Source organism: Haliotis rubra, unplaced genomic scaffold (genome assembly GCF_003918875.1).
Source record: "Haliotis rubra isolate DU_JTF1 unplaced genomic scaffold, ASM391887v1 Scf741, whole genome shotgun sequence".
Lineage (NCBI taxonomy): Eukaryota > Metazoa > Mollusca > Gastropoda > Lepetellida > Haliotidae > Haliotis > Haliotis rubra.
In genome coordinates this window covers 5380-222805 of record NW_025767459.1, presented here as the reverse complement: position 1 = coordinate 222805, position 217426 = coordinate 5380, and the positions used below count along the sequence as shown (strand labels likewise).

At 41.6% G+C, this 217426-nt stretch overlaps 4 protein-coding genes and 7 long non-coding RNA genes across 18 annotated transcripts; 7 read left to right on the top strand and 4 right to left on the bottom strand.

Annotated features, from left to right (window-relative positions):
- Nucleotides 1-82195: 82195 nt before the first annotated feature.
- LOC124259920 (smr domain-containing protein C11H11.03c-like) lies at nucleotides 82196-88917 on the top strand. The gene is made up of 7 exons (XM_046694145.1): nucleotides 82196-82465; nucleotides 83280-83307; nucleotides 83422-83546; nucleotides 85694-85761; nucleotides 87457-87554; nucleotides 88346-88463; nucleotides 88726-88917. The coding sequence occupies exons 4-7, from the start codon at nucleotides 85715-85717 to the stop codon at nucleotides 88826-88828; spliced, it is 366 nt and encodes a 121-aa protein (XP_046550101.1). The 5' UTR covers nucleotides 82196-82465; nucleotides 83280-83307; nucleotides 83422-83546; nucleotides 85694-85714; the 3' UTR covers nucleotides 88829-88917.
- Nucleotides 88918-94573: 5656 nt separating this feature from the next.
- On the top strand, nucleotides 94574-95326 carry LOC124259916. Its single transcript, XR_006893957.1, has 2 exons — nucleotides 94574-94781; nucleotides 95287-95326. It is a non-coding gene; the product is annotated as an uncharacterized LOC124259916 (long non-coding RNA).
- Nucleotides 95327-95718: 392 nt separating this feature from the next.
- LOC124259915 lies at nucleotides 95719-97986 on the top strand. Its single transcript, XR_006893956.1, has 3 exons — nucleotides 95719-95814; nucleotides 96653-96775; nucleotides 97695-97986. It is a non-coding gene; the product is annotated as an uncharacterized LOC124259915 (long non-coding RNA).
- Nucleotides 97987-105909: 7923 nt separating this feature from the next.
- On the top strand, nucleotides 105910-114426 carry LOC124259914. Of its 3 annotated transcripts, none has more exons than XR_006893954.1 (3): nucleotides 105910-106162; nucleotides 112693-113231; nucleotides 114315-114426. It is a non-coding gene; the product is annotated as an uncharacterized LOC124259914 (long non-coding RNA). The 3 variants fall into 3 exon arrangements; XR_006893953.1 differs by having other exon boundaries at nucleotides 105910-106197; XR_006893955.1 differs by having other exon boundaries at nucleotides 105911-106056.
- LOC124259912 (protein shisa-4-like) lies at nucleotides 114219-183690 on the bottom strand. 5 transcript variants are annotated; one of them, XM_046694140.1, is made up of 6 exons: nucleotides 140951-141020; nucleotides 139549-139635; nucleotides 137107-137290; nucleotides 136034-136148; nucleotides 131169-131356; nucleotides 114219-114570 (listed from the first exon to the last, which is right to left on the bottom strand). In XM_046694140.1, exons 3-6 carry the CDS (start codon nucleotides 137153-137155, stop codon nucleotides 114437-114439), a joined length of 486 nt encoding a protein of 161 aa, XP_046550096.1. In that variant the 5' UTR covers nucleotides 137156-137290; nucleotides 139549-139635; nucleotides 140951-141020; the 3' UTR covers nucleotides 114219-114436. The 5 variants fall into 5 exon arrangements, with proteins under 5 accessions (XP_046550096.1, XP_046550099.1, XP_046550097.1 ...); XM_046694143.1 differs by having other exon boundaries at nucleotides 131169-131350; XM_046694141.1 differs by lacking the exons at nucleotides 137107-137290; nucleotides 139549-139635; nucleotides 140951-141020 and adding an exon at nucleotides 183514-183690.
- Nucleotides 141048-146277, top strand: LOC124259919. The gene is made up of 3 exons (XR_006893960.1): nucleotides 141048-141447; nucleotides 144432-144493; nucleotides 145877-146277. It is a non-coding gene; the product is annotated as an uncharacterized LOC124259919 (long non-coding RNA).
- LOC124259913 lies at nucleotides 161376-163033 on the top strand. Its single transcript, XR_006893952.1, has 3 exons — nucleotides 161376-161639; nucleotides 161672-161843; nucleotides 162922-163033. It is a non-coding gene; the product is annotated as an uncharacterized LOC124259913 (long non-coding RNA).
- On the bottom strand, nucleotides 161768-162653 carry LOC124259918. Its single transcript, XR_006893959.1, has 2 exons — nucleotides 162617-162653; nucleotides 161768-162490 (listed from the first exon to the last, which is right to left on the bottom strand). It is a non-coding gene; the product is annotated as an uncharacterized LOC124259918 (long non-coding RNA).
- Nucleotides 183691-191566: 7876 nt separating the features above from the next.
- LOC124259900 lies at nucleotides 191567-198656 on the top strand. The gene is made up of 4 exons (XM_046694127.1): nucleotides 191567-191785; nucleotides 196809-196870; nucleotides 197250-197339; nucleotides 198412-198656. Exons 1-4 carry the CDS (start codon nucleotides 191691-191693, stop codon nucleotides 198654-198656), a joined length of 492 nt encoding a protein of 163 aa, XP_046550083.1. The 5' UTR covers nucleotides 191567-191690.
- Nucleotides 198657-207419: 8763 nt separating this feature from the next.
- On the bottom strand, nucleotides 207420-208276 carry LOC124259917. Its single transcript, XR_006893958.1, has 2 exons — nucleotides 208234-208276; nucleotides 207420-208108 (listed from the first exon to the last, which is right to left on the bottom strand). It is a non-coding gene; the product is annotated as an uncharacterized LOC124259917 (long non-coding RNA).
- Nucleotides 208277-208417: 141 nt separating this feature from the next.
- LOC124259910 lies at nucleotides 208418-214828 on the bottom strand. 2 transcript variants are annotated; one of them, XM_046694137.1, is made up of 4 exons: nucleotides 214660-214828; nucleotides 213446-213560; nucleotides 210524-210708; nucleotides 208418-208814 (listed from the first exon to the last, which is right to left on the bottom strand). In XM_046694137.1, exons 1-4 carry the CDS (start codon nucleotides 214706-214708, stop codon nucleotides 208570-208572), a joined length of 594 nt encoding a protein of 197 aa, XP_046550093.1. In that variant the 5' UTR covers nucleotides 214709-214828; the 3' UTR covers nucleotides 208418-208569. The 2 variants fall into 2 exon arrangements, with proteins under 2 accessions (XP_046550093.1, XP_046550092.1); XM_046694136.1 differs by having other exon boundaries at nucleotides 208422-208814; nucleotides 210524-210714; nucleotides 214660-214818.
- Nucleotides 214829-217426: the final 2598 nt, after the last annotated feature.

Below are 217426 nucleotides of genomic sequence, written 5' to 3'. Positions count from 1 at the left end.
ATACTCTCACCAACACACCCCAAACCACCCTCACACCCACACATCCTAAAACCACCCCTCATACCCACACATCCCCCAATCACTACACCTCTCACCCACACATCCTAAAACCACCCTCACACCCACACATCCCAAACCACCTCACACCCACACATCCTAAACTACCACCCTCCTTACACCCACATGTACACATCCTAAACCAATTCTACACCAACACAAACACCCAAACCACCCTCACATCCCAAAACCACCCTCACACCCACACATCCTAAACCACCTCACACCCACACATCCTAAACCACCCTCACACCCACATGTACACATCCCAAAACCACCCTCACACCCACACACCCCAAACCACCTCACACCCACACATCCTAAAACCACCCTCACATCCTGAACCACCTCCACCCACACATCCAAAACCACCCCTCACACCCACACATCCCAAACCACCCTCACACCCACACACCCCAAAACCATCCTCACTCACCTCACACCCCAAACCACCCCTCACACCCACACATCCCAAAACCACCCTCACATCCCAAAACCACCCTCACACCCACACATCCCAAACCACCCTCACACCCACACATCCCAAACCACCCTCACACCACACACATCCCAAACCACCCTCACACCCATCACATCCCAAAACCACCTCACACCCACACATCCCAAACCACCTCACACCCACACATCCCAAAACCACCTCACACCCACACATCCTAAACCACCCTCACACCCACACATCCTAAACCACCCTCACACCTCACACATCCCAAACCACCCTCACACCCACACATCCCAAACCACCCTCACAAAACCACCCCACACACACATCCTGAACCACCCTCACACCCACACATCCTAAACCACCCTCACACACCCCAAACCACACATCCTAAACCACCCTCACACCCACACATCCCAAACCACCACCTCACACATCCCCAAAACCACCCTCCCCTAAACCACCCACTCACACCCACACATCCTAAACCACCCTCACACCCAATCATCCCAAAACCCACCTCACACCCACACATCCCAAACCACCCTCACACCCACACATCCTAAAACCACCTCACACCCACACATCCTGAACCACCCTCACACCCACACATCCCAAACCACCCTCACACGCACACACCCCAAACCACCCTCACATCCCACACATCCCAAACCACCCTCACATCCCAAACCACCCTCACACCCACACATCCCAAACCACCCTCACACCCACACATCCCAAACCACCCTCACACCCACACATCCCAAACCACCCTCACACCCTCACACCCCAAACCCCCCTCACACCCACACATCCCAAACCACCCTCACATCCCAAACCACCCTCATACCCACACATCCCAAACCACCCTCATACCCACACATCCCAAACCACCCTCACATCCCAAACCACCCTCACACCCAAACCCACACACCCACACATCCCAAACCACCCTCACACCCCAAACCACCCTCACACCCACACATCCCAAACCACCCTCACACCCACACATCCCAAACCACCCTCACACCCACACATCCCAAACTTCCCTCACACCCACACATCCCAAACCACCCTCACACCCACACATCCCAAACCACCCTCTCACCCACACATCCCGAACCACCCTCACATCCCAAACCACCCTCACACCCACACATCTCAAACCATACTCTCACCCACACACCCCAAACCACCCTCACACCCACACACCCCAAACCACACTCACATCCACACATCCCAAACCACCCTCACACCCACACATCTCAAACCATACTCTCACACACACACCCCAAACCACCCTCACACCCACACACCCCAAACCACACTCACATCCACACATCCCAAACCACGCTCACACCCACATCCACGCATCCCATGTTATTTGTTATGACATCGTATATCACATATATGTGAAACGCCATGTAGCTGGAATATTGATGAGTGAAACGTAAAACGGTAGACAAACCAAAACAAATGAACAGATATATATTTTTGACTGACATAGATACACAGACCACTTGTACCTGCAAATGCAAGCTTGGCTCACAAATCGATCACAAAATGTTTGAAGTAGATTCTATTAACATCAGCATCCGGTGTCTGGCAGTGTAAATATCGCTCGCCCATCCTACATGGGTCCCACGGGCTCCTTTCGTTAAGGTCAGCACGGCAACCCATGAAACCATGCAGGGCCCATCCCCTCAATTCACAACACTCGAGTGACACGGGCTGTATTTCACATCCGTCACCCTGACTCTCGGGTGTGCACATATCCTGCATACAATAATTTACATCACAATCACATTTAAATATATAGCTGTCAGTTCTAACTTAAATCCTGTATCTAACTAAGTAAATGAGTGATAATGGGGAACATTATGAAGATTTATACACTTATATAATAAGGAGTGTGGAGACATGTGTTCACGTAGACGCGACGATCGACTGTCTCCTAGACCCTTGAGAATAAATTAAATAGGAGTCCTACTCAAGTCTCGAAAGATCTGGCAAGTCTAGATTGAATCAGCTTTGAAATTAAGGCTTGTTCTACCGCCTTTGGGATTTTTCGTTGAGCCTAAATACGTTACACACACGTACGCACGCACGCACGCACACGTACGCAAATACATCATATTAATTACATACATACAGATGAGCGTTACATTTCCCGAAAAACCGAATTACATGGTTGGTGAACACAACTAATGCTTAGTCTCTATAAAGATATAATTCTGGCGGAAACAAAATAACTCCGCTGAAACTAAAATAAAAGAGATCCAGTATGAACGGTGGTTGAGAAACTGGGGGAAATATAGACTTGCAAGTGCTTTTGCTTCACTGAGAGGCGGGAAATAACATGGCTCGGGGACTGTAAGACTATGGTGGAACATATGACGGAAGATGAAATGGCAAAATAAATCTTGCATCTTGAGTGTATTCCTAGCTTTCCTGTAATAAGGTGGCCATATTTGTTTATCGCATTGTAATTGTATTACATTGTCAAAAGCAAATATCAGAGAGGGAGTCATTAAAAAAAAATTGCTTTGGCGGTGATTTGGTAGATGCGCTATATCTTTTGGTGAGCATATGTTATCCGAAATGGGTCATGTTGAAGTAGAGAGGCTATTCAGGTACGTTTTCACCCACTGTAAAGGCTGTTAAGGATGACAACATTTTTATTCCATTACGATTCGACATTTCGATATACACCGTTGTCAACTCTTGCTTGATAACGGTAAAATTATTTATACCGAAACTGTGCATCATAATAGAATATATAGAGATATAGATAGTCATCCAGAAAATGCCTTAACTCCTACTTACCAAACTCTAAAATGACAGTTAAATAGTTCTTTGTTTGTTTGTTTATTGGTTAACGCCGCACGTAGCAATATTCCAGCTTTATGACGGCGCTCTGTAAATAATTGAGTCTAGACCAGACAATCCAATGATAAACATGGGTTGCTGAAGTTCAGTTCCAACTCGGATCTTCACCCGGGTCTGTACTAACTACAGACAATCCTCAAAGGTCCACTTGCACAAAGCGATCATAGCGCTATATAACGATCACAACTCTAACATAGCATTACCACAGATATCCGTGGCGTAAGATCGGTTCGTACAAATGGGCCCGGGACACTCTTTTCCCTAAGAATGAGGTCAAATTGTTGACCCCTGACATCAGCAATATATATATGTCCGACACCAATCAGATTTCTCAGCAGGTCCCTTTGATCTAGCCATTACTTTGGTCAAGCATTAACTACTTTAATGTCCTGTAGGATAACGATATAACCATGATGCACGCAGCGGCATACTGACCTATATCTTCTCCATCACTAGCTCTCCCACATCATTCGTCTGTCTCACTGGACCCGTGAAGATCCGGGCTAGAATTGGTCTTCAGTAGCCCATGCTTGTCGTAAGAGGCGAATAAAGGGATCGGGTGGTCAAGCTCGCTGACTTGGTTGACACATGTCATCGTATCTCAATTGCGTAGATCGAGGCTCATGTTGTTTATCACTGGATTGTCTGGTTCAGACTCGATTATTTACAGACATATAGCTGGAATACTGCTGAGTGCGGCGTAAAACTAAACTAATTCACGTCTGTCTCACAGTCCCTGAACCGCATTCTGCCAAGCCCTTTCTGCAATGCTAAAGCCCTTAATGGAGCAAGTCTAGTTTACCTCAGGTTCTAATTCTCCCTTCTCAATGGGTCTCCTTTTCAATTCAAAGGAATTATTTGTTTCTAACTAAATTTTATATATTCTGAGACTAAGCGTTGGTCTACACCATAATCATACTTCCCGATTCCATAATGCAGGTAGAGTAGAATATATATAATTTTGACAGTAACAAATAAACCCATTTAAATTGAAAAGGAGCCCCAGTGAGGGTGAAGAATCAGGCCTGAACTTTGGGAAATCTAGACTTGCTTCATTTATAGATTAATCATTGCAGGGAGGGCTGACCAGTAAAGAAAATAATGTGACTCAGGGACTCTGAGACAGACTATACTGCAGGTAGAAGGGTGGTGTGTTAATGGTTGAAGCGTTCGCTTGGTGTCGAGACCCGGGGTCGATTCCCCATATGGGTTCAATAGGTAACGACCCACCCAATCCAACCCACGCAACCCCCTCGCCGCGATAATGCTGGGACATTGCAAACGCTGCGTAAAGCCCCCTGCGTTCCCCTTGGCGGAAGATTGTGTGTTAGTTAGCCAAATTACAATAGAGAAAAAAAATGATTGTTAGCGAATCTGGTACATCACCTGATAATCCCATTAACTAAACATCAAGGAGAATGGTAATGGCTGTATGTCCTTGAATATATTCCAGCCTCGCGTTGTATAGGATGATAAAGGGGGCTGTAAATAGACGTCATAAGCGTAATGAAAGAAGCAGGCTCGTACAAAGACGCTGTAGTCTTCTGAGCTCGACTTCATACTTTGAGGGTGGGAATCGATCTGTTGAGTGTCGGTCATACTCGTGGGCGTGGAAGACATGGTGTTTACATCAAGACCATCATCATCATCACCATCATCATCGTCGTCGTCGTCGTCGTCGTCGTCTTCATCCGAATGATAATAATGATGATGGGTATGAACATTATTGAAGGTTATAATAATCAGTATTATTATAAATATTGTCATTTTATTAAAGTTGAGGGTTAGCGGACGAAGACGATAACATATCCACCTAACTGTGTCCAACACCATCAATAAACCTTCTTGACACATACTAATGACCAAATCAAATTACTGTGGCAGCTTAGTTTCGACTTTGTGTGAAACATGCATATGAAACGGACAGTGCTAAAAGAGGCCATTGACATGGTGTAATCTCCCGTTTCGGCCCGGTCCGGTTGTGGTTATTCCGCCTGATGCACACTGTCCGGACATTAAACGATTGCCCCTGAGGGTTTTGCAGCGGTCTGGCTAGAATGCTTGATCTCATAACATCAGTACAACTCGAAGTGTATTAGCCATTCCATTGAGAGTAGTTAATTAGCATGTTTGTACGATTACCCTCAGCAGAGAGAAACGATCTTTAATCGTCAGCAACGTTACGGAACTGATTGCTTTCGGAAGGTCAAGGTTACAGTTTGTGAACTATGGTTGGTTGGTTGTTTAATGCCGCACTCAGCAATATTCCAGCTATATGGCGGCAGTCTATAAATAATCGAGTCTGGACCAGAAAATCCAGTGATCAACAGCATGAGCATCGATCACGCAACTGGGATACGATGACATGTGTCAACCATGCCTTGTGAGTTCAATACCTCTTTTCGCGATTTAAGTAAAATAGGCCTACATGCATCGCAAAATGATAACTGATTCTTTAATTACATATTACGACGAAGAGCTTCTATTGACACTTGGCACATTTTGAAGGCGTAATAGGTTCTCAGTAAACCGATGTTTGTCGAAAGAGCAGTCTAAGTAAACTTAGGCTCAGTATTATTCGTTACACTAGTATAGCAGTGTAACGAATAATACTGCGCCTAAGTTTACTTAGACTGGCCGAAAGAGTGAATGTCGTGGGGATTACATATCCTTGTATGGATCCTTATTAGCCCTACTAACCATCTATTAGCCTGAACCAGCCTCAGATACTAGTAATACCGCTAGATACAGGCGTATTGATGACTGCAGTGTACAGCAACATCACTAGATCAGTTGACAGACACCCTGTATTCTCACTTTGCTAATGGTTGGACGTGGTGTTTCTTAAAAGCTCTAAACAAGCTGCGTCAAATACGCAAATATATGTCGATGTGAGTGTGATTAAGCAATGGCTAATGCCATTATCGGAATTCCTGTTAATTATTTTTCAAAATTATATGCTAAATTTATTGCTGGTGGTAAGAAGTACTGGTTGACAAAACTCACGTACGATGCAAGCTGTCTCCACCCTCCGCTCGTGCACAAGCAAACCGGGCGGTGGGGTAGCCTAGTGGTTAAAGCGTTCGCTCGTCACGCTGAGGACCCAGGTTCGATTCCCCACATGGGTACAGTGTGTGAAGCCCATTTCTGGTGTCCCCCGCCGTGATATTGCTGGAAAATTGCTAAAAGCGGCGTAAAACTAAACTCACTCACAAGCAAAAACTTTAAATTGTTTCTGGGTGTTTTTTTAAAGTTTCAGTATGATATTCCAATGTGTTACGGTCACTTCTCTTACCAGAATCCCCAGAGACTCAATTAGTACCCAGTCATCGAGAAGTAAAGTAAAACGAAACACGTCCATATCTTTGAAGTTCATTACAATCTTACCAAGCCAAAATCCTACGGGGACGAAATATAAGCCCAGCGCCATTTCCCCATTACGAGACCTTAAGACCCACTAAAAGTGATTCATTGCGTTATAAAGCGATTCCTACAAGCTACAAATCCTGTGAGTAGGATTGACTAACCCTTACTTCGAATCGATCTGGAGCCGCCAGTGTCGGACAATACCTGACCATCTGGACCAGGCTACAATGTCCGGGTAGTATCTGCAGCCGAAACCGACTGCCTTCCAGACTGTCTGTGCCACAATATGCACGGATACATGTATCGATTTCACGTCATAAAGCAAGAGGCAAACACCCATATCCTTGCTAAATGTGGCCAGCAAATCCATTTTACTTATTAACAGAGGAATTGGCAAACCTCTGGCCTAGCGATAGGAGACCAGCCCCTTGGAGGCGGAATAACGCCATTCTGTAATAGCATTCTGTGACAGCCCCTCAGACAGAATCGCGTTATGTTGCTTGGCACAGTGTGGTAGACAAGGAGCAGATACACGATGATGGCTAAACTGATCGCTGATTATTAAAGATGTCTATTCAGATTTTACCCTTCAGGGCCGCTTCCACGAGTGAGTGAGTTGAGTTTTACGCCGCTTTTAGCAATATTCCAGCAATGTCACGGCGGGGGACACCAGAAATGGGCTCCACGCATTGTACCCATATGAGGAATCGAACCCGGGTCTTCGGCGTGGCGTGCGAACGCTTTAACCACTAGGCTACTCCACCGCCCCTCTAAGACGTAGCCATTTTGTTGTTGCCAGAGTCCACGCTATTCCAGCTATGTCTCTCTGCGAATATTCGACAGTTCTGTGATTGACTTTGTGAGCATCGACCTATGCAATTTAGGCACGATGACATGCATGAGTGAGTGAGTGAGGGCGAACAGGATTTATCGCTTCTTCCACCAATACTCTAGCCATATCACGGCTGGGGGACTTTACTGAAAATACCTGCAATGGGCATAACACATAGCAACCATGATGGATTCGAACCCGATTCTTCCCAATCACGAGTTAACTCTTTTGCCATTCCCTTTCTCTGTATCGATGGTTATTTTCAATCATTCAATTCCACTCCGTATTCCGAGTTTCTAATAGGTCCCCAAGCAACCTACGCGATCATCCGGGTAGAATTGATCTTCAGTAACCCATGGTTGTCGTAAGAGGCGACTAACGGGATCGGGTGGTCAGGCTCGCTGACTTGAGTAGCATATCTCATCGTATCCTAGTTGCGTAGATCGATCTTCATGCTGGATCACTGGATTGTCTGGTCCAGACTCGATTATTTACAGACCGCCGCCATATAGCTGGAATATTGCTGAGTGCGGCTAAAAACTTCATTCACTCACACTCACCCCAAGCAACCTACACTGATCGTAAAAGGTGACCAAGTGGATTGGATGGGAAGGACGGTTGACTGGTTTTAATTGTAAACCAACGGCGTGTAGTGTTGGACAGCAGCAATACTGAGGATAGCGGCGGTAACAACACAACAGCACCAACACCTGTAACCTCCCAGCAGCCCCACATTTTAGTCAAACAGTAGTCATCATAAACGCATTTCTTTACCATTATTGAGATTTAGAACATGTAACCATAGTTTACCTATTGAGACGGGCCGCTGGTATAATATTCCAAGGGACGAGAGAACGTGTCAACTATGCACTTCTAAAAGCATCGCAGATGAATATCATTATATTTTTCATTGCAAAGCATTAGATACTTTGAGCAAACAATATTTACCCTCCCATCTAACCTCTTTTCCCAATGAAACAAAGTTCACGAAAATATTATCTGTAAAAATATCTCGAGACATAGTAAATCTATCAAAATATATCCTACATCTATCATCTCTTGTCAGAAAAAAATGTTAATATGTTGTTTACTGCCGTCTTGAATTTGAATTTGCATTTGTATATATGTTAACAATATATGCTCTTGTACCACCAAGGTGGTGTATGAGAATAAGAATTGAACTGAGTCTGTCTCACAGTCCTTGAACCATATTATTTTCCCTAGAGCCTTGCCCTTCCTGCAATGCTAAAGCACTAAATGAAGCAAGTCTAGATTTCCCCAGGTTATCTCTGGTCTGTCTGAGGCTCCTTTTCAATTTAAATGTGTTTATTTGTGATCAAAATTATATATATTCAGAGACTAAGTCTAGCCGAACAGTTTCCCCCTTGAAGAGTTTATTTTATATTACATATGACAGCAAATTATGTCACAAATAAGACGTGACTCTAGGCTCGTATTAAGACCATTCCTATGTGTATCTAGGATCGCTGTCTATTCTTGTCAGGTAATGTGGTTACAATGGAATTTCCGACTTCTTTGGAACTTCTTTGTATCACCTCAGGCCTAGTGATACATTTGCTTATTTAACCGACAAACCTTCTACCGGTAAATGGCGTCATTTCCTGGCTGCCGAATGTTAGTTCGAATAACTGGAGACTGACCTTCACCTTCACTCACGAAGGGTGTCACCAGGGGCGAAGGTAGACTGGTTTCGCGATTGGTTGAAATAAGTGTTCATATCTATAGTTGTGATTCGTCTGCCTGGTTGACGTCAACTGACAGTATTGTTTCAACATAATTTGCCCGTAATCTTAACTTTGGTAGAATGTCTGGTATAGCGTCGCTATGGTAAATATTAAAGTTGTCTGGGCGTGTGAATTCAATTAAGTTTTGTGAAACCCAAAGAAGGGATGGTGAGTGAGTTTAGTTAGTTTTACGCCGCACTCAACAATATTCCAGCTATATGGCGGCGGGAAGGGAAGGTGATGAGGCAAGCTTGGAATGAAACGCATCGTCAACAGATCCTGGCACATAAGCCTACAGTGAATTCCGTTGCAAGGAAAACGAAAGAAGATTGAACTGACTTATCTGATAATTAAGTTTGAGAATTTTTATAAAAAATTTTAACGCCGCACTCAGCAATATTCCCCGCATTGCAACGACAGTTTGTAAATAATCAAGTCTGGATCACAGTGGTTGATATTGAGAGCACCGTTCAACGCCCTCGGTGTACCACCATACACAATCAACCAATCACCGAGTCAGACTACCCTCAATTCAATAAACTACCCGTGAAGTCCGGGTAAGAATTGATCTTCAGTAACCTATGCTTATCGTAAGAGGCGACTAACGGGATCGGGTGGCCAGGCTCGCTGACTTGGTTGACACATGTCATCGTATTCCAATTGCGCAGATCGATTCTCATGCTGTTGAACACTGGATTGTCTGGTACAGACTCGATTATTTATAGACCTCCGCCACATAGCTGGAATATTGGTGAGTGCGGCGTAAAACTAAACTCACTCACTCACTCAATTCATTAAACAGGCTCAATGGTCCTTACGACCAGCACGTTACTGAGGTTCAGCGACCGCTTGGACAAAACAATTGAAGCGTTACGAGTATCGTAAGTCTATTTTAAAGTATGGGAGTTACGAAAACGGCCGATGGCCCACTTGCACAAGCGATCGAAGCGCTACGAGTATCGTAACTCTATACTTTATCGTAGGCTTATGATCGTCGGAACGCTAAGATCGCTTTTTGTAAGTGAATCCCGTTGCTCATACTGGATGCCACTCAAGTGATGAGTACTAATGTAACCACAATAAATCATGGTTGCCTTTACCATGCCTGATACTGGTGTCCCCCGTAGTGATATTGCGGGAATATTGTTAAAAGCGGCGTAAAACCCATCCTCGATAATCTCCAGGGTATACGTTACGATCACTCTTCACTATACCCTGGATGCATCCTGGGCTCGGCCCGATGATTTTATTACCTCCCTTTGCTGGCTTTTTATCCAATCAGGTGTCTACGCTGGGAAGTTGAGCGAACCAATCGCAACTCACTTTCGCTTTTTAAACTATCTAGCCGTTTAAACTTGGCAACACAATTGATGCAGAGGTACTCTGAAAGAGGTAGAAGGAGTTCTTTCATATATTTTTTAATAGTTTCAGATCTGTCAATTTGTCTGTATGATTTCCCCAAAAATCTGAGTGTCACTGCGAACAAACATTCGCGACTGCGGCCGCTATCTTTGTTGACACTGGCAAGCTCGGATGTAACGGCGGCTTATCTGATTGGTTACTGTGAGAATGCGGAGCCAGCAAAGAGAGGTAATATAATTATCGGGCCGAGCCGTGGATGCATCCAGGGTATAGTGAAGAGTGATCGTAACGTATACCCTGGAGATTATCGAGGATGCGTAAAACCATACTGAGTAAATCAGCATGGTTTTAACATTCGTAGGGGCGGTAGGGAAGCCTTGTGGTTTGAGCGTTCGCTCTTAACGCCAAAGACCCGGGCTCGATACCCACGTGTACAATGTGTGAAGCCCATTTCTGGTGTCCTCTGCCCTGATTTTGCTGGAATATCAAAAGATCCGGGTCAGATTGGTCTTCAGCAACCCGTGCCTGACGCAAATGGCTACTATCGGGATCGGGTGGTCAGGCTCGCTGTCTTGGCACATGTCAGTATCCCAATTGTGTAGATGGATGCTCATTTGAGCCCAGACTCGATTATTTACAGACCGCCGTCATATGGCAGGACTATATTACTGAGTGTAGCGTTAACAACGAACGTACGTAACATCAAACAACTCCTCCAGCATCCCCTCCATCATCTTCACAGCTTAGCCGCAATCATGGTTCTCAACTAATATATATCGACACAGACTCAACCCGCTCGAAGGAGCCGAAGATATATCATTAAATTGACTTCCGATAACACACCCACGACGTCCATGACTCGAGGCCGGGTTCATCAATATATACTATCCAGACTGCAATAAGGAGAAGAGCTGCTCCCAGAATACTCGTGATGCGACTATGTACATTTTGTTACTGTTCTTTCCACTGAATATGTATATCAGTTTTAGGAGAAATTTCAAGTTATCGAATGCTGAATAGCACCCACAAAACTGAAGCATATAACATCTATAGTCAATGCATGCAGAAAACGTTATTGGTACGTAACGTTCTATGGTTTTTCTGTGAGACATACAAACACAGCTGCGAAAAAATCACAGTGGAATGAATTGACGAATTTGAGGTTATATCTGTTTGATATATCATGCAAAATATTATGGAGTGAGTGAGTGAGTTTAGTTTTACGCCGCACTCAGCAATATTCCAGCTATATGGCGGCGGTCTGTAAATAATCGAGTCTGGACCAGACAATCCAGTGATCAACAGCATGAGCATCGATCTGCGCAATTGGGATCCGATGACATGTGTCAACCAAGTGAGCGAGCCTGACCACCCGATCCCGTTAGTCGCCTTTTACGACAAGCATGGGTTACTGAAGATCAATATTCTAACCCGGATCTTCGCGGGTCCAAAATATTATGGAAGCTATATTCATTTTGCTGTGCTGACAGGTTAATTTTAGAATTTGAAAATTGATTCCTTTTAAGAAGTTGTTCTTTGTCAGTTTGTTGTTTTACGTCACACAAGATTACAGCAAAATAAAGGCAATCTGTAAATAATCAGACAATCAAGTGATTGGCATCACGAGCATCTATGTAATGTGAATATGATGACAACTATCTATAAGGTCAAAGGTCAGGACCACCCGATCACGCTACTGTCTCATACGTTGCTAAGACCAGTTCTGATTGGTAGACCTATTCAAATGGAAGCCTTAATTCAATTCTTAATTTCAGACTGGAGCTGAGGCAATATAGACTTGTCGTGACTTGAGTTGAATTCATGTTTCAAAATATTCTCTAGGTTCTGTTAGACGACAACAAGCTGTCGACTACGACTTGTGTCCGGGCGATCTGGTAACCTTGTGCTTAAGGCGTTCGTTCGTCACGCCGAAGACCAGAGTTCGATTCACCGAATGGGTACAATGTGTGAAGCCAATTTCTGACGTGATATTGCTGGAGTATTGATAAATGAGGTGTAAAACAACACTCACTCTCGACTTGTGTGAAGGTTCCTTCCTTCCAGCTAAACCTGATCCGACGTTATACAGCTGATATGCTGTGTGTCACAGAGGTATTGCTGTCGCTCCCCTCACTGATGGAATTGCAATGCTAAGTAGAACCCATCGTAATCGTATTGAGACAATAATCCCAAATAATACATATTCAATGTTTTAAGAGTGGGTGAGTAAGGATTTACGCCGCTTTTAGCAATATTCCAGCAATATATCGACGGGGGACACCATAAAATGGGCTTCACACATTGTACCTATGTGATGAATCGAACCCGAGTCTTCGGCGTGACGATCGAACGCATTAACCACTAGGCTACCCCACAGGTCCCAATGTCTTAAGAAGATTTGTAAGACAACATGTGTGCTGCAAGTTGAAAAGCTTTCCAAAAATGGCATTCGAAGCCCGGAAATCAGTTTCCATTGTGCGCGATGGATCCTAACCGCCGGGCAAAAGAAACAATGCACGTGAAAATGCGATTTGTAGGTAATAGTGAATGAGTGAGGAAGTATGGTTTTACCCCGCTTTTAACAATATTCCAGCAATAGCACGGCGGGAGACACCAGAAAAGGGCTTCACACATTGTGCCCATGTGGGGAATTGAACTTGGATCTTCGGCGTGAAAAGTGAACGCTTTAACCACTAGGCTACCCCACCGCCCCTTTTAGCCCAGGCGACATTAAAATATTGCACAGCGCATTAGCACAAACAATCGCCGAAAAACTGAAACTGAATCACGATATAGAGTTATCGGACTATGGAATCGGATTCGAACCCAGACTGGTGGTTACCAGAACGGAACCAAGTCATTGCGAGAAACGCATGCTTTTATATACTGGGACACAAATACTTCTCTTCTTGAGTAGGTTCCAAAATGAAAAAGCATTATGCTCATGTTCATGCTAAGAATAAAAGTTCATAAGCTTATAACAGTCATTGTTTCAAGCAAAATGACCATTTTGTAGACTGAAAGTCGGTTTGATAGATTTATAATCATATAACAATAAGTTTATTTTAAATTGAAAGCAAATTACCGGTGCGTCTGTAATATTGTTTCTCGAATATCAGCTTCAAACAAAAATACCTTTTTAAAGTTCAGACGAACATGACATTTAAAGTTATTCACTGTGAAAAACCCCATATTTTCACTGTGGGAAACTGATAGCTATTACCAAAACACGATAAAGCTGATTGTTCTCGACATAACGGCTAAGCAAACATTCCGTGTATTTTCAGAAGACGTCTAACATTATGGTTTCACTGAAACACGACATAAATGGAGATTAAAATGACAAAAATGATAAACAGTCTAGTACATCGGTGCCTGTACGTGTCAGCCACCTCATTGCTTTGAATACTTCAGTTACGACGTTAACCTCCATTTTCAGACGATTTTGAAAATTGATGAAAGGGAAGTAACTGCTGTCGAATCACCGATAGCGTTATCTTGAAATTACCAAATGATGTTCCGTTGAGTAAATTCCTGCCAACGGTCCGAATCAATAAAGAGTAACGTGTTGTAAATGTCGGTGATTACAGCTAACACGCCTGATTACAATATTCCGATGATTGTCTTCGTGTTCAACAAGATCGTATCAATATCTAAGTGTACTGGGCGGCGGAAGGACACACATATCAAACAACGACGCCATCTTGGATGGTGCAGATGTTTTGTTATCTGTGAAATCAAGTGTTTGTTGTCTGTTTTTGAACATCCATGTACAACTATGATGGCAACTGATCACCGCATGTTTGTATTTTTGATAAAAAACTCGCGTGTTATTTGTCACTTGAATTCGTATATAAATTTACGTTGAATTGGGTTCGAAGCAGCCTCAAGTACGTGAAGATCTGGGTCAGAATTGGTCTTCAGGTGCCCCACTCACTCACTCACTCACTCACTCACTCACTCACTCACTCACTCGGCGGGGTAGCCTAGTGGTTCGCACTTCACGCCGAAGACCCAGGTTAGATACCCACGTGTACAATGTATGAAGCCCATTTCTGGTGTCCCCATGTCGGGATATTTCTGGAATATTGCTAATGGCGGCGTAAAACCAAATTCACTCACTAGCATTTGAAACATCAAAAGATCTGGGTCAGAACTGGTCTTCAGGCACCCTGCTTATCGTAAGAGGCGACTAACGGAAACGGGTGATCACTGATCAGGATCACTGATTCGGTTGACGCATGTCGTTGTATCCCAGTTTCGTAGATCGATGCTCATGATGTCAATCACTGGATTGATTTTGATAGATTTTCTTCTGAGTCAGTGTGAGTGGTGTTATACAATTGTTTTCCTGTTTCTTTTTTCGTTTATCTATTTTAATTCCAAGAATCCCCACAGTTAACTGACCTTCAAAATACAATTTCCTCCCTTTCCGAACTAAGCCAAAAATGTCTGAGTTACGTTTTGATTGGACTTACGAGTTTGTACATTGTCCAATCAAACTTCGCAAACCAAATCAATATCCGGTTCCTAAACAACATGCCGACTGCCGTGCAGGTTTTGGTCGATAGCTGAATTTTAAAAGCATGTGTACCGTCAGCTGGGCTTTCCAGATCTTTTCATGTTTCTAATACAATTGCTCAAGTGATCTGATGCACTTAGTGAGTTTTATTACTATATAGATCTGTTTATTGACCAGTACTGACTAGTCGCCGCCATTTTGTTCAAAACAAATGCAACTTGAATGAGAGCTAGGTGGAATCTGATTGGTCAATAGCATGAGGCCTTAGGAAAGACACAAGTTCCAGGCTAGTTCTGGAAGTAAACTCCCTTGCCTCGGGAAGCTAAAAAAAAGGCTATAGAAGAGATTCTTGTACAAAGGAGAGAGTGAGTGAGTATGGTTTTACGCCACTTTTAGCACCATTCCAGTAATATCACGGCGGGGGACACTTACACCATAAGGCTACCTCTTGAACAAAGGAACTATTAAGTCTCTGTATCTATAGCCTTGAGCTCAAAAGGTGATGTGTATGGTCTGTAAAGGATATGGAAGTGGAAGAGTATGACTTGGGGTATGTAGCAGAGTCATCGAGGCCTTTGGAACAATGTTTGAAGGTTGCACCACTAGCGCCATGTTAGAGAAGGCCTGTGCAAGAATACACCCAGGTTGCACCACTGACGCCATATTAGGAAAGGCCTGTGCAACGATACTGGAAGGTTGTAGCACTGATGCCATGTTAGAGAATCCCTGTGCAACAATACTGAAGTATGAACACTGACGCCATGTAAGACAAGGCCTGTGCAAGAATACACCCATGTTGCACCACTGACGCCATATTAGAAAAGGCCCGTGCAACAATACTTGAAGGTAGTAGCACCAGTGCTGTGTTAGAGAAGGCCTGTGCAACAATACTTGAAGGTAGTAGCACCAGTGCTGTGTTAGAGAAGGCCTGTGCAACAATACTTGAAGGTAGTAGCACCAGTGCTGTGTCAGAGAAGGTCTGTGCAACAATACTTGAAGGTAGTAGCACCAGCGCTATGTCAGAGATAGCATGTGCAACAATACTTGAAGGTAGTAGCACCAGTGCTGTGTTAGAGAAGGCCTGTGCAACAATACTTGAAGGTAGTAGCACCAGCGCTATGTTAGAGAAGGCCTGTGCAACAATACCTGAAGGTAGTAGCACCAGTCCTATGTTAGAGAAGGTCTGTGCAACAATACTTGAAGGTAGTAGCACCAGTGCTGTGTTAGAGAAGGCCTGTGCAACAATACTTGAAGGTAGTAGCACTAGCGCCATGTTAGAGATAGCATGTGCAACAATAGTAGAAGGTATCACCTGATTCGTTACAAGTCTCTTGCGAGACGAAAACGTTCGCTGTGGACCAGTATACTCCAGAATCTCCACTAAGGCATTTGTGTGATAACTGTGTAATCAACTGAAGGTCTTGCTGTCGTCCAGATGTTGAGGACCACCTCCCATACTAGATAGGCTGCCCACCTCTTTCTGAACATACCTTGTCGCTATGGATGCTTCAATAATTCTGCTCCAAAACGATCCCAGTACTTCTCTAAATCTGTCTCTTCCGGAAGAAGATCCGTGGTTTGTTGCGCTGCTTCCTGTGCAGCATTTCTGACAAAGTTGCGATCGGGGCAGGTCGATATTCGTAACCGGAAATGGCGTCATAACCTCTTCCTACCCAACATGGATTGTCTCGGGTTAAATCCAGTTGTCGTCTGCTGAAAGTCCGCCAAAGATGCGGGCAGGAAATCTAAGATGTGTGCGGGAAATCTCAGAATCAGGGCCAATTTCTACGCGTCTGTAGCAAATCTCTGAATCCCGCTCTGCTGATGTAACTACAGCGCTTAATAGGGCGAAATTGTCTCGTGTAATCTTTCCCAAACTCAATCCCAGACTTTCATTTCTTTTGCGCCTGTCCATCCTTCTCATGTTGCTCGATTGACTCGGTAATCCAGTAAGACTCTTAATTTCATTGAAAATATTGCCGGAAGAAATTACGTCACTTGGGATTAATACTCAGCGTGTCTGGTTGCACACGTTGGCCTGGAGCCGTGTCGGCGTCTGTGACGTGAAAGCTCTGCAGTGCCGAGTGTCTGGACTAACTTGTCACGGTTTCAAGTCAGGAGGTCGTGATAAGGAGACACCTGTTTCTCAAACAACAATTATTGTCCTGAGTATTTAGTGTCTCTATTACATTAGGAAGAACGACAGAGTAGGTGGGTCACTTTGAAGATTTGCTGTTCTGACACCGTGTTCTTTCGTCACGCTAAAGACCTAGGTTCGAATCCCATTTTGAGTATCACGCTTTGCTTCGAATCCCTTATGGAGTATGCTAGACTAACAACTAGTCTCTGAAATGAACATATCATACTGAAAAAAGTTCATAGTAAAAAAAAATTATAGAAAAGACCTGAGACGGCTGAAAATCTACACACTCACATTTTCTATTTGTTTTCTTAATATCTAAGGGTCTGTACGAATTCCAGGAGTATGCACTTACTGTGATATCCCTATAATGATAGAGACCTCGGCGAAAAACGTACACTCTCAATAGTTATTTCTTTGATTAATATCTAATTTACAATTCCATCCTTTGCGCGTAAAGGAAACCTCATTTTATAACTAAACTGACAAACAAAAGAAAGTACACGTCTGGATGACCGCATACACAATGTTGCTTGTAAGTTGGGGTGGTGGGGTAGCCTGGTGGTTAAAGCGTTTGCTCATAACGCCGAAAACCCGAGTTCGAGTCCCCCCATGTGTACAATGTGTAAAGCCCATTCTTGGTGTCCCCTGCCGTGATATTGCTGGAATATTTCTGAAAGCGGCGTCAAACTAAACTCACTCACTCATTCACAATTAAATCACTTGTCAAAACGTTTAAGCTGATTTTTGTAAAATGGACCCAGGTGTTTACGTCGTTTTGTACGTCAGTTTATATGTGTTGACGGTGAATGCGTCGTGAGCTGTCATACTTTAATTAGTAATGTTCCAGATGTAAAATCACGAATATTAATTATTGACAATAATCCGGCGGGACATACAAACATCCAGTGAACACATTGTAACCTTTCTAACCCCCTGATCCCCTTTGTTTTAGCCTTAGCGACATTTGAAGCTTTGGGACGTACTCTCAAGAAGGAGGTCTTACACGTTGTATGTAAGTAACGCATATGATCAATTCTGAGAATTAGATCTTAAAACAGCTTGAGCGTTCTTTATTCGCCTTCTTTCCTGACACATTTTGTGTGTGGGGATTCCGGGTTAGAGTTTGACGGGAGCAACCTAAGCTGATCGTATCAGGCGACTACACTGACATGTCTTCATAACCGAAGGGTGTGCATCTTTGCTCATGACATCAATCACTAGATTATCTGGTCTAGACTCGATTATAGACTTCACATAGCTGGGTGCCGTTGTACAAAACAACCTTAGCGCTAAGGTGATCGTAAGTCCCATACTTCAACATAGATTTACGATAGACTTGGCGCTAAGGTTGCTTTGTACAACCGCACCCGGGAGTATTGCTGAAAAGCAGCGTAACGCAATTAACTACAATGCCAACCAGGACCTCCTTTCACAAAGCACTAAGGTGATCGTAAGTCACTAAGGTAACCTTAGTGCAGTGTTAAAGAATGGGAGTTAAGGTTAACCTTAGCTTAGTTACGGTTGCTTCGTGAAAGGAGCCCCAGAGCTATATTGCTTAACTGAGTCTTCGCTGACCTGCACTGAACGTGGCCATAATCATTGGAAGATTCATTAAGGAATATAAAGCATGACATATGCACTTACACAGGTACTTGTCCACCACGTAAAGGTGATTGCACAAATCATGATTGTAAGACTCAAGCCAATCATTGCATGCATGCTACGACCTTGTTGTCCCTGGCAACTTAATGTTTTCTGTTAACCTTTCCTCAAAACAACCATTATGTATATCAAGCGTAAAATGCTTAATATCGATGTAGTTCCTCGGGGAATCGAGCCTTGCTCCAAGACTTTAACACTAGGCTAATGCTAAGCCCTTGGATGTATATTAGTAATTCTATCATCAAAGAGGCAAGTATAAATAAGCGGACAGTAAGTCTGTTATTTATTAAAGAAAATAAATTTCATTTAAAGTAATCATTGTTACCATAAAGACTTGTGCAAGTCTATTCCTCGCCTTACAGACGGAGTGCCACACGCTGGTGAAAATGCATTATTCATTATCGTACAAGATCTCCATGATATTCCAATGTGGACAGTTACGATACATCGGAGAGTTCCGGGCCGAGCTGGAAGTGGTGGAAATTGATGGGTTATGTAAGTAAAGGAATGCTAATGTCGTTATTGTGATGCAGACAGAGAGATAGTAATTGTGTGTGTCCAAAACAATACCTCTTGGTGCCATCAATGTGGAAATATACATATCTGGAGCTTCGCTATGGTAGAAAGACGGGCAATGTGGCTATTAAGAACGTTGATGATATTAGAGTTCTACAGGCAATGTATTGTGTTTCTGAGACAACCAGTTATTATTTGGAACTGAGTTCGAATTTGAATTTTCCCCAGTGAGGGTTGAATCCAATCTATTCATGGACATTCAGAGAGAACTAAATCCAGACTATTTATGGGCATTCTGAGAGGACTGAATCCGTACCGTTCATGCGCATTCTTAAAAGACTGAATCCAATCTGTTCGTGCATTTTCTGAGGGGATTCAATCCAAAGTATTCCTGCATATTTTGCGATGATTGAATCCAAACTGTTCATACAGGTTCTGTGGATAGCTGGAGTTAAACAGTTCATACATCTTTTCAGAATTACCCATGTACATGTTGAGGTAATTGGATCCAATCTATTCATGCATATTCTCTGATAAGTTTCAAAGAAACATTACTGTTACAAATGTTTGAAATTACATGAAATAAGACACAAATTATGGCGTTGCGGTGTGTGATGGTCGTATAGTCATTCTGGCGATACCGAACACAACTTGTGTGATGTCATTTACCACGACTTTTAAGTGACGTTACCAATAGACGCTCTCTAACGACGTCTTATTGACGTCATCACACTATATAAAAAGCATTTTTGTGCTCACAGTAAGGAATCAAAGTTTTCATAAGAAAACAGCAGTCTCTTTGAATCACACAGTTTTGCGTGATTCGCGTTTCTTTTGGAACTGAGTATATATAAATGTGTGTGTGTGTGTGTGTGTGTGTGTATGCATGTATACAATGTTTTATTAAGGGTGAAATATAAACAGATTAAAAAAAAGTGGTAAATCATCATAAATTTACATATACTGTTTATTTAATGTTTATTAATTTACGTATTTTTTCTCTTTTGTTTTCTCACCGTATATTTCATGTTGTTATAGCCGTGTGTTTTTTCAATCGGTTTATATTTCGCCCTCAATATAACATTGTCAGTATTTAGCATGGAATTTCTTCCATATTGTCTACAACATGTAAACTACCGGAAATAACGTTATATTTCTGAGATTATCAGTACTGTGATTATTACCGCAACCAGTATGCCATCCTAATCTGAGACTGACGTTCAGTTACTAGGAGACTCAGCCAATCTGTCGGACAAAAATGTATACAAGGTAGCTATTATTGTGATTGAGGGTCTCAAGCTATCAACGGATTGGCTGATTTTTCAATTATTCACTAATCACGCGAACTTAAATATTGATTTTGCATATTATTCCAAATATAACTGAGTGCTGGACAGACGACCCGTGGTGAGTGAGAGTCGTGCGCTTTATGAGTACAAACAAATCTTTCATGATAGACCCTGACATAATAATTTTTATCTTGGTGTACGACAATTTGTCGTATGTCTCCTTGACGTACATGTTCGGGCATAGCTGAGTGGGTGCACCGATGGCCTTGTCCTTCAAGGCGCCGTAATTTACTGTGCAGAGTTGCGTCCCTTGGGACCCCAGAAACCAACGATCCCGGTTCGACCCACTTATAACGTCCGTGATACAAATGGAATAAACTTCAAAGCGGCAGTAAATCTCCTCACTCACTCAACTGACTTCAAACTACAATGTTCTGACTCCACAGAAAAGAAACTCCCAATTTCATGTGAACAGACTGACTGACTGACTGAGTTTGGTTTTACGCCGCTTTTAGTAATATTCCAGCAACATCACGGCGGGGGACACCAGAAATGGGCTTCACACATTGTGCCCATGTGGGGATTCGAACCCGGGTCTTCGGCGTGACGAGCCAACGCTTTAACCACTAGGCTACCCTACCGCCCCTCATGTGAATAGAGGCCCTGTTAATCCAAACGAGGGATCCTACCTCATGAACTAATCCCACATAAAGGTGTTCAGATTTGTAATGACAATTTTTTAAAATACTTATAATTACTGTAAGTATAATAACAGTGTTATTGCCTTAACGAAGGGTGAACAAATGTGAATATTGATGTGATATAACTCTGATATTATGTCGAGTCTGGGGTGATTGGGACGTGACTGCATATACGGACGAAACTCTATTCAACAATAAGGACGGTGGGGTAGGTAGCCCAGTGGTTAAAGCTTTCGCTCGTCATATCAAAGATCCGGGTTCGATTCCCCACATGGGTACAATGTATGAAGTCCATTTCTGTGTCCACCGCCGTGATATTGATGGAATATTGCTAAAGGGGCGTAAACCTAAACTTACTATTTACCAATAAAGCAGTTTCGGGAAATAGACACACGGGTCCTTAGAGGAAATGTCTATCAGCTCACAGTTTCGCCAGCACGGTGTAAGTGTCAGTTTCTCGTGCTATAAAGTCGTTAATATAACACAGCAATAACATGACCACCAGGGCTATATTATATCCCCATTACAACGACAAATGTTTATCGGGGGCTGTTGAAACGTCTTGAGATTGACCGTACAGGCAAGTGTGAAATGTGCTTATCTGGCAAGATAACATGGACGTTGAGAATAAATTATCGGGTAGCCAGGTAACCGATGACATTTATCGTTCTTTACCCTGTTATCGGAACACGTTGGTCAGTAATTGCAAAACTAAACCTTTGGGGGAATTAGAATCCGTGTTGGATCGCCGGAATCAATGATGTATGCGACAACATCGACGGCTTCTTTAACAACACTGTAGGGATTTAAAGTTGTTACTCCGATTTGCCGTCCAAACGTAAAGTGGCAGATTGTTCGCTTACGTTAATGAGATTGAATCTTAACAGAGTAACCCCCTCCCTCCACCTCCTGTACATGTTTATATCCACTCCACTACACTCCGCTCCATTCTGGTCCATTCCTCTCCACACCACGTCACGGCACACCACACGGCTCCGCTCCGCTCCACTCCACTCCGCTCCATGCCTCTCCATTCCACTCCACTCTGCTCCGTTCCATACCTCCCCATTCCGCTCTACTCCGCTCTGCTCCACTTCGCCCCGCTCCACTCAATGCAATGTCTAATTCCCCTTTCTGTTCTGATTCATTTAATTCCATTCTACGTGGACACATTTTTGGATGCTCGCCTCTACCCTCTTCACCACGCCATACGCTTCCTTCCCTCGTCCCCGCTCTACATGGGCGCAACGTCTGATATACATTCCGGCGCTCCGCTCCACTAAGTTAGATTAACCCTCACAGATGGCGATGTACTTAACACACATAATCATGAAACGCGGATGAAATGAACTGTATTGCTTAGATTGGTTCAGTTTTTCGGAAGAGCGGTGGAGTAGCCTAGGGGTGAAGGCGTCCGCTCGTCACGCCGAAGACCTGTGTTCGATTCCTCACATGTGTACAATGTATGAAGCCCATTTCTGATGTCCCCCGCCGTGATATTACTGGAATATTGATAAAAAATGCGGCGTAAAACTTAACTCACTCACCCACTCACTCAGGTTTTCGGACTACAGTTTCACGGACACCAACTCCGTCAGCCCAAGGAGACGTGGTCGATAAAGAACGGCATCGACATGATTGTCACACTTTGATGATGTCGTTTTGAGCAGCTCGTACGCACTTCGATTTAGTTAATTTGTATAATTACAGCCGAGGCGATATCTAATGCGACGTGATCAAAATGTTTTTCCTCCTCGATGTCATCCGAGCCCTCTGTCAATTACAGCTGGGCCGGGTACTTTAAAACCTGATATCGATCCGTTTTCCATTAAAATATCGGGTTCGTTGCATCTCACACAGGAGTTCATTGAGACTGAGAAGCGGTGACTGACATACGGTGAGAGGCGTGATCATGTACTGATCTACAGTCCCTGAACCGCATTACTTCCCTTCCGCTCAGCCCTGCAATACTAAAGCTCTAAATGAAGCAAGTCTAGATTTTCCTAGGTAGGGCCTACTCACTCAGGCTCCTTTAAAAGGAATTATTTGGTGTTTTTTGTTTGTTTTTCTCAAAATTATTTTTTGCATTCAGAGACTAAGCGTTAGTCTAACTGATACACTAAGAAGTGGTGGATGCTGTCTCTCTGCCCCTGGAGTTGAGTGAGTGAGTATGGTTTTACGCCGCATTTAGCAATACTGCAGCAATATCACGTCGGGGGACACCAGAAATGGGCTTCACACATTGTACCCATGTAGGGAATCGAAGACGGATTTTCAGCGTGACGAGCGGACGCTTTAACCACTAGGCCACACACACACACACACACACACACACACACACACACACACACACACACACACACACACACACACACACACACACACACACACACACACACACACACACACACACACACACACACACACACACACACACACACACACACAACACACACACACACACACACACACACACACACACACACACACACACACACTGGAGTTGAGGCATCTATATTTTTAGGGATTAGTGGATTTGGTGGATTGCGGCTATCTATAGCCGTGAAGATCCGGGTTAGAATATTGGTCTTCAGTAACCCATGCTTGTCGTAAGAGGCAACTAACGGGATCGGGTGGTCAGACTCGCTGACTTGGTTGACACATGTCATCGGTTCCCAATTGCGCAGATCGATGTTCATGCTGTTGATCACTGGATTGTCTGGTCCAGACTCGATTATTTACAGACCGCCGCCATATAGCTGGAATATTGCTGAGTGCGGCGTAAACCTAAACTCACTCACTCGCTATCCATGGGTCAGCTTAATGTGGGATGAAATCCCGAAGTGGCCTAGAAGGTAGGCGTACAGCGCTTTAGTGAAACTCACTAACACTACTATAGACCTGTGTGCCGTTGTATGAAAACCTTGTCATGGTACTGAGTTATGATCATCTTATCGCTAAGATCGCTTTGTACAAGGGCATCCAGATGATCAAAAAGGTATAAAGTGACGTATCTGAGATTGGAACACACAATCAGCGGATCCTTGCATATCGAAGGGACGCAACTTTGCACAGTGAAAAATGGTAGAGCGACGGGAGAGAGGGCAGGAAGGACAGAGGAGCGTAGCTGGAAGTGAAGGAGAGAGTGTGAGTGAGCCAGTTTGGGTTTTACGCCGCTTTTAGCAATATCTCAGCAATATCACGGCAGGGGAAACCAGTAATGAAGGAGAGAGGCGACAGAATGCAGGAGAATTGCGATGAAGCTTGTGAAGGCGTTACGTGAGTGGATTGTACAGGGGGAGGAAGAGGGTTAACTTGAAAGAAAGGGGTCTTCGGCAGAATTGGTGAGAAAGATGGTAGAGACTACCTGTTCTGAAAATCATATCACTCCTTTAAACTGTCAGGACACTGCTCACTGCCGACGAGTTGCCATCAACCCAATTCAGTCAACGTCATAGCACGGTCGTTTAAAGGTTCAAGGTCAATGCCATAAGTATTTATGACCTGTCCGGAGACTTGTGCCTCAGAAGTGTGTTGATTAGATGTGTTCCCAGCTCATGGATTGTAAATCTGCCGCGATGAATACCCTAGCTTCCCGTGTACAGGCTGTGCTTCATCGTCTTTAACCAGTTCTCTAAACTCAATAATCTCCTCGTATCTCACGGGACGCTGATTCTGGCAAATTAGTCTAGCTTTCAAAATAGGTAACATGGCTATGGTCGCACTGTGTGATTATTGAGAATATCTTCCTTGACATAAGTGATCACTTTATCGACTTTAGACTCAGTTCGGTCTCCGATTTCAATCTGATTCATCCGCGTGTTCATACAATCGTCTGTATGATCCGACTGCCAATACCCTTTGAACATTACTTTGAATGCAGCCGTGGCTATTAGGCTTACGGTAAGATGTTATCATTACTCTGGACCTGCCGTCTATATCAATATATGTATGTGTGTGTTGTATCTTTAAGTAACGTTTTAGAAGCTAAAGCGAACTGAAGTCCACTTCTATAATACTTCAAAGCCAACCTGCTTCAGTATGTCTTTGCTGGGGATCAAATTTATTAGCATAGATGCATTATGTAAAAAGTATACAGCTTACAAGTGTCTGTGGTTTTCAACATCAATGAGATGAAGGGGATTTAATGCGATAATTACACGTTCAGTAAACCACAGCAAACGAACAAAGGGACAGCTAATTTCATTTCGTTATTACCGTAGCTCGTTACCGCATTTCGACTAAAATATACATGTGGCAGGCCATTGTATCCGTTAGTTCGTTATAACCGTGCTCGCTATAAACGCAGTTACACAGCAGAAGCCTTGTTGCTGTTGGCAGCAATTACTTCTGGTCACCGTCTCGGCATAGACTGGATTCTTGTGGAATTCTTCCCTACTCCTCCCGCAATGCGATGTCCAGTTGTGGAAGTGTCTGAGGCGTGTTTTGACGTTGACGTACAGGACGAATGAGTTCATCCCATATCGGGTTTAGATGTGTGATCGGGAAGGCCACGGCACGAAATTGTCGTTAGAATTGGCAAAGTAGCGAACTGTGACACGTGTTGTATGTGACGTAGAGTTGTCATGCTGGAACAACTCCCTCTGTCGGTCCATAATCGGAAGCATGTAGTAGGGGCCATAAAATTTCCGAGTCCCGTCCTGGGATTCGAACCACGGATCTTCTGATCCGAAGTCGGACGCCTTGTCTACATGACCAAAGCGGTTAATGCTAGTCAGCAAGCTGACAAGGTGAGGATGACTCCACACCCTGCTACATATGACGTGCAAGGACTTCGTTGATGTACCGATTTGCTGTCAGATTCCCCTGAACCACCACTAAATCAGATCTTTGTGTGCTGGATATCGCACCCCACACCATGACACTTTCTCCACCGCATCTATCGACCTGTCGATTGCAAAGGGGCAAAAGGTTAATTTCTCAGAAGGTAAACACGCTGTCTTACATCTCGCCGGTGAAGAAGAAATCTTGATTCATCACTGAACCAGACTCGCCTCCAGTTTCTAAGGTTCCAGTTCAAGACTCTACGACACCACCGCAAGCGATTGTGCCGATGGAAGTCTCTCAAAACAGGGGCGAAAACTGGCCTTCTTAGTCCAATCCCCACTTCACGCAATCGATTCCTGACAGTTTGGTCGGGAATTCTTCTAAAACCAGTGATAGGTTGTGCAGTCTCCACGGCTGTGGCAAACGATAACGCAAATGCGCAGCCCGGATGTAGCGGTCCTGGGCTTGGGTGGACGGCCGCTTCTTGGGCGATCTTGGGCGGATTTGGTCTGCAGGAAAGGATCGAGGCGAGATATGGTGCTCTAATGAACGTTGAAATATCCGGCAACAGCAGACTGCGACTCCCCAGCTTCAAGGCGGCCTATGGCGACGTTTCGATTGGCGGCACTCAGCTGTGGCATGATGATTTAATATTTTCCAGGCAAAAACGAAAGACACAATCAAACACAATGTTTGCCTTTTTATAGTGATCGATACCGCATGCTTATCGCTTACTTGCACATGCATTTTGCTTTGTATGTTTTCTTTGTGACGTTTTGGCGAATATTTCTTTAAGCACTTCTAAAACAAGGGAAAAAGTTAAAATTACCGCCTTTTGGGCTGAAACTGTTCCCAATCACACAGATATGACGGTTTGGAAAGAAATAGTATATTTGTATTGTTTTTGCCGCAGTTACATGAGTCCAATATTCTCAAAAATCACCTATGCGTTTCTTTTTTTTGAAGAGTGTGTTATGACTCGAAGAGAAATTAAAATTATTTCATTTGATATGATCCAGAATGACCACGAGTTATAGATACAATCGATAAAGAAACCTTCCCTTAAACATGCGAAATCCCTTCCGTAAGCCATGGCTACTAACACATGTACATTTGAATCGTGTCTGCGATGTATACAACATGGCCGTAGTCTGGTCCACCACCGCGATCCCTCCAACGCTTGTTATTGTAGATATAAAATCAATATTCCTCGTATAGTGTATTCGCCGTTGGTTTATGTCGCATTTTATGCATAAAGAACATATAGAATACAATTTATGGATGTCAACTTCTGTAAGATATGGAGCACATATTACAGTGGGTGGCATCCTTGGGCGTCTTCATTCATGTGTAATACCTCTAAAAGCCGCTCAAAGACCATAAAAACACGTCAGTGTTCACGTCAGCCTAATTAAAATCTCGTGTCAGGATAGGGTTTGTGGGTCATCACTGGATTGTCTGGTTTCAAAGTGCGGTGAGGTAGCCTAGTGGTTGCTGAAATATTGCTAAAAGCGTTCGCTCTCACGGCGAAGACCCGGGTTCGATTCCCCAAATGGATATAATGGGTTAAGCCCATTTCTGGTGTCCTCCGCCGTGAAATTTCTGGAAGATTGGTAAAAACGGCGTGAAACTAAACTCACTCACCCTTGTTTCGAACTGTTCACACACTTCCGTGCAGTGCCATGCAACAAATACTATTTATATTACGCGTATTGTGAGTGGGCTCACACTTCGTCACGAACATCTAGTCTCCTCACTGATTTTCAGTTATCTAGCCGTATAATGATCTCGCTGACCTGGTTGATGTATGTCATCGTATCTCAGTTGCGTAGATCTATGGTCATGATTTCAATCACATGATTGTCTGGTCCAGACTGGAGTATTTACAGACTTCTACCATATAGCTGGAATATTGCTGAGTGCGGCGTAAAACAACAAATAAACGAACACTGACTGAGTTTAGTTTTACGCCGCTTTTAGCAAAATTCCAGCAATATCACGGCGGGGGACACCAGAAATGGGCTTCACACATTATACCCATCTTGGGATTCGAACCCGGGTCTTCGGCGTGACGAGCCAACACTTTAACCACTAGACTACCTCACCGCCCCCGAACATTAACACACAGGGGAATGTGTTTCTGTGGATATTCGTGACTGGTAATTATCTGTGCTATATATTGCAAGATCACGGAGAATCGGGATTGGGTGGGTACAATGGATAAGAATAGTATACTGTAAGTTCACTTATGAATGACTGGATGGTGATCAGTGTAACGTACCCCGACGGCGCGGTCCGACGAACCTAACATTGCAATTTACAACAGGTATATCTGAGATAATTTTGTTGACCAACGTAACTGTAAATTAAAATCCGACCGCGCAAAACTCGAATAAAGAATACCCTACCCCTTTACACAGCATTGGCACACGTAATGAAATCGCTTGTAATTATTTATTTTTATGAACTGAAAATAATATGCCTCATGTAGTGCATTCGCCGTTGGTTTATGTCGCATTTTATACATAAAAAAAACATAAAGGGTAAAATTTATTGATGTCAACTTCTGTAATATGTGTTCTATATATTACAGAAACTGGTATTCACATCATGGCAAGCTGTAATAGACGAATACAAGATGTACAACATTCAAAGTGATTAGTTTCAGGATTGGGTAAAACCTCATGATTCATGTGGCAAGAAGACGGGGAGACGGGGCAATCCGCACCATCAACACCCTCAGCCGCCTGGAGAAGTAGTACATCCAATCCGGCAATCACCTCACCTTCCTAATGGCTGGAAGAAGCCGTAGACAGGAGTGAGTGAGTATCGTTTTACGCCGCTTGTAACAAAATATCCAGCAACATCACGACAGGGACACCAGAAAAGGGCTTCACACATTGTACCCATGTGAAGGAACTCACCCGGGTCTTCAGCGAACGCTTTGACCAATAGTCTTCCCCAACACCCCAGAGGGAATATAAAACAGATCACCGTGTCATCTCAGCCCTAAACACATGCATTATCCTGAAATAGTGACCTGTTTAGGTCGAAGCATGTTTAGGATTGTTTTTAACAGAATCGAACCCGTGTCTTCGGCATGATGATAGATCGCCTCAAACACTAAGCTATCCAACCGCTCCTCTTAGAAAGGTTCAGTAGCATGTTCGTCCTTGACCCTACAGTGACCGAGGTTGTCTGATCGAACATGCCACTTCTGAATGTTGAGATTAAGCGATGAGGCTATCCTCATAACGAACACGACTAACATCTCCACGTGTAGGATTAACAACATCACGTACAAGACTAACGAGTATTTGTGACAGCAAACGGAAAGCCGTAAATTAAATCGTGGATTGAGAACTGATACGGTGTAGAGCAAAATTAAGTGTTCGTAAAGACCACAATATTGTGCTATTCATGGGAATAACATTATTGTGGATCATCGGCTGATGGTTCGACCAGTTCCAATACTTGTAGTTCTATTATTTCCCAGATTTGAAGAATTTACATTACAACTGAGAAACACATTCACTGTCATATCTGATCTTTGTGTGTAACCTCAATATGATGGCAGTCGTTGTACCAGACTGTACGACAGAGGGGATCACTTTTATTTCCCAATAGAATAATTCCCTTCGTGTACATATGTCGGGTTACCCGTGAAGATCCGGGTTAGAATTGATCTTCAGTAACCCATGCAACCCAAGAGGCGAGTAACGGGATCGGATGGTCAGGCTCGCTGACTTGGTTGACACATGTCATCGTATCCCAATTGCGTAGATCGATGCTCATGATGTTGATCACTGGATTGTCTGATCCAGACTCGATTATTTACAGACTGCCGTCATATAGCTAAGAAGAATTATTAATTTTAATCAAAGCGGAATTCTTACATAGCTAATGAAACGAAAAAATGTTTTAATATATTTCTGATCACACTTTTCTTGCCTCCATTTTTTTAAAAATATCTGAAACGTAGATTGATAAATTAATCATGTAACAATATCATTCCCAACTTGGTACATAGAAATAACAGCTGATATTATCAAACAGACAACCGATGGCCTTCAGAAACATTCATTTTAATCGATTAAACATATTCACATATTCAAAATGTTATTGGACAAACATTATGACTTTATGCCTTCTTTGATTGGCATTCTAGAAGTTGAGTAGATGAAGAATGAGGACTTTTTTTATAGATAAACAACTTCTTTATTCTGTATAGGCTTGACAGCGACATTAGTATCTATGTCGAAACGTCGCCTATACAGAATCAAGAATAAAGAAGTTGTTTATCCATAGAAGAGTCCTCATTCTTCATTTAATGATTTAACACTGGGATTTACGTCCAAATTATATGTTCTAATTTGGTTGGAATCTCGTTGAAAGCGGTGCTTAACGAACTCACTGTATCTGAACGTCACTGAATCATCAATGTAAGACGCTGACATCCAAGTTTCTGACTAGGAAACCAAGCACAATGACACATCGTTCCAGTCGAACTGTTCGAGTGGAACAATAGTCGACTTACTTAGGTCGTATGCCTTCACATAAGCTTCAAACATCCCAACAAAATAGATGCGGTTGTCATAATAGATTAAATCCTTTGGCCGAGTCCCAAGGCCGCTCTTCACAACTTCTGTCTTCCCTGACTTCATAAACATCTTCTTGATCATGTCGAACTCATAAAAATACAGCACATTGTTGTCCACGTCCAATGTCAAGGCCACAATGAATCCTCCCAAAAGCAGAATTCGTTGATGCTTGCCGGTGTAATCGGTTTCAATGATATAATCCCCATCGCAAGTGTAGATGAGATTATTGCCAGGATCCAAAGTAATTCCTCGTTGCTGGGAAAACCTACTCATGTTACGGATGAGAGTGTGTTCCCCTCCAGCCAGTCGTATCCGGCTGATGGTGTTCCTGGTCGTGAAGATGAGCCATCCTTTGATGCTGTCAACAGCCATAGCAGTTGCCGACTCGGAGTGGAGACGAGATGGGTCACCACCAGCTCCCAAGTTGGACAAATAGATACCCCCAGTGTTATGTTCATCTGTAGTCATTGACCAGATGATGCCATTTGTAGACGGATCATAAGCAATAGCCGATATATATCTGGAGTTTATTGATATATTCTTTTTCTGATGATTATCCAGCCTAATTTCAACCATCTTGGTATCAGGTCCATGACTTGCAGCAATTATTCGGGCTTGTGTTTGGGGGCGTGATGGTGTCTCAGTTCTCGGGGTACTTGTTGAAGTGTCCCAGGTCAGAATAGGCTGATGACATTTGCAGCGATCTGTAACATTTCTCGCCAAAGCCTTCATATCACGTTCCAGACTCAGGTTAGTTTCAAGACTCTTGGCCACCTGCATTTGCAATATCCTGTTCTCTTCTTCGGTGACCGCAAGACGTTTGTCCAGCCGACGCAGATGATTCTTGATATGATCATCGTTTCTTTTCAGTCTTTTAAGCTCCTTTTCGAACTGTTTAAGCGAACCGCCAAACTGAGACTCCGGTTCATTTTCAACGAAAGAATTCCAATAGTTGTCAAATAACGTCTTCAAATTGCGTTTATCCCTCTTGCGATCCTCATTGTCCTTCCAGTCATACTTCTTTCCCTGTGCAAGGACCAACCAAGCAAGGACAAGGACATAGAAGCAAGACATCTTACCCATTGCAAGAGACAATTACAAAGAAGAAGCGATGCAGTGGACCAACCATGAGCAAGGTACAAAGGTAGCTAATTCATTGTGTTGGCTATCACTGTATGAGACAACGTCGGGGTACAGACATGTGGTCAGGTTAACCTGCATCAGGCGACATTCAAAGGTAAAGTGGATAGATAGACCACATATTAGTTATCTATTGCATTGTTTGTTGGTGTTAGTAATCGAGAGATAACTCGTCAGGTCCCCTGGGTATGTAAACAAATGATAAGAAACTGAATTTGATATCAACATGTTGTAGTGCTCTTAAACAAGTCGATTCTGGATATTTATGTTATTTTTATTGTTAAATGTCAATCATCAGGTTGTTACTTATGCTTGATGGCGTTTTAGCATCTTGTCAGTATCTTTACTTGTCTTAAACCTTTTAATACATATCGAATTTTCATTTTTATTTGATTTTATTAATTATTGAAATTATTTGATTTGGTTGAATATATTTCATTTTACACATACTGTACACTGTATAAATATACTACGAACATACAGTTGGGCCCACATGCACAAAACAATCTCACCAAAGAAAATTATTACAAGACCTTAAGTGAACCTTGAAGATCAGGGTAAGAATTTGTCTTCTGCAACCCGTGCTTGTCGTAAGATGAGATTAACGGGATCGGGTGGTTAGCCTCGCTTACCTTGTTGACACATGTCATCGTATCCCAAATGCGTAGATCTATGCTCATGTTGTTGATCACTGGATTGTCTGGACCAGAATTAACCATTTACAGATTGCCACCATATAGCTGGAATGTTGTTGAGTTAAATAACAAACAACCGAACATTGTTCCGCGGTTCTGCGGTACGCTGTGCCAAGTTGCTACAGTCAGTTAAGATGACAGAACCATTGCTTGATATGACAAATGTTATTACTTTTAATACGGAGTTGTTCCTTGTTATGCCAGTAGGCGGAATAGTCAGTAGGCGACTGCAGGCTATCACAGTCGACTGCAAATGATGGATAGCTTATTGATAGGATTAATATTTGTCAAACTAAAGGTCAAGGTCGACCTGATCAGGTTTGATGTTGAAGGATAAATAGATATGCCGACAAGGACAAATTCGTGATAACTGATGTGTTTACTCTTTTGTCAATTTGACATATAAGTTCACCGTACTGCCAAGCTGACACACCTGGAAAAAAGTTAAGCATCCCCAGTAAAATGTACAGATTTGTATGTTTCGACTAACATCAGTGGTGTGCACGTATGGTAGGTCCGTATAGTTGTCCGTTTGTCTCTAAAATCATGTCTTGACTAGAAGAAAACAAGAAAAGGTCAGTTCCCTTCAACGTTTTAATACCTGTACCCAACGTCGCAAACCCCCGTCAGTCATCGTATCCGTTGCAGAACTGCTTCCAAGTCGCGCAGATTTTGAACACGTACTACACGCGTGATACACAATTGTTACACGTGCTTGTACCCGTCGCTCGATTATGTGCTCCAGTTCGTTCAGGTCTGGACTAGTAGCGTTATTCTGAATGAGGCTGTCACTGCACGAGAACGGTGTGGCCTAACGTTGTCATCCATAAATACAAGTCTATATTGTAGCAAGAGGATGATTATCAACATGGTGGAACAACGACTGGATCCAGCACTTCCTGCATATACTGATCCCCCGTCAGATTGCCAGGTACATATATTGTCACCACGTCAAGTTTACAGTCCTTCTGCCGACTTGATGTGTGCATCCTTCTGTTTGATTGATCTGTCCATCCTTCTGTCCGACTTGATATGCCCATCCTTCTGTCCGATTTGATTTGTGCATCCTTCCGTCCGACTTGATTTGCCCATCCTTCTGTCCGATTTGATGTGTGCATCCTTCTGTCCGACTTGATGTGTGCATCCTTCTGTTTGACCTGATCTGTTCATCCTTCTGTCATACTCGATGTGTCTATCCTTCTGTCCGACATGATGTGTCTTTGAAAAATACGGCACTGAACCCGCGACTACCAAACCAAATTGTCGAGAACATTCAATATCCCCCGCCTTTGAAAAATACGACACTGAACCCGTGACTGAAAACAAAATCAGTTAACAATACTTAATGGAAATCCGCAAACTGCTAAATAATTCCTGGTATCGCTATCCAATACGAGACCATGTTGATATGACGTGCTATGTCCATATTGCAGCCTGTTGCAATACAGTAATGGGTATTTTATGGCATTAAACACGTTACGCCATCTCCTGGAACCCTGACAACAAAGCACTTCTCCCCTGTTCAACATGTTTTATACACATTAATCTGATTTCATCACTCTACGACCTGCCCGCAAGTAGTTAGTTAGGCTGTGCTTGCATGATTGAGCACAGATCTGTTGTTTAACGACAAAACTCGCATATTCGTAACTTAAACGAGACTTTATTCATAAATGACAGTGATATCTAATACAATTTATCTCAGACCCTGTTGTATAGAACCTTCACAGCAGTGATTGAGTTTAGTTTTACGCCGCTTTTAGCAATATTCCATCAATATCACGGAGGGGAAAACAGAAATGGGCTTAACACATTGTACCCATGTAGGGAATCGAACCCGGATAATTTACTAATAAAATGATAACAATAGTTTAATTTATATTTGTTTTATACCGAGATGGATAGATACAAGTCTCAAATCGTACATTCGACAAACAGGATTGACACAGTCATGTGCCCGCAAGGGCAAATAACTCTAATTCTGGACCATTATTGTCATCTCCATTTGCTTCTGATCTCAGTTGAAATCTGGTCTCGACAACACTTGATAGTCTATTCAAGTATTTTGAAGTCATTCCACCGCCACTGAAATGATTTCCACAATATACCACATTCAGCAATGTGACTAAGGTCAGTGTCTAATGGAGTCTGGATCAGACAAGTCAAAGATTGACATTACAAATCGTTGGACGTAGGCTGACACGTTATCAGCCAAGTTTCACGCTTGATCCGTTAGCCACGTTGTTCGACTAGCATGGGCAGCTGGAGACCAGTTCCTAAAATGATTCCCCACGGTTTACACAGGGTTACACAGATTTACCCCTCATAGGCGGATCCAGAGGTGGGGGAGGGGTGTGTGTGTGTGTGTGTGCAGGGGTGCGCACCCTCCCCCCCTTTTGTGGTGAAAGTTTGTTAAATGACCATTGAAACTGAAAATGAAGTGTGCACCCCTCCTTTTCTCAATAGTGTGCACCCCCCCTTTCTAAAAAAGCTGTATCCGCCGCTGCCCGAGTCAGAAGTTTCAAACTCGACCTTCACCTAAACTATTAAATACACTCTTTCAGACGATGTCTGCCCAAACGCCTTGCTATCCTTATGTCGAATGTCGTAAAGTTACTATAAGTTTTCGTGCTTAGTAAATGGTATTGCAAAAAGGATATTGATTGCGAAAAATGTTTTATAAGATATATATGAGTTTCATCAAATCGACTTCCGCAATGGTTTATTCTAAATTATTGTTTAAAACCTTTTGACTAATCCAAAGTGAGGATTACAAGTTCGGGCCAGAATTCGACACATAAATGGTTGAAATTATTGAAAGGAAATATCAGTTACAAAATATACAAAACGTTACTAGCGAAATGAAAACAATCAAGCTTTCCGCGGTTTTTTTGCAAAACATTTTTACATTAAAACAAATAGGGGAAAATTTCATTGTTTATATTCAATTACGTATTAGCCAAAATTTCACAATTGTTGTTATATTTGCCACTTAAGTAGGTCAGCGTTTCCAATGCACAGTCAGGATCCTCTATCCATGAACCCTCTTTGAACATAAACTCAATTATAAGATCGATGGAAGGAAAGATTTAAATGTTAACCAATCTCTTCACTGACAATGAAACAAACATGTCATACATCCGGTTTGTTTCCATGTTTGAGTATCCATGAGAGGAGATGGGGGGATTTGTTTTGATAGCTGGATCGATCCGACAATTTCTGATTTCGCGTGATTAAAATCTGGTAAAGGAAGACGTGCTCTGATCGAATCAAGATGTTTTTTGTTGGTTTGGGGGATTGCATAATGTTTTTACGGGTTGTAAAATAACACAAGCGTTCTCCTCGGAGAACGATTTGGATGTCAGGCCCGTTGCAAATGAATGCAAACATGATAATAATGCTTGTATGAAATCTGACATATTGTCATTGGTATGACACGCTCCAGTATGTGGTAATGTAAGTCTTTTATGCCCTGTCCAAATAACATACATGTAATTGTGGAGGTATTTTTGTATGGAACACTGTACGTGACATTTCCTCGTTGCCGAAATCTGCTTTCTGTGTGAATGGTAAATAAGCGCACATGTCCAAATAGCATACATGTAATTATGGAGGTATTTCAGTATGGAACACTGTAAGAGACATTTCCTCATTGCCACTCATTTTGTAATTGGTGAAATTGGTACAATGTGCAAAAACCCGTGAGCACGAACATGGCACATAGCATATAATTGTGGAGTTTTAAGTATGGAACGCTGTGAGGGACATTTACTCCTTGCCACTATCCCCTTACTTTGAGAATTGTAAAATAGGTACAAAGTACGAGGACCCGTGATTACGAACATGACAGACAGCATACACGTTTTGGTATGGAACACTGTAAGGGACGTGCTGTTTTGTCCTCGGTTTTACCTTGTAAAACATAAAGAAGATGCGAGCGAATGAGTGAGTGTTAGCTTTCAGCAACATTCGAGCAATATCACGGAGGTGGACACCAGAAATGGGCTTCACATACTGTACCCATGTGGGGAATCGAACCCGGGTCTCCAGCGTGACGAACGAACTCTTAAACCCCTAGGCTACCCCACCGTCCCTTCGAGAACCCGAAAGCGCGAAAATTACCCTTCCATAAATACCTTATGTTCTATGGGTGGGTGTTTGTTTTAAACATGGCGTACTTGCCAGAGAATGCATGCAGGAAAGCCGGACGTGATGCAGGTCACACATTTACCGTTAAAAGTCAATGGGGTGAATCGGGATTCGAACCACCGCTGCACTACATTGAGGTGATTGTACAGGCTTAAAATATGTACAACAAACTTACATGTTAACATCTAGTAAAGTTATATGTTTGAAGTTTAGATGAAATGTCATTGTATTTCCACATTTCCTTAAGTGAAATAATAATACATAATTGCCTTCTATTTATTGATAATTAACACAGAAAGTTGCTTGTAATTTACCATGTCAAAATATGCTTATTAGGATTTTATTTACTCCAGGCAGATGTATATATACTCACTCGCCCAATATAAAATATAATAATATGTGAGTGTATCACTCACTCCCTCACTCACTCATATATATATATATAACAGCCTTTCCGTCATACAAAACATAGCAACCAGGATAAACAAATTACCATTTCTAATATAATTTTCAAACTTAAAACAAAATGTAATCTGTTTTTCTAAATAATAACTGGCCACAAAATATGTCTTGCCATGTCCAAATATGCCTATTTTTATTATAAGTTTAAATGATCTTTTATTTTGTTTACATATATGTTCCGATCTCAAACATGACATCCGGTTAAATGAATAGTCTGAAGCATTTTATACGTTGCCTCCTTCAGTATTTTGAATCTTTGCTCTGTACTTCATGAATTGACTATCATGAGTCACAAGTTGATGACACAGCCCATGATCATCTGAAACAGCTTCATGTGCAATTGCTTGAATTGAAAGCTCAGAAGAAATAACTATCAAGGACAAGTAAGCTGTGGCTGATGTTCATGGACTTTGTTTCCATTGTAAGGACGTTTATAAGTGCAGAGCGCACTGGGAACTGGCAGTTTTATCTGAAAGCAACCAACAGAAGTCATGAGACATGTTACCCCTCAATGCAGCATCTGGTCACAACAACCGTGCCAAATTCTGCAGACTGGATCTTCAGGAACGTCTTTGTCTGTGCTCTTGTCTGAGCAAAAAAACGTATCGATTCAAAATTACAGGACCCACGCTCTGGTTCAGGCCTATTCCGTACCATGATGCTTGCACCTCCTCGTGAGTCTCTTTCCATAACACACTGGTCTGAGTAACGCTGGCCACGTCGTCGCCAGATTCTTGTTCTACCATCTGCAGTTGATACGCAGTACCGACTCATCTGTGAACAGAACAGTCTCCATTGAGTATCGCCAGTTTTGGTGTTGTAAAACCAAGTTCACGCTTGACGAGGGGTGAGGATTATCCACGGTAAGGTCTACGGCAATGCAGGTTGCCGCTTTTAAGACGTCGAACCAATCAGTGCTGATTGGTCTTACCGAAACCCACTAATGCCCTGACTGATGACCAACACTCCCTCGCTGATTGCTGACCACCACAGAGATAAGAACCCAGGCCGGATAAGACAATTGCAAGATTTTGATGATATGCAGACATTTCTTTCATTTCTGTGGAGTCACAACCCTTTGAGGCAGCTCCAAAACATCAGCTGAGACATTTTACCAGACAGAGGGAGTGTTGATGGAGCATTTCAGGTTGAAGAAAGATTCAAATGTGACGGGGATGACATTTGGAAAGAGGGCATCACAAGTAGTCACATTTGCCACCATGAAGAAGTGTGCCCGCTATCAGACGGAGCAAAGCCAATGATGTCATCAGTGTAGCTGTATCAATAACTCTTGTGAGTGGTCCTACATCTCATGATGTCTTCACATTTGAACTTGCAGCAGTGTTACCAGCTCTCTTCCATGATGATGGATCCATGAGAAAATGCCATTGTCTGCTCTAGCAAAATATCTGCTTACACATTACCACAAAGAAGAAGCATACAACAGCGCCAGACATAGTCATTGATGGATGTGCACTTCCCCAGCATATACCATGGCCCAGGATTGGTACCATTGCTGACATATGCAAGATCTATGTTGATAGTGTCATACACAGAACATCACAGAATCGTCCATGTTGTGTAGTGTTTGACACACGTGAAAATGCGACAACCAAGGAGTCTGATCAGATGAGGAGAAAAATGAAAGAGATACCTTCACCAGACATAATAGTGACGAACTCCAGTCCCTCAAGATAAAGCAAGTTTCCTGTCAAACAAGCAGAATAAACAGGCTTTAATCTACCTGCTCTCAGAACATCTGTCAGCAGAAGTACCTGTTGAACATGCAGGCGGAGCTGGCGATGCTCATGTTGCTGCAAGGCTAGCTATCACGATGGCCGTAAGCACAGATGAAGTGGTTATTAATGTGGATGACACAGACGTCTTGGTGCTACTGATCTATCACAGCAAACCTTCAACCAATCTATACAACTTATATCTATAAATCTGTGTAATCATGTAATGACATGTGCAAATTTCTGCCTTTCGTTCATGCCATGTCAGGTTGCGATACCACTTCCGCTATGTTCAGTCTTGGAAAGGTGAAGGTGAAGCACATCAAGCTGCTCCAATCAAGGACTCACTTAAACATCCAGCATCCATTTTCGGAAACGTGTCAGCCTCCAAAGACATGATCCGTTTAGCAGATGAACATTTGTCAGTGCTCTGTACAACACAGTTGATGAGTGACACAGCCTTGATGTACTGAGGTATTGTATTGTATTCACAAAATGTGTACCTGTGGAGAGAATGCCACCAATGGGCAGAGCATACTTCCACTCCCTTCATGTTCATCACAAGTGTCTACATGGATTCACCTCAAAAGTGTGTTGGACATGCATGGATATGGATTCCAAACTGTGGATGGCACCATAGTTGCTACAGTCACAGATAAGCCTGCTGCTCCTGACAATCTTCTCAAGGGCATTAGTTGTGACTGCTAACTTCTAGACAATGTACCAACTGCGGTTGTTCTAAGAAGGGGACTCCCTGTAGCGTTCATTGCAAGTGTAAGGGTTACTGCTAATAAACCCAACATCACTGCCTTGTGTTGAGATTAATGTGGACTGCCTTGGATACTTGTATAGATTTTACATTGTTGTTTTGTTATTTCATCTCTGCATATCTTCAATTGCTAGTATGCATGTTCTGATGACTAAAGTTGTACTGTATGCTATGAAAAAGAGGTTAGTTAGTTATTATGTGGAATGATACTGGCTAAATATATTCAGTGTATTATGATACTGCCAATAGCATCAGTCAGGCATATCATCGTATTGAGACAGGTTTAACCAGAGGCAAACTGATGTCAAGAAAGGAAAACAGTTTTTGCACCTCGTTCCATTTCCTTCAAATATAGTTTTGATCCAAAAGACAGTGAATGTTTCTTATTGAAGTGAGGCAATATAAAGAGCAAGTTAATGAAGTATAATAGGAAAAAAAATTGAAACCATAAACCTTGAGATTCATGACCTCAATATATACAGTAGAGTCAATAGAAGCTGATCCTCTTGAATTTGATTTGGCGGCCATCTTGAATTCAAAATGGCCGCCATTTTGAATTCAAGATGGCCGACATTGGTGAATAATTTAGATATTTTAAATTTTGATTAAAGTAGGCTTTTTTATAAATGAAAATACAAACCAGTGTTAAATAAACCAGAAGATTGTTATGAACATTCATTTCGTGGGGGTTTTAGGGGACGCTCGCGGTGAAATGGTAGCTCTTCTTCACATAGAATATGAAAGCCACCATTTTGGTTTCTCTACGATTGATTTTAGCGATCCTAAGTCGGTCATGAGCAACTTAGACTTTGGATATTAACTTCACGATTGACTTGGGTACGATTGGTTAGTGGAACCGTATCCCGATCTTAACCACAGGGGCGTGTCACGCTTAGAAACAGCGTTAGAAAGACATATAGGTTTATAGACCCTACCCCAGTACTATATAAAAGGAAAGAGATGTAACGACGGAACCACTCCCCTCCTCAATCTAAGTTAGATTCCACCACGTAAACTGTTTTTAAGGCCCCGTCGAGGCCTACGGATCAAAAGCGAGAGGATTTCCCTACAAAATGAGCTATAAATGGTCACAATCGGATCATTATTTCAAAAGTTGTACGCCACGACTCACCGAAAACAGCAACCTCCGCAATTCCAAGCCAAAATCATGGATCACCCAAGACAGCGAAAACTCACATTTTAAATTCGTTTATTAATTCCAGCCACGTTGACAGCACCTATGTAGGGCTAGATTCGATCGGCAGCGGCATTCCACGGGTCTAAAAACTTATTGCAGCATCTACAACTCATTTCTTCGACAGTAAGCAGGCATTTTCTCCAAAACCATCGGCAATCATACTCACTTGTCGGCCATAGATGGCCTGCTACCTCTTAAACAAACATGGCGGCAAACACGGCCTGCGACTTGGAGTTTGAAGTTGTGAATAACAATAAATTTAGGTTTTTTACTGTTTACTTGTTCTGGGTTTCAAGTTTCTTGTCAGATGACTTCAAATGAGACAATTCAAGGAGAGAAAAACTATTGCAATAGTATTGCAATACTTGGTCGCAATAGACTATCGCGATAGCGATAGTATGTTGCAAGAGACTATCGATCGCTATCGCAATAATTGTTTCCCCATCAATAGTTACCCAAAGCATTTTATATTTGTCATAAAAGGACGAAGTGGGAAAGACTCCCTTTTCGTCCCACTGGAATTGTAAAAATAGAGTGAGTGAGTTTAGTTTTACGCCACTTTTAGCAATATTCCAGCAATATCACGGCGGGTAACACCAGAAATGGGCTTCACACATTGTACCCATGTGGGGAATCGAATCCGGGTCGACGAGCGAACGCTTCAACCATAAGGCTATTCAACCGCCCTCATCAAAATTAGAGATTTTAGTTTTTATTGGTATGACATTTTGAAGACATGTTCAAAAGTATTCGCTTTTCTGCAATTGCAAGTTTGCCAATAATGAAATTCAAGAGAAAATGTATAGGTACCTGATTATAAATGATGATCAAGGTTCATAGTTCTACTCAACTTTTCAAATATTCTAAAAGAACACTAACACACACAGAGCAGGTTTCGGATTCAGACTTGCCATGTAACATTTATAATCTCTATTAACGCGAATGGTTTTAAACGAAATAATCTGGCATCAAATAGGCTTACAATAAAACCAGAAGCATCTGAAACCACATTATGCTGGTTTCCAATAACAGGTTGGTTTTAATGTTCGTTTCTATGTATATCAATGACAGATAGGTCTGATGGAAGCCATCGCTGGATTCTAAGCTTCTCCAGACAATACAGTAGCACCGACATTCCTTGTATTTTTTTGTAACGGCGTACAAATAAGGTAGGTACGTGCCCGTTTATCCAGTTTCACCTCAAAACGAAGCTCTTGTCCAACGTATTTAGGAAAATTGATTAGAAAGAGTGAGTCGGGTTTTACGCCGCTTTTGGGATTAATCAAATAAATATAGAGTGAGTGAATTAATTTAGTTTTACGCCGCTTTTAGCAATATTTCAGCAATATTACGGCGGGGACACCAGAAATGGGCTTCACACATTGTACCCATGTGGAGAATCGAACCCGGGCCTTCGGCGTGACGAGCAAACGGTTTAACCGCCAGGCCCCATCACAGCTCCGAAAATCGTTTATAAGGGGTGAACGAGTTAGGTTCAACGCCACTTTTAACATTGTATCATTTCAATTGTGGTGTGGGGAAAGCCACGATGTGAGGGGAAAGCCACGAGCACGGGTATTGTGCCAACAAACCAACCGAACAGGGATTCGGTCGCACGATCATCGGTTTCTGGTGTGCTCAAGGTGTGTTTAGGATTGTTTTTAACATCGTGTTTAGATCTAGGCATGTTTAGGATTGTGTTTAACATCGTGTTTAGGTCTAGGCATGTTTAGGATTGTGTATAAGTCTAAGCATGTTAATGATTGTTTTTAACATCGTGTTTAGGTCTAGGCATGTTTAGGATTGTGTTTAACATCGTGTTTAGGTCTAAGCATGTTTAGGATTGTGTTTAACATCGTGTTTAGGTCTAGGCATGTTTAACATCGTGTATAAGTCTAAGCATGTTAATGATTGTGTTAAACATCGTGTTTAGGTCTAGGCATGTTTAGGATTGTGTTTAACATCGTGTTTCGTATAGAATCTAAATTCGGGAAACGCCTTTACCGTTGAAATTCGGTGGAGGTTATTTTAGGAAAGGACAGCTTTCAACATGTTTTTGAGCGTTTGATTGGATATGGTAGTATGGGGTAACCTGGGGTAACAGGTTAATTTAAAGCGTATCGTACGAATTAGGCAATAATTTCAACTTCCGTTTCCTGCAGTCCTGTAATCTATTTCAAAATCTAGTTTGTAGAAAATAGGTGTTGTTAGAGGGTAATGTGCACACTTTGAGAATGTACATCGTGAGGTTGTACAAAGTGTCATGCAGTGTATTTAACCCTGTGAAACTGACATTTTGCAGTTTTGCAACATCGCCTGAATCGTACAAATAAAAAAATAATTCAGAACATAATTAACGAATTAGGGCTCAAGTATCTTAAATCTTAAAGTTTACCCAAGCATAAAGCCTTCAAGCACTTAAGTCTTCTTCCAGCCTTCTCATATAGTTTCAAATGTATTGCGTAACACGCTATGTATACTATTCAAAATTCGTAAGAGGTACAGAAATATTTGAAACTGTCGAAACTAAAAACATCAACTTAAAAATCGTTTTCATGTGTTTTCATTTTAAATGTGACAGTAAAAGCTCACGCAGCTTCAGATGCTGCTTGGATGGCGACATATTTCGACAGCCGCAGCCAGCCAGCTGTATAACATGCACATCTCTATCAATAGTTGAGTGGTACATAACGACATATATGAGCGCATTATATCAGCTCCGTACCTTCAAACCCGGTGACATTTAAACAGTATCATTGCTGAGCTTTAACAGCAGCAGAATGTTGTGGGTTCATCGATTTTGGTATTACCAAGATGAAAAACACGTCTCATAGTGTCACCTGGAGTAGGATTGCAGACTGAGTGCATTAGGTAAGGATTACAATTGTCTTGCTGCTCAGGATATAGTCCATATGGTTTCGCAAGACATAATGGGTTATTTAACACCGTGTTTTTGTCTGATTCGTTGAGTAATAGCCAAATAAGTCTCACCTTTCATATAAGTCTTTTGAACAAATGTCAAATGATGATCGCAGAGACTTTTTTGACAACACGAAGACAGAATGAAAGGTAAATCCTTAACATATGTCTCGTTCTGTGGAAATACTCTAATGAACGCAAGTAGGATACAATGTTTTTAGATGGACAGGTGACGCCAAATACACGACCAGTTGGGATTAGGTTGGAAAAAAATAATCCAAGACTAGCATTTTGTGACGAGGATAATTGTCAGTAGTTTTTCCATTAACAGTGTAATTTGATCAGCTTCCATCTACCTATGTACTATTGTCCCCCAAAGTTTTGCGAACGAATCGAATGGGAAATAAATGAATGAATGAATGAATAGAATGAAGAACATTTTGTGTTCTGTTTAAACGCTACACTCGCCTATACGAATTTTCTGTCTGTAAATTATCGAATATGGACCAGACAATCTAATGATTGATATTGTAAACAGGATCCACTCCGTTGCCTATGACCATTCATCCGGTCCCCTCACGACCTACACAGGTTGCTGAATATCTATTCTAGCCAGGATATGTTTATGGGAAAGGGGAGATGGGTGGATGTAGGAGCTGTGTATGTTTGAGTGAGATAGTGAACGAATGTTGTGTAGCGCGGCAGGCTGTAATACTTCAGCTCTATCATGGCGCCCAGGTAATCGTGCCCGGGCAAGCCAATGGTTGACTGCGGGAACATCGCTAAGGCCGTAAGCGCAGGGTGTCGCAACAGGGTGTGAATACAGGGCTTCGTGGCAGGGTGACGCGACAGGGTGTGGGGACATGGCTTCGTGGCAGGGTGACGCGACAGGGTGTGGGGACAGGGCCTCGGGGCAGGGTGTCGCAACAGGGTGTTCGGACTGGGCTTCGTGGCAGGGTGACGCGACAGGGTGTGGGGACATGGCTTCGTGGCAGGGTGTCGCAACAGGGTGTGGGTACAGGGCTTCGTGGCAGGGTGTTTCGACAGGGTGTGGGGACATGGCTTCGTGGCAGGGTGTTGCAGCAGGGTGTGGGGACAGGGCTTTGTGGCAGGGTGTCGCAGCAGGGTGTTCGGACATGGCTTCGTGGCTGGGTGTCTCAACAGGGTGTGGATACAGGGCTTTGTGGCAGGGTGACGCGACAGCGTGTGGATACAGGGCTTTGTGGCAGGGTGTTGCAGCAGGGTGTGGGGACAGGGCCTCGGGGTAGGATGTCGCAACAGGGTGTGGGGACAGGGCTTTGTGGCAGGGTGTCGCAGCAGGGTGTTCGGACAGGGCTTCGTGGCAGGGTGTCTCAACAGGGTGTGGGGACATGGCTTCGTGGTAGTGTGTCGCAACAGCGTGTGGATACAGGGCTTTGTGGCAGGGTGACGCGACAGGGTGTGGGGACATGGCCTCGGGGCAGGGTGTCGCAACAGGGTGTTCGGACTGGGCTTCGTGGCAGGGTGACGCGACAGGGAGTGGGGACAGGGCCTCGGGGCAGGGTGTCGCAACAGGGTGTTCGGACTGGGCTTCGTGGCAGGGTGACGCGACAGGGTGTGGGGACATGGCTTCGTGACAGGGTGTGGGTACAGGGCTTCGTGGCAGGGTGTCGCGACAGGGTGTGGGGACATGGCTTCGTGGCAGGGTGTGGCAGCAGGGTGTGGGGACAGGGCTTTGTGGCAGGGTGACGCGACAGCGTGTGGATACAGGGCTTTGTGGCAGGGTGTTGCAGCAGGGTGTGGGGACAGGGCCTCGGGGCAGGGTGTCGCAACAGGGTGTGGGGACAGGGCTTTGTGGCAGGGTGTCGCAGCAGGGTGTTCGGACAGGGCTTCGTGGCAGGGTGTCGCAACAGGGTGTGGGGACAGGGCTTCGTGGCAGGGTGACGCGACAGGGTGTGGAGACATGGCGTCGAGGCAGGGTGTTGCATCAGGGTGTGCATGCAGGGCTTTGTGGCAGGGTGACGCGACAGGGTGTGGGGACATGGCTTCGTGGCAGGGTGTTGCAGTAGGGTGTTCGGACAGGGCCTCGGGGCAGGGTGTCTCAACAGGATGTGGGGACAGGGCTCCGTGGCAGGGTGACGCGACAGGGTGTGGGGACATGACCTCGAGGCAGGGTGTCTCAACAGGGTGTGGGGACAGGGCTCCGTAGCAGGTTGAGGCGACAGGGTGTGGGGATAGGGCTTCGTGGCAGGGTGTCAGGGCAGGGCGTCGGGGCAGGGTGCCGAGATAGTGTGTCGGCGCATGACGTCGTGGCAGGTGTCGACACAGGGTGTTGAGACAGGATGTTTGGACAGTGGAGCCAACGTTTCGCTGTATACAAGAATCAGTACCGGGAAATTACCCTGTCCATGAATGTCCACAGCGCGCGGTTTCAGAAGTTTCAGAGCGTGACAGTCCTGGTCAACATAGGTTCTGGAGCAGTTTCTTCACAATGTATTGCATTTTCAAACAGAAATCAAACCTGAACATTTATAACATTTCATTACAGAAGACACTTCGATTATATATTGACAGTGGAAGTGGAATTACTACTTCAGGCAATCATGAGGCTGAAATGAATCTTGGATCATTGACAACAATGGAGATTTAACAGAGGCCACACGAAGACATGACATCTCAACCGCCAGTGTAATCAACACATGGGTTCTTTGGCCAAATTGAGGACTTCACTACAGACGATAAACTGGAGTGTGGAATAATTAGTCAACGCGTGGCTTGGTTAACTTTGAGATGTTCATGAAATCAACTGAGATGAATGTTTTACGGCTGATATTAATGATTGGAACACTTTTATATAAAATATTTCAAAGAACTGAACAATAAGAGCAGGATGCTGTTAGATTGGAGGTTGTATGTTTATTAGCATTATCATTATTATCTCATGTCAGCAGGCTTCAGACGCCCATCGAACCTAGGGAATATTATGGCTGACAAAGAAAGGATTATCGCATCTCGTATTTTGCTCGTATCTCGAGTTGTCTTAAACATCTCGGCAAAACCAGCTGTATACAAATAAATATAGAGTGAGTGAGTGAATTTAGTTTTATGCAGCTTTTAGCAATATTTCAGCAATATCAAGGCAGAGGACACCAAGGCAGGGGACACCAGGGGAATCAGAAAATACCACGTGATCAAAACTGAATAATGCAGTTACTCCCTATCAACACACATTTCTTTAAAAGTGGAATTTTCATTTTTCGTCATTATTTAAATTAATATGCCTTATCGCCGGAATGGCTTCCTTTCACTTTATATTATGGTGGCTCATTCGGGCCATCGCTTTTTATATAGTATGACCAGAAATTATTGAGAATTTTAGGAATATGTTTAATTGGATTTCTAGTATAAACAACCTTGACCAGCTATCAAGTGCTTGGTTTCATTCAAGAGAGACAACTCCGTTAATCCTTTTTTCATTAGTTTGTGAAGAGTTATCCCCCTTTGTTTACTTGCTAGCAGACGACATTTACAGTGATCCTCAGTATTGATGATTTAGAGAAGAGGAAGTTGATTTTAGAGTATTATAACAAGGATATCAGATCAGCTAAAGTGATTTCAAGTAGAACAGGCATCCCTTTGTCCACTGTTTATCGTGTTTTGAAAGATATTGCAAATGGATATGGCATTGAGCACCAGGGAGGCGCAGGTAGGTCCAGAAAATTGATTGTCGGTGACAGGAGGCGGCTTGGTATTCTTGTTTCTAAAAACAAACAAAAGAGTTTAGAAAACTTAAAGCTGGATATGATTGATAGAGGAACTGTGGCTGTCTGTAAGGAGACAATGAGAACTGAGCTGCATGCAATGGGTTGGCAGAAAGTCGAGGAATTCCGTCACCGATCATGAAACCTGAACGAAAGGAGCGAAGGTTGAACTGGTGCTTACAGCATAGAAATTTTAACTGGGACAATGTGATTTTCTCAGATGAAAGTTCTGTGTGGCTGTTTCCTAATACACTGAAATTCTGGACCAAACAAACTGAAAAACCTTTGTATCAGCGCCCAAAGTACAGTCCGAAATTTAACGTGTGGGGTGGCATATCTGTGTTAGGGGCAACGCCCCTCTGTGTTTTTGAAGGGAATATGAACAGTGAGCGGTACACAGATATTCTCGAGGGACATTTACTTTCATCTGCTCACGTGTTCTATGGAAATGTTTGGATTTTCCAGCAGGACAACGACCCAAAACATCGTTCAAAGCATTCACAGGCCTGGTTTCGGACCCAAAATATGACATAATTAGATTGGCCAAGCTATAGCCCTGACCTAAATCCAATAGAAACTGTTTGGGGACTTATGAAGGAAAGTGTCAATAAGAAAAAATGTGACAAATATTGCTGAAAGGAAAGAAGAGGTGGTCCGATATTGGGACAGCATGGACCACGATTTTCTAACTTCTTTGATCAGTAGTATGCCCCGCCGCATTAAAGCCTGCATTGCTGCCCATGGTGACATGACAAAATACTAACTGTTCACCTGTCTTTGAATCTGGAGTTATGTTCTGCTAATATTCACATTTAATACGTGAGTAATGAGTGAAATATTATTTTTTTTACAATCTTTAACTTCTCAATAATTTCTGGATGTACTGTATGTATTCGTACTGATGCAGCACTTTGAGTCATTAAGAATAGCGATTGTGGAGACAATAGTTTCATATACTTCACGGGTAGGACAGTAACTGTTGTTTATGGCGCCGCAGTTCGCTTTGCTGAGATGAATCCTCAGGCATGTCCTGTCAGAGCGGGTTCGAATTTCAGATTCGTAATGATATCGTTTATAGCTTTGTCGGCTTGTTGTGCTGATTGGTTTCTCGGAGCAGTTAAGGCCATTCTGATGACATTGCTGATTCTCATTAGGTAACACGTTCATTTTTCGTCATTATTCAGCCGTAATATGATGGAACGGCACTAAACATTAATCACTCACTCACTCACTAAATCACTCACTCACTCACTCACTCACTCACATGTCTGTTACTTAGGGCAATTAGGAAGCCCGCTATTGTCGCGTTGTTGACTCTAATACCCGTGAATACCCGTGATCCCCCGAGAACATGTTTCTTCGTGGCACTTAAGGGGTTAATTACACTCGTTCCTTAAACGCCAAGTAACGTCATCGACATTTGTGTCACGTCCCACTCCGTATTTTGATCGTTCAATTACATTACAAATTCCAGTCAGTCGATGACATCCGTGACCCCCTGATTGACTCGTCGGAGACAATCCTAACTAACCCATGGGAGGTTTCGTGACGGATGAGTAGCATTTAGAACAATTTTGTCATTATAGGGAGGGACCAGCGCAGTGATGTACAGGGTGTTTTTGAACGTGGGGTAACGGTGACTCGAAAGTACGGTCAGCACGGCCAGATTGGTGTGACAATTACAAGGAAATGCTTCTTTAGTACATCTGATCTGATTCTGATCTGATTCAACCCTGGTGATTCATCACCATCGCCGTCGTCGTCATCAGCACCACCATCATCACCACCATCATCATCATCATGATGTGAATAATGGTGATGATGTGTATGGATATTATAATCGAAGGTTATTATCATTAATGAAATTACAATTTTTATCATAATTATTATAATTTTATAAACATTTGATCTGATTTATGCGTGGCTTCAGGCGCTATCATCATTATCATCATCGACGTCGTCATCATTATCATCATGTGAATAATGACGAAGGTGATGGTGTGTATGAATGTTATTGAGGGTTGTTATCAGTATTTGTTATCATAATTATTATAATTTTATAACATTTAAGGTTAGCTGGCAAAGACAGTGAAAATTCAACCCTGCAACAACTGTACCCAACACCATCAAGAAACCTACTTGACACAAACTATTTGACTATATCAAATTATCATCATCAATGTGAACCGTTTCGACGTTTGTGGTATGGAAAGTTCAGTAATACGTTCCCTTTCGTTGTCTTCCCCTGCTGTCGATTCAAACGCCATGAAAGGTTACCTACTCTCTTCTGTCCTGCGGTGAGTGACTGAGTGTGGTTTTACGCCGCTTTTAGCAATATTCCAGCAATATCACGGCGGGGGACACCAGAAATGGGCTTCACACATTGTACCCATGTGGGAATCGAACCTGGGTCTTTGGCGTGACGAGAGAACGCTTTAACCACTAGGCTACACAATCTATATATAGCTGTCCTACGGTAAACTTTACTGAGGTATATGAGGTCAAGTGAAATGGGTCAACGTCGCCTTCAAGACTATTGAGATCACTGTGCTTATCTATCAACAGGAATGACTGTGCGTGCGTGCGTGCGTGCGTGCGTGTGCGTGTGTATTTATCTAGAGATATGCCGGTCTGATATTGCTGATCCACAGGGATACCATACCCGAGTTTAACATGAACATCCCGGTCAGACACAATATACTGATATTTGCACATTTGCAATTCTAATTAAATTGAGAGTCGGGCAGAATCGTTGAAAAAAAACCACGTACACAGTTTGTTATTTCACAAATGTTAACTACAAATCTAAACTAAATTCAACTGTTGTGAAAACGAACACATCAATCGGTTAACATGGTGTACGAGGAATGAAATAACTTTCACCACATTTCGTTAAATCCATTTTGAGTTACGCTTAATCTACGCACGGCTCTCGTCTCGGGGGACAGCAGTTATGCTGACGTTTTTGAGGTAACGAGATTTGATCGAATTCTGTTTCAATTTCCTCTAGATTTACATCGCTTTTAGGTAAATCCTCCCAGAGCTGAGACATTATGCGCTGGAAAATGCCCTGGAAAACCGACGGGACACCATCTGTAAACTTGTCAGCAATGGGCAGAAAATCAATTCTAATCTGGAAAATATTCTTTTGTTCTTCTTGGGTTTTCATTCTTCTAAGAGAAAGGATCATTTCGGCTGAGTTTATTTTGAAATTGTATATTGCAGGCACCCGAAATCAAAGGGATTTTGTGAGTTGATTATGTATGGTTGATTGCTTGAAAAGACGTAAAAAGTGAAATGGAATTTGGAGGGTTGTGTACCGCTTTAACGTCATTGGAAGGCAGATTGAGAAAAAATCTAAGGGATTGTATTTTGTCTGATTTCGTCAAAGCCAATTCCACAGTGCATGGTAAGCGATCTACGGTTTTGGCTCAGGTTCATAAAGATATACTTCTACCTTGGGATACCTGCCAGGTTTCATTTAGCTATCATCTAGGAAGGGAGGCAACTCTGTTCAGCAAATTGAAGCGCCATAGGCTACCAGTTCATTCGTCCTCTTGCCAGGATAAAAGGGTGATATGAGTGAGTGAGTATAGTTTAACACCGCTTTTAGCAATATTCCAGCAGTATCAATGCGAGGGACACCAGAAATGGGCTTCACACATTGCACCCATGTGTGGAATCGAACCCTGTTCTTCAGCGTGCGTGACTTAATTAGGTCTAAGTCACTTTTAGCAATATTCCAGCAATATCACGGCGGGGGGACACCAGAAATGGTCTTCACACATTGTACCCAATGGAATCGAAACCGGGTCTTCGGTGTGACAAGCGAACGCTTTAACCACTAGGCTACCCCACCGCCCCTCACGCTGAAGGGGGCGGTGAGGTAGCCTAGTGCTTAAGGCGTTTCTGGTGTCTCGCACCATGATATTGCTGGAGCATTGCTAAAAGGGACGTAAACCCATACTCACTCACTCACTCACTCACTCACACTTCGGCGTGAGGGCTGTGTGGTGAGGTAGCCTAGTGGTTCAAGCGTTCGCTTATAACGCCGAGGACGGGTTCGGGTTCGATCCTCAATATGGGTACAATGTGTGAAGCCTATTTCTGGTGTACCCTCCGCCATGATATTGCTGGAATATTGCTTAAAGCGGCGTAAAACTAAACTCAGTCACTCTTCCGGGGCCTTATCTAAAGATTCGTGTTAGAATTGGTCTATCCCATGCTTGTCGTAAGAGGCGAATGACGGGATCGGGTGGTCAAGTTCGCTGATTTGGTTGACACATGTCATCGGTTCCCAGTTGTGTTGACCGATGCTCTTGCTGTTGATCACTGGAGTGCCTGGTCCAAACTCGATTATATACAGACCGCCGTCAAATACCTGGAATATTGGTTAGTCCGCTTCAACGTTAACACAACATGCCAAAAGACAAACTTTATCTAAAGGATTAGGTTTGTAATGCCGTTTCTCTCGTTCTACCAGGTGAATGAGTGAGTGAGTTTAGTTAATCGAGTCTAAAAACACTTATCGACGCTTTATAGACTGAGAGGTTTAATGTTACAGTATGAATGTAACAGCTTTCAGCCTCTCACTCTGGTTAATCCCCATCTACTCATTAATGTTGCATGAGTGAGTGTAACGAGATCAGGCTAAAACGGCCCCATGACAAAACGGCCACAATTTTGCTTGGCTAAAACGGCCCCGGTGCAAAACGGCCCCGATGTTGCTATCAACTATGTTGCTTGAAATGACCCCGTACAATTGCAAAAAAAGAGACGTGAAATATATTTATATTGACAAGTAACATATATTGATAACAGAAAACGTCCTAACAACACACTCCTTGCGGCACACACAGCAGTACTATTAACGTTCTTGACGATGTATTTGTTTTCAATTTTAGTGTAATCTGAAGTTACATAATGGGTATTAAATAGAACAGCACAGACAATAAACTTCCAATGGTTCTTGCATGATACCAACAAGGGAACAGTTCGTAGATATAAAGTCAGCAGGTGATTGGTCAATGGATTTGGCTGCATCTGGTCAAAATTTGACCCAGCGATAGGTACCATCCTTGTAACCTCTCCAGACCTCGAAGATATTTTCCTGTGTAGCTGTGGCAGAGTTGCGCAGGTAGGTTCGAGGTCAGCCTTCTTGAATAATCCGAACTTGCAAGGGCAACAGACTGGCTTCTCTGTGCAAGTCAGGGATTAGTCTGTATATGCCAAGGGGCTGGTCGCCAACTTTACTGTTGATTCGTCTGTGCCAGCCTAATAACAATACAAAAACAATTAACAATACCATAATGCTATCCATCAAATATTGAATCCAATCAAATGTTTAATACTTTTGGGGCATTACCTAGATCTTTATTTCTCTTTCATACATTTAGTTATCTTGTATATAGGGTATATATATTGATATACTGAAAGAAACCTACCCTCGACATGGTTGTTTGTCCGAACTGTCACACTGAACACTGACCAGGACTTTGGTGTGAATGTAGGGTGCTCAATCCACTGTCTTGAGAAATACGACACCAGGTCCCGCAGCTTTCCATGGGGAGGCACACTCTCTCTGACATCCTTTCGAACAAGCTTGAGATGTGTGAAGCGAGGCAGGAACAGCAAAGCCATTAACTTCTTGATGAACTTGTGTGTTGAGTCCTCTTTCATATATGCAACCTAGTTAAAAAGAACAGTATAAACATCAATCAAAAGAAACTCATAATTTAGGTCATTATCAATGGAAGCCCGACAGATTTTAGATTTAGTATATTTAAACCTCTTACCTGAAGTCCAAGTTCTTGGCACTTGCGCCATATTGCCTGAGTCAGGTGGAATAGACATCCAAGGATTCTTATGTTGCCCAAGACAGTCCTGACAGCCTTCCACGTTGCTACCTCAATGTTGTTTTAATGACTGTATGTGTGACTTCATGGTATGGATGTGTTTTTAACAATTTGAATTCTGATTCTGAAATCTAATGTTTTATTTGTCAAACTTAAATTTTAGTGAATATTGTTAGACGATCTGTACAATATTCAGTTTGTGTCATATTTTCCACATGTATTATTGGCCTCATGGCCATTTAAAAAGAATAAAATCATGATGAAAATGTCAAAGTTAATTAATTTAATAAGTAATTGAAAACTATGCATTTTGATCTATCATTTATGACTAAGGTCACACATTGAAAAAACGCTGATTATTTTGGGGCCATATATATATTGATATACTGAAAGAAACCTACCCTGGGGCCGTTTAGTCATGGGGCCATTTCAGCAAAAGCATTTGGGGCCGTTATAGCCAATTTGGGGCCGTTTCGACTTAGGGCCGTTCTGCCGTGGGGCCGTTTCAGCTATAACCCGGTTGTAACGACGCTTTGGACCGTATTTCAGTGAGTGAGTGAGTTTAATCTTACGCCGCTTTTAGCAATAGTCCAGCAGTATCACGGTGGGGGACACCAGGGGTGGGCTTCTACCTTGTGGTTTGAATGGATGTACTGTTTGGGGCAAATTGTCCCTTAAAGAATATGAAATGCTAGAAATCACCCAGCGCTACTTCTGTAAGAAAGTCCAAGGCTTTAACAAGTACATGCCAGATGAAATTGTAAGAGATTCAGTCGGGATAACATCCCTACAAGGATATATAGATCAACAAAGCCTCTTACTCCTTGGTAAACTCTGTAATGCCAACATAAGATACAGCTGTAAACAAATGTTTTTAGCCCGCCTTGGCCAATACCACTGTAAAAAATCGCTGATATATACTCATGCCAATAATGGTTGTCACCCTTCAATTTTTTTAATTGGAGAGGAGGTGTGGGTTGTGAGGTGTGTGGGGGGGTTGGGGAGGGGAGGGAGGGGGGGTGACAACCATTATTGGCATGAGTCTACAAGAACAAGTTTGATATGAAATCACCTGTTTTTAACATGTTACGGCTTGTTTCCAAATACAATCTGCTTAGTGAAATCCGTAACTACATTTGTGATTCTAAGTTTATGAAGAAAAATGTTTGGTCGCAACTAGTCAAAGATAAGGTAACTAAATGTACTACAGACAAGGTTGTCTCTCTCCAGATATCTAACAATAAGATCAGGACGAGAACATAGACTATGGATACTCGCTTTAGAACGACCTCAGAACCTCACTGACATTGCGAGAATTATAAGGCTTGGTGCAACTCCAATAGAATCAAAGGAATGTCTATGCGGAACAGTTGCTCACGACATTATGAAACATGTTTTTATGTCATGCCAGTATAACTTAGTAGAAAGGAATTCTCTATTTGAAAGAATCTGTGATATTCTTGACATAGACATTTTTGTTAAAATGTGGATGGAAGACGATGTGTATTCCTGTCATTCCTCCTCGGAGGTATGCCTGGCCACTGTAAGGATGTATTGGACTATAATGTTTGGTCAGAACCGTTGGTCATCATTAGCTTCTCAGTTCGCAGTTGGGAGAGCATACTCCGGCAATGTTCATTAAAAACCTTCAGTTCTTTCACAATGGAATATTACTGTATAATATAAGTACTAATAGTTAGAACCTTTTCTGTACTGTTGTTTATAAATGTAATCTTTATTTTATGGAGGTAATAAAGAATATCTATCTATCTATCTATCTATCTAACTATCTATCTATCTATCTATCTAACTATATATCTATCTATCTATCTATCATAGATAGATAGTTAGATAGAGTGAGTGAGTTGGCTGTAACTATGCTTTGGACCGTATTTCAGTGAGTGAGTGAGTTTAGTCTTACGCCGCTTTTAGCAATAGTCCAGCACTATCACGGTGGGGACACCAGGTTGAATCCAATCAAATGTTTAATACTTTTGGGGCATTACCTAGATCTTTATTTCTCTTTCATACATTTAGTTATCTTGTATATAGGGTATATATATTGATATACTGAAAGAAACCTACCCTCGACATGGTTGTTTGTCCGAACTGTCACACTGAACACTGACCAGGACTTTGGTGTGAATGTAGGGTGCTCAATCCACTGTCTTGAGAAATACGACACCAGGTCCCGCAGCTTTCCATGGGGAGGCACACTCTCTCTGACATCCTTTCGAACAAGCTTGAGATGTGTGAAGCGGGCAGGAACGGCAAAGCCATTAACTTCTTGATGAACTTGTGTGTTGAGTCCTCTTTCATATATGCAACCTAGTTAAAAAGAACAGTATAAACATCAATCAAAAGAAACTCATAATTTAGGTCATTATCAATGGAAGCCCGACAGATTTTAGATTTAGTATATTTAAACCTCTTACCTGAAGTCCAAGTTCTTGGCACTTGCGCCATATTGCCTGAGTCAGGTGGAATAGACATCCAAGGATTCTTATGTTGCCCAAGACAGTCCTGACAGCCTTCCACGTTGCTACCTCAATGTTGTTTAATGACTGTATGTGTGACTTCATGGTATGGATGTGTTTTTTAACAATTTGAATTCTGATTCTGAAATCTAATGTTTTATTTGTCAAACTTAAATTTTAGTGAATATTGTTAGACGATCTGTACAATATTCAGTTTGTGTCATATTTTCCACATGTATTATTGGCCTCATGGCCATTTAAAAGAATAAAATCATGATGAAAATGTCAAAGTTAATTAATTTAATAAGTAATTGAAAACTATGCATTTTGATCTATCATTTATGACTAAGGTCACACATTGAAAAACGCTGATTATTTTGGGGCCATATATATATTGATATACTGAAAGAAACCTACCCTGGGGCCGTTTAGTCATGGGGCCATTTCAGCAAAAAGCATTTGGGGCCGTTATAGCCAATTTTGGGGGCCGTTTCGACTTAGGGCCGTTCTGCCGTGGGACCGTTTCAGCTATAACCCGGTTGTAACGACGCTTTGGACCGTATTTCAGTGAGTGAGTGAGTTTAATCTTACGCCGCTTCTAGCAATAGTCCAGCAGTATCACGGTGGGGACACCAGGGGGTGGGCTTCTACCTTGTGGTTTGAATGGATGTACTGTTTGGGGCAAATTGTCCCTTAAAGAATATGAAATGCTAGAAATCACCCAGCGCTACTTCTGTAAGAAAGTCCAAGGCTTTAACAAGTACATGCCAAATGAAATTGTAAGAGATTCAGTCGGGATAACATCCCTACAAGGATATATAGGTCAACAAAGCCTCTTACTCCTTGGTAAACTCTGTAATGCCAACATAAGATACAGCTGTAAACAAATGTTTTTAGCCCGCCTTGGCTAATACCACTGTAAAAATCGCTGATATATACTCATGCCAATAATGGTTGTCACCCCTTCAATTTTTTTAATTGGAGGGAGGTGTGGGTTGTGAGGTGTGTGGGGGGTTGGGGTGGGGAGGGAGGGGGTGACAACCATTATTGGCATCAGTCTACAAGAACAAGTTTGATATGAAATCACCTGTTTTTAACATGTTACGGCTTGTTTCCAAATACAATCTGCTTAGTGAAATCCGTAACTACATTTGTGATTCTAAGTTTATGAAGAAAAATGTTTGGTCGCAACTAGTCAAAGATATAATAAGGATCAAATGCTAAATGTACTACAGACAAGGTTGTCTCTCTCCAGATATCTAACAATAAGATCAGGACGAGAACATAGACTATGGATACTCGCTTTAGAACGACCTCAGAACCTTCACTGACATTGCGAGAAATTATAAGGCTTGGTGCAACTCCAATAGAATCAAAGGAATGTCTATGCGGAACAGTTGCTCACGACATTATGAAACATGTTTTTATGTCATGCCAGTATAACTTAGTAGAAAGGAATTCTCTATTTGAAAGAATCTGTGATATTCTTGACATAGACATTTTTGTTAAAATGTGGGTGGAAGACGATGATGTATTCCTGTCATTCCTTCTCGGAGGTATACCTGGCCACTGTAAGGATGTATTGGATTATAATGTTTGGTCAGAACTGATGGTCATCATTAGCTTCTCAGTTCGCAGTTGGGAGAACATACTCCGGCAATGTTCATAAATACCTTCAGTTCTTTCACATTGGAATATTACTGTATAATATAAGTACTAATAGTTAGAACCTTTTCTGTACTGTTGTTTATAAATGTAATCTTTATTTTATGGAGGTAATAAAGAATATCTATCTATCTATCTAACTATCTATCTATCTAACTATCTATCTATCTATCTATATATCTATCTATCTATCTATCATAGATAGATAGTTAGATAGAATGAGTGAGTTGGCTGTAACTATGCTTTGGACCGTATTTCAGTGAGTGAGTGAGTTTAGTCTTACGCCGCTTTTAGCAATAGTCCAGCAGTATCACGGTGGGGGACACCAGGAATTGGCTTCACATATTGTACCCATGTTGGGAATCGAACCCGGGTCTTTGGCTTGACGAGCCAACGCTTTAACAACTAGGCTACCCCACCGCCTCTGGTTCTACCTAGTAGTTGTGAACATGTACTTACATATGATACTGAATCTATTTTTTTCTTGTTCGGAAATCGTTCCCAAAACGGGAATACCAAAAAGCTAATAATTCATTTTCGTCATGTAATCACAGTTGGTACAAACATCGTTAGAGTCGTCTTGGGGTTAGTCGGCCCGACAAACTGTTGCTATACTTGAGTACGACATCACCTCGGTGATGAATGAGTGTTACACGTGTTAGCTGATAACCTCCGACATAGGTGAGGCTTTAACCAGAAACGTCAGCTTCTCGTGGTATCACAGTATAATCACACTTTAAATATAACATGGCATCGTCATGCTTGCACTGCTGAAATATTGCCTTGTATAAATATTGTCAGATGCCCTTTTGAATGAACTTTTGTGAATGAAAAAACACATGGGTTAAAATTCATTTGGGATAAGAATCAATGACGAATGTTGTTGATGGGGTGAGATTTTAGTCTGTCATTACAGGGGCACATAGTTGGCTTGATCGTTGGTTGCACATCGAAACACTGGAATAGGCAAACCAGTGGTTAATAGTGTGAAGTCTTATTGGATTCCGATCAAGAAAAAGTCACACTGACTTATCGAGGCCAGGGATAAAGGTCTCTGACATCAGTATTTCGGCCCCTGTGGTAATTCGGTTGTCAGGATTAAGACGGGGGTGATGGCCCGCCAGCTTATCCTTTGAGTGTGGATCGCTGATCACAAATATCAATCCTTGGATTGACGCATGGCTGTGTTATTTTTACACCAGGACAAGAAGTTTCACAGCAGTGGAGAAAACTGATATAAAAACATATTATATTTTTATAAAAATTCAGGCCGAACGGGAGATGGGAAACCCAGGAATAATATGTACAGCCTTATACAGTGTATAAAACACAGCCCGTCCCACCGCCCTTGACGGTCTATTTTTCGTGAAAGACGGTCTATTAAATAAGTAAGGCCGTCTTTTGGTCAGGGGAACTACTTAAAAAAGGAAGTTGACTTGGTTTGAATGAAGAGTTTTATATAATTAGAGTTTTGGGGACTGGCAGTGTTTGTTCAGGACTGGTCACTTTTTCGGACAGCCAGTCCTTTGCCAGACCACATTTTAAAACTATTTTATACACTGCCTTATACCTTTAAGTCAAGTCCTAGTACTCTAAATGTCACCTACAGCTGTCAAGATACAGATATATGGATTGATATGGACAATATTGTTTCTGTGTTGAATGTTGTTATCAGTGTAGACGTGTTGATATACCGGTGACTGTAGGACTGACTGACTTGTATCAATGCCTACGTTATCACTAGCCATCGCTGACAATACCCACACAGCCCGAAGGAAGGGATATTACGTGATTCCGGTCAAGTGTTTGAGTGGGGAACCATACTTCAAGTGACATAGTGATAGTATTTCTGCTGCATCAGGAATTGTCAGTTTAACAGGAGGATGCAAAGTGTCACGAGCGCGCTGGTTTCCCAGTCGGCTGAGGCGCCACCTTTGGCGTTAAAAGAGGTGCATCTTAAAGGTTCTGTTTATTGTTTAACGCTCCAATTTTCCAGCTCTACGACGATGGTCTGTAAATGATCCAGTCTGAGCCAGACAATCCAGTGACTGACATCATGAGCATCGATCTACGCAATGAAAATCCGGGTTAGTATTGGTCTTCAGAAACCCATGCTTGACGTAAGAGGCAACAAACGGGATCGGGTGGTCACATTTCATCGTATCCCAATTGCGTAGATCAATGCTCATGATGTTGATCACTGGATTGTCTGGTCCGGATCCGATTATTTACAGATCGCCGCAATATAGCTGGAAAATTGCTGAGTCCGGCGTTAAAAGCAAACAACCAAACGAACACTGTGAATCTCATTTACTTATATAAAATGTTACAGTTTCCTCAGATTTTCTTCAAAGAAAAAAGTATAATGTTTGGTTAATATGACCACGTGAGTGAAGGTTGGTTTCGCCACGAGGCGCGTAGCAAGCCAATGTTCGTGTAAGCCCGATAGGTTGGAAAGCTTTATATTTAGATAGTATTGAGGGCTTGCCCAACCTTTCTAGCAACACTTATGTGTGAGCCCGGGCTCTTTTATATAATGGTAGCTACGCCCTGATGGGCGACTGACTCGATTATTTACAGACCGCCGACATGGAGCTGCAATATTGCTGCGAGCGGCGTTAAAAACAAACAAACAAACAAACAAACAAACAAAACTTGCATCTGTACTTCACACATAATCAGTTCGTCCATTCGTCATCAACAACAGTGTATCTAACTGGTTGTGTCACTGGCCTATACTGGTTCTGCTGCAGCCTTAATGGCATTGAATACAAGCAGATTACTAGATAATACAGAACATGAACCCGACCACAGTCTCTGTCTACGACGAATACAGCCCCCATTCTTGGGCACGCTCTTTAACATATGGGGCAACGGGAAGTATACAAATGGAAACTGGAAATGGCGAAAAAATAAAAACGTCATCAAAACGCTACAAGGTTGAAACAGTCATTGATTCACAAGACACTTAAGGTCCAACCAGTATACCCGTATCAAATTCATGACCAATAACAATTTCTTGCCTGTGTCATGTTCACCCATGGTTGTATACTCTGTATACATGAGGATTCGCTTAATGAAGGGGAACATAATACAAGGTGAGGTGAAATTGGGTTTAACGTCGTGCTTGAGAATATTTCGCTCATATGACGACGTGTGTATGTGTATGTGCGGCTGCTTGTACTAGCCCAGACTTAAGCTGGTTTTATAGTGCTAGCCCACTGAGATACCATGCCGCAGTGAAGCATGAATACCCCACTCAGACACATTATACTGACTCCGAGCCGACCAGCCCTTGTTGTACCCAATAATGTCGAGCGCCAGGCAGGGACCAACAAGTACCATATTTTAACGTCTTTTGGTATGACGCGGTCGGGGATCGAACCCGCGACCTTCCGCTCTCCGGGCGGACGCTCTAACCACTACACCACGGAGGCGGTCCGGAACAGAATACAACATAAATGTTTTTCCCTTGATTAAACTCAGTCCAGTAATGTTAACAAATAGAAGTCAGTACAGAGACCATATGGTCAATATACAACAACTTACTGACATAGAAATAACGTAAGATGTTCGATTTTCTGAAACAGTATTGAAGACTCACGCGTCAAGCTACAAATAATATCACCATAAAATTATCTCCAATTCGATCACACTGTAAGCTTGTCACCAGCAAATTGAAAATCACCACCTGAAACTAATTACAAGCCCAGGCCCTATAAACCAGGCCAGATCTACATCACAGATGGTTTTCTCGGACCCCAGAGACGTCGGGGAAGCAGATCTCACTACTTCATTACAATCGACCGGAAAATATAGATAGACTTGTAGCTAAAAATCGATGGCTTTAAGTCACTTTGAGTGTAATTTACGACCCACGTTTGGTCATCGGAAGAAAACAGGGCTGTTGCATGACACTGATTGGCCGCGATAGACGTCTTTGCAACGCGTGTGATACCTGCCCCAAAGCTGGAGAGAGGGACGTTTTTGGCCAGAGGAAATTACAAGCTCTGATTGAATTTCGACGTAATCTGTTTTAGAGACTTTGCTCTTTAAGACTGCTCTTTGGGTACGGTGTCTGGAAGTTTTGGTGGGGAATTAGACAACGATTAGTTTATTTTAAGTAATAAAAGTCGATAATTATTTCTTTGTACCGAGATTTGAACGTAGGCGAGGAGTAGGCGTAGAGACGGAGGTCTGTAAAATGCATGTAACTCGAAAATATGTATATCGATTTTGAGTTAACAAGGTTAGTTGGTGTAGTAAAGCCCAGTAGGTTGATTTGTAATTACTTTTGATACGTGGTGGTTCGAATCCCAAATGTACCCAATTACGATCTATTGTATATTTCACCAAAGCAGTCAAAGCATGAGCATCGATCTACGCAATCGGGGTACGATGACATGTGTCAACCAAGTCAGCGAGCCTGACCACCCGATCCCGTTCGTCGCCTCTTACGACAAACATGAGTTGCTGAAGACCAATTCTAACCCGGGTCTTCACGGTTCCAGTGAGTGAACATGCATTTCAAATAGTGACAAATACTGGATTATTTTATCATCTAAACTGACCGGCAAAAGAAAACATACAAGGTTTTCAAGAGGTCATTATCATTGACCCAGACTACCTAGACACACTGACATAATACAGTGGTGTTAACAAACATCTCTACTCAACCTGAGCTTGGTCCCTATACCTCTCTACATTCAAGGTCCCATCAATAATCACAAGAGGCGTTCTGTCTTCTCTGCAGATGGCCGTCCAAACCATGACACCCCCACCACCGAAGGGCGTAACCTCTTGGACACAAGAAGCAGCCAAACGTTCACCTCTACGACGGTATACACGTGCACGTCCATCAGACCTGTATAGGAAAAACCGGCTTTCGTCGCTGAACAGTACACGAGCCCAGTCATGACGCTGCCAACGACAAACAACTCGGGCCCGAAGCAATCTGTGACGTCTTTGTTCAGGGGTCAACACCTATCCTTTGAATAGTCTGTATTCTCTGATACCTGCTGCTCGAAGACGTCAAGCCACCGTGTATCGCCTGACACGGTGATCTAGGGAATTCGACGCTGATGACGTTACCGTCAGGAAACGGTTTCTCAGGTGTAACGTCCTCAAATGCCGGTCTTCAGCTGGTGTTACTCGCTGTCTCCCACTTCTTGGTCTGTCCTGTTTCTGGCCCGTCTGCCCGTAACGTTGCAGCAGTCTAGAGACAGGTGCAGCCGAAGGTTCTTGCAACGTTGGCGTCTGTCGACCACGTCTTGAGCATACCTATGGCCCTCTCACGTTCAACAGCTGATAGTCGTGGCATATCTGTGGTGATCTTTTTCAAACTGCATGTGCAACCTGTCCGCACACTAACTTTTATACCCTTAATGCATGTGAAATTCTGACAGAGGCACACAATCATGCTTTATACAGTTGACCACTTCCACGACGTGCACGTGTATCAAATTGCTGCGTTGGGGCGACACGTTTCAGTGTATAATTTACCTACAAAAATATTTCTTTAACATTTGAGAAATGTTAACTTTTGGGAATACTTTCTTTTGCCGGTCAGTATATATATAAATAACACACTCAGATATGATAGACAAGTTTGCACCATAAAAAATATATCTTGTCTTTGTTGTTTCACTTGTAAAGTAATAACTGAGATCCATATCGAGTTATTAACAGAGTAGGAGTCGAGTCAATTTATATTCTGTCTCAACAAAGAATACGGATGTTTAACAATCCAAGTAATTGCTCAATCAAACACGAACGTCAGATTCTTTATAGCAAGTTTGTACACCGCGGGATCAGTAACCGAACTTTGAAGAATACACCTAAGGTTTTCCTGCATTAACTGCATCAGCTGTCGCCATGGCAATACGATACCAGAGTTACAAACAGCTCTATTTGTCCAAAACCGTTCAGGATATGGCGAGGTCAGCTGGGTATTGTGAGATGACATTTTTCAGACGGTGTTACTATGAAAGGCGTGGGGAAACGGGAGAGGGTAAATACTTTTGTGTTTGTCCTGAAAATAAGTCTGTTTCATCAATTACTTCACTTTAATGTCTGGTCACGCAGTTCCAGTGATGACTTCAGCTGTTAGAGCGACTCCATTGTTGTTGAAGCATGATGGGAGGATCGCGGTAAGCATGGCACGTGATTGGGACAATAGGTCTCTGTTGTCAAGTGAATGTGCAGTCGGATGAACTGAAACGACCACTGTCCACATCGTATTCTGACGGTTAGAGATAAAGAAATCCAGGATCTCGATCCACAGAGCGTTCGTAGCGCAATGACATTCGTAAGTCTATGATACATTATAGAGTTACGACAGGTCGTAACGTTACAAAAGTTTTGTGGATCGGATGTTGCATATATTTAATACATATACAGACACAATTCACTTTCTGTTCATCCAAAGATTAGCCGTGTTATTTGACAGGCGAAAATGTATTCATATGTATTCAATTAGTGTTTTGTAGACCATATTACTATCATTGAAAGGGGCGGTGGGTAGCCTAGTGGTTAAAGCGTTCGCTCGTCACGCCGAAGACCCGAGTTCGATTCTCCCACATGGGTACACTGTGTGAAGCCCATTTCTGGTGCTCCACCGCCGTGATATTGTTGGAATATTGCTAAAAAAGAGGCGTAAAACTATACTCACTCACTCTTGTTTCTTTAATTTAGCCTCCATCATGGGCGTCCGCTTTCTTTTGCCGGGTAGAAACGGCTATCGACATCGGGTGGTATCTGACTTGAACGCCAAAACCACTAGGCTAACCACAAGCAAGAAATGATATTGGAAGGTGATTTCCTTGATGCTCGTAGATGTATTTCGGGCTTTAAGTTAGTCTTTCAGCGACTGTCTTTAGCTAAGTAAAGTAAATATATGTATGTCTTAAGTTAAGTCTTGTTTTTTTCCCAAAGAGTTGTCCACAAATGTAAATATATATTTAAAAATGGCATTTTGAGTAATATGTTAAAATCACGAACGGTTAAAATGCACGAACAGTTGTACATCACCAGAGTGAGTGAGTTTAGTGCCCAGTAAATGCGAGGGTCTTAAATAATCGAGTCTGGACCAGACAATCCAGTGATCAACAGCAAGAGCATTGATCTAAGCAGTTGTACATCACCAGAGTGAGTGAGTTTAGTTTTATGCCGCACTCAGTAATATTCAAGCTCTATGGTGGCGGTCTGTAAATAATCGAGTCTGGACCAGACAATCCAGTGATCAACAGCAAGAGCATTGATCTAAGCAATTGGGATGCGATGACATGTGTCAACCAGGTCAGCGAGCCTGACCACCCGATCCCGTTAGCCGCCTATTACGACAAGCATGGGTTGAAGATCAAATCTAACCCGGATCTTCACGGGTTCATTTTGTGTTAGTAATCTAAACATGTTTGGAATTCAACATCTTTAACTATAGTGCATATCATTGGACATCATGCCAGATATGATTTATAACATATATTGAAATTAGATGTGCAAACAGATTTACTGCTAAAAGTGCAATGAATATATAACCACCATCACTTACAACGATTGTTTTTATTTTTGTCAAAAACGTTTCAGTAAAACGATATATGTCTTCGACCTGGGTCACTGAAATAATCTTCATAGCGTCGTGAAACCAAACTCTTTAATAAATCCTCATTCTGAAGACACCAAAACAACTCATCCCATCCGCCGACAATTTATTTTTAACCGATGAAGCTGAAATACCCCAAAACTGAAACCCATCTCAAACATCCCAGACCCGCCAATAAGGTTACATGAACTGACAGCAAGCAATATAATGATATACTCCCGTGAGACGTCTTCTACAGTCAATTCCATCCATACAACGTTTTTATCAGATAATCGGTGCTTGGTCTTATCATTGGCTCTGTAGTGGGGTCGAACCCACGACCATGGCTCTCATACCAGAAGGAAATCAGATTACCGCTTTGTTATCTTGTAATTTGAGTTTCTTGATTGAAGAATTATGTCAAGTAGGTTGATCCATACATATTATGCTGTTCAATGATTTGGGGAGGATAAGGTGGGATAACTGAATGAATTATTTCAATTATGCCTTTAGGCGTTGGGAGAGCACAGTGGTTAAAGTGTTCGTTCGTGGAGATCGGGTTCGATTTACGGGTAGGTGTTAAGCGGAAGTATTGTGCCCCTTCATGCTTTAGCTAGGATACTGCTAAACGAGGTCAAACCATAATTCTTCATCTCAGTACAAGATAAAAAATAAATACATTATATGCGAATGAAGTTCGTCCTTCCACGCAACAAGACTGGGTCTTCTGCAAACCATGCTTGTCGTAAGAGACGACTAACGGGATCAGACTCACTGACGTGGTTGATACATGTCATCGTGTCCCAATTGCGAATGCTGTTGATTGGCACTGGATTGCCTGGTCCAGCCTCTATTATACTGCTTAAACAACAGACAAACAAACAGACGTCGTCCACTTTGGAAACGTCAAACAGCAACGTGGTCATCCCGGACAGCTCGTTTATATACCCATGTGGTGATGTGGGATTTCAATCAGAAAAGACAGATATACATATGGAGGCCAACACTGTATCGCAGACATCGACAATGACAGATCTAACGTAAAACAAATTGATTCCCCAAGCTAAGAAAATCTAATTAGCTGTATCGAGACCTACCAGATCTCTCAAAGTTGCAAAATAATTTCATTTCTTGAAAACAGACGGCGCAGAACACTCATCTCGGAACCTATACGGTGATACTTAGGCATATACATTTAATCTATTTCTGAATCCAGATAAATGTAACGATATTATATCTCGGAGGAAGATATATGGTAAATGTACCATAAAAAACAGATTCGACCTTCCCATTGCCAAACAGACTTCTTCAAAGATTTAAACATGGACATTATGCAAGACATAAGCAGCAGTGGCATCTAATGGCATCTAATGGCATCATTCACATAAACTCGTCCATCACGTTGGCATTCCTGGAATGCTGGTTGTGCGTCGTGGTCGATACACCACGTGGACCTGTCGGACAGGCCGTTCCCTACGGTGATTTATTAGAGAGTTATAGAACATTGTGTCGTGACACAACAGCTAAATAAACACTGACTGTCAGATAGTTGTGTTTACTCGGCCTGCTCCGGATAATTGTGTCATATCTGATTTCATATTCGTACGAATGATTTCTTCATTTGCGGTCGGCTGAAATGACTACGTCAAAATATTGCAATATTATTATATATTCCATTATATTGACATATACATTGTATATGTAGGGTATCATTCGTGAAAATGTGGGTGGCTGAGTGAGTCAGTCAGTCAGTCAGTTAATCATTCAGTGAGTGAGTTTGTGAGTGAATGGGTGTGTTAAGTTTATGCCGCTTTTAGCAATATTAGATCCAGGAGTATCACGGCGGGGAACACCAGAAATTGGCTTCACAAATTGTACCCTGGAATCGAACCCGGATCTTCGCGCGTGACGAACTAACGCTTTAATCACTAGGCTACCCCACCGCCCCAAGTGAGTTTGTCAGTCAGTCAGTGATTCATTGAGAGTGAGCGAGTGAATGCGTGCGTGCGTGCGTATGCGCGTGTGTGCGTGTAAGCGTGTGATGAGTTCATCACCTCAGAAATGAAAGATTTCTTTCATGGCGTATTTCAAACTGCCCATTCTACGTGTCTGTGTAAATTACGTCAATATATCTTCCTACATGGCATTCCTGATAAATTAACTTACTTTGTGGAAAGTCATTAATCAGTCCAACGGTTCGCCTCTTTCATCAAATTGCGAAAACAATCAATTATTTTCCCCATGCGTCGCCAGTGATTCAAGAGGTTGTTGACAGATGGCTTCCTGGCGTTCCAACGGCGTTGTAAATGGTAACGTTTACAACAAACTACGTCTACAATACAAATCCTATCAGTCTTGAACAGTTTCAACGACAAAACCAATCAAGCTCAGTTAGTTACTTCATTTTCCACGATACAAAACACCCAGAATTCCATCAGTGCAAGAGCAATACTATCTGCTCTTAACATTCTGAGCACGAAGCTTCTCATCCTAATAACGTGACGTATTCCGCGGCGCTGATTGGGTCAAGCTGACCTCTCTTCTTATCACTCCCCCTCCAGAAAGAATGTCGGTCTTAGATTAAGAAAGTCAGTAAAACCGTTATATAGATACTTTGTATCGTTATGGAGGCACGAGTCATTCATTAACTAAAGGGGTGGTGGGGTAGCCTAGTGGGTAAAGGGTTCGCTCGTCACGCCGAAGGCCCGGGTTCGATTCCCAAAATGTGTGAAGCCCATTTCTGGTGTCCCCCGCCGTGATATTGCTGGAATATTGCTAAAACCGGCGTAAAATCAAACTCACTCACTCACTCATTAACTAAACAACAGATTTGCTCCAAGTACAGGGCACAACATCCTTAGTCAAATTAGATTTTCTTAACAATGATGGATGGCGTCCTGCCGAGATGGGTCATAGTCTCAGGTAAAAAGGCACAACCTCATCCGTTCTTGATTTACAATCCACAAGGTCGATTAAATGAGTTTTCAGTAATTGGATTTCTTCAGTTTCCTCTGTTATGTCATTTGTTTTATGTGATTGTCATATTGTTTTATGTATAAGGCATTAGACGTCCTACTACCTTGGCACTAGACACTAAGATTCAAGGTACTTACATTCACAATCTGGGTACCAGGCATGCACTTATAGCGCACGAGACATTTTCATACGGGACTCAAGACATTCACATATGGGGCACCAGACTTTCACAAACTGGGCACCAGCCAATCATAAACAGGGCGTCACATTTTTTCACAGACAGGGTCCGACACATTCACATACTGGTCACAACCAAACTCGGCACCAGATATTCACACACAAAGCAATGAATGCTGCCCAGCAATGAACAGGGGTGAATGTTTTCTAGCAAACAGAAGGCTCTTCAAGGTTTGTGGACACCACGCCCATAGTCGGATTTCAACCAGACATTTACATACATAGCACTAGACATTCACATACAAAGCGCTAGACACTCACATACAGAGCTTGATACAGATACTGACATTCACAAACGTGGGCCGATACATTCCGAACCTGGGTTCCATGTATTCACAGACCGGACACCATGCATTCATTCACACACACACAAAGCAATGGATACTGTCCAGCAACGAATTGGGGTGAATGTTTTCAAGCAATGAGTCAAAGACCTAAACCACCTCTAGCTTTCCTCAGCATGACATAACCGAAATAGTTTCCAAAGTCTTGTTAAACTAACTCACTCACTGTCACAGGATACGCTTACTTACGCTGCTCAGATTCAGTCGGAATCGAACAATAAACTGTGCTTTTTGCAGAGATCGCTTCTACTTACCAACTTCATGAGAGACGCTCAATCAAGCCCACTCATGGCTTGTAATTACGATTAAGCCACGAAATAATGTTATAAGAGATTTGTCAGATGTTAACAGTGATGACGTATGTAGTGCACTTCTTGTGGACGAATATTTGAGCCCACGTCTCCATCGGCAGTGTATGACCCTAAATTCTTTTAAAGAACAACCATCCTTACATCACTCTTGTATGTCATGATTGTGTTGTGGTGATTAATTTTGTGAGTGAGTGAGTGAATTTAGTTTTACACCGCACTCCAGGCAATATTCCAGGCGGCGGTCTGTAAATATTCGGATCTGCACATGGATCAGACAATCCAGTGATCAACAGCAGCAATCTACGCAATTGGAATACGATGACATGTGTGAACCAAGTCAATGAGCCCGACCACCCGATCCCGTTAGTCGCCTGTTACAACAAGCATGGGTTGCTGAAGACCAATTCTAACCCGGATCTTCACGGGTAGATTATTTTTGTGATTCACAGTATCCCCTAGGTGTATGTGGGTTATGGTCCTTGTCTTGACAGCGTCTCTTTCGTCCTCCCGGCTTTCCTCAAAGTAGTATTTCGCCATGAAATAACTTCTACAGAACCAATTTAATATAATTTCAGGTGATAACCTTTTCATTGAGTCGGGACCCGTGAAGATCCGGGTTAGAATTGGTCCTCCGCAGCCAGACTCGATAACCATATAGTTGGTATACTGCTGAGTGCGGCGTTAAACAACAAACCAACCAACCAACCAACCAACATCATAGAGTCGGTTTAAACATATTTGTCGCGAGGATATATTTCCTTTGACCATGTCAACATGGTCGTGATACATTTCTAATCAAGTGTACGGTGAACACCAGTTACGTGAGGAGAATCCGCTGACATTTCCGAACATTCAATATCAGCTTCCATGGATTAAATCACAACGAACGGTGTATCTGTCAAAGTAAATCCACAATTATCAGAAGCAGTGTTTTCTGTTGAATATAAAGCCGTTAAAACATTGCAAAAACATTGTTAAAACATAATCAGTGCAATATTTTTTCTAACCCAGTGATGCTGTGAGGTTTCCGTTGTATTTTTGTTATTTCTGCTTGAAACTGCCAGGGAGTTGAATATTTTTAGAAATAACACTGGAAGCTTTTGCATAAATTTTCCAAGAAATAATGACGCTTAAAAAACGTTTGCTCAGGATTCTTTGAGTGATTAAAAATATATAATTTAACAACGAAAGCTATATTGAGGTAAAACAGTTACAGTATAACAGCGAAGGCACTTTCATTTCTCTACAAATCCTTTAAACTATAACCGTCAAAAAAGTCGCGACTGAAAAACCATCATTCCCGGGGATTCTTCCAGAGATCGAACCGATCAGTATATTTCCAAAGGATATTTTCAAACATCATCATGCTGTTGCAAACCCTACGTTGACAATGGCAAGTAGCAGGGGAAATATTTACCTTTCTGTCACACCATGTACTAGAATACCCCGTCCCCTATCACTTCTCATAACGTAGATCGGAGATATCCACAACGTCCACTCCCAACCCTCTTGATGACACTTGTGGGCGAGATCCGATGTAATTATCGACAGACCCGCATCCCTCCTATGCCAGAGCGCAAACACCCTTGCCTTTCAAGGCAAACAACTAATATGTGATAACGAATGTCAATGTCAGGGTGTTTAGGAGGCCCTCGACCATCAAATTACCAAGTCCACCAGCTCCGACCAGGCCTTTCCGCAGTTGCCTCTGATTGTGCGATCAGAAAGTAATCTCTACAATCTGTGGCGAACAATCACTCAAACAGAAAATGCAAATCCTTAGCAGAAAAAGAGTGAAGGCTGAATTTGACAGTGGCAATCACGAAACGGCGCAGATGAGACTTCTGGCCACGACTTCAATAGGAAATCATTTGGTTTTCTGAGTCCCAGTGAGCAAAGCTATGTCGAGCCCTTGCAAGATTTGATCAATATTCGTCCAGTCTTCGTCCTCTGCGTTTCTTTCAAGAAGGAAAACGTCCCTTTTCAATTTATTGCTGCTATCTGTATCAAGTTTCTCCAAATGAATCGCCGAATAAGCGGTTCCAGCAAGTCTGCTCAGGACACGCGCAGACGTCAAATATTGATCCGCCATATTGGATTTGCAAACGTCGTCTGCATATTGGCGTTTTCAGTGCAAGGAGAACGTGACCCGGGAGCGAGGCTGAAAGAGGATGATTCATTTGTTTCTGAAATCTTCAGTTTAAACTGTAATCGCATCTGTCGCGAAAAGGTGTCTATTTCATTGAGGAAGCAGTGGGCACGAATTAGTCGGAACTTGAGGAATTGGTCAGAAGGTCCCGATTGTCACTGGTTTGATTTGATTATTTTACAATTGATTATATTTTTATGTTTTATTCATATGATTAATGTGTAGAAAATCAGTCACTCGTGAGTAAGGAAACAGGGTTTTAGGATCGTATTCAGCTTTACATTTTCCGACAGATTAAGGAATACCAACATGGCGCTGTTCAGTGTCAGGCAGGTTCTGTGGTATCTCAGAACGCGAACTGCACATAACCGAGAGAAACAGTCAGGATTAATGTAAGTCTGTAAAAACACAAACTACCCTTAAAAACACATATATTATACAGTGGAAGCGGGGCTTTGCCGATCTGACAGGATTTTGCTTTACCTCTGTAAAAAAGACCATCCTCCCCAACCCCCCGATTGTATTTGATAATGAGTGAGTGAATCCTGTTTTGCATTGCATCAACAATTTACCACAGATAATATATAGTCAGAATATGTATACACTGTTTAACTGTGACAAAACTCTGTTTATATTCCAATGAAAGTCGTCCAAAAGGATGAGCACCAGGTGTCAATACAGTAAACTGACACCCCAGTCCCGCCACCCAACCACAATCCCAGTCCCCCCACCGACCCCCTAACAGTACCTTCCAATAGAGTTTCCGGGGATAATTGCATACGACTTATAAATAAAACCTAACATTGCCATCATACAAGCAAAATACTCAGAAGATGTATTACAAGAAATCCTGAAGATACCTCGGGCGCCTTGTTCCTTTCATGGAGTGTGTAGCCCAGTTTCAATTATCGCGATATCACCGGCACATTTCTGTTCATTACAGATGGAACCAAGGGCCAAATAATGGCCAGATAGAACTGGGAAAGAACCATTCCTGATTACAGCGGCATTCGACGCGCGTCTCTGCGTAATGGTCCTGTCAGAGGCACAAATCTCAAAGAAGCCCTGCGTTCATTAAATTCCATTTTGGCCGTCACCTTTATCAAACGTCAAAACTGCCATGATGAAGACTGTGTTGTGCCAATCAGTTGCAAATATGGCGACTCTGAAATAGGCATGGATTCGTTCAGTGAATACTCTTCTCATAAGTTCGAAGTTTGGGTTTTTCGTCCTTACTTCGTCCAGTGAAGGAATGTAAATTAAATTCGCGTATCAATTTAGAAGATTCTTGTTTAACACGTAACGACTATAACGACGATAGACACAGTTGTTTAACTCTGATTGACACAACTGTATAACAGCAATAGACAAAGCTGTACAACTTTGATGGACACTGATGTACAACGGCGGTAGACCAGATGTATAGCGTCAATAAACACAGCTGTATAACACTAATGGACACTGATGTACAATGGCGGTAGACCAGATGTATAGCGTCAATAAACACAGCTGTATAACACTAATGGACACAGCTGTATAACACTAATGGACACTGATGTACAACGGCGGTAGACCAGATGTATAGCGTCAATAAACACAGCTGTATAACACTAATGGACACAGCTGTATAACACTAATGGACACTGATGTACAACGGCGGTAGACCAGCTGTATAGCGTCAATAAACACAGCAGTATTACACTGATGGACACTGCAGTATTACACTGATGGACACTGATGTACAACGGCGGTAGACCAGCGGTATAGCGTCAATAAACACAGCAGTATTACACTGATGGACACTGATGTACAACGGCGGTAGACCAGCTGTATAGCGTCAATAAACACACCAGTATTACACCGATGGACACTGCAGTATAACACTAATGGACACTGCAGTATAACACTAATGGACACTGCAGTATAACACTGATGGACACTGCAGTATAACACTAATGGACACAGCTGTATAACACTAATGGACACAGCTGTATAACACTAATGGGCACAGCTGTATAACTTCAGTGAACAATCCTGTATAACACTGATGGACACAGCTGTATAGTTTCAATAAACACAGCTGTATAAAACTGACGGACGTAGCTGTATAGCACTGACAGACACAGCTGTATAACTTTAGTAAACACAGCTGTAAAACACTGATGGACACAGCTGTATAACACTAATGGACACTGCTGTATAACACTGATGGACACAGCAGTATAACACTGATGGACACAGCTGTATAACACTAATGGACACAGCTGTATAGTTTCAATAAACACAGCTGTATAACACTGACAGACACAGCTGTATAACTTTAGTAAACACAGCTGTAAAACACTGATGGACACAGCTGTATAACACTAATGGACACTGCAGTATAACTATGATGGAAACTGCAGTATAACTCTGATGGACACAGCTGTATAACACTAATGGGCACAGCTGTATAACACTAATGGACACTGCAGTATAACTCTGATGGACACTGCAGTATAACTCTGATGGACACAGCTGTATAACACTGATGGACACAGCTGTATAGCGGCAATAGACACAGGTGTATAACACTGATGGACACAGCTGTATAGCGGCAATAGACACAGCTGTATAGCGGCAATAGACACAGCTGTATAGCGGCAATAGACACAGCTGTATAACACTGATGGACACAGCTGTATAGCGGCAATAGACACAGGTGTATACCACTAATGGACACAGCTGTATAACACCGATGAACACTGCAGTATAACTCTGATGGACACAGCTGTATAACACTGATGGACATAGCTGTATAGCGGCAATAGACACAGATGTATAACACTAATGGACACTGCAGTATTACTGTGATGGACACTGCAGTATAACTCTGATGGACACAGGTTTATAACACAAATAGACACAGCTAACTAACACTGACTGACACAGCAGTATAACACTGATGGACACACCTGTATTACACTGATGGACACAGCAGTATAACACTGATGGACACAGCAGTATAACACTGATGGACACAGCAGTATAACACTGACGGACACAGCTGTATAACACTGATGGACACTGCAGTATAACACTAATGGACACAGCTGTATAACACTGATGGACACAGCAGTATAACACTGATGGACACTGCAGGATAACACTGATGGACACAGCAGTATAACACTGATGGACACAGCTGTATAACACTAATGGGCACTGCAGTATAACTCTGAGGACACTGCAGTATAACTCTGATGGACACAGCTGTATAACACTAATAGACAAAGCAGTATAACACTGATGGACACTGCAGTATAACACTGATGGACACAGCAGTATAACACTGATGGGCAGAGCTGTATAACACTAATGGACACTGCAGTATAACTCTGATGGACACAGCTGTATAACACTAATAGACACAGCAGTATAGCGGCAATAGAGACAGGTGTATAACACTAATGGACACAGCAGTATAGCGGCAATAGACACAGCTGTATAGCACTGATGGACACAGCTGTATAGCGGCAATAGACACAGCTGTATAACACTAATGGACACTGCAGTTTAACACTAATGGACACTGCAGTATAACACTAATGGACACAGCTGTATAGCGGCAATAGACACAGCTGTATAGCACTTATGGACACAGCTGTATAACACTAATGGGCACTGCAGTGTAATTCTGATGGACACAGCAGTATAACTCTGATTGACACAGCTGTATAACACTAATGGACACAGCTGTATAACACTAATGGACACAGCAGTATAACTCTGATGGACACAGCTGTATAACACTAATAGACACAGCAGTATAGCGGCAATAGAGACAGGTGTATAACACTAATGGACACAGCAGTATAGCGGCAATAGACATAGCTGTATAACACTGATGGACACAGCTGTATAGCGGCAATAGACACAGCTGTATAGCGGCAATAGACACAGCTGTATAACACTAATGGACACTGCAGTATAACACTTATGGACACTGCAGTATAACACTTATGGACACAGCTGTATAGCGGCAATAGACACAGCTGTATAGCACTGATGGACACAGCTGTATAACACTAATGGGCACTGCAGTATAACTCTGATGGACACTGCAGTATAACTCTGATGGACACAGCTGTATAACACTAATGGACACAGCTGTATAACACTAATGGACACAGCAGTATAGCGGCAATAGACACTGCTGTATAACACTAATGGACACAGCTGTATAGCGGCAATAGACACAGCTGTATAACACAAATGGACACAGCTGTATAACGCTAATGGACAGAGCTGTGTAACACTAATGGACACAGCAGTATAGCGGCAATAGACACAGCTGTATAACCCTAATGGACACAGCAGTATAGCGGCAATAGACACAGCTGTATAACACTAATTGACACAGCTGTATAGCGACAATAGACACAGCTGTATAACACTGATGGACACAGGTTTATAACACTAATGGACACAGCTGTATAACACTGATGGACACAGCTGTATAACACTGATGGACAGTTCAGTATAACACTAATGGCCACATCTGTATAACACCGTTAGACACAGCAGTATAACACTGATGGACACTGCAGTATAACACTGATGGACACAGCAGTATAACACTGATGGACACAGCAGTATGCTGTATAACACTGATGGACACTGCAGTATAACACTGATGGACACTGCAGTATAACACTGATGGACACTGCAGTATAACACTGATGGACACTGCAGTATAACACTGATGGACACTACAGTAAAACACTGATGGACACTGCTGTATAACACTTATGGACACTGCAGTATAGCACTGATTGACACAGCTGTATAACACTGATGGACACAGCAGTAAAACACTGATGGACACTGCAGTATAACACTGATGGACACTGCAGTATAACACTGATGGACACAGCAGTATAAAACTAATGGACACTGCAGTATAACACTGATGGACACTGCAGTATAACACTAATGGACACTGCAGTATAACACTGATGGACACTGCAGTAAAACGGGGCGGTGTGGTAGCCTGGTGGTTAAGGCGTTCGCTCGTCACGCCGAAAACCCGGGTTCGATTCCCCACATGGGCACAATGTGTTAAGTCCATTTCTGGTGTCCCCCGCCGTGATATTGCTGGAATATTGCTATAAGCGGCGTAAAACTAAACTCACTCACTCACTGCAGTATAACACTAAAGGACACTGCAGAATAACACTGATGGACACTGCAGTATAATACTAAAGGACACTGCAGTATAACACTGATGGACACTGCAGTATAACACTAAAGGACACTGCAGTATAACAATAATGGGCACTGCAGTATAACACTGATGGACACTGCTGTATAACACTAAAGGACACTGAAGTATAACAATGATGGACACAGCTGTATAACACTAAAGGACACTGCAGTATAACACTGATGGACACTGCAGTATGACACTAATAGACACTGCAGTATAACACTGATGGACACTGCAGTATACCACTAAAGGACACTGCAGTATAACACTAAAGGACACTGCTGTATAACACTAAAGGACACTGCAGTATAACACTGATGGACACTGCTGTATAACACTAAAGGACACTGCAATATGACACTAATAGACAGGTACAGTTAGGTCGTACCTTCATTCACGCTTAAGAATTAAGAAAGCAACAGGACTACGTCGTCCTGTTAATACGTCTGGGACTACCCTTCCCTTCTGACAAGACTCAAATCGGAGTCGAATTCGCATTCACCGTCGGGTTTAAGTAAAAAATACACTACATTTCAAAAAATTATTTTTCCTGCAATGTGTAATACGTTGAACGGGACTGTTATTGCACATATATGATGTTGTTCAGCTTTGCATTTATTTCTGTTCAGCAGAATAAACGGAACACCGTTTTCGAAGAAATATGCTCGATTTGATATTTTCATTTACCAAAAGACGCCCAAGCTGCCACTGTGCACTTCGATGATAAACGATAATTTCACTGCTTCACTGACAAGGTCGAGAATTAAGTCAATACTGTCGCAAGCATGGATCATATTAATGCGAGGAATATATATTTTAGCTTGGCATTATCAACTTATCCTGCCGGTATGTTGGGAAAGCAGGATCGATTGATGCCTTTAACCTTTCAAGCCAGACGCTTATGATGGTTTTGTTGTAATTGTATGTAACTTCTGGATAATATTGATATGGCGGAACCCGTGAAGATCCGGGTTAGAATTGGTATTCAGCAACCAGTGTTTATCGTAAGAGTCGACTAACGGGATGGAGTGGTCAGGCTCCCTGACTTGGTTGACATAATGTTTATGTCATCGTATCCCAATTGTGTAGATCGATGCTCATGCTGTTGAGCACTGGATTGTCTGGACCAGGTTCGATTATTTACAGACCGCCGTCATATAGCTGGAATATTGTTGGATGCGGCATTAGATGCTATTACAAACGATATACCAGAGAACCTTTGTTTTAATTTTCCAAGCAGAGCAATTGGCCTTTAAAGGTGGAGCATCAAGTTAGATACAGGAGGACAAATATATAGCGATGTCACTTATCGCCAGGTTCGGCGCTAAGACACAGGTCTTGAAAGAGTGGCACTCCCCATACATATGTATGCTATAAAGAGATATAGTTAATCTCTTTATATCGCAAGGTTAAACTGAAATATCACACAGATAGAAACAGTATAGAACGTAACCGTTGAATTAAATAATTATACATATTTTCAGTTATTAGAAATGTAGTAAAATAATGTTTAAAACATTTTCAGTTTTATCTGCTAAAGCAAAATCACCATTGTTTTCTTCCAGTTGCAGTCATAACCTTCCCTTCTCTTGTTTAGTACTTATTGTTTTGATTTGATAAGGTGCAAAAATGGATAAAATAGATAAATAGAAAATAAAATTTCAAGGAAAAGCGGAGTCGAGGCGAACAATAAGAAGCGAGTCACCAACACCAGTTAACAAATTCAAATAACTCTGGTGATCTGAATAAGGATGGGAAATGTTCAGTATATGACTTATTGTGGTGGGTCTAAATCACGTAAACACGATGAGAATATTTGCGTGCAGTGAGCCCTTCAATCTGCACAGCCTTGCAGCCAGCGCGTCTCTGTAAGTGGCTGTATACATGTAACTGTAACCAGATCTGTGTCTGTATTGGAGGAGAAATGAGTGAGTGAGTATAGGTTTAGGCCGCTTTTAGCAATATTCAAGCAAATATCACGGCGAAGGACACCAAAAATTAAGGGCTTCCCATATTGTACCCAAGTGGGGACTCTTCCGCGTAACGACTGACTGACTGAGTTTGGTTTTACGCCGCTTTTAGCAATATTCCAGCAACATCACGGCGGGGAACACCAGAAATGGGCTCCGCGTAGCGAGCGGGCGATTTAACCATGAGGCTACCCCGCCGCCCCGGAGAGGTAATGAGGAACTATTGGAGGAGTGATAGATATATTGTCCAAATTCTGATTTGGTGTCCGATATAAACTAATTCATGTAATGTTTCAAAGGAAAATAACGTTTATGAACTGCGGGTAGAGTGAGTGACCTACTAAATAGAGATTATTACACGAACAAGTGTGTCATACGACAAACGAGTCTGAAATTTCTGCATAATTTTCCACGAGTTTCGTTCAAGTCATATGACACACTTGCTCGAGTGTAATAATTTCTTTATCATTAAATTTATCCATGTGCATTTGTGCAGTAAAACACGGTAAGCAAGTGTGACGACCCTCTTCATTGATGTCACGTACAATTGTTTAATGACGTCACGGACGACGAAATATAAGGATATATGCACATATCATATCTATGACACTGGTTATGTTTTACCATATGTAGTCACTACGCTGACAGGTCTTGCGTTTGTGTTGAGAGCGAGTGAACATAGTTTACGCCGCTCTAACTAATAAATAATTTAATTATAATGTCACTTATAAAGCGCAAATGTCCACACACTTAGGAATGCTCAATGCGCTGAAAAAGAATGGAGTGAAAAGAGTCAGTTATAAGCACGGTGAAACAGGTGGGTTTTAACTTTTGACTTGAAGGTTGAGAGAGATTCACAGAGTTTGATCTCTAGAGGTAAAGAGTTCCAGAGAGTTGGCGCAACATAGGAGAAAGCTCTCTTCCCATATGAAACTAGGTGGAATTTGGGAACTTGTAGAAGGTGTTGATTCTGGGACCGGAGTGATCTTGGTGGGGTGTATACTGGGATGACTTCAGTAACACAGGGGCGTGTCACGCTTAAAAACAGCGTTAGAAAGAAATATAGGTATATAAACCCTACCCTAGTTCTATTCCTTTTATATAGTACTAGGGTAGGGTCTATATACCTATATGCCTTCAAACGCTGTTCTAAGCGTGACACGCCCTGTGTTCAGTGAATGGGGTGGGGTGGGGATGGGGGTAGGGGTGGGGAGAGAACTTGATTGTGCAGGCAATCGAACGCGATGCAGAGAAGTTTGAACTTGATTCTCTGTTGCAAGGATTTGAAAACAGGAGAGATGTGATCAGATTTAGTCTTTAGAGAAATAGTTCTTGCAGCTGTACTCTGTACTTTCTGTTATCTGGAGATATTGTGTTTGCTGAGGCCGGTCAACAGTCCATTGTAGTAGACTTGTTTAGATAACACTAGACATCTGACTAGCATGTGGGCACATTCTGCTGTGATGTACTTCCTGGTGTTGCCTATGGAGCTGAGATGAAAGTAACATGACTTGCTCATCCTGTTGACTTGCTCCTGCAGTGAAAAGTCTGCTTCAATTCAAACTCCGAGGTCTCTCACAAGTCTGGATGTGGACACTTAGTAATAATCTTGCAAATTCACTGCGGGGAACTCAAGAGATTGACTTCACACACAATATACTTTGTGCGGACTGAAATCCATGTAATATGTGAATGAGTGAATGTTTAAAGTCGCGTCAGCAATTTTGCAGCTATTCGCTGCTTACTCATTTGATATGTAATCCTCGACGCTATATGGCTGAGAAATGGCTCATGTAACGTTAATTTTAAATATTTAACGTACCATTATTCAACCACAATGACACAACATATATCAATATATTATAAGGGACCGTTCATAATTTATGGCTAGAGGGGTGATGATGATTTAAAGGCGGGGGCATCCATTTTGTTCTGGGGAGCTAGAGGGTCATCAATTTTGTACACGCGGGGGTGGGTGGTGGCATCAATTTTGTACCTAAAGTATGTTTATACTTATGCTTAGAAATTAGGGGAAGGGGAGGGATAATTGATTTTGTACATGACACGGGGGTATCACTTTTGTATTGATAAATTTTAGGTGGGGGTGGGGGTCGGGGTGGGGGTGGAGTGTCATTCACATTGTACATGCTTCTCCATAAAAATCACCCCCACCCTACTAAAGTACTGTCGGAAATGCTAGAAAAATGATTTTTAGCCTTAATATCTTTATAAAGGTAATAAATGTACTATGTTGTCAATGTATCAACTCGCCTATTGTCTACCTTATTTTTATTTCAATCGATTTAACATTCCCATGCATTAAAAGGGCAGTTTACAGGAGAGAATTTGGTACCAAAACAGCAACTTAAGATTTTTTCAGAGTTCAACAACAGAAATCTTAAATAGTCTTTACATTTATGCTAATAATACAGGTGGTGTAAAAATATGAATTAACGTTTTTCCTAAACAAATAAATATTCAATGTTTGTGTTACTTTACTTAATTATCGTTTCTTTATTGAAGAAATATTATTATAAATGTTAAGTCTTGATAAATAAGTTTCCCGTCATGCATGCACATCTTTATCACAGCGTCCACTATGGCCAACGATTTACAGTCGATTGTTGCAAAGGTTTACGTTTTTTTTCTGCTTGAAAAAGACAGAGGTAAACCCTTCATTAAGTTAGAAAGGGTTTATTACAAAACTTGTAGAGCTGTTGGCATGTCTTACCAACAAGTTTACAATATTGTAAACAAATCAGACAAGACAGGGACCGTCTCAAATGCAAAACCGGAACGTAAAACCAACTTTGACAAGGGAATGCTTAGACGGGCCGTCTACAAACTTTATGAGAAGAAAAATATACATATTCTAAAGAAGCTACACCAGTGACTTCGTTAAATCTTTGGCCAATGTTCACAACTAGATTAAACTGACCGAATTACATCCATATGTTTTCAATGAAATATACTGTTGACATGCAAAACATTTATTAAAACGTTGCACATTTCTACAATCAATCGATAAGATAACACAAGTGATTGGACTCTTTCCAATGTACAGTAATTCGTATGTTTATTTCAAAACAAACACACATACACAAATGATCCCTTACATAACCGATACGTATACGTACACATATTCAACATTTTGCAGAAAACATCTATTGAGATGACCCCTCGCCCGAGCGTGTGCTCAGGTGTCAATTTCACCTGTCGATACCGTGGATGCTGATGACGTAACACAGGCAATTAATGTTTGTATCAAATAACGTCCCACTACCCCTTATTTTTCCAAGTTTTTTGTACTTCATCAGTAAAACACATTTTAGGGCATGTCTCAAAATTTATTCTCTCGGTCTACATTAGGTAGATGTTTCTTGAAGTGATATTTGTTATTTAAGTAACTGTAATACCTCTGAATATTAAATATAAGTCAAAAAGCATTTTTCTAGCATTTCCGACAGTACTTTAGCCATAAATTATGAACAGTACTTAAGTTTTAGGGAATATCCATGTAAATGTTCCCATCCATATAAACAAATCCAGCGTTACTTTATACGTATCGATACAGCACTAGCCAATTATACACCTGTTGGCATTTACATATATAGTGACATATCAGCTGTTGTTACAGGCTGACAGACATCAAACCGTATTCAATGTTGACCTCAAAGAATCGATTGCCTGACAACGTGGTCAAAGGGAAGTAACGACGAGTGTTTCATCAGGCCCGTTCACTCAGCAGATCAGATCGGATTACGCTGTCACTGTCCTGGCGGTCTGGAGAAGACGGCAACGATTGAAAGGCCATGGGGATAGTGAAGTCTATCTTTCAGAGTGATACATCGGGTGATGACACCAGAAATGAAAAGCAAGTGCTGACGGGCAGCAGATATCCCCAGTACCAAATGTAGGTCAAACTTGTATACAGTCGTAAATCTTGTGTGTACCATAGGGGCTTGTCACGCTTAGAAACAGCGTTAGAAAGACATACAGGTATATAGACCCTGCCCAAGTACTGTCCTTTTAAATAGTACTAGGGTAGGGTCTATATACCTATATGTCTTTCTAACGCTGTTTCTAAGCGTGACACGCCCCAGTGGTGTGTACTATATACGTGTGCATTGTTTTCGCAGACAAATATTGGTCTCGGCTCTCTTGGTGCTGTACTGCAAGTGACAACATTGTTTTCTCATCACATTGTGTTTTCACTTACACTTGTATAAGTGAGTAGTGTATTGTAATTCTAGATTCTACACATCAATTAATTGATTCTGTAAACTGTTTCAAATATATCGTCAACAAATGACCAAATTGATGGACGGTTGAAGCGCTCATAAAATCACCACTACCGAGCCGTTTAGATTGGGTTGATCTAGGTAATGTAAACAGCCAAACTTTAGAGTCGCTCTGATTTCTCAAAATATTGCATTTTTCAATATTTCTTATATAAACTTGTGATGGGGATGTATGTAAATGCGTGATGTAATGTTGTTGTTGTTGTTGTTGTTGTCTGCAGCGACGTATGTCATTGGATATTTCTTTAAACTGAAAATTTCACTTGCACGCATTTGAAGACCCGGGTTTGATTCACCACATGGTACAATGTGTCAAGCCCATCTCTGGTGTCCCCCGCCGTGATATTGCTGGAATATTGCTAAAAGCAGCGTAAAACCAAACTCACTCACTCACTATTACCCTTTGACGTATTTCTTATGTTGTAGTTCAGACGCAAGCCCGTCAACAAAAGGGGTAGGTATATAACAGACTTTACAGTAAAATGTATATTTTTACGAATTATTTTCTGAATAATTTTCCATTTCAAAACAATGAAAACTGTGAAATTGTGTACTATTTTCTTTGCAGCATATTGAAGGGCTACGGGCGAAGGCCAATGACCATCGTAAGCGATACCATGATCTGTCTGGGCGTGCTAAAAACAAGCCTACAGTAGCGGACACAAAGCAGACGCTCACTTATTTTCACAGCAGGTGATATGAAGTGATTTATTAAATTAATTCGAAGAAAACGCGAAAACATCACGTCCACATGCTCCACATGAAATATACCAACACATTTTCTCTCATCCCTCTGTAGGAAAAACGTGAATTATCACAGCTTTAGTTGATATTAGGATTAGTATGTTCAGGCATTGTAGTAGTAATAGTAGTAGTAGTAGTGGAAGAAGAAGAAGATACTGTTATAGTAACAGAAGCAAGAGCAGCAGTAGTAGTAGTAGTAGTAGTAGTAGTAGTAGTAGTAGTAGCAGCAGCAGGAGTAATAGTAGTAGAAGCAGCAGTAGTAGTAGCATCATTAGTAGTGGTAGTAGTGGCAGCAGTAGTAGTATAGTAGCAGTAGTAGTAGCAGCTGGTAGTAGTAGCAGTAGTAGCAACAGTAGTAGTAGTAGCAGCAGTAGCAGTAGTAGTAGTACCATCAGTAGTAGTAGTAGTAGTAGTAGTAGCAGCAGTAGTAGTAGCAGCAGTAAGTAGTAAGCAGTAGTAGTATGTAGCAGCAGCAGTAGTAGTAGTGTAGCAGCAGTAGTAAGAGTAATGGTAGTAGTAGCAGTAGCAGTAGTAGTGGCAGTATTGTATTGTAGTAGTGGCAGCAGCAGGGGTAGTAATTATGGTAGTATGGTAGCAGTAGTGGTAGTAGTAATGCTGGTAGTGGCAGTAGTAGCAGCAGTAGTAGTAGGGGTAGTAGTAGTGGCAGCAGTAGTAGTAGTAGTGATAATAGTAGTAGCAGTAGTAGCAGCAGCAGTAGTGGGTAGTAGTAGTAGTAGCAGCAGCAGTGGTAGCAGTGGTAAATAGTAGTGGCAGCAGCAGTGAGTGGAGTAGCAGTGGAGTAAGTAGTAGCAGTGGTAGTAGTAGTAGTAGCAGTAGTGGTAGTGGTAGTGGTAGCAGTAGTAGTAGTAGCAGCAGCAGTAGTAGTAGAGTGGTAGCAGCAGTAGTGGTATCAGGTGTGGTGGCGGTGGTATGGTGGCAGCAGTGGTAGTAGTAGCAGTAGGTAGCTGTAATAGTAGTAGCAGCAGTAGTAGTAGTAGCAGCAGTAGCAGTGAAGTGAGTAGCAGTCAGTGGTAGTAGTAGTTGAAAGTAGCAGCAGTGGTAGCAGCAGTAGTAGTGGTAGTGGTAGTAGTGGCAGCGAGTAGTAGCAGCAGCAGTGAGTGAGTAGTATGGTAGTAGTAGTGGGAGTAATGGTAGTAGTAGCAGCAGTAGTGAGCAGGCAGTAGTAGTAGCAGCAGTAGTAGTAGTAGTAGCAGCAGTAGTAGGCGGCGGTAATAGTAGTGGCAGTAGTAGCAGCAGCAGTAGTAGTAGCAGCAGTAGTAATGAGTAGTAGTAGCAGCAGCGGTGAGTAGGTAGTAGTAGTAGTAATGGCAGTGGTAGGTTGTAGTAGCAGCAGTAGTAGTAGTAGCAGCAGTAGTAATAGTAGCAGCAGCACTAGTAGTAGTAGCAGCAGGAGTAGTAGTAGGAGTAATAGTAGTAGTAGCAGCAGCAGTAGTAGCAACAGGAGTAATAGTAGTAGTAGTAGCAGCAGCAGTAGAAGTAGCAGCAGTAGTATGAGTGGCAGCAGTAGTAGCTGTAGAGTAGTAGCAGCAGTAGTAGCAGCAGCAGTGGTTGTAGCAGCAGCAGCAGCAGCAGTTGGTAGCAGCAGCAGCAGTAGTAGCAGCAGCATGATATTGTAGTACCAGCAGCACGCCAACCTGTAGCAATATGTTAACTAGATATCGCCCTGGATCCCCATCAATGTACTGTCTGCCTTTTTCAGCGGCTCGGCAAGGCAGCGGCAGCGGTAGTTAAGCTACACACGCCATCCTGTTGTATTTTAAATTCAGTGGTATATGCAGCCACTATTCAGGAGGGCAAAGGATGTTTACAAGAACATAAAGATATACCATACACACATACGCATATCCAGCCTTTGCACTTTCACCTGTGTATTTGTAGAGTTGCGCCCCTTTGCAAGGCCAAATTAAATAATCCCTGCCTGATCCTCTGCCAGGCACCATCATCACAATTATCCCGGCTTCCACAGAAGCAGTCGTGAGGTGGAGGCAGCTTTGAGGTGACAGTGATGAAACTACTATTTTATGCTGTCCAATGGAGCATACAACACAGCTCATCCACCCACTTTCTTCTTTCAGGCTCACGCCAATAAGGAGGATATGGAGGACGCCAACGGAGAAGCCGTGGACCTTCTGATCCGTCAACAGTAACAATTTGACTATTATCATATGGGTAGTTTCATAACTGGCAGGTCCAGAATATATTGTCATACGATTGGTAATTTTATCACTGGCAAATCTAGATTATATTATCATACGATTGGTAGTTTTATCACTGGCAAATCCAGATTATATTATCATACGATTGGTAGTTTTATCACTGGCAAATCCAGATTATATTATCATACGATTGGTAGTTTTATCACTGGCAAATCCAGATTATATTATCATTCGATTGGTAGTTTTATCACTGGCAAATCCAGATTATATTATCACACGATTGGTAGTTTTATCACTGGCAAATCCAGATTATATTATCATACGATTGGTATTTTTATCACTGGCAAATCCAGATTATATTATCATACGATTGGTAGTTTTATCACTGGCAAATCCAGATTATATTATCATACGATTGGTAGTTTTATCACTGGCAAATCCAGATTATATTATCATACGATTGGTAGTTTTATCACTGGCAAATCCAGATTATATTATCATACGATTGGTAGTTTTATCACTGGCAAATCCAGATTATATTATCATACGATTGGTAGTTTTATCACTGGCAAATCCAGATTATATTATCATACGATTGGTAGTTTTATCACTGGCAAATCCAGATTATATTATCATACGATTATTAGTTTTATCACTGGCAAATCCAGATTATATTATCATACGATTGGTAGTTTTATCACTGGCAAATCCAGATTATATTATCATACGATTGGTAGTTTTATCACTGGCAAATCCAGATTATATTATCATACGATTGGTAGTTTTATCACTGGCAAATCCAGATTATATTATCATACGATTATTAGTTTTATCACTGACAAATCCAGATTATATTATCATACGATTGGCATTTTATCACTGGCAGATCCAGATTATATTATCATACGATTGGTAGTTTTATCACTAGCAAATCCACATTATATTATCATACGATTGGTAGTTTTATCACTGGCGGATCCAGATTATATTATCATACGATTGGTAGTTTTATCACTGGCAGATCTAGATTATATTATCATACGATTGGTAGTTTTATCACTGGCAAATCCAGATTATATTATCAAACGATTGGTAGTTTTATCACTGGCAGATCTAGATTATATTATCATACGATTGGTAGTTTTATCACTGGCGGATCTAGATTATATTATCATACGATTGGTAGTTTTATCACTGGCAAATCCAGATTATATTATCATACGATTGGTAGTTTTATCACTGGCAAATCCAGATTATATTATCATACGATTGGTAGTTTTATCACTGGCAAATCCAGATTATATTATCATACGATTGGTAGTTTTATCACTGGCAGATCCAGAGGGTTGGTGCAGGAGGAGTACTTTGTCATTATTTTGTGAATATATTGATGATGATAACCCATGCTTGTCGTAACAGGCGACTAAAGGGATCGGGTGGTCAGGCTCCTGTCTTCTTATTCAATTTGTGTAGGTCGATGCTCATGATGTGCATCACTGGATTGTCTCGTCCGGACTCGATTATTTAGAGACCGCGGCCGCCAAATAGCAGGAATATTGCTGAGGGCAGCGTAAAACTTAACTCACTCACTTGAGGTTCAAGATGGAAGGCGATTATACCAGGCATTTGTTTCTTAATGGAAATCATGTGACGTATTGCTTCAAGAGAATCATTTCTTTCAGGCAAGATTCGATCAACCAGGGAGAGCTCGATCTGCACGGATTCTACGTGGATGAGGCTATTGATTGTGTGGAAGATGTGCTAGATCAGCATAGACAAGGTACCACGGGAAACCAATCTTCTCATAAATACTTTGAGTGACATTTATAAGTTGGGAAGTTCAGTGAGTGGGTTTAATTTTATGCCGCCCTCAGCAATATTCCAGCTATATGGCATCGGTCTGTAAATAATCGAGTCTGGACCAGACAATCCAGTGAGCGACAGCATGAGCATCAATCTGCACAATTGGGAACCGATGACATGTGTCAACCAAGTCAGCGAGCCTGACCAGCCGCTTGCGAAATATTCTTCCCATCAAAAGTTTAGACTCACTGGAGTAAATATAACCACATACTTCAGGCAACTGTTCTAACCCATTTTTTGCAAAATATTCCATACTGTTTAAAGGTACTGTTTGCACATGAACTGATGTATTGTAAAACAAATTCGTAACGTTGAATAGATTTTTGTCATGAGTTCAATAAATGGTGGAACTCAGTGATAATTGGCGAATTCTGAACAAACCTCTACACCAAAACGCAGCTGTTTACATGCACGATATTTGCACATGCTTTTCAGCAATTTGATGCATGATCCTCGTGCAGTTCTTCTGTATAAGGTTTGCAGTTGGTTCCCCCAAGTTAGTGGAGAAATCAATCTTCGATGTAACCATATATATATCCACAACATATAGTGAGTGCTTTGAGTGAGTCTAAACTATTGATTGGAAGTATGGTTGTGTTTTGTAATTCACTGAACAAGCTCCACACAGCGATAGGTCTAAAGAAGTTGTGAACGGAGTCAACATCAAAGGGACACAACTCTGTTCAGACTACTGCTCCACGTTTTCAGCCGACCAGTCAGGCAGACACCAACTGACGGTTATCACTGGGAAGGGTCTCCACAGCACTGACGGCGTTGCTAAGATACGTCCGGCTGTCATCGCCTATCTCGAGAAGCATAAATATAAGTTAGTTCTAAATATACCCTTTCTACTTATGTTTCGTGACAGTGCTCCTCACGGGTATGTTTCACACATATACAAATAAATAAAATACACCCGATATTTTTTCTTAACGCTTAAAAGTAAATCTGACAGGTTCAAGTAAAATGATATATAACTGGCATATATCCGTGTATTTGATTGAAGTTGAACCGGCTTATTGTACATGTTTCATGAGATGATTATGAAATCTTCCATTTTCAACGATCATAATTCCATATTTTTACAGGTACACTCTTTCCCCGGGTGTAATTACAGTAGACATCCAGAGAGGTGCACGTGCCACTCCAAGACCACGGGGGAACAAGCAGGAATGCTGCCTCATCTGTTAACATTCAACCAATCACTTGCCCTCACTACCATCACTGCGGGGCCGGTGGGGTAGCCCAGGGGTTAAATCGTTCGCTCGTCACGATGAAGACCCGGGTTCGATTCCCTTCATGGGTACACTGTGTGAGACCCATTTCTTGTGTCCCCCGCCGTGATATTGTTGGAATATTGCACAAAGCAGTGTAAAACCCAACTCACTCACTCACTGTCATTAGTAATGCCTTAGTACCTTTGCTGGACTAGAAATATTTTGAATGTGTGTGTCGTGATTAGCACACATCAGCATCAGGTACATAACCTGAAAAATAATTGTGAAAATACTCACACAAAACTATTTGGGAAACAATCATGTTAGGTTTGTGACCATATAGATATGTTGTATTTTTATTTATTTTTATTCTATGTTATATTTTTAGAAGTATCTGTGCTTCATTACTTGACCTCGCAATGTGGATATTACCATCTAAGCTGATATCTTGAATGCACGATTTTACAGAGCGAGTCAAGTATATGAGAAGAGTTTGCAGGAAAATGAATCCGTACTATTTATGTCATTCTTTCTGATGCAGCTGTACAGAGTATTGCTCAAGTACTGTATTATTTAAAATGTGTTTCAGTCAGATTATATTAGACCCGAAATATGTTTTCAGTATTCAGTAAATCCAACCGAAGGCCACTGTTGCAGAGCGGAACAGTGTTGACTGTGGCTTAAAATAACACTCACTTCCTATACCTGGATCAAACACAGTCATTTCAATATTATCAGGACAAACACGGTAATGTAATTATTACCAGGTTCCCTAATGAATTAAAGGAGGTAGGACCATTGCTGCAGTTACCGTATATCCTCATCTGTCCCTCGTTTGATATATGTTTTTCTCTATGTCATTACTGAGGGGGGCTGTGGGGTAGCAAATGGTTAAAGCGTCCGCTGGTCAGGCTGAAGACCCGATTCCCCATATGGGTACAATGTGCGAAGCCCATTTCTGATGTCCCCCTGCCAAAAGCGGCGTTACCCCTACTCACTCACTCACTCACTCACTCACTTGTAAGGGCTACTGTTCTCACCAACTCTGCAATGTGTGTTGTAGGCTTCCAGCGCTCTTCTTCATCTCCGATTATTTACAAATCATAAAATATTTTTATAATATTTGCATTTTTTTCCTTTATCACTGACCGGCTAAATGTTTTACTGGATATAACTTTGAAATAGAATTTCCAGATCGAAAACCGAGGCGGTTATGGGGAACCAAGGTGTCGGCCCCCTCGAAAACTCTTCCCTTTTCACTTGCCATTAAGTCCTACTCGCTCATAGGCAGATCTTTCTTGCGGGATGATCCGTGACCCCATGGCCAGTGGTATGGTGAAGCCAAAACATTAAACGAGGAAATCGGCAACCACAGTCTGCAATCATTCTCCAACATTCATCAGGGACACGAACTTACCATTCGTGACCCACTCGTGATATTCCGGAAATACCGAATATGGAGGTTACGGAAAGGGGCAAGTGGTGACGACTGACGAATCAAGTTGTTGCCAAATGCTAGCTACGTTCATGGTGCAGACTGTGGAGGCGATAGTAACTTTGTATCCCTTTTACTAAGGACTTCCATGTATTATTGGACCCGTTCTTTATATCAGATATTTCCTGTTCCCGTGCCTTAACAAAATAGGGGCGGTGGGGTAGCCTAGTAATACTGAATGTTGAATGTTGACAGCCGCCATGTAGCTGGATATTGCTGATTGTTGGTTTAAAAAACCAACCAAACATCCAACTACTCCAACTAGTCTCCCTGTGCCCGTAGCGATGTACATGACATGATATATATGTGGTATTTTCACTGCTTGAACTGCTGATTTCTGCCGTATCACTGCTACTATTTTGAAAGGGCATTACCTATGTATTTTCCCCTCCGTATATGGAGGTTTTTTTCACATGTTGCAATAAAAACTCTTATTACCGAAGAGCTTAGTGTCGTGTTTGATGACGTCATGATCTTTATCACGTGTCGGGGACCATCGTCAATTCATTGCAAACAGTAGTTGAAATCACCAACAGCGTTGATCGTGAGTTATGTTCATGGCTACCCTGAATATATATATTTCATGGTTCCTCAGACCAAATACCCGTGAAGATCCGGGTTAGAATTGGTCTTTATCAGCCACTGCCTGTCAAAGGAGGCGACTAACGGGATCGGGTGGTCAGGCTGGCTTACTTGGTTGACTCATGTCATCGTGTCCCGAATGCGTAGATCGATGCTCATGCTGTTGATCACTGGATGTACAGACCGCGGCTATATAGCTGGAATGAAACAACGGTGGCGTTAAGCAACCAACAAACAGTTTCTTGAATGGATGCACCAACATTTGGGCGAGACGAGGGCGTTTCGGACCTTCTTACCCATCCTCGAGGAACCATGAATATAACTCACGATCAACGCTGTTGGTGATTTCAACTACTGTTTGGGTACGACGTTTCGATACAGGTTCTTGTATCGTTTTCAAGTATGAATAGTACGAGTCGCTATTCGACTTGTTCCGGAATAACACGAGTTGGTCACGAATGATGTAGTAGTGAGAGAGAGGGCGGCCAAGAGCAAACCATGTCAGCGTTGGAGTAGAGGGCCACACGGTTTTCAACCGTTTTAAATGTGTTACACCCTTTTGCATAGTAACTATGAGTTGTAACTGTAATGGACCTGAATGAAGAAGTGGACCAACACCCTAAGTTTGTGGAACCTACATAAATTCCTTGTTTTGCCACAGTCTCCTCACTCTATGTATTGTTTCTATGTCATTATACTACACGTTTTTCAAAATGAAATTGGGGGCGGTGGGGTAGCCTAATGGTTAACGCGTCCGCTCGTCACGCTGGAGACCCGGGTTCGATTCCACACATGGGCACAATGAGTGATACCCATTTCTGGTGTGCCTAGAGTGTGTAGGTTGTACTCACAGTCGTGACCCACGCGTGCTGTTCCGCGACAAGCCGAATATCTTCTTGGAGGTTACGAAAACTGGCGGGTGGTCACGAATGTTCTTGGAGGTTACGGAAAGGGGCGGGTGGTCACGAATGTTCTTGGAGGATACGGAAATTGGCGGGTGGTGACAATGACGGCGACTTGTGGATTGTGAACGTAATTTAGAATGGATGTCCGGAACAAACACAACCCACTTAATATTTTAATATTTCTTAAATAACCCACCAAGAGGCATTGCAGCCGGACACGCCTTCGGTTCGACGAACGTTTAATCTGTCAATACCAGATGTGAATTGGATGGAAACAAACTTCTTTAAATTGAAAAGGGGCCCAATTGAGATAGAGTGAGTGAGTGAGTTATTATTTAACGTCACATCGGCAATATTGCAGCCATATCGTGACGACCATTGAGATAGGAGATTCAGAGCCAGAACCAGATGAAAATCTATTCTTGCTTCATTTAGGGCTTTAGCATCACACTAAGGGCTGGGTGGAAGAGAAAACAGTATGGTTGAGAGACTTTGAGACGGACTATAGTCTGTTTGCAATGAAAACGTACCGAATAATTTCACTTTAAACAAAAAAGTAAATCAAATAAAGTGAAATTAATATTACAAATCGTAATAATTTTACCTTGCCAATTGAACATTTAAACCTCAGAATTTTATTCATCTTAGGATAAAAATTGTTTAACAAACAATCATACATTGAAATCGCTATCATTGGTCTGTATTAGAAAGGGGTAAGCGCAGTAGTTGGAACAGTGAAACAAACGCACGTGCGGTTCGTGATGAACGTTAACTTAGACCAACTCTACTTGTTCTCGGTGTTTCATTTAATGTGCATACCCCCTTGTAATACAAACCAATAATAGCGATTTGAAACTATGATCGTTTGTTAAACAACTTTTATCCTAAGTTGAATAAAATTCTGAAATTTTAAAGTTCATTTGGCAAAATAAATTATGAGGATTCGCAATGATAATTCCACTTTATTCCATTTACTTTTTGTTTAAATTAATATTCACCGGTACGTTTTCACTGCACTATAGTCCTTCGGTATGCTAGCAGATATACCCTGGATAGCTTGTGTGGACAGCAGCTAATGAGCATCTGGTTTATAACGACTTGCTGCGGGCACTTTGCAAGAAATTAACGCAAATGTTTGGACTTCGTGTCAATCCATGGTGCTGGTTGTAATTTTTGTGATTGTAGAGAAAGCACAACCGTAATATATGTAGTATCCTGGATTATGAGTGAATGCGTAACCTAGTGGTTAGAACTTTCGCTCGCCACACAGAGGAAACGGGTTCGATTCCCCACATGGGTACAATGTGGGAAGCCCTGTTTGGTGTCCCCCGCCGTGATATTACTGGAGCAGCGAAAACTAAACTCACTCCAGGGAAAACATCCAAGATTATGTTTTTATCATGATGCAGTTGATAAATAGTATGTGTATGTCCATTACGTAACAACAGAATTGGAAATGAGAAACTTATCGAAACTGGCCATGTCCAAAAAACTACATTCCATTAGAGATCTATTCGACTTATCCTTCTATGAAAGTTAACAAATTCGGTTTCTATCTGTTTTGAGGTTTGCAATAGCAAACTACTTTGCTAAAAATAAACGGTGTAAAACTGAACTCACTCACATATTCCGTGTATGGCCCGATGACATGGAATACAGTAAACTCAACATGACTCAGTCACGATGATATTCCTCAGTGTAATGTAGGTGAGTAAGAGCGTGTGAGTTCAGTTTTACGCCGCTTTTCTCGGTGTCGTGAATATTCCAGCAATATCAAACGGGGACACCAGAAATGGGCTTCACACATCGTACCCAGGTGGGGAGTGAACGAGCACGTGACAAGCGAACGCTTTAACCACTAGGCACCTCAATGTCGAGAAATCGTCAGCAATGTCCTAACTTTCTTTAACAAAGAAGCTTCAGATGGTTTATTGTTTTCGATTCGAGCTTTTAGGCAGCGAGCAGCAACATTAATAACATTCTTTGCTCCCCTATTTAATGAAGTTAACTCGACCTGCCGTTTGTGCCATATGACCCCCGGGTCATGCATATGTAGAGTAGCTCAGCTGAACAACCTGTAGTTGCTGAGAATGAAAAATGACACATTTTCAAAAGTTTCGGGCATTTCTGTGTCGACCGCCGATCTTACGGAGAAAGACATAACCTCGCCTTGCTCCATGGCTACTGAAGGCTTAAAAGCCCATGGGTGTATACTAATTCTATCCTTTAAAGATGCAAGTCTTGATAAGCGGACAGTAAGAACGCCAGTCTGTTAGAGGGACATTTATACTTTTTAGAAGTTATCATTTTCACTATTGATTATTTCCTTAGAGACTTGTGCAAGTCTAGACATAACCAAGCGGCGTAAATACGATACCTCGTGGTTGCCGAGACAACGCGAAGCCGTGGAACAAGTCACAGCGTTCAAGTTCTGCAGCTCGAGCGATTATAACGACGCTCACCAGTCACTGGTGTGTGCGCTACGAGGGAACGACACACTATAACCTTACAATATCAACAGAGATTCGATCAAAACGTTTGCAAATGGGAACCAGACTGGGTGCCGAATTATAAGGATGTTTGACCATTCGTGACCAACTCGCGTTATTCCGCACAGGTTACGGAAACGGGCGAGTGGTGACGAATGGAATGGCGTTAGACTTGTCGTCTTCCGATTGGTTTGAATTTTTCTGTTAAATATGAGCTGTTTCTAATTATAGCATGGATTTGGATTTTCCCAATGAATAAAATCTATCTTGGTTTCGTTTATGTCATACTGCGATTATTTCTCTTATGTCGAGCTAACGTCTATGATTCAAATCATTTAGACCAGGAAACAGCTACATTAACGCTATGGAAGAAATAACTCGGACACTGATCATTGTTGCGGCAATTGTAGTGTCGCTAATCATCATCATCGGCTGCGTGTACTGTGTATATTGTAGGTAAGTACCTTTGAAATAACCAATGTGACCTCTCAAACTAAAAAGAAATAAAACCTGGTGTCGTACCATTACTATGCACACTCAACCAGGTTCAGTCAGAGAACCGTAAATGATCCCGTAGTAATATTACAGGTCCGTTGACAGAGAAACACATTCAGGTTGCACCTCTCTCTCTCTCTCTCTCTCTCTCTCTCTCTCTCTCTCTCTCTCTCTCTCTCTCTCTCTCTCTCTCTCTCTCTCTCTCTCTCTCTCTCTCTCTCTCTCTCTCTCTCTCTCTCTCTCTCTCTATCTATCATCAGGGTAGGCTTTTTACTGTCAAGAACCTAGCTGTACCTTCAGTAACACTTCGGCAAAATCGCTATTGAGTTGGATAAAGACATTACACTGAAAATACTAGTTGCTTAAGTATAGTAGTGCCGTGGTTAAGGGGTTAACGTGTTTTATGAGGTTGTCCACTACTGACGTAATGTTAATTCCATAATGGTTCTATATTTCTAATCCACAGAAAATGGAACATCGAAACACAAAGTGGCGAGACAAATAGAGGAAACATAAAGTACCAAAAGGTATTTGTAATGAGACAGTTAAATGTGTTCCATCGTCATCTGCTAATGATTATTGAGATGTGTATTGATTAAACCAGAACTCTCAGATTTGTTCCAGTCGTGTACCTGCGGTAGGTAAACCATGGAATCATGACCACATAAACCGGTGGTTGATGTTATGAATAAGGTTCGACCTCGTTAGGGCACCCTGACCTGCAATTAGCTAACCACCTGATCCGTTAAGTCGTATTTTGTTGATCGAAACACCTGTTTTCTATGAGTTGAAGGGTAGGAAACAATGTACACCGTTTGTGCATATGAAGGGTTAATATTTAAATATATGTACGTTCTTATGTCATATTTTTGTGGTTTTACGATTTATTGTATATTTTAAACAGTTCCGACTTCAAATACCCTTGACCTTCACGGGGAATCTGTTAAGAGTGCGCGGTCTCTTGTTGAAAAGTTCCTGAAAGAAAAGAAACAAGGTAAATGTGTGTATGTGTGTTGTGTGTGCGCGCGTGCGTATGTGTGTGTGCGCGGTAGTACTAGCACAGCCGGTGTTACAGTGCCAACTCACCCATATTCCGTGCTTTTGTTAAACAGGGATCGATACCTTCCTCAAGTGCTCCTAGCAAACTCCGTTCTAAACTACACAAACCAATGTACACAATGTTTGTGACTTCCACAATGAAAATCTTTTCAAAATATTGAAGTTGTTTGTTTTAAAAACAATATGGAAAATACCCCACAGAAGCGTACTTCCTTCTGTTTGTCAGTTTAGTTACAAGTCAAGAATCAGAGGGCAGGTGCGCAGGTTCCATGTTCTAACGTCTTTTCATATACAGCGGCCAAGCGCCCGAACCACCGATTTTCATGCCCTTTATTAACCAGACAACGGAGACTATATATTTTGTATAACCTGACTGTACTATATACCATCAGAGACCCTAGCACACTAGCTAACACCATATTTTTTATTGAATTGCTTTTACACAAATAGGAACATTGTGTGGTTTTATAATATAATTAACTAACACTGAAAACAAATTATTATAAATAAGGTTTCGCTAAGGGTCTTTTTGTCCAATAGAATCTGATTTAATAAGAAGCAAACAATATTATGAAAGATATAGCGAGTTTTATCCTCTGTTATTTTCAACTTGCCAACAGGAATGTTTCTGATTTTAGATTGCAAATTATTTCGATGTGTCATGTGTATAGTTAGTTTTCATTTTGTTTGGAAACAAATCATAACATACTTCAAGTTTGGCCAGAATTTAAAACCAAACCTATAACCCATAAGACATCCACCTTTTTTCCCAGAACAAAGCTGGAGTCGTCATGGACAGACACTGTCAATCATCACAGGAAGGGGAATCATAGCCTTGACGGGCGTGCTGTTCTGAAGCCGGTCGTTGAGAAACAACTGAGACAAAACGGCTACAAGTTAGTGATGACGTTATATTTTACAAATCTCCTTTTGTCAAAGTGGACTTATGCACTGCAGCTCGTTTTGCATTGGGTGCTTTTCGGCCGTACTATGATCTAATGATAATCCTTGATTCTCATCGATTATGACCCCTGGTCCTTTAGAGTGTATAAGTTGCTGTCGTGTAATGCACGGCAGTTAGCTTGTAGAGTTGCGTCCCTTGCTTACACCAGGAACCTTAGAATTGTAGGTTTGAATGGATGGTCTCCCCGCGGTTTCACCGAAGTGGTAAAGTTCTGAGACTGACATGGTGGTATAACTGGAAAGTGTTAAAGGCGGCGTTAAACCCATCTCACTCACTAACTTTGTCCGTTAGCGCTATCTGCATCCACTCGCTCGCTCGCTCACTCACTCACTCCTCACTCACTCTCTCTCAATCAACTCACTCACTCACTCCTCTCTCACTCTCCTCACTCACTCACTCACTCCTCCTCCACTCTCTCTCTCTCTCACTCACTCCTCTCTCTCTCTCTCACTCACACTCTCTCTCACTCACTCACTCACTCACTCACTCACTCACTCTCTCTTTCTCTCTCTCTCGCTCACTCACTCACTCACTCACAATAATTCAGCAATGCAACGGTGGGGACCGCTGGAAATTAACTTGACATGTTGGGATTCGAACTCTTGTCTATGGCATAACAAAGTAACGCTTCGTGTATCCTCACACCTACCCTGCATCTCAGGAAATGGTGATACGTCTGCCTTGATCTGCCTGTAAATCAACTGAGTAACCATGTAATAATTCAAACCCGAGACTTCTACTTGACTAGGGAAAGCTTTATGTACTAGGTTCCCCAGTGTAACAATTATGTGATAACGTGTGAGTTAGTTAACGGTTTGTTCGTTTGCTTATTGTGTTTTTTTCTATTTCAGATACACGGTGGATCCAAAAAATGCGGGTCGTATCATTGTAAAACTTGATTATTATAATATGGTTTAAGAAGCATTTTATGCTTTTTACCAGTATAACCATACCCGCATGCATGTGTTCGAGAGACCAAGCATCAGACCATTTCCTAATAATACCAGTATAATCATACCCACATGTGTTCGATAAGGATTGGAAAGCCACATTAACTCGGTGCGCCTAGTGGCTGCAAGAGTTGTATGGTCCCAGGAGTTGAGATTGAGAATACGATGTGCAGTTGAGATGACATCCAATGATCGAGGGGAAGATACCAGCGCCTTGAGCATGTACAAGTTGCGTGGATATCTGCGCTATATAAATATCCTATAATAATATAACAATAATAATAAATTAATTATACCTGTCCTAATACTCAAACATAAACATTAAACAAATAAAAATATAAATATCACAAACGAACCAGTTAACAACGGATGTAACGATATCAAATGGACCACTACGTTTAGTACGTTATAACTGTAGTTCATTTTACGAATTTCGACTAAAATGAGCAGTGGTCGGGAAAAGGAAATAAATGTTTGATATATCAGTTTGTTTTAAGTTTTTGGTTATAAACACGCAAACCAAGAATTCTTTCCGATAAGGGAATATCAAATTGTCAAACAGTTGATAAGCACGTTGTTCACCGTATTCAAAGTATGGAGTACTGGAAGGGACATTGTCGCGTTGTCGCCCGTACAAAATGATCAAAAGTGGCATGATTAACCAAAATGTGACAATACGACAACGCGACATTTTGACCAACTGTCGCTCTATCGCGCATTTTAACGTTTTGTTTACACATCTTAGATGGGATTACAACGCGATATAGTTTGACATTGAAAACTGTCGCGATGTCGCATTGTCGCCCTTTCGTTGAAAGAAATATATTAATATTTCATATTTCAAACCTCGACAAATGGCCAAAATGTTGCATTGTCGCGCTTCCGTTAATTTTACCATCTTTTGCATATAAACGACCAAGAGAGTTGAGCGTTTCGTAGCGGTATAACCTCCCCAAACCCCAACATCTCATAACCCCTACAGCTTATAACAACAAAGTTCATGGTCCAGTGCACTGCTAATCTCCTGACTGTTACCTATTTCATACAATGGACCAGCCTAAACGGTTCATGGCCGGGAGGGCTAAAATCGTGACACTTCACGGTTCAATGAGCGTAGCCTTCCAGTACTTCCAATGCAATGTTATGGCTGAATGAACACGGGGCACCTCACACGGAGGCTCGGAACATCTGAAAAATAAATTTTAGCCTTCCCGGTACGACACCGCCCATACACCTAGCAATTGAGAGGATGATTTTAAAGAGCACTAACCAAACTAAGAATTTGAAAGAATGGTTTTAATGGATGAAAATAGAAATATTTTAACAAAAGTTCAATAATATTGAACTTGAGGTTTAATTAACTGCTTTAAATATCATAATGTCATAACATATTAAATGTTTTTGTTTAATTTTTCTGCATATTATCTGTGAACCTTAAGCAAATTGGTTTCCGTAGCACAACACACCGTGTTTGTTTGTTGGTGTTCTTTATGATGAAAGGGGAGGGAGGGGGCTTTTTATGAAGGAGCAGGTACAATTTGAATCACTCTCTCTCTCTCTCTCACTCACACACACACACACACACACACACACACACACACACACACACACACGCACGCACTCACTCACTCACTCACTCACTCACACACACATTCACATCCCTAAAAGTTATACAGAACATAATGACAAAAATGAAATGAAGTGTCAGGATCCGGTTGTATCATTGCTTCATTAAGTAGAAGCAACATAAAACCCTAACGATGCATTAGATTTTGTGACTGACATCATTAAAATCGGCTGTGTCAAACACTTATTAGCATAGCATTGTCTAACGAAGTCCTAATGTATACTTTTTCACTAACCTGTTATTAAATTCCGGGATTCTCGTAAATATTTCCAGAAAGCCCAACAACTCAACAAACTCCCTGTTAACCAAAAGCAAGGACCTCGTTGACAATCTTTCCGTCACAGACGATGCTTACAGATTGTTTTCGCCTTTTTCGTCTTGTAAGTATTTATCAACAGCAAAAGCACGTGTCAGTTTGGCTGTGGGACTTTATGATATATACTTTGTTAGCTTCTCATGCTTCTATCCTGAAGGAACGCAGTAAGAACAGCGCCGAACACAAGTCAAACCAGTAATATATGTACAATACATTATTATCCATGATATGCAAATATTGATTCCGCGAAGACAAAGACGATTCATAATTTAATACTTGGCGTATTGTTTCTCGCTAAAGTTACAATATCACATATTTTCGACAATATTTGTATTATATATATTGGGGCATATGCATTACTTTTAGCTTCCTGTTGATGCAATAAACGACGTATTATCCCTTACGACTTGCCTGAAATCGATCGTTTCAACTTCGAGGCGACCAGTTTCCAAACAAAGTACTCTTGCCATATATAGAGTGTAAAAAGTTGCTTCGTACATCGAAAACTGTTGCGCGCGGTGGTGTCGTTCTTTTCCAAACTGGTTTGAATCACAAGTTGTGTGTAGGATATTCGGAAAGAGCGCTCTAAGGGACATAACTCTATGGGGCTCGCTTGAAATAATGTTCGGCCGGTAGAGGGCGCTAGAGTGGCTTTAGTGCAACGTTGCATGAATTCATTCGAACTATATGAACTAATATTGTAATCTAAATGCGTAATTTCTTTGGAATAAATTATATGGTAGCTTCCCTGGGGTCTGATAGTTATTTGTATTGAGAGACATGCATTATTCATTTTTAGAGAAGTGTGGTGTGATATAGTGCCTTTAAGCTAACACCCAGAGATACATGTGAAGTGGATATTATCTGGGGTGACCTATCTCAGTTATTCCTAGTAAGTATTGGTCAGCCTATAATGTTTCTTAAATAATCCGGTTCCTGATGTAATATTCTATCGACATTTCATATCTTATAGGGTGTCAGTTAATTGCAGATTTATCTGCACCACTTTTAAATCCCTCAGAGGTATTGTCTGATGAATTCATTGATACTTTGTTTATCTTTAAAAATATAAACATATACGTCTTTTTTTATTCAGTTTATTTGTTTAACTGTATTCAAAGTATTAACGCGATTCTGTCCCTACAATAACCAGATGTTTTGAAGACTCATTTTACAGCCTTTCAGTTTAGTGCTAATATTGTACTGTTAAAATTCACGTTGAAATAAATATTTTCTTTTCATTAGCATGTGTGCGTTGTATCTTAGACACTGCTTGTTTCCACTGATGCTTTAAGATGTGACGATATCGATGTCAACTGGTCATATGGCGGGAATGCATTCGTCACCACTCGGCCCTTTCCGTAACCTCCACGAATAGGCGGGGATGCTGCAGTTTAGATTTTAGGCCACTTTTAACGGCACTTGAGTTATATTGTGCCATGTTTACTTTGTTTACATATCAAAGTGATGCATATCCTGAACCTTTACCACGGGTCAGTGAGCGAGTTTAGTTTTACGCCATTTTCAGCAATATTCCAGCAATATCACGGCACTGTACGCCAGACATGGGCTTCACACATTGTTTCCATGAAGGGAATCAAATCCCGGCCTTTGGCGTGACAAACGAAGGCTTTAACCACAAGGCTCCCCCGCCCCCAACAAGGGAATGGTGCTGGGAAACCAGGAATGATAACGAGAGCGAATCTACATTGTGGTGTTCGAACTACAATGAACGGATATAGACACAGCTAAGGGAGGCTACTCTGTACAGACAATTGTGGGCTTGAACAACATACTCTCTCCTAACCCAAGGGCAGTTTACTTTCTTTAATAATAGCAAAAATATGTCAGCATTTCCTGATTGTGGAATTTCAAGTAACTCACATTTACTTTACTTCTAAATCCTGGAAGAGTGGTGATGCATTGCATGAAGGAAAACAGTGGACCCATGTTAGGTATTAGGACACTTTCACATGGTTTGTTCCAGCAATGTGGGAGATCTCTTGCCCACATCATTACGCTTCCACTGTCTGGACCGGTGTAATTAGTTTGAATGCATTGAGGGTTATCGTTCTCCCTAACTCAATGCAACATAAATCTGTTATCATGAGGGCGGTTGGGTAGCCTAGAGATTAAAGCGTTCGCTCGTCACGCCGAAGAACCGGGTTCGATTCCCCACATGGGTACAATGTGTAAAGCCCATTTCTGGTGCCCCCCGCCGTGATGTTGCTGGAATATTGCTAAAAGCGGTGTAAAACTAAACTCACTCACTCACTCACTCACTCACTCACTCACTGTTATCATGATACGGCCTGGGCCCCTTTCCTCAAAGCGATCGTAGTGCAAAGTTGATCGTAACTCCCATACTTTTAACATAGACTTACGATTGTTGTAGCGCTAAGATTGCTTTGAGGAACGGGGCCCTGGTCAAACCTCCTTCGGAAGGAACTGTTGCCTTTTAAGACGGGGCTGTAAAAAGACATAACCGAGTGTACCTATCCGGGGCTCCTTTGTCAATACGAGGTCAACATTACCTGGGGTGGTCATGTGGTGCGTCATGCTATGGCTAAAAAGGCTAGAGAAAGAGATTCTTTAGGGCCTATCGGATACCCTAGCAAGGGCAAGTTATGTATATCGATCCCACGTCTTTCATTAAGATACACTGTATACTGCTATGGCGGCTTTAAAGCATTAAAGCTTCCCACCTCTAATATGCAATGAGTAGTCATAAAACAGGCAGTCTACCACTTACAGTGTGTTGACAAAACAGTGTGTTGACAATACACGTAGTCCCCCACTTACAGTGTGTAGACAATAGACGTAGTCCCCCCCACTTATAGTATGTTCACAAAACACGTAGTCCCCCACTTACAGTGTGTAGACAATACACGTAGTCCCCCACTTACAGTGTGTTGACAATACACGTAGTCCCCCACTTACAGTGTGTAGACAATACACGTAGTCCCCCACTTACAGTGTGTTGACAATACACGTAGTCCCCCACTTACAGTGTGTAGACAATACACGTAGTCCCCCGCTTACAGTATGTTGACAATACACGTAGTCCCCCCCACTTATAGTATGTTCACAAAACACGTAGTCCCCCACTTACAGTGTGTTGACAATACACGTAGTCCCCCACTTACAGTGTGTCGACAATACACGTAGTCCCCCCCACTTATAGTATGTTCACAAAACACGTAGTCCCCCACTTACAGTGTGTAGACAATACACGTAGTCCCCCACTTACAGTGTGTTGACAATACACGTAGTCCCCCACTTACAGTGTGTAGACAATACACGTAGTCCCCCGCTTACAGTGTGTCGACAATACACGTAGTCCCCCACTTACAATGTGTGATTAATACACGTAGTCCCCACTTACAGTGTGTAGACAATACAGCACGTAGTCCCCCACTTACAGTGTGTCGACAATACACGTAGTCCCCCTCTTACAGTATGTTGACAATACACGTAGTCCCCCACTTAGAGTATGTTTACAATATACGTAGTCTCCCACTTACAGTGTGTAGACAATACACGTAGTCCCCCACTTACAGTGTGTAGACAATACACGTAGTCCCCCACTTACAGTGTGTAGACAATACACGTAGTCCCCCACTTACAGTGTGTAGACAATACACGTAGTCCCCCACTTACAGTGTGTAGACAATACACGTAGTCCCCCACTTACAGTGTGTAGGCAATACACGTAGTCCCCCACTTACAGTGTGTAGACAATACACGTAGTCCCCCACTTACAGTGTGTCGACAATACACGTAGTCCCCCACTTACAGTGTGTCGACAATACACGTAGTCCCCCACTTACAGTGTGTAGACAATAGACGTAGTCCCCCACTTAGAGTATGTTTACAATACACGTAGTCTCCCACTTACAGTATGTTTACAATACACCTAGTCCCCCACAGTTACAGTGTGTAGACAATACACGTAGTCCCCCTCTTACACTGTGTAGACAATACACGTAGTCCCACAGTTACAGTGAGTAGACAATACACGTAGTCCCCCTCTTACAGTGAGTAGACAATACACGTAGTCCCCCTCTTACAGTGTGTTGACAATACACGTAGTCCCCCCTCTTACAGGGTGTAGACAATACACATAGGCCCCTACTTACAGTGTGTAGATAATACACGTAGTCCCCCGCTTACAGTGTGTAGACAATACACGTAATGCCCCACTTACAGTATGTTGACAATAGACATAGTCACACGCTTACGGTGTGTAGACAATACACGTAGTCCCCATCTTACAGTATGTTGACAATACACGTAGTCCCCCACTTAGAGTATGTTTACAATACACGTAGTCTCCCACTTACAGTATGTTTACAATACACCTAGTCCCCCACAGTTACAGTGTGTAGACAATACACGTAGTCCCCCTCTTACACTGTGTAGACAATACACGTAGTCCCACAGTTACAGTGAGTAGACAATACACGTAGTCCCCCTCTTACAGTGAGTAGACAATACACGTAGTCCCCCTCTTACAGTGTGTTGACAATACACGTAGTCCCCCCTCTTACAGGGTGTAGACAATACACATAGGCCCCTACTTACAGTGTGTAGATAATACACGTAGTCCCCCGCTTACAGTGTGTAGACAATACACGTAATGCCCCACTTACAGTATGTTGACAATAGACATAGTCACACGCTTACGGTGTGTAGACAATACACGTAGTCCCCCTCTTACAGTATGTTGACAATACACGTAGTCCCCCACTTAGAGTATGTTGACAATAGACATAGTCACACGCTTACGGTGTGTAGACAATACACGTAGTTCCCCACTTACAGTATGTTGACAATAGACGTAGTCCCCCGCTTACAGTGTATAGACAATAGACGTAGTCCCCCACTTACAGTGTATAGACAATAGACGTAGTCCCCCACTTACAGTATCTTGACAATACACATATTCCCCCTCTTACAGCGTGTAGACAATACATGTAGTCCCCCATTTATAGTGTGTAGACAATACACGTAGTCCCCCACTTACAGTGTGTAGATAATACACATATTCCCCCGCTTACAGTGTGTAGACAATACACGTAGTCCCCCGCTTACAGTGTGTAGACAATACACGTAGTCCCCCGCTTACAGTGTGTAGACAATACACGTAGTCCTCCACTTACAGTATGTAGATAATACAAGTACTGCCCCGCTTACAGTGTGTAGACAATACACGTAGTCCCCGCTTACAGTGTGTAGACAATACAAGTACTCCCCCGCTTACAGTGTGTAGACAATACACGTAGTCCCCCGCTTACAGTGTGTAGACAATACACGTAGTCCCCCACTTACAGTGTGTAGATAATACACGTAGTCCTCCACTTACAGTATGTAGATAATACAAGTACTGCCCCGCTTACAGTGTGTAGACAATACACGTAGTCCGCCGCTTACACTGTGTAGACAATACACGCAGTCCCCCACTTACAGTGTGTAGATAATACACCTAGTCCCCCACTTACAGTGTGTTCTGATGACACAGGTAGTCCCCACTTACAGTGTGTTGTGATAACACAGGTAGTCCCCGCTTACAGTGTGTTGTGATAACTCAGGTAGCCCCCCTCCCCCTCCCCTTACAGTGTGTTGTGATAACACAGGTAGTCCCCCACGTACAGCGTGTTGTGATAACACAGGTAGTCCCCACTAACAGTGTGTTGTGATAACACAGGTAGTCCCCCACTTACAGTTTGTTGTGATAACTCAGGTAGTCCCCAGTTACAATGTGTTGTGGTAATACAGCCAGTCCCATCATACAGTGTGTTGCGAGAACACAGGTAGTCCCCACATAGTGTGTGTAGTGAAAACAGAGTTAGTCCCCCCACGTACAATGTGTATCCCACTTACAGTGTGTAATGCTAAGAGAGTTAGTCCCCACTTACAATGTCTCATGATTACAGGCTGAGTCCCCAACTTACACTGTGTCGTGATAGCACTGGCAATCCCCACTGAAAATGTGTCATGATAACACAGGTAGTCCAGCACTTAAAATGGGTATTGATAACACAGAGATGCAGTAATAACATAGTTAGTCCTCACTTACAATGTGTTAGAGTTAGTCCCATCTTACAACGTGTAGTAATAATAAAGTTAGTCCTGACTTACAATGTCTAGTAATAACAGAGTTAGTCCTCACTTACAAGGTGTAGTAATAACTGAGTTAGTCCTCACTTACAATGTGTAGTAATAACAGAGTTAGTCCTCACTTACAACTTGCAGTAATAACATAGTTAGTCCCCCACTTACAATGTGTAGTAATAACAGAGTTAATCCTCACTTACAACGTGCAGTAATAACATAGTTAGTCCTCACTTATAATGTGCAGTAATAACATAATTAGTGCCCCACTTACAATGTGCAGTAATAACAGAGTTAGTGCTCACTTACAACGTGCAGTAATAACATAGTTAGTCCTCACTTACAATGTGCAGTAATAACAGAGTGAGTCATCACTTACAATGTGTCAGAGTTAGTCTCCCACTTACAACGTGTAGTAATAACAGTGTTAGTCCCCACTCACAATGTATAGTTATAACAGAGTTAGTCCCCACTTACAATGTGTAGTAATAACAGAGTTATTCCTCACTTACAATGGGTAGTAATAACAGAGTTAGTCCTCACTTACAATTTGTAGTGATAACAGATTTAGTCCCCACTCACAATGTATAGTTATAACAGAGTTAGTCCTCACTTACAATGTGCAGTAATAACACAGTTAGTCCTCACTTACAGTGTGTAGTAATAACAGAGTGTGTTTTTTAAAAATATTTTTATTCATTTCAGTGAAGCATACCAGATGGCATATGAATATAATTTGATGAAACACTTATAGAATAAATAGCGCATGATACACTTATAGAAAAAAGTATTGTAGTTTGAGGATATCATTTCAGTTCCTTCTATGGTAAATATGGTACAGTGAAATAACAATGTTGGCATAGCACCCATTATAGCCAAGTATAATAGATATAATAGCGTAAAGCTCTTTTATAGTAGGTAGTGCATCGTACATTTAGAAGAGAAAAATACAGTAAGGCAAAGGATATTGTATCAGTTCCTCGTGGAAGCAAGAATTATAGTTTGAGGATACTATTTCAGTTCCTTCTATGGTACAAAGATGGTACAAAGAAATAACAATGTTGACATAGCAAACCTTATAACCAAGCACAATAGGTACAGTAGCATAGTGCACTTTTATAGTAGGTAGGTAAATTTATAAGAGAGAATACAGTGAGGAAAGGGATATTGTTTCAATTCCTTGGGCTATTACCGCCATGTTGTTATTTTTCTAATGGATGAATGAATGAATGAATCTCTTTATTTCCTCCAGATTGTAGTCCGAAGATCATTATGAACATGTACATGACATATTTACAGCAACATAATCACAGCAATATATTCACAACACATTCATATAGTCATATATACATGTACTAAGAAAAATGAAAGGTCTAGAATGCACAGTTTAGTGAGGGAAGCAAGGAATATAGGTATTTACAGAAGAGGACAATCATACATCTCCATGACATTTCATCAATATCGTTAGTAACTAGTAGTTCACCCCCAGAAAATAGTGATAACATTTCATCTTCAGATAATAATTCTATTTGTAAAATAAACATCCACATCAAAGAGATCTATAAGTTTTGAAAAGAAATTATTTCTGTTGTACATATAGTGTTCACAGTGTAAAATTACATGGCAGTCATAATCATTACAGTATCTTTTGCAGAGTTCACAATGTTTTGAGAATTTTCCCTTGAGCTGATTTGTACACAAAACTGTAATATATCTTTAAACTGTGGGTAGAAATACATCAAACAATACAGTCTATGTACACCAAAGAAGTTGTGGGTCAAGCGATATCTATTCATATCGTGCCTTACACACACTTGAGAAGCCCATCGTTCAGTTTCAAATTTATTTATGCAATTAATAGTGATTCTTCGCCATGACGATTTACATGGAAACCTTCCAAAATCGAGATAGTCACTAAGATAATTGAAGAGATTGTATTTTAAACTAGTTTGAATAAGTGTGTCACATATGCTGTGTAAGACAGCTGTTCTGTTTTGAAAGGTGGCTAAATGTGCACAGAAAATATCCTTAAATGAAGAGTTACACTTGCTGTTGCACAGCTTGCCGAGAAATAATAGTCTACATTTATCTATATAGCCATCCATACTCCACAATCCAAGGTTACCTAGCACTGAAGCAGAGGAAAAGCGCTTACCGAAACCCTGAATGCATCTGGTAAAATATCTCTGTGTACTTTCTACCAAGTCATAGTCTTTACCTCGAAGAATGGGTAAAAGTTCACAACCGTAAAAGCTCGTTGGAAGTATCATTCTTTTCCATATTTTAACAGAAGAAGTAGGGTGGAGATCTTTACCATTTAAACCAAGACTTTTTAGAGAATTTACAGATTGCCGTGCTTTCTGGCAGTATGAATATACTCTAGATTTTGGGGATAGATCAGACGAAAGTAAAATGCCTCCATACTTAACACAATCACTTATTGGTATGTCTGAATCACCAAATTTGAAAGAATAATTACCCAGACGTTTCTTATATTTGCAGAAAATGACACAAGTGCTTTTAGAACCGTTATACGTTAGAGGCCACTTACCAGCATAGCTATAAACAGTATCAAGTGATGATTGAAGACCTTTTGGAGAAGTGGAAGCAAGTGTTGTGTCGCCAGCCAATAGAATACATGGGATATTAATGCCACTTACACAAATGCCATTGTTCAAATCTCTAAGTTCACATATCAAATCATTAATAAAACAAGGAAAAACCAGGAAGACAAGACTCTACCTTGCCCAACGACTTGCTTGATAACATATTCATTTGATCTCAGACCACAATATTGCACAAAAGCAGAGCTTGATGTATAACTTTGATATAGGAGCTGCCACATTTTGCCCTTTATACCCATTTGATATAGCTTTAAAAAGAGTCCATTATGCCATATGCGATCAAACGCCTTCTCATTGTCCATAAAGGCTGTATAAACTGGAGAACCCCTGCTTAGATAATATGATAAACTTTCGTTTAGAGTAAAGACTGAAGTGGTTGCTCCATGTTCCTTTCTAAACTGATTCTATCTGATTTGATCACTTTGTCATAAAATGTTCTACAGCCTTTAGAAGGTGTAAGCAGAGTTAATATCGCTTCATTAATACCAAGATTTTGATTTTCCAGTTTATGGTCATTTATTGTGGCTTTCAATCAATCAATCAATGCTTTATTGTTTTCAAGGCCATATGACCCATAATACATTGTTACATTTTTTGTTCATTAATTGCCAGCATGAGTTTCAAAGATCAAAGATATTCTCCTCTTATGCGAAACACATTATACAGATATTTTCCCAGCATAAACAAGTGGGTACAATCAGTAGAAATCAATAATGATTTTAAATTATCGATATTTTTGGTATGAGTGGATATACATGGAACATCATTACGAAATTCTTTGTACAGAGGACAATGATATATAATGTGACATTCATCTTCGGTAACTTTACAAAGAGAACACATAGAATCTTTATCTTGATAATCACTTAAGTCTTTTCTAATACACTGTATGCCTAATCGGTTGAAGCAACATCTAAATAAGAGAAGCGCTTTTCTATATTTGATATCTTTAACATTGTATATGTACAATTCTGGAGAAAGTGAATGTTTTATAAAAGAGTAGAATTGTAATGACGTTCTATCAGATAGCTCAGAATGCCAATCTTGCCTGGCGCAGTCAATCACTCTTTCTTTAAAAATATTTAAAAACATATCAATATCCCCTACCCCTTGTTGAATCCATACATGGCCAAACCCATAAGTAAATAATAGATGCATTATATTAGTTGCCCAATTAGACCGTTTTCTATTACACAATTGTTTCATCATAAGGTACGATTGGTGAGGATATCTATATGACGGCATGGTGATTAATTTCAGCCAATATCTTATACAATTCTTGTATGATTTCACATATAATGGATATCTCCCACACTCACCATACACAGCAGCATTAGGAAATGACTTACTAACATTTAATAAATATCTGCAAAATGATCGGTGAACAATTTCTAGCTGCTTCATTTCCTTGAATCCCCATATTTCGCTACCATACATTAAAATCGGTACAATTTTCGCATCGAATATCTTAAAGGCATCTGTAATATCTATATTATATTTGCGAATAAGACATTTCAAAGGGAATAAGGCTTTGTTTGCTTGTTGCGATAAAACGGTACAGGCTCTTGTCCATACAAGCTTAGGGGTCATCATGATACCCAAATATTTATATGCATTAACTACTTCTATTTGTTCATCATTATAAGTCCACTTTTCATATCGTGATAATGGTCCCCCCGTTTCTGAAGACAATCACTTTTGTTTTGTCGAGATTGATCTCCATGCCCCATTTCAAACAATAATTATGTAGGAAATCTAGCTGTTTTTGCAACTTCAGAGGGGTATCAGCCACTAATACTAGATCATCTGCAAATAGTAATGATAACACATTATACATTTCCTCTGATATAAATACACCATTGTCAAAAAGTTTGACTCATTGTTTCCGAGAGTTCCTTGATAAATATCGAAAACAACAGGGGGCTAAGAGCACAACCTTGTCTAACTCCTGTAGAGCAAACAAAATAATCAGATAATTTATTTCCACCAATAACAACTGCAGACTTCACCTTATTGTACAAATCTTTGAGAATATTAAATATATTTCCATGTATACCATTATTTAAAAGGAGAAATAAAAGCTTTTGTCTATTAACCATATCGAAAGCCTTTTTGAAATCAACGTATGCACAGTAAAACCTTCCTTGTTTTCTTGTTGTATACTTTTGGATAATAGATTGCAGGATAAAAATGTTATCTATTGTCGAATGGAGTTTTCTGAAACCACCCTGATATTCTCCGATAAGGCAATTACTCTCAATGTAATCATCTATTCGCCTGTTAATTATATTTGTAAACAGCTTGCTCATAGTATTAAGCAAGGAAATGCCTCTATAGTTGTTAGGTTCGTTAGGATTACCCTTCTTATAAATAGGCATTATTATTGCAGTACTCCAAGCTTCAGGGAACTCCCCTTTATCTAGAATGCGATTAAAGAGAAGAACAAGATATGGGGAAATAAATTCCTTAATAATCTTGAAAAATTCTGATGGTATTCCATCATTACCCGGCGTTTTATTTGGTTTCGATCTATCTATTGCTGCCTCTACTTCACATATAGTTATAACATCTGATAGATCATTGTCACCACATTTGCTACAATTATGACAATCATGTTCATTAACAAAAGTTTCAATATAGTCATCAAACACACTGTCGCCATTCATGTTTAACATAGGGTTCAATAAATCTTTAAAATACGAATGCCACATTTCTGCAGATATATTACAGTTATTATTTGATTTAGGTGAATATTTCTTAACAAGACTCCAAAAGCTTTTATAATCATTACTCTTGGATGCTTCAGTTAACGTTTTGGAGACACTTTCACAAAATAACCTTTGTTTCCTTTTACACAGCTGTTTAAACCCTTTTCTGCTTTGATCATATACACTAAAAGTAGCTGTAGATGGATATTGTCTAAGATGATCTAAATATTTATATTTGGTTTTCTTAGCCAACTGACATTCTAAATCAAACCACTCTGGCTGTTTTCTTTTATGATTAAACAGTATCAAGTGATGATTGAAGACCTTTTGGAGAAGTGGAAGCAAGTGTTGTGTCGCCAGCCAATAGAATACATGGGATATTAATGCCACTTACACAAATGCCATTGTTCAAATCTCTAAGTTCACATATCAAATCATTAATAAAAACAAGGAAAAACCAGGAAGACAAGACTCTACCTTGCCCAACGACTTGCTTGATAACATATTCATTTGATCTCAGACCACAATATTGCACAAAAGCAGAGCTTGATGTATAACTTTGATATAGGAGCTGCCACATTTTGCCCTTTATACCCATTTGATATAGCTTTAAAAAGAGTCCATTATGCCATATGCGATCAAACGCCTTCTCATTGTCCATAAAGGCTGTATAAACTGGAGAACCCCTGCTTAGATAATATGATAAACTTTCGTTTAGAGTAAAGACTGAAGTGGTTGCTCCATGTTCCTTTCTAAACTGATTCTATCTGATTTGATCACTTTGTCATAAAATGTTCTACAGCCTTTAGAAGGTGTAAGCAGAGTTAATATCGCTTCATTAATACCAAGATTTTGATTTTCCAGTTTATGGTCATTTATTGTGGCTTTCAAAGTAATAGGAATATTACTCAAAACTCTGTTGTAATCTAAAAAGGTACCTTTAACTAAGAATCTATTTTTAAACTCATCAAAGGATAATAGCCCATCAAAGTTACGTAAATGTTTAATCTCAGTTACACCCTTATTGAATCAATAACAAATAGGAAGAGAAGGGTTTGCAAAATGATGATTTAGCCACAACGGTTCATGAAGTATTTTCTGATAGTCACATTGGACAATTCTAAAGGAAGATCTGTACCTCTTCCATGCATGAAAAACATCTTTCCAGTAAAGGTTATCAAGTTCCTTAGATAGATCAATATTAGCTCCTACTTGGAGTAATGGTATAATGGGAACATTGCAGGGATTGTTGCAAGGAGCTCTACAAAGGCATCTGTTCTGTTCAATGCTGCTATTTTAAATGAGTCGATGAAAGAAAGGATATCTGTCATCCTAATTCCCCCCTCCCGGTGGTCCTTTTTCAATGTTACTCTTTTTATTTTGTCCGGTTTCCCATTCCACAGAAAAGAAAAAAACATTTGCTCTAAGTCTTTAATAAAAGCATTTGGTGGATTAGATAGAGCTGTAAACATATGAACTAGTAATAACAGAGTTAGTCCTCACTTACAAGGTGCAGTAATAACATAGTTAGTCCTCACTTACAATGTGCAGTAATAACAGAGTTAGTCCTCACTTAAAATGTGCAGTAATAACATAGTCAGTCCTCACTCACAATGTGTAGCAATAACAGAGTTAGTCCCCACTCACAATGTATAGTTAAAACAGAGTTAGTCCTCACTTACAATGTGCAGTAATAACATAGCTAGTCCTCACTTACAATGTGCAGTAATAACAGACTTAGTCCCAACTCACAATGTATAGTTATAACAGAGTTAGTCCTCACTTACAACGTGCAGTAATAACATAGTTAGTCCTCACTTACAATGTGTAGTATTAAAAGAGTTAGTCCTCACTTACGGTGTGTAGTAATAACAAGGTAAGTCCCCACTAACAATGTATAGTTATAACAGAGTTAGTCCCCACTTAATCCATCATGTATTGCTCGCTTCATTGACTGAAAGAAATTTGATGTCTGAAGTCGAAAAATACTTTTAGTATTAATATGTTCAAACCGATATGTTTCATCACAGGGTTAAAGAAGTCAACAATGTATATGACCTGCATATAAAGACAAACACCAATATAACAGCTCCTGTATAACAACCAAGTTCTCTCTCACATCTGGAATATGATTTAAGCCGGTTTATAAAACAAATCACTTTTGTTGGTCAAAAGTTTCAGTATAATACGTGATGGGTTATAAATGCACATTCACGGGAGATTGAACTGTCTTACTGGAATTTGTACAAACAAAACATGCTGCTATGAGATGATACGTCGATACTATATGGTTATTTTTTATAACATCATTCGGGACATTTAAGAGCATTTGTTTGCTCAAAACGTTTTACATGGTATGAGTGAATACGTGAGTTTACTTTTACGCCGCTTTCAGCAATATTCAAGCAATAACACGACGGGGGACACTAGAAATGGGTTTCCCACTATGTATCAATGTAGGTAATCGAAGCGGGTCTTCAGCGGGACGAGCGAACGATTTAACCGCAAGGCTACCCAACCGTCCCTTTGTCATGGGGCTAATCATATAATCGACGGAAAACATAAAAATTCAAGTTATATATACATTTCATATATTCATTGAATGGCATGGTACAAGAATCAGCATACCTATCAGTGTGAGTCTACATCGGGAGTTAAGGTAACAGTTACTATGTTATTATACTCCCCATCAAAATGTTAGACTCACTAGTGAACATGTAGCCACTTACTTGAGGAAACTGTTCTAAACTAAATTTTGCAAAATATTCCATACTGTTTAATGTGCTGTTTATACATGAACTGATGTATTGTAAAACAAATTCATGACGTTGAAAAGATTATTGTCATGCGTTCAGTAAATGATGAAACTCCGTTAAAAATGGCGAATTCTTATCGGAACTTTACACCAAAACGCAGCTGTTCACATGCACGATATTTGAATATACTTTTCAGCAGTTTGATGCATGATCCTCGTGCAATTAATCTGCAAAACGTTTGCACTTGTTTCCCCCAAGTTAGTGGAGAAATTCCTCTTCGTTGTGACCATTTATACATACATAACATATAGTGAATGTTTTAAGCGAGTCTAAACTTTTGATGGGTAGTATATTTGGGTATTGTATTGTTCCCGAGGGCTAGCGGCTTAGAAACTTCATTTGGTGGGGTCAGGCAGCTTCTTGTGCGGGCGGGTTCACTCCACCTTGTGGGAGTGGGTATGCTGCATTTTGTGGGGGCGGGTACGTTCCCGGCCTCTCTCAGGGATAGGCTGCTTGAGTGTAGGCTGGAGCCGGCGGGTATGCCCCTGGAACCGGGGGGTATGTTGCTGGAGTCGGAGGATATGCTACTGGAGCCGGACCATATCCAGGAGTGTAGGCTGCGTTTGTTGTGCCTGAAAAGGACATGAGTAAGTGAGTGATATAGTAATATTCCAACAATATCACGGCAGGAACCCCAGAATTTGGCTTCACACATTGTACCCATTTGGGGAATCGAACCCGGGTCTTCGGCGTGACGAGCGAGCACTTTAACCACTAGGCTACCCCACAGTCCCCTTGAACAGGATAACTACGTGCAGACCAGTCAAGCTAAACTAACAACTAGTCTCTGAAATGAACATATTTTACAGAGTAGTATATACAATGGGGTTCTGGACCAGTTCAACCAAAGCCTCTGCAAAGCCTTATTTCACAGATAAGGACCCTTAGCTCTTGCTACCATTACCCCATCTATAAAAAGTTTGGGACGCCTAGCGGATAAGATCTGAGCGCGCTACTGAGCTACCTTGGGGACATGGGTGAAGTAACGGGTATTGCCGCTATGCCATGTTGACTGGAGGTAACACTGTGCCGTGCGGTGCGATCAATAATTCCGCTCTTAAAAACCCCCTACCTGGCCCATCCCTCAAGTAGTACAAGTTAGGCTCGTCTGCTTTGATGTCCACTTTATCTATGGTGTAAGTTTTGACTGACCACATAGGATCGGTGGCTCGCTTACGGCTATCACCCTCGTGTTCCCCCGGCTGGTATAGATACCTCACTAGGGCCCTATCTGGTATCTGTTTCTCTTTTCCACGCAATGGAGCAGCCGATTCTGCCACTATTGATTTTAGTTTGATAGCGTCTGCCGGTTTCTTGCCGGTGAGACGGGTGACTTCATTGTTGATTGCAGACACCACCTTAGGTAACCTCGTGACCCATTCAGTCGATCGCTTCCCCGGGTTGGCCATCTCCCTCGCATACTGATGTCCGAATAAGCGCTCAGCCAAAGTCCTATTGAATCTCTCAACTATGGCTTGGCTGCGATGGGCTCCGGCCGTGCCACGCCTGGCCCTTGTATCGTGTTTATCCAGCAGGTGTGACACGGCACCCATGAACTCCCGCCCGGGGTCAACTTGCAGCTCTGTTGGCCACGTCAGCGGACTGCGTTTGTATATGCGTTCGAATCCTCTGGCTACCTGGACCGAATCTTTCGTGGTCAAGGGTTCAGCTTCCTTGTAACGACTAGCCACATCCACGACAGTTAAGGCATACTTGTACCTATTGTCGTTGGGTAGGAACAGTAGGTCTGCCTGGTGAACGCTATTGGGTATGTTAATACCGAACTTCCTTCTAGGCACGTAGCGTGGTGCCGGTAAATAGATCTGCCACAGGGCTTGTTTTTTTAAGCCACGCTTTGGCCTCCTCCGGGGGTACTCGCGCCATTTTAGCTAGCTTATCTACAGCGCTAGCTCCTTTCCAGTACCACGCGGGCTGTAGTAAATAGCCTCATACTTTCTTTGGTTCCGTGACATGTCGTCCCGATATTTATATCTATGTTCTTGGTTCAATTTTCTCATGCCCGTACGCGTACGTGTTTATCCCATCAATAGCTATCCAACGTTTAGTGTCCATAGGCGACAGGGACGTCTTGTTTATAGTCAGTCCGTATATCTTATGCCCATCACTTCTAAGTGTGTTCATTTTATGCCTAAAGGTACGGGTCTTGAACAGGGCTTCCTTGAATCTGGCGTGTTTGATGTGTTGTTTCACCACGTACTTCTTAACACCCTTAGCCTTCCGGATCTCACCATTGTCGGCCTTCAGTATGGAATACATCTTAGGCCTCAACCCTATGTACTCGGCTATGGGCGTGCCAGCACACTCGTCCTTCATCTTACCTAGGACCTTTTTATTTACTGTACTGTGTATGGCATGGTCCTTAGGGTAGTCGCTGGTGTCATACAAATCGAGGTGTTTTTTTCATGTCCTCGTACACATCCTCGGTTCGAATCTCCATCAGCAGGGAATCCGTGTCAGTGTACAGCACTTCACACCTGTCGTTGTACTGTTTCTTAAGCTCGTTGTAGTAAAAGTCGTACATCAGGTGTTTGGATAAATCGAGGATGCTCATCCCCACGTAAACAGGCCGGTTGAATTTTATGTGGCTTTTCTTCATGTGTAGGGCAACCAGGTCATCGGTGAATATCTTGCTACGGTTGAATGCCGGACTGGCTATCAGTCTCCTGAGCTTGTCTTCCTCATTCGACCAAACCAGCTTCATGGTCACGCGTTTCCTCAGGTTCTCCATAGTCTTACCGAACACCGAGTTGTTCATGAGCTTGTAGAGATTTTTCTCAAAGTCACTGGTAGCAAGCTTTCGGAGGTCTGTGTTCATTCTGATGTAAGGCTCCATCCATGGGCTCTGGTTGAACACGAGCACCCTGTGTATTTTGGTCAGCCTCATACCCAACGACAGGTACAGCTGTAGGTTGTGATAGTGAACGATGTACTTGGTCTTATTCATTAAGTTGGGCACAAGTTTTTCAACGTCCGTCACCCGCCCACCTAACAAGTTATGTTAGTACTCAGACATCCAGTCTGGGTTAACCCTCATACGTTCGGGGGCCAGGGGGTAGCTGTTGTGTGATGTGTGTAATGTCTTGGGGTACTCCAAGTCAACCTCGAGGATATAACCTTTGTTCGAATCTGGTGCGATGCTCATAACATCAAAATCGGGCGGCACCCATTCGAATCCCCCCTGTGGGTAGATACTGGCTCATAGCCCAGCCGTACAGGTTGTTGGCGTCGAGGTAGAGAATGTGATTGGTTGGCTTGCTAGGGTCGTAGCCCTTCACGTATTGATTATTTGCTTTCGCGTATCGTTTGGTTGCCATGGAGATCCCACCTCGCAAGCCTTTCTCAATGAATAGGTGCATGTCATAATCCGTAAGCAATTCCAACTTAACTCCGGTCTTTTTAAGCAAGGCATCCCACGACAGACCTGGGCTGGTGTAATACCATGCGGGGTCGAGTTTATACTGCTTGAAACATGTCCGCCTAAACGTCTCAAACACGTCGGCTAACAGCAGTACATCTGTCCTCAAATACAGGTCGTGATAATCACCCAGGTTCTTACAACCCAGTTTATTCCATACATTAATAGCGTGGGAGTAATCATCTTGGGATATTTCCGAGTCTGTCAGATTGCTGTAAAATTCTCTGATGGGGGGGTAGTCTGGTCTCGGTGAACTTAGGCCAACTATCCATGTACTCATAGGGGTACACACCCTTCCTCATAAGCAGGGGTCTAGTCTCTGGGTCTGTGTATCGGTCGGTGATAGGGAAGGTATCGTTGGCCTTGACCAGACTGTCTAATGAAGACAATAGAAATTGTACTGAATCTATGAACCTAAGGCCGTTTAAGCTGAAGGAGATGTATCTCTCCATGTTGTTGGGGATGCACGTTATATTACCATCGATTTTCGCGATGGCCTGCATGATTAAGTGAGAGTCGTACCCTCTCAAGTTGTGAAAGACAACGGGAATGTTTATTGTCTTAGGGTTGATTCTAAGCTTGCTGTGAGCCGCGCCTCTATACTTACCGGTTATGTGGCAGTGATCTCTCACGGAATCACCGTTCAGTGGTGAGTCACACACGTGACAATTAGTGCTACAGGCGTGAGCTAGCCGCTCGGCTTTGGTCATACGCATGGGAGCGACTCTATACAGTGCGTTCCTAATAATTTTTTCTTCCTCCTGCAAACATTTTAGAAACCTTTCAGCCGCGTCAGGGCCCCTATACACTACGGGAGCTTTTGTTTCCCCGTCACAACGGACGACAATGTATCCAAACCCACAGGCTTCATGCTCTTGTGTTTTATGTGTGAAGCTCTCACCTGTAGGTAGAGCATTGGGAGTACCCCCAACAACAGGTTTGACCAAGGCTTCAAAGTCGGCGTATATGATATAAGGCACAGACATTTGGTTCTTGTGGTTACCGAATTTTAGGATATTATCACCTTCCTTAGGCATGTCGACCCGTATAGCCGTCTGCCCCACACCTTGGCAATCCTCCCGGTGGGATTCTAATAAATCAGCTCGTGTGAAGCCATGTAGGCACCGTTCGCAGAAGTGGGTCTTTTCTCTGTGTGCTGATTGGTCATACAACAGCCTGCTAAAGTGTTTTATCCATGTGTAGTGGTACTTGTCACCTCGCTGAATCATGAATATATTGATAACGCGAGGGGGGGTTTGGGGTTTCCCCAACAAACTGACCCTGTGCACTATTGTTGTGTTACCTTCGTGCCCGAAGACATTTATAGCTAGATTATTCTGTTTTTCTATTTTAGTTATCTGGGATATGGGGGTGGGTTCATCTATACCATCCCAGTTGAGCCCATCGTCTTGGGGATAGCTAGAAAGCCTGTCTGAATGAGTGTCAGCTGGAAACAAGGCTGACCTGATAGCTACCCTCAGGCAATCGTCTCCTCTATTCTTGACGTTGACCATGGCATGTTTTTTCCTATAGTAGGGAGGCAAGTCTAGGTATGACCCGCCTCTGAACGGCACGTAGTTAGCTATGTCTAGATAGGCATTATCGATTTTATCTACAGTCCACCCGGACCCCAAGTGTGTGTAGCGTTCTAGGTATTCTCGTATCTGCTGAAAACTGGTATCGATTGATGCGTCAATGGTCTCTATATGGGTCACGACCTGCTGTTTACCACGGAAGTAAGGCTGAACGTACTCAGTGACCCCAGTGGGTGTTCCCCCCACGCCCCCTACCTGCTTATCGAGTGACATTTTAACTGTGATCTGAAATTTGATACTTCCTAGACTGGTTAGTTCCTGGTTTATTTTATCAGCTATCAGAGGTTTGATATCTGCGATATCTATGTTCCTATCAACATGCATGCGCCAGCCTCTCAAATAGTTACCTACAGCGCGCTCAGTGGGTATGAACTGTAGGTCAATAGCTCTATTCTGCCGTAACAGTTCTACAAGCTGTGGTTTCCTCATACGGGAATATCCCCCTAACCCCAAATCACGTGCCTGAACTTTCAATTGTTTTACAGTTGGAGGTTTGGCTACGGGGGCATGTGATAACAATGCGTTTATCCCGGCTCTCCCCAGGTTTGAATAACCCGTGAATCCAAGCTGTTTTGCTTGAGCTTTTAATTGTTTTACCGTAGGAGGGGCTTCTAAACCTAGTAATCTCAACAAGGCTGGCTTCCTCATACGAGAATACCCAATAACCCCTCTCTGTCTGGCTATCAACTTAAGTTCACCAACAGTAGTCATAGTTGCGTACACACCTAAGAAGATCAATGTCTAATTGGGTCACAGTAAAGGTAAAAAATCAAGATACACCTTATCGATTATTCCCTCAACCCACCCGGAATATGCACAGCATAGTAGGGTGTTTTGTATTACTTGCAACGAGTCGTCAACAAGTATATCTATATCCCCATGCACATCTACTCGCCCCCCATCAAAGTAATTCCAAGTGTGCCCAGCCCATGGCACATCAAACCCTACTTTTACCATGATTGTAAACGAGCACCCCTTATATAGTTCACTAACAATCATGGGTTTGAGGGCACTAATATCTATACTTTTCCCCACATCCATCTGCCAGCTTCTCAGACAACCTTCCCTGGGGTCAATTTCCACAAACATAGCTATACGTAGGTGTGTATAATCTCTAATTGGGTCACAGTCAAAGGGACCAGCCTTACACTGCTATCTTGAGAAGTCACCTACGTTCTTTTATGTAGGCCTTTTTTATTCTCGTAGATGAGATGATGTCTGACTACGTTCGCCCCGTGAGCTTTACATAAGCAGTAGTGCCCTTTAACCCCTATACCACACACAGAACACGCGTAGTTAGGGCTTCCCATGTGGAAACAACAGTACCCCCCTGAGTCCTGCATTTCCTACCACAGGCTTCCTTCTTCCCCATAAGTATGTATTCACATCGGTATGGAGCAGGTCTCATGTTTAGCATACTTATATGAGTATTTAGTCTAATTGTTTCGCAACCAACGCAGTAGCTGCTATACCCAGCGCTATGAAGCCCAGTTCACGGTCCATTTGCCCCTTGGATGGTGTGTAGTACTGAGCGAGTGTGGGTTTATTGAGTGGTTGGAACTGTTTGCCAGTTAATAAGTAGTATTCTTTCGCTGCGTCGTCAACATCGTGGAATGTTTGAACGGCATGGTTTTCACGCCTGAGTTGTTCGTTAATGTAATCGATCCTCTGGAGGCGTTTTTTAGCGTACTCGGATTGTGCGGCCTGTAATTTCTCAATAGCGAGATCGTGCCGCTTCCTCTCTTCCTGTATTTCAGCCGCGTGTGACTCTCATAGTTTCGAGAAGAGGAACTTACTCCCGGAAAATGCTAGGGCATTTACTAACGCCCCACCAACCATCATAGCAACCGTGGCCATCCTATATTTACTTCATAATATTTTCAGGTAGTATCCCTTGTTTTACTAGGATGTCTTTTGTAGCCATCGCCATACCAAGGTTCATTATAAGCATACCCATATCCTGCAGGTTGAAATCTAGCTTGATAGTCGGTTGTTTAAGCACCATTTTGGTCAACCGAGCGTACCCTATGGCTAGACTGGCGACCACGGTGGCGTGGTATGCGTCGTTGACGAACGTTTTCCCCTCAGACATTATGTATATGATATAAAATATTAAATTATAACATGATATGCGGGTTGACCTCTAATTGTGGGTGAGGGGTTCCCTCCCCGGAATCCTTGGGACCCTCACTTTGTCGTGTGTATAACCATGAGATAGCCACGGCAGCAGTTACACCTACAGCCAGGTGGGTGAGTCGGGTCGGGTGAGTCACTGTGATAATTTTATGTTGGTTACACCACCTTTTTTTACCGGCAGCTACTCTCTTAGGATTCTTCTGCCTGGTTACTGTGGGTTCCCCCAACCTTGGGTTCACCTCCAGTTGGGGTTTCCCCAACGTGGGGGTTTCCCCCAGTTGTTGGGGTGGGGTCTCCTCCAGTTGTGGGGTCTCCTGTGCAGCATCCATCTATACTATTATTATTATTTTTCCTCTCAAATTGACAATGCTTTGCCGTGATAATTGCCGCCGTCACCGGGGCTAACAACATACCGTATTTGTGATACAGCTCGCAGCTAATAGAGCTCAAGGCATGTTCAATAAAAGGGTCTTTCTCGAGGTCTTCCCACAGGTCAAGCCGGCGCTCCGGGGGGATGGGAAGGAAGTATGACGCAATACCAGTGTATATCTGGGTCATAGCCGATCCTATTGTTTTTGTCATTTCTGCTCCGAGACGGGACTCGTATCTAGCGTACAGTTTATCGATTTCTTCGGCTGACATTTTGTGAATTTTATCTGGCGTGTACTCCCCAAAGTAATGTTTGGCTTTGCCACCAACAGCCAACGCCACCAGTTTCTCTCGCTTGTCATCGTCCACCTGTGGTGATTGGGGTACCAACAGTTGCTCTAGCAATTCCTCACACTCCATCTTATAATGTAACAAGTATGTTTTAGTTTTAACAATATAATATACGATATAGGCAAAACAGAGAGAAATGAAGGTTAAGTTGCACACGACGAACACTTCAAATATCATAGCTATAACTAAACACTAAGCATTTATACTAAGCATTGCTAAGCTTTGCTTAGCTTTGCTAAGCTTTGCTAAGCTAAAACACCCTATAGGCTACTGGTTGGTCGGTCTTGAGCACTAGCTTAGCGTGTTTAGTTTCAGCGAGCTGTTTCTTCACCCGTTCCCGTTCTAATTTGCTCATCACATCGTTCTCTCTCAAACACTCCTCGAACGAATCCCTGTCCTTGCAGTGAAATAAGGCCACCCATCGCGTCTGCTCCCTAAGGTCTTCAACACCGAGTTGAACTTCTGCGTGAGTACCCAGACGCTGTTATTTGCGTGTCGACCAGAGAAGGCCAGATACGATAGCATGTCTCTCTTTTTTGTTATCCATCGATTAGCGCTGCAGTCGTCCAGTATGAACAGTGTAGACTCCCCTTTAAATTTCTCATGAAGAGCTTTCAACCAGTCCTGCAGGCGTGTCCCCGGGTCGACTTTGTGTACGTCCGGGTCCGTCATCACCCAAGGTCTTTCCGTGTACGTTCTATTCATGCTCAGAGTAGGGCACATGATAACGATGTTGTTGAACACATCCTTGTAGTAACCCTCCAACATATCCAGCACGAAAACGGTCTTCCCACAACCAGTCTGCTCGCACACTATGGCGCAGTGTGGGTCGCGGGGTAGCAATAGCTTGCTGGCAGGCAGTGGCTTGCCGCCAGGCAAATCAGTAGATGGCTTGCACGAATCTCCCATTGTCTATATTAAGTTGCGCGTCCATAATAACGTACAGATATAATTTCAACTTACCAGCGGGTTGAGCCTTCTTGGTAATCTGGATAGTAATCCCCTCACTGCCATTGTCTATACGGCGTCTGCTACCGTGTAGTTTATCGTCATCTGTGGATCGCATGTCCAACCACAGCGCGTACTTGGTGGTCAGGTATTCACCGATCTTCACGGAGGATAGGTCCAGGTCCTTGGTTATGTAATGTTGTTTGCTCGGTAGCTTTTTTTATCTCATCCCACTGTTGGTATGGTCTCATACCATGACTGAACAGCTGGTTGGGCACGCCCTCTATGGTCACTTCCACCTTTTCAATCTCGGGGTTGAAAAACTTCTCACTGTCCCTCCGGGACGGCTCGTAATCCTCCACGGGGACGACCAGGATACCTTTCATCGATCGCGCCGGCACGTTCAGGTTGATATTCCACACAGTGTCGCTCTTATCTCGCACGACTGATCTATGCCTCAGTATGCGATCGTACAGGATGGCCATCTTCCCCGAGTACTGGCTTCGAACCTGCCTGGCCAGCTCCGGGCTAGTGACCATGTCGAACTCCAGTGAGATATTGTCTATGGCATAACTGGCCTCATCACCGTTCGGCGTACGCACTACTTTGCTGTAGTCGTTAAACGTGAGCTCGTATTCAAGCCTATCACCCAGCGCGGCCTGGTAAAACGGCGCGTGTCCCGTGAGCAACTCGAAGTCGAGCGGCACGCAGAACCTGTTCCCGTACGCTTGAGCGATGGCCTTTTCACCGTCCGATAGCTTGTCTAGCTGGTCTGCCGTGAAGCCATACCCTATGCGCGACCGGGTCGATTTGCTGATGCCCTGGTACACGTCATTGACGCGTTCTCCCTCGCTTTTCCAGAGGTCCCCGTAGCAGTGAAACACGTCGCTGTCGTCAATACTCAACACCTCGTTACCACTGATCTTGATAGTGGTTTTCTTGATAATAGCTCGACCTACGTTCCGCACTAGCTCACGTTTGTCGTTGGCGGAGGTCAGCGTGAGGTTGAACGCCAGTCGAACCGTGCCTGGTACAATGAGGTCATTCTCGCCAAGGTTTGGGAATCTAACCAGCAGAGTTTGATTCTGGTCTATCTTGCTGGGATTGTTGGTGATGGTCACCGACTGGCGGACGGCTCTGACCCCTAGAGGCTCTCTCGATCTTCTGAAAGGATCTAGTTTCTTACCGTACATTGTTATATAAATGAAATATATTTTAATACTAAATAATGGCCGAGTACATACCTATGGATGATATGTGGGATGATAGTGCCCAAGCATTCGACGAGCAGGAGACCTCATTCACTACCCCCTTAAGTACTGAACTTATACAGCCGGCTGTTGATGATTATTACAACGCAGTTGAAAATAGAGACAACATCAAGCCGTTGGGGAGGGACTATTCCAAGTTTACCGTCGATAAGAAGGGCACGCTGCGATTGAAGGCTCACCCGGGGGTCGATATCATAAAAAAGACGGGAAGCCGTATGCTTTATCAACACTCACCAGTCGCCCTGGTGGGGGTCAACTGATCCGTGATGAACTAGGCTTCATAGATTACGGCGGCGCGCGATCTAAGTTTCCCCCAAAGGTCGCCCAAGATCTGCAAGCAGCCAGGCCCAAAGGCGATGAACCCCAACATGCTAAAGAAACGTCAGACAGTATCGAAAAAATATTGGCTACGTACCATGACAACCCCTTGCCGGGTCTCGAATTTCCTCTGAGGGAACTGCGAGGCCTAGACGAAGCCTTGAAACATGTACGCGGAGAACTCGTGAACAACATGGGGAAACTTAACGAAATCGACGAGCACATCGCTCGCGAGAAAATAAAACTCAACGAAACTGAAGACGATGATATTAAACGGCGTATTGAGGAGAGAATAAAAAACTTGGAAGACGAGAGACAGACTCGGTTGGAATCCGCTTCCTCTAACCGGGAAGCCCTCCGATCACAGATCAGCCGCGTACGGGAAACCATCGATCGAGTCCTAAATGAAGAGACCACGTTAGCTGACAGGATTCGGATCCTGTTCCGGGAGCAAGGCATCACCATCGCCAGCATTCTGACCGCATTGGGCTTCATCATATCAACCCTGGTGGTGTCACTGACGCCTGCCGGCGGCGGTGGTGGGGGTACCCCCACGCCTGCTGGTACCCCCACAGGTGGGGTCAAAGACTGGATAAAAAAAACACCTGAAATCCCTAGGGGAGGCCCTGGCTAAACTGGCTGGTAAGGCTGCCGAAACCCTGCCCGGCATCCTAGGTAGCATCGTCTCGTGGTTGTTGGGCGCTCTGGCTAAAACTGCCACGTGGCTCAGTCAAAACCTGTGGGCAGCCATCGTCGCCGTGGTGGGTATGGTGTACGTAGCGGCTAAGGAATTTTTAACCAAATAAGTCCCAAAGCTACCCCACCAATCACCATAGCTGTTTTACGATCGATGTGCTGCTGATTTTGGGGCTGTGGGGCCACCCCCACAGGGGCTGTTCGTTGAACCCTAGGCTCCGGGGGTGGCGCCACTATACCCGTTTCACCGGTCGTGGGTGGTGGGACGTGGGGGACGTTGACATCGGGGTTGACGCCCAACTTTTGGTCCGCCGTGGCTACAACTATTTTGTTGTTGTAGCCCACCACTTTTTTTACCCTCAGTTGCATATCACTCAGAGCCATGTACAGTCCCACATCGAAGACGTAGTCGACTTTCGACCTGGCATATTCCAACACGTCTTGGTAGCGTTTGATGGCACTCGGGAGATCAACTGGGGCATTGATAGCATCCTCAACGTTGGCAACGAACTGTTTCTGAGCGTCGTAAGCAGTCCCCTTACCGATAATACTGGAACGCGTTTGCGTCTGCGCACCCAACACCGCCCACACGTACGTTCGAATCGAGTCGTTTAAGCGTTCAGTGCCGGCACGAGTAAACCCTTTTGACGTGTCCAAAATAAACTTTCCCCAGTCATCCGCTGCCCCTCCCTGATCAAACCTCCAGACTCTGTACTCCTTGTTGGCATTGAAAGCCATGTAACGGTCATCCCACTCGTTGGTTGTGAAGAGATGATATGACTTGTATCCCCAATCTTTCACCAGCAGTTTACTGGCTTCCACGAGGGGCATTTGGTGAACGATGGGGATACCCAACCCGTGGTTCGGCCCCGGCAAACGCCAATCCGTCTTCGGGTCTAGTTCGAATTCGTTGCAAATACGTTCGTAGGCCCGTCTATCGTACTTGTTGTTTAATGGGTTCAATGCGTCGTCCAGTGGGAGCGGGACGCTGATTTCTTTAAGGATACGCCTGACCTGGTAGTACACATGGAACTTGAACACAGACTGACTCAGCGATCCACGCCGAGTGTCGGTCAATGTCACACCACACCCCGTTGTAGCGCACCACACGGCGAAGTTGAGTTGATTCTGCCAGAACTGCATCGGGTTGTTGAACCAAGCATGAACTACCTTAGCGTTAGTCACCGAAAATTTATATAGGCTGAACACATCTAAAAGCTGGGCGTTGAAATACATCCCATCAGCGACCGCGATTTTCATGGGTGAGAAATCTATGTCCAGTTTAGGGTAAAACACTCCAGGGGAGTAAGACACTCCTTGGGAATACATTTTAAAACTATTATATAATGAGCATATATACTCTAACATGTACATAACACTTCCAGGAATAACGAGCGGTGAGGCCGTTCAGCTGACGCACGCGATCGATAATACGTCGGGTCAACTCGAAGTCGCACTCTGTGATATCACCTACCTACCGCAATGGACTAACATCAACGACAGCAACAATAAGCTGTTCGTCAGTGGAGCTCGCAGCCAGATAACTGACGGCTACTACAGCGTGTGCTTGCTAAGCGACGAGGTCTTCAAACCCCTGGGAGCCGAACTCAAGATGAACGACTCAAACGGCACAGTGGTGTTAATCAACAACGGAAGAAACTCCTTGAGGCTCGGTCGACCATTGGCGAGGACACTCGGTATGCAGCCTGACGAGATAAAACCAACAACTACCGTCACAGGCACGAAGTTACCCGACCTAGTACCGTACCGAGAGCTGTACATTCATCTTAACCAGGTGATCACAACGTACAACATTCAAGGGGGCCACCCTTCCACTATACTTAGAGCCGTACCGGTGAAAACGGAGAAATACAACGACGGCAGAACCGAGTCGTTTTCACCGCGGCAGTATAAGAGGTTAACCCAGGGCAACATACCTGAGTTGATAATATCGGTGTTAGATATAAATCATAATCCCGTCAATATAGGATACCTCAGCTTAACGCTTCACATAAAATGACCAGCGCACAAGGGCCGGGGTGAAAAATGCATCAATGTGGGGATCTCCGACCTCGCGGACACCCGCGGATTCGACGCTCCCGGAGTAGATGGTAAATTGTACGCCTTGCAACTGAAAAACAACATTTACAAACGCGTCGAAGTCCCCTCTGGTGGAGCCCTAGGTGATATAATAGATACCTCAACAGCGGTCGTCAACACTAAGTACACCGTAGTCAACACCGGTGATGATAAATGGATAATATACCTATCGTTCGGGGGCAAACTGTTCGACTTAACTGATGTTGAGAGCACTACCGTCGCCCGAAACAAACCATATACGCTCGTCTTCACCGATGAAGACAAGTGGGTGTTGTTACCCGATAAAGACGACTGGTTTCTCAATATTAGGCTCGGCTCCCCCTACGTGTTCACGGATAACAAAGACAACCACCTAAACAAAGTCGTGAACACCGGAACCCTGCTAGTGGCTTACGTCCCGACTCAGAGACGTAGCGTAGCCATCAGCCCAGTCGCCAGTATGGCAGCCCACATGCTATCGAGTAAACCGGGCATGCAAAACGTGACATTGCAGTTGGTGTCTGAATTCGAAGGCGTGGTCAGGATACTGGAGAGTCTACCGGCGAACTCAACACTGATCATCAAAGTCTACCTAGGGGAACCATCGCGGGGTGATGTCGAGATCGTGAAGGGAATCAAACTCGGGTGGGTGAAACGACACCAGTATCAAGTTTGCACAGTTTACGTGCGGGTGGGTGTCGACTCCAAAACCAGTCTGCAGGGCGTCACAGTGGTCGTGGAAGACACGATATCACTAACCAAGATATTCCTACCCGACAACATACACTTCATGGGAGTGAAGTGCACCCCTGACCTATTATCAGAAAACCAGTTGGAAATTATCTCGTAATAGTATTATAGCAATGACCAGTCATCGCCCCAACACTACACTTAACGACCTAGGGGACACGGAAGGATTCGATCAGCCTGGTGAGGAAGGTGGCTCATACATCCTACACTAGAAAGACAACGTGTATAGGCGGGCAGCAATGGTTGATCATCTACCCAAACCCACACTCAGGGACCTAGAGGGATTCGATCAGCCTGGTGTGGAAGACGCCTTGTACGTCCTACAATTAATAGGTGGTGTGTACGTGCTGAGGCTCCTGCCAGACGACTTTATGAGAAGTCTGCACAACCACTTTATGGAGTCCAAATGGTTGCTCAACATAACCCTCACCACACCTTACGTCTCTTTTCGTAATGGTAGGGATATCGCTGAAATTAAGAACAGCGGTATCTTACTCGGGGGGTTTCAATCCAACGGCCCTAAAAAAATTAGAATTTCCCAAATCCCAAATCACCCTGGTTACATGTTAGATGCACCCGGGAATGCACAGTTATCATTTAAGATATACTCTGACCTACCATTTCCTAGGTTTATGCCTCCAGGCTCCACATTAATCATAATACTCTTTTTAAAAAACATCCATGGGAGTTCCTCATGGGACCTTTTATCTGGGGTGCAAATAATCCAAAGTTTTATTGGCTATGAAGACCGCTATTGTAGTATCGTTATACGACGGGACTCGGGGCCTGGTGAAGGGTTGCTGCCCCCCCTTAATATTATCTGGCTATTACTCAGCAAGCCCCTGTGTATTTGATGTAAGGCACCAAACATTACCTATTGACCTTTCCACTATTTACCTACCTGGGAATGTAGGCCTTATAAACTTCAAGTACGTTGATCGGCTATTAACTGATACCCAATTAAAAGATATTTTATCAGATATATTATAGGCACACAGAATGGGGCTGTACCCAGTCATAGAGGAAGTAGCGAAGACCCTGGAAACCGTAGACGGGTTCCGCTTGAGACAGTTATGTGATGTGAAACGCCAACTAGAACAAGACCGCGACACGCGGAAAGCCCTATGTAAAAAAGTACCATAGAGCTTTCAATATCGTGGACGGGGCTGACACTGCCCTTATGGCAACCAGCATGGGGCTGGGAGCGGCAGGTGTTGGGTTGTTAGCTACCATCGTGGCTGCACCTATAGTACTAGGTATCGAAATAACAGCTGGGGTGGCAGGGGTGTTAGGGTTGGCGCTTAAGTTGGCATCACGCAGACTGCATCGTAAGGCATTGAAACACGACGAGATCAGGGTTCTGGCTGAAGCAAAGCTGAACACAGTAAGTGAGCGTATTTCCACTGCACTCACTGACAGTAAGATCTCAGAGGAGGAGTTTAGTTCAATCCTCTCTGAACTCACAAAATATAATAAAATGAAACAAGAGATTCGATCCAAGTCTCGTAAGTCTGCTGCTATCAGTGAGGATGAGAAAAAAGTACATTGAACAAGGGGTGAAAAAAGCCCAGCAAGCCTTTATCACAAACACCAAAGAGATCATAGGCGATTCACATTAAACTGTTTCATCGAGGTAAACATGGCATAGTGTCATAGCGGCACGTTAGACGCAGCCCAGTATTGGATGATGCAATATCCGTTACTTCACCCATGTCCCCGGTAGCTCAGTAGCGCGGACTAGCGTCCCAAACTTTTTCATAGTAGGGGTAATGGTAGCAAGAGCTAAGGGTCCGACCAAAGCCTTATTTGTGAAATAAAGCTTTGCAGAGGCTTTGGTTGGAGCTGGTCCAGAACCCCCATTGTATATACTACTTACAGAAAAAGCTCATAGTGAAATATACAATATATATAATGAAAAGGAGCCCTGAGACTTTCTTCATTTTCAGCCCGAAGCTGTGGAAATCTAGACTTGTCACATTTTCTAGACTTACGTGGGATTTCTTGGCTATATTTGCTTCAGGGTCTGTATGACAGACTACAGTCAAGCTAACATGAAAATGTCGTTTTATACCTTTGGATAGCAAGGTACACTTCTTCTACAAGGAGAGATCCTAGATTAGCCGATAAAGGTATAACTAACTCCATTAGCGCACAATGTCAAGCATGCGCAATGCGATCAAGCTGCCAGTACACGTGATTATTGAACTGAGGACACGTGATATATATCAGCAGGGCAGGATCTAACACAATCAGCCAGCTGACGGGCGATAGTCCACTTGAACCGCAAGTTATGTCCATTGTTCCTGGAAGTGTTTTATTAGCATAAATGAATAACTGCCCTAGGGCAATTATTTCTATTTAAAAACAATAAATTTGTACTCATTTTGATAATCTTCATCAGGCCTAATACACTACACGCCTATTAACTAAGTATGTCCTCGTGGTGTAAGTCGTGTAATCACCCCCACTAAGGTAGTTATGGAGATTAACCTACACACAATGCCACCAGAACACGATTCCATATGCTATGATGCGTAACTCATGGTCATCACGTAATATACCAATACATATTTAAAATTCATGTTTAGACATTGAGCGATGTCGGGTATTTCCGAACAACTAACACCATACCACGCCTAATTCCTGTTGTGTTTTATTATATATATATGAAGCAAAAGGTAATGCTAACAAAGAACCGCTCAGTGGGAATCATATTCACGCACAAAGGCAAGGAAATCCTGTCCACCAATCCTGTTGCTGATAAATAACATCAAATTTTTTATCACTTTCAGATGCGTCGAACACCCTTGACGGCTCCGTTCACAACTTCTTCAGACCTATCGCTGTGTGGAGCTTCTTCAGTGATATACAAAACACAAATATTTCGCAAGCGGGTGGTCAGGATTTTTTATCACTTTCAGATGCGTCGAACACCCTTGACGGCTCCGTTCACAACTTCTTCAGACCTATCGCTGTGTGGAGCTTCTTCAGTGATATACAAAACACAAATATTTCGCAAGCGGGTGGTCAGGCTCGTTGACTTGGTAGACTCATATCATCGGATCCTAATTGTGTAGATCGGTGCTCATGCTATTGATCACGGGATTGTCTGGTCCAGACCCGATTATTTACAGACCGTCACCATATAACTGGAATATTGCTGAGAGCGGCGTAAAACCAAACTCACTCACTCACTCACCCATATGTGACTGATTGCTTACCTGACACTACAATCAGTTGATGTTGATTTGGCATCACTTGACCTCGTTGTCCTGGCGTGGACTTACAGCAACAGACACAACATTTGATGAGTCCGACGATCAGACCGATGAGGCAGAGGACACCAATTGCGATGCCGATAATGGCTCCTGTGGTCAACGAGTAGGTGTAGTGGTTGGTGCTGCTGAAATTGTGATATGATTCCAGTGTGGTAAATAGAGAATCTCACCCAAGTGTCTTCAGATATCAAATATATCAACACGAGTTGATTAAAGTTACAAATATTCGAGGCTTACCTAGGCTATTTTTACTTTAATCAACGAATGTTGTGATGTCATCACCTTTGTGACGTCATAGCATTGTCAGTTGTGTTCTGGGGAGGTGGGGTAGCCTAATGGTTAAAGCGTTGGCTCGTCACGCCGAAGACCAGGGTTCGATTCCCCACATGGGCACAATGTGTGAAGCCCATTTCTGGTGTCCCCCGCCGTGATGTTGCTGGAATATTGCTAAAAGCGGCGTAAAACCAAACTCAGTCAGTCGGTCAGTCAGTTGTGTTCTTAGTGATGTCAAAGCATTGAGAGGTCATTTTACTGATGATCTAACAGCATTATGACAATTCAATTGTTGCGATATCTACAATATCTAAACTTGATCAAACACAAGCGATATCTACTGTGGGAGCCAGTTTTGGATGATAAAGGAACTATCAACCAACTACGTCTAGGATCGACCTTAACATAAACACAACCACATGGTTGATTATTGAGGGGCGGATGGGTAACCTAATGGTTAAAGCGTTCGCTCGTTATGCTGAAGTCCCGGGTTCTATTCCCAACATGGGTACAATGTGTGAAGGCCATTTACGATAAAAACTAAACTCAGTCACTGTTTCTTGTACTACAGCTCAATAATATTGAGTGTGTTAAATCCTCTGGAAGTGCTTATTTACAATTAACTTGCATTTGATGCTACATGCTTGTATCTATGATAATCATAATATATATTGTGTATGTATGGTAAGTTGGTAACGCCTGATACTTTTGCTGTGTGTCACAATCTCCAATACTGGAATCAAATAGTAAATCGCTTTGATTTAGCGTTGGTTTCTGCACGTGTTACAAGTTTACCCCTTTCCCTGTTCTACCTATTTACTGAATTAACACAGACAAACCATTTGATCAACTGACCCAGGATTTCGATGGTATACCTCAATGGCATCAGGGTTAGCCTAATGGTTAAAGCGTTCGCTCGTCACGCCAACGACCCGGGTTAGATTCTCACATGGGTACAATGTGCGAAGCCAATTTGCGGTGTCCCCCGCCGTGATGTTGCTTGAATATTGCTAAAAGCGGTATAAAACTAAACTCACTTATTTTACGACAGCAAGTTCTTTATACATGAGGCTGACTGTCATCACAAAAAACTTAACAGCAACACGTATTGGTAGAGTGGACTTCAGTCAAGTCAATCTTAATGTTCAATAAATAATACTTAAACGAGTTTCGAATCTACACAGAAAACCGCTTGACGAGAGCATGGCAACAGCTCAGCGTCTAAGCGATGGTAACAATGCAGTTCGTGATCAAGTTGATCTACGCATTTCATGTTCGTCGCCTGCATCAAATAATACAAGCACATCTGTCGAAGAATTGCCAGATCTCGTGATCTCAGTTATGACATTTTTATGTTTATGCCACACAACCCTATCTTGGGTGCGCACGCACGCACGCACACACGCGCGCACACATGCATACATGCATACATACATACGCACGCACGCATGCATGCAAACATGCATACATACATACACACATATACTTTTCCAAAAATGAAACGCATATAGGAATTTCAACTGTATTTTTATGTTCATTTTGAAACATCTTGTAGGCTTTATGCGTCAATGAAATATAGCGAAATTGCACACTGGGAATGCAATACTTATCCGTCTTTGGCACCAACTCGAGGAAAGTCAGTTTGAGTGTCACATGGAGACGTGTGGTGGTGCTGAAGTCAATACCTCGTGTGACCACCGTGGCCATCCAGAACTGCACGGCATCGCCTCGGCATCGAACGAATAAGTCTCAGAATCTCGTGTTGCCTAATCGCAGCCCCTACTCTGCCTATAGTGCCTGTGCGAGTTGCTGAAGTGTCTGGAGCTGAGGGTTACGGCGTCGCACCCGTCTGTCCAGGGCATTCCACAGTTGTTCGATCGGGTTTACGTCCGGTGATCTTGAGGGCCAGGGGAGCACATTGATGTTGTGGTTCTGGAGGAAGTCTCTAGTGTGACGTGCTGTGTGGGGCCTGGCATTGTCCTGTTGAAACAAATCCCTCTGGCGATCAATGATTGGAAGGAGGTGTGGGCGTAGGATTTCGTCACAGTACCGTTGAGATGTCAGGTTGCCATGGAACATCACAAAATCACTTCTCCTACGGCAGGTGATCGCGTCCCAACATCATAACACTGCCCCCCGCCGATTCTGTCCACCTGGGGAACGCAAGCGTCGGCGAAACGTTCACGTCGACGTCTGTACACCCGAATTCTTCCATCGCGTCGTTCCAACAGAAATCGTGATTCATCACTGAACCAGATTCTACGCCAATTCGGTGGGTTCCAGGCCTTAACATTGGTGCACCATTGAACTCGATGTCGACAATGTTGTTGTCGAAGCACAGGGCCAAAATAAGGTCTTCTGGCACGTAAACCAGCCTCTCTCAACCTGTTCCTGACGGTCGGTGCAGAAAACCTCCTCAATCCGGGTATTTGTCGAGCGGTACTGGACACCGTAGCTGTTCGATGACGCAGGTGATGTACCCGGACGTAGCAATCCTGCGCCGCAGTAGTCGCTCGAGGTCGCCCACTACGAGGGGCATCTGTTACCGAATTCTGCCGGCGATATCTCTCCCAGAGCCTTGAAATGGTGCTTTGGTGAACATTCATGCGTCGGGCAACTGCACGTTGAGACTGGCCAGCTTCAAGCAAACCAATGGCGATATGACGGTTGGCTTCACTTAGACGTGGCATTTTGCGTTCGTCAACAATATTCCAAATACAGTGAATAATCGACAGACAGCAATCAACCTTTTATACCCATCATTGAGACTATCTGATCCCCAACTTTCATGTGCATTGCATGTGAATTGCGTATTATGTGACACTACACGCCGAAATTGAAAATCATGCTGTTAAATACGGGTATTTTACGGATGGTGCGTTTTGTTGTGATGTTTCAAAACATAAACACCATACGACTGATAAACAGAGCAAAACCTTTTGTAAAATGAATCACGTTTTAATTCACTGCTACATGAAATTGTTATTTTCATGATGCGTTTCTTTTTGGGGGGTTATATACATACATATAAGCGCACGCACGCATAATACATACACACACACACAGACAGACAGACATACACACACACACACACACACACACACACACACACACAAAGTTTAAAGTGTATCAAAGCTACACACAAAACCGTTTGCCGAGCGCTTGGCAACAGCTCAGTAACATTGATGGTAACATTGCCCTTGTGCGTGTTGTTCTACGCATATTATGTTCGTCGCCTGCATCGACTAATAAATCCCACGTTGGATAATAAAATATTTGTGTAGAGGGTGTGTGTAAAACGCACAGTGTAATTGAAATCCACAAGGAAGTATTCGCTTCGACCTCGAACTGTCAACGTTGATCTAAGGCTATACTGAATGATAAGTCCATGAATGATTCATAGTTTTATCCTTTCAACATGGAATTCTAGATAACAGGATAACACAACAGCCTTCACGGGAACGTGTATCTTGTTATTTGTATAATCAAGAAATTATGGTTAAAACTAATGGCGATTGATTTAAAGGTTTCTGCAAGTCTAGCTATACATGGTCTGTGTGAGCCCATACTTTATTTAGCTCAGGGCTGAGGTATTGTAGACTGACTTCGACCTACAGCATCTCTGCGACACTTAATTAAGTACAGGATCTATTATAATATTATTCAGGTATTGTAGGCGTACTTCGACCTTAACATTACTTAATGCTGTCTGCAATTGGCCATACTAAATTAAGTACAGAACAGAGTATTATATACATCAAGTATTGTACACTCACCTCGACCTACAACATCACTTAATGGTGTCTGTAACTGACCATACTAAATTAAGTACAGCACAGAGTGTTATATGCATCAAGTATTGTACACTCACCTCAACCTCCAACATCACTTAATGGTGTCTGTAACTGACCATACTAAATTAAGTACAGAATAGAGTGTTATATGCATCAGATATTGTAGACTCATCTCGACCTACAACATCACTTAATGGTGTCTGTAGTTGGTCAAACTAAATTAAGTACAGGATCGAGTGTTATATGCATCAGGTATTGTAGACTTATCTCGACCTACAACATCACTTAATGGTGTCTGTAGTTGGTCAAACTAAATTAAGTACAGGATCGACTGTTATATGCATCAAGTATTGCAGACTTATCTCGACCTACAACATCACTTAATGGTGTCTGTACTTGGTCAAACTAAATTAAGTACAGGATTGAGTGTTATATGCATCAGATATTGTAGACTTATCTCGACCTACAACATCACTTAATGGTGTCTGTAGTTGGTCAAACTAAATTAAGTACAGGAATGAATGTTATATACTCCAAGTATTGTAGACTCATCTAGACCTACAACACCAAATATTGTAATTATAAAGTGTTGCCAATTACAGACAGCAAAAGGTGATGCTGTAGAGGTAGGTGAGTCTACAATACCTGATGTACATAACACTCTGCTCTGTACTTAATAGAGTATCGCCAATTACATACTTAGTATATATGTATAACAGAGTATAGCACCAGAAAGCTCACCTGGACGAGCCGCAGCAGTACTTTAAATACGTAATTCCACAACAAGAGTAAGTGCAGGTCTTTAGCTGGGAAGTCCCATCAAGCTGTTTCACGTAGCATACTTCAAGGGCGCAAGCTGCAAACGATCGAGAAAATAAACACATCAACTTATACAGGCATGTACATTGTATGACGCGTGGAGTCAGGACAGAGGATATGGCCCAGAAGCCGTTGCGCGGCCGTTTAAAATTGATTTGCTCCTGCATGATATTGCAGCTATAGACTTTCCTTTATGAAACGTAAAACTAATCAATTACACATGAATTATTAAAACCCGGTGCTTTGTCGAGTCAGTACGACATCGTCACTGATTGCGCTATGAAAACCTCAGTTAGTGCAGTTGTTACCGTAGTATGTCCCCCAGTCCCTGAACCACATTATTTTCTATACTGCCTAACCCCCCCCCTGCAATGCCAAAGTCCTAAATGAAGCAAGTCTAAATTTCCTCAGGTTCTGAGTTTCCCCTCTCACTGGGGCTCCTTTTTAATTTTAATGGGTTTATTTGATACTGTCAAAATTATATGTATTCAAACACTAACCGTTATTCTTGTGTTACAGATAAAATGGATGAACTATCTCCCTACCATGGTAATATCCCCAGACCTACCCAGTAAGAGCAAACAACAGGTACAGTAAGTTATTCAAACGGAAATAGATAACTGTGATATTGGCCTCGAAACACCTCCTCAGTCCATTAGCTACTACTGTGGGTTATTCGACATTTCTACCTTAACTAACAATATTGATCCCATTTACATGGATCGGCATAACAACGCAACACACCTACACTACCTATGAACTGTGAAACGTTCTATAAAACAACCTAAGGTAAATAATTTAACCCCTAAGGTTACAAGTAAGTGACACCAGTGTCACAAAGCAACAATATAGGTAGCAAACCACAGCGTTGCTCTATATGGGTGGGTTGACATTTGAACATCAGTAGAGGGTACCACAGGTTAACATTTGAACATCAGTAGAGGGTACTGCTCCTTTAGACAAAACAAGCTGGTTGTCATCAAGTATATACTTACAAATTGTCACCAAGGTAAGGACAACACATCCGATCTGTACACCGTACATTGTAGCAAGTTGGAGGATCGTTGTTTTGATGACAAGAAGACAGCTGATTGGTTGAGGAAGAACATCGACTACCTACGGGTCGGCCTGTACTATACCATGGCAACTAGGCAACGGTGTTCGGTGGGGCGGCACCACCTTGCACAACAGGTGGAATAATAGTGCATGTTAAGGCGGATGCATTAAAGTGAGTGAGTGAGTTTGATTTTACGCCGCTTTTCGAAATACTCCAGCAATATCACGGCGGGGGACACCACAAATGTCCTTCACACATTGTGCCCATGTGGGGAATCGAACCTGGTCTTCGGCATGACGAGCGAACGCTTTAACCACTTTAGGTTGTATACTTCCTTAGCATAAGAAGGGCAGTACTAGTTTACCTTCTAATTATCGACCAATCACTTTATTGGAAGTCTCAGGGACGATCTTTGCTAAAGTTATTAGTAATAGGTTGTCGGTATGGGCGGAACGGGAACAGTTCTTTACTCCTGAACAGGCAGGTTTTAAGCCTGGATTTCAAACAATAGACAACATATGTATTCTTTATACAGTTATTAACAAATACCTCTCATTGTATAAGGGTCGACTATATTGTGCCTCTATAAACTTAAAAGCAGCTTTTGATTCTGTGGACAGAACAAGTCTGTTATATAAACTCTGGTTTGGTAATGTTAAAGCAAGAATGTATTATTTACTAGAAAATATGTATGTAAATGTAAAATCTTGTGTTTCACTGGAAGAGGTCTATACTACTTTCTTTGTCTGTGCTTTTGGCGTGCGTCAAGGTTGTCAGTTTATCTCCCTTCTTGTTTTCATTCTTTATTAATGATTTGGGGAATTTTTTAGCCATAGATGGGCAAAGATGCATCACCTTAGACGTCATAGAGTTGTTTATCTTGCTTTTCGCTGATGATATTGTTTTGTTTGACACTACTACACCTGGCTTGCAAAAGAGAATATACAAACATAATTTATGTTGTCAAATATGGAGGTTGAAAGTTAATATTAATAAAAGTAAAATCATTGTATTTAGGAAAGCAGGCAGATTAAGGAAACATGAGAAATTCTTTCTAAATGGAGATAACATAGAGATTGTTTCATCTTATAAATATACTCTCCCAAAAAGGAAACGCATATAGGAATTTTAACTGCATTTTTATGTTTTTATTTTGAAACATCTTGTACGCCTTATGAGTCAATGAAATATAGCGAAATCGCTGGGAATGCAGACTTATCCGTCTTTGGCACCAACTCGAGGAAAGTCAGTTTGAGTGTCACATGGAGACGTGTGGTGCCGCTGAAGTCAATACTTCGTGTGACCACCGTGGCCATCCAGAACTGCACGGCATCGCCTCGGCATCGAACGAGTAAGTCTCAGAATCTCGTGTTGCCCAATCGCAGCCCCTACTCTGCCTGTAGTGCCTGTGCGAGTTGCTGAAGTGTCTGGAGCTGAGGGTTACGGCGTCGCACCCATCTGTCCAGGGCATCTCACAGATGTTCGATCGGGTTTACGTCCGGTGATCTTGAGGGCCAGGGGAGCACATTGATGTTGTGGTTCTGGAGGAAGTCTCTAGTGTGACGTGCTGTGTGGGGCCTGGCATTGTCCTGTTGAAACAAATCCCCCTGGCGATCAATGATTGGAAGGAGGTGTGGGCGTAGGATTTCGTCACAGTATCGTTGAGTTGTCAGGCTGCCCTGGATCATCACAAAATCACTTCTCCTACGGTGAATCGCGTCCCCACATCATAACACTGCCCCCCGCCGATTCTGTCCACCTGGGGAACGCAAGCGTCGGCGAAACGTTCACGTCGACGTCTGTACACCCGAATTCTTCCATCGCGTCGTTCCAATAGAAATCGTGATTCATCACTGAACCAGATTCTACGCCAATTCGGTAGGTTCCAGGTCTTATCTTTGGTGCACCATTGAACTCGATGTCGACAATGTTGTTGTCGAAGCACAGGGCCAAAATAAGATCTTCTGGCACGTAAACCAGCCTGTCTCAACCTGTTCCTGACGGTCTTGGGCTTCGTCAACGTATTGTAGCACGAATTTACATGTATAATGGGCCGGTGGCCCCGTTATCGGAATAAACACTCTCTCTCTCTAGGCTTCCCCACCGCAATGTGTTAAGTGCCCATTTCTTGTGTCCTTGTGAGATTACTGGAATATTGCTTAAAGCGGCGTAAAACTAAACTCACTCACTCCAGCTGTTTCAACGTGAAATAAATAATAAATTTTGCGAAAGTCAAATGAAAGACTTTGATGTATGGCTTAACCGAAGTATGTATATTAATAATTATTTAATCACTTATACATAAAACAAATTAAAAACACTTTATTTATATATTTTAAACAGGATAAATCATTGATTGTAATGTTGGTGTATGACTAACTTTTTTGTAATATCAATTTGGCAAGTCACTGGCTTCCTTGTAGGAATTTTCACTAATCCCAAGATGTGTGAGCAGCGCCCTCCATTACTGTGGAGAAAGAAATACACAAATAAAGCAGATACCACTTTCATATGTGAATGTACATGCAAGTATAATATGAAAAAAGAGTAATTGACTGAATGTGATTTGCTTAATTTAAAAAGTAAAAAAATATTAAAAAGATATACCCCTGTTAAGTAGCCCAGAGTGGTACATTCATTAGAGTTAGACACAGCAATGACTGTCTACGTGAATTATGCCGTTTTAATTACTATAGTTGATAATTCTATCAAACTGTAATCAAATGTAACCAATATTTTGGAGTATTGTATGAAAATATGGCTGTATATCTGCAGTGGACAGCTGAAGATAAGATGATGCTGTTTATTTGACTTTTCTTGGTTATGACTTGAACTTAGTGTACTAAATTACGCTTGTCCCAGATTTAGACATCGTTGGATCTTTGGACAAAATACTACAGATTTCCGGGTTTGTGTTGGTTTTTAATTTTGTTTGTTTTTTTTCTCTGTGCGTTTGATTTGACGGGACAGAGGTGTTACCCGGGTGTCACAACCAGCCTGTGCATTGTAACTTTGTGTGTATTCTATGATCGATTTTTTTTAACAAAGTGACCGAGAAGTGGAGAGGCTGACCCGGGGAAACAGACGTGATGTCATGGGCTTAACAAGAGGGAGGGAATTCTTGGGATCGTAGAGCTATTTCCAACTGCAGTTTGTAGGCCTCTTCGTGCTTCGACAACGATATCTAACATTCCGCGTACACGAAAACGACCCGGTCATGGCTGAAAACTGTTATGTCGTGCACACACCCTTCGAGAAAAAAAGTCAACTATCTTATGCAAGGTCATCACTGCGCCGGAGTGTGTTGCAAAGCTTGGGTTACATAGCAACAGTAACAAATGTATAGTAGGCGTGGCTTCGTAGCGTCGGTGGGAACTGTGCATAACACGAGTTGTCACGGATGTAAAAAAATGGGTGGAGAATTGACACTTTGGGCAGTTCCAATCGTACTTCTCGTTGTTTGCTGTTTGCTGTAAGTATCATATATCATTACATCTCAAGGGGTGCATAGTGTAACATAGTCTATGTTCTCGGTAGCCGAGAGCGGCGATGCGGCCCTATACAGTCAAGGCATGATCCTGCATCGCGTCCGTGAACACCACCTTCTTAAATCCTATTCAGATTCTAGTGGCCTCTTATACCCCTCGATCTTTTTAGCTATTTAAAAATATTCCCCACGACTGCAAAGCTGATATCGATGTACTTCCAGATGATTTCCCCGAATATAAATGTAACTATCATGTTTGTATGAGCATAGAATTAGATAATACTAGTCCACCTACCCGTTCGATCAATTCTTGTTTCAACGGTAGCGAGCTGACATGTTCGCATGCGCCAATTTTCTATAGTCCGTTTCTGAGGCATTCGTCACCACTCGCCTCTTTCCGTAACCGCTATTCGGCTTGTCCCGGAATAACACGAGTTGGTCACGAACGATCTCGCGTTATTCCGCACTGGTTACGGAAAGGGGCGAGTGGTGGCGAATGGAATGGAGAGACTTGTCGTCTTCCGATTGGTTATTTTTCACCTGTCAATTATGAGCTGTTACTAATTATAGCATGGGATTTTCCCAATGAATAAAATCTATCATGGTTTCGTTTATGCCATACTGCTATTATTTCTTTTATGTCGAGCTAACGGCTTTGATTCAAATCAGTTAGAACAGAAAACAGCTGTATCAGCACAATGGCAGATATACCATGGACACTGATCTACATTACTGCGGCAGTTGTAGTGTCGCTAATCTTCATCATCGGTTGTGTGTGATGTGCGCGGCGTGGTAAGTACTTTTGAAATTACCAATATTACTTCTCAAACTAAAAACAAATAAAACAAGTGAAATACACAATGCCATTTTTGATAAGTGGTCAAATGTAACGTATGTTATATTTGGGATTACACACAAAGTCAGACGCCTAGACTAAGAAAGTGTAGTCCCAAATATAACATACGTTACATTTGACCACTTATCAAAAATGGCATTGTGTATTTCATAGCTTTCGGCCGTGGGAGCCGTGCCAATTAACATTTATCAGAGACAAAGTCCGCAGTCTAGACTACCAGTTGCCCGACTTCCATTTTTGTGGAAGCCGCGGTGGTTTAGCGGTCTATAGCTAGGCGTCTGACTTTGTGTGCTGGCGATTGGGTGCCTGACTCTGAGGGTGTGGGTTCGAATCCCGGATGGTACTCAACCCAAAAGTACTCGAATCTGTACTTTACTAAGAAAGTGTAATCCCAAATATAACATACGTTATAAATAAAACCAGGTTCGGTCAGAGACGGCTTTGCTTGAGCCTGACCACCCGATCCATTTAACTTCCCATAATTATACATGTGACGTCAACGTGGATAAGAGATGAAATGCTTTCTTTTCGGGTCTAAACCCCTAAAAAACTACATATTTATTTATAAATCTCAGTTAACATGAGAATATTACACACTGGTGCCACCTGGCAGTTGGTTATTTGGCATCGCCATTACAGCAGATCCTTAGAACAGCGTCAATATCCCCGTTAGGATGCACGGTTTAACGCTATTTTGAAAATAGGAATTGATTGTAAATAATCTAGTGCACGAAAAGGAATTGTACACCGCAAAATGTTACATAAACATTCACAAAGATATAAACATTACATAGTGATGAAACCATACTGAGCCATGTCACCCACGTATAGACCCATCCTTTCCCTTATTGGACAAAAGCGAAACAAGTTAACAAATCGCCTGAACGTCGCAAAAAAATCCAGCGATCTCCAAATTAGACTTGTGGTTATCTATGGCAACCTGAATGCTCGAAGATACAGGGATGAAGTTTTGCCATTTATCCAGCAACAAGCACGTGGCATTGTCTACCAACACGATAACGCAAGGTCTCATACAGCATGACTGACAAGTGACTTTCTGCATAACGCTAACATCATTGTTTTGCCGTGGCCAGCATGTCCTCCCGACGTGAATCCAGTGTTCGAAATAGTTTCCAAATTTGGATAGCTAGTCGGGCTAGCTATGCCTGAAAGTTACTATCCCACAAAATAATTCACTAGCCCGAAATTTGAATGTAGAAACTTAGCAAACGATTTCAAAAATAGATGAGAATAAGATATTGGCGGCAGGACACAGGTTTCATGATTAAGCTGCTAAACCGATAAACATTATCAGGCCATATTCTTGTATGTCTTAAAAGTGTATTATAACTTAGCAAGTCGGAGAGATTGATATATATACAAAATGACCACATGAAACTTCACTAGTCAGTCGGGCCCGACTGGAGTTTTACTAGCCAAGGGCCAGTGGCTATTTCGCACCCTGCATGAATCCGATAGAAAACTTATGGGACTACCTGGTTTCAAAAATCAGAAGATTACCAGCCCCACCTGTCACCGCTCAGCAACTGAAACAATGTCTCGTACTTAAGGGTATGGCAACGGATCACGCCTATGACGTCATTCGTCGCCCTACGTCATCAATATGTCGACGTGTTTTGGCGTGTATTGAAGCCAGTGGTGGTCACACTCACTATTGATTCAACATTTGATGACATTTTGCAGAAAAACCGCCTTGTTGATTTGTTAACTAACAGTGTCTGTCAAACGGTACTTTCGACTTTGAATGAAATGAAATTGTGTATATTTGCTGTAGAATTGAAAACTCTATTGAAATTAAGCAGATGTTTTTGTACATATGCTTTCGGGGTTTTTTCACGTTTGATGAAACACTGTATACTTTCTTTTAAGCACTAGTTTAGTACTGTCCAAACAAATACCGGACAGCCCCCCCCCCCCTCTTAGAGACAGGCACACACCTCCCCCCAGGACTATAGAGTTGTCGGCCCTATCAGGGTAGGTTTTGTTCCTGTCAAGAACCTAGCTGTACCTTGCACGAAAGCCTCCGCGAAGATTGGTTTGTTTTGGCCGCACACAGTAATATTCCAGTTATATGGCGGCGGTCTGTAAATAATATGGACCAGACAATCCAGTGATCATGAGGAATTGGGATACGGTGACATGTGTCAACCAAGTCAGTGAGCCTGACAACCCGATCCCGTTAGTCGCCACTTACGACAAATTCAGGGACTTTGTGAGTACAATTCAGGATTGGGAGGTGGGGTAACCTCGTGGTTAAAGCTCTCGCTCGTCACGCCGAAGGAACGGGTTCGATTCCCCACATGGGTACAATGTGTGAAGCCCATTTCTGGTGTCAACAGCCGCGATATTGCTGGAATATTGCCGGGCTAAAACAAGTTATTTCTTGAATGGAAAAATGTCACGAGTATGAAGAAACAATTGCAATCTTCCCTGAAATCATTTTCTCATCGGGGCAAGCAAAAGTTCAACTGAGGATGCAACGCGTCAATGAAGTGATCAGTACTGGCCTATCTGACTCGTGTTTGAATACACTTACCTTCTTGGATAGTATCGACGCCTCATTGCACCGCTCACCAGCCAAAGGGAGATAACTCTTTGGTGTCACAATTGTTAAGCTTCAAATTATTGAGTGAGTGAGTTTATTTTCATGCCGCTTTTAGCAATATCACGGCGGGGGACACCAAAAATGGGCTTCACACATTGTACCCATGTGTGGAATCGAACCTGGGTCTTCAGCGTGACGAGCTATAGCTTGAACCACTTGGCTACCCACCGACGCTTCCAATGATTGAATGTGTACGATATTCTACATATAGTAGCGTGGTTAATACGTTATATGAGGTTGTCCACTACTGACGTAATTTTAATTTCATAATGGTTCTATATTTCTCATCCACAGAAAACGGAACATCGAAACACGAAGTGTCAAGACAAATAGAGGAAAAACAAAGTACCAAAAAGGTAAAAGTAATGACACAGTTAAATGTGTTCCATCATAGCCGTGACGGGCGTGCTGTTCTGAAGCCGGTCGTCTGAGAAAAAACGGCTACAAGTTAGTGATGACGTTACATGTTACAAATCTTCCTTTTTATCCAAAAACGGGATCCGAGGCTCTGCAATTCGTTTTGCATTGGGTGCCCTTCGGCCGTGCAATAATCTAATCTAATGATAATTGGTTCGAATTCTTCATTTGCACCGACTTTGACCCCTGGTCCTTCAGAATGTCTGGGTTGCTGTCGTGTAATGCGCGACAATTGGCTTGCAGAGTTGCGTCCATTGATCACACCAGGAACCTTAGAATTGTGGCTTTGAATGCCAGTTCACCGCGGGTTTCACCGAAGTGGTAAAGGTCTGAGACCGGCGCCACGAGGCTACCTTCTACAATAAACTGACATGGTGGTATAACTGTAAAGTGTTAAAGGCGGCGTTAAACCCATCGCACTCACTAACTTTGTTCGTCAGCACCATACCCACGCACTATAATAGTTACCATTTGCATCCACCGAAATGTAGCTCGCATGCTCACTCACTCACTCACCCATCCACTCACTCGCTCGCTCGGTCACTCACTGACTCATTCTCTCACCGATCCACTCACTCGCTCGCTCGCTCGCTCGCTCACTCACTCACTCACTCACTCTACAGTGAAATATCAACTGGCCTGAGTGAGTTCTGATGATTGTTCAATATCTGCTGAGTGATATGATGATGCTTTACAAAGATAGGCAACGGGGCGGAGGGATAGCCAAGTGGTTAAAGGGTTCGCTAGTCATGCCGAATACCCGGGTTCGATTCCCAACATTGGTACAATGTGTGAAGCCAATGTATTGTGTCCTGTGTCAGCAACAACGTACAGACGTTAAAACCCACTCACTCACACACAGACAATCGCAGTATCGAGCTAGGAGATCAGTATTCAAGGATACCGACACACAGTATGTGGCTAAAGCGTTTGCTTTGAATTTACTGAAAAGATTTATGTTAAACCAAGTGCAGCTTGACCTTGGTTGATTTCTTTTATGGTTTTACCCACTTAAAACAATGACTCAGCAATGCAACGGTGGGGGCCACTAGAAATTAACGTGCCATATTGGGATTCGAACTCTGGTCTCTGACATAACACAGTACCGCTTTATATACACACACACCTACCCTGCATCTCAGGAAAAGGTGATGCGTCTGCCTTGATTGATAAACCCCATTAGAAATACAACTGTAATCAACTGTGTACGTGAAACGGGCTTCACTGTAACCATGGAAGGATTCAAACCAATGACTATGTGATAATATGTAAGTTAGTTTACGGTTTGTTCGTTTGCTTATTGTGTTTTTTTTCTATTTCAGACCCAAAGTGGATCCAAAAAATGCGGGTCGCATCATTGTCGATCATGATTATTATGATAAAGTTTAAGAAGGATTTTATGATTTTTACGCGAATGTGTTCGATAATCCAAGCTTCAGACCATTACCTAATAATACCAGTATAACCATACCAACATGTGTTTGATAAGGATTGGAAAGCCACATTAACTCGGTGCTAACCTAGTGGCTGCAAGAGTTGAATGAACCCCAGGGAGTTGAGATTGATAATACGATGTGCCGTTGAGACTGACATCCAATGATCGAGGGGGGAAATACCAGCGTCTTGAGCATGTACAAGTTGCGTGCCTATGTGCGCTATATCAATATCCCATAATAATATAATAATAATAATAATTTTCTGTCTCTTTTGAGAGCAATGTGATTGACAAGATTCAGGAAAAGAATGATAAATATGCGGACCTCGCCGGCCTTTGAAATGTCTCGCTTGCATCCCAAGTACACTGTCATCAGGCTCCCCATTGTTCTCGGTGCCCTTGGTTTGGTACCTCCTGATCTCTTGGCGCAGATCAGGAGAGTGTCCGGGTTATCCAATGGGACCACAGCCCTTCTGACACTCTTGGTAATGCAGAAGGCTGCAGTGTTGGGGGGAGACTTCATATTCTCCGGAAAGTTCTTGGTGGGTTCGACTAGGCAGTGTTTCGTGGGAGAAGTCCCATTCGCTGTCTGGGCTGCGTGTAGAGGGGGCGAGGGCCCTGAGCTGACGATGAGCCTTACCAGCCTGACTGTGCCAGGATCACCCGAACCCTCTCTGCTGCATTTTCATCTTTAATCTGTAAAACATAATGATAATAATAAATTTAATAAATGCACCACTAAGAGCCAAAAAAGGACCCACCACTGGGATTATACTAGCACTTCAGTCAGTGGCACCTGTCAAGAGGTTCTTAACTCGTTCCCACCTGTGAGGAGCATGCTGACTTGTATTTAAGGGAAGTTACTCCTTGCTTTGTCTTTTTCATTTGCCATGTGGTCTGAGTGGAAGACATGTTGTTTTGAGATATGGAAAGATGAGCAAATGGGGTCTAACAAAATGGTATGTAGATATTTTCATTGTTAATATAATTTATTTGTGTGTTTGAGATATGGTAATGCATAAAATATTACTATTATAAATTTTCCATGTTTTATTGCCATGTTTGATAAATGTACTTAGTTTTCATGCACTGGTTAAATTTCTTCATTGAGTAAATTTAAAGTGTATTTTATAAGGTTAGGGTGTAGGTTCATTTAGTTATTTTCTCTAATGTTAAAGTTACTTTCCATATAATTTCTGAGCTGTTAAAATAAATGTATTTCATCTATTTTTTTTATTTATTGACTGTAATTTTCTTAGACATGTAATACTTTAGGTACTTATTACTTTTTTTGTTTTATTTACAGTCAATCATTTCATTCGTCTGAGAGGATTTATGATGAGAATTGAGAATGATGAAATTGAATATGTATGTCATGAGCTTGAATCTGTGAAACTATGAATTTGAGGGACATGAACATGAACTGACATGAGAAGTGGAATAAATGAGCACTCTGACGATGAATGAATCTTCATTTTGTTTATCACATTCATTGACATTTTGACCCTAGATGAGTAGTAAGGAAATTGAAAGCAATTCCCAGTTCAGAAGTGTTTCATCAAGAAAGAGGAAAATGACAGATAAGGGTTTATTGTATAGCAAGGAACAAAAGGCTAAGCTCTTAAAGCATTCATACAGGCAGCTGAAAACTAAACAAGATAGTATTCAAGTCCTCATATCTGAAAACCCAGATGCAGAAAGAGTGAGACAAGAACATTCCAAATATCTATCATTACTGGACAAGCACTATTCATTGAGAGACGAGTATCTAACACTCTTAGATGAAGAGGAAAAGAAACAATATAATGAGGAAATAGACATTGAGGAAAGTCCATTCATATATGATTTCAAACAGAACATTGAGGCGTGGTTCAGTGCCAGTGTTGTGCATGCACATGATAGTGTGTCGCAGAGTGGAAGGTCAAAGCTGTCAAGTGGTAGCAGACATAGTTCAACTTCATTAGCCCGACTGTTCGAAGAACAGAAAAAAGCAGAATTGAAGGCAAAGGCTGCAAGCCTAAAAGAAGTTGAGAAACTTGAGATGAGCAAGTTAAAGTTGAAAATGGAGGAAAAGGAATTAGAAATAAGGACTGAACTTGCTATAGCAGAAGCAAAAAACAAAGGTAATTGGTGACTTTGAGAAATTGTCAGATGGTAGTCAAGCTAAGCATTCCGTGAAAACATCACCTATGAAGTCTCATGTGGAAAAGAACCAAGATCAAGTTAAAGCTGTTGATATCGACAAGTACACACCTAAAGAAATGCCTCAATTTGGACCAATGTATGATTATGGGTTTGTCACGCGACATCTGAAGAAACCTCAGGTTGACATTAAGCCTTTCAATGGAGACCCATTGGACTATCGACGCTTTATGAGACAGTTCAAAGGCTGTATTCTTGTCAATACAGATGATGTAGATGAGATAGTCAATTACCTTGATCAGTACACGTCAGCAGAGGCGAACAGAATTGTAGCAGGTTACAGTTACTTGGAGGGGCAACAAGCCTATTGCGCCATATTGGACGAGTTTGAAGAGAGATATGGGAGCTTAGACACCATCGCATCAGCCTTCGTGAAGCGAGCTTTGAATTGGCCACCAATAAGAGCAGAAAATCCGAAAGCCTTGGATGATTTTGCTATTTTCCTGACAGAATGTGAGAATGCTATTCAGAGCATAGATGCCATGAAGATTTTGGACTATCCAGACAACCTGAAGAAATTGGTCATGAAGCTTCCCTTTCACTATCATGACAGATGGCGGAATGTAGTACAACAGTACAAGACACAAGGACGTTCAGTCTCATTCTATGCTCTCAAGGAATTTGTGAGAAAAGAGGCAAAGAAGGTGAATGACCCAATCTATGGGAGAAGAGCCCTTAGTGAACAAGCTAGACCATTGGAGAAACCCAAGCCTAAACCGAAAGTGATGGCAACAAGTATGCATCAGGAAGAGCGGACGAGCAGTACAGTTAAGCCAAAGATACAAAGTTGCAGTGGAAAGGCCAGATCATTACTTTGCCCATGCATATTTTGTAAGCTGGAGAATCATGGACTAGAGATGTGCAAGAAGTGGTCAAGTCTTGCTCATGGAGATAAGCTTCATTTTCTAAGGACAGCAGGACTCTGTTTCCGATGTCTACGCAAGGGGCACATGAGTAATCAGTGTGACATGAAGATTGTTTGTGAAAAAATGCGGCTTGAATCATCAAACTGTATTACATTATGTTGAACCCAGATATCTGGATCATCATAGAAGACACGTTGAGAAGGACTCCAATGTCTGCGTGTCACACACAGTGGACCATATGGGGGCTGGAGAAGGAGACTGCACTCTAGCTATAGTACCGGTGCTTGTCAAGATGAAGAACAGTAGTAAGGCTGTTCACACATATGCATTTTTGGATCCAGGAAGCAGCGTATCATTTGTATCTGAGAATCTGAAGAACAAGCTGGGGTGTGAAGGGAAAAGAATGAAAATTGAGCTTCAGACTATGGGAAAACCTTACAACATGGTAACATACTGTGTTAATGACCTGGAGGTGAGTGACTTGAGTGGAGAGAATGTGGTACAGTTACCTAAGGTATATTCTAAGGAGAGGATGTCAGTCTCCCAGCACCACATACCAACACGCTGACGTTTCACAGTGGCCACATCTGGCAGAGATAATGATACCCGAGATCAACACACAGATCGGCTTGCTATTAGGCAACAATGTGCCCGACGCATACTCACTGCTACAAGTGAATACAGGACCGTCAGGCAGCCCACATGCAACACTTACACGACTAGGATGGGTTATTTGAATTTGGTGAGAAATGAGATACATGATGGGCCTATGATGACAGTAAATAGAGTTGAGATTAGAGCTTTAGAAGAGAATGAGGAACTGAGAACTTTGGATCGGCTTGTAAGACATTCTATGAACTTGGATTTTCCGGAACGTCTTATGGATGACAAAAGGCACCCTTCATATGAAGACAAGAAGTTCTTGACAAAGGTTGAAGAGAGTATAAGACTAGAAAGTGGGCATTACACTATTGCACTGCCATTGAGAAGAGAAATAACACAGCTGCCAAGTAATCACAGCCAAGCATTCAAAAGACTGATGAATTTGAAACACAAGATGGAAAGGAATAGTAACTTCTTGAAGGACTACAGAGACTTCATGGACAAGATAGTAGCTAAGGGCTATGCTGAGAGAGTACCGGACCATGAGTTAGAGAGAGAGATGATGGGAGAGTGTGGTTTATTCCTCATCACGGGGTCTATCACCCCCACAAACCAAACAAGATTCGCGTCGTGTTTGACTGCACAGCCATGCACCAGGGAGTATCATTGAATAGCCTATTGTTGCAGGGACCAGATCTGACAAACCGCCTCATAGCAGTCTTATTACGTTTCAGACAGGAGCCAGTAGCAGTAATGGGATACATTGAATCAATGTTTTACCAGGTACAGGTACCCAAAGAAGACCGGGGACCTTCTCAGATTCTACTGGTGGGAGAAAGGAGACTTGAGCACTGAACCCATAGTGTATCGTATGTGTGTACACCTGTTTGGAGCTGTCTCTTCACCCAGCTGTGCAACTGCTGCTTTACGTCAAACCGCCAAGGATAATAGATCTACGTTTACACTACGTGTTACTGAAGTTGTCAACAAATCCTTTTATGTGGATGACTGCTTGAAGTCAGTTGAGAATGTGAACAAGGCGATGGAACTCATTGATGACGTGAGTGCATTGTGTGCTAAGGGAGGATTCCATGTCACCAAGTGGGTGAGCAATAGCCCTACGGTTATACATAGCATTCCTGTTAACGAGCGGGCTGGTAGTGTCAAGGCTCTGGACTTGAAGAATGAAGAATTACCAGAAGAAAGGGCACTGGGTGTGCTCTGGTCAGTACAAAAGGACTGTTTCAAATTCGACATTCAAGTGAAAGCCAAGTCACCGACAAGACGAGGTATTCTAAGTATTGTTAGCTCAGTCTATGATCCCCTGGGTTAAGCCTCGCCATATGTTCTCGTCGCGAAGATTCTTCTGCAGCAATTATGTAAAGAAAACCTTGGATGGGATCAAGAGATCTCATAATGTGACCAGAAAACATGGCAACAGTGGATAGACGGATTGAGCAAGTTGAAAAACATTGAGCTACCGAGATGCTATAAGCCAGCAAACTTTGGACAAGTGACGGCCTGTCAGTTGCATATGTTCTCAGATACTTGCGAACAGGGCTATGGAGTTGTAGCCTATATTCGACTTATTGATGAGAATGATCAGATCCACATTTCCTTCGTCATGGGAAAATCAAAAGTAGCGTCGCTCAAAAGAATGACAATACCCCGAATGGAACTTACGGCAGCGACACTAGCTGTGAAGTTGAGCAGAATGATTTTGGAAGAACTTGAGTATGAGATCACAGAAACTTTCTTCTGGACGGACAGCATGACTGTGCTGCGTTACATCTCGAATGACACTTCACGGTTTCATACCTTTGTGGCAAACAGAGTCGGCATGATTCGAGAAGCGACAAACAAGGAGCAATGGAATTACGTCGCTGGTAAGATCAACCCAGCCGATGCCTGCTCAAGAGGCATGAACATTGACAAATTGCAGAAATGTGATACCTGGTTCAAGGGACCTGGATTCCTAGGAGAAGAACAGCGTAAATGGCCAAAGAACATAGATGAAGCTGAGACTGTCAATATGCTTCAGCCTGATGATCCGGAGGTAAAACATTCTGTAAATGTAGCCGTTGAGAAGCAGTCACGATGTGTCATGGACAAGCTGATAGAGCATTACTCTGATTGGACAAGACTCAAGAGGGCAGTTGGATGGATTCTGCTTGTGATTGAAAATCTTAGAAGTGTAAGGAAAGGTGAAAGGACACGAAAGAAAGAAATAACAATAGAGACTCTGAATAGTGCAGAGAAAGCAATAATTCGTCATGTCCAGAAAGCACACTTTCACGACGAAATTGAGAAGTTGAGCAAAGGAGAAGGTTTGAAGCCAGGCTCATCATTGAGAAAACTTGAGCCAATGATGTGCGCTGGAATATTGAGGATAAGGGGATGGCTAGAAAAGGCTGACATTCCATACAGTGCGAAACATCCAGTTATACTGCCGCGACAATCAGCAATCAACAATCATATCCTGAGAGATTGTCATAAGAAAGTAGGACATTTAGGAAAGAATTCTATGATGGCCAATCTCAGACAGTGATATTGGATCCTAGGAGCAACTTCATGCATTAAAAGCCTCGTATCACGATGTGTACAATGCCGCAAGTATCGTGCCAGCACCTTGGAACAGCAGATGTCAGACCTGCCATCAGATCGCTTGACCTCAGATGACCCACCCTTCACAAATGTAGGTGTCGATTACTTTGGGGCCATTCTCATCAAAAGGGGAAGAAAAGAAGTGAAAAGGTATGGAGTTATTTTCACTTGTCTCTCCATAAGAGCGATTCATTTGGAGGTTGCAGCATCCTTGGATACCAGTTCGTGCATCAATGCGGTAAGACGGTTTATGGTTTATCGCCAGACGCGGCCCAGTGAAAACTATGAGATCTGACAATGGAACCAACTTAGTCGGATGTGAAAGAGAGTTACGAGAAGAAATCGTGAAATGGAATCTGCAGAAAATTGATGCGGCACTTCAACAAAAGGGAATAGCGTGGCAGTTTAACCCTCCGTATGCATCGCAACATGGTGGGGTGTGGGAGCGGATGATACGAACTGTGCGGAAGGTGTTGTATGCGCTTCTACGACAACAGACAATTCACTTGGATGACGAGGGATTGCAGACACTCTTTTGTGAGGTGGAGGAGATTATCAACAACAGACCAATCACTGCAGTACCGAATGAACCCAGTGACCTGTGTGTGCTCACTCCGAACCACCTGTTACTGCTCCGCCCAGGTGAAACCATGCCCCCAGGAATATTTAATAAAGTGGACAATTACACCGTAAGAAGATGGCGCCAAGTTCAATATTTGGCAAACATATTCTGGAAAAGGTGGGTGACGGAGTATTTGCCTTTACTCCAGTTGAGACAGAAATGGACAAAACCGAGGAGAAATGTAGAAGTTGGAGACATTGTTCTGTTGACAGACAATATGCCCAGAAATTCATGGAACATGGGCAGAGTAACAGAGGTCTTGAAAGATAGGAAAGGATTTGTTCGAACTGTCCAGGTTAAGACCAAATCAACAACTTTGATGAGACCAGTAACAAAGCTGTGTATGATCCTTGAAAGTGAGGAGGGAAAGTCTTAAAATGTGGGGTCGGTGGGGTGGCCTAGCGGTTAAAGCGTTGGCTCGTCGCGCCAAAGACCCGGGTTCGAATCCCCACATGGGTACGGTGTGTGAGGCCCATTTCTGGTGTCCCCCACCGTGATTTTGCTGGAATGTTGCTGAGGGTGGCGTAAAGCGAAACTCAGTCGGTCAGTCTTAAAATGTGGTGTATGTCATGGAAATTGATACATTTCTCCAAGTGAGAAATTGTTAACAGTGTTTGTTTTTAAAAGGACATTTGTATTAAGTAAAAGGTATTTTTTATTTCTCAAGGGTATCACATCTTTTGGTGTTTCTCATGTTTGTAAAAGGAATTTTTTAAAAATATTTTTGGATCAAATTATGTACAAGGTATTTAGTTTGACTTTTTGAGTGGTGCATATGCTGGTTGGGGGAGGGGGGGGGACTGATGAGATCGGGTGGTCAGGCTCGCTGACTTGGCTTGACACCTGTCATTGGTTTAGAATTGCGCGGATCGAGGCTCTTGCTGTTGGTCACTGGGTTGTCTGGTTGTTTGCTGACCGCAGCCGTGTGGCTGGGTGCGACGTGGGACACGGCTCATTCCCTCATTTTAAAATAATATATTTTATTTTCATGTTAAGTTATATTATCAGGAATTTGGTAATTGCTCCGATTTAATCTATGCAATTAGGGGGCTGGGATGTAAGAGCCAAAAGTGGGATTATACTAGCACTTCAGTCAGTGGCACCTGTCAAGAGCTCTTAACTCGTTCCCTGTGAGGAGCATGCTGACTTGTATTTAAGGGAAGTTACTCCTTGCTTTGTCACTTTCATTGCCATGTGGTCTGAGTGGAGATATGTTGTTTTTGAGATATGGAAAACTGAGCAAATGGGGTCTAACAAAATGGTATGTAGATATTTTCATTGTTAATATAATGTATTGTATAATATAATGATGAAATTGAATATGTAAGTCATGAGCTTGAATCTGTGAAACTATGAATTTGAGGGACATGAACATGAACTGACATGAGAAGTGGAATAAATGAGCACTCTGACGATAAATGAATCTTCATGTTGTTTATCACAAATTACTAGAAGGGATATTGTCGCGTTGTCACCCGTACAAAACGATCCAAAAGTGGCATGATCAACCAAAATGTGACAATACGACAACGCGACATTTTGACCAACTGTCGCTCTGTCGCGCATTTTAACGTTTTGTTTACACATCTTAGATGGGATGTCAACGCGATATAGTTTGACATTGAAAACTGTTGCGATGCCGCATTGTCGCCCTTCCGTTGAAGACCGAATATTTTAATATTTGTTATTTCAAACCACGACAAATGGCCAAAATGTTGCATTGTCACGCTTCCGTTAATTTTGCCATCCTTTGCATACAAACGACTAAGAGTTGAGCGTTTCGTAGCACAACACACCACGTGTGTTTCTGCAATAACCAGATGTTTTGAAGACTCGTTTTAGAGCCTTTCAGTTTAGTACTAATTTTGTACTGTTAAAATTCAAGTTGAAATAAATATTTTCTTTTCATTAGCATGTGTGCGTTGTATCTTAGACACTGCTTGTTTCCACTGATGCTTTAAGATGTGACGATATCGATGTCAACTGGTCATATGGCGGGAATGCATTCGTCACCACTCGACCCTTTCCGTAACCTCTAAGAAGATATTCGGCTTGTCCCGGAATAACACGAGTAGGTCACGAATGGGCGGGGATGCTGCAGTTTAGATTTGAGGCCACTTTTAACGGCACTTGAGTTATATTGTGCCATGTTTACTTTGTTTACATATCAAAGTGATGCATATCCTGAACCTTTACCATGGGTCAGTGAGCGAGTTTATTTTACGCCGTTTTCAGCAATATTCCAGCAATATCACGGCGCGGGACGCCAGACATGGGCTTCACACATTGTTTCCATAAAGGGAATCGAACCCCAGCCGTTGGCGTGACAAGCGAAGGCTTTAACCAGAAGGCTCCCCCGCCCCCAACAAGGGAATGATGTTGGGAAACCAGGAATGATAACGAGAGTGAATCTACATTGTGGTGTTCGAACTACAATGAACGGATATAGACACGGCTAAGGGAGGCTACTCTGTACAGACAATTGTGGACTTGAACAACATACTCTCTCCTAACCCAAGGGCAGTTTACTTTCTTTAATTACAGCAAAAATGTATCAGCATTTCCTGATTGTGGAATTTCAAGTAACTCACATTTACTTTACTTCTAAATCCTGGAAGAGGGGTGTTGCATTGCATGAAGGAAAACAGTGGACCCATGTTAGGTATTAGGACACTTTCACATGGTTTGTCCCCGCAATGTGGGACATCTCTTGCCCACATCATTACGCTTCCACTGTCTGGACCTGTGTAATTAGTTGCAATGCGTTGAGGGTTATCGTTCTCTCTAACTCAATGCAACATAAATCTGTCATCATGAGGGCGGTTGGGTAGCCGAGAGATTAAAGCGTTCGCTCGTCACTCCGAAGACCCGGGTTCGATTCCCCACATGGGTACAATGTGTAAAGCCCATTTCTGGTGCCCCCCGCCGTGCTGGAATATTGCTAAAAACGGCGTAAAACCAAACTCACTCACTCACTCACTCTCTGTTATCATGACATGGCCTGGTCAAACCTCCTTTGCAAGGAACTGCTGCCTTTTAAGACGGAGCTGTAAAAAGACATGACCGAGTGTACCTATCCGGGGCTCCTTTGTCAGTGCGAGGTCAACATTACCTGGGTTGGTCAATATGGTGCGTCATGCTATGGCTAAAAAAGGCTAGAGATAGAGATTCTTTGGGACCTATCGGATACCCTGGCAAGGGCAAGTTATGTATACATATCGATTCTACGTCTTTCATTTAGATACATTGTATACTGCTATGGCGGCTTTAAAGCATAAAAGCTTCCCACCTCTAATATTGAATGAGTAGTCATAACACAGGCAGTCTACCACTTACATCAAACGCCACAAGCCTACCATCAACCGTGACCAAGGATACTTCATTCCATCTGCTTATGATCCACTCCTCCACCAAGCCCAATCTTTTGTATAAACATCGCATCCATTGTATAAACATCTCATTGTAACTACATCTCTGGCTTCCATTCACTATCCTTTATGTACTCACTGGCTTCATCAGCTTACTGCTTAGCCAATCATGGCAATTATGTTGTTTCCTTTGTCTATTATGTTGTTTCATTGTTATATACAGTATATATATGCAGCTCCTACACTTCATGTATCACTCTTGCTTGACAACGGTACAAGAATCTGTATCGAAACGTCGCACTCACGAAAATAAAGAAGTTGTTATCCATAAAACTTGTTATATGTTGTACGTCTCAACTTCTAAAATGCCACTCAAACAAGTCACTTACAGTGTGTTGACAATACAGTGTGTTGACAATACACGTAGTACCCCACGTACAGGGTGTAGACAATACACCTAGTCTCCCACTTACAGTGTGTAGACAATACACGTAGTCCCCCACTTACAGTCTGTTGTGATAACACAGGTAGTCCCCACTTACGGTGTGTTGCGATAACACAGGTAGTCCCCCACTTACAGTGTGTTGTGATAACACAGGTTGTCCCCACTTACAGTGTGGTGTGATAACAGAGGTAGTCGCCCACTTACAGTGTGTTGTCATAACACAGGTAGTCCCCCACTTACAGTGTGTTTTGATAACACAGGTTGTCTCCTGCTTACAGTGTGTTCTGATAACACAGGTAGTCCCGCCTCTTACAGTGTGTTGGGATAACACAGGTAGTTCCCCACTTACAGTGTGTTGGGATAACACAGGTAGTTCCCCACTTACAGTGTGTTGGGATAACACAGGGAGTCCCGCCTCTTACAGTGTGTTGGGATAACACAGGTAGTCCCCACTTACAGTGTGTTGTGATAACAAAGGTAGTCCCCACATACAGTGTGTTGCGATAACTCAGGTAGTCCCCGGTTAGAATGTGTTGTGGAAATACAACCAGTCCCATCATACAGTGTGTTGCGATAACACAGGTAGTCCCCACATAGTGTGTGTCGTGATAACAGAGTTATTCTCCCGACGTACAATGTATATCCCACTTACAGTGTGTAATGCTTATAGAGTTAGTCCCCACTTACAAAGTGTCATGATTACAGACTTAATCCCCAACTTACACTGTGTCGTGATAGCACTGGCAATCCCCACTGAAAATGTGTCGTGATAGCACAAGTAGTTCCCCACTTACAGTGTGTTGCGATAACACAGGTAGTCCCCCCACGTACAGTGTGTTGCGATAACACAGGTAGTCCCCCCACGTACAGTGTGTCGTGAAAACAGAGCTAGTCCCCCCACGTACAATGTGTATCCCACTTACAGTGTGTAATGCTAAGATAGTTAGTCCCCACTTACAATGTCTCATGATTACAGACTTAGTCCCCAACTTACACTGTGTCGTGATAGCACTGGCAATCCCCATTGAAAATGTGTCGTGATAACACAGGTAGTCCAGCACTTAAAATGGGTATTCATAACACAGAGAGCCCCAATACTAGAGTTAGTCCCCCACTTACAACGTGTAGTACTAACAGAGTTAGTCCTCACTTACACCGTGTAGTAATAAGAGAGTGATTCCCCACTCACGATGTGTAGTAATAACAGAGTTAGTCCACACTTATAATGTGCAGTAATAACAGAGTTAGTCCACACTTATAATGTGTAGTAATTAGAGAGTGACTCCCCACTCACAATATGCAGTAATAACCGAGTTAGTCCCCAATCACGATGTGTAGTAATAACATAGTCAGTCCACACTTACAATGTGTAGTAATAACAGAGTTAATCCTCACTTACAACGTGCAGTAATAACATAATAAGTGCCCCACTTACAGTGTGTAGTAATAAAAAAGGTAGTCCTCACTTACAACGTGCAGTAACAACATAGTTAGTCCTCACTTACAATGTGAAGAAATAACATAGTTAGTGCCCCACTTACAATGTGCAGTAATAACAGAGTTAGTCCCCCACTTACAATGTGTAGTAATAACCGAGTTAGTCCTCACTTCTAATGTGTAGTAATAACAGAGTTAGTCCTCACTTACAATTTGTAGTAATAACATAGTTAGGCCCCAACTTACAATGTGTAGTAATAACAGAGTTAATCCTCACTTACAACGTGCAGTAATAACATAGTCCTCACTTACAATGTGCAGTAATAACATAGTTAGTGCCCCACTTACAATGTGCAGTAATAACAGAGTTAGTCTACACGTACAATGTGCAGTAATAATATAGTTAGTCCTCACTTACAATGTGGAGTAATGACATAGTTGATTCCCCACTTACAATGTCCATTAATAACAGAGTTAGTCCTCAGTTACAATGTGCAGTAATAATATAGTTAGTCCTCACTTACAATGTGTTAGAGTTAGTCCCCCACTCACAACGTGTAGTAATCACAGGGTTAGTCCTCACTTACAGTGTGTAGTAATAACAGAGTTAGTCCCCACTTACAATGTGTAGTAATAACAGAGTTAGTCCTCACTTACAATGTGTAGTAATAACAGAGTTAGTCCTCGCTTATAATGTGTAGTAATAACAGAGTTAGTCCTCACTTACAATTTGTAGTAATCACAGGGTTAGTCAACACTCACAATGTGTAGTTATAACAGAGTTAGTCCTCTCTTACAATGTGCAGTAATAACATAGTTAGTCCTCACTTACAGTGTGTAGTAATAACAGAGTGGTTTTTAAAAATATTTTTATTCATTTCAGTGAAGCATACAATATGGCATATGAATATAATTTGATGAAACAGTAAACAAGCATGACAATATGCATCGAGTACTAAGAAGGTGTAATCGCGAACCCGACACATGTTACATTTGATTTTCATAAAGTGTAATCATACAAAAAGTAATATAGTGAAATATCCATATTGACATAGCAAACATTTTGGTCTAACCAAAACAATACAATAAATAGCGCATGATACACTTATAGAAAAAAGTATTGTAGTTTGGGGATATTATTTCAGTTCCTTCTATGGTAAATATGGTACAGTGAAATAACAATGTTGGCATAGCACACATTATAGCCAAGTATAATAGATATATCAGCGTAAAGCACTTTTATAGTAGGTAGTGCATCGTACATTTATAAGAGAAAAATACAGTAAGGCAAAGGATATTGTATCAGTTCCTTGTGGAAGCAAGAATTATAGTTTGAGGATACTATTTCAGTTCCTTCTATGGTACAAAGATGGTACAAAGAAATAACAATGTTGACATAGCAAACCTTATAACCAAGCACAATAGGTACAGTAGCATAGTGCACTTTTATAGTAGGTAATGCATCGTAAATTTATAAGAGAGAATACAGTGAGGAAAGGGATATTGTTTCAATTCCTTGGGCTATTACCGCCATGTTGTTATTTTTCTAATGTATGATGAAGTAACAGCATTTGCATAGCAAATAGTATAGTCTGGTATGCCAGGTAAGGATAATAGTACTTCGTACACACACAAAATAAAGTAGAGTCAGGCTACACATATATATTGGTACTACAGTTTCAATTCCTTGGGCCACTTTCTCTGGAACTTTGCCATGTTGTTATTTTTTCTGGCTATATATCTTTCAATTGATAGAAGACGTTTTAGTGAATTTAGAAATTTGTCCAAAGTCGGTTTTCTACTATTTATACTGGCTAGGTATATGAACCTTTTTCTAGCAAGAATAATGTTTATCAATAAAAAGGTAGCCAGTGTTAGTCCCCAATAATATTGTAAATTTCGTAAATATGATATTCATATTAACAGTATTTTTAATATATATACTTAAGTCATTCCAGAAAGTCTGAACAATATCACATAAACCATACACATGTACAATGTCTTCAGATTCTTTTTTACAGAATGTACAGCTATCATTATCTATTATTTTCATCTTTACTAATTCTTTTCTTGTATAAATAACTTATGAAATGAATCTGTACTCAAAATCTAAGAGTTTAATATCATTTGTACACTTTCTATAATTTAAGAAAATAGCGTCCCAAGGTATAGCAATGTTTATCAAAACTTCCCATTTTCTGCAAACATCAGGCAATCTATCTGATTTGATCAATTTGTCATAAAATGTTCTACAGCCTTTAGAAGGTGTAAGCAGAGTTATTATCGCTTCATTAATACCAAGATTTTGATTTTCCAGTTTATGGTTATTTATTGTGGCTTTCCAAGTAATGGGAATATTACTCAAAACTCAAAGGATAATAGCCCATCAGAGTTACATATATCTTTTATCTCAGTTACACCCTTATTGAACCAATTACAAATAAAAAGAGAAGGGTTTGCAAAATGATGATTTAGCCACAACAGTTCATGAAGTATTTTCTGATAGTCGAATTGGTCAATTCTAAAGGAAGATCTGTACCTCTTCCATGCATGAAAAACCTCCTTCCAGTAAAGGTTATCAAGTTCCTTAGATAGATCAATATTAGCTCCTAATTGGAATAATGGTATAATGGGAACATTGCATGGAGCTCTACAAAGGCATCTTTTCAATGCTGCTATTATAAGTGAGTCGATGAAAGAAAGGATATCTGTCATCCTAATTCCCCCCTCCCGGTGGTCCTTTTTCAATGTTACTCTTTTTATTTTGTCAGGTTTCCCATTCCACAGAAAAGAAAAAAACATTTGCTCTACGTCTTTAATAAAAGCTTTTGGTGGATTAGGTAGAGCTGTAAATATATGAACTAGTAATAACACTTACAACGTGCAGTAATAACATAGTTAGTCCTCACTTACAATGTGCAGTAATAACATAGTTAGTGTCCCACTTACAATGTGCAGTAATAACATAGTTAGTCCCCCACTTACAATGAGTAGTAATAACACAGTTAGTCCTCACTTACAATGTGTAGCAATAACAGAGTTAGTCCTCACTTACAATATCTAGCAATAAAAGAGTTAGTCCTCACTTACAATGTGTAGTAATAACAGAGTTAGTCCTCACTTACAATGTGCAGTAATAACAGAGTTAGTCCCCACTCACAATGTGTAGTGATAACAGAGTTAGTCCCCCACTTACAATGTGTAGTAATAACATAGTCAGTCCACACTTACAATGTGTAGTAATAACAGAGTTATTCCCCCACTTACAATGTGTAGTAATAACAGAGTTAGTCCCCTACTTACAATTTGTAGTAATAACAGAGTTAGTCCCCCACTTTCAATGTGTAGCAATAACACAGCTAGTCTCCACTTACACCGTGTAGTGATAACACAGATAGTTCCTCACTTTCAATGTATAGTAATAACAGAGTTATTCCCCACTTACAGTGTGTAGTGTTCACAGAGTCAGTCCCCACTTACAATGTGTAATAATAACAGAGTTAGTCCCCACTTAAGCTGTGTAGTAATAACAGAGTTAGTGCCCACTTACAATGTGTAGTAATAACAGAGTTAATCCCCACTTAATCCATCGTGTATTGCTCGCTTCATTGACTGAAAAAAATTTGATGTCTGAAGTCGAAAAATACTTTTATTGTTAATATGCTCAAACCGATATGTTTCATCACAGGGTAAAAGAAGTCAACAATGTTTATGACCTGCATTTAAAGACAAACACCAATTTAACAGCTTCTGTATAACAACCAAGTTCTCTCTCACATCTGGAGTATGGTTTAAGTCGGTTTATAAAACAAATCACTTTTGTTGGTCAAAAGTTTCAGTATAATACGTGATGGGTTATAAATGCACATTCACGGGAGATTGAACTGTCTTACTGGAATTTGTAAAAACAAAACATGCTGCTATGAGATGATACGTCAATACTATATGGTTATTTTTTATAACATCATTCGAGACATTTAAGAGCATTTGTTTGCTCAAAACGTTTTACATGGTATGAGTGAATAAGTGAGTTTACTTTTACGCCGCTTTCAGTAATATTCAAGCAATAACACGACGGGGGACACCAGTAATGGGTTTCCCACTATGTATCAATGTAGTGAATCGATGCGGGTCTTCAGCGGGACGAGCGAACGGTTTAACCGCAAGACTACCCAACCGTCCCTTTGTCATGGGGATAATCATATAATCGACGGAAAACATAAAATTCAAATTATATATACATTTCATATATTCATTGAATGGCATGGTACAAGAATCAGCATATCAGTATGAGTCTACATCGGGATTAAGGTAACAGTTACTGTGTTATTATACTCTCCATCAAAATGTTAGACTCACTGGTGTACATGTAGCCACTTACTTCAGGCAACTGTTTTTAAACTACATTTTGCAAAATATTCCATACTGTTTAATGTGCTGTTTATAAATGAACTGATGTATTGTAAAACAAATTCATGACGCTGAAAAGATTATTGTCATGCGTTCAATAAATGATGAAACTCCGTTAAAAATGGCGAATTCTTATCGGAACTTTACACCAAAATGTAGCTGTTCACATGCACGATATTTGAATATACTTTTTAGCAGTTTAATGCATGATCCTCGTGCAATTAATCTGCAAAACGTTTGCACTTGTTTCCCCCAAGTTAGTGGAGAAATTCTTCTTCGTTGTGACCATATATACATACATAACATATAGTGAATGTTTTAAGTGAGTCTAAACTTTTGATGGGTAGTATATTTGGGTATTGTATTGTTCCCGAGGGCTAGCGGCTTAGAAACTTCATTTGGTGGGGTCAGGCAGCTTCTTGTGCGGGCGGGTTCACTTCACCTTGTGGGGGTGGGTATGCTGCATTTTGTGGGGGCGGGTACGTTCCCTGCCTCTCTGGGGGGTCGGTTGCTTGAGTGTAGGCTGGAGCCGGGGGGTATGCTGCTGGAGTCGGAGGGTATGCTACTGGCGCCGGACCATATCCAGGAGTGTAGGCTGCGTTTGTTGTGCCTGAAAAGGACATGAGGAAATGAGTGATATAGCAATATTCCAGCAATATCACGGCAGGAACCCCCAGAATTTAGCTTCACACATTGTACCCATTTGGGGAATCGAACCCGGGTCTTCGGCGTGACGAGCGAACGCTTTAACCACTAGGCTACCCCACAGCCCCCTTGAACAGGATAACTACGTGCAGACCAGTCAAGCTAAACTAACAACTAGTCTCTGAAATGAACATATTTTACAGAAAAAAGCTCATAGTGAAATAAAAAATATATATAATGAAAAGGAGCCCTGAGACTTTCTTCATTTTCAGCCTGAAGCTGTGGAAATCTAGACTTGCCACATTTTCTAGACTTACGTGGGATTTCTTGGCTATATTTGCTTCAGGGTCTGTATGACAGACTACAATCAAGCTAACATGAAAATGTCGTTTTATACCTTTGGATAGCAAGGTACACTTCTTCTACAAGGAGAGATCCTAGATTAGCCGATAAAGGTATAACTAACTCCATTAGCGCACAATGTCACGCATGCGCAATGCGATCAAGCTGCCAGTACACGTGATTATTGAACTGAGGACACGTGATATATATCCGCAGGGCAGGATCTAACACAATCAGCCAGCTGACGGGCGATAGTCTCACTTAAACCACAAGGGAAAGCTATGTCCATTGTTCCTGGAAGGGTTTTATTAGCATAAATGAATAACTGTTAGGGCAATTATTTCTATTTAAAAACAATAAATTTGTACTCATTTTGATAATCTTCATCAGGCCCTCGTGGTGTAAGTCGTGTAATCACCCTCACTAAGGTAGTTATGGAGATTAACCTACACACAATGCCACCAGAACACGATTCCATATGCTATGATGCGTAACTCATGGTCATCACGTAATATACCAATACATTTTTAAAATTCATGTTTAGACATTGAGCGATGTCGGGTATTTCCGAACAGCTAACACCATACCACGCCTAATTCCTGTTGTGTTTTATTATATATATATGAAGCAAAAGGTAATACTAACAAAGAACCGCTCAGTGGGAATCATATTCACGCACAAAGGCAAGGAAATCCTGTCCACCAATCCTGTTGCTGATAAATAACATCAAATTTTTTTAACACTTTCCGATGCGTCGAACACCCTTGACGGCTCCGTTCACAACTTCTTCAGACCTATCGCTGTGTGGAGCTTCTTCAGTGACATACAAAACACAAATATTTCGCAAGCGGGTGGTCAGGCTCGTTGACTTGGTAGACTCATATCATCGGATCCTAATTGTGTAGATCGGTGCTCATGCTATTGATCACGGGATTGTCTGGTGCAGACCCGATTATTTACAGACCGTCACCATATAACTGGAATATTGCTGAGGGCGGCGTAAAACCAAACTCACTCACTCACCTACATGTGACTGATTGCTTACCTGACACTGCAGTCAGTTGATGTTGATTTGGCATCACTTGACCTCGTTGTCCTGGCGATGACTTACAGCAGCAGAAACAACAGATGATGACTCCGACGATCAGACCGATGAGGCAGAGGACTCCAATGACGATGCCGATAATAGCTCCTATGGTCAAGCAGTAGGCGTAGTGGTAGGTGGTGCTGAAACAGTGATATGATTCCAGTGTGGTAAATAGAGAATCTCACCAATGTGTCTTCAGATATCAAATATATCAACACGAGTTGATTAAAGTTACAAATATTCGAGGCTTACCTAGGCTATTTTTGCTTTAATCAACGAATGTTGTGATGTCATCACCTTTGTGACGTCATAGCATTGTCACTTGTGTTCTGGGGCGGTTGGGTAGCCTAATGGTTAAAGCGTTGGCTCGTCACGCCGAAGACCAGGGTTCGATTCCCCACATGGGCACAATGTGTGAAGCCCATTTCTGGTGTCCCCGCCGTGATGTTGCTGGAATGCTGCTAAAAGCGGCGTAAAACCAAACTCAGTCAGTCAGTCAGTCAGTTGTGTTCTTAGTGATGTCAAAGCATTGAGAGATCATTTTACTGATGATCTAACAGCATTATGACAATTCAATTGTTGCGACATCTACAATATCTAAACTTGATCACACACAAGCGATATCTACTGTTGGGGCCAGTTTTGGAAGATAAAGGAACTATCAACCAACTACAAGTATCGACCTTAACATAAACACAACCACATTGCTGATTATTGAGGGGCGGATGGGTAGCCTAATGGTTAAAGCGTTCGCTCGTTATGCTAAAGTCCCGGGTTCTATTCCCAACATGGGTACAATGTGTGAAGGCCATTTACGATAAAAACTAAACTCAGTCACTGTTTCTTGAACTACAGCTCAATAATAATGAGTGTGTTAAATCCCCTGAAAGTGCTTATTTACAATTAACTTGTATTTGATGCTACATGCTTGTATCTATGATAATCATAATATATATTGTGTATGTATGGTAAGTTGGTAACGCCTGATACTTTTGCTGTGTGTCACAATCTCCAATACTGGAATCAAATAGTAAATCGCTTTGATTTAGCGTTGGTTTCTGCACGTGTTACAAGTTTACCCCTTTCCCTGTTCTACCTATTTACTGAATTGACACAGACAAACCATTTGATCAACTGACCCAGGATTTCGATGGTATACCTCAATGGCATCAGGGTTAGCCTAATGGTTAAAGCGTTCGCTCGTCACGTCAACGACCCGGGTTCGATTCTCACATGGGTACAATGTGTGAAGCCAGTTTGTGGTGTACCCCGCCGTGATGTTGCTTGAATATTGCTAAAAGCGGTATAAAACTAAACTCACTTATTTTACGACAGCAAGTTCTTTATACATGAGGCTGACTCTCATTACAAAAAAATTAACAGCAATACGTATTGGTAGAGTGGACTTCAGTCAAGTCAATCTTAATGTTCAAGAAATAAAACTTTAACGGTTATTTTCAATAAATAATACTTAAACGAGTTTCGAATCTACACAGAAAACCGCTTGACCAGAGCATAGCAACAGCTCAGCGTCTAAACGATGGTAACAATGCAGTTCGTGTAAAAGTTGATCTACGCATTTCATGTTCGTCGCCTGCATCAAATAATACAAGCACCTCTGTCGAAGAATTGCCAGATCTCGTGATCTCAGTTATGACATTTTTATGTTTATGCCACACAACCCTATCTTGGGTGCGCACGCACGCACGCACGCACGCACCCACACACACACAAACACACGAGCACACATGCATACATACATACGCACGCACGCATGCATGCATACATACACACACATATACTCTCCCAAAAATGAAACGCATATAGGAATTTCAACTGTATGTTTATGTTTATTTTGAAACATCTTGTAGGCTTTATGAGTCAATGAAATATAGCGAAATTGCACACTGGGAATGCAGACTTATCCGTCTTTGGCACCAACTCGAGGAAAGTCAGTTTGAGTGTCACATGGAGACGTGTGGTGGAGTAGTATACAGAATGGGGATTCTGTTACAGGCCAGCTAAGAGCGCCATTATATGCCAATTCTGCTTCCAGCCCCAAGTATAAATTAACGATTTCGAGCAGAGACATCATTCGATGCACAGCCCAGACCTGCGCCTTAGAAACTCCCCCCAGGGGTGGGGTTCTGTTACAGGCCAACTAAGAGCGCCATTATATGTCAATTCCGCTCCCAGCCCCAAGTATAAATTAACGATTTCGAGCAGAGACATCATTCGATGCACAGCCCAGACCCCCGACATGCGCCTTAGAAACTCCCCAAGTGGGGTTTGTGGTTCTGTTACAAGCCAACTAAGAGCGCCATTATATGCCAATTCTGCTTCCAGCCCCAAGTATAAATTAACGATTTCGAGCAGAGACATCATTCGATGCACAGCCCAGACCTGCGCCTTAGAAACTCCCCCCAGGGGTGGGTTCTGTTACAGGCCAACTAAGAGCGCCATTATATGTCAATTCCTCTCCCAGCCACAAGTATAAATTAACAATTTCGAGCAGAGACATCATTCGATGCACAGCCCAGACCCCCGACATGCGCCTTAGAAACTCCCCAAGTGGGGTTTGTGGTTCTGTTACAGGCCAACTAAGAGCGCCATTATATGCCAATTCTGCTTCCAGCCTCAAGTATAAATTAACGATTTCGAGCAGAGACATCATTCGATGCACAGCCCAGACCTGCGCCTTAGAAACTCCCCCCAGGGGTGGGTTCTGTTACAGGCCAACTAAGAGCGCCATTATATGTCAATTCCTCTCCCAGCCCCAAGTATAAATTAACGATTTCGAGCAGAGACATCATTCGATGCACAGCCCAGACCCCCGACATGCGCCTTAGAAACTCCCCAAGTGGGGTTTGTGGTTCTGTTACAGGCCAACTAAGAGCGCCATTATATGCCAATTCTGCTTCCAGCCTCAAGTATAAATTAACGATTTCGAGCAGAGACATCATTCGATGTACAGCCCAGACATGCACCTTAGTAACTCCCTCAGGGGGGTTTGTGGTTTTGTTACATGCCAACTAAGAGCGCTATTATATGCCAAGTAAAAATTAACGATTTCGTCCCTCAATGTATAGCCACCTGGCGGGTCCCAGAAACTCCCACCAAGTGGTTTATGAGCATGTGACCGTACGCGTAAGTCGTGACACCGTCAGCGGCGATCCACCGTTTGGTGTCCAAGGGCGACAGCGATGTCTTATTGTTTGTCGCTAAGCATTGCTAAGCATTGCTAAGCATTGCTTAGCATTTGCTAAGCATTGCTAAGCATTGCTAAGCATTGCTAGGAGTTTTCTGGGAGGGGATTGGGGGATTCCTGGGATGATTGGGATTCCTGGGAGAGGATTGGGATTCCTGGGAGAAGATTGGGATTCCCATATAAGCATATAGGAAGTATGGGTATATATATGCCCAGGAAAAACACCCATGCCACCAAAAAGAGATTTGTCTTCGGATAAGATCCAAGAAATACGCTCCCTTCGAGGGCTGCTCCCAGCAAGCGAGGTCAAAAAGCGCTTCGGTATTGGGTCCACAAGACTCTACGACATATGGCGAGATCCGATCGAGGAAACCATACCGTCAGTCGAAGAAGAAGTATCTTTGCCGGTCGAAGAACCACAAAAGGTGACTCGGGATAGATCGAAAGTAGCAATACCCGGTAGTACGCTACCAACCATCCAGAACTTCTACGATCGCCTGGGGAGTCTCGAGACTCGTGTGGAGCAAACCACGAATACGTCGTCGACTACCACGAATTTGTTGGTCGACATCCTGTCGAGGTTGGACAAGGACGATGATGACAATGACGAAGTCCTGGAGGAAATGGAAGAGGAACAAGAAGAAACCCGTCTGGATATTCAGAAGGTGCGGCAGATGGTAGAATCAGTCTAAAGGTTAACCTATGTTTCGATAGCTGCCGTATTACTCTCAGTGGGGAAAAAGTCCATGTTTACAAGACATTTCCAATTTTGGAAAGATGATGTTTCCAAAGATTTATAATTTTGGAAATGTCCACAAGGGGAGATAACTGGTGGGTGATGGTAAATCATTGTTATTTGCACGCCCCGGGACCTAATCCCTTGTTGATTGATGAGTGAGTCACGGCAGTTAACAGTCACCTACTAGAAGGTTAATTAGGTTAACACCTACGGGTATAATGGAACAGTCCACTTTCTAGTGAGTAGAGCAGGGTGAGCCTGAAACAGGTTTGTTACTGAGAAGTTTGTTTGTGGGTAAATAGAACTTTGTTGTCATTAAATGATAAATGATTTCTCTTCTCAAAATTGATTTTATCTAACTATCGAATATAAAAACAGGTTTGTCACTGAGAGTTTTTTATTGTGTTTATTGATAGAAAAGACCCTTCCCAATAATAGCATATGTACAACAGAAGTTGACTGAGAAAACGTTTTGTTGGAGAGATATAGATATGTACATATTTGAAAACATTCTGATTTGCAGTAAATAAGACCCCTGCATTGCCATGTAAGATACGATTAATACAAATCAGTGTTCTAATTTCAACAATACTTTCTAAAGATTGTAACAGTTTACGTATTTGAGTAGTATACAATGGCCATTCAAGGAAGTAATGCAAAACAGTCTCACATCCATGGCCACAATGACATGATGCGTCATATTTTAAATATTTATTCTGAATAAATCATAATTAAGTGCACTCGTCATATATCTTAATATTGTGTGCAAAACATATAAGTTCTATATTCCATATGAATAATATTTAGGTTCACATTTGTATTTATTTGATTCATATGATACAACAGTTTCGCAATTTCCAATAGCTAAGCTAATGTTTTCAATATGATGATGCCGACTCCCGTTAGACTAGAAGGTTAAACCGAAATGTTCATGAAAATAAACTGTTTTTATATCGCAGCAATAAAAATTCAAACTACTGTCTTTTCGTCCATCTTTCAAAATAAATAATATAGCTGCAGTTTGTTCCTGTGTTTTTTATTTGGACTATTCCATTATAATGTGTATGTAACAGGTAGTAGATAATCTGTTCACTGGACCGTAAATGTTGTTGTTTTAAGGTGTCTGCGAATTGGCTGTCTGCGTAATGGGAGGACACCGTCACGGCAGTTAATAGTCACCAATTAACAAGGCCTACTGCCATGTTAATTAACAAGTTATTATGCCTCTTAAAGGTCACATGCAACCAAAAAATCAAACATAATTAAAACACAATTATCACTTCTTCATGACATATAATATGCGTTGCTGATTATGAAAAAACAAATAAACAATGTAACAAACGTATAATCGCAAATCAAAAGTGCAATATTTTGTACTTGGGTTTACCTCCCTCGAAACGAAGCAGCCGGGATACCGAACCCAGTCAGGGCTGGTGTAACGGCTGGTTCATTTGCAGATGCCCTCACGGCTGATTATGTGTGTATATATATAGAGATGTTGGGTTTTGTAAATACATGCTCATTTTTTGTGTATAACGTTTTGCAATCAACAGACATCATAACATGTCATGTGTACAAGTATCACACCTGCCTGTCTGTGTATTTACATAATGTGACAGAGACCGAACTCGGGCCATAAATCAATGCGTTTTGTTTATGGTGTATAGCCTGATTGGTGTTATGTTCAAATTGCATGTGGTCAGTGATCGCAGTTGTGTATTGAATATTGTCATTAGCAGACAGGCAGGCAGACACACAGGTGTCAATAAAACAAGACATTGAGTTTTGTCTGTGACAACGACATATCTACATAGTATATCACAGTTAGAAATTCTGTCAACGCTAAATAATGACATTGCTTTTAAGTATCGAACTGAGAAAGTGACTCGGTAAGAAGAACGTGTGGTGAAATAGACAGATGAAATTATATAAACAGTTTATTCACTGTCATAACATATAAAAAGCTCGTGCCTGTGAGATAATCAACAAAACATTATGAAAATAGCTCACATCAAAGCCTTCACCGAGTATTCACCAGACAGCCCGCTTCCAAGTTGGGCGAACCTATTTCACTGCGCACATGCTATGAGCGCAGCCCAGCTGTTGAAACCCGTTTTCCCCCGAAATTTTCTGTGGAAAATTAGTGAATCGTTTGAACTCCGATTTCGCCCGGTTTCTTTCATCGCGTTATTTTTCAACTTTATAAGTTGAATTTGCATTTTTGATGATTTGTTTCGGTAAGTCCATACCGAAAGGTATCAGAATCTGCAAAGTTGTGTTTAAAGGTCACATGCAACGTAAAACACAACTTTGCAGATTCTGATACCGAAACAAATCGTCAAAAATGCAAATTCAACTTATAAAGTTGAAAAATAACGCGATGAAAAAAAACGCGCGAAATCGGAGTTCAAACGTTTCACTAATTTTCCCCAGACTTTTCTGGGGAAAACGGGTTTCAACAGCTGGACTGCGCTCATAGCACGTGCGCAAGTAAATAGGTTCGCGCAGCTTGGAAGCGGGTTGTCGGATGAATACTCGGTGAAGGCTTTGATGTGAGCTATTTTTCTAATGTTTTGTTGATATCTCACAGGCGCGAGCTTTTTATATGTTATGACAGTAAATTAACTGTTTGTATAATTTCATTTGTCTATTTCACCACACGTTCTTCTTACCGAGACACTTTCTCAGTTCGATACTTAAAAGCAATGTCATTATTTAGCGTTGACAGAATTTCTAACTGTGATATAGATATGTCGTTGTCACAGACAAAACTCAATGTCTTGTTTTATTGACACCTGTGTGTCTGTCTGCCTGTCTGCTAATGACAATATTCAATACACAGCTGCTATCACTGACCACATGCAATTTGAACTTAACACCAATCAGGCTATACACCATAAACAAAATGCATTGATTTATGGCCCGAGTTCGGTCTCTGTCACATTATGTAATTACACAGACAGGCAGGTGTGATACTTGAACACATGACATGTTATGATGTCTGTTGATTGCAAAATGTTATACACACAAATGAGCATGTATTTACAAAACCCAACATCTCTCTCTATATATATACACACACAATTACCCGTGAAGGCTGCATCTGCAAATGAATCAACCGTTACACTTGAGTGCACACCCACCCGCTCTGACTGGGTTCGGTATCCCGGCTGCTTCGTTTCTTGGGAAGTAAACCGAAGTACACAATTTTGCACTTTCGATTTGCGATTGTACGCTTATAATTTTGTTTATATTTTTTTTCGTAACCAGTAATGTATATTATATGTCATGAATAAGTGATAATTGTGTTTTAATTATGTTTGATATTTTGGTTGTATGTGACCTTTAAAGAAGCCTCTGAAGTAAGTTAAATCTTTGATGGGCATTAAGAAGTGGAATGCATTACTGTGACCTGATTTTCACCTGATGAAGGAGCAAGCATATGCTCCGAAACTTCGTGTTATTCACAATAAAGAAGTTTACATCCATAAATCTTGCTTTTCTTATTAAAAAGGTAAGTTATTAAAATCTGCTGAGCTGTAGGCTTGTTAATCATGTCGCGGTGTGATTATCGCTCTAACACACCTGAGAGATTCGTCAACAGTGTGGTATGCACAGGCGGTGAAACTTGTGTTGTATTACATTGGGTTGGTTGCATATTGTTTTGTGTTATGCTGTCAGTTTGTATGTATGTGTGAATGAGGAACCTCACATATTATGACATTGAAAACAGACTAAACTTAACATTTATTCCATAGTCAATATCGCAATGTTAGTGATATGGTAGTATACGCAAGTTTGTTTCACAGTTTTGATAATACCTTCTTTTATGCAGATAAAATTATTAAAAAATGAACGAATAATGCCTTGCTTCTCTCAGAGTAAGGGAAGATAATTCATATACTGATTCTGATCAAATTAGATATTTCTTTATCGTCCGAACAGAATTCACAAATTACGGATGTTTTGTGTGGGTGTGGGTGTGTGTGCATGCACGCGCGTATAACATCTAACTTGATAGGTATTAAAATCAGGTCGTTTGTAACCATAATGGCTATACTGGTTGGAAGACTTGAGAAACAAAAATACTTTCACTCTTCAAAAGGAACTGGAACAGTAACATTTTTCATGTTTTCATATGAGCTTCAAAACATTGAATGAAATAAATGCTGTATGATGAAATGGATCAGAGAACCTTATCATGGCATACATGACGTGTGAATGACACATGTAATGGTCAAAAAATATATAATCACTATGTTAGCTAACTCATGACCACACACTCAAACTGGTACCGATAGATGTATATCTAAAACGTAAAAAATTCAGTATTTCTTAGTACCTGAAATAGAAAACACGAATTTGGAATGAGATGTTTTAATCTGAGATCAATCTGTTAGGTAGCAGTTTACTGAAGTAGAACTTTAATCAACTTCAAAAGATTGGTCATTCGCAAAGTGAAGCAGATCTCACTTATACTGCAGTAGACTTAGCATATATACATTGAAATATAAAACACATAAAAAAACATAGAAGGCGTAGTAAGCCACGAGTGACTATATGGACATATTTGTAAGTACGTTCTAAATATATTAAAGATGAGAAAGAAGAGACGCTGAATCAGCAAACTGTCTAACAGTTAACATTCCATTTTGAAACTGGTGCACCAACGAGGTGTAGGAATAAACTTCTGTTCAAGTTGAGCATTAGCCATTTCGAAGTCGAATGTACACTTTCATGCTTCTTCTCATTATATATCCCCATGTAATTAGAGGGGAACTGATCCAGAGCGATTAATGTTTCTCGCCAACAGTCTAATTTCCAAACCAACCTGCAAGCTTGTCGGTATCTGCTCCCTCGACCGTGACGGACACAGGGACTCGGCTTCTGGCCACCTTGACAAAATTTCTTCAAAACGCAATTAATCAACCGCCTTGTTATCGGTTAATCCTTTGATCAATGTTTGTTTTCTTATCTCAGCTGATAATTCGTCTTGCTGCACTTCCATGCGCATATTACATAACATGTAATACATTTGTTACATCAGACCTAAACTCATAATGCTGAGTATTTACTCCAGACACAAGAAATGCGAAATGGGAACCTTTGTCGGGTAATCTGCGTGGTATTACCATCATACCTGTAATAAATTCATTTACTGACCATCAAGTGAATGATGACAAATAACATGACATACCACCAAACACTGGTTACAGCAAAGGGCGTAGTACTTGCTGAATTGCATGCAATGTTAATTGCCTGAAAAAACTTATGGGCCGACACTATTTGGAGGATACGAACGGAACTTCATTGTTGCATAAGAAGTACATATAAGCATTTGATGTGTACTGAAGTTAAAATTGCATATACCTAAGTAAATTTTCATTTGTCATAAATATAATATGTAATAGACATCATATGTTTACATGGCATGATTAAATATCGAGGTAAAAAAAACACAGAAATAAGATCAACTTGGATCAGTCACTATGCCATCTATGCATTAGAAAATCCGAAAAGCATACACTGCTGGGATACTTTATTGCAATCAGACAGGAACTATCAGGGGTATTCTCAAATAACAGCATCGGATGAGCATCCACCCTTCCTAATGTCCCGTTGTTTGGGTTGAAGTCTCCTGTTACCACTCGTGGCTTACTACGCCTTCTATGTTTTTTATGTGTTTTATATGTCAATGTATATATGCTAATTATATATGCTAAATGAGACTGAAATAAAACACTATCTTTATACATATATTTGGCTCGTTTTCTCATTAGGCGTGCTCTCATTCGCATAATCCGGAATATCCTCTTCTATCAACACGTAGACCTATCGTTGTCTCTATAATCCAATGTTAATTTGCTAACAGACGGACATCAACATTTCTGTTAACTCATCCGTTTGGATTAAAAGTCGGTAGAGGGGAGTTTCCATGTATATTCTCACGCCGTTATCAAGATAAAAGTTACTACAACCAGGTGAATAGAGGTATATATGCATAGTGACAAGCAGCAAATTAACAACAGGTAATAAAGCAAGTAGCACGTCGTTGGAGCCAACAGGAGAGTAAGATCAACAAGTCTAAATCAACTCCATTGTCCAAGTGATGGAATCAATCAACATTCAATCAGCTTGTTTATCCTGAACGTTGTACATCGAAATGCCGCTCTATGCAATAAACAGGGAGTTGTTATCACGTAAGTGGTATGTTTCGTTGTGTATCCCCCATACTGTTTACTGCAGTATAAGTGAGATCTGCTTCACTTTGCGAATGACAAATATTTTGAAGTTGATTTAAGTTCTACTTCAGTAAACTGCTACCTAACAGATTGATCTCAGATTAAAACATCTCATTCTAAATTTGTGTTTTCTATTTCAAGTACTAAGAAATAATGAATTTTTACGTATTAGATATACATCTATCGGTACCAGTTTGACGTGTGTGGTCATGAGTTAACTAACATCGTGATTATATATTTTTGACCATTACATGTGTCATTCACACGTCATTTATGCCATGATAATGTTCTCTGATCCATTTCATCATACAGCATTTATTTCATTCAATGTTTTGAAGCTCATATGAAAACATGAAAAATGTTACTGTTCCAGTTCCTTTTGAAGAGTGAAAGTATTTTTGTTCCTCAAGTCTTCCAACCAGTATAGTCATTATGGTTACAAACGCCCTGATTTTAATCCCTATCAAGTTAGATGTTATACACGCGTGCATGCACACACACCCACACCCACACAAAACATCCGTAATTTGTGAATTCTGTTCGGACGATAAAGAAATATCTAATTTGATCAGAATCAGTATATGAATTATCTTCCCTTACTCTGAGAGAAGCAAGGCATTATTCGTTCATTTTTTAATAATTTTATCTGCATAAAAGAAGGTATTATCAAAACTGTGAAACAAACTTGCGTATACTACCATATCACTAACATTGCGATATTGACTATGGAATAAATGTTAAGTTTAGTCTGTTTTCAATGTCATAATATGTGAGGTTCCTCATTCACACATACATACAAACTGACAGCATAACACAAAACAATATGCAACCAACCCAATGTAATACAACACAAGATTCACCGCCTGTGCATACCACACTGTTGACGAATCTCTCAGGTGTGTTAGAGCGATAATCACACCGCGACATGATTAACAAGCCTACAGCTCAGCAGATTTTAATAACTTACCTTTTTAATAAGAAAAGCAAGATTTATGGACGTCAACTTCTTTATTGTGAATAACACGAAGTTTCGGAGCATATGCTTGCTCCTTCATCAGGTGAAAATCAGGTCACAGTAATGCATTCCACTTCTTAATGCCCATCAAAGATTTAACTTACTTCCAGAGGCTTCTTTAAGAAGCATAAAAACTTGTTAATTAACAAGGCAGTAGGTGACTATTAACTGCCGTGACTCACTCATCAATCAACAAGGTATTAAGTCCCGGGGCGTGCAAATAACAATGATTTACCATCACCCACCAGTTATCTCACCTTGTGGACATTTCCAAAATTGTAAATCTTTGGAAACATCATCTTTCCAAAATTGGAAATGTTTTGTAAACATGGACTTTTTTTCCAGTGTCTGGAAGGTCATCCACAAGGCCTGGAAGCACAGCAGACCAGTTTCCCCCTTTAACACACCAGCCGACAAGCCAGCAACACCCAAGCCCCAAACCCCGACCCCTTCCACATGTAGTAACATTCATTTAGATATTTGACTTCACATAAGGTATACACCATGTGGCCCGTGGGAACTCCTTATTGCAACTGGGTATCGCTCGGCAAGCCCACAACCTGCGGTAAACGCTGTATGGCTGAATATTGCCACTCGCATGCCAACTGTGCGAGAAAGGACCATGTCAATTACGTGTGCAAAGTATGCGGCATATTGGTCAAAGGACATTATGGTATGTGCAAAGCCCACGGAAGGGACGTAGTTCGAAACCAACTTATTTACCACAAGAAGAAAGACTACCTCAACGAACGTAACCGGCTGCTCAGGATGAAAGGTTAAGGGGCGCTTCATTTTTTGAAGGCTGACGGGGTTATCTGCACATTGAAAACACCCTATTAGACATTCGGCTCCGCATAAGGTATACACCATGACTACCGTCAGCGAACTCAAAGCTCTCACCAAAAGTCGTGGACTGAGGGGTTATTCCCGCATGAGGAAACTCCAACTGCTCACCTTGCTCGATATGAAATATACCAAACCCCCTACCGTGCGAGACCTCAAAATCCGAGCTAAACAACGGGATTGAAGGGTTATTCCCGCATGAGAAGAACCGAGCTGATCACCTTGCTGGAAGACACCAGGCCAGTCGAGTTGAGATTCGTGCCGACGGAGCATGCCATGGGTAAGCATCTCCAGAGCTGGAAAATGACGGTTGATTCCAATATCGATACCGATACAGTCAAACCCCCCATCGCCAGTAAACTCTGGGAAGAACTAGGCGACTTGAAAAGCATCAAGTACCAACTGACGATGAAAATGGAGCTCCAAAAACAGCAGACGGACGGCAGTACCGAGTCCATCGTACCTTATTTCAGAGGCAAACAGGAAGCCCTAACCCAACCAGAATTGATTGAATCCTCCATCGACGCGTCGTTGCAGAAAATACAAGAGTCGTTGGAGAGATATACCCACGTGGGCTCTGGATGGGTGGTAGATAAAATCAACACCATTCATCTCGACATAGCGAACTACATGCCGCTCAGAGGTGGGTCGCACATACCAGTGCCCAAGCATTTCAGGGCCAAAAAAGGCCCTCATTAACCCCGAAACCAAAGGCGCCAATGTTAACGATTACTGTGCGGTGGTGGCGGTCATAGCTGCTACGCACGAACCAACGGGTAATCCGTGCAGGCGTTCCAGCTATTCATCGATTGAAGAATCCGGGTTTGACTTCACGGGTGTAGAATGCTTAACACCCTCCTGCTTAACATCTCCTACTGGGCGCGATTCGAAAAGCAAAACAAGGTGGCCATCAACGTGTTCGGCCACGAAGGCGACAAAACCATCATGCATAGGATAAGCCCTGTGGGTGATAAAACCGTGCGTAGAATCAATATATTTCAGTATCACTACACGGCGATAAAAAATCTGAGCCGGCTGTTGCATGATCAATCGATGCACAGAGAAAGGAAACACTTCTACGAACAATGTCTGCACGGCTTCACGCAAGCCGACCTGCTGCAAGCGTACCAGGGGGGATTGCCTAGGTGTGGGAGAGACGGCGATCCGAATCGACATGCCTAAGGAAGGCGACATCAGATGCCTGTGCCTTACATGATCTACGCGGACTTCGAAGCCCTCATCAAACGGGTCGACCACGATGTGCCCAACACGACTGAGCAAAGATTTACGTGCAAGACCCAAGAACACCAAGCCTGCGGGTTCGGGTACGTGGTCGTCCAATGCGATGGACAAACGAACGCTCTAGTCATCTACCAAGGTCCTAGTGCGGCCGAACGATTCCTCATGTGTTTGTAACAGGAAGAGAAAATCATTAGGAAAAGGCTGTACACCGCCACTCGCATGCGCATGACACCGATGGACAAAGTCGCTCACAAGCGTGCTGAGAATTGCCACGTATGTCAGGGACCCCTGAGCGGGGATGTCGTGAGAGATCACTGCCACATCACCGGTCGATACCGAGGTGCCGCCCATAACGCATGCAACCTCCAGCTTAGAATCAACCCTAAAATAATTAACATCCCCGTGGTCTTCCACAATCTGAGAGGGTACGATGACCACCTGATCATGCTGGCCATCTCGAAGGTTGCGGGTGATATCAAGTGCATCCCCAAAAACATGGAAAAATACATCTCGTTCTCGCTCAACGGTCTAAGATTCATTGACAACGCTCAGTTCCTCCTGTTGTCGCTCGATAGTTTGGTTAAGGCCAATGACACCTTCCCCATCACTGATCGATACACCAACGCCGAGACTCGGCCCCTGCTGATGAGGAATGGTGTGTATCCATACGAGTACATGGATGATTGGTCTAAGTTCAACGAGACCCGATTACCTCCCATCGGTCGCAAGAGCAAACAACAAGTACGTGGAAGGTTACGACTCTAGCAAGCCCACCAATCATCTCCTTTATCTCGACGCCAACAACCTGTACGGCTGGGCTATGAGTCAGTGTCTGCCTACGGGTGGGTTTGAGTGGGTGGACGATGCGATCGATATCATGAGCATCGCGCCGGATTCGGGGAAGGGTTACATCCTCGAAGTGGATCTGGAGTATCACGAGGCATTACACGCTACCCACAACAGCTACCCGCTGGCCCCCGAACGGTTGATGGTCTGCCGAGACTGGATGTCCGACTATCAGCGGGACTTGTTGGGTGAGAACACCCTGGCTCGGGTGGAAAAACTCGTCCCGAACTTGATGAACAAGACCAAGTACGTCGTGCACTATCGCAACCTGCAGCTGTACCTATCGTATGAAGCTGACCAAAATTCATAAGGTGCTCAAGTTCAACCAAAGTCCTTGGATGGAGCCCTACATCAGAATGAACACGGACCAGCGAAAGCTGGCCACCAGTGACTTCGAGAAGAACTTGTATAAGCTCATGAACAACTCGGTGTTTGGTAAGACCATGGAGAACCTGAGAAAACGGGTGACGTTCAAACTCGTGCGATTGCACCAGGAGGAAAAACTCAGGAAACTGATCGCTAGCTCGGCCTTCAACTGAAGCAAGCTATTCGATAACGACTTGGTGGTGCTGCACATGAACAAAAGTCACATCAAGCTCAACCGGCCCGTCTATGTGGGGATGAGCATCCTCGACCTGTCCAAACATCTCATGTATGATTTCTACTACAACCAGCTCAAGAAGCAATACGGTGCTGTACACGGACACGGATTCCTTGTTGCTGGATATACGCACCGAGGACGTGTACGAGGACATGAAGAAACACATATACCTGTACGACACCAGCAATTACCCCAAGGACAATGCCCTACACAGCACGACCAACAAAAAGGTCCTCGGCAAGATGAAGGATGAATGCCGAATACGTCGGCTTGAGGCCTAAGATGTATTCCATCCTGAGAGCTGACAAGGGTGAGATCCGAAAGGCAAAGGGGGTCAAGAAATACGTGGTGAAACAACACATCAAGCACGCCCTCTTCAAACAAGCTCTGTTCAAGAATAAAACATTCAAACACCGAATGAATGCGCTGAGAAGCGACAAACACAACATCTACGGCATCACCCTCAACAAAACATTGCTGTCGCCCATGGACACCAAACGGTGGATCGCTGCCGACGGCGTCACGACTTATGCGTACCGGCACATGCTCATAAACCACTTGGTGGGAGTTTCTCGGGCCCACCAGGTGGCTGTACATTGAGTGACGAAATTGTTAATTTTTCCTTGGCATATAATGGCGCTCTTAGTTGGCTTGTAACAAAACCACAAACCCTCCTGGGGGAGTTGCTAAGGTGCATGTCTGGGCTGTACATTGAATGATGTCTCTGCTCGAAATCGTTGAGGTGCATGTCTGGGCTGTACATCGAATGATGTCTCTGCTCGAAATCGTTAATTTATACTTGAGGCTGGAAGCAGAATTGGCATATAATGGCGCTCTTAGTTGGCCTGTAACAGAACCACAAACCCCACTCGGGGAGTTTCTAAGGCGCATGTCGGGGTCTGGGCTGTGCATCGAATGATGTCTCTGCTCGAAATCGTTAATTTATACTTGTGGCTGGGAGAGGAATTGACATATAATGGCGCTCTTAGTTGGCCTGTAACAGAATCCCCATTCTGTATACTACCAATTGCAGCCCCCACTCTGCCTAAAGTGCCTGTGCGAGTTGCTGAAGTGTCTGGGGTTGAGGGTTACGGCATCGCACCCGTCTGTCCAGGGCATCCCACAGATGTTCAATCGGGTTTAAGTCCAGTGTTCTTGAGGGCCAGGGGAGCACATTGATGTTGTGGTTCTGGAGGAAGTCTCTAGTGTGACGTGCTGTGTGGGGCCTGGCATTGTCCTGTTGAAACAACTCCCCCTGGCGATCAATGATTGGAAGGAGGTGTGGGCGTAGCATTTCGTCACAGTACCGTTGAGCTGTCAGGTTGCCCTGGATCATCACCAAGTCACTTCTCCTAAGGCAGGTGATCGCGTCCCCACATCATAACACTGCCCCGGCCGATTCTGTTCCCCTGGGGAACGCAAGCGTCGGCGAAACGTTCACGTCGACGTCTGTACACCCGAATTCTTCCATCGCGTCGTTCCAATAGAAATCGTGATTCATCACTGAACCAGATTCTACGCAAATTTGGTAGGTTCCAGGCCTTAACGTTGGTGCACCATTGAGCTCGATGTCGACAATGTTGTTGTCGAAGCACAGGGCCAAAATAAGGTCTTCTGGCACATAAACCAGCCTCTCTCAACCTGTTCCTGATAGTCTGTGCAGGAAACCTCCTCAATCCGGGTATTTGTCGAGCGGCACTGGTCGCCGTAGCTGTTCGATGACGCAGGTGATGTACCCGGATGTAGCGATCCTGCGCCGCAATTGTCGCTCGAGGTCGCCCAATACGAGGCGCATCTGCTACCGAATTCTGCCGGCGATATCTCTCCCAGAGCAGTGAAATGGTGCTTTGGTGAACATTCATGCGTCAGGCAACTGCACGTTGAGACTGGCCAGCTTCAAGCAAACCAATGGCGGTATGACGGTTGGCTTCACTTAGACGTGGTATTTGCGTTCATCAACAATATTCCAAATACAGTGAATAATCGACAGACAGTGATCAACCTTTTATACCCATCATTGAGACTATCTGAGGCCCAACTTTCACGTGCAGAGCAAAACCTTTTGTAAAATGAATCACGTTTTAATTCATTGCTACATGAAATTGCTATTTTCATGATGCGTTTCTTTTTGGGGGGAGAGTATACATACATATAAGCGCACGCACGCATAATACACACACACACACACACACACACACACACACACACACACACATACATACATACATACATACACACACACATACATACAAAGTTTAAAGTGTATCAGAGTGTTATATACATCAGGTAGTGTAAACTCACCTCGACCTACAACATAACTTAATGGTGTCAGAAACTGAACATATTAAATTAAGTACAGGATCGAGTGTTATATGCATCAGATATTGTAGACTCATCTCGACCTACAACATCACTTAATGGTGTCTGTAGTTGGTCAAACTAAATTAAGTACAGGATCGAGTGTTATACGCATCAGATATTGTAGACTCATCTCGACCTACAACATCACTTAATGGTGTCTGTAGTTGGTCAAACTAAATTAAGTACAGGATCGAGTGTTATACGCATCAGATATTGTAGACTCATCTCGACCTACAACATCACTTAATGGTGCCTGTAGTTGGTCATACTAAATTAAGTACAGGATCGAGTGTTATATACTCCAGGTATTGTAGACTCATCTAGACCTACAACACCAAATATTGTAATTATAAGTGTTGCCAATTACAGACAGCAAAAGGTGATGCTGTAGATCTAGGTGAGTCTACAAGTCTACAATACCTGATGTATGTAACTCTCTGCTCTGTACTTAACAGAGTATCGCCAATTACATACTTAGTATATATTTATAACAGAGTATAGCACCAGAAAGCTCACCTGGGCGAGCCGCAGCAGTACTTTGAATACGTGGTTCCACAACAAGAGTAAGTGCAAGTCATTGCCTTGGAAGTCCCAAAAAGCTGTTTCTCGTAGCATACTTCATAGGCGCAAGCTGAAAACGATCGAGAAAATAAACTCATCAACTTATACAGGCATGTACATTGTATGACGCGTGGAGTCAGGACAGAGCATATAGCCTAGAAGCCGTTGCGCGGCCGTTTAAAATTGATTTACTCCTGTCTGATATTGCAGCTATAGACTTTCCTTTATGAAACGTAAAACTAATCAATTACACATGAATCATTAAAAACCCGGTGCTTTGTCGAGTCAGTACGACTCCCGAGCAATGGATAAGGGGAACGGAACGAGGACATCGTAAATGATTGCGCTATGATAACCTGAGTTAGTACAGTTGATACAGTAGTATGTCCCCCAGACCCTGAACCACATTATTTTCCTACAGCCTGGCCCTCCCTACAATGCCAAAGCCCTAAATGAAGCAAGTCTAGATTTCCTCAGGTTCTGAGTTTCCCCTCTAACTGGGTCTCCTTTTTAATTTAAATGGGTTTATTTGGTACTATCAAAATTATTTATATTCAGAGACTAAGCTAATATAAATGAAGCAATTCTAGATTTCCTCAGGTTCTCAGTTTCCTCTCTAACTGGGTCTCCTTTTTAATTTAAATGGGTTTATTTGATACTGTCAAAATTATATGTATTCAGACACTAAGCGTTAATCTTGTGTTACCGATAAAATAGATGAACTATCTCCCTACCATGGTAATATCTCCAGACCTACCCAGTAAGAGCAAACAACAGGTACAGTAAGTTATTCAAACGGAAATAGATAACTGTGATATTGGCCTCGAAACACCTCATCAGTCTGCTACTGTGGGTTATTCGACATTTCTACCATAACTAACAATATTGATCCCATTTACATGGATCGACATAACAACGTAACACACCTACACTACCTATGAACTGGGAATCATTCTATAAAACAACCTAAGGTAAATAATTTTAACCTCTGTGGTTACAAGTAATTATAAGTGACTCCAGTGTCACAAAGCAGCAATATAGGTAGCAAACCACAGCGTTGCTATTTTTATGGGTGGGTTGAGGGTACAACAGTAGAGGGTACCACAGGTTGACATTTGAACATCAGTAGCGGGTACCACAGGTTGACATTTGAACATTAGTAGAGGGTACTGCGCATTTAGACAAAACAAGCTGGTTGTCATCAAGTCGTGAACATCATGTTAACTTATACTTACAAATTGTCACCAAGGTAAGGACAACACATCCGATTTGTACACCGTACATTGTAGCAAGTTGGAGGATCGTTGTTTTGGCCACAAGAAGACAGCTGAACGGTTGAGGAAGAATATTGACTACCTACGGGTCGGCCTGTACTATACCATGGCAACTAGGCAACGGTGTTCGGTGGGGCGGCACCACCTTGCACAGCAGGTGTAATAATAGTGCATGTTAAGGCGGATGCATTAAAGTGAGTGAGTGAGTTTGGTTTTACGCCGCTTTTCGCAATATTCTAGCAATATCACGGCGGGGGACACTGCAAATGGCCTTCACACATTGTGTCCATGTGGGGAATCGAACCCGGGGTCTTCGGCGTGACGGGCGAACGCTTTAACCACTAGGCTACCCCAACGCAATGTGTTAAGCCCATTCCCTGTGTCCTTGTGAGATTACTGGAATATTGCTAAAAGCGGCGTAAAACTAAACTCACTTACTCACTCCAGCTGTTTCAACGTGAAAGACATAATCGAATTTGTGAAAGTCAAATTAAAGACTTTGATGTATGGCTTAACGGAAGTATGTACATTAATATATATTTCATCACATATAAATAAAAACAAATTTAAAACACCGTTTATTATTTAAAAATATATTTTAAACAGGATAAATCTTTGATTGTAATGTAGGTGTATGACTTACTTCTTTGTGATGTCAATTTGGCAGGTGACTGGCTTCCTGTTCCTGTTGGGTGTCGGTCTGGCCACAGTGACATGGGGACTGGTGGTGATTGTCCTGCCCAGGGGCTTATGCCACTGTTGGGGCCACAGGAGTTCTAATCACTGTTTGAACAATAATTTTTGAAAATGAAAATCTAGATTTTTTCCTCACCGATTTCGTTCAAATTTGAAATATAAGTTACTCATAACATATAAAAACAATATACGGTTGCAGAAACCTAGATTTTCATTTTCAAAAATTATTTTCCAAACAGTGATTCGAACTCCTGTGGTTGGGGCAGACTCGTACTGAGGCACAGGAGTAAAATTATGTAGTTCTATTTCTTTTAGGAATTTCACCAAACCCAAGATGTGTGAGCAGCGTCCTCCATTACTGTGGAGAAAGAAATACACAAATAAAGCAGATACCACTTTCATATGTGAATTTAGATGCAAGTATAATATGAAATAAGAGTAAATGACTTAATGTGATTTACTAAATTTAAAAAGTAAAAAAATATTAAAAAGATATACCCCTGTTAAATAGCCCAGAGTGAAACAATTACTAGAGTTAGACATAGCAATGACTGTCTACATGAATTATGGGGTGTAATTACTGTAGTTTATAATTCTATCAAACTGAAAATCAAATGTAACCAATATTTTGGAGAATTGTAAGAAATATATGGCTGTATATCTGCAGTGTATAGCTGATTATAAGATGATGTTGTTTAATTGACTTTTCTTGGTTATGACTTGAACTTAGTGTGCTAAATTACGCTTGTCCCAGATTTAGACATCGTTGGATCTTTGGACAAAATACTACATATTTCCGGGTTTGTGGGTTTTTAAATTTTGTTTGTTTTTTCTCTGTGCGTTTGGCACCCGTGAAGAGCCACCTCCTCGTGCTGGGTGCTGGGTAACGCTAAGAGCTCTTCGACCCCCCGTTGTGGACCCGGGGGTATATTTGGTCCACCAACCCGTTTGCCGTGGGTTGCGCCCCTGTGTCGGTGGAGGACGGGAGTCTGGTGGTTGAGGGCACTGGGAGCCTAGAACCGTGTTCCTTTTGCCCAACACACCACTTCGACCCTTACCTCACCTAGACGGGTGGTAGAACTGGCCCGATTCTATCAATCGTCTGGTCACGCCATGCCCTGTGCATGGACAACATTCCTCAGCAATTATTGTACATTTTTGACAATGAATATTATTCTTTGAAATTATTATACTATGTATGTTTGCCTAGAGTCCTATGCCAGAAGGCGGTGGCTCATGGGCCAATCTAGTGATGTTGACCTCCGAATGATGTATGTCTCATATTCCTTGTCATGGGCCGAACCAGCCTGGCATTGAATTGGTAGACAAATACAGCTATTCGTGTCATATTCTCTGGAGTATACCATCCCTGTATCCCTGGTGTCGGCATTTTGGATATCCGGTGCTATTTGACACCGTCCTTGTTGACACTCCATGGTGGGTGGGGAGCAGGGATGGCAAATAATTTTCCTTTCATCATGACTCTCCAACAAGCTGGTTCAACTCGACATGAAAAAAAGCGACGTCTGAACGAACTAGATCGTCCATCGGACACTCACTTAAACGTTGATTCCTGGGCTAGATTTCTAGTGATTGAGGCTACTGATTTTTGCCCATAAAACTGAACCCATTTGCCGTGTCAAAAGGTATCTGGGTCAAGTCAGACAAACCTGTCTTTTCATCTAACAAACCTCCTTCCCCACCTAAAAAACCTACTGCCTCACCCACTATGTCAACGTCTGAGTCTCAGACAGAAATTCAGTCTGAGTCATCACAGATTACTGCTTCGCAAATAGCCACATCACAGCCAGCCACTGATCTAGTGAAAAAGAAGAAAGGAAAACAATTAAATAGGAAAGAAACACCTGTCGTACCTTTACCTTTAGAGGTTCCTTTACAGAACACTTTTGGGCCTCTAGACATGGAGGTGACCCTGTACTCACAGGATAAGCAGGGGGCTTACCCCCCTCACATTCTCGTGAAAGATCGCCAATTGAGCCACCATGACTCAATTGGCCAATATAATTCAATGGAACTGCAGAGGGCTTAAAAATAACTTCAACGAGATACAATTACTCATACAAGATCATCACCCGTCAGCATTCTGTCTCCAAGAGACATATCTTAAAAATACAGATACTTTTAATCTGAGACAGTATAGTGCGTATCATTCTTTTTCTCCTCAGGGGGATCGAGCAACTGGAGGCGCTTCTATTTTGATACATCACGGCGTTATTCATAGCCCTGTCACTCTAAATACGGATCTTCAAACTGTTGCTGTTCGTCTGACTCTGCACGTTGACCTGACATTGTGCAGCTTGTATTTCCTCCCTCTTCTAATATCCGTCAGACAGATCTTCAAAATCTGTACGATCAACTCCCTAAGCCACGTGTTATCATGGGCGATCTTAACGGACACAACCCACTTTGGGGAGGTATCCATACCAACACTAAAGGTAAAATCCTTGAGGAATTCATTTCCGATAATAATTTATGTATTTTTAATGATGACTCAGCCACTTATTTACATCCAGCTACGGGAACATATTCTTCCCTGGATCTATCACTTGCTGACTCCATCTTGTATAATGAATTCGAATGGATGGTACATGATGATCTATGTAGGAGTGATCACTTCCCTGCCATTCTCAAGACAATCAACCCTGGTGATTATCCACCTTTATCGAGAAGGAACTTCGCCAGGGCCGATTGGTCATTATATGAGACCTTATGTGCTGATCACTTAAAACATGATGTATTTGCGAACAGCGAAGATCCTATACAGTTTTTTTCCGAATTACTCAATGACATTGCTGCCCAAACTATACCTAAGTCCTATGCAGTTCCACATATTCGTAAGCCATGGTTTTATAATGAATGTTAACAGGCCAGAAAGAGCAGGAAGAAAGCTGAAAAATATTTTCGGCGACATCCTACTGTCCATAATTTGAATAAAGTAAAATTTTAAATGCCAAGGCTCGACTTACATTTAAACAGAATAAGCGTCGGTCTTGGAGGAAATATGTTTCTAAAATAAATTCACGCACACCGATTTCAAAGGTGTGGAACATGATCCAAAGAATTTAGGGCAAAGGTTCCAAATCTACTGTTCACCATCTGAAGGATGGTGACAATATATTAACTGGTAAGTCTGGCATTGCCAATAAGCTTGGTGAAACTCTCGCCCAAACACTCTTCTTCGTCAAATTACGTCCCTGAATTTCAACAATATCAGAAACAAGAGGAGAAGAAGAGAAATAAATTTTAACTCGGACAATGGCGAAGACTATAATGAATTATTTTCATTACATGAGCTCCACACTGCCCTTGAGCAAGCTCATGACACAGCATCAGAAGCTGATAATATACACTATTAGCTCTTGAAGCATTTACCGGAATCATGTTTGGAAACTCTTCTAAATATTTTTGACACAATATGGACTTCAGGAATTTCCCACCTTCGTGGCATAATGCCATTGTAGTCCCTATACCAAAAAGCCTGGTCGGGGTTATACTGATCTGTCTAATTACAGACCAATCTCTTTAACGAGTTGCGTCTGTAAAACCATGGAACGAATAGTAAATAATCGATTAACATGGTATCTTGAACCCAATAATCTCATAACAAATATTCAATGTGGTTTCAGGAAATTTCGTAGTACCATTGATCATTTGGTACGTTTAGAATCCTTTGTAAAAAATGCAATAGTTAATAAACAACATGCTGTATCAATTTTCTTTGATCTTGAGAAAGCATACGATACCACCTGGAAGCATGGCATTTTGAAGGATTTACATGATTTTGGTTTGAGGGGTCGTTTACCTCTTTTTATATCACAGTTTTTAAAAGACAGGCAATTTCAAGTCCGAGTGGGTTCAACCCTGTCTGACCATTATAATCAGGATCAGGGTGTCCCACAAGGCAGTATTTTGTCTGTAACATTGTTTAGTATTAAGATCAACAGTTTATCCAAGGTTTTAAATGATTCAATTGATGGATCACTTTTTGTGGATGATTTTAACATTTCTTGTCGCGGTAAGAATATGCATACTATTGAACGGCAACTACAGTGTTTAAACGAAATAAATAAATGGTGTCTTGAAAACGGCTTTAAATTTTCTAAATCAAAACTAATTGCATACATTTCTGCCGTAAATATAAACCACATAAAGACCCAGAACTGTTTTGAAATGACACTCCCATCAAGGAGGTAAAAGAGGCCAAGTTCTTAGGTCCCATTTTCGACTCCCATTTAACTTTTCTTCCGCATATCAAATCTCTAAAACTAAATGCCTGAAGGCACTCGATTTATTGAAAGTCGTGTCTAATTCAAGGTGGGGAGGAAATCAAGCTACGCTCCTACACCTTTACAAATCACTTGATTATGGCTCCATCGTATATGGTGGAGCCTGCAAAAAACAACCTAAAACTACTTGATTCTGTCCACCACCAAGGCCTAAGACTTTGTCTTGGGTCTTTTAGAACCTCTCCTATTGATAGTCTCTATGTTGAGGCTGATGAGCCTTCCCTTACCCGCAACGTCGTATCAAACTATCTTTACAGTATATAACAAAACTCTATCCTAACGAGTCTAATCCTGCATTTAACTGTTTTTTCAATCCTTCTAATGAGGAGTTGTACAACAAAAAGCCTTCTCTTGTTCCGCCTCTTGGTTTACAGAATTAAACCATTTCTTTCTGCTGCCGGCATTGAGCTGGAAAATATATATCTCCTTCCCGTCTTCTTTCTTCTCCTCCTTGGCAACTGGTGAGGCCTGAAGTTTAAGAAATCTGAAACTAATGAATTACAGTATAAACAAGAATATAATCAATTAAAAATCAAATATAATACATACAAATCCTTATTTACAGATGGGTCCAAGGACGGTGGCGCAGTGGCATGTGCAACTGTCATTGGATCCAGAACAATATCTTCTAGAATACCTGATAACAGCTCTATATTTACAGCAGAAGCAAACGCCTTCTTAACAGCTCTTAAATATATTCCAAGACATCCCAAACATAAACAATATATAATATTTTCTGACTCTCTTCTTGCCTTCAGGCTATTAAAAATCTCTCTTGCAAACATCCACTTTTAACTGAAATAATCAGAATTATCTAATGATCTTGCTACTGGCCAATGCGACATCGTCTTTGTTGGTTACCCAGCCACGTTGGCATTTCTGGGAATACAATGGCCGATCTTGCTTCCAAGGCAGCACTCAACAAATCTGTGACACCACTTCTTATTCCCTACTCTGATTACAAAGCTTGCATTAGAACTTACATCCGTGATCTGATGCAGAAGAAGTGGGACACCCAAGCAGGTATTAATAAATTACATGCAATAAAACCAACTATCGGTAACACCTACTTGGGTTGTCAGTCCAGATTTGAAGAGGTCATCATACGACGATGTCGTATTGGCCACACACGATATACTCATGAGTACCTATTAAAAGGTGAGGATCCTCCGTTTTGTATCCCTTGTGATGAAAGAATCACGGTCAAGCGTGTCCTGCTTGACTGTGTTGGGATAAGGGATAAGTATTTCAATGTCAAAACATTGAAGGATCTTTTTATAATGTTAGTTCTCATTTAAATAGTTAAATTTTAAAAGCATTTGACTTGTTGACTGATCTGTAAATAGCTAAATATTTTATTATTGGTAGTTTAGATTAGAAACTGAGATTGATAGTGGCTGTACCCTCAAAGGGGTTGAGTAGCGTAAAAATATTGTCCTCCTGAGAGAGTACGTAAGCCCAAAACATTCAAAGTCAAATATAAATTATCACATTTTAAACGTAGTATTTTCGTTATTTTAACTGTTGGCTAAACTGTCCTACAATCGCCAGCGGCCGAAGGGATGGTGTAAATCCAGCTAGGATCCATGCAGGTAGCAAAAGTAATGTAAGTCCCCATAGCTCCTAGTATGGTGATCTACCTTCAGTTGTTGGCGATCTATAGTCCATTTTATATTGTTTTGTCCCCTATAGTTAAAATGTTTTAGATTCAATTACTAGTTTTACATATATATCTGTGATACTCTAGTTGCTTTACTATCCTTTGTCGGCAGGTTTTATAATCTCTCTACATATTCTATTTCAATGTCAAGTGGTCTTGTCACGATATGGCTGAAATATTGCCGATGTGTCGTTAAATAATAACTCACTCACTCACTCCACTCACTCTGTGCGTTTGATTTGACGGGACAGGGTGTTACCCGGGTGTCACAACCAGCCTGTGCATTGTAACTTTGTGTGTATTCTATGATCGATTTTTAGTAGATGTCATCTGACTGAGAAGTGGAGAGGCTGACCCGGGGAAACAGACGTGATGTCATGGGCTTAACAAGAAAAATAATTTCTGGGAGGGAATTCTTGGGATCGTAGATCTATTTCCAACTGAAGTTTGTGGGCCTTTGCGCGCTTCGACAGCGATCTCTAACATTTCGCGTACACGAAAACGACCAGGTCATGGCTGAAAACTGTTATGTCGTGCACACACCCTTCGAGTACAAAAAGTTAAGGTCATCACTGCGCCGGAGTGTGTTGCAAAGCTTGGGTTACATAGCAACAGTAACAAATGTATAGTAGGCGTGCGTTCGTAGCGTCGGTCGGAACTGTGCATAACACGAGTTGTCACGAATGTAGAAATGGTTGGAGAATTGATACTTTTGGCTGTTCCAATCGTACTTCTCGTTGTTTGTTGTTGCTGTTTGCTGTAAGTATCATATATCATTACATCTCAAGGGGTGCATGGTGTAACATAGTCTATGTTCTCGGTAGCCGAGAGCGGCGATGCGGCCCTATGAAGTCTAGACATGATCCTGTATCGCGGCCGTGAACACCACCATCTTTAATCCTATTCAGATTCTAGTGGCCTCTTAGGCCTACCCTCGTTATTTTGAGCTATTTAAAAATATTTCCCACGACTGCAAAGTTGATATCGATGTACTTCCAGATGATTTCCCCGGATAGAAATGTAACTATCATGTTTGTATGAGCATAGAATTAGATAATAATAGTCCAGCTACCCGTTCGATCAAGTCTTGTTTCAACGGTAGCGAGCTGACATGTTCGCATGCGCCAAATTTCTATTGTCCGTTTCTGAGGCATTCGTCACCACTCGCATCTTTCCGTAACCGCTATTCGGCTTGTCCCGGAATAACACGAGTTGGTCACGAACGATCTCGCGTTATTCCGCACTGGTTACGGAAAAGGGGCGAGTGGTGGCGAATGGAATGGAGAGACTTGTCGTTTTCCGATTGGTTATTTTTTTCTGTCAATTATGAGCTATTACTAATTATAGCATGGGATTTTCCCAATGAATAAAATCTATCATGGTTTCGTTTATGCCATACTGCGATTATTTCTTTTATGTCGAGCTAACGGCTTTGATTCAAATCAGTTAGAACAGAAAACAGCTGTATCAACACAATGGCAGATATACCATGGACACTGATCTACATTACTGCGGCAGTTGTAGTGTCGCTAATCTTCATCATCGGTTGTGTGTGTTGTGCGCGGCGTAGGTAAGTACCTTTGAAATTACCAATATTACTTCTCAAGCTAAAACAAATAAAACCAGTGAAATACACAATGCCATGTTTGAAAAGTGGTCCAATGTAACGTATGTTTATATTTGGGATTACACACAAAGTCAGACGCCTAGACTAAGAAAGTGTAGTCCCAAATATAACATACGTTACATTTGACCACTTTCTAAAAATGACATTAACATGAATTTCATAGCTTTCGGCCGTTGGAGCCGTGCCAATTAACATTTATCAGAGACAAAGTCCGCAGTCTAGACTACCAGTTGCCCGACTTCCATTTTTGTGGAAGCCGCGGTGGCTGAGCGGTCTATAGCTAGGCGTCTGACTTTGTGTGCTGGCGATTGGGTGCCTGACTCTGAGGGTGTGGGTTCGAATCCCGGATGGGACTCAACCCAAAAGTACTCGAATCTGTACTTTACTAAGAAATTGTAATCCCAAATAGAACATACGTTATAAATAAAACCAGGTTTGGTCAGAGAGGGCTTTGCTTGAGCCTGACCACCCGATCCATTTAACTTCCCATAATTATACATGTGACGTCAACGTGGATAAGAGATGAAATGCTTTCTTTTCGGGTCTAAACCCCTAAAAAAACTACATATTTATTTATAAATCTCAGTTAACATGAGAATATTACACATTGGTGCCACCTGGCAGTTGGTTATTTGGCATCGCCATTACAGCAGATCCTTAGAACAGTGTCAATATCCCCGTTAGGATGCACGGTTTAACGCTATTTTGAAAATAGGAACTGATTGTAAATAATCTAGTGCACGAAAAGGAATTGTACACCGCAAAATGTTATAGTGTTTCCCCAGGATTATGAAAGGGCAGGGTAGACTCAGAGAAAAAAGGGCACTTTAAAATTCAAAAGGGCATTCAGCAAACAAAAAAGGCACAACAATTAAGGGTTCAATAATTTACTGTGGATGACATAATTTGGGTCTGTTTGGCATGCTTTGATGCAAGTTCATAAATTATTCGTTCATATTCTCCTCTTCTTTCGTGCCTAGAACTTGGCCACACATTTCCTCAAGTCAATGTCAGTAGAAGACTTAGCATTCATGCTGACCATAAGTAGCTTGGTGCACTGGATGACAACCACTTGTCAATGTCATAGCAAACAAGTTCTGAATCTTCTACATCGGGTCTGAAATGCACATACAAGTCAGTTTTATTTCCAGCCAAAATTTATTGTATTTTGTAATTTGGTAATAAGAAAACATCCTTTGAATAGTAAGAAAATAAGAAGAGTAAAAATACGTTGTACTAATGAAAGTACTTTTTCACACACAGAAAAAAATTCACACTTTTATTACATTTCAGTTGAGGATAAATTAGGGTAAAATCAGATAAATATACACAAAAGTTTGGAACAATTATTTTTAATTTTGAAAATCTTTAAGACTAGATATGGAGACAGGTAAAAATTGTCTTTGTTCATTGCAGACACCTTATCCACCACAAAATCTACTAACTTCAAATTAAGTATATATAGAAAAATTAATTTAGTATTTCTACCGATATTTTCGAATATGAAAAACTACATGTACGCAGTGCAAAAAATAAACTTAGATACGTTCAGAAAGACATGTTTGATGTGGCTTCGATTCCTGTGTCTATTTCGTGTAGAATTATTACTTCGGTAATTCGTACATTTACAAAGAGTAAATAAAATTTCAACACATATACCCAGTGCAAATATTAACTATAGCAAACGAGAGGGTTTTGTGTATATCTAGAAAATCGAAATGAGAAATACGTGCTTCCGAAAGATTTCTTTCAGAGCGAGGTCGACTGAACAAGGAGAAATTAAAAGTAAAAAAAACATATTAGAATCTATTCACAATCGTAATTTTAGAGAGGATAACAATCACCGGTGTGTTTTAAATACTTTAGACAAGCATTGAAAAGGAAACGGAAAAGAAAAATATTCGGAATAATCTGAAGTGATCATGTCTGATATGGCTTCCCTTTGTTTCATTCGTTTTTATTTTCTACTCACAAAAAGACTAAAATAAGATATGGACGTAAAAGTATTTACAGCAAAGACAATTCACAAAGATATAAACATTACATAGTGATGAAACCATACTGAGCCATGTCATCCACGTATAGACCCATCCTTTCCCTTGGACAAAAGCGAAACAAGTTAACGAATCGCCTGAACGTCGCAAAAAATACAGCGATTTCAAAATTAGACTTGTGGTTATCTATGGCAACCTGAATGCTCGAAGATACAGGGATGAAGTTTTGCCATTTATCCAGCTTAACAAGCACGTGGCATTGTCTACCAACACGATAACGCAAAGGTCTCATACAGCATATATATACTGTATATTTGCTGTAGAATTGAATACTCTATTGAAATTAAGCAGATGTTTTTGTACATATGCTTTCGTTTTCTTTTCACGTTTGATGAAACACTGTATACTTTCTTTTAAGCACTAGTTTAGTACTGTCCAAACAAATACCGGACAGCTCCCCCACCCCTCTTAGAGACAGGCACACACCTCCCCCCAAGACTATAGAGTTGTCGGCCCTATCAGGGTAGGCTTTGTTCCTGTCAAGAACCTAGCTGTACCTTGCACGAAAGCCTCCGCGAAGATTGGTTTGTTTTGGCCGCACACAGTAATATTCCAGTTATATGGCGGCGGTCTGTAATTAATATGGACCAGACAATCCAGTGATCATGAGGAATTGGGATACGGTGACATGTGTCAACCAAGTCCAGTGAGCCTGACAACCCGATCCCGTTAGTCGCCACTTACGACAAATTCAAAAGGACTTTGTGAGTACAATTCAGGATTGGGAGGTGGGGTAACCTCGTGATTAAAGCGCTCGCTCGTCAAGCCGAAGGAACGGGTTCGATTCCCCACATGGGTACAATGTGTGAAGCCCATTTCTGGTGTCAACAGCCGCGATATTGCTGGAATATTGCCGGGCTAAAACAAGTTATTTCTTGAATGGAAAAATGTCACGAGTATGAAGAAACAATTGCAATATTCCCTGAAATCATTTTCTCATCGGGGCAAGCAAAGTTCAACTGAGGGATGCAACGCGTCAATGAAGTGATCAGTACTGGGCTATCTGACTCGTGTTTGAATACACTTACCTTCTTGGATAGCATCGACACCTCATTGCACCGCTCACCAGCCAAAGGGAGATAACTCTTTGGTGTCACAACTGTTAAGCTAAACCAAGAACAAACACCATGCAGTCGTCACTGAGATTGTTAATGACTGTGTGGAATATGTCATGTGTGACTGGACTCATGGCAAATTACCCTTTGGCTTGAATATTCAGAGATTAGCTGATCAACATGGTATTTACAACTGTAACCCAGTTGATCCTTCTGCTCCTCCGCCTGTCACACCTCCGCGGCTTCTGCTGTAGCCTGGATTGAATTCTGAACTCAATTTAATCGTGAAGAAGAGAATGGACCAAAACATAATAAAAGTGATCACTCAAGACTTTCTGTCTGAAAATTATTCTAAATTTACACATATATACACTGATGCATCGACAGAGCCATCCAATGATCGTACTGCTGGGGCTTTTGGATACCCAATTTATCGATCGCCAAGGTGTTCGGATTCCTGATTATCTTTCTGTTTTGCACCTGAACTTTTGTCCATTTTGCAAGCATTGAGGTGGGTAGATGAACATGACCATGACGCAATTATCTTTACAGATTCCATGGCAGCAATCAAAGCTATAGAAGCTGGAGCAAATGGATCTAGAGATGACATTGTTCATGAGATATTAAAGTTGGATACATCTTAAACATGAAATTACATTGAATGCGACATTGTGTGGGTCCAAGCACATGTTGGAATACATGGGAATGAGATTGCAGATAATTTGGCCAAATCCGGGTTGCAGTTTCTTGAAGTTGATTTATTTAAATTTCAACCAATCCCTAAAGATTTTGAAAATGTTTTATCGAAATCTGTTACAAAGGAGTTGGCAACAGTTGTGGGATACAGGTACTACCGGCCGTCATATGTACAAACTTAGACCATCACTAAAATCTGGTCATAAAATTCGTCGTCGTAAAGGCGTAATGAGGTTATTCTTTCACGTCTCTGACTTGGACACTGTGGGCTAAATGCTTACAGGAGTATTATAGATAAGACGGTCTCTTCTAAATGTGGCCATTGCAATTTGGAGACGCCTGAAAACATCGAACTTTATCTACTTACATGCCCTGGGCATAACAACATAAGACATAATCTCAGAAGTGCTGTACTTGGGGTTGATGATGTATTTTCATTAGAAACAGTTTTGGGCCCCAATATCATGTATGGGTCTGTGCAACGGGCAGTTTTAGATTTTGTCTCGTCATCTGGAAAATATGATGTAATCTAGCCAGGCTCTCGAATGGCTTAGTTCTGTGGTTTTAAATCATTTTAACACTCTGTCATCTGAACCTACTGCTTTTTAATGAATGAGTATTTCATGTTTCAGAAATGGAAGTGATTACTTAATGTTTTCTTTATCCGTAACACAAAGCAGAGGTTATTCGACATATATATACATCTATCAAAAAATTAGTGTTGTCGTTTCTTTTATCTTAACTAAACGATTCCTTTCGGCGATGAAATTACCTATGATTGTTTACTAAATCAAGTCAATGTATTGGGCGCAAATAGGCCTCTTATTGGCCCACGTCGCCCTAAGACTATAAAACCAAACAACCAACCAACTGTTAAGCTTCAAATGATTAAGTGAGTGAGTGTATTTTCATGCCGCTTTTAGCAATATCACGGCTGGGGACACCAAAATGGGCTTCACACATTGTACCCATGTGTGGAATCGAACCTGGGTCTTCAGCGTGACGAGCTATAGCTTTAACCACTTGGCTACCAACCGACGCTTCAAATGATTGAATGTATACGATATACTACATATAGTAGTGTGGTTAATATGTTATATGAGGTTGTCCACTACTGACGTTAAGTTAATTTCATAATGGTTCTATATTTCTCATCCACAGAAAACGGAACACCAAAGCACGAAGTGTCAAGACAAATAGAGGAAACATAAAGTACCAAAAAGGTAAATGTAATGAGACAGTTAAATGTGTTCCATCGTCATCTGCTAATAATTATTGAGATGTATATTGATTAAACCAGAACTCTCAGATTTGTTCCAGTCGTTGTACCTGCGGTAGGTAAACCATGGAATCCTGACCACATAAACCGGTGGTTGATGTTATGAATAAGGTTCGACCTCGTTAGGGCACCCTGACCTGCAATCAGCTAACTACCTGATCCGTTAAGTCGTATTTTGTTGATCGAAACACCTGTTTCCTATGTGTTGAAGGGAGGGAAACAATGTACACCGTTTGTGCATATGAAGGGTTAATATTTAAATATATGTACGTTCTTATGTCATATCTTCGTCGTTTTACGATTTATTGTTTATTTTTAACCAGTTCCGACTTCAAATACCCTTGACCTTCACGGGGAATCTGTTAAGAGTGCGCGGTCTCGTGTTGAAAAGTTCCTGAACGAAAAGAAACAAGGTAAATGTGTGTATGTGTGTTATGTGTGCGCGCGTGCGTATGTGTGTGTGCGCGCTAGTACTAGTTCTCCCGGTGTTACAGTGCCAACTCACTGATATTACGTGCTTCAGTTAACCATGGATCGATACCTTCCCTCAAGTGCTCCTAGCAAACTCCGTTCTAAACTACACAAACCAATGTACACAATGATTGTGACTTCCACAATGAAAATCTTTTCAAAATATTGAAGTTGTTTGTTTTTAAAAGAATATGGAAAAATACCCTACAGAAGTGTACTTCCTTCTGTTCGTCAGTTTAGTTACTAGTCAAGAATCAGAGAGGGCAGGTGCGCAGGTTCCATCTTCTAACGTCTTTTCATATACAGCAGCCAGGCTTCCGAACCACCGATTTTCATGCCCTCTATTAACCAGACAACGGAGACTATATATTTTGTATAACCTGACTGTACTATATACCACCAGAGACCCTAGCACACTAATTAACACCATATTTTTAATTGAATTGCTTTTACACAAATAGGAACATTGTGTGGTTTTATAATATAATTAACTAACACTGAAAACAAATTATGAATAAGGTTTTGCTAAGGGTCCTTTTGTCCAACAGAATGTAATTTAGGTAACAAGCAAACATTATTATGAAAGATTTAGCGAGTTCTTTCCTCTGTCATTTTCAACTTTGGATTTTTTTAATTTTTGGATTGCAAAATATTTCGATTACATAAGAACACAATATCAAAAGTTTCATTTCAAATATGTTTTCTAATGTGTTTTTAAATATACTTTTCATTTATATTTTTTGTATGATGGGGAAATCCAGGTGTATTGTAAAACATTATCTCAGGATTTCCCCACAAAGCTCTCGCATCCCACAGGTTTCTCACAAGGAAATTTGTTATTTTCTTGTGTTAGTGCTGTTATATATACGTAGCCATCCTTTGACCAAAAACGTATCAGATTAAGAAAGAAAAATAGTTACTTTATTTTTTTCGGAAACAAATCATAAGATATTTCAATTTTGGCCAGAACTAAAACCAAACCTATAGCCCATAAAACATCGACTTTTTTTCCAGAACAACGCAGCAGTTCAACTGGCAGGACAAAAAAGACATCGTCAATCATCACAGGGAAAGGGAATCACAGCCGTGACGGGCGTCCTGTTCTGAAGCCGGTCGTCGAGAAACAACTGAGAAAAAAACGGCTACAAGTTAGTGATGACGTTACATTTTACAAATCTTCCTTTTTATCCAAAAAAGCGGGACCCGAGGCTCTGCAGTTCGTTTTGCATTGGGTGCCCTTCGGCCGTGCCATAATCTAATCTAATGATAATTGGTTCGAATTCTTGATTCGCGCCGACTATGACCCCTGATCCTTCAGAATGTCTGGGTTGCTGTCGCAATTAGCTTGCAGAGTTGCGTCCCTTGATCACACCAGGAACCTTAGAATTGTGGCTTTGAATGCCGGTTCACCGTGGATTTCACCGAAGTGGTAAAGGTCTGAGACTGGCGCCATGAGGCTACCTTCTACAATAAACTGACATGGTGGTATAACTGTAAAGTGTTAAAGGCGGCGTTAAACCCATCTCACTCACTAACTTTGTTCGTCAGCACCATACCCACGCACTATAGTAGTTACCATCTGCATCCACCGAAATGTAGCTCGCTCGCTCACTCACTCACTCATCCACTCACTCGCTCGCTCGGTCACTCACTCACTCACTCACGATCCACTCACTCACTCTACAGTGAAATATCAACTGGCCTGAGTGAGTTCTGATGATTGTTCAATATCTGCTGAGTGATATGATGATGCTTTACAAAGATAGGCAACGGGGCGGAGGGATAGCCAAGTGGTTAAAGGGTTCGCTAGTCATGCCGAAGACCCGGGTTCGATTCCCAACATTGGTACAATGTGTGAAGCCAATGTATTGTGTCCTGTGTCACCAACAACGTACAGACGTTAAAGCCCACTCACTCACACACAGACAACCGCAGTATCGAGGTAGGAGATCAGTATTCAAGGATACCGACACACAGTATGTGGGTAAAGCGTTTGCTTTGAATTAACTGAAAAGATTTATGTTAAGCCTGGTGCAGCTTGACCTTTAACAAGAGAGAGTGGTTGATTTCTTTCATGGTTTTTACCCACTTCAAACAATGATTCAGCAATGCTATGGTGGGGGCCACCAGAAATTAACGTGACATATTGGGATTCGAACTCAGTACCGCTTTAGATACCCACCCACGTACCCTGCATCTCAGGAAATGGTGTTGCGTCTGCCTTGATTGATAAACCCTTTAGAAATACAACTGTAATCAACTGTGTACGTGAAACGGGCTTCACTGTAACCATGTAAGGATTCAAACCATTGACTAGGGGAAGCTTTATCTACTGGGTACCCCAGTTCCAATTATGTGATAACATGTAAGTTAGTTAACGGTTTGTTCGTTTGCTTATAGTATTCTTTTCTATTTCAGACACAAAGTGGATCCCAAAATGCGGAGGTCGCATCATTGTCGATCATGATTATTATAATATGGCTTAAGAAGGATTTTATGCTTTTACCCGAATGTGTGTTCGATAGACCAAGCATCAGACCATTACCTAATAATACCAGTATAACCATACCCACATGTGTTCGATAAGGATTGGAAAGCCACATTTACTCTGTGCGCCTAATGGCTGCAAGAGTTGTGTGAACTCAGGGAGTTGAGATTGATACCGTTGAGACTGACATCCAATGACCGAGGGGAAAATACCAGCGTCTTGAGCATGTACAAGTTGCGTGCCTATGTCGCTATATCAATATCCCATAATAATATATTATAATTATAATAATAATGATAATAATAATCATTTTCTGTCCCTTTTGACAGCAATGTGATTGACAAGATTCAGGAAAAGCATGATAAAATTGCGGACTAAAAGCTGATGATGAGCCTTACCAGCCTGACTGTGCCAGGATCACTCGAACCCTCTCTGCTGCATTTTCATCTTTAATCTGTAAAACATAATAATAATAATAATAAATTAATTATACCAGTCCTAATACTCAAAAATAAACATTAACAAATAAAATATATATATCACAAATGCACCACTTAACAACGGATGTAACGATATCAAAAGGACCACTAATTTTAGCTCGTTATAACTGTAGTTCATTATACGAATTTCGACTAAAATGAGCAGTGGTCGGGAAAAGGAAAGAAATGTTTGATATATCAGTTTGTTTGAAGTATTTTGGTTATAAACACGCAGACCAAGAATTCTTTCCGAATAGGGAATATCAAATTGTCAAACAGTTGATAAGCACGTTGTTCCCCGTATTCAAAAGTATGAATTACTAGAAGAGACATTGTCGCGTTGTCGCCCGTACAAAACGATCCAAAAGTGGCATGATTAACCAAAATGTGATAATACGATCAACGCGACATTTTGACCAACTGTCGCTCTGTCGCGCATTCCAACGTTTTGTTTATACATCTTAGATAGGATGTCAACGCGATATAGTTTGACATTGAAAACTGTCGCGATGTCACATTGTCGCCCTTTCGTTGAAGAACAAATATTTTAATATTTCATATTTCAAACCTCGACAAATGGCCAAAATGTTGCATTGTCGCGCTTCCGTTAATTTTGCCATCTTTTCCATACAAACGACCAAGAGAAGACAGTTGAGCGTTTCGGGGGGGCTGTGTATGAAGGAGCATGTACAATTTGAATGACACACACCTAAAAGTTTTACAAACCATAGTGACAAAAATGAAATGAAGTGTTCGGATCCGGTTGTATCATTGCTTCATTAAGTAAGAGCTACATTAAACCCCTAATGCTGCATTAGATTTTGTGACTGACATCATTAAAATCGGCTGTGTCAAACACTTATTAGCATACCATTGTCTAACGAAGTCCTAATGTAAACTGTTTCATTAACCTGTCATTAAATTCCGGGATTCCAGTAAATATTTCCAGTAAGCCCAACAACTCAACAAACTGTCCTCTGAAGCAAAAGGCAAGGACCTCGTTGACAATCTTTCCCTCACAGACGATGCTTACAGAATGTTTTCGCCTTTTTCGTCTTGTAAGTATTTATCAACAGCAAAAGCACGTGTCAGTTTGGCTGTGGGACTTTATAATATATACTTTGTTAGCTTCTCATGCTTCTATCCTGAAGGAACGCAGTAAGAATAGCGCCGAACACAAGTTAAACCAGTAATATATGTACAATACATTATTATCCATGATATGCAAATATTGATTGCGCGAAGACAAGGACGATTCATAATTTAATACTTGGCGTAATGTTTCTCGTTAAAGGCACAATATCACATATTTTCCACGATATTTGGCCTATATTATATATATTGGGGCATACGCACTATTTTTAGCTTCCTATTGATGCAATAAAAACCGTATTATCCGTTACGACTTGCCTGAAATCGATAATTGAAACTTCGAGGCGAACAGCTTCCAAACAAAGTACTCTTGCCATATATGGAGTGTAAAAAATTGCTCCGTACATCAAAAACAGTCGCTAGCGGTGTTGTCGTTGTTTTCCAAACTGGTTTGAATCACAAGTTGTGTGTAGGATATTTAGAGAGATAACCAACGAGGTACGAGTGATTACGGGAAATATGCCCGAGTTGAAATAATGTTCACAGTGCCGAGCCTTGGCGAGGCACTGAACATTATTTTAACGAGGGCATATTTCCTGTAATCACTCGTACCTCGTTGGTTATTCTATTTATTACCCATAATGTAATTTAAAAGGAAGAACCACGAAATAAAAACACCCGGAGACAGGACTTGTGGACCTTAAACAGCTGATTCGTATTCATGCGCGTATTAAACCTAACTTTTCCAGGGGTAATAACATAACTACGCTATGGAAATAGTACATCATAAAATCGCTTTAAAATACAACAAAATTATTATGCCTGGAATAATTAATTAACATTTGTTAATATGATCTTTTAAATATATCATTGAACTTAATAAGAGCTAAACATTTATTCGATCAAGTCAGTGCGACGGAACATCGTTCATTCATGAATGACGTGTTTTCTAGTGACGGGTGACGGTGTAGCGTTGAAACACACTCTGGCAAAACCTGTCAATTTTGGGAAAGTCAACGGTTAAAAAGTTAAGGAAATCTAAAATACAACCATCCCACGAATACATCTAGAAAACGTTTTCTGTCAAGAAACTCAACAAGTTTGAAGATTAAACAACATTTTGTTCTGTGGAAGGCGTAACTACACTCTCGTCTTAGTAGAGTACGGCAGTTCCAAGAAGGATAACTCTAGTCGGAATCCGAGTCTATGAAATGTGTCAATCTCTGCATCGGCTACTGGGACCAACCTGTCAGATTGATTAGGAATGCATGGATATAAAAGTCATCTTGAAGAAGAACATTTAGCACTGATTCCGGTAAGAAACTAGCTGTTTCTCAGGATTGATGGCATGGACGCCGTGTCCGACTTACTTGTCACACCTTCAGATAACATCTTTCGTCGGTATCTTGCTGTTTCTATTTCCCCGAATTCAGTTTCAACAACAAACAGGTTTTGGGAATTCAAGGGCTGTAAAATTCTTATCACTCTACCTATTTGGTCACCGTCAACTTTAACTAGGTAAGTGATCGTGATCTTGATCGGGGTTAGCCAAACGGCGGCTATGTTTGTTTACAAACAATGCAAACGATTGTTTGGTGGGGTTTTAAAGATTATATAATTTAAAAAAGACTACTATTTATAACACAGTTTTATTCCAAAATAATAACGTCTAATAAAAGAATATTCATATTCTTTAACCTTAATGTCTTCTTTTTTAGATCTCGGAATGTGTGATTACATTACTTAATGTCAATTTATCAATGAATCGATGAAACTTTATGAAATGAACGTAGCGTGTGAAAGTAGTTCCGGCATCCAATGAAAATGTACAAATATACGATCAACCAATCAACGTCGAGAATCACTAAATTGCACACTGTTCAAATATCAAAAGATATTACACAGGATCTCCTCTCACCCGTATGGGTAATAATCGGAAAGAGAGCTCTAAGGGACATAACTCTATGGGGCGCTTGAAATAATGTTCAGGCGGTAGAGGGCGCTAGAGAGGCTTTAGTGCAACGTTGCATGAATTCACTCGAACTATATAAACTCATATTGTAATCTAAATACGTAATTTCTTTTTGAATAAATTATATGGTAGCTTCCCTGGGGTCTGAGAGATATTTTTATTGCGAGAGACATGCATTATTCATTTTCAGAGAAGTGTGGTGTGATATAGTGCCTTTAAGCTAACACCCAGAGACACATGTGAAGTAGATATTATCCGGGGTGACCTATCCCAGTTATTCCTAGTAAGTACTGGTCAGCCTATAATGTTTCTTAAATAGTCAGGTTCGAGATAAAAAGTCTATTTTATAGGGTGTCCATGAAATGCAGATTTATCTGACCCACTTTAAATCCCTCAGAGGCATTGTCTGATGAATTCATTGATACTTTGTTTATCTTTAAAATATAAACACATACGTTTTTTTATTCAGTTTACTTTTTAACTGTATTCAAAGTATCAACGCGATTCTGTATCTGCAATAACCAGATCATTATAGTTATAGATCATTATCATTTGTAGTGATAACAGAGTTAGTCCTACCGTTATACTACACGGTGTAAGTGGGGGACTAACTCTGTTATTACTACACATTGTAAGTGAGGACTAACTCTGTTATCACTACAAATTGTAAGTGGGGAATAACTCTGTAATTACTATATATTGTATGTGAGGGACTAACTCTGTTATCACTACATATTGTAAGTGGGGAATAACTCTGCAATTACTAAACATTGTACATGGGGACTAACTCTGTTGTTACTTCTCATTGTGAGGAGGAGAATAACTCTGTATTTACTATATCTTGTAAGTGAGGGAACTAACTCTTGTATATCACTATCATACTGTAAGTGGGCAATAACTTGTGTAAACACTACACATTGCAAGTGGCGACTAACTCTGTTATCACTACACATTGTGAGTGGGGAATAACTCTGTAATTACAATATATTGTCTGTGGGGACTAACCCTGTTATCACTACACATTGTAAGTGGGGAATAACTCTGTAATTACTATATTTTTACAAGTGGGGACTAACTCTGTTATTACTACATATTGTGAGTGGGGAATAACACGGTAATTACTATATATTGTAATATTATAGTATTAACAGAGTTTGTCACCTACTTACAAATGTGTGTAGTGATAACAAAAATTAGTCCCCACTTACAATATATAGTAATAACAGAGTTATTCTTCACTCACAATATGTAGTAATAACAGAGTTAGTCCCTACTTGTAAAAAAATAATATAGAAATTACAGAGTTATTCCCAGATTCCACTTACAATGTGTAGTGATAACAGAGTTAGTCCCCACTTACGTGTAGTGATAACAGAATTAGTCCCCACTTACAACATATAGTAATTACAGAGTTATTCCCCTCTGACAATGTGTAGTAATAACAGAGTTAGTCCCCACTTACAAATGTGTAGTGATAACAGAGTTAGTCCCCACATACGTGATGTGATAACAGAATTAATCCCCACTTACAATATATAGTAATTACAGAGTTATTCCCCACAGACTATATGTAGTAATAACAGAGTTAGTCCCCACTTGTGAAAATATAGTAATTACAGAGTTATTCCCCACTTACAATGTGTAGTGATGACAGAGTTAGCCCCACTTACGTGTAGTGATAACAGTGTTAGTCCCCACTTACAATATATAGTAATTACACAGTTATTCTTCACTCACAATATGTAGTAATAACAGAGTTAGTCCCTACTTTTAAAAAATATAGAAATTACAGAGTTATTCCCCACACTTACAATGTGTAGTGATAACAGAGTTAGTCCCCACTTACGTGTAGTGATAACAGAATTAGTCCCCTCACTTACAATATATAGTAATTACAGAGTTATTCCCCACTCACAATGTGTAGTAATAACAGAGTTTGTCCCCACTTACAATATACAGTGATTACAGAGTTATTCCCCACTCACAATCTGAAGTAATAACAGAGTAATTCCCCATTTACTAAGTGTAGTGATAACAGAGTTATTTCCCACTTACAATATATAGTAATTACATAGTTATTCCCCACTCACAATGTGAAGTAATAACAGAGTTAGTCAACACTTACAATGCGTAGTAATAACAGAGTTATTCCCCACTTACAATGTGTAGTAATTGCAGAATTAGTCCTCACTTACAATATATAGTAATTACAGAGTTATTCCCTCTCAACATATGTAGTAATAACAGAGTTAGTCCCCACTTACGTGTAGTGATAACAGAATTAGTCCCCACTTACAATATATAGTAATTACAGAGTTATTCCCCACTTACAATGTGTAGTGATAACAGAGATATTCCCCACTTAATATGTGTAGTGATAACAGAGTTAGTTCTCACTTACAATATAGAGTAATTACAGAGTTATTCCCCACTCACAATGTATAGTAATAACTGAGTAAGTCCCCACTTTCAATGTATAGTAATTGCAGAGTTATTCCCACTCTTACAATATGTATTGATAACAGAGTTAGTCCTCACTTACAATGTATAGTAATTACAGAGTTATTCCCCACTCACAATGTGTAGTAACAGCAGAGTTAGTCCTCACTTACAATATATAATAATTACAGAGGTATTCCCTCTCACAATATGTAGTAATAACAGAGTTAGTCCCCACTTCCGAGTAGTGATAACAGAATAAGTCCCCACTTACAACATATAGTAATTACAGAGTTATTCCACGCTCACAATGTCTAGTAATAACAGAGTTAGTCCCCACTTGTAAAAATATATAGTAATTACAGAGTTATTCCCCACTTACAATGTGTAGTGATAATAGAGTTAGTCTCCACTTACTATGTGTAGTGATAACAGAGTTATTTCTCACTTACAATATATAGTAATTGCAGTGTTATTCCCCACTCACAATGTATAGTAATAACAGAGTTAGTCCCCACTTTCAATATATAGTAATTGCAGAGTTATTTCCCACTTACAATATGTAGTGATAGCAGAGTTAGTCCTCACTTACAATATATAGTAATTACAGAGTTATTCCCCACTCTCAATGGTTAGTAATAACAGAGTTATTCCCCACTTACAATGTGTAGTGATAACAGAGTTAGTCCCTCAATTGTAAAAAAATATAGTATTTACAGAGGTAGTCCCCACTTACACGGTTTAGTATTAACAGAGTTAGCCCCTACTCACAATGGGTAGTAATAACAGAGTTAGTCCTCACTTACAATGTCTAGTGATAACATAGTTAGTCCCCACTTTACGTGTAGTGATAACAGAAATAATTCCCACTTACAATATATAGTAATTACAGAGTTTTTCCCACTCATAATGTGAAGTAATAACAGAGTTAGTCCTCAATTGTAAAAAATATAGTATTTACAGAGTTAGTCCCCACTTACACGGTTTAGTATTAACAGAGTTATTCCTCACTTACAATGTGTAGTGATAACAGAGTTAGTCCCCACTTACAATGTGTAGTGATAGAGAGTTAGTTCTCACTTACAATATATAGTAATTACAGAGTTATTTCCCACTCACAATGTGTAGTCATAACAGAGTTAGTCCCAGCTTGTAAAAATATAGTAATTGCAGAGTTATTCCCCACTTACAATATGTAGTGATAACAGAGTTAGTCCCCACTTACACTGTGTAGTAATAACAGAGTTAGTCCCCCACTTACACCGTGTAGTATTAACAGAGTTAGTCCCGCACTTACAACGTGTAGTGATAACAGAGTTAGTCCCTAACTCACATTGTGTCGTGGTAACACAGCCAGTCCCCCACTTACAATGTGTCGTGATAACACAGGCAGTCCCCCACTTACAATGTGTCGTGATAACAGATTTAAACCCCCACTTACAATGTGTAGTAATAACAGAGTTAGTCCCCACTTAATTACACTGTGTAGTGTCCCCACTTAATCCACCATGTATTGCTCGTGTCATTGACTGAAAAAACGTGAAGTCTGAAGTCGAAAAATATTTTTATTGTTAAAATGTTCAAACCGATATGTTTCATCACAGTGTGCAAAAAGTCAACAACTTATTTGTCCTGCATATAAAGACAAACACCAATATGACAGCTTCTGCATGACAACCAAGACCTCTCTCATCTGGAATATGGTTTAAGCCGGTTTATAAAACAAATCACTTTTGATGGTACAAAGGTGTTAAGTATTATACGTGATGGGTTATATATGTACATCACTGCAGATTGAACTGCAGATTGGAATTTGTAAAAACAAAACATGCTGCTATGAGATAAAAACCTTCGATACGTATGTGGTTATTTTTGTGACATCATCATTGTTTGCTCAAAACGTTTTTCATGGTGTGAGTTTACTTTTGCGCCGCTTTCAGCAATGTTCACACAATAACACGACGGGGACACTAGAAATTGGTTTCCCACTATGTATCAACGTACGGAATCGAAGCGGGTCTTCAGCGGGACGAGCGAACGCTTTAACCGCAAAACTACCCAACCGTCCCTTCATGGGGCTAATCATATAATCGACGGAAAACATAAAATCAAATAATATATACCTTTCATATATTTATTGAATGGCGCGGTAGAAAAATCAGCATACCTATCAGTATGAGTCTACATCGGGAGTTAAGGTAACAGTTACTATGTTATTATACTGCCCATCAAAATGTTAGACTCACTAGTGAACATGTAGCCACTTACTTTCGGAAACTGTTCTAAACTAAATTTTGCAAAATATTCCATACTGTTTAATGTGCTGTTTATACATGAACTGATGTATTGTAAAACAAATTCATGACGTTGAAAAGATTATTGTCATGCGTTCAATAAATGATGAAACTCCGTTAAAATGGCGAATTCTTATCAAAACTTTACACCAAAACGCAGCTGTTCACATGCACGATATTTGCATATACGTTTCAGCAGTTTGATGCATGATCCTCGTGCAATTAATCTGCAAAACGTTTGCAATTGTTTCCCCAAAGTTAGTGGAGAAATTCTTCTTCGTTGTAACCATATGTACATACACAACATATAGTGAATGTTTTAAGTGAGTATAAACTTTGATGGGTAGTATATTTGGGTATTGTATTGTTCCCAAGGGCTAACGGCTTGGAAACTTCATATTTGAAGGGTCAGGCAGCTTCTTGTGCGGGCGGGTTCACTCCACCTTGTGGGGTGGGTGGGTATGCTGCATTTTGTGGGGGCGGGTACCTTCCTGCTTCTCTGGGGATAGGCTGCTTGAGTGTAGGCTGGAGCCGGTGGGTATGCCCCTGGAGCCGGCGGGTATGCCCCTGGAGCCGGGGGTATGCTGCTGGAGTCGGAGGGTATGCTACTTGCGCCGGACCATATCCAGGAGTGTAGGCTGCGTTTGTTGTGCCTGAAAAGGACATGAGTAAGTGAGTGATATAGCAATATTCAGCAATATCACGGCAGGGACCCCAGAATCGAACCCGGGTCTTCGGCGTGATGAGCGAACGCTTTAACCACTAGGCTACACCACAGCCCCCTTGAACAGGATAACTACGTGCAGACCAGTCAAGCTAAAGTAACAACTAGTCTCTGAAATGAACATATTTTACAGAAAAAGCTCATAGTGAAAAAAAATATATGTATAATGAAAAGGAGCCCTGAGACTTTCTTCATTTTCAGCCTGAAGCTGTGGAAATCTAGACTTGCCACATTTTCTAGACTTGCGTGGGATTTCTTGGCTATATTTGCTTCAAAGGTCTGTATGACAGACTACAGTTAAGCTAACATGAAAATGTCGTTTTAATCCTTTGGATAGCAAGGTACACCAACATGATTTCGACTTCTACAAGGAGAGATCCTAGATTAGGCAGATGGTTAGCCGATAAAGGAATAACTAACTCCATTAGCGCACAATGTCACGCATGCGCAATGCGATCAAGCTGCCAGTACACGTGATTGTTGAACTGAGGACACGTGATATATATCAGCAGGGCAGGATCTAACACAATCGGCCAGCTGACGGGCGATAATCCACTTAAACCACCAGGGGAAAGTTATGTCCATTGTTCCTGGGAGTGTTTTATTAGCATAACTGAATAACTGCCCTAGGGCAATTATTTCTATTTAAAACAATAAATTTGTACTCATTTTGATAATCTTCATCAGGCCTAATACACTACACGCGTATTAACTAAGTATGCCCTTGTGGTGTAAGTCGTTTAATCACCCTCACTAAGGTAGTTATTTAAATAACTGCCTTGTAAGGGAGATTAACCTACACACAATGCCACCAGAACACGATTCCATATGCTATGATGCGTAACTCATGGTCATCACGTAAGATACCAATACATTTTAAAATTCATGTTTAGACATTGAGCGGTGGCGGGTATTACCGAACAGCTAACACCATACCACGCCTAATTCCTGTTGTGTTTTATTATATGAAGCAAAACGTAGTACTAAACAAAGAACCGTTCAGTGGGAATCATATTAACGCGCAAAGGCAAGTAAATCCTGTCCACCAATCCTGTTGCTGATAAATAATTCACATAATATTTTTTATACTTTCCGTTGCGTTCGAACACCCTTGACGGGCTATTCGAACAAGGCATGTCGGGCTATTCCGAACGGTGTGCCATAAGAAAAGTTAGTTAACTTGTATTTATGCTTTCCTGAGATAGCCGATTACCACCGGACGTGTCTTAGCAACGCCATCGGAGCTGTGGAGACCCTTCCCAGTGATTACCATCAGTTGGTGTCTGCCTGACTGGTCGGCTGAAAACGCGGAGCAGTAGTCTGAACAGAGTTGTGTCACCTTTGATGTTGAATTTCTCAACTCGGTTCACAACTGTTTTAGACCTTTCGCTGTATGGAGCTTGTTCAGTGATATACAAAACATAAATATTTCGCAAGCGGGTGGTCAAGCTCGCTGACTTGGTTGACTCATGTCATCGTATCCCAGTTGCGTAGATCGATTCTCATGCTGTTGATCACGGGATTGTCTGGTCCAGACTTGATTATTTACAGACCGCCGCCATATAACTGGAATATTGCTGAGTGCGGTGTAAAACCAAACTCACCCACTCACTCACCCATATGTGACTGATTGCTTACCTGACACTACAGTCAGTTGAGGTTGGTTTTGTATCACTTGACCTCGTTGTCCTGGCGATGACCTACAGCAGCAGACACAGCAGCAGATGATGGCTCCGACGATCAGACCGATGAGGCAGAGGGCTCCAATGACGATGCCGATAATGGCTCCTGTGCTCAACGAGTAGGCGTAGTGGTAGGTGCTGCTGAAACTGTGATATGATTCCAGTGTGGTTAATAGAGAATCTCACCCATGTGTCTTCAGATATCAAATATATCAACACGTGTTGACTAAAGTTATAAATATTCGAGGCTTACCTAGGTATTTTACTTTAATCAACGAGTGTTGTGATGTCATCACCTTTGTGACGTCATAGCATTGTCAGTTGTGTTCTTAGAGATGTCAAAGCATTGAGAGGTCATTTTACTGATGATTTAATAGCATTATGACAATTCAATTGTTGCGATATCTACAATATCTAAACTTGCTCACACACAAGCGATATCTACTGTGGGAGCCAGTTTTGATGATAAAGGAACTATCAACCAACTATGTCTAGACCTTAACATAAACACAACCACATGGCCGATTATTGAGGGGCGGATGGGTAGCCTAATGGTTAAAGCGTTCGCTCGTTATGCTGAAGTCCCGGGTTCTATTCTCAACATGGGTACAATGTGTGAAGGCCATTTACGATAAAAACTAAACTCAGTCACTGTTTCTTGTACTACAGCTCAATAATATTGAGTGTGTTAAATCCTCTGGAAGTGCTTATTTACAATTAACTTGCATTTGATGCTACATGCTTGTATCTATGATAATCATATATATTGTGTATGTATGGTAAGTTGGTAACGCCTGATACTTTTGCTGTGTGTCACTATCTACAATCCTGCAATCAAATAGTAAATCGCTTTGATTTAGCGTTGGTTTCTGCACGTCCTACACGTTTACCCCTTTCCCTGTTCTGCCTAGTTACTGAATTGACACAGACAAACCATTTGATTCCGATGGTATATCTCAATGACATCAGGGTTAGCCTAGTGGTTAAAGCGTTCACTCGTCACGTCAAAGACCCGGGTTCGAATCTCTCATGGATACAATGTGTAAAGTCAATTTGCGGTGTCTCCCGCAGTGGCGTTGCTGAAATATTTCTAAAGCGGCGTAAACTAAACTCACTTATTTTACGACATCAAGTTTTTTATACACGAGGCTGACTGTCATCACAAAAAGCTTAATAGCAATACGTATTGGTAGAGTGAACTTCAGTCCAATCAATCTTAATGTTCAAGAAATAGAACTTTAACAGTTATTTTCAATAAATAATACTTCAACGAGTTTCAAATCTACCCAGAAAAGATTGACGAGAGCTTGGCTACAGCTCAGCGTCTAAGCGATTGTAACAATGCAGTTCGTGTAAAGTTGATTTACGCATGTCATGCTAGTCGCCTGCATCAAATAATAAAAGCAGCTCTGTGGAAGAATTGCCAGATCTCGTGATCTCAGTTTTGACATTTTATGTTTATGTCACACAACCCTATCTTGGATTCAAACCGTTGCCTAAAACATCAGTTAAATGCATACGTACATACGTACGCATACGCACGCACGCACGCACGCACGCACGCACGCACACACACAATACACACACACACATACATACATACATACATACATACATACATACATACATAAGAAACAAACATAAAAGGTTTAAAGTGTATCAAAGCTACACATAAAGCCGTTTGCCGAGCGTTTGGCAACAGCTCAGTAACATCGCTGGTAACATGGCCCTTGTGCGTGTTGTTCTACGCATATTGTGTTTGTCGCCTGCATAGACTAATAAAGCCCACGTTGGATAATAAAAGATTTGTGTAGAGGGTGTTTGTAAAACGCACAGTGTAACTGAAATCCCACAAGGAATTATTCGCCTCGACCTCGAACTGTCAACCTTGATCTAAGTTTGTACTGAATGATAAGTCTATGAATGTTTCATAGTTTTATCCTTTCAACATGAAATGCTAGATAACAGGATAACACAACAGCCTTCACGGGAACGTGTCTCTTGTTTTTGTATAATCAAGGAATTATGGTTAAAACTAATGGCTATTGATTTAAAGGCTTGTGCTAGTCTAGCTATACATGTACTGTGTGAGCCCATACTTTATTTAGCACAGGGCTGAGGTATTGTAGACTGACTTCGACCTACAGCATCTCTGCGATATTTAATTAAGTACAGGATCTAGTATAATATACATCAGGTATTGTAGGCATACTTCGACCTTAACATTACTTAATGCTGTCTGCAATTGGCCATACTAAAATTAAGAGGTACAGAACAGAGTGTTATATACATCAAGTATTGTACACTCACCCCGACCTACAACACTTAATGCTGTCTGTAATTGGTCAGCACTAAATTAGAAGTACAGGATCGAGTGTTATATGCATCAGGTATTGTAGACTCATCTCGACCTACATCACTTAATGCTGTCTGTAATTGGTCATACTAAATTAAGTACAGGATCGAATGTTATATGCATCAGGTATTGTAGTCTCATCTCGACCTACAACATCACTTAGTGCTGCCTGTAATTGGTTAAACTAAATTAAGTACAGGATCGAGTGTTATATGCATCAGGTATTGTAGACTTATCTCGACCTACAACATCACTTAATGGTGTCTGTAATTGGTCATAACTAAATTAAGTACAGGATTGAGTGTTATATACTCCAGGTATTGTAGACTCATCTAGACCTAAAAACACCAAATATTGTAATTATAAAGTGTTGCCAATTACAGACAGCAAAAGGTGATGCTGTAGAGCTAGGTGAGTCTACAATACCTGATGTATATAACACTCTGCTTTGTACTTACCAGAGTATCGCAAATTACATACTTAGTATATATTTCTAACAGAGTATAGTACCAGAAAGCTCACCTGGACGAGCCGCAGCAGTACTTATAATACGTGGTTCCACAACAAGAGTAAGCGCAGGTCTTTAGCTGGGAAGTCCCATCAAGCTGTTTCTCGTAGCATACTTCAATGGCGCAAGCTGCAAACGATCGAGAAAATAAACACATCAACTTATACAGGCATGTACATTGTATGACGCGTGGAGTCAGGACAGAGCATATAGCCTAGAAGCCGTTGCGCGGCCGTTTAAAATTGATTTACTCCTGCATGATATTGCAGCTATAGACTTTCTTTTATGAAACGTAAAACTAATCAATTACACATGAATCATAAAAACCCGGTGCTTTGTCGAGTCAGTACGACTCCCGAGTAATGGACCAGGTGAACGGAACGAGATGATCGTCAATGATTGCGCTATGGAAACCTGAGTTAGTACAGTTGTTACCGTAGTTTGTCTCACAGTCCCTGAACCACATTATTTTCCTACAGCCTGGCCCTCCCTGCAATGCCAAAGCCCTAAATGAAGCAAGTCTAGATTTCCTCAGGTTCTGAGTTACCCCTCTCACTGGGTCTCCTTTGTAATTTAAATGGGTTTATTTAGTACTATCAAAATTATTTATATTCAGAGACTAAGCTAATATAAATGAAGCAAGTCTTAATTTCCTCAGGTTCTGAATTTCCCCTCTCACTGGGGCTCCTTTTTAATTTAAAAGGGTTTATTTGATACTGTCAAAATTATATGTATTCAGACACTAACCGTTATTCTTGTGTTACAGATAAAATGGATGAACTATCTCCCTACCATGGTAATATCCCCAGACCTACCCAGTAAGAGCAAACAACAGGTACAGTAAGTTATTCAAACGGAAATAGATAACTGTAATATTGGCCTCGAAACACCTCATCAGTCCATTAGCTACTACTGTGGGTTATTCGACATTTCTACCTTAACTAACAATATTGATCCCATTTACATGGATCGACATAACAACGCAACACACCTACACTACCTATGAACTGGGAATCGTTCTATAAAACAACCTTAGGTAAATAATTTCGCCCCCTGTGGTTACAAGTAAGTGACTCCAGTCTCACAAAGCAACAATATAGGTAGCAAACCACAGCGTTGCTTTTTTATGAGTGGATTGACATTTGAACATCAGTAGAGGGTACTGCGCATTTAGACAAAACAAGCTGGTTGTCATCAAGTCATGAACATCATGTTAACTTATACTTACAAATTGTCACCAAGGTGAGGATAACACATCCGATTTGTACACCGTACATTGTAGCAAGTTGGAGGATAGTTGTTTTGGCCACAAGAAGACAGTTGAACGGTTGAGCAAGAATATTGACTACCTACGGGTCTGCCTGTACTAGGCCACGGCAACTAGGCTACGGCGTTCAATGAGGCGGCATAACCTTGCACAACAGGTGTAATAATAGTGCATGTTAAGGCGGAGGCATTAAAGTGAGTGAGTGAGATTGGTTTTACGCCACTTTTAGCAATATTCCAGCAATATCACGGCGGGGGACACCACAAATGGCCTTCACACATTGTGCCTATGTGGGGAAGCGAACCCGGGGTCTTCGGCGTGACGAGCGAACGCTTTAACCACTAGGCTACCCCACCGCAATGTGTTAAGCCCATTCCTTGTGTCCTTGTGAGATTACTGGAATATTGCTAAAAAAGGCGTAAAACTAAACTCGCTTACTCACTCCAGCTGTTTCAAAGTGAAAGACATAATCGAATTTGTGAAAGTCAAATTAAAGACTTTAATGTATGGCTTAACGGAAGTATGTACATTAATATATATTTCATCACATATGAATAAAAACAAATTTGAAACACCGTTTATAATTTAAACATATATTTTAAACAGGATAAATCTTTGATTGTAATGTTGGTGTATGACTTACTTCTTTGTGATGTCAATTTGGCAGCTCACGGGCTACCTCCCTGTTGGGTGTCGGTCTGGCCACAGTGACATGGGGACTGGTGGTGATTGTCCTGCCCAGGGGCTTATGCCACTGTTGGGGCCACAGGAGTTCTAATCACTGTTTGGACAATAATTTTTGAAAATGAAAATCTAGATGTTTTCCTCACCGATTTCGTTCAAATTTGAAATATAAGTTACTCATAGCATATACAAACAATATACGGTTGCAAAAACTTAGATTTTCATTTTCAAAAATTATTGTCCAAACAGTGATTCGAACTCTGTGGTTGAGGCAGACTGGTACAGCTCAGCTGAGGCACATGAGTAAAATTATGTAGTTTTATTCCTTGTTGGAATTTCACCAAACCCAAGATGTGTGAGCAGCGGCCTCCATTACTGTGGAGAAAGAAATACACAAATAAAGCAGATACCACTTTCATATGTGAATTTAGATGCAAGTATAATATGAAATTAGTGTAAATGACTGAATGTGATTTACTAAATTTAAAAAGTAAAAAAATATTAAAAAGATATACCCCTGTTAAATATCCCAGAGTGAAACAATTACTAGAGTTAGACATAGCAATGACTGTCTACATGAATTATGGGGTGTATTTACTGTAATTGATAATTCTATCAAACTGAAAATCAAATGTAACCAATATTTTGGAGAAAACGTTTATGTCGTGCACACACCCTTCAAGAAAAAAAGGTAACTATGTTATGCAAGGTCATCACTACGCCGGAGTGTGTCGCAAAGCATGGGCTACATAGCAACAGTAACCAATGTAAATTAGGCGTGGCTTCGTAGCTTCGGTCGGAACTGTGCATAACACGAGTTGTCACGAATGTAGAAAATGAGTGGAGAATTGATACTTTGGGCTGTTCCAATCGTACTTCTCGTTGTTTGCTGTTGCTGTTTGCTGTAAGTATCATATATCATTACATCTCAAGGGGTGCATGGTGTAACATAGTCTATGTTCTCGGTAGCCGAGAGCGGCGATGCGGCCCTATGCAGTCTAGACATGATCCTGCATCGCGGCCGTGAACACCACCTTCACTGTAACAAATTCCCACGTAAATTTACGACGAAATAACTGGCAGCATGGTTGCCAACCTTTTGTCGTGAATTTACATTCGAAATGTAAATTGTAATTTACAGTGATTCCGTAATTTAACAGACATTCTGTAAATTTACGACGAAATAACTTGCAGCATGGTTGCCAAACATTTGTCGTGGATTAACATTCCAAATGTAATTTGCAATTCACAGTCTTTCTTTAAATTAACATTAATTCTTTATTTCAACATGAAAAGGAAAACACTAAATCTACACGAATTTCTTGAAATACATAGAACATGAGAAAGAAGGAAGGTTTGCGAATTTTTATTATTACATCTGGAACAATAAGGTGTGTGTCAAATAGTGTAATTAACACCATGAAAGAAAAGTTAAAGCATGCAAACAGCAATTCAGTCTTAGTGCATCATCATTTAGTTATGATCCATAAAGTCTAGTGATTTAAATCTCAACATGATGTACTCAATACAAATGCAAACAAACAGCCTGTTTGCAATGAAAGCTAATTTCTCTAACAGCAGTAATTTAGTATGATTGTAGGCAACTAGCCTGTTTGCATGGTATGCAAACTAATGTCACTAACAGTTGCATAACTCAACACAAAACCCTAAGAGAAACTTGAATACCAATACCAATACCAACACAATTGCAAAAGATTCATTTATAGAAACATATTATGTCCACTGTTTCAATGAACAATTTAACTCTAAATTCAAACAAAGTTATTACCTGCTGAAACAACCAAAAATTCATCATCTTTATGCATTCTTGCACACCATCAGAGCCATGTCAAAACTAAGATAATTATAATGCTGTCTCACTTGCAATGAAATTGTTTTACATGAAACTTGCTGCTCACCAGATATATTCCATTATACCTGACAATTCTGCAACCATCATTTAAGAACATGTTGATGATACAAATGTGTCATAGTTCTAAATAGTCTCATAAACATAAAGCTCTCTTCAGATAAGAGGTTCATG

Bases quoted from the DNA above. Each gene is read 5' to 3' on its own strand.
- LOC124259910 (XM_046694136.1), bottom strand. From the start codon at position 214,708: ATGTACGGTGTACAAATCGGATGTGTTATCCTCACCTTGGTGACAATT. The intron at 213,561-214,659 runs GTAAGTATAAGT...GATCGTTTGCAG, and splicing joins CCTCACCTTGGTGACAATTT to CTTGCGCCATTGAAGTATGC. The intron at 208,815-210,523 runs GTAAGCAATCAG...TGTCCTTTTCAG, and splicing joins TCAACTGACTGTAGTGTCAG to GCACAACAAACGCAGCCTAC.
- LOC124259920 (XM_046694145.1), top strand. From the start codon at position 85,715: ATGGAGGACGCCAACGGAGAAGCCGTGGACCTTCTGATCCGTCAACA. The intron at 87,555-88,345 runs GTACCACGGGAA...CCACGTTTTCAG, and splicing joins GCTAGATCAGCATAGACAAG to CCGACCAGTCAGGCAGACAC. The intron at 88,464-88,725 runs GTTAGTTCTAAA...ATATTTTTACAG, and splicing joins CTCGAGAAGCATAAATATAA to GTACACTCTTTCCCCGGGTG.
- LOC124259900 (XM_046694127.1), top strand. From the start codon at position 191,691: ATGGCAGATATACCATGGACACTGATCTACATTACTGCGGCAGTTGTA. The intron at 191,786-196,808 runs GTAAGTACCTTT...TCTCATCCACAG, and splicing joins GTGTGTTGTGCGCGGCGTAG to AAAACGGAACACCAAAGCAC. The intron at 196,871-197,249 runs GTAAATGTAATG...ATTTTTAACCAG, and splicing joins AAACATAAAGTACCAAAAAG to TTCCGACTTCAAATACCCTT.
- LOC124259912 (XM_046694138.1), bottom strand. From the start codon at position 183,562: ATGTACGGTGTACAAATCGGATGTGTTGTCCTTACCTTGGTGACAATT. The intron at 182,349-183,513 runs GTAAGTATAAGT...GATCGTTTTCAG, and splicing joins CCTTACCTTGGTGACAATTT to CTTGCGCCTATGAAGTATGC. The intron at 164,767-182,233 runs GTGAGCTTTCTG...ATCATATCACTG, and splicing joins TACTGCTGCGGCTCGCCCAG to TTTCAGCACCACCTACCACT.